We start from the raw sequence: 288,358 nt of genomic DNA on the forward strand, positions 1-288,358 counted from the left end.
ATGATTACCCTGTTAGCCTTAATCACAGCCTCATATTCCCCAGAGGAGAACCAGAGAGTATCTGCGGCCAGGTGGCTGTGTCCATGTTCAGTAGGTTAACAAACCAAGGCAAAGGGTGTGCCATGTCTGACTGGCTATTGCACCTGATGTGCTCCCATATGGTGCAGAAGTCTAAGGCACTGCATCTCAGTGCAAAATGTGTTACTACAGACCCCGGTTCGATTCCAAGCTGTTTGACCGGGGTAGGCCGCCATTGTTTTCTTAACTGACGTGCCGAGTTAAATTAAAAAAAATGTGTAGCCTGGAATTCGAACTGATATGTCCTGTTTCCCCCACTGTTTCACTTCAAAATAGAAGACAATGGAAACAGAGCATATCAGGTTGGATCCCAGGCTACATGAGTGTGCTCCTGTAAACTATTCCTATGAGACAAACTGCATGTAGCGTGAAGATGCTGTGAGTCATCCTGCTGACACACTTACTACATTAACAGCGAGATGCCATCTGAAAACAAACACCGAGGTTGCTAATTACCGCATCAATCTAATCAAATAAAATCGAACAGTCTTTTGTCACATGCTTAGTGAACAACAGGTGTAGACTAACAGTGAAACGCTTCCACACGGCGCTTCCCAACCACGCAGAGAGAAAAATAGAAAACAATCGCACAAGGAATAAATGCATATCGAGTAACGGTAACCTTGCTATATACACAAAGTACTAGTACCGAGTGGATTTGCAGGGGTATGAGGTAATTGAGGTAGACATGTACATATAGGTATGGGTAAAGTGACTAAGCAACAGGATAGATAATAAACAGTAGCAGCACCGTATGTGAAGAGTCTAAATGTAGTGCAAAAAGGGTCAATGCAGATAGTTCCAGGTAGCTATTTGTTTAACTATTATAACAACCAAATTAACAGTTATGTATTTCAACTCCACTGTATGGTAATTGGGTCATTCTAAGAGCCCATCCTCCAGGTCCATCAAAATCTAAAATAATCTGCAAGGCCATACAGAAATGTAACTAAGAATTCAAACGACCCAAGCAATCATTCTGTAACAGGCTAACCAATTGTTCAACTATCCTGTTTTGACATATTTTAATAAGACCATGTTGCTACATGATACGAATGTGCACAGTAGCTAGTTCTGCGCTAAAGCTGAAGCCAGACAACCACTTCACTGAACCCAGATCTCAGATGACCCGGTCCAATCCACCACTTCACCTCCCCTAGAAATGACCCTGGATTTAGACTGCCCTTTGTGTGCTCTCAAGACTGATGTATGATCCATCCCTGCAGACGATTTCCCGATGCATCCAATTTAGTCACAATAAAGGGCTACTCTGCAATATATGAGACATGCAGTGAGACCTGGAAGGGCAGTGAAATGTCTGATACTATGAACTCAATCGTTACAAATTGAAATCTATGTATCACTATTAAAGACACGAGACCAAGCTGGATGCGTGTGCGTTTCTGTTTCGGCGAGTGTCTACGAGAAGCACAGTCCCATCTCACACCTACACCAACATACACTCACACACAAAAGAGAGTCTGTGTTTTGGCACAATTGTTTCAGCGTGTATCCGAACCCCCCAAAAAATGGATCCAATGATGGGCAAACCTGACCATTGATTCCATTAACCATAGAATAATAATCATGAATTACAATCTTCGAGCCCCACAAAGATAGGCCAGTCACAATTCACGGAGGGTCTCTATGTGGTAATCAAGATAGAGGTCTTCTAATTAAAGCTGACATCTGTGCATTCACCAGTGAGATTTCTTATGACAGATATGAAAAAAGGTCATCCGTTCATGACTAAAACAGAACAAAGCGTGCCACAAACGATTGTGTCAAACTGTTTGGTTGATTTAAACACCTCACATTGCATCTAGGAAATAACATTACATCTCAAATAAATTAAACCCATAATGCAAATTGGCTATGGTAAGACATTATGTAATGGTTTTGCATCCAATGGTGAAATTGTTTGATATTTTGGTGAATTGCATTTAAAACAGCACATGCTGGTTCTAACAACACAATGCTATTTTTTTCATTCTGATCCTAACAAAATGTAGCAATGGTGCATACAATTTTCCCAATTTCACATATCAAACTCACTACTTTCTTCCTGAATCAAATCTGTAAATTAGAACATTCATTATTACTGCACATTACCATTATCGTGAAGACATTATACTTACAACTGTATCAAACAATCAAAAATACATATTTCCTACGTGGGGAGTAAAAATAAAAACATACTTCTAGGTTCACATTCACTGTTCAGACACGGAACTGTCCCTTTGAGCCAATGTGGACCAGTGAACCAATGGCCATAGCCACTTTGCATCATCACAAGCGCTTCCGAGCTGCAATCACAGATGAGTAAACTCCTACTGAACTTTTCCTATAAGCCAATCCAGGCCTGGTGGCAGTTTTGGCGGTTTGAGATTTAGGTGACGCACACTTACCCTGGAGCAGAGACGAGCACAACGGCTAGAGCAAAGGAATTCAGCTAGTCCTCAGTCACCATTCAAAAAGGAGAGAAAAAAATCCTGCCTTGTTAGAGCATCCTTTAAATGGCCTCCCTCCCCTCCCAAGAAGTCTCCTCACACACATGCATATTCTCTCACACACATACACTCACAACTCACTCAGACATCCTCATATCAAAACACACTTTCTAAACAAAAACACACAAGGCCTGATAACCCATGCTTTCCCGTTGCCCACAGCCACAGGCAAACAATGTCCTCCTCTCCCCTCTCACAGCACCACCCTTCTCCCCTCCCACCAGCTCCGCTCCTCTCCTTTTCTCCTTTGTTGTTGGAGCTCCGATAGAGGAATTCCTTCCTTGTTCACACCACCAATAGGACGATGGTGCACCCGGATCAAGACAATGTATTTCCAACGGCTCAACTAGATTCCCTCATTTCCCAGCCAGGAATAGTTCTCACATTGAGGTGACACTCTGGTAGCTCCATATGACCGTAGACCAGTGGCACAATCTACACCGTAGACCAGTGGCACAATCTAGACAGTGAAGTGCTTCCCTTTACCTTTCTCCGTTTGCTTTCCCTCCCTCAATCCCCCCCCCCTTTGATAGCCCCTCCCCTAGAAGGTTTTATTTTGGCTCTGAAACTCCATGCTGCTTCTGGTGAAAAGAGAGAGAGTGAGAAAAAAGCTTTCTAAAGAGCCCCGGGCCGCCCTCCTCGAAACATTCACATGCCTCCAGCTGCCTCCAGTCCCTTCTCTCTGTCTCTAGCTCACACAGCGCCGGCAGGAGTGAGCAACGCAAAGGCCACAAAAGGAGGGACCTTCACCCACCCACACCCAACCCCCGTCTCCATTCAGAGTCAGTGCAGCAGCCTCCACAGCAGAAACAAAGACAACTAATTACTGTAAAACATCTCTGATTTACTTTTCTCAAATCACTTTCAGACCCTTACAACTCCAATGATAAATAGAAAAGCGTAAATGAAGACGAAACTGAGAAAATTGGATGTGGGCAAAATAGACCTCTCTGACTCCTGGGAAAGCAATGTTGGAACCCTGTGGATGTCATTTATCAAACTACATTTGCATCTAACTACATCTCAAATATACAATAGCATCTACATGTGATTTGTCTTTTTACATTCACACTATATAACCTAATTGCTTTATTTCCTATCCTACCTATTACATAGACTAAGACTAGGGAAACTAACACCCCAGTTGAATGAAACCAGCTAATCACACATTCATGTGATCACCTGGAGATGATGTGTGTAGTGATCTCTCCCGGGGATCAGAGCTGGGATTATTACTAGCTGTGAGTAAGTGGACAGGTGCAGGGCAGCAGGTGCACTGGAAGCCCTGGAGGACAGGTTGCATTTTAGGTCACCCCCTTCAAAGAGGTGTTTATTCCCTGAAGCCCTGAACAACCTAATTTAACATCTCTCTCTCTCTCTCTCTCTCTCTCTCTCTCTCTCTCTCTCTCTCTCTCTCTCTCTCTGTCTGTCTGTCTGTCTGTCTGTCTGTCTGTCTGTCTGTCTGTCTGTCTGTCTGTCTGTCTGTCTGTCTGTCTGTCTGTCTGTCTGTCTGTCTGTCTGTCTGTCTGTCTGTCTGTCTGTCTGTCTGTCTGTCTGTCTGTCTGTCTGTCTGTCTGTCTGTCTGTCTGTCTGTCTGTCTGTCTGTCTGTCTGTCTGTCTGTCTGTCTGTCTGTCTGTCTGTCTGTCTGTCTGTCTGTCTGTCTGTCTGTCTGTCTGTCTGTCTGTCTGTCTGTCTGTCTGTCTGTCTGTCTGTCTGTCTGTCTGTCTGTCTGTCTGTCTGTCTGTCTGTCTGTCTGTCTGTCTGTCTGTCTGTCTGTCTGTCTGTCTGTCTGTCTGTCTGTCTGTCTGTCTGTCTGTCTGTCTGTCTGTCTGTCTGTCTGTCTGTCTGTCTGTCTGTCCTTATCTTTCTCTCTCCCTCCTCCAATATTCTCACTCTCTCACACACTCTCAGTCTTCCATAATCTACACAGTCTTTCAATGGAGTCAATGTCTAGAATGATTAGTCAGAGGAGAAAATGCATGGCAGATGGAATAGGGAGCGAAATATTGACTGCTTCTGTGCAAAGACAGAAGGGGACACAAAATCACATGTCCCTCCCGTTTCACTGTGCCAAGATTAGCTGATTACCGATACACCATCTTTCTGTAGTGTAAACGTAACATGTTTTACACTGATGCCAAGATATTGTCATACCGATATTGCATGTCTTCATGCAAGATTTAACCTTGCTTAGGCTTATTTTCCCAGAAGTGAATGTTTGTTTATGACAGTGTTACTTGAACACTTTGAAAACAGCGAGGGACAAGGAGTAACTGGGAAAGAGGTGATAACATGAATCACAAAGGAGACTGAAAATGCCCTGGCTGGGTAGGAAAAGTCAATTCAATAGTGTCACTCCCATGGGGTCAAGTTATTTAACCCTGTGACTACTCCATCCCTGTCTGTCCGAAATTTTACTAGTCTCACATATTAGGACCTCCCATAATTTAGCTTCTCTGTCCCAAAGATCTGAACCGGCAGGCAATGACAGAAATGCACAGACATCTGCAACTGACAGAGAGATTGATACTGCAGCCAGACAATATCAAGCTTTCAAAGTAGTTGCAATACACCAAATAAGGGTTTGGTTGGTCCCATAAGAGAGCAGCAGTGTCTTTAGCTGTTTAACAAAGAGCAAGTGAGCCGGCCCTCCTTCTCCCTGAGTGGGTCTGGCATGGGTGATACCCCGGTATGCCAGTGCCACTGTTCTAAACCCACAACACCTGATCCTGGTTTTCAGCTAGCTCCAAATCCTCTTAGAAATAATTGAATCGTTTCGCCAAACCCGCTGTCCCTTTCCATTTCACACCATGGCCTCAACCACACGTACCCCCCCCTGTTCCAAAAGACTGGCTGGTGTAGTTGAAGAACCACTGGCACACTGGTTGTCAATGGGGCTATGAAGCAACACACTATTAACAGGCTAGGCAGCCAGGCAGTTGATAATTTCTCAGTTTCTCTACCATTAACCTCCCATCTAAGACTGGGGAGTAAGACTGGAGAGTGTAGGTTCTGCTATCGGGAGATGGGGTATTATGGTCTAAAAGTACACAATTCCAAATTGGTTGCAAATGGGGCCAAATTTAGTCACAGACCCCATGTGCCAGAAGACATGACAGCACTAAAGTAGATGAATCCTGCTGGCTGCCTGGCATGTCCTCCCTTCTCCTCCACAATCTTCCTTCTCTTCTCTGCCTTACAATTAAATAAGACCTCAGTGGCTCCTCTATGGCTCTACTAGCCTATGTGGTAATTAGCACTTCTGCAGCCATGCACACCCCTCACATGGGGAGCCCTCTTCACGAGGAAATGAAAAAGGGGTCCCTTTTTATGGGTCAAAACTAAAGCACCATTCAACACCATTACACACACACATACTCATATGCACGCACACACACGCACACACACAGTTATTTATCACTAAAGGGATTGCTTCCCAGAAATGTTTGGGTTTGGGTAAAAAGGAGTTAGGGGCTTCCCGGGGGGGGGCTAGATACTGGAAATCTTAGTCACAGGGTGGAGGGATTCAACAACCCAACCCCATATGTGATTGGTCTGTTCACAGGAATTTAATGTTTTATTTAACTAGGCTAGTCAGTAAAGAACAAATTCTTATTTACAATGCCGGCCTAGGAACAGTGGGTTAACTGCCTTGTTCAGGGGCAGAACAGCATATTTTTACCTTGTCAGCTCGGGGATTTGATCTAGCAACCTTTTGGTTACTGGCCCAACACTCTAACCACTAGGCTACCTGCCGGAAGATTAAATTGTTAAGAGTCAGAACATAAAAGAAGCGGCTACATTGTCAATAACATTAGTATTCCTATGCAAATGTTGATCACAACAAATGCTAAAGAATCCCAAAAACACAAACAATCCCGGGACCATAAAGAAGTGGATAATCACAATTCAAAACATTATGAACGCACGCACGCACACTCACATACATACATACACACACATGCACACACACAATCCCTTCCTCCCTCCCTATCTGTACCACTTGGTGATTCACAGCAATCAACACAAACAAATCTTTCCAAGTCATTATCTGCCTTCATCAGAGAGGGACTACTGTTTGCCCACTGCCATCAAGACAGAGGAGAGGAGAATAGACTGCGCTCTCTCATCCCTCTTCCTGGTCTGTTTGCAGGTTATGTGTGCAGGGCTTATTTGAGATGCAGAATTGCAGCGGACCCAGGGAAATTAGAGACCTTTAGAGACAGAGGGACACAAACACCCTTTATCCAGCAGTTCCTCATTAGTGGGGGGACACGACAAAGAAGAGAGGAACTTTTGGCCTTATTTTGTTTCTCTGAATGGAGAGATTGCTTTTCTGACTTTTGAGTGACGCAATACAGCACTTCTTACACAATGCAAAACATTTCAAGTCATTTTCACAACGTAAACCTCGAGGCCTACTTTCTTTTTAAAACATCAAATTTCTGCTTCACAGCTGTTTATGAATCTCCTTAACTTGGTTTATGGAAGCTGTTAGTTTGTATGGAGAAACAAGGTAAGTCACAGAACAGAATAAAATGTCCCGAAGCGGAGTGAAACAGTGAAGTACTATCTGATATTGTCGTTCAAAAGTCAAATGTTTGTTTCCCATTGCAAAAGATTTGCATACAGTATGTTCTAAAGAACATGTCCCAGGGTCAGAGCATGACCTGTGCTAAGGAGCAGGTGTGTCTCTCTCCTGTGTATTGTTGGCATGATGGGGGAAGTTGTGTTGTGTCTCATTCATTGCAGTTAGCCTAGCTAACTAACGAGTCCCCACAGACCAGACTGAAAGCAGCAGTGGAGCAGACTAGCAGCATTAACATGACAAAGGCTTATGGAGGGGTGCACTGTGATAAAGGCACAGTGCTGATTAAAGACTACCTGCATTTAACCCATGCGCACTGGGAGAGGCACAGGAGCCCCCAGGCCCTCAGTTCACCACTGAACATCGAGGTCAACCTTATAGCTCATAAAAAGTTGAGTTGAGTCATGCATGTGTCATACACACATTTTTGAGTCACACACTTAACAAAGTGTGATGATGGCATCATAATGCAAAAAAAAGAAAGAAAAACAATTGGCTTTGGCTTGATGGATAAGTTCACCCGAAGGTCATGAGCCCTGATTATAAGATTAAATAATTAACCGTTGTGTTGTCTTAAGGGTCAATGTGTTGTCTTAAGGGTCAAAAATGACCTGCCACAATATATAACAGCAGAGGAAACCCCCTAAATTAAATTTTTCCAACTTGAAATTTGATGACTTTCCCAGAGTGACCCCAACATTAGAAGAAGTGAAACACCATCTTTGTTCATATTTCCGTGAAAGCTGTACACCACCAGGGTACAAAGATTGTCTTAGATTGTCAAAGATTGTCTTTGACCCGGCAGTTATAAAATAATTTACACACCACAAAGACACACACACACACACACACACACACACACACACACACACACACACACACACACACACACACACACACACACACACACACACACACACACACACACACACACACACACACACACACACACACACACACACACACACACACACACACACACACACACACACTGACAAATTGAGATTATGTGTGCTACTAATTGAACTCAGCCAGCAGCTCCTGAAGAGAAAGATCCCCATGGTTGGCACAGTTTGAAAGAACACTCCTTGCAACAAGGGGGAGAGAGGCCTTCTCATCAAAGTTTGCCTTCACCCCCACCACCACTCTAGTTTTTTACCTCCCAAAGAGGAACAAAAATGTGGTCCTCCTGAGCACACTGCACAAAACAGCTGAGATCAGTGTTCGTGAGGATAGGAAGCCAGCCATCATCCTGGCCACCACAAAGGAGATGTGGACAACCTGGACAAGGGGATTGGAAGTCACAGCTGCAGGAGGATGACTGCCCACTGGCCCCTGGTCATCATCCATAACATCATTGATGTGTCCTCATACAATGTCTTTTGTGATACGGAACAAGATCAACCCTACCTGGATGCCTGATAAGTGGAACAAGAGGAGGGTGTTCCTGAAGCAGCTGGGAAAGGCACTTGTAACCTCACACTTTCAAAGAAGGGAGCGCCTTCCCTGTACAGCAGTCTCTGCAGCACTTGTGAAAGCTGTTCAGGGGGCTGAATCTTGTCCTGATACACCTGAGGCTGCATCTGGGGCAGGCAAGAAGAGGAGATGCCAATTCTGCCCCCCAAAGAAGGACTGTAAAACAAATACTATGTGCTGCATATGTGAGAAATACATCTGCAAAGTCCATGCACACATAGTTGAATACTGTCCTACATGTGCTAATTAGAGTTGATTGATTTATGTTCTTCACATTTTTTGTTTTGTATCTATTGTTTTTTTTAATTCTTATTTAGTGTTGTTGTTTATACAATGGTTAAACAAATGAAAAAAGACTAGTATTTTGTAGTTGACAGTATATAAGAATATATCACTCTGTTGCCAAAAGATGGTCCAGAGGAGGTAACCTTATCTCAAAACAATGCATTCAAAATTACTTTCTGCACATTTCTGCGACTTTCTTAGGCTATACAAGTGCAATCTCTTGCTACAAAATGGATGTTTACACCTATGCAGTACCTTTAGCAATAATAATAATAATAAACCTCTACTTTAGTAAACAATGATGACAGGTGTGTTGTAATAAAAACGAGTGTCCACTGATTAAATGCAGTCTTTCTACATTGTGAAGAGGGAAAACCCAGATATTTACAAAGTTTGTGATGAATAACAGGTTGTTTCTTCATGCAAAATAGATTTGGGGCTTAAAATTCAATTACGCTGCTTTATTTTAGGGGTTTAGTGAAGGCGGGTCATTTTTCACCCTTAGGACAAGGGGAGTATACAGAATGTTAAGACTACACAAAGGTTAAGTTGTTACGCCGTTTAGCGTTATAATCAATTAATCAATCAATCAAACAAACAATTAGGACAATGGAGCTTTTAGTAACACTAAATCAACCAAAACACATCAATCACAATAAGGTCCTCCTTCACTGTGAGGTAACGCAGTACTCACAACCACAAAAATACACAAAATAAACACAAAGACGACAAAAGGGCTGAATAATGCAGAGAGTAACAACATGACGCTGAAAAACACAGTATGGCGATTGATTCAATCAGTGTTTGTGTTGTAAAGAGTCTTGGTGTGCTCTTCAGTCTGGTCATATCAATGTTTCATGCTCGTCCGCTTTAAATCTGTGGATTAGGCTAATTATCGGAGTTGAGGCCCTTGTTCATTATCCTCAGTCTAAAAGAACCCTGTTAATGTTTGTGATATAAAATATCACCCTTCAAGACGCACTAATTACTGTGCAACACTTAAATCTCATTATGCGCTACTAACAGATAAAAAAGACTAATGTCTGGGATATACACAACAAATGCCTTTATGGCCAGACCACAGTATTCTGTCTGTCAGATCCTGTTTTTTTGTGGGGGTTTTTCTCTGTTCTCATCCTCCCATCTGAGTCTAATGTCCTTTCAGGGTGTTCGCTCATGTGTGCAGTGGGCCTCCACTGCTGAGCGGCTCTCCAGCCTCCCTGTCCTAGCAGAGTACAAAAGAGCTAGCCTGCCTGCCCCTCTCCCCAAAGGAAACTCTCTGCAGGATATGGAGGAGCTAAGACCACCACCTCGATCTCCGCTTGAGTCCGTCTGGCTCTAAATTCTTCTCTCTCACTGATTCCCTTGCTCTTTTTCCTTCTGTCTGAAGTCATACGCCTGTATGTGTAATGTGTATCTCCCTCCTGACTCTTGCTCTGTTGTTTGAACAGTTTTTCTCTCGCTCTCTGTTTAGTGGTATCATGCCAGCACCCTGGGTGAGAAAGCATTTCTTTCTCTGGAGCCTAGGGCATATTATTCGATAGTGATGCTCAGCTCAGCGTCATGGGGACAGTAGATTACACAATAGGGGCCAGCCTCAAATCACTGTTTTTGTTTGAAATCATCTTTGGATTTCTCCCAGCCCACACAATTACTGTTAGACCAACAAGTTGCATCATGGGGAATGGGTATTGTCCAGTCCTCGAGCATCCTGTGAATGGATAATATATCAACATTGTACACTCATTCTTCTCCTTGACTTAATATCCAGCCCCCTCTCCACCAGTGTCTTTTACTCTCTGTTATTGGATGCACAGCAACAGAGGATGGAGGACGATGTCCGTCTTTAATGGTTCCGTGGATATCCATTGATGATGGCAATAGGTTGATAGCCTCTTGCAGCAGAATCCACCACAAGGATGTTGCTTTACTAAATATGCCAAGGCCCTGTGTATTCTACTGCTAAGTGCGTAATGTGCACTAAACCTCTGAGAATAATTTTACAGCGGGGAAAGACTGATGTTAGCAATGTTGACATAAAATCTCTTAGAAATAAATAGAAAACAAATGACATTCAAGCTGTGAGTTAAATAAGTGAAAGAGGGAAAGGTAAGGAACCTAACAACTCAACAACCCAACTGACCATATGGTCCAGAGGAGGTAGCCTCATCTCCATGCTCTTCAGCCAGTGTCGCAGGGCTCGGATTTGACCTCTGAACTCCCCCTGCCATTGGCTCCACTCCTCTGACTCCCTCCTGGAAGCATATAAGCCCACACAGCTTGTGTCTATGTCACTATTAATCTCATATTAATATATACCTGCCTAATCAGATACCTGCAGTAACTTCAAATACCTAGAGTATTGTAAACTGCTTTTCCAGCTACACTGAAAGGGGAGTTTGTATTTAAGCAATAAGGCACGAGGGGGTGTAGTATATGGCCAATATAACACGGATAAGTGCTGTTCTTAGGCACGACACATCGCGGAGCCCTATACACAGCCCTTAGCCGTGGTATATTGGCCATACACCACAAACCCCCGAGGTGCATTATTGCTGTTATGAATTGGTTACCAACATAGAGCAGTAAGAATAAATGTTTTGTCATACTCGTGATATACCACGGCTGTCAGCCAATCAGCATTCAGGGCTCGAACCACCCAGTTTATAATAGAATTTATCATCTTTTTTATTTTCAGCAAATTACTATTTATCATGAATAATAACCTGGATAAATACTGTAATTTAAAGTGTCATTATACATAATTATTGGGACAGTGAAGCATTTTTTCTATTTTGGGCTCTATACTTCAAAAGTTTGGATTTGAAATTAATCAAAGACTATGAGGTTAAAGTGCAGACGGTCAGCTTCAATTTGAGGGTATTTCCATGCATATCGGGTGCGCCGTTTTAAAAAGATCAGCACTTTTTGTATACTGAACAACAATAAATGCAACATGCAACAATTTCAAAGATTTTACAGCTACAGTTCATAGAAGTAAATCAGTCAATTGAAATAAATTCATTAGGCTCTAATTTATGGATTTCACATGACTGGGCAGGGGCACAGCCATGTGTGGGCATAGGCCCACTCTCTTGAGAGCCAGACCCACCCACTGGCAAGCCAGGCCCAGCCAATCAGAATGAGATTTTCCCCATTAAAGGGCTTCATTAGAGTGGCCTTTTATAGTCCCCAGTGCAAGGTGCACCTGTGTAATGATCATGCCGTTATGCCACACCTGTCAGGTGGATGGATTATCTTGGCAAATGAGAAATGCTCACTAACAAATGTCTGTAAACGACATTGCGCGGTTCTGATAAAAATCCGTTTCTACATATTTTCAAGTGCACTCCTGTCAAGCGGTTGTAGTCGCCGCACCTGTGTGGGAGAGCACGAGGAGACACCTTTCATTTCACCATTGACAGTTTTTCTTTCTTTCATTAAAATCATTGTTTACTGAAACAACTAGTAACCATACCAATTACCCAATGTTTGTATCTGGACCTTTTACACTGTGTGCGTTACAGTTCCTTTTTGTTATTGTCTTTGTTCTGTTTGACCATCCAGGTCAATGACTTTAGACCCAGGCACGCTGGTCCACTAAACTGTGACAATCGACCAACTGTCATCATCACCAGGCATTTGTTCAGTTTGACCTGACTGATGTTGGGTGATGGGCATGGAGCCCAGTGCAACAACGTCTAACACATTGAATTTGTATTTAATTACACATGTTATGATCTTGAAATGCATACAAAAAGGAAAATTCACCAATTATGTGAATTGTTGAAATGTTGAAGTTGTGATGGTTATGTGTTGAATTGAGCCATGGCTACTTTGTGTTTGCATTTACCCAGAGCTCTGTTCCTTGGATGTGAGTGTTGCCAATCCATACACACTCCCCCTTTCTTCCTGAAACAGACAACAAAAATAAGAATACATCAGAAATGATTCATTTGTGTTTGCTTTCACTCAATATACAGTATAATACCATGAATTGGTATTGATCAGGACATTGAGTTTGTCCTCATCAACACATTAGTATAGTACTACCAAAGTTCAAATTTAGGAATATAATTTTACTGCCCCCTACTGGTAAGTCTGTTATAGCATTGTCTTCCCAAAGCATTGCCTCAACCTCATTCTCTGATGTCTTACCTCCTCGTCACCCCTCTCTGGGAGTGTTGGGAGGGACAGGGTCAGTGAAGGGTAGTCAAGGCAGTCATGAGAGGTATTCTGGCAGGTAGACGGTCCATCTCTCATATTGGCTGGATCTTCCATCAATATCAAAGACTAACATTGGCATAGAAAGACACACACAGACATACAGATAGGTCGACAGAGCACTACTTCCACACCTGCCCATTCTTAACACACAGACACACATACACTGTATATCTAAGTCTCTAATAATAACGTTCTCCAAGTCGCTGACAGAAAATGTATTGTCAAGACGTTGGCCTGGGGGTAGGTTTATGACAGTCATAAATACCTCTTACCCCCCTTTTTCCTCTCTCTACCCTACTGATGTTACATTTGCAAAACCCTTGGTTAACATAGAGATTCTGGGAACATCAGAAGTTGGGGGGAAATGAACTATATTCTGGTATTCCGAACAATTGAACATATGCGGTGGTACTTAATGAATATGATGTCAGTTCAGTTGTCATCTGAGACATTCTCATCAATGATAAGATGACATAAACTCTACAGTGGAAAGTCTACACATCAGAGTTATCGGATTCACATGGAATTGTTGTTCAATTTAAATGTTTGAATATGAAATTATTTGTGATGGTATGAAATGTGATTTTAGCTTCTAAAATGTGAGATTTGGGTTTTCATAAGATAGGGCTCTGCTCAATCAGTGGCCCGCCCCTGTGAAGGGACATGGGCTATAAAACTTTTCAAACGATTGCCATGCCTGGTTCACCAACTACTTTGCAAACAGAATTTAGTGTGTCAAATCGGAGGGCATGTTCCTCTGGCAGTCTCTATGGGGGTGCCACAGGGTTCAATTCTCGGGCCGACTCTTTTCTCTGTATATATCAATGATGTTGCTCTTGCTGCGGGCGATTCCCTGATCCACCTCTACCCAGATGACACCATTCTGTATACTTCTGGCCCTTTTTTGGACACTGTGTTAACAAACTTCCAAACGAGCTTCAATGCCATACAACACTCCTTCCATGGCCTCCAACTGCTATTAAACGCTAGTAAAACCAAATGCATGCTTTTCAACCGATCGCTGCCTGCACCCGCACGCCTGACTAGCATCACCACCCTGGATGGTTCCGATCTAGAATATGTGGATATCTATAAGTACCTAGGTGTCTGGCTAGACTGTAAACTCTCCTTCCAGACTCAAATCAAACATCTCCAATCGAAAATCAAATCTAGAGTCGGCTTTTTATTTCGCAACAAAGCCTCCTTCACTCACACCGCCAAACTTACCCTAGTAAAACTGACTATCCTACCGATCCTCGACTTCGGCGATGTCATCTACAAAATAGCTTCCAATACTCTACTCAGCAAACTGGATGCAGTTTATCACAGTGCCATCCGTTTTGTTACTAAAGCACCTTATACCACCCAACACTGCGACCTGTATGCTCTAGTCGGCTGGCCCTCGCTACATATTCGTCGCCAGAGCCACTGGCTCCAGGTCATCTACAAGTCCATGCTAGGTAAAGCTCCGCCTTATCTCAGTTCACTGGTCACGATGGCAACACCCACCCGTAGCACGCGCTCCAGCAGGTGTATCTCACTGATCATCCCTAAAGCCAACACCTCATTTGGCCGCCTTTCCTTCCAGTTCTCTGCCTCCTGTGACTGGAACGAATTGCAAAAATCGCTGAAGTTGGAGACTTTTATCTCCCTCACCAACTTTAAACATTTGCTATTTGAGCAGCTAACCGATCACTGCAGCTGTGCATAGTCCATCGGTAAATAGCCCACCCAATTTACCTACCTCATCCCCATACTGTTTTTATTTATGTACTTTTCTGCTCTTTTGCACACCAGTATCTCTACCTGCACATGACCATCTGATAATTTATCACTCCAGTGTTAATCTGCTAAATTGTAATTATTCGCCTACCTCCTCATGCCTTTTGCACACAATGTATACAGACTTTTTCTCCTACTGTGTTAATGACTTGTTTATTCTTTACTTCATGTGTAACTCTGTGTTGTTGTCTGTTCACACTGCTATGCTTTATCTTGTCCAGGTTGCAGTTGTAAATGAGAACTTGTTCTCAACTAGCCTACCTGGTTAAATAAAGGTGAAATGAAAAATAAATAAATAAAAACACACCCTCCTCTCCCTTCCTATATAAAGCCTTGACGACAATGTAACCTCCTGTTCCGAGGCTGTGAGGACGACGGCCCGATGTCAGAATGGTTCAGATAATAACTACAGAACGAAGCCAACATCAGCGTGAGCTTTGGTTGCGAATGGTATGAACTTTGAACTCTTATTCACTACAGAAGTGATACCTCCTAGCCGTTGAGTTAGCAACAGCCGCTGCAAATGAGGGTTAGAAAGGAACAGACGGAGTATCCCGTCTATCACACAACGACGTTACTACAACGTATCCAATTGACCACCAGAGACATTCTTCAAAGGACAAAGGACTCTGTTTTGCAACACGGCCTTCCATCTACCACCGACCTACAGAAGCGCAGCTCAGAGTAAATATTTATTGCATCTTCCTTTTCGAAATGGCCGATAATTTAGAATGCATAAGATACTGTATTTACGATAGCACAGCTTCACCCTTTGTTCCTCAGTCTTCCCGCTCTTTCACTCAAACCCAGCCCCTTTTCTTTTGTGTAACAAGCTGTCATATCTGTTCCGCCCGCTAGGGACATTTTCCTTTATGACGTAATTTGTAATCAAGTTATCATGAATTATGTGTATGTGTAATTCTCTGTGATTAGGTAGGTATTTAATAAATAAATATTAAACCCAATTTTGTATTGCTGATTCAACTTGTTAGCCAGAGTTCGTGCAGATAACCAAGAATTTACAACTTTCAGATGAGACTGAATTAAGGTGATGATTAATATTGACTGCTATTGATGTAAAATATTACTAGGTCTTTAAGAGTGTATTCGGAAGATAACATCTCTATAAATATTATTTTGTGGTGCCCCGACTCTCTAGTTAATTACATTTACATGATTAGCTCAATCAGGTAATATTAATTACGGAGAAATTATTTCATAGAATAGCATGTCATATCACTTAATCCGGCATAGCCAAAGACACAACAGTATCTATGAAGTTGGTAGCTGAATTGTGAATGAGGGGATGAGGGTTCATTGTTTGCTTATATTCCAAGACCTCTGATTCCAAGAGGACATGAGTTGAAATTACTTGTAAATCAAACTAGTAGTGCCCTCATAATGGTGAAATGAAATAATGCAGACAGTAGTCCTTGCAGACAGCAAGTATAGGGCATTAAAGACAACACTTAATTCACCTATAATGATACTACCATGGCATACAGTGCCAGTTGTGTAAAAATACTTTGAAGTACTAAAGTAGTTTTTTGGGGTATCTATATTTTATTATTTATATTTTGGACAACTTTTACTTCACTACAGTCCTACAGAAAACAATCTACTTTTTACTCCATACATTTTCTCCATACATTCACCCCATTCTCTGGTGTCTTACCTCCTCGTCACCCCTCTCTGGGAGGGGTGGGAGGGACAGGGTCAGTGAAGGGTAGTCAAGGCAGTCATGAGAGGTATTCTGGCAGGTAGACGGCACATCTCTCATATTGGCTGGATCTTCCATCAATATCAAAGTCTAACATTGGCAAAGAAAGACACACACAGACATAGAGATAGGCCGATAGAGCACTACTTCCACGCCCGCCCATTCATAACACACAGACACACATACACTGTATATCTAAGTCTCTAATAACGTTCCCCAAGTCGCTGACAGAACATGTATCCATTAAATTAAGTTGGTAGCTAAATCGTGAATGAGGGTTCATTGTTTGCTCATATGATTCCAAGAGGACATGAGTTGAAATTACTTGTAAGTCAATCTAGCAGTGCCCTCATTATGGTGAAATGAAATCATGCAGACAGGAGTGCTTGCAGACATTAAGTAAAGGGCATTAAAGAGACTACTTAATTCACCTATAATGATACTACCATGGTATACAGTACCAGCCGTGTAAATTAAGTAAAAATACTTTAAAGTACTACTTAAGGCATTTTTTGGGGTATCTGTACTTAAATATTTATATTTTTGACTACATTTACTTCACTACATTCCTACAGAAAATAATGTACTTTTTAGTCCATGCATTTTCTCTGACACCCAAAAGTACTAGTTATATTTTGAATGTCTAGCAGGACAGGAAAATGGTCCAATTCACACACTAATTAAGATAACATCCCTGGTCATCTCTACTGCCACTGATCTGGCACTCACTAAACACAAATGCCTAATTTGTAAATAATGTCTGTGTGTTGGAGTGTGCCCCTGGCTATCCATAAATTCAAAATAAAATGGTGCTGTTTGGATTGCTTAATATAAGGAATTTGAAATTATTTATACTTTTACTTTGATACTTAAGTATATTTTAGGAATTACATTTACTTTTGATTCCTTAAGAACAGTATATTTAAAACCAAATACTTTTAGACTTTCACTCAAGTAGTATTTTACTGGGTGACTTTCACTTTTGTCATTTTCTATGAAGGTATTTTTACTTTTACTCAAGTATGACAAGTGTGTACTTTTTCCACCACAGTACAGAACAATGGTTTTAAATATAAGTATATGCATACCACAATAAAATGACTAAACTAAAGTCTAAGGCCTACCACAAATTACAATGGCTTAAACTGAAGCCATTTGCGTCAATTGAAAAAACATAGTGTATCAGATGCTGCTCCCAATAAATTGATTCATAGCCTTTGGAGTGTAAATATATAATGTGCCTACAGGTACACACAATGTAATCTTATGTGTTGTGCTTAATATACTGATATGTTCTAAATGCTGTACGGTCACTGTGTAGATAATTCCATTTGTCAGAATGTGTGATTTACCTGGATATTGAAATGTAGTTGACAAGATTACCTTTTTTAATAGCACATTTATTTACAATAAAGTGTTATCATCAAAACATACACCAGATTTCATTCACCATGCCACTCAACAAAAAAAAATCTGTTAATGAGCAAAACCAACCAGTTAGTTTTGATTAAATATCTTGTTACCACTTAAATCCGCATTTAACAAAACACGTTTTGCGGAGCAGATAGCAGAATATTTATTACCAAGTTAGTAAAACATGCAAAGCAAAAATGTATTATATAATATAAGAAAAATATGATGAAAAATGAACATTTACAGAAGTAAAACACTTCCTAGAAGCAGAACAGAAAAAAAAACATTCTTGGTATGGAAAACAAGAGCAACAATACTGGTTTAAAAGCAACATATGACAAAGCTTCAAAATCATTTTTGCAAAGGAAAAATGTAAAATGTAGGAAAATGTCTTGAAATGTATTCATCCTAGAAAATATGTACATTCATTCAATGTATTGTAAATATATTGCAATGTCATCTCAGCAACTATTTACTTTGGTTTTGACTGATGTTACATTGATGTTGCTTACAGAAATTAAGATTACATTGCATTTCATCTTCATGGCGCTGACCATGTGAAAGCCCATAAACATAGTGATGTGTACATGTGAGTGGTGTAATCCAAAATAGGGGGATTATGATCAATATTCAAGTAAGAATGTTGGACAGAAGTTCATGGAGTTTGTTCCTAGTATGGTATCCCAAGGAGACTTCAGGGGTCACAAGCCTCAACTGTCTTCAAAAATAAGGGAGGTGCAATGGAAGCAAGGTACTCAATGGCAGATCTAAAAAACAAAACAAAAATAATAATTTTGAGACAACAAAACCAACAACAGTAAAAAAAAAGCTAAAATAATTGTAACGCAAACAAATAAATAAATTGCAAATGTATTTGATTATTTAATGCTTTATTTGGTGGATGATGAATTTACCTGCATTTCTGGATGCTGAGGCTGTTGAATTGGGATACCGTCCCCGTAAAGAGACTCATCAGCCAAGCCAATCTGAGTACCTGCAAATCCCCATCGAATTCTGATGGAATGAGACATCTGTCAAAAAAAGGGAATCAATCATCTTAATATACTGAAAAAGGCATGATCATAATCATCCAACTAATAAAAACGTTTGATGGCGCCTTCTTCCAAACTAGAATTGAAATACTAGCGATAAAGGGGGAGAGACAAAAACAGAATCAAAGGAGAGTAGAGAAGGTGTATGGCAGTGATGAAAGAGATACAAGGAAAGTACATTACAAAACTACATTACTAAATTACAAATCAGAAAACCGATTTCAACTTACAAGAACCAAAGCAACATCCAGGATGCAGATCTTTGCCTCTAATGTCAGAGGAACCATGGGGAAGCCTGAAATCTTCTTAGGACAGTCTACCAGGAACACTTGATAAGAGGTAAATGGTGGGTATAGTAGTCCCTAATGATGGGTATAATAGTTCAGAATTTTGAAGTGTGTGAATAAAGAATAAGGTGATGACTTGGTGCATGGGCCTGTCCACTGAACAGAAAGGGCAATGTTGTCTGGGATGTAGGCAGGGAAGCAGTTTAAACTTTGAATGTTGCAGTCTTCCTCCACTGTTTATGTAGTGTTTTTTTATTCTGCTCTGCGACTATTTGTTTTACTTTGCCGGATAACATATTTCACTTAGAAAAAAAAAAAAAAAAAACTCTGGGTCAAACTCTATACAGACATTCAGAAATATGAAGACATCTAAAAGTGTCACTGTAATATCTATGTTGGCATATTTCATAGGATATTGTCAAACAGATAGAAGAAAGTGGATAAAAATATTCTTAAGTTTAAAAAGAAAAAAGAAAACTGAAAAAATATATCTGTTCAAAGTACATATGTTCGTTAAGTAAAGCTTAAGTATACAAGTTGTGTTAACATAAACTATAAAATCAGTTGTGGTCACTTTATATGAAGTAAAAACTAAATCCGATACTTTGCTCTTAAAATATAAATTGACTTCCTAATGAATAAAAATTGCAATAAAACGGAACAAAACATTCAATTTATCGATTAATTCTAAGAAATTAAGGCTGGAGAGATAAGGCATTGTTTTGGACATCTTTATGAGGAACTGCATGTAATTACTTCCAGCCATTTCCTAATGTGACCACATGAGGAGCAGAATAAATTAATTATTTGTTTTTCAAATGTGAAACGATTTTTCCTATAAATTATGCAACCGTGATATGCATTGGTATCATCATGGGGAAGGCTCGTTGTTCTTCTGAGCTGCATGGCCTGATCATTGCTAGAGCCGTAAGGGCTTGGGCTAGCTCATCCATGTTGAGCCCATTATGAGGTCCTGCATCATATTTGCGGCCTCCGTAACTGCTGGAGCTGGTGTAGGAAGAGGATGAGAAGTTCATGGTGAAACCGGAACCTGTGGCATCAAAGCTGCCTCTTCTGGATCCTGTTCTAGATCCAGTCCTGGACCCGGACCTGGAGCCAGCGGCAGACCCAGAATTGCTGGCATTGTATGGGCTGTACAGCCCTTTGCTTGACTGTGAGGAGGCCTCCAGCAGTCGCAGGCCAGATCCTTCCTCAACCATGCTTCTATCCATGGCATCTTTGTATGAGATTTTTAGTTTGGTTTTGGGACACGTCAGGTATTTGGAATAAGCACTCACATCTCTCAGCTTCTGAGCAGTGCGAGCATCAATTGTGCCCTTTTTGATGGATTCGTCCAGTGAGACTCTGCCCTCAACATCCGGTTCAATCAGCCCCCCCGTAAGGTATTGGACTTCCAGAAAACGTTGCCCAGCTTCATAATACAGCCAGCCTTTCTTTAGAGCTTGGGAGGCAGACATCTTCACTTTGGTTCTTGGGTCCTCAAATCCATTGAAAGCTTTGTGAGCCAGGTTGATACGGTCCACCATCACCTTGTCCACAAGTCCTTTCTCGGTTGCCTCAGTAACAGCGAATCGTTCCCCAGTAGTCGGGTCGATTATGCCCCCTGTGCAGGCTTGTGCCTCAAGTAATCTTTGGCCTGTGATATTGTCCACAAGGTTCCTGTGCATGGCCTCTGTGACTGACACCTTCTCCAAAGTGTCTGTATCCAGGATTCCGGCTACAGGGCCAGTCTCCTCAGTGGGGTCATTCCAAATGATTGCAGGGGGTCTAATGGAGGGTATGGGGCTCATGGGATTGTATGATGATGAGGTGGAACCAGAGGTGGAACCAAAAGAGGATGACCGGGAGCGGAAGCCACCCATGTTTCCAGACAGCATGTCAGCAAACTCAGTGATTGACAGGTTTCCGGAGCGGTATGTACTAAGTGAAGTCTGGTCGATGAGGCCTCGTGCGAGGGCGTCATCAATGTCATACTGTCTTCCTGACCGTCTGTCGATGATCATTGACTTGACAACGCCATCAGAGGATGTCTGCGTGATCTCTTCCCACTCACACTCCTGCTCAGAAAGCTCTAGGTAGGTCTGATGGTCGATGAGCTGCTTTCTAAATGCCTCATAGACAGTCATCTCTTTGCCTGAATCTGGGTCCACGATGACTACTCTGCGTTTGCGGACAGAGGATTTGGAGGAGGTCTTTTTCTCGCGCTTCTTCTCCTTCAGGAGCAGGAGGACAAGGCCAGTAGCTGGGTCAGTGATGCACCTCTCCATTAGCCCGAGGTAGGTCAGGTTCTCCTCCGTGTTGGGATCGAAGAAACCCTTGGTGTCATCTGATGGATCTGTGAGAATCTCATTCATCTCCTCGTCGAAGAGGCCACGGTTGTAGGCCACCTCCACTGGCAAGCGATGACTCTCCTCTGGGTCAATGATTCCGCCAGTGGCAATCTGAGCCTCAAGGAGACGTATTCCATGGTCTTTTAAGATGAGCCCCTTCTTCATGGCCTGGAACAGAGAGATTGTCTTGCCGGAATAGGGGTCTCTGTAACCTGTCACGGCACGCTCAGCAGAGAGAAGTTTGTCTTTGAATTCTGGCCCCACTATTCCCATCTTGACAGATTCATTGACAGTAAGTTTGAGATTTTTGATTGGGTCAATTACATAGCCTGAGGCAGCCTGAGCCTCCAGCAGTTCAAAGGCAGTTCCTGGTCTGATCATGTTCTTTTTCATGGCTTGGTAGATTGATAGACGGTCATTAGTTCCCTCTACATAAACACCAGCGATACAGCTTGTGCCCTCAAGGTATTTTTGGAGTCTAAGGCTAACCTCTTCCACTGAAATCAGTCCTTCATTCAGCTCATTGACTGTCTGTTGGTCGATGATCTGAGAGCGTAACATCTCCTCTATGGTGATCTGTTTTCTAAGACCTTTGAACATCAGTCTCTTGTCTCCCAGTGACAGCAAGCGCATCCCATTGGTAGGGTCAATCTTGCACCTCTTGAGTAATTGGGCATAAGAAACTTTCTCCTCCGTGACAGGGTCAACAAATCCCTTTACGTCATCAGCAAGCTTTTTATTTGTTTCCTTGTTGATGTATCCTCTCTGTGTGGCAATGTCTGCTGGGAGGTGGAAGTAGAATTCCGGATCCATAATGCCTCCTGTGGCAGTCTGAGCCTCCAACATTTTCAGAGCATAATCCTCCAGAACAAGGTCCTTTTTCATTGCTTGGAAGAGAGATATGATTTTGCCACTGTAAGGGTCCTTGTAGCCTGTGACCGCTCTCTCAGCTGACAGAAGTCTGTCGTGGATCTCAGGGCCGACCACACCCTTGCGGACAGCCTCATCAACAGTGAGTGTCTCGTTTCTGACAGGATCAATTATGAATCCTGTTGCTGCTTGTGCTTCCAGGAGACTAAGGGCAATTTCAGGCTTCAAGAACCCTCTCTTCATCGCCGAATAAATGCTCATCTTGGAAGTGGAGTCAGACATAACACCAGCAACGCAACCCGTGCCAAACAGATACTGCTTCACGCTCTGCATCTCCATAATGTCACGGATGTTTCTTTTGTCTTGCTTCAGCAGGTTGAATGTCTCCAGGTCAATGATACGGGAATTGTAGAGCTCCTCGATAGTGACCCTACGTCTGATTGTGTTGCAGGACTTAACAGTTTCTCCTCTGATGATCTCTCTCTGCTCCATAATCTCAATAATGATGATGATCATGCGCTCTTTAGTGATACTGCCTGAGCGATACTCCTCCATCAGCTTCTTTCTCTCTTGCTCAGGAAGTAGATTTGAGTTCATGATGTCCCAGAGACTTTTTGAGCCTCCAGCAAGGGACTCAAGTGAACTGGGGAGGTCAATTTTGGTTGTGGTCAGGTCATTCTGCGTCTGTTCCTCCGTGTAGAGGTATGTCTTCTCCACCACAGTAGGGGCCTGTGGCTTGGAAAGTGGTAAAAGGGTCATGCCTGAATCAGGATCTCTAGTGCACTTCTCTTTCAGCTGTTTGTATGTTACTTTTTCATCTGAATTTGGGTCTGAGAAAGCTTTGCTATTGTCAGATGGTTCCAAGAAGGTGTGTGTCATTTCTTTGCTGAAAAGGCTCTTCTGATAGGCAACGTCAATAGGAACGCGGTGGCTGTTCACAGGATCAATGATTCCTCCGGAACTCAGTTGGGCCTCCATGAGTGGCATGACATGCTCCTTAATGATTAGATCTTTTTCCATTGCTTGGAAGAGAGAGATTATTTTGCCTGTGAAGGGATCTTTGTAACCAGTGACCGCTTTTTCAGCAGCAAGCAGTTTCTCATGTAGCTCAGGGCCGACAATGCCTGCTTTAACGGCATCATCCACTGACAGGTACTGGTTCTTCACTGGATCTATAATGAAGCCTGTGGCAGCTTGGGCCTCTAGAAGTGACAGGCCAGTGTTGTGTCTCAGAAGATTTTTCTTCATAGCTTGATAGATGCTGATCTTCTCCTTTGTCGGTTCAAGGTAGACACCAGCAATACTGTCAGAGCCCTGCAGGTACTTGCTTACATTGACATTTTCGCTGACCTGTGTAGGTGTCTTTTTGCCTTGTTGGAGCATGTCAAACGTAGCTTTGTCAATGATTTTGGAATCAAACAGTGACTTGGCAGAGACAGGTGCTCTAAGCCCTTTGAAGCTGTCTTGTTCTTGTTTCTTAGCCTCTTTCTCGTTTACAATGGTGATCACAATCGTGATGATCTTTTCTATTGTAATCGTTCCAGACCTATACTGCCTCATCAGGTCAATTCTCTGTTCCTCTGTAATATATTCAGAGTGGATCATTTCCCAGATAGTGAGTTTCTTCCCTTTGAGTGGACCAGACTGCAGCTCCATTGTTGCTTGGCTCATGGCCTCTTTGGTTTGGACCTCTGTGTATGCATGTTCTTCCTTCGCATTGATTGCTTGCTCAGACAGAGGTAGAAGCTGAAGGCCAGATTTCTTGTCAGTGACACATCTCTTGTATAGCTGTGAGTATGTGACATTTTCCTGCGTGTTGGGGTCAAAGTAGCCTTTAACATCATCAGTTGGATTTTTCAGAATCTGGTTCATTTCATCATCAAAGAAGCCTCGTTTACAGGCAACATCATGTGGGATGCGGTGGCTTTTCACTGGATCAATGATGCCTCCTGTTGCAAGCTGCGCGTCTAGGAGTCTGATGCCCTGTTCCTTTGGAATGAGTTCTTTCTTCATTGCTTCGAACAAAGACACAGTCTTTCCCGTGTAAGGATCTTTGTAGCCTGTAACACCTCTTTCAGCTGACAGTAATTTTTCATGCAGCTCAGGACCAATGACAGTTGCTTTCACAGCTTCATCAACAGTGAACTTCTGATTCTTTATAGGATCAACAACAAATCCTGTTCCTGCTTGTGCTTCCAGGAGAGTTAAAGCAGGCCCTACCCTCATCATATCCTTCTTCATGGCTTGATAGAAAGACATAGTCTCCTTAGTTGAGTCAATAACTACACCTGCAATGCAGTTTGTACCCTTCAAGGATTTCTGAACAGGCTCCATTTCAGACACCTCTTTGATTGTTTTATTGCCTGTGTGCAGCTTGTTGTAGAGGTCTTTGTCGATTATCTTGGACTCCAGTAGTTCAGTAGCAAGGACTGTTCCCCTCAGACCCTCAAAAGCGATTTCATTCTTTTTGTCCTTTTCCTCTGCCATAGTGATAACAATCTTGATGATTTTTTCCACTGTGATCTTTCCTGTCTTGTACTGACGAATAAGGTCCTTTCTCTGGTCCTCGGTAAAGTACTCAGAATTGATGATTTCCCAGATAGTTACAGTCTTCCCTTTGAATTTTCCAAATGGCACAGAGACAGTCGTCTTGCTGAACACATCCTTGGTCTCCTGCTCTGTGTAGGTTGACGTGCTCAGAGCAGCCTTGTCAGTGATGGGCAGGAGCAGTAGTCCTGTCTCCGGATCTGTGCTGCATCTCTGCATTAGCTGAAAGTATGTTAAGTTCTCCTGGGTGTTAGGATCAAAGAATCCCTTGGTGTCATCCGAAGGGTCCTCCAGTATCTTGTTCATCTCTGTGTCAAACTGCCCCTGTTTGTATGCAGTCTCGATGGGCACACGGTGGCTGTTTATGGGGTCAATGAGTCCACCAGTAGCTATCTGAGCCTCAAGCTGCCTAATGGCATGGTCTCTGTCAATCAAGCCCTTCTTCATAGCTTCAAAGAGTGAGATCGTGTTACCGGTGTAAGGGTCTTTGTAACCAGTGACAGCTTTCTCAGCAGACAGCATTTTGTTGTGCAGTTCAGGTCCAATCAGGCCTTCCTTCACAGCCTCACTGACAGAGAGTTTCTTGTTTTTAACTGGGTCTATTACATAGCCAGATGCTGCCTGTGCCTCCAGGAGGATCAAAGCCCAGCCAGGAGTAATTTTCTTTTCTTTCATAGCTTGATATATTGCCATTTTCTGATTAGACTGTGTCAAGACTCCCCCTATACAGTTCTTGCCCTGCAGAATTGTTCTTAACTTGTCAGTTTGGCTGAGGTCTTGCACAGTGGCTTTGCCTTTCTTCAGCTTATCGAACTCCTTTTTTGTCAAAAGGCCAACTTCATAAAGTCTGCGTGCAGGTACTTTCTCGCGGATGCCATCAAAAGAAAATGCATCCTTCTTACTGTCAACCTCGTTCCCAACACTTTGGCCATTGATAACCTGCTTTGTTGTCTCCACCATGGTCATATGGATCAGTTCATCCTCAGGCACATCGTCAGTCTGGATATCGATTTCTCTGGTGTGGGAGACGGGCTCTTTATGGGCGACCTCGAGCTGCTGCAGTTTCTCACGAAGTTTCTTGTTCTCCTCGCCAAGCAGCTTTTCCTGTTCAAGTCTTTTCCTTTCAAGCTCCTGCATCTCTTTTTGCTTGTTGAGCATTTCTTTCTCAGCTTCTTTTTGTTTGTTGAGGGCAGCATCCATGGTAGCCTGAAGTTTATCCTTCTCCTGCTCCATTTGTTTCCTCTGGCGGTCCTGTTCTTCTTTGAGGGCCTTGGCCTTCTTGACCTCCTCCTCAAACTGGTTCTCCAGCTTCTTCTTCTCCTCTTCAATTTGTTTCTCCTTCTTCAACAGTTCCGCCTTCTCTGTCACGAATGTCTGCTGGAGTACTGTCTTCTCACGTTGGATTTGTTTCTGCTGAGCATTGACCATCTAAATTGAGAAAAATGGAAAACAAGAACATAATTAGAACAATTTGAGTTTTGTTTGTATTAAAAATATTACGGAAAACTCCATCAATCGACATATTGTGCACTTTAGTAAAGAAATTACAACATTTTAGTACAATGCCCTCCACTTATAAGAATCAGTCCCAAATAGTTAAAAAAATATATATAATAGATTCAATTATTCCTATGTTACATAATAGTATATATACTCTTCTCAGTAAGGGAAGAACATTATGGGGAACACCACCAATAATGAATCTATACTTTTGTCCAACTGGACAAAATGAAAATATCTGGAAGGGATATGATGTTTTTAAGCTTAGTGTACTGTAAAACAAATATAACTCAACATAATAGAACTGTGTAAGTGGTTAATTTGAAGAAGGAATAGATAAAGAAATGTAATGAAATAATTTAAGATGATTTGTTTTCAGAGAGAGGGTTAACAATGGCATAAGCTGCACTACTATGCCATCTCTAAACACAATACCTCTTTAGAGTTATTCTGTAGGTCTTCAGCCTCCTTTTTCAGTTTGGCCTTCTCCTTTTCTAGATCAGCGATGGCTTTGCGTAGCTCATCAGCCTCGTTGTTGCTGCTCAGTCTCTGTGTCTCCACAAAGGTAAATTGTTCTTTAGTCGCTAGCTCTGTCTGATGAAGACGGGCACTGATCTCATCTGCTTGCTTCTTGAATTTCTTGGCCTCATTCTCTGCTTTGGACTGAGCATCACTAAGTTGGGACACTTTCACTTTGAGGTTTTCAGCTTCGGCTGTGATCTCCAGCTGTCTCCTGCGCTCAGCTTCCAAGGATTTCTGGAAGCCCTCAGTCTCTTTCTCAAGACGCTGCTGCATCAATTGTTTATCCTCAAGCAGCTTCTGGGCCTGCTCTTGAGCCAGGTCCTTCTGTCTTTGGAGCATCTCAGCCTCTGCTTTCAGTTTACATGCTTCCTGAATGGCAAGCATCTTCTCCTTTAGCATCTTCTCTGCAAGTGCCCTCTGTTGGGAGAGGTCAGATTCAGCAATTTGTCTCATGTGTGCAGCCTCTTGGGCTTCCACACTGAGTCTGGCAGCTTCCTCTGCAAGCTCCTTCATGTTCTCAGCTTCCTCAGCCAGGAATTTCTGAGTGTTATCCTTGTCCTTTTTGATAAGACGCTGGTTCTCCTGCTCAATTCTGAGTTTCAGTTTGACCAGCTCCTCCATCTGAATCTTGACTTTGAATAACTCCTCTTCCACCTGGGCCTTCTGCTTGACAGCATCACCGACTTCGTCCTTTAAGCGCTGCAGCTCCTCGTCTAAGACAGTTTTTTGCTTGTCAGTTTCATCCAGCTGAAGCCTGACCTTTGCAAGCTCTTTCTCTACCTGAGACTTTTGACTCACTGTTTGCTCTGCAAGCTTTTTGTGCTTTTCCATCTCAGCATCTGCTTGTTGTTTCTGTTTGATTGCATCAGCCTCAGCCTGTGCTCGCTTGGCAGCTTCGAACTCTGCCTCCTTTCTCAATTTTACGGCTTCCTCTTGAGCTTTGGCTTGGTTGGCAGCTTCGAGTTCAGCGGCCTGTTTTTGGCGTTCTGCATCCTCTGCTTGTTGCCGGAGAAGAGCAGCCTCCTTCTCTGCCTTTTCCTTGGCAAGCTCTGCCTGTTTTGCAAGCATCTTTGCTTTCTCATACTCTCCCTTGAGCTGTTTCTGCATGAGGTTGTCCTCCTTCTGTTGGACAAGGACAGTCTGAACTTGCTGTTCTGCTGCATTGCATTTTTGTGCTGCTTGTTTGGATACGAGAATCTGTCTTTCTGCTTCCTTGTCAGCATCCTCTTTCTGCTTTTTGGCTTCATCTGCTTTCTTTTTGAGGCGCTCCACTTCCTCCTGTGCATTTTTGCACTGTCTGCCTGCTTCTTCCTCTGCAGCAGTGATCTTTTTTACCTTTTCCTCTGCTTCAAGCCTGCGTTTCTCCTCCTCCAGGGCAAGTTTCCTGTGTTTCTCAGCCTCTTTTTCAGCTTGGAGTTTACTCTGCTGTGTTTCCTCTGCAATGTTTTTCAGTTTATTCAACTCCAGCTCCAAATCAAGCTTGCCAGATGAGGCTTTCTCAAAGTTTAGCTTGAGAATGCGAATTTCCTCCTCAACCACTCGTCTCTGCTTGAGAGTTTCATCGACAAGTGTCTTTTGTCTTCCCAACTCATTCTCAGATGACTTCTTGAGTTGATTGATCTTTTCTTCAATATCTTGCTTGTGCTGGCTGGCCTGGTCCTCCAGAGCTTTCCTCTGGTAAGCTTCATCCTCAGCTTGTCGTCTGAGTCGCTCATTCTCAGCCTCTTTTTCTTTGAGGGCAATTTCTGCTTCAGTCTTCATACGAGTTGCCTCATTAATGGCAGCAAGCTTCTCCTTGAGGATCCTTTCAGCTTCTGCTCTTTGACGAGCTGCCTCTTGCTCAGCAACTTGCCTTTGTCGCTTGGCTTCCTCAGCAATGGATCTAAGTTTGCCTGCCTCCTCAGCAAGGTCCCTCATTTTTGCAGCTTCAGATTCGAGGAGCTGTTTGCTCTTCTCAGTGTTGGACATGCTATCCTTTTCTGCCTTTGACTTTAGCTGCAGGAGTACATTCATTTCACTCCTCACTTTGGCCAGTTCATCTTCGAGCTGTTTCCTTTGCTGCTCAGCTGCACTGACTTCATTCTTCAGGCGGTACAGCTCGTCATCAAGCAGGGATCTCTGTTGCTCAGCATGTTCGAAGTCTGCCCTTAGCCGGATTAGCTCCTGTTCTGCTGAGAGTTTCTGCTGAGCAGTTCCCTCAGCTATCCTCCTCTGCCTCTCCAGCTCTTGCTCTGCCATATCTTTCTGTTTGAGTGCTGACTCCTCAGCTTTAGCCCTCTTCCTGGCCTCACGCTCAGCATCCTCCTTCTGTTTCTCGGCATCCTCCTGGGCACGGCTCTTTTTGTGAGCTTCTTCCTCAGCCTGGAGCCTCAAGCGGAGTGCCTCATTGGCCTTCTGCCTCCATTTCTCTAACTCCTTCTCCGCCTCCTCCCTGGCCATATCAGCCTCTTCCTGTTGCTTCTTGAGACGAGCTGCCTCCTCCTGCAGCTGGATGACTGTGACATGCTCTAGTTTGAGTGATTCCTCCAGCTTTGATGTCTTTTCAACATAGGACATGCGTTTACTCTGGAGTTCGGTTGCAGCACTCTTCTGTGCCACCTCCTGGGCAACTTTGATCTGCCTCTCCTTCTCCACTTCAGCTTGCTTCATGCGTCTCTCCGCCTCCTCTGCCTGCATCTTCAGCTTCTCAAGGTCTTCTAGAGCCTTCTGCTTCTGCTTGGCAGCCTCCTTCTCAGCCTCAGACTTTAACTTGAGCTCTTCCTCTGCCTTGCGTTTTTTCTGGGTCTCCTCGTTGACCTGTTTGCGGAGCTTCTCAGCCTCCTCCTGTGCAAGCTTCCTCAGCCTCTCGGCTTCAGAAGCTTTTTCCCGGAGTTGCTTGACCTCATCCTCAGCTGTAGACTTCTGATTGACAGTGGTCTCCAGCTGGATCCTGATGATGCGGATTTCCTCCTCAATCTTGACTCTGCTATGATTGGCTTCTTCTACCTGTTGGCTCTTGGACTTGATCTGCTGCTCTGAGAGATTTTTGAGCTCATGTAATTCCAGCTGGATATTGTGCTTTTGCTTTTCTGCATCTACTGAAACAACTTGTCTCCTGCTGACTTCCTCCTGCATCATGAGCTTCAGCTCTTGAGCTTCCTTCTCGGCCTTGGCAATGGCCTTTGCATGAGATTCAGCTAGCTGCTTCTGTTTGTTTAACTCAGCCTGCATCTCTGCCATTTTTTTCCTGTCTTCCGCTTTCATTTTCTCAGCAGCTTTCTGTATTAGTGGAAGCAAATGGTAAAGAAAATATAAAAATTAAGCATGACAGGTTAAATGTTAATAGCTTAAAGATATATATGTTTAGATGTAAATTCATTTAGGAGGATGCTGTTAAAGCAAGTTATCTTTGACAAAGACAATTCAAGGTAGAAACAAGTGAGATGGAAAATGGTTATGTAACAATTAATGTATGGAGACAAGACAAGACACCACTTCACAACACAACAAAGTGAGGAACTCATGTGGCATGCAACTGTATCTTTTTACATATTGGTGCCCATAAGGGAATTATTTTGTGATCAACCATTTTGCATAAGTGAAATATGAAAGTGAATCATGTATTTTTTAAATCATCTATCTTTTCAGCTTGAAATGATTCAAACAGTTATTATTCAAAAATGACATCACAATCAACAAGTAACTAGTTCATCTATTCACACTGTTAAACAACCTGTTACGTTGATTCTTTAGATCACTATTATCAAGGAACTGAGCCGAATATGTGTAAAGGGGAAAGCAGGGATAGTGCAAGGATAGTCTGAAAATGTAATAAGAAAATAGCACCTAAAGCCCATGCTAACACAGAATAAGCAAGACATGGAAGTAAGTGAATGTAAGGTAAATATGGAAATGTTTGGCAGTTTAGGTGATGAATTGGCACATAATGAGAGAATAGTAACTGGAGCGTAGTGGATTATTTACCTCTTTTAACGCCCAAACAAGACAAGCATTCATCATGACAAAGCACTGGCAAGCAGTTAAGAGAAGCAAAGAAACAAACAAAACATTAGGGTTAGAAAAGAACGGGAGACGGAAAATTTGTGTTAATCTGAAAAAAATAGGAAAGTCGGAAGAACATGGCAGTCAGCCTGAAGCATATAGTGGGAGAGCTTAGGTTGAGATCTAAGAAAGAGTGGCCAATGAGGAAAAAAAGACATAGCGAAATAAATAACGCCCTTTGAAAAAAATATTATGGCACGCCTCAACAAATGACATGAAAATGAATAGGCCAAAATATAAAACGTGCAAATCCTATGAGCTATTTCGTCTAACCCACTGAAATTTTCTCTCAATGGTCTCTTCATCTTTTGAGGATGCTCTCTTTCTTTTGCTTCAGACTGAACACAAACGTTTCATCAATTCATTGAATTTTGTGACAAGGTCACTACTGCTTATCAAAATAGTATGCAATTGTCATTGATGTTCATATAATAGAAAGGTATCTACTTGGTCCTAGATATTTTAAGGCACCATAAACATTTCATATGACACTCTCGCCATATTCTAATGTATATTGATAGTCCCTGGTTCCCATGTGAAAACCATGACACTTAGTACCAGGATTATTTTTGGTAGAGCGTTCATATTGCCAAATAGCTCAGCTTGGCCATCATTCTAAGCGGTAGGATTTCCTGTCTGCTAGGTCCCTTAACATCCTGCAGCTACAGTACAGCATGCAAATGCCAATGTTCCAAACCATACTTTACCTCAAAATATAGGAGTGTCAGGTCAACCATACATTAATGTGTTGTGTATGCATTTGTGCGTGCAAGAGCGCGGACATGCGTTTGTTTTTCATTGGTTGTCAATGGGTTAAGGTTAGGATATATCAGTGTGTTGTCACGCACCTCCTCGTCCTCCAGCCGGCGCTGTGTGTCGGTGATAAACTTGATGTACTGACTGGTCAGAGTCATCAGCTCGCTGTAGCGGGTTCTTAGTGTCACATACTGATGGAGGAGAAATGAAACAGGACACTTTTGATTTAGTGTGTGTTGGCTTCAACTATTGATCTAAACTTTTCTCCTAACATTGCAAATGGTTGTCAGAGAATGACAATCTGCGTTCAGATAACGCAAGCGGCACAGACCTCTTGAATGATGTTATCTGAGGCAGAATCCATTTTGGTTTTCTTCAGGGGTGAGAGAGGGTCCACCTGTGCTTTGTAGGCCACCAACTGGAGTTCATAATCCTAATGAAAACAAACAGGATGTTTTAACACTAAAAACCCTATGAAATGAAGACACTTAAATAAAGCTGTATATGAACGCAATAATGCTTTCCACGTTTGTACACTAATGCTGTGCATGCTTGCCTTGATAGTGTCGATATACGCCTTGGCATATTTCTGACACTCGTCCACTTTCTCTTTGTTTTGTTCGATCTCTTCCAGAAGTGTCTATGATGGGGGAAATAATCAGAATTAGTCTGGATGGGATTTCAAGGTGTGCCTGCATATGTTCAATGATGAGAACGACACAAAACACACCTTTATAACATTAATAGACAAGTAGTATACAAAATAAGAAGTATAAAAAAAGGTGTCAATGATTTATTTTCACAAAGTTTCACAATGTTCAGTTGATCAGCTCAGCACCTAGAGCAATGCAGTGATGTAATGGACCCCTAATATGCCCCCATTAGTACAGTAGCTAACCTTCTCCTGGGCCAGTTGCTCCTTCAGAGTCTTGCTGTCGCTGATGGGCACGGCTTGGATCTTCTCCTGCCTCTGCTTAGCGTCACCGATCCAATGGATGAGCCAGTCGTAGCTCTCTCTGTAGTAACCCAGCTGGCGACCCAGCTGCTCCAGCTCCCGCTGACGCAGGTCCATCTGGGAGAACACAGCCTGCCAGCGGTCCTGGAGACCGGACAGGAGATGGCGGTAGTGGTCCAGCTCAGCGTCACGCTCACTGTGCACACGAGACATCTTCTCGCTCACGGCTGCCGCCTTTCCGAGCTCGCCCTCCAGGGAATCGAATGCGGGCTTTTCACCCTCCGCTTCAGCACGCATTTTCTACAGGGAAAGAGACGGGAGGGAAGAGCAACAGTTAGATTGTTAAATAAGCTGTTAAATAAGCTGTCAATAAGTGGAGCTGGCGTCAAAATAAATAGTTGACAAAGTTACATTTCATCACAGAAGCAAGTTACGTATTTCTTTTGTGTTTCATGACGCAAACAGTTTCCCCCTCTTTTTAAACCTGCCTTGTTTCCATGTTCATAATGCAATGGTATATAAAACGTAAAAATCTATGAGCGTTGGCAGTGCCCAGTGCTGACTGTCCAGTCAGTTCACCTTGAGTTGGGTGCGGTACTTCTCCACCTCCTTGACGTCATCGGGAACAGTTTGGACCTCGCGCAGTCGCTGCTCGTACTTCTTCAGCACTCCCTCGGCCCCCTGCGTGTTGCGGATGACCACGTCCACCGTCTTCAGCCTTCAGGCAAGGAGAAGGAAATGTCAGCGGAGGAGGGATGCGTAGGGAAGTGGCGTGGGAGATTTAATACGTCTTAAGTAGAATGTTGCATTTTTCACTTGCTTGTTTGTTGCTTTTGTCAGGGCAATAAGAACCCCGAGAAACGGCAACTGGCTACAGAAAGAAAACCGAAGAGTCAACTCACTTCTCTAGATAGACAGAGGAAAGGATGTAGGCGTGGTCCATCTTCTTCAGGGTGAACTCCAGTTCAGAGCGCAGGACAGGCGCAGTGCTGGACTGCTTAGGAGTGGTACTCAGGACCTCCTCGGTCTTCACGGCCACCTGGTCCAGGTTCCGCTTGATACCCTCAAGCTCTACTTGGACTTTCTGAAAGAGGAGAAAAACAAGCACCTGGCAATTAAGATAAAGGAAGGACAAACAGCAAAACAAATAGAGAAAACCTCCTCTGACTACAAAACTTCCACAGAGTATCATAAAGCTGAACGAGTCCCCTCGATCAGGTCCAAGGAAGCAGTGTGTTCCTGAGCCTGACCTGTATGTGGACTCTCTGGGTGAGAAGCTGCCAGGGCTCTTGGTGGAGAAGCAGAGAAAGGATCCCCACTAGGCCCAGAGCCAGCAGGGTCCAGAGGAGCTGGATCAGCAGGCTGGGCAGTGGGCCTTCCAGCCAGTCTCCCTCACAAGCACCTTCAGGCAAGGAGGTCTCCATAGAGAAACACAGCCCAGGGACTTACTGGACACACTGAGCTTAGACACGACTCAATTTTCTCTTTCTCTCCCTCTTGCGCTCTCTGTCTTACTCTCACAACTCTCCTTCTCCCTCTTCCCCCCTCAGAGGCTGCGCAGAAGGCGGCAAACATGCCATTCCATTCCCTCCCTCTCGATCTACCTCCGCCCCGCCCATCCACCCATCTACTGAGTCATCGTTACACTCTTTCTTGCTGCACTTGGCTCCCGTACAGTAGGTGTATATGTCCTTTCTCAAGCCTCCTTCTTTCTCACATTTCTCTCCCTCACTGCAGAAAGCCCTATCCATAGCTGCAATCTGCTGTAATTAAGCCTCGCTGTCTCCTCTCTCTATATTTCATTCCCTCTCTTTCTCCCTCATTCCCTCTCTCTCCTTTTTTGTGTAGTGCTTTGTCCTGTTTCTGGTGCCAGTCTGTAGCTTGGTATCAGGGCTGGGGAGTAACGTATTAAATGTAACAGATTACATGTAACAGATTACAACAACAAAAAATGACAAAAAACTGTGTTACGTTACCAGCTAAAATATTGTAATCAGATTACAGACACCTTTGAAAAACTAGATGATTACTTATAGGATTACTTCTACATTCACCTGAGTGAATCTGACCACAAATCAGAGACAACTATGATGGCACAGCAAATGCATTAGGATCGCAGGAAAAGAGTAGGAATAGGCTTTTGTCCAAGCTATGTCTTCCAATGGTGCGAGTGCTGTCGGCATCCAAAGATGATCCAACTTGAATAAACGCTTGGATGTAAGGACGACAGCAGAAATCACTTATTATTGATATCTACATAGCACATTGATTCGAATCACACTGGTGCGCTCTCATTTAGCTATTTGCACCTTACGGATTGTGGTGGTTGTGGATGGCTGTTCACAAATGGATATGCATATTTTAACATAATAATGGTTGAATTAAATAAGTTTAAGCTGACTATCAATTGTTGTTTTTGTGACCAGTAGACAGCCAGTGAAAAATTTGATCTTGCAAACACTGCATAGTGCAGATCCCAGCCTATGTGGGAAAACATTTTAGGGAGTTCCTTCCTTCTAAACTCCTCCGTGGTATTGTGCTCCATACTGTCAAAAACAACATTTCATTTAAGAAGACCACAAGTGGGGCTTTTACTGCTGGATCTAATGTGTGCTGATTCAGATAAATGCCCATAGGCCTAATGGACACATGCTCAAACTCGCACACTTTTGATAGACTTAAACCGCTGGAAATTATAGAAGCATCAAAGTGTCAGCAAAGAAAAATGGAAACAATAAGCCTATAGCAAACACAGAATTTGGTATACATTTTTCATATGTAAATAGCACTTTTCAGTAGTGCTCGTAGAATGCCATGCCATGAGATCAGCATTTACTCAAAGCAATAAGCCTGCATGACAACAAAATCATAAACAACAGAGTAGGCTAATAAGTCCTTCGTTTTTGGGTAACGCTCAGGTAAAACAATTTGGCTAATCTAGATTTCCATATTTACAAGTCCTATTCTTGAAGATCAAGGGATATTCAATTAGTTGGAATGACGGGATATCTGCCAGACTGGATTTGAATGTAAAGATATAGCCTAATCATATTATTATATGTAGTAGAAAGCAACGGGTTAGAAGAAGCCCACATAACCAACCCATAAAGTCAAATGCAACATATGGCCAGCGATGTAAACGCTAACATTGATTTGTCCTGTAATAGATGTCGGTAAATTGGTAATATAAAGGTTTGCCTTCTTCTAATTCCTCTTATTAAGGGGAAAGTAATCCCTTACAATTTGACATGTAACTAATGGATTACATTTACAAAGTAACCCACCAAACCCTGCTCGGTATCACATTTTTGGTGCTTCCCCCTCCATAACTGTTTTACAGTAGCTCCTTGTTAAAAAAACATTCAGGGCTCATTGTGATGTTATTCCCAGTGTTCAAATAAAACACCATTGTGTTTTGGTGATTAACTTCGGTATCTGTTGTGCCATGGACACTAGCACTGACATGCCCCTCCCCCACCGTTACCTTCACCTGTATATAGGTTATACTTCATTATCCTTTATTTATACAGGTTGATCCACTGAGCGTCTTTTACGGAGGACACCTGTCCAACAAACAGGTTAGACCTAAGTCGGAACGTATTCTTTAGTTATTCCTGTGTAGGTACAGTACCTTCTGGTCGGTGGTCTTCTGGGCACAGTCTTTGAGGGGGTCTTTGTCCACGGGCTTGCGGATGCGGGCCACGGTACGAGCCTCGCAGTCCTCTATCCGTAGACGCAGGTCCTTGATCTGGGTGATGTAGGTCACACACGTCGACTCGTCCTGCTCACCTGTGTGCAACGTGGACATTGTGGAGATTGGTTAGGATTGGTAAGAGCGTGGCACGAGTAGCGCCGAGGTTGTGGGTTCAATACCCGCAGGGAACACACACTCAAAATGTATGCACTGACTGTACTGTAAATCATTTTGAATAGAAGCGCCTGCTGAGTGGCAATAATAATACAATTGTTATATTATCATGGTGAGGAGCTTAGGGCAGGATGGGTGTGAGGTCACTGTAGGTGTAGTAAGATAGAGGGTTGAATGTAGTGTGGTGAGGCCTTTCCCTTGATGTCTTCCATGTACGTTCTTTACCTTGCAATACCTCATTGCTTCGAATGGAATTACAATTGCAGATAGAGATAGAGAATGGTATATATACACCCCCCCCAACACACACACACACACACACACACACACACACACACACACCTTTGTGCAGTGCATTCATATGGTTCATGATCAGACATGCATGTTTTCACATGTAGTGTGTCAAACACAGCTCGATACGCATTCAAACAAAGCACATTTCATTCCGAATGATCCTGTATGCAGGCGACTACACTGTGCAGTGGTATCTCGACACACAGCAAAACACAGCTTGACCACTACCTGAATGTGCTTTCTAAAGCACGATATTGCATGACAAAAAACCCCCAAAAGAAACAAAGCCACATTGGAAACAGGAAATGTACAAAAAGAAGACAAAAGATATCATGCACTCACTCAAAAGCTGTAAGAGCTAGCGAAATTTGCTGTCAATGTGAACACTGTAAGTTGACGGGGGTGGAGTGACGAATACAACAAATCGTCCATTCTTGAATGCCCCAACCATCCACAGTTCAAGAGCATGGCGGGTTCACTGTTGCCTGTGTGAGCTATAGCCTAGTGTGACACACTCACCTTTGGTTTTAACCACTGGTCCTGAAAGGTGAATTTGACAGTTACCCAATGTTGCTGAACTGGTGTACAGTAACACGCCTTTCACCCCTGGAACTGACCTTTCTCCACAGAGCGCAGAAGGTTGTCGTAGTACTGTGTGGTCTTAGAGTAGTCGCCCTCGATCTGCATACGGTCGTGTGGACCAAACAGCTGAGAATCCTGACTGTCACGCATGAAGTCCTGATAGTGAAGCTCCAGGTTCCTCATTATCAGCCTGTACTCCTCCACCTTCATGGTCTTAAACTATAGAGGGAAGAGGGGGGGGGAGAGGGAGAAAGAAGAGAGTGAGAGGGAGGAGAGAGAGGAAGAAATAGGGTGAAAAGGAGAGAAGGAGAGGGAAGACAGAGAGAAGAAGAGGTAGGAGAGCAGGGGAAAGAGAGGGAGAGGTAGAATAAGGAGACGAGGGCTAAGTAAATAGTCCATCTAAGGCATGGGCATCTTTCGAAACCTCCTTGAGAGAGGAATCTATCAGAATTGCCGGTCAATTTGTCCCTGTCATTCTGTCCATGTACCCTGCCTTGTATCACAAGCTGTTTTAGGTGGTTACATGTTATAAAATCAAATCTACAACACAATCAAGGCTTTTAGTTGGTTTGTCACGTAATACAAACGCGTTGGTAGACACGGCTCCTTACTGTCGTAGCAGTATCAGAACTTTCCCCGACGATAATTCCATTTGGAAACCCATGAGGTTTTCTAACTTAATCAAACACTTGTCCATGTCTACATGGTCTGCTCTATAAATAACAGAGCTCGAGACTCGACTTCACCGTAAAGCAACAATGGTATGGGAAATCTCCCCATTCAATTCAGCACACTTACAGTAACACAAACAGGGTGACCACTCGACTCCCTTGATTGACTGTCTGTGCGGATCGCGTTTAACATAAAAGAGTACACGTCTAAACGTCAAACAGTTAACTAATGTCAAACTATTCTAATTACTATATATCTTTCTAAGATGTTGGTTTTAAGATAAACAAAAACACAGATGACTAGTGTTTACCATGGTGATGTTCCAGGAACGTATCTGTGTGATGTCTCTCGTCAGGTACTGCCAGGACAGCATGCTCTTCATGTCCACATGCATTCTCTGCCACAGGATCAGCATCGACTGGTGTCCAGAGTCCAGACTGGGGAAGGAGACAGAAGGAAGTGTTACTGTACTGTAAAACAAATATAACTAGGGCCCAGAGTTTGTTCGTGGCTAGGTTACGAAAAACCAGCCTGGTCCCAGATCTGTTTGTATCATCTTGCCAACTCCTATGGTCATTGTCAGGGAAGACAGCGCAAACAGATAAGGGACGTGGCAAAAAAACTAACAAAAAAACGGGCTCTGCGTGATCCATTGATGGAGAGCACTGTGTATTGATGTAAGAGTCTCACCTGGACACACTGTCCATCGCCTCCTTGTTGACAGGTGGAACCAGGAAGCAGACTGAAGGCACCACCGCCTCAATGCCTGAGTGGTTAAGGACCTTCCACTTGTTGGGCTGTGGGGAGTTGTTGATGAGAGCACACTCCTCACCCTTATGGACGGTGATCTGCACAGAGAGACAGAGTATATGAGACGTTACAGTCCATGGATAGATGGATGGATGGTGGAAGTCAAGACCAGCATGAATGAATGAATAAACCAGGAAGAATTAAAGAATGGGGGAAAAAAACCTAGTGATGAACGAAACAAGCAAATGAAAAGAAAGTCAACACCTCCTCTACATAGGTAGAGTGTTATTCCTACACCATATACCTTCAAAAGATGATGATAAAGATGATATGCTTACCTCCATCTGTTTGAAGTCACACACGGCCTGGATGGGCAGTTTACCCTTGATGGACTTGGTGGGGTTACGGGGCTTCAGCTGGATTATGGTCTTGGCTCTCTTGTTCAGGCCGGCCACGTGAGTCTTAAACTCATTCAGCTGCTCCTTCTCCTCCTGGCGAAGAAGGGAAATACTTCAAAATCTCCCGAAAAAGATGGAACAAAATGATAAGAGTTTCCTGGTTTGCTTTCTCTGCATTTGAGCTACTAAAGTTGTGCCTATGACGAGGCCCATATTCATGAAGTATCACAGAGAAAGAGTGCTGATCTAGGATCATGTAACCCCTTTCCATTCATTATATATAAAAAGCAGACCTGATTCTAGATCAGCAGTCCTACTCTTACGATTTATGAATATGGGTCCCAGAGCTAGGTGACCTCACATTTTATGTGAGCACAAGCATCCATACACAGTCCAACTGTGTCATAGGCTACGCACCATAGCATCCTGCAGCAGGTCCTCTAGTCGCGTGGCCGTAGTGGAGCGATCACAGCTGTACTTCTTCTTCATCATCTCCTGCATCTTCTTCATCCTCTCCTCAGCCTCTTTCACGTCCGAGAAGAACTGCGAAAAAGCACAAGTGGATAAGGGCATGTGTGTTAGAACAATCAATGAGAACATCAACAATTGTGTTTGGAACTATTACTCATGGAGCCATGCGGGTTTATGAGCCATTCTTTCATTTGAAAATTATTCTGAGCATCCAAACCTGGTAGTACGCTGTGTTCTCTTTGAGGTGAGCCTCGATGCAACAACACAGCTGTAGGATCCAGCTCCACTGAGTCTGCAGGGCTGCTGTGAAGGCCTGGAAATTAAAGGGGGACATCAAGAGTTGGGCAAAACAGGGTCGTGTTCATTAGGCACTAAGCGGGATAAAACAGACTGAAACACGGACGGACTACATGAACTTGTCCAATAAGACATGCTTGTTTCCAGTTGCAAAACAATCTACTACGGTATGCGGTTCTGTGTACTAATGCATACATCTAGGTGTACCCTGTTATTGCACATGGAGACCACTAGGGGGTAGTGCTGTGCTCACCTCCACTGTCTTCTTGCCGGGGTGGCCCTCCTTCAGCATCTTGTCTCCTGTGGCCTGGATGTCGTTGACCTTTTTCTCTCTCAGCTCCAGCTCACGCATCAGACCCTTCCGAATGAAGATGAGCTATCAATGAGCTATCAACAGCCTTACATTCAGATGAACACTACTCCAGAGTTTGGAAATACTGTATGATCTATTCAATCTTTTTCTATGCTTCAGAAAATGTGCATTTGAGCAACCAGGCTGTCTTAACAGCATTTCTGATATATTTGTCAAGTTATGTATATGGGTTTCTGGGTGGGCGGTTAGACCTACCGAGTAGTTGTCTTTCTTGGCAGTCATGTTGGTGTTGCGGTCGCTCCAGTCGTAGTTGACCTCCTCCTCCTCTTTGTCGTTGAGCCACATCAGCTCCTTGGTTGCCGCGCTGACGAACACATAGAGCGAGTCCAGGTTACGCAGACGAGACTTGGAGGAGTTCTGGGAGAGAGCGGTGAAAGAGGGAAGATACAGATTAAATGACAAACTGTATGTGTACATTTATGAGAATACAATTATTACTAATCCGGGTGGTAGTTGACCATAACAGCATCTTCACCCAAAAATATGACATTTAACCCAAAAGAATGCTTCTGAATAAAGATCTTACCAGCAGCTTGGCATACTGAAGGTCCAGTTTGCCCAGGTATTGACTGTATGTCCCCTTACTGACTGGGGATAGCTGGCTCTGAGGGACACAAGAGACACACAGGCAACATCAATGTAATGTCACAGTCAGATAGAGAGGATCTAGCACTTGAGGTTGGTAGCAAACGTATGCAATGTCTCCATTCCCTCGGATCAAATACAAAAGATATGGAAATATACGGAGAGTCTATGAAACAAAGTTATTATAACACCCCACTAAAACGTATTTCACCTTTGCCCCCTTAAGGTCTAGTACCTCGTCAGCCTTGGCCCGTTCGATCTTGGCGCGGAAGTCCTCCACGGTCTGGTGCAGGCCCCGGTGGCTGCCCAGCTGAGACTCCACGGTGGGCAGGTCCGAGCCCCACTCGGCCTCGTCAATCCGCTTCTGACTCTCCTCCACCCAGGTCAGCAGGTCCTGGGCATAGCGCAGGGTCACCTCGTCCATCTCAGGACGCGCCTTGGTGGAAGGCTGCTGGATGGACTGGATCATCTGCGACTTGAGGCGCAGGTTATAATCGGTGCGCAGGTTCACAAGACGCTCGTGAAGGCGGTATACCCTGTGGGAACGACACGCATTTATTCGACAGGTAAGTGTTCTGTCCTGTAACACATTTTCTTCGGTTGAATATGGTTACACAACAAGTTTAGGTTTCAATCATGACTAGAGGGGGAGGGGATATCATTTATCATTTAGAGAAAATGGTTTCTATCCTCACAAAGCAAACCGTTGTAATCGATCAGTGTATATAATAGAATAGAATCAAATAGAAAATAGATACTTTATTATCCATTTTGTGAGAAACTGACACGGCCAACACACCTGCGGTACATCTGCTCGGCCTGCAGGTGGCGGCCATCTTTGAGCAGCTGCACGTCGTTGAAGAGCAGGCGGATCATGCCGTCTGCCTTGTCTAGGTCCCGCTCCACCTCGGCAGTGTGCTGAGCCGGCTTCCCTGCACTCAGGAGACGGATGTCCTAGAGGGAGGAGGGCACAACAATATTAAATGTCATTAACCTATGAGCTTTCGAGAGACAGAAGGTAAAGGATTTCTATGGTTGACAGACAAGTAATGCTTCCTCCACTTGGAGGATTTCATGGCTTGTCAAAGTTGTTGGAGATAGTTAAGATCTTCCTTTTGTTCTGTGAGACTGTACTTATCCAGCACACCTCATGCTGTTGTATGACAGGAGAGGGAATTACCGTTCTGATTGGAGAATTTTCACTGGTGATGGCTGGACACATTGGCTTTGAATGACGTAGTAAACAGACAGCTAATGATTTTCTAACTGGAGCATATGACTCCAGTTAGAAAATCACTGGCCTATAGCAACTTTACATAATTGAGGACAATGGCTGTCCTTAGTTAGTCCCAGTCCCAGCCTCAGCCTCAGTCCCAGGCCCAGCCTCAGGCCCAGCCTCAGGCCCAGCCTCAGGCCCAGCCTCAGGCCCAGCCTCAGTCTCAGTCCCAGCCCCAGCCTCAGGCCCAGCCTCAGCCTCAGGCCCAGCCTCAGGCCCAGCCTCAGGCTCAGTCCCAGCCTCAGGCCCAGCCTCAGGCCCAGCCTCAGGCCCAGCCTCAGTCTCAGTCCCAGCCTCAGTCCCAGCCTCAGGCCCAGCCTCACTGTACAGTCCATGACTCACCGTCTGCAGCAGGGTCTCCAGCTGGTTGAGCTGCTCCTCACACACACCTGACTCCATCTGGACTTTACTGACAATCCTCTGTAGTCTCTCCAGCCTGAGGGAAGATCATTTTACCTTTATTTAACTTGGCAAGTCAGTTAAGAACAAATTCTTATTTTCAATGACGGCCTAGGAACAGTAGGTTAACGGCCTTGTTCAGGGGCAGAATGACAGATTTTTACTATGTCTGCTCGGAAATTCGATCCTGCAACCTTTTCGGTTACAGGTCCAACGCTCTAACCACTAGGCTACCTGCCGCCCCAGAAGAGGAGCATGAACACCGATCTGGACAAAACACTGACCTGGTATAGAATTTCACCTCTGTACAATGCTAAAAGTGAACGAATCAATAGAAAAACAAACAAACAAAAACGTTTTATGTATCAACTATCAAATATAACATATTCCTTGCTTGGCCACAGCTAAAACCGTCATTACATAGTAACACAATTACCCACAACAGCACAATCACTGAAAGTCCAGAACAAGACACTTACAGCCTCTTCGAATGCAGCAGGTACTCTACTCTATAAGGGTCCGTCACAAATGCCATACTCTTGTCCCTATGCTCTCCCTTCTAAAGTCCCAGGTAGAGAGGTGGCTCTTCTTAACACAGCCCCATCGCGTCATGCGAATTCTCTCCCGTCTTGGCAGGGACAACAAATTTCTGCTGCGCTTGTTCAGCCATTCCTCATCCCAGTTCATGAATAAGGCTGCCCAGATAGAGCACAGCCCAGTCTGATGAACTTCGTTGAAACTAGCAAACGAGAACTGCCCATTATACCGAACGTGGACCCAGCAAACAAGGCTGTCTCATGACAGTGGACCAGCCCATTTCGAGACGACTTGCAACACAACACCACTCCAGCCATCTGGCCTTATGATATTGATAATATTGGTATTTGATGTCTTCTGACAGGTAATCAGATCTGATTAAGTTACGAGAAGGCATTTTCTAAAAAATAAAAATCGCTCTGTACAAGACTTGGCCCCTGTGAACAGAGGATGTCTTTCTTTGCAATCCCTTCATTGCAGAGGGAAAACATGATTCAATCACAACATCTGGATATGGAGTCTCCGAAATAGGGGAGATGGGTAATATAATTACTGTGCGTTACTTAGCTTCAGATGTTGTTCTTGCAGCGGTTTAAACAGCACATGTAACTACAAGGAAATGGTCCGAGAAGAATTGGCTCGATAAGAATCCATCCGTCACTTTCTGTGGTTTTCATATGAATCATGAATCATCCGTAAGTTGCACTCATCAACAGTCTGATATTCTAAATCGACGCTCTGTGGCGCTACTTAAATCAAAGAAACTAGTGGAAACTTCCATCTAAAGTCAAAGACGCATGAAGTCATCCCCGAAGAGCTTAGAGAAATCAGGCAGGACAGTGTCCGAGCCCCTACGGCATCATAGATAGCAAACCTCGGGCGTGCCAATGGCATTACTGTTCCAGAGGAACTGACTGTCGACAAACCAGCCTAAACAAGGCCCCAGAGCAGTGCAACCAAGGAAAACTGGGTTTAATCGACTAATGGAGTTAGTTATCCAGGATTCTCTCACACAGACCAACGAATCAATGACCGGTCTTGTGTTGAACAATGACATATTCTTCCCATTTTGTAACATGAAGACCGATTATTTTCTAACAAAACAGGCAGAAACTAACTAAGGTCACTTGAAGAGAGTAGATATATACTAAACAAAAATATAAATGCAACAAGCAACAGTTCAATTGATTTTACTGAGTTACAGTTCATATGAGGAAATCAGTCAATTGAAATAATAAATCCATTAGGCCCTAATCTATGGATTTCACATGACTGAGAGTACAGATACGCATCAGTTGGTCACAGATACCTTACAAAGGGCCTTAGGATCTCGTCATGATATTTTTGTGCATTCAAACTGCCATCGCTAAAATGCAATTGTGTTCGTCGTCCGCAGCTTATGCCTGCCCACACCATAACCCCAACACCCCCATGGGGCACTCTGTTCACAACGTTGATATCAGAAAACCGCTCGCCCACACGACGCCATACACGTGGTCTGCGGTTCTGAGGCCGGTAGGACGCCAAATTCTCTAAAATTACGTTGGAGGCGGCTTATGATAAAGAAAAGAACATTGAATTCTCTGGCAACATTCATTAATTCGTGAAGTCAGCATACCAATTGCACACTCCCTCAAAACTTAAGACATCTGTGGTATTGAGATTTGTGACAAAAACTGCACATTTTAGAGTGCCATTTTATTGTCCCCAGCACAAGGTGCACCTGTGTAATGATCATGGCATTTAATCAGATTCGTAATATACCACACCTGTCAGGTGGATGGGTTATCTTGGCATCCCCACTAACAGGGATATAAACTAATTTGTGCACATTTGAGATAAATACACTTTGTGTGCATATGGAACTTTTCTGGGATCTTTCATTTCAGCTCATGAAACATGGCACCAAGACTTTATATGCTGCGTTTATATTTTTTGTTCAGTGTAGATCCAGATGAGGATTGATGGAATAGTGGAATTTGTGGAAGAATATGGCCAGACATTGATATCCACCACACAGCTTTACTCACTCACCTCTCAAACTCTATCCTGAGCAGTCGTTCTCTCTCTAGGATGGACACGTGCAGACGGCCCCATTCCTTCTCCACATCAATGGGATGGTAGCCTGGAGGGACCTTGACCTGACCAGCATGCACTGCACTCTGTAGAGGGGGTGGTGTAAAATAATAAGTGTTATATATCTATATCAATCTGTCAAAAAACTGACTAGAGTATACTGGAATGGGATCCAATAGAGTCGAGTACAATTGAATACAATAGAATAGAATTAATCGAATAGACTAGAATGCAAACAGAATAGAAAATAATAGAATAGAAGCTTTGTGCATGGCTAACCTCAAAGGACTGGTAGATGAGTTTGGAACGGTGCTTGTCGGCCTCCTTTGCAGGCAGTTCTGTCTCTTTGAACTTCAAGAACTGACGCCACAGGATCTGAAAGAGAGAGACAGAATGAAGGAGAACATTTTCCTAGCGTTCTCAAACGAACGGTCACAAGGGGGACATTTTTGTATATATATATATATAAAAAAAAGAATGTGCAGTGAAATGCGTTGTTTTACAGGGTCGGCTATAGTAGTACGGCATCCCTGGAGCTAATTAGTGTTAAGTGCCTTGCTCAAGGACACGTCAGCAGATTTTTCACATTGTCGGCTCAGGTATTCAAACCAGCGACCTTTCGGGTTCCTGGCCCAACGCTCTAACCGCAAGGCAACCTACCTTACTAGCTAGTGAATCAATCCATCCTACTCTTGCTTCCTAAACAGGGTTGAGGACAATTCTATTTCAAGACACTCCATTCAGAAAGTAAACCGAAATTCCATTTGGAATGGAATTGACCCCAACCACGACAGCAGTACAAACTACTTCCATTGAATCTAGTCTAGGTGATGATTCTGATTTGCTAAAGCGGTGAAGTGTAAAACGACAGCTCTTGATGAGTTAGTTGACATGTTTACATGCTCACAGTGGGAGTTACTTGAGGACGGATTGTAAACCTTGTAGCTTTATAACATGTTCCAATGTCCTTAATTCACACACATACACACAGAGCGTGACCTTTTCAATTGGCCATTCAAAAAATGGGATTATCTAAATCCAATATGGTACTGGATCACTAAAGTGGTTAACCCCGATTATTTTGACACCTTCCCAAACAAAGCCGCACGCTAGCAAAGATAAGGGCTGTTGAAAAGAATACATAGAAAAGTCAGATGCCTTTATTAGAAGACACAGATGGCGTATAAACACAAATAGAAACAAATAGGAGACTTCTCGAGATACTGCTTATGCCTGTATTTTGGGAACCATTTTCTCGGAAAAGAGATCTTGGAACTAGACTACCTTGAAGCACAATATACCCAGCCTTGTACCGCTCATTCTGATCATGCCATTACATCGGATGAAAAGGAGGTGTTCGAGTTGATAAAGGAAATTTGACACAGAAGGGAGTCCTCCTCTGTTTTACTGTACAATTCCTGTGTAAGTACTGTACAAGATTTGGAAACAGATTACAGCAACTGATAGGTTTGTGAATGTTATATACATTATCCAATAGGAGAACTTAGCTGACCGAGCCTTTATCTGACAGTCCCTTTTTGTCTCCACAGAGGAAGTTGCAGTCACGCAAACGTTTTACGACTCAGAGCTAGCCAGGGAATGGGGAGGGGCAGTACGGAAGATTCCACTGAGGTTGAGGTAGAATAATGTTTGCCTTCGGGTCTGCTTTTCTCAGCTCCAGCGCCATCCACCCAGATGTCACACGATGCCCGCAATCTCTAGGCTGGACACACGCTGTAAGTGCTCCGTTTGATGTGGTATCGAATGGCAGAGCTACCCGCTTGGTCATAATGGCTTAACTATTTAACGGCCACGCGTCTCAGGAGTGCGTGGCTTCTGTTGATGCATGTGCGCATACAAATCAGTAAGAGCTCAGAGAAGCGAATCTCCAGAACGATTTGATCATGTAAGGCATCTCTGAATAGGCTTATGGTAACCAAAAATAAATGAAGTTGTGTGTGTGGAGAAATGTAATAAACATAATTCACAGCAATAAAAATAAATAAAAAAAATAAATAAATGCCTTAGCTACAGACCCCGATATATAGACACAGAAACACATACAGTATATTCAGTATCCAAGCTCCAGTATACATATGTCTAGTAATAGTACTTTATACGACCAGCAGCAAGTAGCATTCCAATCCCACTCACAACAGCGCTACTAGTAACTGTCCAGGTAGGAGACTCACCTCTATCTCCTCATAGCTGCCTGGGAACCTCCTCTCGCCGAAGATAACGACATGGTGGCTTATCCACTGTCGAATGATAGTGACCAGCTCATAGTACTCCGTCCAGCGCAGCTCCAGCTCCTGTAACACAGACACAGCAGAAAACAGCAAACAGGGTTTAATAACAGGGTTTAACAACAGACAGCAAGAGCCTTCTCCTGGAGAGCCATGATAACTCGCCTGCTCACACACCACACTCACTCAATTAGGTGTCAACAAGAGAGAGAGAGAAAGTATGTTTATGTGCAATAAACAAAGGTTCCCTCCTTTACTCACTTTCATTATGTGTTTAGTTATCATTGGAGAACAAATGGCACACTAAAATCTGTTTTGGCAATACACCATTTTGCTTTTCCAACATGGCTCTTCTGTGTGCTGGGATCATGCTGTGGTGTGAGAGGGTGTTTATTGGGTAGAAGGTTCTTTGAGGTAAACACAGAAGGTTACCGATCACAGGATTTCCTCTGTGGTTCCAAATTGAAGCTACCCTGGACGTCAGTGTTTTAAACAAAACAAATGACATGTTCTGACTGACTGTCACGAGCCTGTGTTTTATCGGGGGGGGGGGGGGGGGCCTCGGAATTCCCCCTCACTGAAAGTAGGATTGAATGCAATAACAGTGGCTTAGCGTGCCCATTTTTGAATGTATCAATCTGAGTCTCGGACATAAGATATGTCCAGTTTGTGAGTATATCAGGTTTAGGGACGTCTCGTAGAAAATAATTGAAGTGATCAGAGATCAGCAGTGGTCAGAAATACACTCACGTTAGCCTGGACACCATCCTGGACATCCCGGGGCATGGCATCATACAGGGACGACACGTAGGTGATGATGGACTTCTCATCGGGGTGCGGCACGTCAACATCTGGGAAAATAATTGTGTTTATAGATTTCTTTTCACAGCAAAAGAGGAATGGAGACTCTGCAAATACCAAAAACGGAATTAAGTACTTTGAGGTTCATTGAATAACAAAAAGTTCAGTGTACCCAGTCATTATTTGGTATGTGAAGATGAGTGTAAACATTAGTTATACACTTAGATCATGTTCATGGTGGATTTGGAGAAGGGGGGGCGGGGGGGGTATGGATTATATTTCCAAGCTCTTCGTGTTCCATCTGGAGTCTCTCACCCCTGACTCTTCTTCCGTGAAATATCAAAAGTACAAAGCTAGGTGGTACGTGGGCGGAGAACTTGCGGTGCATTCGCTAGGAACAGAACAGAAGCAAACCACGAAAATGGGGAGGGAATTTGCCGAATAGAAACTATTGTTTGCGTTGGAAGAAAACGTTTTCCGTTGCGAAACATTTTGATACCGTGTGCACTTGTGATTCCACCCCTGGTGCGGAGGTCAGCCATCGTCACATGTACTGGATGATCTCTGTGCGGTCTTACCCTCTGGATCCAACAGGCGTGTCACGCCCAGGTCTGTCTCTGCCACGTTGAAGGCGTACTCCAGGTTCTGCACGTTGGTCTGGCGGTACACCTTACTCATGTCAATGAGTCTAGGCCTGGGGAGACAGAACCATGGGACATTGGTCAAGATTGGTGTAAAGGCAGTGTAGGCAGTTGAGGAGGGTATAAGGACTGGCCAGGCAGATACTGATAATTCATACCTACATATCACTTGTCCTAAAAAAAAATTTTTTTTAAATGGCACGTCTGTATGTCATAAATCTGCAGTGAACACCTGCCTCCCCTGAGGTGCTTGGCATCTATATATGAACGGAATGTTACATGGGGCTGCAGCAGACAACCAGGGCAGACATATTTCAAATTAGATAAACACCTACACTTGCTCCCCGTTACAATCATCTGCACCACAGAGAGGATAGTAAAGTGAACAGAAAATACCCATAAAGGAAACATTCAAATCATGCTGTTACTAAAATTCTAATCTTAACCAATTGAAACATAACATTTAACAAAAAAAAAAAAAAATCGGTAACAAAAATCCCTCTAATTAATTTTTTATTGCATCCATTAAGTAAAAATGTCACCGTAAAGAGCTCATTCTATATTTTATGGCACAATATACTCATTTTCTCTTTACAATACCATCACATTATTCTGATATACTCTGAAGGTAAAGCCCAAGACAAATAAGAGAGAAGCTTAGAGCAGATCCGTACAGCGATTTGACGTGATAGTTGGAGCGGACAGCGTAGTAGTCCCCAGGGCTTGGGGCTGATTCCAGGCACCGCACCTCCCTAAGAGAGAGCTGCTTCCGTGGCCTGGGGGGCCTCCCTTCTACCCTACTGGGGCTGACCAGCCTCCCCTCTCCTCCCTGGAGGCTGTGAGGGCTCCAGTCATGTCCCAGCCCTGTCCCCTGGCCCAGCTCATGGTCCCCTGAGTGGGAGTCGCAGCTGGAGTGGGCCACTGAGCTGTGGGAGCCCTGGCCTGAGTCGCAGGAGGAGCCTTCTGAGAGGATATCGTCACACTGCATGACCACACGGTCTTCCAATGAGCTGACCAAGCCCGTGACCCTGCTGGACGACCTGCCAGTCCTCTTCCTGGACTTCAAGGACAGCTTCCTCTTCAGATTCGACATCATGGTGCCTTCTGGGAGTTGTAGTCTCCCCAAAACGGAGTGCTAGCTGGCTAGATGTTTCGTACTCTTCCAGTGGCAAGTGAAAAACGTTGCACTTAACAGTGAGCTTCCAATTCCAAAAGGCTTGCTGCTCCAATCATTTTAACCAGCTTCCTTGTGATGGTTTGGCGTTTGCTCAGGAGACAGCCGGGTCCAAGTCTGCAGAATGTACAGGTTTAATCCCACCCGAGCACTGACGTCTTCAAAAAGACACAGTCTTCATGTTGAGGTTACAACGAGTGCTCAACCCTCTCCGTGAGACAAGAAACATCTCGGTACCACTAGGAGACTAACTGCTGTCATCCCCTCCTGACCTGACCTCCCAACCTCAGCCCTGTCTGTCCAAAACAGCTCCCCCGATATCAACTGTAACTTTCACCAGTCCAATGTAAGGTCCTTAGTTCCCAGGGTGACAGCAACATTCAATCGTCCAAATAAGTGTCGACTTGTAGTCTGTGCAAAAAGTAACTCTGCAGTGTTTGCCGTTTGAGGAGGAGTGTTACAGTGACACACCTCTCACCTTATGAAAATCAGCTAGTAGACTGCCTTAGGTGACACTCACAACTTAAAAAGTGTTCTCTCTCTATCTCTCTCTCGCTCTCTGTTGGAGAGAGCAGGGTGTAGCTCAACTTTGCAGGTACACGCACAGCTTTGATTGAACCTGCCCTGTGGGCCTCTCTTTCTTCCTTCCTTTAGTGCCACACCTTGCTGGGTATTTACCCAGATTTCCCTCATCACATGCCCCTCTTTCAGTCGCTCTCATAATTCATTCAGACTCCCTGGGGATGTGCAGGGTGCTGCTTTCATTACATGTTATGTGCTGGAAAACACTATTATTTACAGATAATGTGGCTGTCTCTGTGACTTTTTAGGCCTCCGCCTAAACTTTGAGAGACCACAGACATGTCTCCACTCATCCGCTCTCATATTCATGTCTACATGTAACTGTTTGCTTCAACAGTGACTAAAGCAGCTCCGAGGCCATTGTAATACTAACAGAAGGACTGAGAACTCATCTAGTCACTCTAGTCCAGGGCTCCCTATTTATTTTTTTACCTTTATTTAACTAGGCAAGTCAGTTAACAATAAATTCTTATTTTCAATGATGGCCTAGGAACAGTGGGTTAACTGCCTGTTCAGGGGCAGAACAACAGCTTTGTACCTTGTCAGCTCGGGGATATGAACTTGCAACCTTTCGGTTACTAGTCCAACGCTCTAACTACTAGGCTACCCTGCCGCAGCCTATGAAAGGATAAGTAAACAAACCCATCTTTTCCAATTCTATACCACCCAGGTGCCTCAGACAGCACCCTCTCCACCTGAACGTATATTAGTGAGTCTAATAACAGCATACACAGTAAGTGCTCAAATCAGTGCTAGTACCTGTATCCATCTGACACAACACCCACCTGTGGTATTTCAAGCCCAGGGCAATGACAAGTTCAAAGGAATGTCTTATTAGAGCTGCCTGAAACCTGTACGATCAGGTACGGCCAGGAGAGGAGATTGAACAACTACAGAGTTAGAATAAAAATTGAATTTACCTCAGGACTAGTCAGAACTGAGAAATAAACACTAAGTGGACACACAAACCTATTTTTTAAGACATGGAAAACGTTTCTCTCTTTTGTTGAAACTAGTGTCTGATTGATTTATGTACCTGATAGTTTACATTTGTACTAGATATACACTACGTTACCAAAATTATGTGGACACTTGCTCGTCAGACAGCTCATTCCAAAATCATGGACATTAATATGGAGTTGGTCCCCCCTTTGCTGCTATAACAGCCCCCACTCTTCTGGGAAGGCTTTCCACTAGATTATGGAACATGGGGACTGCTGTGGGGACTTGCTTCCATTCAGTCACAAGACCATTAGTGAGGTCAGGCACTGATGTTGGGCGATTAGGCCTGGCTCACAGTATGTGTTCCAATTCATCCCAGAGGTGTTCGATGGGATTGAGGTCAGGGCCCTGTGCAGGCCAGCCAAATTCCTCCACACCGATTGACAAACCATTTCTGTATGTACCTCGCTTTGTGTACGGTGGTATTGTCATGCTGAAACAGGAAGGGGACTTCCCCAAAATGTTGCCACAAAGTTGGAAGCACAAAATCGTCTAGAATGTCATTGTATGCTGTAGCATTAACATTTCCCTTCACTGAAACTAAGGGGCCTAGCCCGAACCATGAAAAACAGCCCCAGACCATTATGCCTCCTCCACCAAACTTTACAGTTGGTACTATGCATTGGGGCAGGTAGCGTTCTCCTGGCATCCGCCAAACACAGATTTGTCCGTCGGACTGCCAGATGGTGAAGCGTGATTCATCACTCCAAAGAACGCATTTCCACTGTTCCAGAGTGCAATGGCGGCGAGCTTTACACCCCTCCAGCGGTGTAAAGCTTTACACCTCTCCAGTCGATGCTTGGCATTGTGCATGGTGATCTTAGGCTTGTGTGCGGCTGCTCGGGCCATGGAAAACCATTTTATGACGGTCCTGACGAACAGTTCTTGGGCATATGTTGCTTCCAGAGGCCGTTTGGAACTTGGTAGTAAGTGTTGAAACCGAGGACAGGCGATTTGTACATGCTACACGCTTTAGCACCCCGCGATCCCGTTCTGTGAGCTTGTGTGGCCTACCACTTCACAGCTGCGCCGTTGTTGCTCCTAGACATTTCCACTTCAGAATAAAAACACTTACAATTGACCGGAGCAGATCCAGCAGGGCAGAAATTTGACGAACTGACTTGGAAAGGTGTCATCCTATGACGGTACCAGGTTGAGAGTCACTGAGCTCTACTACTGCCAATGTTTGTCTATGGAGATTGCATGATGGTGTGCTCGATTTTATACACCTATCAGCAACGGGTGTGACTGAAATATCCAAATTCACTAATTTGACGAGGTGTCCACATACTTTTGTAGATGTACAGTTGAAGTCGGAAGTTTACATACACCTTAGCCAAATACACATAGTTTTTCACAATTCCTGACATTTAATCCTAGTAAAAATTCCGTCTTAGGTCAGTTAGGATAACCACTTTATTTTAAGAATGTGAAATGTCAGAATAATAGCAGAGAGAATGAATTATTTTTTTGTTATTTCTTTGTTCACATTCCCAGTGAATTTTGGCCCATTCCTCCTGACAGAGCTGGTGTACCTGAGTCAAGTTTGTAGGCTTCCTTGCTCGCACACGCTTTTTCAGTTCTGCCCACAAATTTATGGGACTGAGGTCAGGGCTTTAAGCCATTTTGCAACAACATCTGAAGTATGCTTGTGGTCATTGTTCATTTGGAAGACCCATTTGCAACCAAGCATTAACATTCTGATCGATGTCTTGAGATGTTGCTTCAATATATCCACATAACTTTCCTCCTCATGATGCCATCTATTTTGTGAAGTGCACCAGTCCCTCCTGCAGCAAAGCACCCCCACAACATGATGCTTCCACCCCCGTGCTTCACGGTTGGGATGGTATTCTTCGGCTTGCAAGCCTCCCCCTTTTTCCTTCACACATAACGATGGTCATTATGGCCAAATCATCTTCATCTCTAGGAGACAGAACGCGTCTCCTTCCTGAGCGGCATGGCGGCTGCGTGGTCCCATGGTGCTTATACATACTATTGTTTGTACATATGAACGTGGTACCTTCAGGTGCTTGGAAATTGCTCCCAAGGATGAACCAGACTTGTGGAGGTCTACACATTTTTTCTGATGCCTTATAAAGCCATGACATAATTTTCTGGAATTATCCAAGCTGTTTAAAGGCACAGTCAACTTAGTGTATGTAAACTTCTGACCCACTGGAATTGTGATACAGTGAATTATAAGTTAAATAATCTGTCTGTAAACAATTGTTGTAACAATTACATGTGTTATGCACAAAGTAGATGACATAACCGACTTGCCAAAACTATAGTTTGTTTAACAAAAAATTTGTAGAGTGGTTGAAAAACAAATATTAATGACTCCAACCTAAGTGTAGGTAAACTTCCGACTTCAACTGTAGTGTATATTAAATATGATGTGAACATCAATACGAGGATACAAATATATATTTTTTAAATAAAATAAATATTGCCTGGGGAGGGATTTGGACACATGTATAAGAGAAAAATACCACTATGAATTACTGGTAATTTAGATACTAATGGTCAAGCAGCTAGCGATTTATATTGTACATTTGAAGCAGCTCTTCTACCAGGCACACCTACCAATGATTGTACCTATATATTACCTGTATGACCTTGTGATAAAAATAATAATAATTTGAAGGACTAGTCAGAAAAAGCATGGCACACACTACCATTTGACAATATGTCCCATTCCTACCCCATCTGCTTCACATCAAATAAAACATAAGTGTGATGTATCATGACAACCCCGTTGCATATAGCTTAGCACTACCGGAGACACTAGGACAAGACATATTAACACCCAATAGTGTCACTGTACCCACTCATGTTACTACTGTGGGTAATAACATGAGTGGGTACAGTCTACAGAGGGGTGCATTTGGGGTACTATCTTTGGGGTTAATCTCACCTTTAAGAATAAACCTGAAATGGCTGGAGGTGAGGCTACATTTGAGGAGACAGCGGGGCTTACGTGTAACATTCTGATGTTCCAATCCAAAGATGGTGGTCACGGGAATCGATACCCAGTATCCTGGCATTACAAGCAGCATGGTTCTACCAACTGACCCACAGAGGACCACTTACTGGTGTTTGTGGATGACGGCGCTGAAGAGCTTGCCGTCCCTCCAGCTGGTGGTGAAGTTGTCACAGCGGATGCCCTGGTAGCCCTCCACCATGCTCTGGGACCACATCAGCAGCTTCTCCTTGGCCGTCATGTTGTCTGACTGGCCATTCACCTGGATGTCCGAGATCTAACGGGGAGGATAGATACCGGGGTTAGACGGGGGAGGATAGACACCGGGGTTAGACCGGGGAGGATAGACACCGGGGTTAGACAGGGGAGGATAGTTACCGGGGGAAGACCGGGGAGGATAGACACCGGGGTTAGACGGGGGAGGATAGTCACAGGGGTTAGACTGGGGAGGATAGACACCGGGGTTAGACTGGGGAGGATAGACACCGGGGTAAGACTGGGGAGGATAGATACCGGGGTTAGACGGGGGAGGATAGACACCGGGGTTAGACGGGGGAGGATAGATACCGGGGTTAGACGGGGGAGGATAGACACCGGGGTTAGACGGAGGAGGATAGACACCGGGGTTAGACGGGGGAGGATAGACACCGGGGTTAGACGGAGGAGGATAGACACCGGGGTTAGACCGGGGAGGATAGACACCGGGGTTAGACAGGGGAGGATAGTTACCGGGGAAGACCGGGGAGGATAGACACCGGGGTTAGACGGGGAGGATAGACACAGGGGTTAGACGGGGAGGATAGACACCGGGTTTAGACGGGGAGGATAGACACCGGGGTTAGACGGGGAGGATAGATACCGGGGTTAGACGGGGGAGGATAGACACCGGGGTTAGACGGGGGAGGATAGACACCGGGGTTTGACCGGAGAGGATAGACACCGGGGTTAGACGGGGGAGGATAGACACAGGGGTTAGACGGGGGAGGATAGACACCGGGGTTAGACGGGGAGGATAGATACCGGGGTTAGACGGGGAGGATAGACACCGGGGTTAGACGGGGGAGGATAGACACCGGGGTTAGACGGGGGAGGATAGACACCGGGGTTAGACGGGGGAGGATAGACACCGGGGTTAGACGGGGAGGATAGACACCGGGGTTAGACGGGGGAGGATAGACACCGGGGTTAGACGGGGGAGGATAAATACCGGGGTTAGACGGGGGAGGATAGACACCGGGGTTAGACGGGGGAGGATAGACACCGGGGTTAGACGGGGGAGGATAGACACCGGGGTTAGACGGGGGAGGATAGACACCGGGGTTAGACAGGGGAGGATAGACACCGGGGTTAGACGGGGGAGGAGGCCACACGCTACCAGGGTTGGGGTCAATTCCATTTAAATTGGGTCAATACAGGACGTTAACTCCAATTGGATGAAAACACCTCCTCAATGACAAGATTTGGAATAGAAAATGGAATTTCAGTTGACTTCCTGGATTGAATGAATTGATATGGAATTGACCCCAACCCTGCTTGTCATGGTGGCAGAGGGAGATAGATGATATCTTTATTGTTTCAAACTATTTGAGAAAATTGATTATGCATTGTAATGGATGGAGTTTGATTCAATCATATGATATTCTGATTCAATATGAATCAGGTTTGTCTACCTCAATGATCTGTGGTGGAAAACAAGAAAAAACATTGTTTTTCAGCCAGGGGAGGCAACTCGGTCATCAATAGTACATACAGTGCCTTGCGAAAGTATTCGGCCCCCTTGAACTTTGCGACCTTTTGCCACATTTCAGGCTTCAAACATAAAGATATAAAACTGTATTTTTTTGTGAAGAATCAACAACAAGTGGGACACAATCATGAAGTGAAACGACATTTATTGGATATTTCAAAAAAATGTAACAAATCAAAAACTTAAAAATTGGGCGTGCAAAATTGTTCAGCCCCTTTACTTTCAGTGCAGCAAACTCTCTCCAGAAGTTCAGTGAGGATCTCTGAATGATCCAATGTTGACCTAAATGACTAATGATGATAAATACAATCCACCTGTGTGTAATCAAGTCTCCGTATAAATGCACCTGCACTGTGAAAATTGAACTTTTTGGCAACAATGCAAAACGTTATGTTTGGCGTAAAAGCAACACAGCCCATAACCCTGAGCACACCATCCCCACTGTCAAACATGGTGGTGGCAGCATCATGGTTTGGGCCTGCTTTTCTTCAGCAGGGACAGGGAAGATGGTTTCAATTGATGGGAAGATGGATGGAGCCAAATACAGGACCATTCTGGAAGAAAACCTGATGGAGTCTGCAAAAGACCTGAGACTGGGACGGAGATTTGTCTTCCAACAAGACAATGATCCAAAACATAAAGCAAAATCTACAATGGAATGGTTCAAAAATAAACATATCCAGGTGTTAGAATGGCCAAGTCAAAGTCCAGACCTGAATCCAATCGAGAATCTGTGGAAAGAACTGAAAACTGCTGTTCACAAATGCTCTCCATCCAACCTCACTGAGCTCGAGCTGTTTTGCAAGGAGGAATGGGAAAAAATTTCAGTCTTTCGATGTGCAAAACTGATAGAGACATACCCCAAGCGACAGCTGTAATCGCAGCAAAAGGTGGCGCTACAAAGTATTAACTTGAGGGGGCTGAATAATTTTGCACGCCCAATTTTTCCGTTTTTGATTTGTTAAAAAAGTTTGAAATATCCAATAAATGTCGTTCCACTTCATGATTGTGTCCCACTTGTTGTTGATTCTTCACAAAAAAAATACAGTTTTATATCTTTATGAAGCCTGAAATGTGGCAAAAGGTCGCAAAGTTCAAGGGGGCCGAATACTTTCGCAAGGCACTGTATGTGACATCAAAGGGAACCGCCAACTAGATCACAATTCCTAGGTCATTGAATAGGTGGGAGGGATGTCCGGCGGAGACTGCTCCTGCTTTGGGTCTCAAGGCACAACTTAAGCACTATCTGGTCCAGTGCGGGAACACACACCATTGGCTAATGTGGCAGGACTTTATTTGGGCTGGAATGGAAATTAAATGAGTCACAGTCACCAGAGGCTCAGAGGGTACTCTCTGTTCTTGCTAAAAGACCGCTCATTTACCAAATTCTCTGCCGACTGGTCTCTTTCTGTAGTCGGTGTGTGTGGGTATACTGTAAGTGTGTGTGTGTGTTCTCCTCGGGATCCAATCCACCCTCGATGGCCCCACCCTAAACCTCACCCCTCTGAAGAAGAGGAGAATTCCTATGATGACTCACCAGGCACCGGCCCTGCTGGGTTTTCTCCTTCTGAGAGAGAAATGGGAGATACCCCTCTCTATCCAACGCAGTACATGGAGTACAGTAAACCAATGTAAAACAACAACTTGAAGTTGAACTGATGTCTGTGCCCAGTGGGTATACTCTATAGCAGTCTTAGTTAGGTATCAGACCTGTTTTCAAATACTATTTGAAATAATTTATAATACTTTAGCTAGGCTTGATTGAGATTACCTGGCTTAATGGAACCAATAGTCAATGCTACCTTGGAGAATAGTTTGCAGGACACAATGTTATTTTAGTTCCTCTGCCTTCATCAGCACATGGGTCCTAAAGAGACCTGGGTTCAAATACTATTTGACATCTTTCAAATACTTTTCATGTTTCCTTAAGCCTTCCTGGAGTGCCAGTTGGGCAGGGTTTGACTATTGTATTGGTTCCACTATGCCAGGCAAACTCAAATCAAGCCTAGCTAAATGATTTGAAATGATTATTGAAATTGTGCAGTAAGACTGGTGTAGAGTATACCCACTGGGCACAGAAGTCAGTTCAACTTCTAGTATCTCACCATGTCATTTGATTATGGTTGAAAGTTGTGAGAAGAATAAAAGCAGTGGTGTGAAGCACTTAAGTAAAACTATTTTAACGTACTACTTAAGTCGTTTTGGGGGGTATCTGTACTTTACTTTATTATTAATATTTTTGGGCAACTTTCACTTCACTACATTCCTAAAGAAAATATTGTACTTTTTACTTCCTACATTTTCCCTGACAACCAAAAGCACACATTTTGAATGCTTAGCAGGCCAGGAAAATATTAAAAGAAAGAAGATTTTGCAGTCTGCTTTGCTTAATATAAGGGATTTTAAATGACTTACTTTTACTTTTGATACTTAAGTATATTTTAGCAATTACATTTACTTTTGATACTTAAATTTAAAACCAAATACTTTTAGACTTTTATTCAAGTAGTATTTTACCGGCTGACTTTCACTTTTATTTGAGTAACTTTATATTAAGGTATCTATACTTTTCTTCAAGTATGACAATTGGGTACTTTTTCCACCTCTGTTCAAATAATTATAATTATTAAACTGTAATAATTCTATGATTGAAATATATTTCATAATGATTTGATAACAGATTTGACAGCAATGTGATTTTCTGAAAGCGATGTGGTAACATTTCGAGTGATTGAGATATGATATGACAAATATGATTGGATTGAGTTCAATTTGAGATTGTTGCTGATTGGCTTGGATCAGAGCCAAGGGGATAGGAGGATGAGGAGCTATATGATATGGGAACACAACACTGACAGAGAAGGACACCTGGAAGTGAAGGATGATGGTCCATATCAGCCCAAGGGTCAGTTTGGGGTTACCATCCGCAATGTCATCATTTCTGATGTTCACCAGCTTGACCTGTGATTGGACGACAGAGAAGAGCGAGACTTAACAATTATAGTAGTTCACATCATAGTAGATACATTATTACCCTGTTCCAATGCATTTAGATATTTGTCTCAGTCATGTCACTTACAGTAAGTCATCTTAATACAGTACAAGAAAAGTAAACTCAGAGGGTAACTCATGTTACATTTTCTCCATTATTATATTTCAATTGTTGTTTCTCTTACCTGTCGATGTTTGAGGAAGTCCAGTGCCATCTGTACATTCTGCAGCTTGTGGAATCTCATGCGGCCTTTCTCTCTGGGCTGGAGAGAGGAGAGAGAGGAGAGAGAGGAGAGAGAGGAGAGAGAGGAGAGAGAGAGAGAGAGAGAGAGAGAGAGAGAGAGAGAGAGAGAGAGAGAAAGAGAGAGAGAAAGAAAGAGAGAGAGAAAGAAAGAGAGAGAGAAAGAGAGAGAGAGAGTGGGTGGGGGGTTAGAAACAGACTGGACAGGAGTTCATGCTACCTTAGAAGAGGTGTGGATAAATGCAAGTGAGACATTACGTCGGAAGAGAAAAATGTGATGCAACTACAACAATATTCGACAAACAGGAAAAGGGAAATTGGGAAATAAGTTGTGGACTCAATGATAAGAGTACACCCGATTTTCCTCTAAAGGAAAGGATGAACGACAAAGAATACGATGAATAACTGATGTGTCTCACAGATCTCCAAGTACAACTTCCCTCATTGTAAAACCACATGAATGACATCATACCTGTTCTTCACCTTCGACAGACAACCACAGAGGTAAATAGGAGATATATTTGGAGTGAAGGGGGGGAGCATCAGTCATGCATTGGCTGAGCCAATAACATGATTAGTTATTTGGTACAGGAATCTTTGATGGTTGGTTAGTTGGTTGGTTTTGAATTGTGTAACCACTTCATACATGTGTTCTGATTGGAGAACAATGAACTGAAGACTTCCACTTCCAAAGAATACTGTATTTGTGCTATGTAATAAGCATTAGTAATTGAGCTAAACAGAAACAAAGTTATTTTCAAACTGATAATTTCCAGTGCTTCAAGTAATTGTTATAGCATCAATGACTAGTCAATGAAGTAGTTAGTCAATTATGTCCTTCCTTCATTCAGCCATGGCACCTACTAATAACAGAGGGTAATTGTTTACAGCCAGCAGCGAAATGGTTAATGCACCACTGAGACTTTGCAAGCTTGTCAATGATAAATAAGTGATGCCCAAAAGGGGGGGGGAAATGGAATCATAAGCACAGCAAGTGACATCATGCACAGCCGAGTCACTGGGTAATGGATGACTCAAGCCACATGAAGTAGAAGATGATGGCGGCCGAGTTATAGAAAACCCCACTCACCAACCGCAAGTTCCTGACCACGTCTCTCTCCCTTGCCTAGCCCCAGCAAAGAGCAGTGCAAAGAGAGGAGGCATAGGCCAAAGGGCAAAGGTCAGCATACAGGAAAGGGGGGGGGAGTGTAGGGGGGTAAAGAGGGGGACATGAGGAGAAGGGGGAAGCAGAGAAGGAGAACCAGAAAACGGTCAGACAGGAGCACACAGTACAAAAAGAGAAGCCAAAGTGGGGTTAATGTGTTAGGACCATGGAGGCGTCTGGTAGATGAGCAGAGACCAGCAGAGCGATGAGCTACTGTAGCAGAGACAGAGTGCAAGGCATCCATAGAGTTCTGCAGTAACCTATAATGCATCATCATAATGTGCAAGCATTCAGTGTTGACTTACTGACTTATTTAAAAAGAAATCGAAACAACTACAAATGGTTAACATTTCCGGGGACTGGAATGAAAGGTCGGTAAGCAGTGGTTGTCTTAGACAGTTAATGGGTCTTTGTTTACTTTCCAGTTACTGTCTAGTTAGGTTGTGCTACGACTTGAATGTCTAGCTAATGTTTTGTTTTGCTTCAGGGATTGTATACCGGTTTGGATTAGGTAGGTATAAATAAGGGTTAGACTTATGTTTCTTAGGGTCAGGTTTTCAGATTGGGGGGGGGGACCAAGGTTGGTCGCAGATGCCAAGATCAGTCCATTCACCAATCAGAAGTCAGCAGCACTCACCAGCGTCTCCCCAGAGAGGACCTCCAGGAGGGAGATCAGGTTGTGTCCATCTCTCAGGTCTTCATACAGGTCTGTGACCTGACGCTGTGACTGTGGAACAGAAAGAGAAGGGAGAGATGTAAGGCAAGGGTTGTCATCACAATGCATTTTTTTGTTGTTGTGCAACACCTAGACAAAATACCTAGAAGCCGTGCATTGTATTGATGTAATAACGCTTTGATATTCTGGATCTGGTTATGATTCTGATTTGATAGGGTACCTAGACATGGGGATCATTCTCTCACAGTAAACCTTGGAAAGAGCAACCAATCTTTACAGTATAAAACTAGACAAAATGTTCAAGCTCCTCTCAGATCAGTCTATGCGGCTCATGCTATAAACCGGCAGCGCTCTCTCTCTCTCTCTCTCTCTCTCTCTCTGTACATCTGTACAAAGGACAGGAACGCATGGCTGCGGGCAACCAATCAGCCTGCGTTCGACACTCAGACACCTGCTAATTGGCAGCTGCCAGATTGGCAGCTGGATGACAGGGAGTCTTCATAAAAATAAAAGTTGCACAAATCAAAAACGACTACATCCTTTGCACATACATATAAACAGTACAAACTGTTCATGGCAGATACCGGCACATGAAAACAGATACTACAGTGAGTCTTGGGACTGCATGCCTGCTATAAACAATTCCAGTCAGAAAGATTAACCGTGATCGTGAGCAGAAGAGTGTGTAAGCTTAGAAAGAGACGTAAAGAATGACTGAAACTGAGGGATTTGTGGGCCCACAGTCCACAAGGCATAGTCCTATTTCTGTGTGACACCGTCAGTTTAATTCCTCGTACTTTCACAGCGAAGGCAGATGCGTGGGGAGTGGATAGTGTTCAGGTAGAAGGGGAGAAAGTGAGCTACATCAGAATGTGTCCCACATACAGTGCCCTTCTGCTGGGGCTTGCAGGCAGCTGGTACCTACCTCTGCTTTCCAATGCTGGACGGAGGAGAATGAGTGGGTGAGGGACGAGACGGAGAGAACAAAGGGAATAAGAGAGGGAGAATGACCGAAAGAGGAAGAGAATATGAGTCTGAGATTAGAATGATTCATTATTCAAATGGCACTTTAGTAAAAAAAATATTTAAAAAATAAAAGGATGAGAGAAAATGAAAAAGGTTAGATGAATAGATTAAAAGAGAATGGTCAAAATAGTTACTAACATTAGTGCTTTATGACATGGTTAATGTTGGGAGATTGCATGCAATGCCTTGCTACTGTGTCAGTGTGTTGCTCTGTCCTCGCACAGGTATGTACAGGTATGGTATGTACGCAAGTATGTATGCAAGTCTCGACCCTGCAAGTTGTAACACCCACGACCTTGATTTATTACTGGCATCAATGGTAAGTACTTATATAATACTGTGTGTTATAAGTAGTTATACAACCCTGCGTGTGAACACAGTAGCTCACTCCTGCCCACCTGTGGTGTACACACTCCACCGGTGGTGGCTTGAAATGCAGCGAGGGTTGGTGATGGCCACTAGGGATCCCTGTTCACACATTAATCGTGTAAGATTGTTCAACTTCAACTAAGAGTCCCCAACTTCAACAATATTATACAAGTTGTACGTCTGGAACTGATGGGACAAGATCGCATAACATTCAAGTGTTTTTCTTCAGTTGAACTGCGTGGGGCTGCAACACAACGACGCGGCCAAATGACCTCAGGTCAGTCAATATTCGACTTAAATTTGAATGCATTCTACAGTATAATTGCAGTGTGAAATACTTCTCTCTCATTGGTTCCTCCATGGTAGCTGACAACAGTCTCTCTCCTGCTGTCCTGTGGCATATGTTTAAACCCTGTCTGTCATCAAAACACAATAGCCCATGTCGGAGAAGCTCAGATTGAGTCAGTGTGATCAGGTGGTGTCATGTGCACTCCAGTCAACTCGAGTCAAGTGATCCATTTGATCGGTCCTCATTGTGAGTCCATCAAGGTTAAAACCATTAGGGCCAGTCAACACAGAACCTGACAAATCCTCATCCACCACAAACCACACACTAGGCTTTCCCATTACAAAACACACTTTAGGTGATGCGTCCTTCAGTTAACCTAGGGTTACACGTAGTATTATAATGTTGAACGCCTATAAAGGAAGAAAAAACACACATGTCAGGAAAATAGGGATTCTTTCTGTCTCTCCGGTCTGTACACTTCATTAAAAGTGAAGGGGGCATTACATCTGCAGAATGATGTAAGCTACAGTGGATTTCTTTGTACGTAACACCGTAAAATAACGGCTGAGGAAACCCTCCATTTGGTCGTCCCACCGTTGTTGACACACAAGATTTATGCTCGTGTGAAAGTTATTCCATATCCTTTTTACAACCCCTCGTGGTCCACCCCGGGACGTGCCCGACTGGAAATGCATGAACAACATTAGTTCAACGTTAGTTCAACATCCGAAGAGCAGGCTTTCACACGGACAGACTGTTATATAACACTTTCGTTTTACCGCAAAATTCATTTTAATGACGAGGCTAGTTCTGTAACAATGCATTGCATACCACATATTGTGTACGGTATTAAACCGTTTCTCAGAAGGCCGTTCTCTCTTAAGAAAGCTCTTAATTAAGCATTCGTCTACTTCATGTCAAAACATAGCCGACTTCATCTAAACTTTCTAAAGGTAAAATGTACCGACTTCGCAGTTTGTCGAACATTAAATGAGATGCAAATCTTGTCGCATAGGCCTACCGTCTTGTCATACTGGTAGCGGGAAGACAAGAGACACAGATTGATTCCTCTGATAATGTCTGTAAGGAGCACTTAAGGACCTTGACGAGCTAAGGGCGGGCGGGCAGTCAGCCAGCCACCCAGACTCAACAGTCAGTCTGTGTAGCACATGTGCTACTGTTGGCCCAGCCAGGAGCCACCGGGCCTTGGGCCCAGAACAGAATGTGGTGCTTCAGAGGCAAAGAGCAAAACGAATCCAGATGTCTGTGACTCACATAAAACACTCAACGAAAAGACTGTGTGCTTGTGTGTTATATCAGGAACAGAGTGTGTTCGCACAGCACGGCACACATACACTGTGCATGGAAAGGAAAATAGAATTTTTGTTCTTTTTTTTGAGGGGAAATTAATGGGTTTGTTTCTTTTGATGGAGAATGGAGAATTATGAGGTGTCCCTTAATGGCTTGCGCTGTAAACGTTGGGTTACTGGTGGGATTTTGTCAAATGAATTATGACCCGGGGGTATTTATACATGTACCAGTGGGAGGGGCTGTCGTTATAATGTAAAATCATGTCAAATAAAACTGATCCTAGACCAGCGCTCCTACTCTGAGATGCTTTATGAATACAAGCCCTGGTGTTTGTTAAAGCGTCGTCCCCGTTTCAAATTTAAAAAACGAAACTACACATCCAAAACACATCAATAAAGTATCTGGCCCAGTGTCGTTACGATTCCTGCCAAAGATTCTAGCCTACTCCTGTCATTAGTGGCAAAATGACTTCTGAAGCTAAAAACCCTTTTTTGCCGAGAGACTAAATTGCAACCGTCAGAAAACACACAGCTCAGCCCCCATGTGGTTGGTTGGCCAATTATGAGGCATGATTCACGAAGGAAATATCTGCCATTTGCCAATCGTACACATCACTTCTGGACCAGTAGTGATCCAACTCAACATAAAATCCTTCTTTGACAACTTCTGCGGTTGTTCTGCCACTTCAGTAACCACTTCAGCCATTTTCATTAGTTTTATGATATTTGACTGACATTTACGGATAATAACACAGGAATACTGCTTTTGAAAATGCTGTATGAGTCATTGTGAGAAGTCCAGTAAAACACAGAAACAAAATTGACACATATCTATTGAAATCAAACTGATGTTGGTTAAAAATGAGTGTGTGTGTGTGTGTGCACGTGATTGTCTTTGTGTCTAAACTATTGATACCAGCATTGAGTGCATTAAAGTAAGCAAGGCAGGGAGAGTAAGTTAGGTATTGAGTTATTGAGCATATAAATGTACTGGTAGTGCAGGACCATACCTTTATCAAGTGTTTGTTCACCCATTTTGTGAAGGTCTTTTTCTGTACTCGATCCCGTTCGTCTGCAAGACACAAAGAGCAAACGTCAGACATGATTATAGAGAAACGAAGATTAGATAAACCCTCGGAGTACATTAATAAGTCATGTTGAGGTATTCTTTACTGAGGGTTGAGAAAACTCAGTCTAAATGAAGAACAGATCGCAGGGTATTTGGGGATAAGGAGAAGACCAAAGGATTTAAAATACATTTCACATGAACAGCGAGCGCTGAAATCTAACAAGTATCCCAGATGCCGCCATCGTTTTGCACATCCCCGAGACAAAGAGAAGTCATTGGATGGGATTAGTCTAGCCCGGTGAGACATGATAGCAGAGAGTCGGGACTAAACATGTCTGACTCACGAGAAATCATCATAGCACAGTCAGTGTCTAGATATACACTCTTGTTGTCGAGTTGTGTCTGCAAATGCTATTCACTAACAAATGACTACAGGCAGGGCCTGAGGCTTAGTGGAAGCATTTACACTGTACAGGTGCTCAGTATCTCTACAGGCCTGGTACTGTATGTACACATATGTGGCTACGTACTGTAACGGACACTGTTGCACTTGTGGAACATGACAAGATATGGTAGCTCTTAGAGAGTAAGACAACGTGCCTTAACGGGCGGTTAACCACATCGGGCAGATCGATACGGTTTCAGCCTCACCATACTGAGTGGAATTGACACACCCGCAGTCAAATACCTTGACACACACCACTACTCTGGGGTACTGGAAAACATACTGCAGAGCGCAGACACTGACGTACCAACTGTAGACACTGACCCTCCCCAACTAAGAGGCACATCACCAACAGTTAGTCATCATGCCAGACCACTTCACTGAAAGATTGTTGATTTTTTGTTGTTGTATATTTTTGTATATTTAACCAAAGAAGTCACATTGAGATATACATCTCTTCTTCAAGTGAGCCCATCAGTTACATCAAGTGAGATAGTACTGATGGCCAATCCAATAGGTTTGTTTTTCGAAAGTCATACGTCGCATTGAAGAAAATACTGCATTTATTACACTGATAACTCATTATCCAGACAACAGACAAGGGTGTCCATATTAATAATATGTCATTAACAAACGGCATTTAAGGTTCTTCATCAAAGCCTACCGTACCATTAAAGGGAAAATTGCTCCCCAAAATCAACATGGTGAAAATGGCGCGTTTCTATGTTTTGTAGTAAAAAAAGATAGAGGAAGATAAAATGTTTCCAATGACATCATCAATTTGTAGAAATGCCTAATAATAATAATAATAACAATAATAATAATAGGTTAAAAATCACACGGTGCACACCAATGGTGTCATTGGAAACACTTATCTTCCTCTATCTTTTCTACAAAAACATAAATAAAAATGTGCAATTTTCACATATGTTGATGTTGGGGTGGTGCTGGAGATGATGAATATGAAGTTGCATTTCTTTTTGAATTTTCCCTTAAGGTGGCAATATGTTACTTTTAGGCCTCGACCAAAGTCACATAGAATTGCGAGATATAGATCCATCATTCTACTTGAAAGCAAGTTCTAAGAAGCGTTATTTCTATGCTTCCCATTCTTTTACTTTGGGTTTGGTACACCAGCTTCAGACAGCTGAAACAACAATATTCATGGGTATGGAAAATGTATTTCACCGCGGTTTAGATGTTAAAATGATTCTCGAAACTAAACTAGTTTGTCACATAAAATGAAATTTGGCAAACTATTAGAGTTTTAGCAACCAGGAAATAGCAGAGCAATGTCTGCATAGTGCAACTTTAAGGAAGCCTCGGGTCTTCAGCTACTCCTATGACAGCTCAGGTCATGTTACTGAATGAACTGTTAAACATGTTATATAAGTTAAACGTTATCAGTCTTACAAAGTGGTGAAAAGCATATTAAGTACCACTCACAGGCTAGGCAATGCAGAACCAAAGTACAACGGTGTGTGCTGATTCACTGTGACTGCAATCTGAACCCGCAGGCTACACTTCTGTATTCTCAGGTGGGCGCGTCCGCCATGTTGCTATTGTGTTATGGGATCACGTTGCCGTGGCAACCATATGGTGTGTGTGTGTGTGCCTGGAGACTAGCGGAACATTGACTTCTGTCATTCTCTGTCGTTCATCAATCAAGCTACAATACGAGGGCAATCCTGATTTATACGGGACACTCCCACTCACAGTTTATGCGAGGTAAAAATGCTCAAGTATCACGGTCGGGGCGACTAACACAAATACTTGTGTTAGTCCAGCAGTGGTGTCCAGCTTGCAATCAGCATACACAGTGCACCCAGTCATGACTCGGGCTAAGACAAACTATTTAAACTGCATTGTGTGATGCCAAAGATAAACACAGTGATCACAAATTCACAAGTCCTACCTCCTTTACCCAAAGCCATCTCCTTGATTCACTGCAGGACAAAGGAGTGTTTCAGCCCATCTTAAAAGTGGTAATCTAATAGGTCCTCCTGAGTGAGTCACTCTCAGCACTTGATTTATAATTGGCCATTAACCAATAGACACATGACTACTACTCCACTCTTCTATAAAATAACCGGAAGTGAATGAGCAAGTAAGAAAATATCTATAAATGTATCTATAAATATAAATATCTAGAAATAAGAAAAAAGGTATACCCAAACACACTTCAGCCCAGCTTAAATGAAAAAGGGAGTCAGGTGCTCGACTGAGCGACTTGAAATTCCAAAAAACAATCCTTACGCCAGGACATTTCAATGGGTGACTATGCAGGAAAGGAAAGAAAACAACAATAAAAAAAGACATGTAAAGGACGCAAACAGCCTCCCTGTTTCGGCGTGAAACAACTTCATTAGAGTCTTGAAGGCGTTTTACACCGAAACGAGAGCCTGTTTGTGTACCGTATAGAAATATTTCAGATCTATGCAGAAACAGAGCGCTCCTTTTTCTTTGTAATCCTAGATAGTCAACCGTTAAAGTGTCCTGGGGTAAAGGAATGTTTTTTGGTCGTTTCTATAGGAGCTTTATCGACAATGTATAGGCCTACTGAGATTTCATCCCCACATTTTATGAATGGGTTCGCTGACCACTAGGGTGGGAGGGAACGGCTGATGTGTTAGATTAGTGGGAGTGTCCACTCTTGGTCACAAATGTGGACGACTGGAGAGACACAGAAAACATGACAGCAAAAAAACAACAACAACGTAATTTTAAATCTAAATGTATTCCCATAGATGATGATTAGAGAAAGCTCAAACTGTAATTGAGAGTGCACTAAAGGCTCACAGTGGAAGCCACAAGCCCTCTTTCAATTTAAATTGACACTGACAGCTGGTATGATTCTCAGCATCATGAAGGAGCTCATTATTTCACAGACTTGTCTGTGCAGGGATATGAAAATGGTCCAAACCTGTAACTACAGCAGTAAAACTTTCCCTTTCACAGGAAAAGAAAAACACCCAGAATTTAAACTCTCTCCCTTAAGTAATCACAAACCATAGTATCAGAGGCAAACTTTCCATATGAACCTATTTGACACACTGGCTAGGCGAACACTGTCATACATAGAACCAAACTCATCAAAGTCAAACCTTTCATGTACTGTAAACATATATACTGTAAACACTTCCTAGGTTAATGCTGTCATACTAGTACCTTTCCTGCCATCCATAGACTTGAGCATCCCCTGGTAGTAGCCTTCGTCTGAGGGCACCCTGTCCCTTCCATCCCTGCCACCACTGCTATCTGTCGAGAAGTTCCTGTATCTCTGTTGCTGACCGCTCATGGTGCCACTCAACTCCGAATGAATGAATCAAAAGTCCCCTCTAGCGCGCTCTATGCGACCGCTTTGTCACCACAAGGTTTCTGTCGGTAGCTATAACGGTAGCTATAACGTTTCTCTCTTTCCTGCTTTAACTCCGCTTAAAAATTCCTCAGTGCTCCTTTCACTCGGAGGGAGCATGCAGTCGTATGGCTACGTTCCAGTCAGCACTTTCGATCTAGCCTATGATTGTATTCCTCTCTCGCTCGACCTCCGTATGAGCTCTTCTTTTCTTTTCTTCCCGTTGATTTTTTTCTCTCTCTCCTCCTCTCGCAATAAGTTATCCCTGTGGAGTACAGTGTCTGGGCCTGTCCTTGTGCTGATCTGTACAGTATGATAACTGCCTGAGCGTTTGGAGGACATTGTGGTGGGTAAGGCTCGACCACACCCCTTCCTCTGCCCTGTCATATTGGTGTGGCTGGTGAGAGCAGGAAGGGGGCGGGGAACAGAGGAAAGTGAGTGATCAGACAAGGTGTGGTGGCCAGCAGGCCGTTGTGCCATAAAAGACACCATCTGCATACACTTTTACTTGTCATCTTACCTTCGTTTACTGAAGGGTACACAATACACACCCTGAATCCTTATACTTCGTTACGATGGCTGTATGAGCAATAACGAAGAATGGCTCCAGGATAAATAACACAATATTGTTTTACGGTTTGATATAATTTCATATTGTTTTAGAACACAGTTCAACGTCTAATTACTTTCTAACGCACGCACGCACACACACACGCACGCACGCACGCACACACACACACACAAATGTGATTAATCATTGCCTACTCACTGCATTCCTGAGAGAGCTGTGGGTGTTACTCAGTGTGATGAGGAAAAGGGGGAGGCTGAGGGAAGGGCTACTTTGGCATCCACACACACTGAGAGATCAGCCATGACCCAACCCTCAACAAGACTATACAGTACTAGCTATATCTAAGTACATGTAGATTCTCAAACTAGACAATTAGTGAAGGAGTACATATTCCCTCTGCTCTGCTGAAGGCCTGACAGCGTGTGTGTTTTTGTTTTTTCCCTTTAACGACACCAGCATGAACTAAAGTACACTCATGCACGCTCACAGACCTGTTTTCCTCAAACTCAACACTCACATGTAAAGACATTACAGAGACATTCTAGCACAACTCCACGACAACCAGCGAACATTGTTGAACCAGTGATTATGGTTATCAGTCCTTTATCAGCCTCTAACCCAGAGATGCCCATTCAGATAACTGATCAGACACGATATCAGTGAGGACTTGTTTTAGTGTCTCATTCCCTCATAATAACATGGGAAGACCCAAAAATACACTTAAGGGAGACCCAGGTAAGAACCAGGGGTATACTACAAAGTAGGCTCAAGGAGCTAGCCAGCTTACTTTGGTAAACAAAAACAAAATACTTGATTTTCTAGTTCATTAAAAAAGTTTAACTTCAATATGTGTTTTTGATTATTGAGTCAATTAGAACATACCCATTTCAAGATCTTTCAAAAACATGCATTTTACCTCTATGACAATATTTAGGCTAGTTTAGTTGGCTAACTCCTTGAATCTGCTTTGTAGAATACCCCTCAGGGTTCCTAGGTCTGTGTATTTTTGGGCTTCACTAAGAACTGTAGGGTGCTGACAACAGGCCCTCTAAACATTAAGAAGGTATGCATCTCATTTCCACACCCTGTCTGACATAACATTAGGAAGGATGTAAAACAAACACACAAAAAAAACACTTTTCTTTCCAATGTGAGGTGATTAATTGCATCTTGTTTGAACATGAAGCAGTTGATGTGTCAAGATGTGTGTTTGTTTTATTTGACACTAAGTTCACAAAATTTGAAAATGGTGCAGAGGCACACCTTAAATAATAGCTTTGTGTCCTCCCACACGTCTAGGCAAGAACAGGAATTAAGGAGGCCAAGCAAATACCATAATACTGTACAGTCCAAGACATACAAGGGAAGAGAAGAGTAATAACAACACACTATAATCCCACCTCGACAGGGCTGGAGGCTAAACATAAAAACACTGAGGATTCATATGGTCACCTCTCACAGGAGAGTTTGGATAGTGTAGCCTGGGAAAGAAAGGATTAACATATGATGTCATTGATTTAAAATATATCCCATTTAGCAGACGCTTTTGTACAAAGCGACTTACAAGTCGGCTGGGGCCACTACTTTTGCATATGGGTGGCCCCAGTGGGAATCGAACCCACGACGCTTGGCGTTGCAAGCGCCATGCTCTACCGACTGAGCCACACAGGACCTTAGCAAACCACAACATGTTAACTGCTTACTGATACCTCAAAACAGGTTGGGTGTTTTATGAAACAGAGTGAGTTCAAGGAATCAAATTTCAATGTGCATGGGGTTGAACGAAAGCTAAAACAAAATAGGTGAAGTGAAAGGGCTTTGACCGTGGACTACTGCTTATGCAGCTAGGAGGATGCTGACAGAGCACGGCGACGTGATGAGCCGTTGGAATGTGTCTGCGATCTCCTCTCTGCTGGCCCGGGGTACTGGGCCAAAGTCCTAACCTAAATATCCTAACCCACCACCCCAAACGAACACACACCCTTACCCCCCACACCGCAAGGATTGGTAGGCCTGCAAGAGGCTGATACAGTATGTGACAAATCTGTCCATACAGATCACAATCCCATCATCTGCAATATCACATAAACAATTAGTTGTATAAGCATGAAATATAAAGGTACATCTTGGGTGTAGCTTATTGTATAGAACTTGATAGCTTGTCACTGGATCGTAAATAGCTTGACATACTGGACCATACAGAATTTTATACGTGAAGGTCAACACTGCAATGCAGTGGCACAGGTGTGAACACCAATGTTAGGCACTTCTCTTCAGCAGTGTGACATAATGATACGAACAGCTCCGGTATGATTTTACCCTAGGTACAGATCTAGGATCAGCTCCCCCTGCCCCATTCTGAACCCTAACCATTCATGGGGGAAATGCAAAACTGACCCAAGACCAGTGTGTAGGGGCAACTTCACCCTTCTCCATACAGTGATTTTGGAAAGTATTCAGACCCCTTGACTATTTCCACATTTTGTAACGTTACAGCCTTATTCTAAAATTGATTAAACCATTTTTTTAGAAATGTTTGCCAATGTATAAAGAAAAAAAAACAACAAATATCACATTTACAAAAGTATTCAGACCCTTTACTCTGTTGAAGCACCTTGGCAGCGATTACAGCCTCAAGTCTTCTTGGTATGACGCTACAAGTTTGGAATACCGGTATTTGGGGAGTTTCTCCAATTCATCTCTGCAGATCCTCTCAAGTTCTGTCAGGTTGGATTGGGAGTGTTGCTGCACAACTATTTTCAGGTCTGTCCAGAGATGTTAGATCGGGTTCAAGTCCGGTTTCTGTCTCTGCCACTCAAGGACATTCAGACACTTGTCCTGAAGCCACTCCTGTGTTGTCTTGGCTGTATGCTTAGGGTCGTTCTCCTGTTTTAAGGTGAACCTTCGCCCCAGTCTGAGGTCCTGAGAGCTCTGGAGCAGGTTTTCATCAAAGATCTCTCTGTACTTTGCTCCGTTCATCTTTGCCTCCGGCCTGACGAGTCTTCCAGTCCCTGCCCCTGAAAAACATCCCCACATCATGACGCTGCCACCACCATGCTTCACTGTAGGGATGGTGCCAGTTTACCTCCAGACATGACGCTTGGCATTCAGGCCAAAGAGTTCAATCTTGGTTTCATCAGACCAGAGAATCTTGTTTCTCATGGTCTGAGAGTATTTAGGTGCCTTTTGGCAAACTCGAAGCAGGCTGTCATGTGCCTTTTACCAAGGAGTGGCTTTCATCTGGCCACTCTACCATAAAGACCTGATTGGTGGAGTGCTGCAGAGATTGTTGTCCTTCCGGAAGGTTCTCCTATCTCCACAGAGGAACTCTAGAGCTCAATCAGAGTGACCATTGGGTTCATGGTCACCTCCTTGACCAAGGTCCTTCTCCCCCGATTGCTCAGTTTGGCCAGGCGGCCAGCTCTAGGAAGAGTCTTGGTGGTTCCAAACTTCTTCCATTTAAGAATGATGGAGACCACTGTGTTCTTGGGGACCTTCAATGCTGAAGAAATGTTTTGGTACCCTTCCGCAGATCTGTGCTCCGACACAATCCTATTGAGCTCTATGGACAATTCCTTCAACCTCATGGCTTGGTTTTTGCTCTGACATGCACTGTCAACTGTGGTACCTTATATAGACAGGTGTTTGTCTTTCCAAATCATGCCCAATCAATCGAATTTACCACAGGTGGACTCCAATCAAGTTGTAGAAACATCTCAAGGATGAACAATGGAAACAGGATACACCTGAGCTCAATTTTGAGTCTTATAGCAAAGGGTCTGAATACTTACAGTACGTATATAAGGTATTTATTTTTTTAATCTTTAATAAATTGAAAAGATTTCTAAAAACCTGTTTTCACTTAATCATTGTGGGTTATTGTGTGTAGATTGCTGACACATTTTTTATTTAATCCATTTTAGAATGAGGCTAACGTAGCAAAAAGTGGAAAAAGTCAAGGGGTCTGAATATTTTCCCAAGGCACTGTACCAACACTAGGGTGTTAGGTACTTCACACATAACAATACCAAGCCCAGGGGGGCATAACAACGGGAAATGTGGAATGTCACAGGAAGGCCCAAACTCAATAGAGCAGCCAACGTCAGAGATAACGTGGATAATCTTACTCATGAAACTGTTTTCGCCAAAGACCCTGCTCCCTCATTTGCCCTCATCTAAACCAGATGCAACGCTTGGCCTTTTAAAAACATAAAGACTGTTGAAAACATGAAGAGATTTTTTCTCTCTCTCTCTAAATGACATGCTTGAGGTTCTCTCATTGCTACATAGAACGGGACAGATTAAAGTATGAGAGTGTCTTGGGGTTCTCCTCATGTGTTCCCACACTGACTGTGCGTCATATGTGGACACCCTTAGCGGATTTGCCCACAACCAGATGTATCCGGTTTTCAGGGATACAGCTATTCAACCAAACCAGAAGTGAGAACTCAGCTCATGAGTTTCTTTGTGGATGATGTGGATGGATTATTCTGGCGGAGGGAAGAGGGGGGAACCCCCGGGATCCACCCCTCTAATTTGTATGCCCAATGTTTAATTTCAAGGCTCATGCATATTCGAAGAACTTAGAGATTCTACATAGCCGAACTTTGTCAGATGTTTGTCAGATGTCAGAATGAGTCAGCATCCCACACTATCAGTTGTGCATTCATCTCCAAACTAAATAGAAAATAATATGCCGCAAGCCTATATATCTGTAGAAAGTCCCAGATGAAAACACCAAACATGTCTATATATCATTGCGAATCCTCTGAACAGTTCCCAAAATACTACGTCCTTGTTTCAGAAAGATCTGTCAAATTGGGTTGACGGAAATTGTGATTTTTCTCCAAAATCAACAATGGTAGTTGTTTTCAATTTCAAATAGAAAACAACTAGGTTCCATTTCAAATTGCTCCTCATTGTACTCAACCCCACTCACTCAACTCACTCCACTATCTCAACTCAGCAGAGATTAGCATCACAGCCATAATAAACCAACGTTGTGTTCATGAGCCACAAAACGGACTGAAACATGGAGTGACCTCCTAAACCTGTCCAATAAGAGGTTTGTTCCCGTTTTCCATTGCAAAACCTCCGGAGAGGTAGGACTACTCCTGCAGAGATAGAAAAGTGTCCCCTGCAGACATTCTAAGACAGAGTTCAAGGGGAGAGGAATGGAGAACCATCCGAAGTAAACAGAAGATAACATAAGATAATCACAACACTATTCACGCCCTATCTGTTTAAACTCTTTCACAACTGTAAACGGTCACATAAATGCAATGCTATTGCCTGACCCTTCAAAGTTGGAACGTCAAAGCCATTATGCTCTCCATATGAGCATTTGTATATGTCAACTTCATCATCAACTCATGTCAAGTTCATCTGTAAAAATCATCCGGTCAAGCATCTTTGACTCAATCGGTCGTGTAGTCACATGGAACATGATTCCTTTTGGTAAACAGAGATTAAAGCAGAACAGAAATCCGCCATCATGGTTTAGATAGTCTTGAGATCATGGAGAGAGAATAGGTGAGAAGAGGGGAGGAGAGGATGGCAGGGTTAACGCCCTTCATTCCAGAGAAGGGAGCAGCCTCAGCACTCCCTTAGAGGGACATCCACCTCACTGACTGCCCCTCCCATTCTCCTGTCACTCCAGCACAATGCAAGTGGGAGCGTGAGCTCGGAATGTTAATAAAATAAAACCAAGAGGAACAACTGGGATACACCTGTCACACCCTGACCTTAGAGCTTTTTATGTCTCTATTTTGGTTTGGTCAGGGTGTGATTTGTGTGGGCATTCTATGTTTTTGTATTTCTTTGTTTTTGCCGGGTATGGTTCTCAATCAGGGACAGCTGTCTCTCTGATTGGGAACCATACTGAGGTAGCTTTTCCCCACAGGGTTTTTGTGGGTAGTTATTTTCTGTTTTGTGTTTCTGCACCTGACAGGACTGTTTGGGTTTTCGTTCATTCTCTTTGTTATTTTTGTTATTTAGTGTTCAGTTGAAAAAAAATTTTTTTTTAACACTTACCGCGCTTTGGTCCACACCTTCTTCAACAAACGATCGTTACAACACCTTGTTCCTGTGTGTGTGTGTGTGTGTGTGTGTGTGTGTGTGTGTGTGTGTGTGTGTGTGTGTACACACAGTCTGTTTGGGTCAGCTGTGGTCATCAGCTGAGATATTCATGAAGTTCAAGAGCCATATTGTCCAGTCTTCAATGCACTTTTTCCGTCTGTATAACAGGACATGAGGGGATTTCTGCCATAGCTTTGGAAAGACTCACTCAATGTTCGACTTTATCTTCACAGATCTAAATCCCGGTAGCAGGATGAGACATCATAGTCAGAATTAGATCAAAGGATGAAGCTGTAAGCCCAATTTAACTCCGACTCAACAAGGAATGGATTACTCCTGACAGCTGAGGTTGGAAATGGCTAATTAGTTTACCGCTCCTGGAGCCATGGTGGAAAGCCCCACATCTGTAAATTAACGCTCACTCTCGTGGACTTTCCTTTAGTAAACTTACACAGAGATTATAGTGTGTCTGTTTAATCAAGGTGTAGGTACAGTACCTTTGCAATACAACCCCCAGTCTCCAGTTTTGGAGATGGTATCATACCGCACCAGACTATGTACTCATTACGTACAATAGTTTTCGACAGAGGATAACAGACGCTTTATTTAAAATATGTAAAAATGGAAATGACATATTGCTATTGAGAAAACCTGCCAAAACATCACTCTCACTTCATTCCCTATCCCTTCAAAGATCATTATTACTAGTTTCCATATTTGATAAACATTAGCGGAGGGCTGAATTGAGAATTATCTGACCGACAGTACATTTGAATGTGGAAAAAGAGGAACCTGAGAGGGGTTGCTGTGCCAACATTTCCAAACAAACGGTAGCTTTTTGTGCCTGTGGCTGGGTTATTTTAGTTCTATTACTCATGGCTGTATTTTTAGACTGGGGGCTGTGTCTTCCATGATTGACTAACTTCATAGAGAAAGGAAAACAGTGGTTCTGGAGGGAGAAAATAATAGAAAGTTCACAGAGTGAACACTAGATGGTAACAAAGCACAATGAAGACAGGGTGACTTTTTGCTGGTCTTGTTATTATGTTGCTATACTTTCTTTGCTGTGGCCATGACCTAACCAGGATAAACTCTGGGCTCCATACAAGTCAGTTATAGTCAAGTAGGAAGAAAAACTCCTGGATCTAGTTATCATGAAAAATGAACAAGTAATAAAAAAAAACTGAGAAATGAAAATGTGCCAATCCTGCATACATTAGACATTTAAAATCACACAAAAAGTAATGTATGAAAAAGCAAATATAATGATGGTGCCATTCAGACTCTCTCAGAGTGCATTTATGGAAGGGGATACACAACCATACCCACGGAATACTCTAAAACTGGGTTCTAGATAGTTACAAGCAACTGGAAGTGTTACTTAAAGACATTACTCGTCATCAGTGTCTCTAAAATAGTCATATTTATAATAGCTGAATGACACCCTTGATCCTAACTGTCAGGACATACTACTTAATCCAGTCAGAGTGAGTCATCCACAGAGCACTATCCCTACCCAATAAAACCCCTCACCTCCCACAGTCACTCTGCAAGTTACCCAGCTGCCATTTCACACCCAGAGTACAATAAAAACCTGTGAACTGTGCTACAGAGGAATAACAAGGGCATTATTATTTAACACTGGCCATATACTGGAGTAGTTATTATTTACTATAGACTAATACTAAACTGTTAACTGTTTGACCTGTAGGCAGTTCCCACGCATAGAGAACAAATAGCTGGTAGCCTAACTCATGTGTATATTCATGTGGGATTGTGAGTCAAGAAGACACACCCCATTGGAGAGGCTTGCCAAAGCCCATGATGGTAGTCATTTGTAATTTGCGTGAGAGCTGGGGAGTAAGGGCTCCTTCAGTATCCTACTTTGAACACATATGGAAGTGAGTTGGACATGAGACAGCTGGAGGCAATCAGCAAAACATCCGACATTATACCAATGGAATCCAAGACTAGTTTAACTGTAACACTAAAGAGAGACAGATAATCAAGGCTCTTACACCTTCTCCCCCATTCACAAATCTCACACGCTATATGTACAATGTGTTTATTTGAGAATCATACCACACATTCTGAAAACATTCAGTTGCCTAAGATTTACATGGTCGTTAATTGAAAGAACATTTTCATTTTCACTCTGAAATGGAAAGCAATACAATGTTAATTATCATGTTGTAGGGCCTGTGTTTTGCTCAATCATGTTACATGCCTGAGGAGGGTGGTCCAGCACCATTGTTTACATTTTTGGTGTAATTAACTAGGTTTAAAATATAGGAACAGATCTTGCTGTGTCAAATGATTGCAAAACACAGGGCCCTAGACCATATATGAAACTTAAATTATTCAAATCTAAACTTCAATCATTACTTGTAACAATTGTATTTACATGTGATCATATTTACTACGGTAGGACTAAAACCAGTGTGGGGAACGCCTACTTTGCTTAACCCTTCCCCATGTCATTGTTTATATTTCTGCCACTCACCTACACAACACATTTTGCTGTACAAATATTTGCTTCTTTTTGCATAGCTCATCTCGTGCAGGTGATATTCCCGTTCATAATCTATTCCCAGATGAAAAAACGACAACGCTCCAGTTGGAACTTCGGGGCTCCCCTGTGTCGCCATAACTTCAGTAGGTGAAAAGCGACACGATATCTCAAGATGCGCTCACCCACAATCCGGAGCGCAAAAATGCAAACACACTCGTTTTCAGAGCGAACTGGCCATGGTGCAACAGTCAATAGGGATAAAATGCTTTCTAATGGATAGGTGAATGTTTCACTTTCATGACAGCCCTGCCCATCTCATTTGGGTCCTTTTATTTCCTAAAGGTATATGGACTTGTACTCTATTCCATATCAATAGATATATACAGTATATAGGCCTATCCATTCAATACAGTGAAATAAAATAAAATAAAAATAATAATTAAAAATATATGAAATGTTATTACTTTGTTCAAATTTATTTTAATATTCTTGGGATACGGTTAAACTACAATTGCAATATTTATGTGTGACAATGAAAGCAAATATTTGATCAGTTAATTTTATATTCGGTGGGAAATATAAAGTGTGAAATACATAGTTTAATTATTTCACTTTATGTGTGTATACATGCCTTTCAGAACCTGTTATGGTTTATGGAGTGTGTTGTCTAGGCTCTTTGGCAGTTTTAACAGTGGTCCTGGGTGATAGAGATCTTATAATAGAAATTCATAATTATAAAAACTGTCATCAATTTACCTATGAGGCTCCCTTAGTACTGCATTCCACCTTGGAACTCACAGTACTTCAAGTCTTCAACCCTTCTACCACTGTTAAGGCAGAATTATCATCAAGCCTATCATGAAAGTAAAAGGAGGGGGGAAAGCGGACTACTTTCTCTCTTTCTAATAGGACCGTAATTAAACAATGTATGACTGTCTACTTGGGTCGACCGACACAAACACCACCGTCGTCAGCCAAGAGAGGCTAATTTACGACAGGTCACAACTGACCTGATCCTAGGTCAGATTAAAGAGTGGACAGATGGCCTGAATATGAGACTTCTCTTACAGATGACTGACCTATGCTCCACAAACATACATCTGCACTTGTCTTCAGGCACTAAGGACTGGTTTCCCGCATCCATTATAAAAAGCCTCCTTTGGACTAAAAAGCATATGGTCAATGGAGAATCTTAATTGAAAGTGATTTTTAGCCCATGGATAGGCTTAATCTGGGTCCAGGAAAATGGACCGACGATTCCCACTTCTAACCTTTAAGCAATATTATGTGACCCATTTCAAGAAGTTAGGCGTATGCTACTACTTCATAGGAGAGGAATTTGCACATTTAAAAAAAAATCCAAATTCGTTTTTTGTCAGAAATGCCTTCTGGAACATGTGAACATTCTTGTGCCTTAACAACAAACTTGTATGCCATCTGTAAATAGGAATACTATTGTTAAAATTACGAGCCGAGTTGGTTTAGCCATGCAAAAAGGCCGGAACCTTCCCGCAAGCCATGATTGGCTGAGATGATGGATGGGCTGGACATGCTGAGAGATGAGTTCGGATTGGTCTGCCATGAAGCATGCTTTTGTTTAGAACATAAGCTGCTCAGTATGTGTAGATAAAGCTTGCTACCGCAGCTTTTTGAGGCATGGTGAACTGCAAACGTGTTGCTACTGCTCAACAACATTGCTGCCAAAAGTTAGCAGGCACTATTGACAAAGATAAGTGGGAAACAGTTGTGATGGACTACTTTTTGATCATGGTCATTGTGAACCGGAGTGACTTGACACAATGTGGGTCAAACAAGCTGTACAAACAAAACAGAGTGAAAAGAGGTTCCAGTCTGCTGTGAAGCCTTCATCTATGCATAGGGGTAAGAGTCTAGCTACATTTTCAGATATTATCAGGAAGTCGTTTTCATTGCAAGTTAAAGAGTACTGTTATCTAGCTAGCGAACAACAGCTTGCTGGATCACTAGCTAACGTTACGTGTATGATCTGTGTAGTAATATTATTAGTACCTCAGAAAGCGATTTGCATTGCTAGTTACCGGTACCCCTTGTATATAGCCTCGCTACCGTTATTTGATTGTTGCTCTCTGATTTGTTATTTTTCTATTGTCTTCTTTTTTATTTACATTATTTACATATTTTTTACTTCAGTTTATTTGAGTAAATACTTTCTTAACACTTATTTTTCTAAAACTGCATTGTTGTAAGTAAGCCTGTAAGTAAGCATTTCACTGTTGTTGTATTCAGCACATCAATCAATGAAATGTATTTATAAAGCCCTTCTTACATCTTACACCTGCTGTACAGAAACCCAGCCTAAAACCCCAAACAGCAAGCAATGCAGGTGTAGAAGCACTGTGGCTAAGAAAAACTCTCTAGAAAGGCCGGAACCTAGGAAGAAGCCTAGAGAGGAACCAGGCTATGAGGGGTGGCCAGTCCTCTTCTGGCTGTGCTGGGTGGAGATTATAACAGAACATGGCCTAGATGTTTAAATGTTCATAGATGACCAGCAGGGTCAAATAATAATAATCAGAGTGGTTGTTAGAGGGTGCAACAGGTCAGCACCTCTAGAGTAAATGTCAGTTGGCTTTTTGAAGCCGATCATTCAGAGTATCTCTACCGCTCCTGCTGTCTCTAGAGAGTTGAAAACAAGCAGGTCTGGGACAAGGTAGCACGTCTGGTGAACAGGTCAGGGTTCCATAGTTACAGGCAAAACAGTTGAAACTGGAGCAGCAGCACGACCAGGTGGACTGGGGACAGCAAGGAGTCAGCATGTGAGCCATGACCAGCCTTTCAAAGCACTTCATGGCTACAGACGTGAGTCCTACGGGTCGGTAGTCATTTAGACAGGTTACCTTAGTGTTCTTGAGCACCTGGACTATGGTGGTCTGCTTAAAACATGTTGGTATTACAGACTTGGACAGGGAGAGGTTGAAAATGGCGTAGTAGTAGTTTAGCTCATCTGGTAGGCTAATGTCACTGGGCAGCTCTCGGCTGTGCTTCCCTTTGTAGTCTGTAATAGTTTGCAAGCCCTGAATGGAGAGAAAACCCTGTGAGAAACTTTCTAGAATAAGTGTCAGAGCTCAGACAATTACTGCCAGATGCTACCCACAGGGGGCTCTCAAACCCTCGCATGCCTATCAACGAGCGTAGGCACACAGTGGTGAACGACACTCACTGGCCAGTTCATTAGGTACACCCATCTGGTACTGGTTGCTTCCAGAACAGCTTGTATTCGTCAGGGCATTCTATGAGGTATCGGAAACGTTCCTTGCTGACGCAATGGCATCACACAGTTGCTGCAGATTGGACGGCGGTAAAATCATGCTGCCAACAGCCCGTTCCATCTCCTCCCAAAGATGCTCTATTGGGTTGAGGTCAGGAGACTTGCGCAGGTCAATCAAGTAAACTGAACTCGCTGTCATGTTCCAAGTGATGTGTCTCCGCTCCTCAATTGTACAGTGTTGGTGATCGCGTGCCCACTGGACCACTTCTTCTTGTTTTAGCTGATAGAAGTGGAACCAGTGTTGTCGTCTGCTGCAATAGCCCATCTGTGACAAGGCTCTACGAGTTGTGCATTCCGAGATGCCATTCTGCACACCACTGTTGTGCTGTTATTTGTCTGTTTGCGGCCTGCACAATTCTTGCCATTCTCCTTCGAATCGCTCTAATCAACGAGCTGTTTTCGGTCACAGGACTACCACTGACTGGATGTTTTTTTTGTTTGTTGCGTCATTCTTGCGTGAAAAGCCCATGAGGGCGGTCGTTTCTGAGACACTGTATCTGGCGCGCCTGGCACTGACGATCACACCACACTCAAAGTCACTGAAGTCACTTGTTTTTCCCCATTGTAACGTGTATACACAGAAAAATCACTACCTTTTACTGCTGATGAGTATTGAGTGAAACGGAGACATTTGGGAAAATGTAGGAATGTGCCCTGAGGAGAGTTAAAAGTGTGGTTTTCCAATGCCTCGCAAAGAAGGGCACCTACTGGTAGATGGATAAAATAATATTTATTATGCAGACATTGAATATCCCTTTGAACATGGTGAAGTTATTAATAACACTTTGGATGGTGGATCAATACACCCAGTCACTACAAAGGTGCAGACGTCCTTCTTAACTCAGTTTCCGGAGAGGAAGTAAACTGCTCAGGGATTTTACCATGCCAAAACAGTTACAGAGTTTAATGGCTGTGATAGGATAAAACTGAGGATGGATCAACGACATTGACCGAGTGAAAAGAAGGAATTCTGTACAGAAACATGAATCCTCTTTGCAACAAGGCACTAAAGTAATAATGCAAAAAATGTGGCAAAACAATTTACTTTTGTCCTGAATACAAAGTTTTATGATTGGGGCAAATCCAATACAACACATTACTGAGTCCACTCTGTATTTTCAAATATAGTGGTGGCTGCACCATGTTATGGATATGCTTGTCCTCATTAAGAGAGTTTTTCAGGATAAAAAATAAAACGGGGTGGCGCTAAGCACAGGCAAAGACCTTGAGGACAACCTGGATCAGTCTGTTTCCACCAGCAACTGGAAGATGAATTCACCTTTCAGCAGGACAATAACCTAAAACACAAGGCCAAATCTACACTGGAGCTGCTTAACATGAAGACAGTGAATGTTCCTGAGTGGCCGAGTTACAGTTTTAACTTAAATCTGCTTGAAAATCTATAGCAAGACTTGAAAATTATTGTCTAGTAATGATCAACATCCAATTTGACAGAGCTTGACGAATTTTTTGAGTGTGGTGTGATCGTTTTTTGAAAATAATAATTGGCAAATATTAAACAATCCAGGTGTGCAAATCTCTTAAGAGACTTACCCAGAATCACTCACAGCTGTAATCGCTGCCAAAGACGATTCTAACATATATTGACTCAGGGGTGTGAATACTTATGTAAATGAGATATGTCAGTAGTTCATTTTCAATACATTTGTAAATGTATTGTCATTATGGGGTATTGTGTGTAGATGGGTGAGAGAAAATACATATATTAATCATTTTTGAATTGAGGCTGTAGCACAACAAAATGTGGAATAAGTCAAGGGGTATGAATACTTTCTGAAGGCCCTGTATGTTGTAAATGGAAGCTTGTCACTCAGACAAGCTTCCATTTCTGTATCATTTAATGTTGCATAGCTTTTTCCAGTACAGGCTTTAATGTTGTTTGAGTACAACAAACCGGCACTCTTCAATGGCTATGAACATTCAATGTAACCAGTACTCTTCAAGTATACATATATTTTTATTATTATATAATTTTCCTTGTTTCCGGTCATCATACACAAATTGTACATATATTTTAATTCCAAAATAACATAACCAACAAACACCAAAACAAAACAATACAAAAGCAATAACAATTATACATTCCCTTTCAGTTCTCTGCTCTTCATTTTGCATTACTTTTTTCTCATAAATGTCAATAACATTATTTTGTTGTATTTTCCTTACATACCTTAAATCCTTTGACTGTCACAAAATGTGTGGCTGTAGTGTGTAAAATACCCCTAAAAGAGTATAGAGGCCTATACAACAATATATTTATTGTACTGTATACAAGAAAGAGACCAGGTCCAGATGACCAATAAATTCATATACATTTAGGGTATCTGCAAGATTAGGAGGAAGGGATAGTAAAAAGGGATCCCATATCGCATAGAAATCGCCTTCCTTGTTCCTAAATATAGCACTAATTTTCTCCATTAGTAACACAAGATCTCACAGTACCACTGATTTATTGTTGGTGGCTGGTCTTTCATCCGGCTAAGGAAAATGCATTTGCCTGCCACAAAGTGTAATTTCTTAAGATTGAGCTGTGCTAAGGTAAGTGAGGGCCTGTTCACGACGACAACTAGTGGAAATAGCCATGGGTCCACCCATTATTATAAGACATATGAACATGCCCTCCAACTACATTTTGACATTTTCCCAGAAAGTTGTAATTAAAGTCCAAAACAGATGGCCATGAGTGCCTTTTCCTTCTTATACTTACAGCAGGTGTCAGAGAATTCTTCATTCATTTATTACATATAATGGGAGTCCAATGAACCGACTTGCATAATCTTATATTGGATCTCTTGCACCTTGTTGCGGGTGAACAGTTGTCTTGTGTGTCAAGGTCATTCAGCTTTCATCAGGAAATTGTCCACTGGGGATAACCAGTACTCTTTAGTGGGCAGAGTCACATAGCTTTGTTCAGGGTTTTAGGGCTTCACAGATAATGGGAGATACTTCTCCTAGATTAAATATCACTTAGAAAGAACTTCTCGGGATATACAGTATGATGCGTATGTATACTAACGAGGGTGTGCTGTTGAGAAATCCACCGGCGAGGGCCGAAAGGTATAAATAAACTCTTAGCCTAGGACCGGATGTGTTTCCATGGTCCCCGAGCAACTCAAAAATACAGCCTCAATGACTGGCACTCATGAGGTCCACATGAGGTCTGTACGTTGTTCCTCTGTGTTTTGGCAGGGCCAATTGCTCTGCCCTCTCCCCTTCTCCCAGAGGACACTGAACAGCATCCAAAGTCAACAATCTGAACCAAACTACATGTCTCATTTATAACTCTCTGCTCCCCATGTGGATATGTTGCATATGTCCACTGTTTACCTTGAAATTCTGGAACTTTCTGTTGTGAATACTGTCCCACACCAACACAGCTTTACAGACAGAGTGTTGGTGTTGGGGGGATATGTGGTATTATGTACACACTCATGGTTCCTGGAAGGATTAAAAGCACACAAGTGAATCAAATTGAATCACTCCCTCCCTTCCTCCCAGAATGTTGGTCACAGCCTCCAGAGTAGAAGGTGTGGGAGTTGTGATTGTTTGCAGTAAACACTGTGGAGCTTTTCTCCACACCGGAGACTCAGTGCTAAGCCACTCACCCCAGTCCTTCTATAGCATCAGCCTACTACAGCATTATGAGTGTTTGTAGCATCTCTTGGACAACAGATAATGATTTGTGTGTGTTCAAATGTAAGCATAGATCAATTCTAATAAAAATGTTGCAACTCTTGAGTTACTGTAAAAGTAGGATGTTTTTGTGCTGTTCATGAGCAGTCAAGTCTGGAATGAACCAAGGGCTACATCTCTTCTTAGTTCTGCATTTTTTGAAAGGGGCGTGCTTATTTAAGATGGTGAGGAAGGCACTTTTGAAGAACAATCAGGCTGGCGGGATGAGGTCAATATCCTTCCAGGATATCCGGGCCAGGTGGATAGATTCAGGGCACAATGCACAGGCAAGGGCATGGTAGGGTGCGAGTACAGTGGAGGTAAACCTAGGCTAGGCTGGACAATAGAATGAGTCAAAATTCACCCAAGGCTGAAAAAAGTATTTAGAACGTTGGCTAAGCTGGAACACTAGCGCGAGCCCATAGCAAATGTATGGAATCGAACGTTCGCAGAGCCTGTTTTGACTGGAGTGAAGCTTAGAATTCCATTTAGCTTAAATGGCACCAAAAAAATCTATCCCTTTTTATTTTACCACTACAATCTGTTCTTAGGACAAAACAGAAAAATAACAACTTGTGTAGAAAGTAAACATCCGCACCTCAATGGTGCCAAGTGTGCTTATGTCTGCATAATGAGGAAGTAGGAAAAAATGGCAACTTCTGACTATTTCTGGTCTAGTATTTGCTGACAACAAGATACACTGCCCAGCATTACATCATTTGAAAGAGGAGATTCATGATTAGCATGGTGTCCGAATTGAAGACATAAAAATATACGATATCTGGCAAAATAGACAAACATACCTATATTTCCCTATAGGAAACAATGGGATGACCTCAGAGTAACATGAGGGATTTTTTTGATGTTTACATTTGAACTATATACAATGTGAGCAGGTCTCCATTGCGAAGCTGCCATTGTGACATAGTAAAACAAAATGGGATTAGAACGTTTGGAAGGCGAGTTGGTGCCACAGTGCTCAATAGAACTAATAGGAGCTGGCAGGGCGAAAAATGCCCTATAATAAGGCCTGTTTTTTTCATGATCACTTCAAAACTATGGCAGGCAGCTGGGATATATGGTAATATTATGAAACTGGGCTCCACCGCTGATGCAATTAATGACTTTTTAATAGAAAAAAAGCATTGTTAAAAATGTCCTGTGTCCAGCCTACCTAGGCATTGGGTGACGATGAGAGAGGATGCATCTCTGGAAGTGCCAGTTAAGCTAGGTGCGGTCTCCGCATATCTGGGAGGTGGGGCAGGGGAGCTAACTGAGGCATGTAGAGCGGCACTAGGGGTTCCGCAGTAAAACAAAACAATGAGAGCTACCCTAAACAACAGTATACAAGGCATATTGACATTAGAGGGAGGCATATCACAGGTGTCGAGTGGGAGGGCTAAGACAACAACGGGTAAAGCAGCTAAGACAACAACAACGGGTAAATGGTTATGAATGGGCAGAAAGGGTCAGTGAGCTACACACAGGGCCTGAGTTCAAGGTAGGTGCCGACTGATAAACAAAATGAAGTACCGTGTTAATGAACAGTCCAGTAGGCATCAGCTGTGTCGCGGAGTGATCATAGGGTCTAATAAGCAGCAATGGACAAAACAGGGAGCCGCTTGGCAGTTGTCACTACGCTAGGCGAGCGGGAGACACGGCACTCAGAGAGCTAGCAGGCCGGGGCTAGTAGCTGGGCCGGTTGAGAGCACATCAACCGAAATACGTCAACAGATCAGTCATGATGGATCGGCGGAGCTCCGTGTCGACGAAGGGTCCAGGCCAATTGGCAAGAGAGGTGTTGTAGTTGGTGTTCTTCATTTGCTAGCCGGGGGAATGGGCCTAGCTCGAGGCTAACTGGTGTTTGCTTCTGGACAAGGGCATTAGCCACGATAGCCACTCGCTAGCAGCTAGCTAGCTGCGATGATCCGGTGTAATGGTCCAGAGCTTGCGACAGGAATCCGGGGATGTAGTGTGAAAAAAAACTATTCCGATATGCTCCGGGATGTTATCGCGCTGTGCAGACTGGCGGATATTATCCGGGCTATCCGGGCTAAAGCGGCTGGTGTCTGTGCTAAAGTTAAAGACTGCTAGCAGTGGCTAACAGCGACTAAATAGCTAGTAGCTAATTAGCTGGCTGGCTTCTGAAAGCTAGCCCCTGATGGAGGTTCCGGTTATAAGGTCTAAAAAAAAATAGCAGATCCGTACCACGTTGGGTGAGGCGGGTTGCAGGAAAGTACATTTCATTTGAAAATGGAAAAAGAGATTGAAATGTATACAGAAAAAAAGAAAAAGCTGAATATTTACACGGGACAATAACGAGACAAAAACAAACACGTCTTGCTGCTACGCCGTCTTGGATAGACTTGAGTTAATGCTGGTCATAAACTTTCTCTCTCTTGCCTTTGCAGTATTGAGAGTGGAATGACTTTAACATCAAAATATAGGACATTGAAACAATATTTCTCACAAAGAATGTGCAAAATGGTTGGTGGGGATCTAAACAATAAATAAACAAGTGTTGTAAATACTGTAGCTACTATTTATTCAGAGATGCTTGACAGATTTGCAATTCATATATTTGTGATATAGGTAATGACTTCCTTTCAATCCTTGGACCCTGATTCAGATCCAAAGAATAACAACTAGCGTGATGTGAACAGATCAGCCACACTCCCTCATGCTTCTCATACCACATACCATGACTAGGATAGTAGCCAGCATTTAGAGGGTTAACATCCAACACAAGAGGGCTGAAAAGAGTAAAGCAAGAATGAGAGTGAGACAGAGACTTTAGGAAGAGAGAGGGCTGGTGAGAAAGAACTAGAGGGAAAAGGAGACACCCTCTTACTGAATGGTACAGCTGGCTACTCTATGACCTTGACTCTCTTTAATTTAAGGTTAGTGCGTCTTCTTGGTGGGAGAATAACAGTGAAAAGCCCTTTCCCCTCTCCTGAAGTTCTCTTACTTTGCCTCCTCAGTCTCGTCAAGCGCCAGACTGCGATCAGGGTCACTATGTGCCCAAAAACCACCAGGCCACAGCTGGCATTAGGACAGAGATAAAACTTTGGCAGCACTGACAGACAGGTGGGAGGGCATGGAGTGAGAGGAGTGGGGGCGTGTGGGTGTGCCAGAGGACAAGAGAAGGTGGGAGGGTGGTTTAAAAAATAAAGACGGGCAGTTTCAACCTTTCCCGGCCAAAACAGCGAACCCCTAGCTTTCTCACATGCTGCCACGCTCCCTCTCTTCTTTCAACACTTCTTCTGTCCCTCATCTAGTCCTCTGTGTTTTACAACTGTCTTTCTCTTCCTTTCTCTTTTCTTCCTCTCGCTACATTCTAAATGTATATTTCTATAATGTATGTGTCTGTTCTTTAATGACCGGCCCACTCCGTGTTTACGGTATCTGTTTTCACTGCAAAGGGCTGTCTAATCTAAAGTGTATCTAGTCACACTGGGCACTTTACTAGACTCTGTTCATTAGACATACAGAGACACACACGGAGTCACAAAGGCAAGTCAGACTTCAAATGAAGGAACAGTTAAAAAAAAAACTACTGTACCACTGTAAAATCATGTCAAAATCCTCTTCCTATTGAAATAGTAGCACTAAAACAATCTGATAATATGGTTATAATTTAAGTCAACATTGACAGTGGGTGGAAGTTTACATTGGAAGCACTGTGTTCTTACCACACTGAATTGAACCCCCTCTCTGACTCATTCCATCCTAGAGTATCAATGTTATTGTTGTTCCCCATTCTCTCTCTCATTGCAGCCTAATCACTATCATGTTCCCCAATGAACGACCCCCCCCTCTTTTTCAACCTCTACACATACAGTAGATCGTAGTTCAACTGAACAAGGATCTAGTTCTACAGTATTTCACAAGGAAGTAGGTGATGCAAATGTCTTTGTTAGGTCCATTAAGGCCCATCATCCGAGGGTAAAGGTCTTTACGCAAACGTTGTGGCATTCTCATGCATTATTCACTCTCTGTCTCAGAGATAAAGAGGGGAGCGGCATGCTTACCATACTAGCCCATCGATTACACTTTCACACATGCCCTATGTACAGTGTCACCTCTATCCAATTTCCTTCGAGAATAAGAGTGAACGAAGCACAGACAATTTAAAGTGGCACCAAATTACTCCTGCCTTCTAAATCTCTATGAAAGAAACAGACCGAATAACGGTTAACTTGCTTACACACAACAACAATCCCAAATGGCCTGGCGACACTTGTGGCTTGAGCAAGACAGGAAAACAGGTGTAGGCTTTATTTGTCTTAAAAAAAAACCATGTAATCTACTGAGTATTCACAAATAGCCCGGACAGACACAGACAGCCATCAAACACACACAGAGGAGTTTCAACGGGAGCAACACCATCCTTTTAGCCAGTCACAACCCTCTTGTATATATATATATATATATATATATATATATATATATATATATATATTAGCCAGTCACAACCCTCTTGTTATATATATCAGCAGACATGATTCGCAATTCAAGTTTGCCATAGTGCCAACAGGTTTAAATATGGAATAGAATCCCTACTTCGGTAGCTGAAGGTTGCGTGCGGTTAAGCGGCCGTGGTGTTTATGTGTGTGCGTGTGAGTGGGGAATGTGCGTCCGTGTGTAGTACGGATGTGCGCCCCCCCCCTTCAGCAACACAACAACATTTCACACACCGAGTTTGCCAAAAACACACAGACGGACAGCCAACAGAGAGACACTGACCACAACAACAGTCACCCTAGTCGGTTGACCTACCAGGTATGATCTTCATCTATGCTGTCAGGAAAAGAGAGAGGAAGAGGAAGTAGGAGGAACAGAGAGAGCTGAATCAGGGGAAATGAGGGGAAAGAGGAGGACTCCTGTCTGTTTGCTCTCCGCTGCCCCGTTTCCCCACCTTCTTCATTTTGACAGCCCCGTGCCTGCTGCTAGGATTTGTCAGCCTGCTCTCTAGTGGCCTCACAATTAGAAGGGGGGCAAGGGAACACGACAAGGCTGGGGGGGGGGGGGGAGGAGAGGGGGAGGCATGGGGAGGTATTGAAGCTTACGGTGGGGCTATAAATACCAGACAGAGACAGATGATCACACCATCACAGTTTAAAAGCTGATGGAACCACTCTGGCAGCCATTGTTTTGGCTGCAGTAGCTCACTAAGCCAGGCTACTTTTCTTCTCAGAGGAGGAGATCTTTATTCAGTGAGATTATGTCACAGGTTTCAGCCACCGGGAAAGAGACCTGACCCATTTAAGAGGAATCTGATGATGTATCCAGTTTGCCTGAGCACATACGGTGTCTACATACCTGAAGTATATCCATCAGCTAATACCGTCAGCAAATAGCATCTAAATACCACTACGATCAGTTGAGCTTTCTGCCAAAAGCCTATCATCTATGTGACATGAAGACACAAGTGAAACATCAACAGGTGAAGCAGGACAAATGGTTCTCAATGAAGCACTGTGTCAATTACAATGTACTCTTAACATAAACCTGATGGAAATGTGAAAGCAGAAAAACACAAAACAAAATGACACAAAACGCCCCAACAAAAAGAACATTTCTCATATCCAGAACTGGAACTATTCCGGCTCAGTCTGGCTTGGTGGTCGTCTTTGGCACTGGGTTAGGAATGTCAAACTTAACTGTCGGAATGCCCGTGAACACACTCCTGTTTAGTGAGAGATAGATTGGCATGACCTAATCCGAGCCTCTCTGACTAATGACCCCCTGATGCTTTGGGGACCCTTGCAATGTATAACATTGGCTAAATATAGCATTTTTTTAAAGTTGGTAACTATGTATCTAAGTGTGCATGTGGCGTTGTGAATTGCAGTATTGACAATGTATGTTCCATTCACAACTTTACTGTCTTTGACACATTTTCGTTGGTCCCCTATGTTTGAGGATGAAATAGGCCTTTCTAAAATCACCATTGTGTGTTCAATGTTAACTAGGCTTACAGTTACAGATATTGAAGATTTCAATATTTTGTCTGCTAGGAACTGATGTTCTTATAGGATTATCTATGGCCCAAACACAGTTCCTAGTGATATTGACATGGAATATTTCCACCAAATTAAACCATAAAGAGGTGCAGTTATTTCTGAAATAGAGCTATATGACGACACCCCTTGGGGGCTCATAGAGTAGTCTGATTCAGAGGGGTTGGGTTAAACGTGGAAGACACATTTCAGTTGAATGCATTCAGTACAACTGACTAGGTATCCCCCCTTTCCCCTATAGTTCACCCTTGGGGTATCTATACACACATCACTCACATTTCTGGAGTGATGAGGACTTAGTGCCTAAAAAGGCTTTGAACATTGAAGACCTGAGAAATGCAGCTACCTTTGCAATCTCTCTTAAACCTTTTGTAATGACATTTTTTAGAAAGGATGTTTTATCAACAGAAACAACTGGATGTAACAAATACAGGAACAGTGTCCAAGAAAGGCACAAAATGTTTCGACCAAACCATAAAAGGGCCCCATGTATAGACATGTCTAATGAAGAAAGTGCAGATATTCTGTCTAAACCATAGAGTCCCTCTCTCTGCTCTAGTTAAAGTCCCATCTTGACTTAGACGACGTCAAACTGTTACAGTTTGGTAGGTTTGTGTCAAAGGTGAAATGTTTCTGAGACCTTTGAAAGGAGTAGAAAAACCCTATAGTATTTTGTGTGTGGGTGGGTGTTGTGGGAGTTTGTTTGTGTGTGTGTGTGTGTGTGTGTGTGTGTGTGTGTGTGTGTGTGTGTGTGTGTGTGTGTGTGTGTGTCTGTGTGTGTGTCTGTGTGTGTGTCTGTGTGCACATTGATCACATTGATTTCTCAACCATCTACACACAATTCCCCATACTGACAAAGTGAAAAGATGTTTTTATATATTTTTGAAAATATATTGGAAATGAAATACAGAAATATCTCATTTACATAAGTATTCACACCCCTGAGTCAATACATGTTAGACTCACCCAGTCTTTCTGGGTAAGTCTCTAAGAGCTTTGCACACCTGGATTGTTTAATATTTGCCCATTATTATTACAGCAATTCTTCAAGCTTTGTCAAGTTGGTTGTTGATCATTGCTAGACAGCCATTTTCAACTCATGCCATAGATTTTCAAGACGATTTAAGTCAAAACTGTGACTACGCCACTGAGGAACATTCAATGTTGTCTTGGTAAGCAACTCCAGGGTATATTTGGCCATGTGTTTTCGGTTATTGTTCTGCTGAAAGGTGAATTTGTCTCCCAGTGTCTGTTGGAAAGCAGACTGAACCAAGTTTTCCTCTAGGATTTTGCCTGTGCTTAGCTCTATTCCATTGATTTTTATCCTCTAAACTCTATCGCTTGCTGATGACAAACATAACCATAACATGATGCAGTCACCACCCATGCGTGAAAATATGAAGAGTGGTATTCAGTCATGTGTTGTGTTGGATTTGCCCCAAACATAACGCTTTGTGTTCGGGACAAAAAGTTAATTTCTTTGCATTTTATTTTTGCATTTTTACTTTAGTGCCTTATTGCAAACAATATGCATGTTTTGGAATATATTTTAATTTTGTAAAAGCTTCCTTCTGTAATTTAGGTGAGTATTGTGGATTAACTGCAATGTTGTTGATCCATTCTCAGTTCTCCTATCACAGCCATTAAACTCTCCTAACTGTTTTAAAGTCATCATTGTCATCATGGTAAAATCCTTGAGCGGTTTCCTTCCTCTCCGACAACTGAGATAAGGACACCTGTATCTTTGTAGTGACTAGGTGTCACACCCTGACCTTAGTTATCTTTGTTTTCTTTTTTATTTTGGTTAGGTCATGGTGTGACGAGGGTGGTATGTGTGTTTATGTCTTGTCTAGGTTTTTTTTGTACATCTATGGGGTTTTGGTTTGTCTAGGTAAATGTTGGTCTATGGTGGCCTGAATTGGTTCCCAATCAGAGGCAGCTGTTTATCGTCCTATTTAGGTTGCCATTTTCAATTTTGGTTTTGTGGGTTATTGTCTATGTGTAGTTGCATGTCACCCCTCGGTTTAGCATAGCGGCAGGATTGTTTTGTTAGTTTGTTTAAGTGTTCTTCGTTAATTAAAGAAGAATGTATTCTTATCACGCTGCGCCTTGGTCTCATCATTACGGTGAACGTGACACTGGGTGTATTGATACACTATCCAAAGTGTAATAACTTCACCCTGCTCAAAGGGATATTCAATGTCTTCATTTTTTTTTACCCATCTACCAATAGGTGCCCTTCTTTAGAAAACCTCTCTGGTCTTTGTGGATTAATCTGTGTTTTCACCTTAGAGATAAGTATATGTGTGGGGTACGAAGAAAAGCTAGTCCTTCAAAAATACAGACTTGTTAAGCACATTTTTACTCATAAACGTATTTAGGCATTCCATAACAAAGGGACTGAATACTCATTAACTCAAGACATTCTCGCATTTCATTTTTGATTAATTTGTAAAAATGTCTAAAAACATAATTCTACTTTGATATTATGTGTAGGCCAGTGACACACAATCTTATTTTAAATGCAGGCTGTAATGCAACAAAATGTGGGAAAAGTCAAGGGGTGTGAATACTTTCTGAAGGCACTGTAGCTGTGTTGATGACCAAGGACCAAAATCCAATATGTACCATGGGAAATAGCTAACATCAGCTCATCTTGGACTAGTACTCATTATAGGAACATATGCTATTGATTTGTGTGTTTGTTCCATAGTTTAGACTACAGTGAGTTAACTGTTATATGGAGGCAGTAAATCTCCCAGTCACTCTGACGTGAGCCAGCCAGGCTGCACTCACTACATTGTATTACAAACTATAATTAACGCTGTTTTTTTCCAGTCGCCTTTTTCCTCCATGTGAGCCAGCTCTGCTCCAACTGGCAACCACTCTGCCTGCCTACGCTGGGAGACAATACCCTGCAGGCTCCTGTGAGAGGACTTTGTACAGTGGGGAGAACAAGTATTTGATACACTGCCGATTTTGCAGGTTTTCCGACTTACAAAGCATAGAGGTCTGTAATTTTTATCATAGGTACACTTCAACTGTGAGAGACGGAATCTAAAACAAAAATCCAGAAAATCACATTGTATGATTTTTAAGTAATTAATTTGCATTTTATTGCATGACATAAGTGATCAACTACTAACCAGTAAGAATTCCAGCTCTCACAGACCTGTTAGTTTTTCTTTAAGAAGCCCTCCTGTTCTCCACTCATTACCTGTATTAACTGCGCCTGTTTGAACTCGTTACCTGTATAAAATACACCTGTCCACACACTCAATCAAACAGACTAAGCTAAGGTAACTGAGCTAAACGACTACCGACCCGTAGCACTCACTTCCGTCATCATGAAGTGCTTTGAGAGACTACTCAAGGACCATATCACCTCCACCCTACCTGACACACTAGACCCACTCCAATTTGCTTACCGCCCAAATAAGTCCACAGACAATACGATCTCAACCACAATGCACACTGCCCTAACCCATCTGGACAAGAGGAATACCTATGTGAGAATGCTGTTCATCGACTACAGCTCAGCATTTAACACCATAGTACCCTCCAAACTCGTCATCAAGCTCGAGACCCTGGGTCTCGACCCCGCCCTGTGCAACTGGGTACTGGACTTCCTGACGGGCCGCCCCCAGGTGGTGAGGGTAGGTAACAACATCTCCACCCCGCTGATCAACACTGGGGCCCCACAAGGGTGCGTTCTGAGCCCTCTCCTGTACTCCCTGTTCACCCACTACTGCGTTGCCACGCACGCCTCCAACTCAATCATCAACTTTGCGGACGACACAACAGTGGTAGGCTTGATTACCAACAACGACGAGACGGCCTACAGGGAGGAGGTGAGGGCCCTCGGAGTGTGGTGTCGGGAAAATAACCTCACACTCAACGTCAACAAAACTGAGGAGATGATTGTGGACTTCAGGAAACAGCAGAGGGAACACCCCCCTATCCACATCGATGGAACAGTAGTGGAGAGGGTAGTAAGTTCTAAGTTCCTCGGCGTACACATCACAGACAAACTGAATTGGTCCACCCACACAGACAGCATCGTGAAAAAGGCGCAGCAGCGCCTCTTCAACCTCAGGAGGCTAAAGAAATTCGGCTTGTCACCAAAAGCACTCACAAACTTCTACAGATGCACAATCGAGAGCATCCTGTCGGGCTGTATCACCGCCTGGTACGGCAACTGCTCCGCCCACAACCGTAAGGCTCTCCAGAGGGTAGTGAGGTCTGCACAACGCATCACCGGGGGCAAACTACCTGCCCTCCAGGACACCTACACCACCCGATGTCACAGGAAGGCCATAAAGATCATCAAGGACAACAACCACCCGAGCCACTGCCTGTTCACCCCGCTATCATCCAGAAGGCGAGGTTAGTACAGGTGCATCAAAGCTGGGACCGAGAGACTGAAAAACAGCTTCTATCTCAAGGCCATCAGACTGTTAAACAGCCACCACTAATATTGAGTGGCTGCTGCCAACACACTGACTCAATGGGAATTGATGGGAATTGATGTAAAATATATCACGAGCCACTTTAAACAATGCTACCTAATATAATGTTTACATACCCTACATTATTTATCTCATATGTATACGTATATACTGTACGCTATATCATCTACTGCATCTTTATGTAATACATGTATCACTAGCCACTTTAAACTATCCCACTTTGTTTACATACTCATCTCATATGTATATACTGTACTCGATACCATCTACTGCATCTTGCCTATGCCGCTCTGTACCATCACTCATTCATATATCTTTATGTACATATTCTTTATCCCTTTACACTTATGTGTATAAGGTAGTAGTTTTGGAATTGTTAGCTAGATTACTCGTTGGTTATTACTGCATTGTCGGAACTAGAACCACAAGCATTTCGCTACACTCGCATTAACATCTGCTAACCATGTGTATGTGACAAATAAAATGTGATTTGATTTGAGACTCCAACCTCTCCACAATGGAGCTGTGTAAGGACATCAGGGATAAAATTGTAGACCTGCACAAGGCTGGGATGGGCTACAGGACAATAGGCAAGCAACTTGGTGAGAAGGCAACAACTGTTGGCGCAATTATTAGAAAATGGAAGAAGTTCAAGATGACGGTCAATCACCCTCGGTCTGGGGCTCCATGCAAGATCTCACCTCGTGGGGCATCAATGATCATGAGGAAGGTGAGGGATCAGCCCAGAACTACACGGCACGATCTGGTCAATGACCTGAAGAGAGCTGGGACCAGTCTCAAAGAAAACCATTAGTAACACACAACGCCGTCATGGATTAAAATCCTGTAGCGCACGCAAGGTCCCCCTGCTCAAGCCAGCGCATGTCCAGGCCCGTCTGAAGTTTGCCAATGACCATCTGGATGATCCAGAGGAGGAATGGGAAAAGGTCATGTGGTCTGATGAGACAAAAATAGAGCTTTTTGGTCTAAAATCCACTCGCCGTGTTTGGAGGAAGAAGAAGGATGGATGAGTACACCCCCAAGAATCCCATCCCAACCGCGTGAAGCATGGAGGTGGAAACATCATTCTTTGGGGATGCTTTTCTGCAAAGGGGACAGGACGACTGCACTGTATTGAGGGAAAGATGGATGGGGCCATGTATCGCGAGATCTTGGCCAACAACCTCCTTCCCTCAGTAAGAGCATTGAAGATGGGTCGTGGCTGGGTCTTCCAGCATGACAACGACCCGAAACACATAGCCAGGACAACTAAGGAGTGGCTCCGTAAGAAGTATCTCAAGGTCCTGGAGTGGCCTAGCCACGAAACATGAAGGATCTGGAGAAGGTCTGTATGGAGGAGTGGGCCAAAATCCCTGCCGCAGTGTGTGAGAACCTGGTCAAGAACTACAGGAAACGTATGATCTCTGTAATTGCAAACAAAGGTTTCTGTACCAAATATTAAGTTCTGCTTTTCTGATCTATCAAATACTTATTTCATGCAATAAAATGCAAATGAATTACTTAAAAATCATACAATATGATTTTCAGGATTTTATTTTAGATTCCGTCTCTCACAGTTCAAGTGTACCCATGATAACAATTACAGACCACTACATGCTTTGTAAGTAGGAAACCATGCAAAATCGGCAGTGAATCAAATACTTGTTCTCCCCACTGTATATGTTGCACACCATTTATACACTTCAACGAAACATTATACTAGTATCTACATTGTTTAAATGTTTGATAAACATTCTTACAATTGGATCAGACCCGTGTGACATCAAGCATGTGACGCAATTCGCAATTCTGTGCAAGCGGACGAAGTACGATCTCTCAATTCATCTCGTTATTTTGGAAATATGGAGCAACGCGTGTTTTCCTCATCGGGCGGCCTGGAAACACACAGGTGCCATCCCAACCCAGGAGACATGCCAGGTGGTGTCAGCGGAACGACAGAGGAGCAGCTGAGCCAGCCAACTTTGTTTTGAGCACAACAGCAAAGCCCAGATTTACAGCCTTAAACTGTACTCAACATGTTCATCGCTGCGATGTCACAACACAGGCCACTGATAGCGTGACGGCTAACAGTGCTCGGCCCCCATGTTTTTTTCACTAGCGAAAGGTCAGGCTCACACACTCACATACACTACACCCCAATCGTGAGCCATTAGTATGACAAGGGACAGATGAGAATCCTCAGTTGCTGGTAGTTTCATACATTTCACAAATATGTATGAGTGTCGTGCACCGAGGAGGGAGAAGCATAGGAAAACAACACGACATGTCCGAAATATGAGTTAGGTTAATGGCCTGTGCCCCACTAATCATAAACAATGTAGCTTTTGTTTGAACATCCAGTCGTATTCATTCATGACACATGATTGCAAATGTCAGCGTAAGTGTTTTCCTGGGATTTCCCAGATCAAGAGTCACTGTTGGCTTGGCCTGATGTATAAAGAGCTTTAAAGCGAAACGCTACGAACCTGTCGATGCCCAATCTAAAGTTCCCTGTTTTGATTTCTACCGAAGCCATGTTGACAGAAGTATGAGAAAGGGCTGATTGAGTTCTGAGAGTCTCAGACAGTGCTACGGTAGCAGTATAAAAGTAGGCGTGGTGCAGAACAATCTGAAGGTATTACTGAATCTTACAGCTATATAATTCAATTTCATACCATCAACACTATCAATACAAATACGCTCTAGGATCATCAGACATGAAGAGACACCCACATACCACTGTGGTGTCTGCTAAACATCTCCATTTGATATATTCCTTCAAATAGATACTGTGCCTAAATGTATCTTACGGTATGGTTGACAAACTCCATGATTGGTCACATGACATGCATTCCAAAATGAATAAAAAATAGCCCAGAGAAAGGCACTACACTTTCACATTGGTATTTCTAGGGTAATTCGCATATACACATGGCTATTATGGATCATCCACTGCAGGTGGCAGCAGTGAGTTAGCAAATATCGGTATTATCAGTGGCTAGGATGGCACTCTGAAGCATGATGGGCTTTCATGCCTGATCAGTTACACAGCCTTTTTTATCCCTTGATATTCACATAAAGTGCAAGGAACCTTATTTTCTTTACATTTTGCACTGATGCCAAAACAAAAGGAATGTAAAGGCCCTAACATACAGTATAACAATATGCCCCTGGATATTTTGAAGAAGATTTTGCTTCCAGACGTGTTATTTGATCCAGATCTCAAACGCTCTAAATGCTGTGGACCGGGTGATCTGTAAACACACACTAACCTCAAATTTCCGAAAGTGGAGTCATTCTCCTGATGACTAACACAGCTTGACCACTGCCTGTCATATGAGCAATGCTGCTAATTTACTCCAGATCTGCAGAAGCAGTGTCACGTGTGGAACCGAGAAAACACACCCAGAATTGTACAGCTATGGTATGAGCAAACTATTCCAATTTCCTGTCTGTTCTCTCTCTCACACAACAGTACAGACAACGCCCATGTGTGCTGCAGTCTCCTGCCACTCTGTGCAAGGGTTATATGTTACAGTATACACTCATTAACACCCACATAACACATCTCAAAAACCAGTGTCAACCAACATGCATCTTGCTTTAATAACAGCAAACAGCAGAGTAAAAAAGACGTATAAGTTCAGTTTCGTCAACGCCAACAACATGTGATAGCATTTTTATGCACATTCCACTTTTCACGAGCCAATCTGGGGGGGGGGGTGGAGCTGTCAGCAGGCGTGATAACGTATTGTTCAGAAAGCCCACCTAACAAAGCCTGTTGTTAGATAACACATACAAACTCACACTATTATCTGACCCGAGAGGAGAAACCAGGAACTGGAGACCAGCGTTAAAAAATAAATAATCACAGTGCCAAGAACACAGCCTTCCTGACTAAAAACAGACAGAGAGAGAGAGAGAACGTGTCCAAAAGCGCCACACCCCCTTCTCTCATTCATTCTCTTCTTCCCTTTATCACACAGGTCACCTCCACAGAGAAAAGACAGGAGGGGAGTTAGCTAGGCGTAGCACATAGCCACACCACAGGAATTACTGCAGGTCTGAATCATTTCTGGCAGGGAGACAGCGAGTGTGCATTGCTCAAGTCTAAAATCAAAGTCATGTGGCACCGAGGTCTGTACAATAAAATACAGGCTTCAACATGCTTCGTATGCTACAATATGCTGTTGTGCATGGAAATCTATTACATTTGTCACTTTGTAGTGTGAGTTATCTCCCCTGCCAGTGAAACTATAGTAGCATGCTCTCTCACAGATGCCTAAATCACAGATTCATTGTAATTGGTTTGTACTCATTCATCATCTCCCTGAAACTATCCCTAATGAGCAACCGACTCTATAATAGAATAGATCAAGCACTGAAACTAACATTTGGGACTATAATACAGATTTTTGCTGGCCAACGTAATACTATAAGTTCATCTTCAAATGATACACTGTGAAGAGAAGTATAATAACCTAAAACACTATTTATACCATATGCAAATAGAACATAATAGCACATGGTAAAAGACATGGTAGTGCCATCACCACAACGCCCACCTAAGATTTCCCACAGTACATGCAAGGGAGGAAACCTTGGCAACTGCAGTGACATCACACATCAAACACACAGGACAGGAAGTAACTAAGGGGAAACAAGAAATTCTCTCAAACCTTCTATGAAGTTGGGGAAGGTCTTCTCCTCGGGTACGTCCAGAGAGTGGTCCCAGTCATCGTCGGCGATGGTGCTCTGGGCGGACTCGACCACCGCTCCTCCGGCCAGAAGAGCCCGTTCAACGGCCAGTGCGTGTAGGACATCAAAGTCCAGTTCTTGCCCTGTTATCTCAGGTACAACAGCAGGAGGAACCTCTCCTCCAGCCACTGCCTGCGGGCTAGTGATGTGCTGCACCTCAATCACCTCCTCCACCACTACTATCTTCTTCCTCATGTTGGCCTCGTCTACAGGCTGGTCACAGGTGTCCTCCAGGTGAGGCTGTGCTGGCAGAGGGGTGGTGGCTGCAGTGGTAGCAGGGGTCTGTGGTGGTTCCTTGTCCTTCTCCTGCTCCAAGGCCTTGGGAGGAACAGATAGACTTTTGTTCTCCTCCTCTGTGCTCTGTGCTGCTGTTAGAGCGTGTTTTGCAACAACTCTGGGAAGCTCCCCCTGCTCAGTGTGTAGGCTGGCCCGTGCCTCGGCTCCGGCTGACGCTGTCTCTCCGGGTGCTTCCCTTGCAGAGGAGGTTTTTGGTTTCGAGTCCTCCCGTTTTTTTTCAGCAGAGAGCTGGGCAGGCTCCGCCTCTCCTTTGTCTAAAGCAGGGGCCCCAGCCTGCACAGCTGCTGCCATGCTGGTTTTCTCAGACCACATTCCTTCCTGAGGCATCTTTGGAGAGCAGTCCATTACTTTTGCCCCAGGGGTATTTGGGAAGTCAACCTTAATGGCGGCCCTGGTCATCAACACCTTCTCTGTTGGTGATGATGTTTTAGCTGCAGGTGGAGATAATGATTTTGTGGTCTCACGGTCTGGGGAAGAAACCGGCTTTTTCTTTTTAGCTTTTTTTGCCTTTGACGAATCAACCACAGCTGTTTCTATAGGGGCTTTAGCCTCCGGCACTATGGCAGGTTGTGGTGGTTGCGGTGGCAGTGTGAAGGTCATCTCCACAGGATTGAGGGCTTCCTGTTTCATCTCCATCTTTATGGTCTTCTGCACTTTTACCATTTCCACTTTAGTGACACTCATCTCTGACCCGTGGGTGAATTTTCCAGATGAGCCTGAGGCCAATTTATTGGTCGTCTCAGCCTTCTCCTGCACTTGAGGGGCTGCAACGGGATGGGATGCAGCTTGTGATACTATAGACTTAGTGTTGCTCTGTTCCACTGCTGGTTTGGGGATCTGATGATCAGCCTCATTTGATTTTTGAACCTCAGCCTTAGTTTCTCTTCGAACCTCAGCCTTCATTTCTTTAGTGGATTCTGGTCCCTTGGGCTTTATTGATGATGCAAAAGCTGGTGGGGGTTTGGGGGGCTCCTGTGTCTCTTCCTCGGGGGTCTTCAGTCCTTTTTCTGGGGACACCTTTGTGACAGGTGATTCAGCCATCGCAGCCTTCGTTATTTCTCTGGGAGATTTTTTCTTCTTCTTTGATTTGGAGCAATCTTCAATCATCCCTTTTTTAGTTTCAATAATCTTTTCAATAACCTTTTCAGTGACAACACTGTCTTTGCCACTGACCACTGATAAGGGATCAGTGATATCAACTTTAAATGATTTGGTGGGTTCGGCTGAGAGTTTGGGGGTCTCTTGGGGGACAGTCATTTCTGATGCTTTCTTGGGTTCTGGAGTCACCTTCACTTCTGTTTTTTTCTCCTCCTTAATCTCTTTAGTAGGGGGCAGGGGTGCTGGGATGGCTGGCTTACTGGGTACAGGTTCAGCAGAGACGTTGGGGGCCTCTTCAACTGCTACAGCTTTCTTGGGCTTCTCTATACCTGCTTTATTGAAAGAGGATTCAGCTGAGACCTTCACTAATGCAACCCCAGCTCCTGCAGCACTAGCTACTGCAGTAACCGCTAATGGGAAGGCTGTTTTGGAGGAGACTGACTTGATGTTGACCTGTGATTCATGTGTTGAAGTAGAATTTTTCTGAACCGGAACCACCTGGGACCTTTCTGTACGAACCTTAGTGATGATCTTCTCCTGGGAGGACACCCCTGCTTTACTGCTACTAGCCTCAGTGGTCTGAGAGAAGGTAACCATGGAGGCCCTCTTCCCCTGGCTTTCCTCCATCATTGAAGCCTCAGTGCGGAAGCCCCGCCCCTTCCACAGGGGAGGCTGGGCCTGGGACTCAGATTCCCATGATGCTCTTGGTCTGACCGGCTCGGTGGCCATCGGGCGACCTCTGAACCTTGGCGTCCTGTCAGGGGGGCCTTCCTCCTCGGCTGCGTCCAGCCTCCTGTGTCGGTAGACCTGGCGCTCAGCCATCGCCTCCTGACTCTCTTCCCTGCCAGGTTTGGGGACATAAGATGTGGGGCCGTCCACTGACTGGACCCCAAGCGCTGCCCTTTGGGGAATGGCCAGGGTTGCTGTTGGACGGCGAACCCTTTGCAGGGAAGAGGGAATGATCTCAGCAGGCAGACGGAGGTATTCGCGCAGGTAAACAATGCCCTCGTTGGTCAGGTACCAATAGAAGTGCCTCCAGGCGAAAGTCTCCCTCAAGTAGCCCCTGGACTTGAGGGAGGCCATGGCGCGGATCACCTGCAGGTTTCCCACGCTGGGGATCTCTGGGTGCTTGGTCTGGGGCCGCTTGTCTTTCTTGGCCACCATGACACCATCGCGAAACAGGAGCTCGTAGATGGCCCTCAAGTCCACCAAGGGCATCACCATTCCGGCCACCATTGTTGCTCTGTGTGTGTGCGCGTGTGTGTTTGTCTCTTCAAAGTATGACTAACAGCAAAGCTGGAGCCACTCCGCCAAGGGAGAATGTATTACAGGATGACCTCACTTCTCAGTCTCTGAAAGGGTCCAGTGGCTAGAACCGTCTGCACGTGCTTTTCAATCCAAATCACAAAAAGTATGAATAAATCCTCTTATTTTCTCTTATTGCTTCTTCTTCACTCTCTTCTTGTTGCCTTTGAGCGCGTGAGGAAACAGAGAACGTTTTTCTGAGAAACTGTCGTGAAGAATCCAGAAACTAAGTCAAAAGAGTACTGTTCCCCCCCTTTAGTCAGACTTGCTTGGAAGTGAACAGACTCCGGTCTGATGCATGCAGCGGCAGTGACAGAAGGAGAGAGAGAGTGTGTGTGTGTGTGTGTGTGTGTGTGAGGGAGAGAACGAGAGAGAGAGAGGCACACTACTCCACGGCTCCTCCTACCTTGTCTCTACAGTTGAGGAAAAGTTGGCATGGAAAAAAAAAACAACTTCTGAGTAAACAAACTTTAAGGCCGAAAATGACTGATGAGGGGGTAAATAAATGCGTGCAATCGAGATTAGATTAGGATAAGCGAGTGAAAGAAAAGGCAAATGGATGGAAGCTACTAACACACCTCTGTAGTACTTGGGCATATGCAGTTACTGAAAGAAGACGCCCACCCACATACGTGTGCTCGCACAGTCACTCACTGATGTAGTGGGTTGGAACAGGAAAGATTAGCTAGCGACAGTAAAGGGAGACACCCTTTAGGCATGCCATCCTACACTGCAGAGACACACTAGACATTTACTTACGGGAAGCTTGTCACTCTCAACTACCCTGGTTTACACATTTCAGATCCAGTATCACTGACTGCTTGACTTTTGCCCTACACACAGAGGATCTGTCTGAGAACTGCATGTCTCCAGACCCCACACCTAAGAATGCAGAAATACTTTCTTCTTGAATGTAGTATGACATATATAGATAGTGTGGGAGATAAAAGAGAGATAGGCTATAGCCACAGCTACGGTAACATGGACATATGCTTTGGTGTGACCAACTAAAACTAGACTCCTGTAACTTGATAGTTCGACAAGTCACGGTTGAAAACACAAATAGCCCTATGGATTGAAATGAGTTCACTAATCAATCTCGTTTACAAGCCAAAGAGGTATAGCCAGATCCCACTCATATAACTAATAAAACAATTGATTTAATTCAACTCCATTCACGTAAGTGTTTTGTTAGTAGATTACACAATCAGCACCAGGTGGAGAGGTAATAAAAGAGTCCCACCAACTCCTCCCAATGTAACCCATTAAAGTGATGCAACAGGCTGTAAGAACCACTTATTCCCAATGTCCAAACGGCTCATACGGAGGGTTCCTGCCCCGATATAGCCAGTGAACTCGTATTGCCTGACTCGACTATATAAAGAGCCTGTGCATTATAGCTACCCTTTCACAGCACCCAGTAACATGATATCAGATGACCTTCCCCCGAGATCACTTCTCTCTCTCTCTCTCTCTTCAGTGCATCTGTCTCGCTCACCTATCGATGTGTCAGAGAGAGAGTCTCTAGTGCATTCACGTGTGTGTAAGAGAGAGAAACTGGAAACCGTGCCCTTAGAGGAGGAGAGATCGAGGCAGAACATTTCATTAGTCTATTTTCTATTCTGTTCACACATTTATCAGGTACACAAAAAACTTGGGACAGAAACTGACTGAGTAGTGCCTGTATGTGAGTAACGCCTGCGGCAACAATGAAAAAAAGCCACGAGGAAACTCATAGGCTACTATTTCCAACCACAGTGGGTTGCAGTCAGATGCAGATCCATACACTGAATTATTTATATTTTTGTTCCATTGTCAGTGTTCCAGTTCAGAGTAAAGTCAAATAGAGCTCACCAGCTTGTAGTCCTAAAACCCGGAAATGAGTTACCTCTGGTTCGTTCAGCCATTGGGAAAATGAATGGGAAAAGAATAGGGTTTTGGGATAAACGCCCAAAATAAGGTCTGAGGTTAACACAGGCTTAGGAAATACGTTTTGTTCTAAGAGATAATAATATATAAATATATCCCATTTAGCAGACGCTTTTGTCCAAAGCGACTTACAAGTCGGCTGGGGCCACTACTTTTACATATGGGTGGCCCCAGCAGGAATCGAACCCACGACGCTTGGCGTTGCAAGCGCCATGCTCTACCGACTGAGCCACACAGGACCCTATATCAGTCAGTTAACGTGACCTTTATGAATTATCATTTTTACGATTACATAAATGCTTCAAAATTCACAAGTGACGTTAGCTGATGAAGATGATCTCATAGAACAAAATATATAGCACAAATCTTATTTTTGGCGTATATCCAAAAACACCATTCATTTCCCTATAGGCTTTGTCCAAGGAACCATGGTGGAGTTAGTGCATACAAAAAGACACCATTACTATTTCTCTCTATATCGTCTTTCAGGGCTGCAGTGGGCCATACATATGTTGTTCAGGGCAGCTTGACTCTACTGTCACTTCACAGACAGCTGTCTGCAACAGTTAGCATTGCGCTCTCTGTCAAACTATACAACCATTAGGTGCAAGTCGGCCTCCCATCACCAATCAAGTCATCCTAAATAATCACCTGATGCAATTGCGCTCTTTGGGTCTGTATTTTAGGAATACAGACAACTCGTTAAACCTAACTGCATGCAATGAGATCCAAGGCGTTCATTTAAAAAAGTGCATACTGCCACAATAATAGCCTACTTCATGAAAACTGAAGACTTGTTTTTATGCATTATTATAGGGACAAATTTAAATGTTTCTAAAAAAGGAACTATTAAAAGCATATGCATGAGCAGGGTAGCGATTGAAAGAAATGACTGGAAATTGTCAGAGCAAAAGTGAGGACACAACTGTTCACCTGACACAAGAATGAATCCGAACATTACAACGTAGATTTGTTTGTGCATTTGACACTTATCGTACTTTTCACAGCATTTGTCGATCAATAACTAAATCCGAAAATACTCTGGATATATTCAACATAATAAGAATACTCACTGTAATTTTGGAGTAGGGGCAAGATAAGAAATAAATGAGTAAAGGGGTTTGAGTGAGATGTCTAACTGGTGTCTCCAAGTGGCCACACACATGTCCGAACTGGGTCATTTCAATGCACTTTTATGACTCAAGAAAATAGTTTAACTGTAAAGGGGCTTTTTTTTCTTTTTTCTCCAAGCTTTGCCACTGAGGAACTGAAGAAAGCTCACTTGTTGTTTTGTTTGGAACACAGCCTTGTGTCCCCGCCATCACACGATTACTGTCGTTGTTTACATCATCCAAAAACGTTCCAGTATACATCACAATCTGGGTTAGGTGGATACCATTTGAGAGCTTATTCTATTGCCAACACGGATATCTAAATGATAAAACACCATAACCTAACATGTCTTTACAGACACTCAAGCCTAGAAACTCTTTCACAAGAAGTGGTGGTGGCCACAGTTAATAGCGTAAAAGCACAATGAATGCTGAAGGTAACTATTGCAAACACATTCCTTGCGATTACAAAAGGAAATGGAATGGATGACCACTGACATGCTAGTCTGCCTAACCACAGAAAGGAAGGTGGTGCAGGTGTGCATTTGTACCCCTATTAAAAAGTTGCAATATGCAGAAATCCCTTTGCCATTTCCTGGTTGCTAAAATGCGAATAGTTCACCTAATTTCAGTTTATGTGACAAAACAAGTGTAGAGAATCATTGTGCCATCTGAACCGCTGTGAAATATATTTTCAATTACTAAAAATGTTGTATTTTCAGCTGTTTGAAGCTGGTGTACAAAACCGAAAGTAAAAGAAGCACGAACTAAACTTAAGCAAGGGAAGCATAGAAATAAGGCACATAGAACAGATCTATCGCTTCTTAGACTTGCTTTCAATGATCTATAAGTCACTATTTAATTTTTCCTTTAAAAAACGAAATGTATCCAATTAATCATCCATTTCAAAAGGAATAACTGCCTTCCTGCACTGCATCGTGATCTATCAGGTTATAATGAACAGAGATTACACTATTACTTTCTTAAGAAAATGTGCTCCTGGTTAAAAACTATAAACTGGCAATAGCCCCAATTTCACTGTGCCATGCCATGTCCCCTAGTTGTGCCCCTCTACCCATTCCAGCACTCCTCATTAGGGATCATTTGTATCCACATGCCCTGCACCCTCCTCTTAGAACTGCCCATCAGTGGGATTTCATCCACTGTTTGCGCACACAGTGCTAACTGAACCACCCAATGTCTCACATTGACCTATGAACTGGCTAAATGCCCAGACCCATTTATAACCCCTTCCTCAAAAACATGACACTCTATAACACAGCTGACCATCAATTCAGTCTTTCAACATGTCATAATGGTTGCAATTGCTTTATGATTGCTGATACTGTATGTTTGCATTATCAGACAAATGAATGGTCAGAAATAGATGTCTAACGGAGGAGGAAGAGTTTCCACTGTACTGAATAAGCTGTTCATTATCTCTGGACTGCTGAATTTGGCAATGGGACAACGTTGGGCCAGGCAGTGGAAGTAGACATTGATAATAGATCGAGAGATGAACGAGATAATCAGAAACAAAAGAGAGGTGTGATTGTAGGAAAGTCCACTCCAGCCAGATCCTGTTCCTGGTAAGTCTGCTTGGATGTGTCAGAGAACCCACTCTGCCCAGAATAGACATGTCAGCACCCACACCAGAGACGCTGACTGGGCTCCATGCCCACTGTAAACGGTCTGTGCTCTGGGGCTCAATGGCCCATCCGAGACACGTGCCTACTGCCTGCCCACTCTGATATCAGACCCCAAGCGATTACAGCCCCTCCCAGGGGGAAACAAAGGTCATCAGGATATTTCTTAGAGACCAGTTGTGTATATCGGTTGCATTGAGAGTACGTCCAGGAATCAAATGGAGCTGAAATGAATGTGGCTGGTAAATGTAATTACAGCTGCTAATAAATGACTGAGACTCCTACCCTCTGTCTCTGGGAGGAAGAATGTAAATGTTGGCTGGAGTTGACCTGATCTCAACTTGAGAGAAATAAAGAGAGCGAGTCAACAGGATTAATCTTTTTAAATATCTGAAACATACAATATACTTGCAGTGAAGCTGCTCAACAACTACACCATACCAGTCATCCAACAGACTCCCATTCAGAGCGACACACGGAAGCATCCAGGGTCAATGCCCTGCTCAAGGACACGTTGACAGATCTCCCACCAGGCCAAAAAAGTGAACCTGAACCCTCCAAGATCCCCCCCCAATAGCTGTCCCTCAACCATTCAAGACCTCTACCACAGTCCCCCCCCCAAGAAGACAACAAATAAATAAATAAATACAATTAATTATATTCCCCCCCCAAGAACCCCCAATGCACCAACAACCAAGAAAATTAACTAAAGAGAAAAAAGAACAAGACAGAAGAAAACAGCAAACAACAATGAAAAAAAAAACTAGGGACATCAAGGACAACTAAAACCATAACACCAAGGCCAACTGTATATGCTTGTGTGCATGTCTGCCACTATTGCATGTATGTGTGTGTTCTTGTATACGTTTATTTGAATGAGAGTGCGCGTATATGCATGTGTACAAACACCTGCACGGGCATTCAGCCTCAGGCAAACCGGCATTAGCTGTAAAAACACTGCCCCTCAGTGTCATTCAAACTGACTTTTTATTATGTTTTATTTTGACTTTATTTTTGAATTTTGTCTTTGACCATCATTCTCCCGCACAGCAACTCCACTCCCACTTGTCTCCAATTCTACATCCCAACCTTCAGCTTCCCTCAGCGCATCCGATCTATCTCTGCTGGCCACCCTCTTTGGATTTCTACACAACACATATCTTTCATCTATGCTGTGATGTTTAACATACAATTTCAATCTATATAATCTAATAGAATCCACAGATTGCGAGTTGAAGATAAATACTTTTACTAAGAGTATTAGTATATTAGTAATTGACTGACCCGGTCTCTCCAGATCTCCTAACAGTACTGTTTCTAGGGTCAATTTTAGAACAATGCTATGCATTTTCAGCCATTCCTGAACCTGAGACCAGAAACAGGCTACCTGAGGGCAATACCAAAATAAATGCTCTATTGATTCTGTATCCTCACAACAAAATCAGCAGAGCTTTGAGGATTTTATGCCCCAAATATTCAACATTTTGTTGGTGGCAAGAACTCTATATAATAATTTTAGCTGAAAAGTACGAATTCTTGAATCTTGCTTTGTTTTATATATAATCTCATACACCCTGTACCATGGAATTGGTACATCAAAAATCTCTTCCCAACTATTTTGCAATCTGGATGGCATAGTTGTCAACATCCTGGTCCTCAAATGAAACTGGTATACTTTCCTATTTATTGCTATTTTTATTCCTCTGCCAGTTTTGATCCTTTATATTGGGCAGACAGACCAGCACAAAAGCATAAAGGCAATTTTTAAACAATGGATGAGCTTTTCTTCTTGAGAACCATTTTGGGTTCAAGTGAAGCTTTTCGAGAGAGGTTTAGCACTTTTATATTTAATAATCTCAACCACCCAATTCATATTCATTATATAGATGGGCACGCTTTATTTTGTTTGGTTTAGCATCCCAGATAAAGCAAATTATTATTTGCTCATATGATTTGAAAAACTAATCATCAGAAGTAGGCAGCGCCATAAGTATGTGAGTATACTGAGATATGACTAAGGAGTTAATCAGGGCATTTTTTTTTACATAAATAGACAGGTATTTACCTCTACATGATTCCAGGATCTGATTCCAGTCTATCTATTTTTACAAGTTTTCTATTGAAATTCATTGTGGAGCTTATTTATATATTTTGTGATATGAATACCAAGTATGCCTACTTCACCATCAGACCATTTTATCGGTAAACTGCAGGATAATGTAAAAGTTTTATTTTTTTAAAGATCCAATACGTAATATTGTACACTTATCATAATTCGGTTTTAGTCCAGAGAGTACAGAAAAGTTATCTAGATCTTCAATGAGACATTACAGGGATCTAGCTTGCGGACTTAATATAAAACTTGAGTCATCAGCATACATGGACACCTTTGTTTTTAAGCCTTGGATTTCTAATCCTCTAATGTTGTTATTGGATCTGATTTTAATAGCTAGCATTTCGATGGCCATAAAGAATAGATATTAACTCCTCTTGACAATTCAAAACTCTCTGAGATGTAGCCATTATTCACTATTTTACACCTGGGGTTGCTATACCTTATTTTGACCCATTTTATAAGAGAATTCCCAAAATTGAAAAAATCCAGGCCATATATAAAATCCAGTCTTAATTTATCATATTCCTTTTCAAAATCTGCTATAAATACCAGGCCTTAGATGTTTTGTGATGTTCTATTATTTCTAGTAGATGTTGTATATCTCCAATGTATTGTCCATGTAAAAAAACTGTCTGATCAGGATGAACAATACCTGGTAAAACTCTTTTAATTCTGAGTGCTATGCATTTCGCTAGTATTTTTGCATCACAACATTGAAGTGTAAGAGGCCTCCAGTTTTTTAGATAGACTGGCTCTTTATATTTGCCATCTGGGTCTTGTTTTAATAATAGTGAAATCAGACCTTCCTGCTGAGTACCTGACAGACTACCATTTCTATAGGAGTAGTTAAAACAATCTAACAATGGAGCTTTTAGTATATCAAAAAAGGCTTGATATACATCGACCATATATTATTTTTTTCCATATTCATTCCAGTTCGCTTTATTTTTGTAATAGATTACATTAGATCATTCTTCAATAAGTTCCTCAAGTTCTTTTATGTTTTTTTCTCTAACTTATTGTGTATCTCTGTAGTATCGTTGTGATTGCTATCTACCTGTACTGTGAAGGCCAATCCGTTTTGTCACTAAAGCACCTTATACCACCCACCACTGCGACTTGTATGCTCTAGTCGGCTGGCCCTCGCTACATATTCGTCGCCAGACCCACTGTCTCCAGGTCATCTACAAGTCCATGCTAGGTAAAGCTCCGCCTTATCTCAGTTCACTGGTCACGATGGCAACACCCATCCGTAGCACGCGCTCCAGCAGGTGTATCTCACTGATCATCCCTAAAGCCAACACCTCATTTGGCCGCCTTTCGTTCCAGTACTCTGCTGCCTGTGACTGGAACGAATTGCAAAATCCCTGAAGTTGGAGACTTTTATCTCCCTCACCAACTTCAAACATCTGCTATCTGAGCAGCTAACCGATCGCTGCAGCTGTACATAGTCTATTGGTAAATAGCCCACCCATTTTCACCTACCTCATCCCCATACTGTTTTTATTTATTTACTTTTCTGCTCTTTTGCACACCAATATCTCTACCTGTACATGACCATCTGATCATTTATCACTCCAGTGTTAATCTGCAAAATTGTAATTATTCGCCTACCTCCTCATGCCTTTTGCACACAATGTATATAGACCCTTTTTTTCTACAGTGTTATTGACTTGTTTATTGTTTACTCCATGTGTAACTCTGTGTTGTCTGATCACACTGCTATGATTTATCTTGGCCAGGTCGCAGTTGCAAAAGTAGAACTTGTTCTCAACTAGCCTACCTGGTTAAATAAAGGTGAAATAAAAAAATAAAAAATAAAAATTAGATGATGATCCGATCGCATTCTGTCTCCTATTAAAACATGTTTAACCTTTGATGTTAGAGAGAAAGAGACAAGAAAGTTGTAACGCGATTCATCCTCCTCAGACGAGGAGTATGAAGGATCGGACCAATATGCAGCGTGGTACGTGTCCATGTTGATAATTTATTAACATTGAACACCAAAAACAAAATAACTAGTAGAACGAACGAAAACGAAACAGTTCTGTCTGGTAAAGACACGGAGACAGAAACAATCACCCACAACTAAAATGGGGAAAACAGGCGACCAAAGTATGATTCTCAATCAGAGACAACGAACGACACCTGTCTCTGATTGAGAACCAAACCAGGCCAAACACATAAACACAACATAGAAAAAAGAACATAGACTACCCGCCCCAACTCATGCCCTGACCAAACTAACACAACGACATAATAAAGGAACTAAGGTCAGAACGTGACAAAAGTAGTCAAGACGACTAGTCAAGATGCCTTGATTAAGTCTCCTCCATGTACAGTTGAAGTCGGAAGTCGGAAGTTTAGGTTGGAGTCATTAAAACAAATTTTTCAACCACTCCACAAATTTCTTGTTAACAAACTATAGTTTTGGCAAGTCTGTTAGGACATCTACTTTGTGCATGACACAAGTCATTTTTACAACAATTGTTTACAGACAGACTGTTTCACTTATAATTCACTGTATCACAATTCCAGTGGGTCAGAAGTTTACATTCACTAAATTGACTGTGCCTTTAAACAGCTTGGAACATTCCAGAAAATGATGTTATGGCTTTAGAAGCTTCTGATAGGCTAACTGATGTCATTTGAGTCAATTGGAGGTGTACCTGTGGATGTATTTCAATGCCTACCTTCAAACTCAGTGCCTCTTTGCTTGACATTACGGGAAAATCAAAAGAAATCAGCCAAGACCTCAGGAAAAAAATGTAGACCTCCACAAGTCTGGTTCATCTTTGGGAGCAATTTCCAAAAGCTTGGAGGTAACACGTTCTTCTGTAGAAACAATAGTACGCAAGTATAAACACCATGGGACCATGTAGCCGTCATACCGCTCAGGAAGGAGACGCGTTCTGTCTCCTAGAGATGAACGTACTTTGGTGCGAAAAGTGCAAATCAATCCCAGAACAGCAGCAAAGGACCTTTTGAAGATGCTGAAGGAAACAAGTACAAAAGTATATATATCCACAGTAAAACAAGTCCTATATCGACATAACCTAAAAGGCCGCTCAGCAAGGAAGAAGCCACTGTTCCAAAACCACCATAAAAAGCGAGACCTCAGTTTGCAACTGCACTTGGAGAAATGTCCTCTGGTCTGATGAAACAAAAATAGAACTGTTTGGCCATAATGACCATCGTTATGTTTGGAGGACAAAGGGGAAGCTTACAAGCCGAAGAACACCATCCCAATTGTGGTAACAGGGTTTTGGGAGCCTCAGCAACTTGACAGATGCTACTTAGTTTTAGAAAGCACCTTTTAACCCCTTCTCTGTACGGTAATGGTTAAAAGTGTCATCCAGGTGACTGACAGCTTTAAAAAAAACAAAGTTCAACAGGTTTTAAAACCATAATTCTTTATCTCTTGAGTGATCACTTGTTATAACATGGTTTATGACCAGAGCTGCATCATGCGACGTTAAGGGCCAGAGAGCTCATTCACTGAGGTAACCTTGATCTACAGTGCGTCTTGTTCATGGCAGCTTCACGGGCCATGCCAATTAGCAACTTTGCCAGTCTTGAATGGCACCTTTGAAACGCAAGAGGGCCTGAGCAGCATTGATTAACCCCTGGCACGAAGCGGGCAAATAAATTGGGATGATCTCGTGAGATCCAAAATGGAGGGCTTCAGGGGTGGCTTGGCATGAAGTTCTAAACCAGAGGAAGAGCGAAAAGAGGTGTGGTGGGTGAGTTGGCATCACAAGGACAGCCTCTGTCGGTAAACCATCAAAGACCACCACAAGGAAAGACTGGAAAACCACAGAGGATTGTTGCAGACAAAGGAGCAGTGTTTTGTTCACGAGCTGGCTAAAAGAGAGAGGGAGAAGGAGAGGAAAAGAGGTGCCATGGGCATTCTAAACATTGTGAGTAAAATAAACAAGTTGACTGTTCTCGGATAATTGAAATTAAACGTCTACTTTGACTGCGAGGGGAGAAAGTTATGGCATGTTGAAACAGAGGATGTTGAGGCCATGAGAGGTGAACAGAGAGAGAGAAACACACATGTTGTGCAGTGATCAATGTCAGACTCCAAGAGCTGTTCTGTAAACTCAGCCAAGCTAGAACTGTCTCCAGACGCTGCCCAATAAATGAAAGTTTTGGAATCTATTAAGGCAAGTCGGAATAAAAACTACGCTTTTACATAAGATGTGGGTTTGCCAAGCAGTTTTCTCGTGGACAGTCATTGGCAGAGTTCGCCTATATAAAAATTATGCTTATGTCACATCTGAAGAATAGCCTATTGTATGTTATATAAGAGGAAGTTTCAAGTTTCAAGTGTTATTTGTAACATGCAAAAGTAGAGTGAAATGCTTATCTTGCAAGCCCTTCCAAACAGTGCAGGTGTCACGGCTTTCGTTGTAGGAAGGAGGAGCGGACCAAAATGCAGCGTAGTTGTGATTCATTTAATTCAATAAGGAAACTATACACGATTAAAATAACAAACGTACGAAAACAGCCCTATCTGGTGCAAAACACAGAGACAGGAACAATCACCCACAAACACACAGTGAAACCCAGGCTACCTAAATATGGTTCCCAATCAGAGACAATGACTAACACCTGCCTCTGATTGAGAACCATATCAGGCCAGACATAGAAATAGACAAACAAGACATCCAACATAGAATGCCCACTCAGATCACACCCTGACCAACCAAAACATAGAAACATACAAATAAACTATGGTCAGGGTGTGACAGCAGTATTCAATATCGAACTAGTATAACAATAAAATTAAAATTAAAAGGAGAATGTGAGCTATATCCACGGTCAGTACCAGTACCAAATGTACAATGTGCAGGGATATTGGAGTAGTTGAGGTAGATATGTACAGTTGAAGTCGGAAGTTTACAAACACCTTAGCCAACTACATTTAAACTCAGTTTTTCACAATTCCTGACATTTAATCCTAGTAAAAATTCCCTGTCTTAGGTCAGTTAAGATGACCACTTTATTTTAAGAACATGAAATGTCAGAATAATAGTAGAGAGAATGATTTATTTCAGCTTTTATTTCTTTCATCACATTCCCAGTGGGTCAGAAGTTTACATACACTAAATTAGTATTTGGTAGCATTGCCTTTAAATTGTTTAACTTTTTTAACGATTCAGGTAGTCTTGGCAAATTTTGGCCTAAACCACCTGACAGAGCTGGTGTAACTGAGTCAGGTTTGTAGGCTTCCTAACTCACACAAACCTTTTCAGTTCTGCTCACAAATTCTCTTTAGGATGGGGGTCAGGGCTTTGTGATGGTCACTCCGATACCTTGACTTTGGTGTCCTTAAGCCATTTTCCCACAACTTTGGAAGTATGCTTGGGGTCATTGTCCATTTGGAAGACCCATTTGCGACCAAGCTTTAACTTCCTGACTGATGTCTTGAGATGTTGCTTCAATATATCCACATACTTTTCCTTCTCATGATGTCATCTATTTTGTGAAGTGCACCAGTCCCTCCTGCAGCAAAACACCCCCACAACATGATGCTGCCACCGCCGTGCTGGGATGGTGTTCTTCGGCTTGCAAGCCTCACCCTTTTTCCTTCACACATAACGATGGTCATCATGGCCAAACAGTTATATTTTTGTTTCATGAGACCAGAGTGCATTTCTCCAAAAAGTATGATCTTTGTTGTAAACTGTACTCTGGCTTTTTTATGGTGGTTTTGGAGCAGTGGCTTCTTCCTTGCTGAGCGGCCTTTTAGGTTACGTCGATATAGGACTTGTTTTACTGTGGATATATATACTTTTGTACTTGTTTCCTCCAGCATCTTCAAAAGGTCCTTTGCTGTTGTTCTGTGATTGATTTGCACTTTTCGCACCAAAGTACGTCATCTCTAGGAGACAGAATGCGTCTCCTTCCTGAGTGGTATGTCATCTGTGTGGTTCCATGGTGTTTATACTTGTTGTTTGTACAGATGAACGTGGTACCTTCAGGCGTTTGGAAATTGCTCCCAAGGATGAACCAGACTTGTGGAGGTCTACAATATATTTTCTGAGGTCTTGGCTGATTTCTTTTGATTTTTCCCATGATGTCAAGCAAAGAGGCACTGAGTTTGAAGGTAGGCATTGAAATACATCCACAGGTACACCTCCAATTGACGTCAATTAGGCTATCAGAAGATTCTAAAGCCATGACATCATTTTCTGGAATTTTCCAAGCTGTTTAAAGTCACAGTCAACTTAGTGTATGTAAACTCCTGGAATTGTGATACAGTGAATTAGAAGAGAAATCATCTGGGGAAATGACTTGTGTCATGCACAAAGTAGATGTCCTAACCAACTTGCCAAAACTATAGTGTGTTAATCTTGATACTCCCCATCCCGGATCCGGGATCGTGAATAAAGCCTCAGGCTCATTAGCATAACGCAACGTTAACGATTTCTTAAAATCGCAAATAAAATGAAAATAATGCACCTGCTCTCAAGCTTAGCCTTTTCTTAACAACACTGTCATCTCAGATTTTCAAAATATGCGTTTGAACCATAGCAAATCACTAATTTGTGTAAGAGTATGCTAAGCTAGCTTAGCATTTTGAGTAGCATTTAGCACGCAACATTTTCACAAAAACCAGATAACCAAATAAATAAAATCATTTACCTTTGAAGAGCTTCGGATGTTTTCAATGAGGAGACTCTCAGTTACATAGCAAATGTTCAGTTTTTCCTGAAAGAATCTTTGTGTAGGAGAAATCGCTCTGTTTTGTACATCACATTTGGCTACCGAAACAAACCGAAAATTCAGTCACCAAAACGTCAAACTTTTTCCGAATTAACTCCATAATATCGACCGAAACATGGCAAACATTGTTTAGAATCAATCCTCAAAGTGTTTTTTCACATATCTCTTCATTGATATGCAGTTCGTGGAAGCCTGCTTTCCCCTCAGAATCGCATGGAAAAATACCAGCAGCTGAAAAAGACGCACCAATTTCGACGGAGGACACCGGGCGGAGAACTGGAAAATGTAGTCTCTTATGGTCAATCTTCCAATGATATGTTTACAAATACGTCACAATGCTGCAGACACCTTGGGGAAACGACACAAAGGGCAGGCTCATTCCTCTCGCATTCACAGCCATATAAGGAGACAATGGAAAACGGAGCCTCAAAAATCCTGCTGGTTTCCTGGTTGCCGTTTCATCTTGGTTTTGCCTGTAGCTCCCGTTCTAGGGCACCCACAGACAATATCTTTGCAGTTCTGGAAAATTCAGAGTGTTTTCTTTCCAAAGCTATCAATTATATGCATAGTCGAGCATCTTTTTGTGACAAAATATCTTGTTTAAAACGGGAACGTTTTTCATCCAAAAATGAAATTGCGCCCCCAGAGTTTCAAGAGGTTAACAAGAAATGTGTGGAGTGGTTGAAAAACGAGTTTTACTGACTCCAACCTAATTGTATGTAAACTTCCGACTTCAACTGTACATGTAGGCAGGGCTTAGGAGAAAGTGACTGGTAGCAGGAGAAAATAATAATAATATGAATAATAGTAAACAATATGGCAGCAGCACAAGTGGTGGCTGGGTGTGTGCGTGATGGTGAATGTGTGTATAGGTGTTTGTGCGCGAGTGTGCAAGAGTGTCAGTGTAGGCATGATAGGTGGATATACATGTCAACAGGGCTGAAAAGTGACTGGTAGCAAGAATATAGGTACAAATACTTACGGTAATATACTAATGGTAATATAAATGTTAACAGCAGTAAGTGACCAGTAGCAGGATAAATCGATAGATACTAATAATGGCAATCAATAGTCAATGAATAATAGCGTTGTGGTATTAATAATCATTTTAGGAGCAGCGTAGGTGTAAGGGAGAGCAGCTTGGCTGTTGTCGAGTTCTCCGAGGCACAAAACACACATGGAAAACCTATAAATTGGGTGGAGAGCTTAAGGTTAAAAAAAAACTACCTCTCCTTTTCCAGAGTGGAAAGTGGATATGAAGTCAGAGATTATCCCTCACCCAACAAATATAAGCACCTCTCCCTCTCCCAGTCTTGCTACTTGTCTAATTTAATGAGCTGACATTTGGTGGGGGGCAGTCCCTGGCAGAGGAGCCCAATGGTACTCACTATGGGCATGCCGATTTACAGTACATTACCATATTTATCAACTACATCATTACTATTGTAAAACCTGTCAGACTATCGAGCAAAGCTTCATTTCACATCCATGTTTCAATTCTGAAGAGAAAAAGTAAGATGTATGCCAAAAATCCCATATTTTCACATAACATTTCATAATGAGAATCAGGTTTGAGAGTTTGGTGGTACATTTTGTACACCAAGGCTTTGTGTGCAGTAAACAAGTTCTCGCAGACATAGGGATCTGATCGGAGGTCAGGAGGGAATGAGAAACAGATCCCCTGTGAGAGCCATAGATTTCCACACAGCACAGCTCTGCAGCAGCCAAAACATCAGGATGACAATTTCATTTGTTCTCCAGTCAGGATTAACCATTGATGGGCAGACTGTGGGGTCCAATAATCTCTCATATCAATCTCTCCACTATAGCCCCTCTGGATGGCAGTATATGTAGAATGGAAAGCAGGACATGTCATATTTCAGCCACGCTTAGAACGTAAAAGAAAGTAGCCACAAACTCTATCGTATTTATAATTAGGCCAAAATAAATCATCTCAGTCACACACTGGGCTGATGGCAGTACCTGCAGAACATATCCGTCTAAAACGTATGTAAATGTGGAAAACTGAAAAGCAACTGGGGGAAAAAGAATGTGGGAGAGGGAGGAGTGCTCTGAACAACACTTTAAGGCATGCACCTCAACCATCCACCTGTCCAAAGGAAATACCTTTCTTAAGGACTGTCGTATCAGTCTGGTTTGTCTCCTACCTTTCTTAAGGACTGTCGTATCAGTCTGGTTTGTCTCCTACCTTTCTTAGGACTGTCGTATCAGTCTGGTTTGTCTCCTACCTTTCTTAGGACTGTCGTATCAGTCTGGTTTGTCTCCTACCTTTCTTAGGACTGTCGTATCAGTCTGGTTTGTCTCCTACCTTTCTTAAGGACTGTCGTATCAGTCTGGTTTGTCTCCTACCTTTCTTAGGACTGTCGTATCAGTCTGGTTTGTCTCCTACCTTTCTTAGGACTGTCGTATCAGTCTGGTTTGTCTCCTACCTTTCTTAGGACTGTCGTATCAGTCTGGTTTGTCTCCTACCTTTCTTAGGACTGTCGTATCAGTCTGGTTTGTCTCCTACCTTTCTTAGGGCTGCGCCAGAAGCGGTCTCCCAGAAGGTCGCCCATTGACCTCTCAGCCATGTCCACGGCGATTTGACCTCACAGTGTCACCTCAGATTCTCCTGGGTCCATGCACTCCAACCTCTCCAACCCTCCAGACCTAATAGACTATACTAAACCTTCCACCACCTCCTTAGGCCAGGATCAAACCACTCCTCTCCCCCATGTGAAAACTATTGCCCGTCTTGCAGATCCACACTGCATGCAAGATGTGACAAGAAAGAGAAGGAGAGAAGGGGGGGGGGGGTAAAGGTGCTGGGAGGGCTGGAACAAGAGCTTCTTTTCATCTTATGTCCAATGTGCCCATAAAGACAAAGCAACATCTGAAGAGGCCTACACCATAAATCTGAGTCCTTGCCAGGAACCAATGTGTCCTTCTCTGGGCTCCCCCCCCATGCCCCTCTCTCTCTCTCTCGCTACCCCGTACTCCCTACATCTAAGAGCACCCACACATTGTTCCAGAAACACTCGGTCAGGCGAGACACACAAGCACACACACACAGGGCGCCTTGTCCCTGGAGGCCTCACAAATTTCAGCCTTGCTGATTAAGACGAAGGGCGGACATTACCATGGAGCGATAGAGAGGCAGAGAGAAAACTACAGAGGGGACAAAAGCAAGGCGTGATTCTGGACCGCTTCGCTTATACTCAGTCTTATTCAGTAAAAGCAGCAATATAGTATTGCAATGTTACCCAAGTTCACCACACAGTCAATCTTCGCCTCTCGTCTACTCTCTCCTACTCATCCCTGAGTTCATGGAGGAGAGGGACTAGGCCTTGTCCAGGTTAAAAGAAACATTCCGTTCTTCTGCAGACAGTTGAAGGGTGAAATGAGGGAGAAATCGAAAAGAGATCCAGATATCCTCCCTTACTCAAGCCTCCATAACTGTTCAAGCCTGTATTAACAATCAATACTCTCTTTGGTTTGAGTGGCTGAGGAAGGATTACACTTGTACAGTTGTACATTTTTTTGGGAGAGGACACAGTCTGGAAGATAACATTCGCAACACATTTGGGACACACGGATATGACTCAGTGCACATTAGTTCTCTTGCCTGGATGCCTTCTTAGACGATTTAACAACGCACTTTGAAGGACAAGATCAAGGCAGAAAAGATAACACATTTCAACAACAAAATAAGCCTGCAGGCGTCAGACCTGTCTCTGCTTGCTTTCCTAGACAGCACTGGTGATAACTCTCTTATGAGGTTTTTCATTTTGGGGTCTCATTTGAACATGTAGAAACGCCTGTGGCATTATTGCCGTTTTTAATCACAAGAGCAGTGTGGCATTAAGGTGACACTACAAGGACACTCTTTCAATAAGAGTTGCATCAACATTGTTTGTATGAGACACACTACCAGCAATACCCTGTCATTGACTTCTTCTCACACTATTAACCAGGCCGTTTCCGGAGTGATAAGTATTCATGATTTTCTCCTGTACTTCTTGCCAGAGTTTGAAATGGAACTAAGATGGAGGAGCAGGGAGAAAATGTCCGTTGGGCCAGGAGTACCAGCCAACACTGGGCTCGGCCCATTTGCGCCACCCAGAGCCAGCGGCTGCTTCCAGACCAGAGGGAAGCATTCATTCCACAGTGTTGCTATGATTAAGGAAGTTAAACCTGACAGCATGGGGAAGGATCTGGGTGACAAAGAAAATAAAAGTCTCACACTCAAAAGTGTCCCACAGTAAAACAAAAGGGCAGCAGTTACAGTAAGTCACAGTGTGTAGAGAGCAAAAGCACAATAAAAAACCTTGGGAATGTTTGTGCTATGACTCAGCGACATTCAGCGTCGACAAAACCACACATGGGAGTGGTCATGCTGATCCACGTGTTTCCATAGAAACGCCGCCTGTAAATGGGACACAGGCTACGTAAATAGCCGTCCGTGGCTGAGGTCGAAAGAACGCGACTGTTGTCCCAGCAACCGTCGCCGAAACAAAACTGACACAGGATACCCTTCCTTACTGGCAGTGACTGGGGTAGAATTTGCATTGCGAGCCTGAAGAGGCTTGGCTGTATTACATTTTTAGACAGGCATCCTGACAATCAACTTTGTCAACATTTAAACCAACAAACACACACACACATATTATGCACACAGGGCACAGCGGGCACCGCACAAATGAAACACACACACACACACACACAATAAGGTGATTTACTATCCACATTTTGCCCATAAAAAACCCTCCATTTGGAGAGAATGAATCAGTCTCATTCTTTCCTCTGAGCGGAACAGGAGAGGAAAAAAGACCTGGAAGAACTGCCAGAACTGTAAAAGCAGCCTGCTGTAATTTATTTAGTTTGTTTGTGGCTGAGAGAAAAAAAAGGGTCCTTCCTCTAACAGCTCTGGACATCAATGTCAGCAGTAACGTTCCAACATTGCCATTCCTCTCTAGCTATCATCAAATGGACTGTCTATGAGCTGATCTCTCCACAAAGGGAGCTCTTTGGGATTCCAGGGACAGGGACACAGTAGTCAGAGCCAGCAACGTAGCAGGGTGTGTTCATTCTGCAGGCTTTAGCTGGAGAACCAGCAAGGGAACTATCCCTAAGCTCTATTTCAGAATCCTTATACCAACTATCATGTGTGTAGTACCTATCTTAGTGACACTCAGCAGATAACTATTCTGCAGAATGGCTGTGCAGGCCTACTATAACCTACAGTACATCTCTCTCAGCAGTAAATATAAGTTGTTAGATTTGAGCAGATGTGTGAATAGAAGGGTAATAGAGAAGAGATAAACATTCAATAAAATGTGTATGACGTTAGGTTAAGAGATTAAACATTTTGAAAAGTGAGGTGAGCGGGCAAATAAAGTAGACCCTCTGGTTAAAATAGTATAGCAACCTTGGTTCAACATCTACTGAACTAATCAATAGATTTTAGCCACTTAGGGAGGCTAAAAGAGACATAGATCAGCCACAATCCGACTGGAAGTTGTGTATCTCTTAACTGGAAACTTGAGGACATTATTTTTGCTCTAAGAGCGCAATGTTTCAGTACAACTTTTACATGTATCAAATGTTATTTTTGAGGAAAGTAAAGAGAAGCATTCCTTAAACAATGAATACGTTGTTTATTCTAAGTGTATGCTCCGAGGGGGGGAAAATAAACAGTTCCTGAAATCCTTCCATTACCATTGTTATGGAGGTGAAGAGAGACAGGCGACGCCCCAACGGCAGTGACTGACAGGTATAAAGTCAACCATGAAGTGAAGTCAAACCATCTATTCAGAGGTGCTGGAGGGAGAATTTAATGGTAAAGGTGTACATTTCTGAATGTTAAGGCTGAATGTAAGGGCACTACAGGAAGTTACAATGCCAAGAAAAATCACCAGCAACTGAAGTGAAGCAATATATACACTATATATCCAAAAGTATGTGGACACGCCTTCAAATTAGTGGAGTCGGCTATTTTAGCCACACCAGTTGCTGACAGGTGTATACAATCGAGCACACCGCCATGCAATCTCCAAAGACAAACATTGCCAGTAGAATGGCCTTACCGATGAGCTCAGTGACTTTCAACATTGCACCGTCATAGGAAACCAACAAGTCAGTTTGTCAAATTTCTGCTCTGCCTAGAGCTGCCCCAGTCAACTGTAGGTGCTGTTATTGTGAAGTGGAAACGTCTAGGAGCAACAAACGCTTAGTCATGAAGTGGTAGGCCACACAACCTCACAGAACGGGGCAGCCAAGTGCTGAACCGCGTAGCGTGTAAAAATCATCTGTCCTCGGCTGCAACACTCACTACCGAGTTCCAAACTTCCTCTGGAAGCAACGTCAGCACAATAAATGTTTGTCTGGAATATTCATGAAATTTGTTTCCACGGCCGAGCAGCCGCACAAGCCTAAGATCACCATGCGCAATGCCAAGGGTCGGCTGGAGTGGTGTGAAGCTTGCCACCATTGGACTCTGGAGCAGTGGAAGCGTTCTCTGGAGTGATGAATCACACTTCACCATCTAGCAGTCCGACGGACAAATCTGGGTTTGGAGGATGCCAAGAGAACGCTACTTTCCCCAATGCCAATTGTAAAGTTTGGTGGAGGATGAATAATGGTCTGAGGCGGTTTTTCATGGTTCAGGCTAGGCAGTTAGCTCAAGTGACGGGAAATCTTAACTCTACAGCAGTTTGGGGAAGGCCCTTTCCTGTTTCAGCATGACAATGCCCCCATGCACAAAGCGAGGTCCATACAGAAATGGTTTGTCGAGATTGGTGTGAAAGAACTTGACAGGCCTGCACAGAACCCTGACCTCAACCCCATCGATCACCTTTGGGATGAATTGGAACACCAACTGCGAGCCAGGCCTAATTGCCCAACATCAGTGCCAACCTCACTAATGCTCTTGTGGCAGTACATCTAGTGGAAAGCCTTCCCTGAAGAGTGGAGGCTGTTATAGCAGCAGATGGGGAAAAAAACTGATATTATTGCCCATGATTGTGGAATGAGATGTTTGATGAGCAGGTGTCCACATACATTTGGTCATGTTGTGTATTTGCAGAGATGAAGAAACTTTCCCTTGACCTAACTGTGCTTTTATATAAGTTGAGCCCATAGAAACAGAATTACTAGAATTATATTTCTATGGTTCAGATCATTCTCCACTTGTTTACTCTTATGGGTAGAACAGGTGGGACCTCCACTTGCAGTCTATAAATGTTGGAGTCCTAAATGTAGGAGTCCTACATTTAGGACTAATTTCCTACTACATTTAGGACTAATTTCCTACTACATTTAGGACTAATTTCCTACTAAATTTAGAACTAAATTCCTACTATATTAAGGACTAATTTCCTACTACATTTAGGACTAATTTCCTACTACATTTAGGACTAATTTCCAACTACATTTAGGACTAATTTCCTACTACATTTAGGCTCGTAGGAGTTCTACATGTATAGTTCAGTCTATAAAAAGTAGCAGTCCTAACTTCTGAGTCATTACACAACATAAACCCAAGATAACATGCCAAATAGCTAGAGGTGAACTCTTATTACGCTTATAAAGTCAACATCACTATAGTTTGGTGTCATTGGCTGTTGTAGGTCAAGGATCTGTCACAAAGATAAACATGCCACACCAAGGGAAATGAATGGGAGGATATTACTTAAATGTTACGCAATAATCCAAGAACACAATCTCATAGCGTATGTTTTCTTTCCTTTTTTTCAGGCGGTGTCTTTGAGACACCTCTGGCCCGGCTCCATGTGTTCAGCAGGGCCCCAGGGGCAGAACAACAAATCCACCGCACCCCAAAGTCACAGTGCAGCAGAGCAATTCAAATATCACACAGCGGTTCGGGTTGAGAATGATCGCAGAGGGGCGCGGTGCAGTGATGGTGGAGATGTTGAGATGCTAAGCCTTTAGCTCACATCAACTCAAAAGCATTAGGATTCACTGCTCTAGAAAAAGGTCATTCTCTGAGTCCTCCAGCGTCAGGCTATTTCTAGAGCCAAACATATCATGACCAAAATGATCTAGCCTCAACTCAAGCGTCAATTCTTTTTAATAGAGCACCTGACATTTTTGGGGCTCTTAATATCTAGCATTTGCTAATGTCACCAGTCACCATCTCTGCCTTCACTTATTAACAAGGCTGGACTGGGTCTCGCCCTATCCTGTTTTACACTATGAGTACCTAGCAAAGCAAACACACTACTTCCTACAGAGAAAGAGCCAGTGCAAACAACAGGCAGAATACACTCGCTCTTCAGTCCTTCATTTCAGCGCTGGTCATTAAATGAAACAATGCCGAGGACAGACTCCTCTGGATATAAAAAAACCTACAGTATGTGGGCCTCTCAGACCCCACCCAGAAGGGGCTAAGGGCAACAGTGTGAGTTACGGTGTGAGTTACAGCGTGTTCACAGTTTGTCCTTCAGAGTGTGGACTTGTGCGGGGGGAGAGAGAGAGAGAAAGAGAAAGAGAGAGAGAGAGCAAGAGAAAAAAAGCAGCACAGTATAGTATATAGTATATCTATGGCCAGTAGCCTATCATGTTTCTCCCCCAACAACGCTCTGCAGCTCCCCAGAGAGTAGTAGTACAGTAACCTATTATGGCCACTAGAGACAATACATGAACGTCAACGAACACACTTTGATCTTATGGAGGATTTAGTTTGTGATTAGAAACAGACTAAAATCAGTATGATAATCCTACAGCTCCGCATTCACAAAGACACTTATGACATATGGGCTAATTTTATCCTGTGGTGGAAGGTGGAGGTTGTCTCTCCCAGAGAGATTCATAGCTAGCTTAATATTTTGAAAATGGCTCGCAAGAATAAAGTCGAGCAGACATTCTGTAATAACACTGGTGGATGGAAAGTAATACCAGCCTCCCTAGAGAGGAATTTAATGCCAACAAGATGGATTTACCTTCAAAATAACTTCCTTTCGATTGTCTAACAGAAAGAGGACACATGCATGGCGTGCCCAGGTTTTTTGCATGCCTTCAGGTGCTGAAATGACAGGTGTTGTCTAGAACTTAAAAGGGTTCTTCAACTGTTCCCACAGCAGAACCCTTTGAAGAACCCTTTTTGGCTCCAGGTAGAATCCTTTTGTGTTCCACGTAGAACCCTTTCCACAGAGGGTTCTACATAAAACCCAAAAGGGTTTTTACCTTGAACCGAAAAGGGTTCTCCTATGGTGACTGTACATGTAAATGCATGCACAGTCATGACTCTGTTGACTCTAGCTACTTGAAAGTAAATTGCGAAACTGAAAATTCCTTTCTAGCTGTGTCAGACCTCCTCCCACACGAACACACATTCTTCACATACTGATTTCACAAAACGAGATGCAAAGTCCAAAGTTAGAGCACGTGTTCCTTTATCTACCCCACCCATCCTAAAAAAACGAAACATGCTCCTCTACCAAAACTGCAGCATGGTGGTGACCTCTCCCAGTCTCCAGTTTTGGGCAAGCCCTCTCACTCAGGTGTTTCTCATCTAGGTGTTACAGCGCCTTCACAGGTCAGAAGGGGCGTGTAGCATTTAAGACGTGAGTTAGAATAGGGCCAGTCACAGCCCAGCACTTCACTTGAGGGGCTCTCTTTCAAGACAGCATAAAAACCAAACCTTTTACAGTGATGTTTCAGTATGATTAACACGTTGTGTGTGTGTGTGTGTGTGTGTGTGTGTGTGTGTGTGTGTGTGTGTGTGTGTGTGTGTGTGTGTGTGTGTGTGTGTGTGTGTGTGTGTGTGTGTGTGTGTGTGTGTGTGTGTGTGTGTGCGTGAGTGCGTGAGTGCGTTAAGGAATTTCATATCTACATGCCAATGAATCATTTCCCAAATGCGCCACCTTGGAGATAATTGTTATCACCTCACTGTCCATTGCTGTTCACCTTGAAACACTCAAATATCCCCTAACTATTTGATACAAGGCGGCGCCCTGCACAACTACACTGCCCTGAAACCTGATGCATCATTGTGATGGATTTGGCAAAGAAACCGAAAGGCTGCACTCCTACATCTGCATACATTGTCCTGTCATCTCTTATACAAATCCCAGCCTTGGATACAGATAGATACCGTATCCGGCAAATGCAAAACAGCACCACCACTAAGCCTGCCAGATAACACTCATGGCAAACATTGTTTCCATCCATTACAATAACATTATCTGTCCAACATTTTCTCATACATTTACCTTCATGTGGATTCCTTCTATCCCTTATAAAGTTATGCTCATGTTATTAGAGTGTTGTACCTATACTGAGACAGACGGCAGACGGCCCTGGTGTCCTAACCCTTCCTTCTGATGAGTCAAACAATGGAAGAAGAACTCACCTGAAAAAGACAGAGAAACAAGACATTAGTTCATTGCTTATTTGAACGTATTTTTTTTTTTTTTTAACTAAATAGGTATAGACAACGTACATCTTCCATATGTTCGCAATTAGTAAAGCATACCAAGACAAACATATCAATTTATTAACAACCCATGACTCTTTCAAAGTCTTCAGTTAAACAGCTGCGTGTCTCAGAACCCATCCGTGTGAGGCTATTAAACTTTCCGTGGTTAGCAGTGGTAAATCTCTAGGGTAAATCTCTAGGGTAAATCTTCCCACTTCGCCTGTGATACAGGGTTGAAACATTGCCTTCAGTTAAAAGTGAACAATGGGATCTGCCTACAACTGAATTGTTTCAATGTTCCTTTCACATCTGAGTTTTGCAAACACACTAAAACTACTGAATAGCAGAGTAAGCAACAAGTATTGCGTTTTCAGAGGGGATTCGTGATACTGAGGAGTCTAGGCTATAGCTTAGTAGTAGATGTTTCAGTGATAGATTTATGGTCGCTGTAGAAGTGTGCACTGTATATAATCCGCTTGACACATCAACCTAGTTTGCACTGAGATACCTCACACCATGGCAAGGCCTGGTTAACTTGCCAACATTGCCACCTGCTGGGATAAAAGAGTAGAGCCATATGTTCAAAATGTGTCATATTAAGCTTTGGCCATAAGTCAACAACCTTACTTTGGGGCACTTGTGGGTTTTGACCATTCATCCCCCCCAAATGGAAGTATTATTATATTAGTATAATCTAATACTAACTGTATATCAATGTAGAAATGATCTACTAATACAAGTTCAATATAACTTTCCTACTAGAGACATAGGCCAGTAGGTCTACTTCAAATATGAAGTCAAATACTGACCTAGCCATTAACTGATATGACACTGTATAATTTACCTGGGCATCTACCTTTTAAAATGTAGCAAGTACCCATATAGCCTATTGCTGCCTACTTTAGCCTTTAAACCTAAAAGAGTAACGCCTTCGTCGCTTGTCATTATGTGATGTGTTTATTCCGGAGTGTTCCTCAACGTGAGACAGTGACGTTCTTTTTATTTTTATAGAAACTTCAACTTAAACTTCAACAACTAGGCTACTAGGAAATTTCATCCACTACAGCTGGCCTGAAAATGAGGTCACTCCAACCTGCCCTGTGCATTTACCACCCACGAAGCCCCGCTGTCATTTCCAGTGCATAACTAACACTACCTTAAATCACCACCTTGGTGACATTTCTGAACCAGAGGACCTCTATAGAGTAGCCTTAAAATAGGCCTTGTCTAAAAGAGGCAATGGTTCACAACAGCCGGCATCTTTGAACAATTGGTGATTTATGGACTCATCAATTATCTACTACGAGGGTGGTATCCTCAGAGGAACTAACACCCAAGATTCCATGATTGAAGATGTTTAACAGTGATGAAGCCTTGTTCCAGATCTGTTTGTGCCGTCCAGCCAGCGCCTGTAGGAGTGGACAAGACGGCACAGACAGATCTGGGACCAGGCAAGTGAGTGATGATTGTGGGTGGGGTTTGGGGGTGGGACGTTCTGTGTGCCGTACGGGTTGTTCTGTGCACTTTGGAAATGGACAACAATCAAAGAGCACAATGAGAATCTGGGAGGGAAACAATCTGAACTCATAACTACTCCTCCTCTCTGAACTATTAACTACTCCTACTCTGGAACATTCCAGGATAGTCACATTTCCTGGAAGGTCGTAAACCAGCTGCACGAGGGCCAGAAAGACTCAAACCAGTCAAGCCTCAAGGGAGCATGTCAAAAAGTAGAAAAAAGCATTGTAATTCTATCATTGTAATCGGCTATATTCAAGGTTGACACCATGACTTAAATATACACTACTTCATTGAGAAATGTTCTTCTCTGAGGACACACACACATACACATATACATTCACATGCTCACATACACATGCACGTGCCCACACACACATCCACCCACCCACGCACACACGACAATCAGAAACTCTGCATAATATGCTCCCATTGGCAGTCTGTTCCTCAGAGTTGGTGTTTACTGTAACGCCCATCAATCCCAGTAGGAAGAAAGACTGCAGCACCGGGGGAACTTGGTGGAGAAAAATACACCCATGGCCATTGTCATCCAACACTGCCCAAACACACACACACACACACACACACACACACACACACACACACACACACACACACACACACACACACACACACACACACCAAGCCCTCAACTCACTCCCTTTCTCACTCTCTGAATACAGGCCAATGCATTCTGCCTCGACCAGTCAAACTGCAATCTCAGTCAGACTGCAGTTTTAGGCTTTTCCTAAACTCAACTGGCATTCACAGCCACAAAAATCACAGCCAAACACGCTCCTCCTTCCATTCCATGGGAGGATGATGGAGACAGAGGGACCTTTCACACTTAGACAGACGCAGACGCACATGGACACACACACAAACACACTCTCCATTAAAATACTTAGTTTTTTAAGATTGCTTACACACTAAAATGTTACTTTTCCCACAATTAGCAAAACCTTACACTCAAGGAGCACAACACAAGGCTAGATTTGCACAACTGTAAGCACATTGTCAGCTTCACACTAGTTGCAAAACATTACACACAGTGATTTGCAAAACACTAAACACACTTGTGTACATTAGACACAGAAGTATATCAATGTCACTTGTAGACACACCAATCAGGGTTTTTATTTTATTTATTTATTTCACCTTTATTTAACCAGGTAGGCAAGTTGAGAACAAGTTCTCATTTACAATTGCGACCTGGCCAAGATAAAGCAAAGCAGTTCGACACATACAACGACACAGAGTTACACATGGAGCAAAACAAACATACAGTCAATAATACAGTATAAACAAGTCTATATAAGATGTGAGCAAATGAGGTGAGATAAGGGAGGTAAAGGCAAAAAAAGGCCATGGTGGCAAAGTAAATACAGTATAGCAAGTAAAACACTGGAATGGTAGATTTGCAATGGAAGAATCAAAGTGCAAAGTAGAAATAAAAATAATGGGGTGCAAAGGAGCAAAATAAATAAATTAAATGCATTAGGGAAAGAGGTAGTTGTTTGGGCTAAAATATAGGTGGGCTATGTACAGGTGCAGTAAAGCTAGTGAGGGAGATAAGTGTTTCCAGTTTCAGTGCTTTTTGTAGTTCGTTCCAGTCATTGGCAGCAGAGAACTGGAAGGAGAGGCGGCTAAAGAAAGAATTGGTTTTGGGGGTGACTAGAGAGATATACCTGCTGGAGCGTGTGCTACAGGTGGGAGATGCTATGGTGACCAGCGAGCTGAGATAAGGAGGGACTTTACCTAGCAGGGTCTTGTAGATGACATGGAGCCAGTGGGTTTGGCGACGAGTATGAAGCGAGGGCCAGCCAACGAGAGAGTACAGGTCGCAATGGTGGGTAGTATATGGGGCTTTGGTGACAAAACGGATTGCACTGTGATAGACTGCATCCAATTTGTTGAGTAGGGTATTGGAGGCTATTTTGTAAATGACATCGCCAAAGTCGAGGATTGGTAGGATGGTCAGTTTTACAAGGGTATGTTTGGCAGCATGAGTGAAGGATGCTTTGTTGCGAAATAGGAAGCCAATTCTAGATTTAACTTTAGATTGGAGATATTTGATATGGGTCTGGAAGGAGAGATTACAGTCTAACCAGACACCTAAGTATTTGTAGTTGTCCACGTATTCTAAATCAGAGCCGTCCAGAGTAGTGATGTTGGACAGGCGGGTAGGAGCGGGTAGCGATCGGTTGAAGAGCATGCATTTAGTTTTACTTGTATTTAAGAGCAATTGGAGGCCACGGAAGGAGAGTTGTATGGCATTGAAGCTTGCCTGGAGGGTTGTTAACACAGTGTCCAAAGAAGGGCCAGAAGTATACAGAATGGTGTCGTCTGCGTAGAGGTGGATCAGAGACTCACCAGCAACAAGAGCGACCTCATTGATGTATACAGAGAAGAGAGTCGGTCCAAGAATTGAACCCTGTGGCACCCCCATAGAGACTGCCAGAGGTCCGGACAGCAGACCCTCTGATTTGACACACTGAACTCTATCAGAGTAGTTGGTGAACCAGGCGAGGCAATCATTTGAGAAACCAAGGCTGTCGAGTCTGCCGATGAGGATGTGGTGATTGACAGAGTCGAAAGCCTTGGCCAGATCAATGAACACGGCTGCACAGTAATGTTTCTTATCGATGGCGGTTAAGATATCGTTTAGGACCTTGAGCGTGGCTGAGGTGCACCCATGACCAGATCTGAAACCAGATTGCATAGCAGAGAAGGTATGGTGAGATTCGAAATGATCGGTAATCTGTTTGTTGACTTGGCTTTCAAAGACCTTAGGAAGGCATGGTAGGGTAGATATAGGTCTGTAGCAGTTTGGGTCAAGAGTGTCTGCTTTCCAATCTTTGGGAATCTCAGACGACACGAAAGAGAGGTTGAACAGGCTAGTAATAGGGGTGGCAACAATTTCGGCAGATCATTTTAGAAAGAAAGGGTCCAGATTGTCTAGCCCGGCTGATTTGTAGGGTCCAGATTTTGCAGCTCTTTCAGAACATCAGCTGAACGGATTTGGGAGAAGGAGAAATGGGGAAGGCTTGGGCGAGTTGCTGTGGGGGGTGCAGTGCTGTTGACCGGGGTAGGAGTAGCCGGTGGAAAGCATGGCCAGCCGTAGAAAAATGCTTATTGAAATTCTCAATTATGGTGGATTTATCAGTGTTGACAGTGTTTCCTATCTTCAGTGCAGTGGGCAGCTGGGAGGAGGTGTTCTTATTCTCCATGGACTTTACAGTGTCCCAGAACTTTTTTGAGTTAGTGTTGCAGGAAGCAAATTTCTGCTTGAAAAAGCTAGCCTTGGCTTTTCTAACTGCCTGTGTATAATGGTTTCTAGCTTCCCTGAACAGCTGCATATCACGGGGGCTGTTCGATGCTAATGCAGAACGCCATAGGATGTTGTTGTTTTGGTTAAGGGCAGTCAGGTCTGGGGAGAACCAAGGGCTATATCTGTTCCTGGTTCTAAATTTCTTGAATGGGGCATGTTTATTTAAGATGGTTAGGAAGGCATTTTTTTAAATATCCAGGCATCCTCTACTGACGGGATGAGATCAATATCCTTCCAGGATACCCCGGCCAGGTCGATTAGAAAGGCCTGCCCGCTGAAGTGTTTCAGGGAGCGTTTTACAGTGATGAGTGGGGGTCGTTTGACTGCTGACCCATTACGGATGCAGGCAATGAGGCAGTGATCGCTGAGATCTTGGTTGAAGACAGCAGAGGTGTATTTAGAGGGCAAGTTGGTTAGGATGATATCTATGAGGGTGCCCGTGTTTAAGGCTTTGGGGAGGTACCTGGTAGGTTCATTGATAATTTGTGTGAGATTGAGGGCATCAAGTTTAGATTGTAGGATGGCTGGGGTGTTAAGCATGTTCCAGTTTAGGTCGCCTAGCAGCACGAGCTCTGAAGATAGATGGGGGGCAATCAGTTCACATATGGTGTCCAGAGCACAACTGGGGGCAGAGGGTGGTCTATAGCAGACTGCAACGGTGAGAGACTTGTTTTTAGAGAGGTGGATTTTTAAAAGTAGAAGTTCAAATTGTTTGGGTACAGACCTGGATAGTAGGACAGAACTCTGCAGGCTAACACCGCCCATTTTGGCAGTTCTATCTTGTCTGAAAAGGTTGTAGTTTGGAATTAAAATGTCAGAATTTTTGGTAGTCTTCCTAAGCCAGGATTCAGACACAGCTAGAACATCCGGGTTGGCAGAGTGTGCTAAAGCAGTGAATAGAACAAACTTAGGGAGGAGGCTTCTAATGTTAACATGCATGAAACCAAGGCTATTACGGTTACAGAAGTCGTCAAAAGAGAGCGCCTGGGGAATAGGAGTGGAGCAAGGCACTGTAGGGCCTGGATTCACCTCTACATCGCCAGAGGAACAGAGGAGGAGTAGAATAAGGGTGCGGCTGAAAGCAATAAGAATTGGTCGTCTAGAACGTCTGGAACAGAGTAAAAGAAGGTTTCTGGGGGCGATAAAATAACATCAAGGTATAATGTACAGACAAAGGTATGGTAGGATGTGAATACAGTGGAGGTAAACCTAAGTATTGAGTGATGAAGAGAGAGATATTGTCTCTAGAAACATCATTGAAACCACGAGATGTCATTGCATGTGTGGGTGGTGGAACTAATAGGTTGGATAAGGTATGGTGAGCAGGACTAGAGGCTCTACAGTGAAATAAGCCAATAAACACTAACCAGAACAGCAATGGACAAGGCATATTGACATTAAGGAGAGGCATGCTTAGTCGAGTGTTCAAAAGGGTCCAGAGTGGAGAGGTTGGTTGGGGGTCACGGCGATCCAGACAGCCAGCCAGGCCATCGATAGCAAGCTAGCATAGGATGGACGTCTGTTATTAGCCACCTCTTGCGCTCCGTCAGTAGATTAGTGGGTTCCGTGTGGTAGAGGGGACCAATCCAAATCACACAACAACAACAAAAATAAAAACAATAGATATAGCTAGAGGCCCAGGAGAAGAAAAAAATAACAATAAAAATAAATAAATAAATTGTCCGATTATCTATTCAGATAGCAGCCGATAAGACAGCTAATGGCTAGCAGGCCGCAGATGGGCGCCCAGGCAACATCGCGACGGAGGAACCAGACGGATAACTCCCTCGGGTAGACAACGTCGGCAGTTCAGCCGTGAAGGCCTGGCGGGGCTCCGCGCAGGCAGCAAAACGGGTCCGTACAGGTGACCACAGCCCAGGAGCGATTGATGGAACTCCTCAGCTGGCTAGCTCCGGAACAACCGATGCTCGCTCCGGAATCGATGAAAACTCCAACTAGCCTCCGATTAGCTTCTGGATTAGCCTCTGGCTAGCTCCTGGCTAGCTTCTGGCCAGTTTCCAGCCAGCTCCTGACCCAGCTTGTGATTAGCTTCTGGATTAGCTCCTGGCTAGCTCCTGGCTAGCTTCTGGCTAGTTTCTGGCTAGCTTCTTGGATGATTTCAGACTTGAGGTAAATAATACTTTTTTATAAATATAAATTGGTGAGGCGGGTTGTAGGAGAGTGTTTTGAGGATGAGTTTATGGAAAATTTAAATAAAAAAATGTATGAAAAAAGTTGTAAATATATAGATATATATATATATACGGGACACGACAAGACGAGGACAAATGACGTCTGAACTGCTATGCCATCTTGGTAAGTTAAGCACTATACAAATGCAGCATGTAGGTTCACCTGCCTTCAACCAAAATGGAAGGAGTCAGAAGAAGAGTGAGGGTGAGAGGAGGAGGAGGTAGTGGAAGAGGCCGAGCCAGAGGTCGAGGAAGACCTGAAGCAGGAGGAGAATGTGCACAAAGAAGAAGAGGACCAAACTTATCAAATGACATTCGTGCAACACTAGTGGACTATGTTGTGAACCACGGATTGACGCTGAGGGAGGCTGGACTGAGAGTTCAGCCAAATCTTAGCAGATATACAGTGGCATCTGTCATAAGAACTTTTCGACAGGAAAATGGGTAAAATAAGATCTGTCTACAGTTACAGTAATCAGCTGCTTATTGTCTGCACCATATCAGCACTTGTGATACCCCTTCCTGTGACATTGTACAGTAAGTTACATGTATTATACTCTACATAGGATTGAGGGTCGGGAACGACAAGGGGGCCCATATTCACGCAAAAACAAGAGAGAGATAATAAACATGGTTTTGGCCAATAATGTTATAAGCCTCAGAGAACTACAAGCCAACATTATCGGTGACCATGCCATTTTCAATAATGTCCATCAGGTCTCTCAGTCAACACTGGCACGCATCCTGAAGAGACATCAGGTTTGAATGAAACAACTTTATCGAGTGTCTTTTGAATGGAATTCAGAGAGGGTCAAACGGCGCGGCATGAGTATGTGGAGGTTTGTATTGTACACTTTAGCACTGTGATGTTGCATACTGCACACATTACTTTTTTACATTAACTGTATACTAGAACCTATCCTGAACTACACAATCTTGTCTTTCACTGTATTTCAGGGAGTTTTGCAGATGGATGCTGAGGAAATCCTGCATGAATTCATATATATTGATGAGGCAGGGTTCAACCTCACAAAAGCAAGAAGGAGAGGCAGAAATATCATTGGCCACAGGGCTATAATCAATGTCCCAGGGCAACGTGGGGGTAACATCACCCTTTGCGCTGCCATTTCACAGCATGGGGTTGTTCTCCGTCATGCCAAAATGGGCCCTTACAACACACCTCACATTCTCGCATTTTTGGACCGATTGCACCACATCGTCACAGCAGGTAATGAAATGCACCAGATGCAATACACGGTCATCTGGGACAATGTGTCATTCCACTGCTCTGCTTTGGTCCAGAACTGGTTTCAACACCCTCCACAGTTGACAGTACTACACCTTCCACCATACTCTCTGTTTCTAAACCCTATCGAAGAGTTTTTCTCTGCATGGCGGAGGAAGGTTTACGATCTCCAGCCCCAGGCTCAGGTACCTCTCATTCAGGCCATGGAGGTTGATGATCTCCAGCCCCAGGCTCAGGTACCCCTCATTCAGGCCATGAAGGTTTACGATCTCCAGCCCCAGGCTCAGGTACCTCTCATTCAGGCCATGGAGGTTGATGATCTCCAGCCCCAGGCTCAGGTACCTCTCATTCAGGCCATGAAGGTTTACGATCTCCAGCCCCAGGCTCAGGTACCTCTCATTCAGGCCATGAAGGTTTACGATCTCCAGCCCCAGGCTCAGGTACCTCTCATTCAGGCCATGAAGGTTTACGATCTCCAGCCCCAGGCTCAGGTACCTCTCATTCAGGCCATGAAGGTTTACGATCTCCAGCCCCAGGCTCAGGTACCTCTCATTCAGGCCATGGAGGTTGATGATCTCCAGCCCCAGGCTCAGGTACCCCTCATTCAGGCCATGAAGGTTTACGATCTCCAGCCCCAGGCTCAGGTACCTCTCATTCAGGCCATGGAGGTTGATGATCTCCAGCCCCAGGCTCAGGTACCCCTCATTCAGGCCATGAAGGTTTACGATCTCCAGCCCCAGGCTCAGGTACCTCTCATTCAGGCCATGGAGGTTGATGATCTCCAGCCCCAGGCTCAGGTACCTCTCATTCAGGCCATGAAGGTTTACGATCTCCAGCCCCAGGCTCAGGTACCCCTCATTCAGGCCATGGAGGTTTACGATCTCCAGCCCCAGGCTCAGGTACCTCTCATTCAGGCCATGGAGGTTGATGATCTCCAGCCCCAGGCTCAGGTACCCCTCATTCAGGCCATGAAGGTTTACGATCTCCAGCCCCAGGCTCAGGTACCTCTCATTCAGGCCAGGAAGGTTGATGATCTCCAGCCCCAGGCTCAGGTACCCCTCATTCAGGCCATGGAGGTTTATGATCTCCAGCCCCAGCCCCAGGTACCCCTCATTCAGGCCATGAAGGTTTACGATCTCCAGCCCCAGGCTCAGGTACCCCTCATTCAGGCCATGGAGGTTTATGATCTCCAGCCCCAGCCCCAGGTACCCCTCACTCAGGCCATGGAGGTTGATGATCTCCAGCCCCAGGCTCAGGTACCCCTCATTCAGGCCATGGAGGTTGATGATCTCCAGCCCCAGGCTCAGGTACCTCTCATTCAGGCCATGGAGGTTGATGATCTCCAGCCCCAGGCTCAGGTACCTCTCATTCAGGCCATGGAGGTTTATGATCTCCAGCCCCAGGCTCAGGTACCCCTCATTCAGGCCATGGAGGTTGATGATCTCCAGCCCCAGCCCCAGGTACCCCTCATTCAGGCCATGGAGGTTGATGATCTCCAGCCCCAGGCTCAGGTACCTCTCATTCAGGCCATGGAGGTTGATGATCTCCAGCCCCAGCCCCAGGTACCCCTCATTCAGGCCATAGAGGTTGATGATCTCCAGCCCCAGGTACCTCTCATTCAGGCCATGGAGGTTGATGATCTCCAGCCCCAGGCTCAGGTACCCCTCATTCAGGCCATGGAGGTTGATGATCTCCAGCCCCAGGCTCAGGTACCTCTCATTCAGGCCATGGAGGTTGATGATCTCCAGCCCCAGCCCCAGGTACCCCTCATTCAGCCCATGGAGGTTGATGATCTCCAGCCCCAGGCTCAGGTACCTCTCATTCAGGCCATGGAGGTTGATGATCTCCAGCCCCAGGCTCAGGTACCCCTCATTCAGGCCATGGAGGTTGATGATCTCCAGCCCCAGGCTCAGGTACCTCTCATTCAGGCCATGGAGGTTGATGATCTCCAGCCCCAGGCTCAGGTACCTCTCATTCAGGCCATGGAGGTTGATGATCTCCAGCCCCAGGCTCAGGTACCTCTCATTCAGGCCATGGAGGTTGATGATCTCCGGCCCCAGGCTCAGGTACCTCTCATTCAGGCCATGGAGGTTGATGATCTCCGGCCCCAGGCTCAGGTACCTCTCATTCAGGCCATGGAGGTTTATGATCTCCAGCCCCAGGCTCAGGTACCCCTCATTCAGGCCATGGAGGTTGATGATCTCCAGCCCCAGCCCCAGGTACCTCTCATTCAGGCCATGGAGGTTTACGATCTCCAGCCCCAGCCCCAGGTACCTCTCATTCAGGCCATGGAGGTTGATGATCTCCAGCCCCAGCCCCAGGTACCTCTCATTCAGGCCATGGAGGTTTATGATCTCCAGCCCCAGCCCCAGGTACCTCTCATTCAGGCCATGGAGGACACCTGTGACCAAGTCGACGCCGCAGCTGTGCAAGGATGGATTCGACATTCAAGGCGGTTCTTCCCGCGTTGATTTGCTAATGATGATATTGCTTGTGATGTTGATGAAATTCTCTGGCCAGATCCAGCTAGGCGAAGAGATAATGTATAATATGTTTACTGTAGTATTTTCTGTATTCTATTTTTTAATATTGTCAGTTTTTTTTCAGATTATTTTTTATGTTCGTTATTTACTGTAATTGTAACCTGTACTGGATACAGTATTTTACGTTTGTCTGTTGTTTGCTGAGCTAACAGTGTTATGCACACTACTGTAGTAGCATGGAAACTGGAACATGTTTTGTTGTGATTCTCCATGTTGACATGTTGACTGATTTGGGTATATGGAGAGAAATACATGATGTTTTCCTCAGTCTGCAGCATTGGTCTTGTGTAGTGTTTGTATAGTTGCACTCTCTCTGTGTACTTCATTTACAGCACTCTAATCACTTACAATTAGACTTTCTAAAAGTGTTTTAGGTTAGCGACAGCAGTGTGTAACTGGTTCAAAAAGATTGAAGTCATATGAAATGTGTGTGTTTCATATGGTAACAAAATATTATTTTTATGAAGTCGTGTATAGTTTTGACAAGTGTTCCATTTTGCAAATGATCTGAAGTGTTGTGCTACTTTGGTGTAGGGTTGTGCTAATTGTGTGTCGTGATTTGACAAACTGGGCCCTGTTTTCAAAATTGTGCTTAAACAATTGAGAAAAACTAATGAGAAGTAGCCTTGCCAGTGGCCACTAGACTATAAATTAGCTGCAGACTGACATTCAGTTGGACAGACAGACGGGCTGATCTGGAGAGGTCATTGTGCTGCTTAGTGTTTAGAAGAGGAGCCAGAAATGGAGGCCTAATGAGCTCACTTAACCTCTACAGTACATAACTGATGCCAGCTGTTCTCATAAAGCACTGGTCTGGTCTGGATTAGTTTTGAGGTGAATCAAGTCTTTCATCAATTCATTGCGTCCCCCTCAGGACCTTTTCATACAATGAGTTGAGAGAGTGGCAGGAAGAGGGTTATCAACAAAATAGTTTAAATGATAGAGAACAGCAGTGTGTGTGTTACTGTGCTTTAGGCCATGTTCAGACAAACTTTATATCCGTCAAAAACAGATTGAAACAACTGTAATTTATTTTACCTTTGACAGACAAGCAGATGTGTGTGTGCACAGTGTAGCAAACAGATTCATCCACATCAACGATTAGGCTTGGGATTCTTATGACATTAAAATATCCCTTTTTGCTTGTTGGAGCAGTCTAGAAATGAACATCAATCACATACAAGACCAAGGCAGATGTATAAGGACAACAAAACCAAGACCCCTAATTACTAAAGGTATACACAACCATTACCAGCACTCAAGCTTGCGGTCGTGTCTACCCTGCAAGCACAGACAGAAGGAGCACACAGTAAACTAGCTGAACTGTAGCGTAAACAGCCCATTGGCAGTCAGCCAGGCTGAACCTTAAGAACCTGGCTCGACACATTATGTTTGCTTATGTCATCAAGTTTTATGCACTAATCTCTGTAGATATGCATGTGTGGTCTCTGCACCTCCCCATATCTCATTCCCATACACGTGCGCGCGCACACATTATGTCTTTGTAACCGTGAAGTAAATATGGTGCAGAAGGATCTGAATCGCCCTGGCCTACAATATGCAGCCCCTGGCCCAAGTCTGCTATGGTGTCTATACTCCCCGGCTAGTCCAGAGGGTCTGTGACGCATACTCTGCACCTGCATTTGTTTCCTCCACCATTCTTTGGATTTCTTCACTTTTCGGCGTCCACATTTCTACCACCAACACAATCCGCTGTCTTACCTTTGGTCGAGGAGTAGGAAGAGGACATGGCTGAGCAGCTACTGAGACCTTTGGAACTGCAGGAGGTTGGTCTCTTGAGGTCTTGCTAAACCTTTTCTTTTTCTTTCTCCCCGTCTCTTGATCTCAGTTTGTGCAGCCTGGTCTATGTCTTTCTCTGTCTATCGTCCTCTCCCTTTCTAACACGTCACGCCTCATAGTTCCACAGAATAGGAGTCCCCCTCCCCCTTCACAGGTTAGAGCCTCCCTCACTCATAAGGCCCATGTAAGCACCGCTTGTGTGAGAGTGTGTGTGTGTGTGTGTGTGTGTGTGTGTGTGTGTGTGTGTGTGTGTGTGTGTATTCAGATCAGCAACAAAGGCAAGCGGGAATAAAAACTTCAAAAGAACAGAACAAGAATGCAGAAATTTGTTCTGCATTCAATTCAATGACAAATGCAAACCAGCCAACCACTTACACTGTGCACTTGAGACGTGAGACGCAGGGTCGTGATTCATTATAAAGGAGACGAGTGCAATACTTTGATAACATCCCCAGCTGCCATCCTCTATTGCACGGTTCATAGCTAGCCTAGCGGGTGTTAAAACAGTTTGCACCTCCTGAGAGATCCTGTGGTTGAGTGAAGTATATATCCTGACTGACAGCCAGACGGACAGATAGCCAGACAGAGATGCAGATGGACGGACAGACGAACAGACTTGATGAAAGCAGCAGTGTGGGGGGGGGACTATCACCACAGGGTTCCACGGAGGCGGGGGGGTTGAGTATTCTGGCACAGTGACAGAGTGGTTTAGTGGCATGGCATGGCCCTCTGCCAACCCTACTGGAGGGGGGGGGGGCTGGTACAGTTTGTTTGGACATGCAGTAGAATACATAACCTTCCCTTAAACACTGCATGTAGATGTGAAAGAATTAGACCGGTGTATGAAATATGGCAATAGCTCCACCTTGCCCTCTAGTAAACTAAATGTATACTCTACACCGTATTGCTTGCGCCCACCCAATTATTACAGATCTATACAAGACTATGTAAGTCTAAGGGCTAGAGGTTGTTTCTTGACCTTTATGCAGCGTCTATACCGAGTAAGGACAAAGCAAATAGGTGTCGAGTACAACGTTAGCATTGATAAGTCACTGTAACACGAAAGAATGTGTAGCATGTGTGGTGTATGTGTGCCATGCCTTACTACACGTGTGGCTTCACGGTAGTGTAGTTCAAAAAGGTGCAGTGTTGAGCCGCGGGAGACTGATGATTGTATGTGCATGCAGTTAATCATTTACAGTTATCTTGGCCTAATGGCATATTGCGTGTGAACACAACACACGCTAAGTATGACTGACCTCAAAAGAGGCCCCACTGTGACCATTGAGCTGAGTGAAACTGTATCTCCACACCAAGACAATGGACACAATCTTTTTTGCAAATCTTAGTAACACTAGATGGGGTGGGGGGTTAACGGAGGCGAGGGATGGGATTGTTACGGCGGTGAGGGACGCGACTGTTTGTTTTGTCTGCGGTTTAAAAAGAAAAGCGTGGAGAATGTTTGTCCAATGCCATTTATTGTAACTTCCCATAAAACCTTTTTTTGCGAAATACCACACAAATCTCTTTCTTTTCCGTTGCAAAACATTTTGCTACGGTGTGCACTCGTGAACAAAACCCAGCTACACCCTGTTTCTGCTTTTGTCCTGACCACATATTAACCACCAGCAGAGGGACACTTTACCCAGCGAAAGCCCTAACCTGCAGCTGTAGAGGAAAATGCCTTATGTTTATCTAGTGTACTGCTCCCCTGGGCCTCACAATCACTGTTGAATAGCTGGACAACAGAGGCGGAAAACAGTCCTGTGATGCATTTCCTACCAGTGATGACCATGTCAAAGGAATGTCCTGCTTTCAGGAAGCTTGTAATGGCTGGGTGGCAGAGTGGTTGTGGGAAACTGTGAATTGACGTGAAACCACAGGAATGCAGGTCTGAATCCCATGTGGTGACATTTTGGAAAAGTTGATGTGCTGCCAAGCTTGTTGAAGTTGAACTAATAAAGCTGTATGAATGTATGATTCAGCATTGTTTGTTCAACAATTATAGGACACTGCTGACAATGGCTATATTCACTAAAAGGTTGTTATTACTAACTAGTTCAAGGGTTCACAACCTTTTCTGTTCCTACCAACTGAAATGCTTTTAAAATCCCCCTATACATAAGAGATCATTCAATAGAAGCTATCCTTGAAAAGTTATCCAGGGACAGTGTTTTGATATCTAAGGCAGTATTTCCATATCCCACCAACATACACACATGCTTGCAAGTACGCACACAACCACCCACACACACACCAACACACACACACACACAATCCATCAACATCTCCCTCAGGATCATGGCCAGAGTGTTTGATGGGATTCCCAGATGAAGTAATTGGGATAAACTGGGAAGGACAACCGTCAGACTGGGAGATCCCATTCCCTGCCCCACCAAAACAAGCAGACATAAACAATACCAGACGACAATGGGACCAACAGCCACTCAGCCATTGTTCTACACACCAAAACACTGATGCCAGGTCCGCTAGTATACAGTAGCCAGCTGACTAGAGTACGATAGCGATCATCAGTGATAAATCCCAAGGGTACTGTTGTTGTTTCAGGACTCTCAGACTAGACAGACGTATGGGTCAGATAAAACTGAACAGGGCGTTCTGATTCTCCCTGACGGAGCAGGCAGTGACGCATCCCAAACCACCATACCACCAATGATCCATGGGAAAGCCAAACACTCCTTTTAAAGACTAATAACTTCAAAGAGTAATGAGATGTTGATCAGGGCTACTGCCCTGCAAAGGGTGTTGCCTTCGGATAGAACATTACAATAGATCAAGGTCCTGTTCATTTTTTTTATTTTTTTTTATTTTCACCTTTAATTAACCAGGTAGGCCAGTTGAGAACAAGTTCTCATTTACAACTGCGACCTGGCCAAGATTAAGCAAAGCAGTGCGACACAAACAACAACACAGAGTTACACATAAACAAATGTACAGTAAATAACACAATAGAAAAATCGGTGTACATTGTGTGCAAATTAAGTGAGGTAAGGCAATAAATAGGCCAATAATGGTGAAGTAATAACAATTCAGCAATTTACATTGGAGTGATATATGTGCAGATGAGGATGTGCAAGTAGAAATACTGGTGTTCAAAAGAGCAGATAAACAAAAACAAATATGGGGATGAGGTAGGTAGTTGGTTGGATGGACTATTTACAGATGGGCTATCTACAGATGCAGCGATCGGTAAGCTGCACTGACAGCTGACGCTTAAAGTTAGCGAGGGAGATATGTCTCCAACTTCAGTGACTTTTGCAATTCGTTCCAGTCATTGGAAGCAGAGAACTGGAAGGACAGGCGGCCAAAGGAGTTGTTGGCTTTGGGGATGACCAGTGAAATATACCTGCTGGAGCGTGTGCTACGGGTGGGTGTCGCTATCATGACCAGTGAGCTGAGATAAGGTGGAACTTTACCTAACAAAGACTTATAGATGACTTGGAGCCAGTGGGATTGGCGACAAATATGTAGCGAAGCCTTTGTTGCGAAATAGGAATCAGATTCTAGATTTAACTTTGGATTGGAGATGCTTACTGTGAGTCTGGAACGAGAGTTTACAGTGTAGCCAGACACCTAGGTATTTATAGTTGTCCACATATTCTAAGTCAGAACCGTCCAGAGTAGTGATACGCAGTCGGCGGGTGGGTGCGGGTAGCGATCAGTTAAAGAGGATGCATTTAATTTTACTAGCGTTTAAGAGCAGTTGGGGACCACGGAAGAAGTGTTGTATGGCGTCAAAGCTCGTTTGGAGGTTTGTTAACACAGTGTCCAAACAAGGGCCAGATGTATACAGAATGGTGTTGTCTGCAGTAGATCTGGAGGTGGATCTTAGAATCACCCACAGCAAGAATGACATCATTGATATACAGTATACAGAGAAACATGACATGTTAATCCCGATGTCCTGGCACAAACAATAAACTTGGCCCCTCATACTGTACTACCGTGACCACCCAGTCCCAGGCTAATCTTTCCTTCCAATTGCCTCTCCAATGTATTCTTCCACAATCCCCATGGTATTTAAAGCGATATATCAGTTCACCTATATTATTGGGAAATATTGGCCTTTTACCGAGATATATGTATTGGCTAATAGTAACTGCTAATCAATAAATAGGAATTGGACCCCAAAAAAACATGTTTGTCTGTGTTTGAAGCCATAGTAGGAAATGGATGTCCTCAAGTCAACAGTAGACGGCAGAAAAACAGAACAGGCAACAGACTGAGTGACAACAAGTATGCCAGATATAGCCTAGTGCGGAGGGATTTTTGAGGTCTGTTTGATTTAGGTATGTTTATAACAAAATAATCACGGTTTTCAACATCAACAAAAAAAACTGAACATGAAATGCATGATCAAATAATGACATTAAAATGATTTTAAAACTTTTTATTGGAAATTCCAAAGCCCAATATAGTGAACATTCAATTGCCAAAACATTGAAACATTTAATTTTCCCTGTCAAGTCCACATTGGGTAGACATCAATAGAAAAATAGGAAATTATATATATTACCTTGTTTTTATTTGATGACTTAATAATTTGTCATTCCTTAAAATCATCATCTCATTTCTGCTCAGGGAGAAGCAGCCAGCCAGACATCCAAACGTTCTCCCAATGCGCCCCATACTGTACTGTCTTTGAGACATCATTTTAGCTAGGCTAGTGACTAGCTGGCTAGCTAGTAGCTGACTAAGTATGCTGCAGAGCTGTCTCGCAAAATTATTTGACTAGCTCTTCAAAGTAGATGCATACTACAACTATCAAGCCGGGAAGAACAGGTGCAATGTATTATGGTCATTGTAGTTAATTACCTGCGCTGTTTCTGCGCTGAACTCGGTTCAGCGTCCCACATAGTTCTTGACTTGATTTCTCTCATGAATGATTTGATTTCTCTCTAAAGAAACAGTGCGCTCAGCTCACAAGAACATATAAACAAAATGGGAATTCAAGTAATTAAACCGACGTCAAGTAAATTAACAGTAAAAAAAAAAAAGTTAAATCACTCAGCACTAGCCAGATATCTCATATGCTGGCCTCATATCCTACGTCTGCATCGTTCCCTAGGAATTCTGTCCTATTTTGGGGAATCCTTGCCCTCTGAACAGATGGAAGAGTAACCCTCTGGATTTCATAACATTATTCAGGGATGGGCGACTGGCGCCCTTTTGAAGACCTTCAGTCGGAGTCTCAACTTACTGTTGCAGGTTAGAATAGTAGAATACACATGGTGCAATTTCAAAATGTGGTTGTGCATCAGCAGTTTCTCTCAGACACTGATAGCTGACATGGGCTAACTGAGTGACCAACATCGTTCAGATTGGTCAATTAGTCTAATGGCCAGCTATTGGTCGAATTACCCCCATTGATTTACTTAGTTAGTCTCACTAAAAAAATGCAAACATTTCTCTCCACCCTACAACACAATGTGAGGAGCTGCAGGAAATTAGGTGTAAAGCAGAACATTTGCCTCTCCAACCCATGGCAAAATGAGTAGAATTGCATGAAATTAGTTATAAAACAGCTCAATTCTCTCTCCACCCCATATCAAAATGTATAGAATTGCAACAAACTTTCTTTAAAACTGCTATATTTTCTATGCTCCCCATGGCAAAATGTGTAGAATTGTACAAAATTAACTCTAAAATGTAAAAAAATGTCTCTCCGCTGTCAAGAAGGGGGCTGCTAGAATGCAGACCTGCGAGCAACTGCGGCACCTCATGATGAGATTTTTTGTAGCCCCCACCCCCATCAAAGTTGCCCATCCTTGACACAGTTTATTGGCTTGCAAACAACACTATTAACAGCTGACTTGGTTTGACAATTGAAACATCACCAGGAAAATAACCTGTGTTTCTACTAGACCCACCACAGCAGTGCAGGTACAGTGCTATAGATGTACAGATGTCATATCTTAATTTGAGCAAGTTTCACACAGCAGGAAAATAGTCCTGCAGCCACAGGAAATGAGAATTGTTATGTGGATTATCATTAATGGAGAATTTTTCATTTGGGTAAATCAAGTAACATTTTTGGGGGTAAATTATACATTTTATAAGCGTTTTTAAACCTTGAATACACTACAAATTGGCATTTCTTGCAAAACCAGGATGATCAAATTAAGATACAGCATATGTAAATCTCTAGTTGAAGGAGTAAGCTCCAGACTATCCATGTCTTCCTGTAGAATTCATTCTGCCCAGACTGAGGCAGGCTCATACTAGAAAAGCAAACAGCCACTTCACAGACAAGGGGTCATGGCTTTACAGTAGCTCCCATGTGCAGAATACTGCCCTTTCATCTGATATCAAATTCCCATAAAAGCAACTACAATTTCTTGAGTCTTCAAAAACCTCTTGCAGTGTTTCCTTCCTGTCTTTGTTGTTTCTCCTCCTTCAAAACTCTCACCAGAATCGGATTCAATGAATCCCTGAACATGCACACACAGAGTGCCTTCAGGAAGTTCACACAACCCTGGTCTTTTTCTACATTTTGTTGCGTTACAGCCTGAATATAAAATGGATTAAATTAAATTAATTAATATTTTGTGTCACTAGCCCACACACACACACACACACACACACACACACACACACACACACACACACACACACACACACACACACACACACACACACACACACACACACACACACACACACAGAGAGAGAGATCAAAGTGGAATTACGTTTTAAGACATTTTTACAAATGAGAAAACAGTGAAAAGAAGTAAGCCTGTACAGAACAAAACTTATTCCAAAACATGCATCCTGTTTGCAATAAAGCACTAAAGTAAAATTGCAAAAAATGTGTCAAAGAAATTAACTTTATGTTCTCAATACAATGTTAGGTTTGGGGCAAATCCAACACAACACATCACTGAGTACCGCTCCTTATATGTTCAAGTATGGTGGTGGCTGCATCATGTTATGGGTATGTTTGTCATTGGCAAGGACTAGGGAGTTTTTGGGGGGGCTAAAAAAATAATGAATAGAGCTAAGCACAGGTGAAATCCTAGAGGAAAACCTTGTTCAGTCTGCTTTCCAACAGAAACTGGAAGACAAATTCACCTTTCAGCAGTACAATAACCAATGTGTCATTTGGGTAAACTATCCTTTTAAGAGAGTGGGAGACACGTTTTGGAGGGAACTACTATAGTTTAAGTCATAGTCAATTTAATTTAGAGGAATTCAGATTCATTGTGATCGCTATCTTTGTAAATTAATTAATTGACAAAGAAGCAATGTATTTTTGTTTCCTTTTCACCTTTTCACAGACTGTATTGGGGATCTTTGAAAGTGAATGTAATTCTATTATTTCTAAACGGAGTCAAATTCATTCATTTAAGCTGCCATAAGAAATAATGTTACTTACACTTCATGAGATTACCTGGACTTAATTTCCAGTTTATTTGTATTTTTATAATTGACAAACAGCATGTGTGTTTTTAACTAAGCCTTTTATTATGTGCACAGTTGAACATGTCATCAGCTAATCTTTGAGTTTTTTTTCCTCCTACGTTTCCATTTTTTCCCACTGTCTCCGTAGTCAACACTTATTAAATTAGAACTTCTCTGCAGCTCAAACGGCAAACCTTTTCAATCAAGCCTTCTGGATGACGGCGAGGTCTCGTCGAAATGTGTTGATATCTTGTCCAACAATATGTCATTCACGCTTAATGAAAGAAATCCTCTGTTTGGAATATTTTACCTGTTTCTTTTGCTAATAAAGCTAAACGATGCCTGAAGATGCAAGTCTTCCCTCGTATCTATTCGAGCTGTCATTTTCCTCTCACTTCCGTGACTTGGGCACAGTTTAGCGAGAAAATAACAAAGAAGATGGAGAGATAGTAAGGAACGGAGGAAAATATAAAGAAGAGCAGCACTTGACGGTAACTTGAGTTGCTTACCAAGATGATATTGAATGTCCTGAGTGGCCTAGTTACAGTTTTGACTTAAATCGGCTTGAAAATCTATGGCAAGACTTGAAAATGACTGTCTAGAGCATGAATAATTTAAAAAAGAATAATGTGCACATATTGTACAATCCAGGTGTGGAAAGCTCTCAGAGAGACTTACCATGAAAGACTCACAGCTGTAATCGCTGCCAAAGGAGATTCTAACATATATTGACTCAGGGGTGTGAATACTTATGTAAATGAGATATTTCTGTATTTCATTTTCGTTTTTTCACTTCGTCATTATGAGGTATTGTGTATGAGAATGAACATTGATTTGAATCCATAAACTGCTGTAACAACAAAATATGGAACTGATCAAGGGGTATGAATACTTTCTGAAAGTAATGTACATGTATATATACACACACAGTACACACAGTACATAGAGTACACACAGCATAGTACTGTATTCACAGCAGCACACAAACAGGCGAATCCACACCATGTTTAGCAAGCTAGCTGCTTCCATAGACTTCCACTAAATGTGTCAAAACAGCTGTTTCCACAATTACAGTAACAATTGAGATCAATGACGCCAAGTAAATCTGTACTTTGCATTCCTGAGTATGAAGAATGTTGCAGGAGGAATCATACAACATATCAACACTGATGAAACTTAAAAAGATGGAGGGAAATCAAAAAAAGAAGACCTATTGGGGAGATGTAGCAGGCAATTGGAACAAACAAATAAACAGTGCGGGTAAGTGTGGACCACCAGTAAGGTCCTGTGAACCCCAACCCCCTGACCCCAGGCCAAAGGTCAACCAGAACATGCCTTGCTGGGAAGCTGTCTGTCCTCACACCTTTGTGTCTTTCCTAATGAGTCAGGAGGTGTGTGGGGGAGGCGCTGGGATGATCAGTCAGCTGTAAAATAACACTGTCAAACATGGTCACACACAAACACACACAAACACACACACACACGCACCACAAAGGGCCAGGAAAAGGGTTAACCTCTTACACTTATGGTGGCGCTATTTCATTTTTGGAAGAAAAACGTTCCCGTTTTAAACAAGATATTTTGTCACAAAAAGATGCTCGACTATGCATATAATTGCTACTGTTCGAAAGAAAACACTCTGACGTGTCCAGAAATACAAATATCTTCTCTGTGCGTGCCCTTTAACGTGAGCTTCAGGCAAAACCAAGATGACTTGGCATCCAGGAAATGACAAGGATTTTTGAGGCTCTGTCTTTCATGATCTCCTTATATGGCTGTGAACGCAAGAGGAATGAGTCTGCCCTTTCTGTCGTTTCCCCAAGGTGTCTGCAGCATTGTGACGTATTTGTAGGCAGATCGTTGGAAGATTGACCATAAGAGACCACATTTACCACGTGTCCGCCCGGTGTCCTGCGCCGAAATTGGTGCGCAAATGTCACCTGCCAGTATTTTTCCATGGGGCACAGAGAGAGAAGCAAGCTTCCACGAACTGCATGTCAATGAAGAGATATGTGAAAAAACACCTTGAGGATTGATTCCAAACAACGTTTGCCATGTTTCGGTCGATATTATGTAGTTAATCCGGAAAAAGTTTCACGTTGTAGGTGACTGCATTTTCGTTTCGTTTCGGTAGCCAGGCGCAATGTAGAAAACGGAACGATTTCTCCTACACACAGACGCTTTCAGGAAACACTGCGCATTTGGTATGTGGCTGGGAGTCTCCTCATTGAAAACATCAGAAGCTCTTCAAAGGTAAATGATTTTATTTATTTGGTTATCTGGCTTTTGTGAAAATGTTGCGTGCTACATGCTACACAAAATGCTATGCTAGCTTTGCATACTCTTACACAAATTAGTCAATTTCTATGGTTCAAAAGCATATTTTGAAAATCTGAGATGACAGTGTTGTTAAGAAAAGGCTAAGCTTGAGAGCAAACGCATTATTTTAATTTTATTTGCGATTTTCAGAAATCGTTAACGTTGCGTTATGCTAATGAGCCTGAGGCTTAGTCACAATCCCGGATCCGGGATGGGGAGTTTCAAGAGGTTAAGCAAACACCCACAGGTCAGGTGGCTCCCCTCTCTCACGCTGTCGTCAAATGAGGCAACATTCACCATATATCCTAACGTGGCGCTTCTTGAAGTCTGACTGAAAAGTAGTGTAGCAATACAGTGGGGTAGATTTGACTGTCAAACTGATGTCTAACAGTGCTCTGTAATCATCATCAGACTGGTGGTAATTTGATCAGGGTCCGTTTGTTATTGGCATGGAACTCTGTTCACATGGTCTTGATGATGGTAGAGTAGCTTCAGGTTGACACATCAAAGAACATAGGCTACACTAAACTACTGAAGTTGAATAACATCTGTGAGGAGAAAATAACCATCCCAAACCCCTTGCATATTGATACTTGCCTGTACATTGTGTTGAGGCTTTACCCTTAGCCTAAGTAACACCTACGGAAATACAAATTACATTGAGATTCAAGGCCTCTGCTCAGTAAAGTACCAATTTGTCTTTGATTGACTTTAAAAGTCTAGTCATTTGGCATTAGGAGTTTTTTAGGCGTATACAATAGTGAGAGGGGTTAGGCACACCAACATTTCTCAGCAAAACTAGGTCAAGTCTCAGCACTTGGATTCTGAAAGAGGCTGAGGTATTTTATGCCACCCTGCTTGCCATTCAGGGACGAGCCCAGCACCGTGTGAGGGCACAACCCAGTGCAAACAATCCACACAATCACATGGAGCTAACCGGGGCTAACTGTGGCTCAGTTGGTAATAGTGTGGCACGAGCAACACCAGGGTTGTTGGCTCAATACCCACTGGAACCATAACATGTATAGCCTCACTGCACTGTACTTTGGACAAAATTGTCTGTTAAATAGCATACCTTATTATATTATAACCCAGCCAGATGAGGGCAGTTAGAGCTTTATGGCTAAGAAGAAAAAAATTCATATTAGCTACCTTTTTAATTACATCGAAGATAATATATCAAATCATAAACAATAGCATCCAGACTTACCAGGCATGGGCACACCTACTTTAACTACATGATAGTGTACAGTCATGGCCAAACGTTTTGAGAATGACACAAATATTAATTTCCACAAAGTTTGCCGCTTCAGTGTCTTCAGATATTTTTGTCAGGTGTTACTATGGAATACTGAAGTATAATTACAAGCATTTCATAAGTGTCAAAGGCTTTTATTGACAATTACATGAAGTTGATGCAAAGAGTCAATATTTTCAGTTTTTGACCCTTCTTTATCAAGACCTCTGCAATATGCCCTGAAATGCTGTCAATCAACTTCAGGGCCACATCCTGACTGATACCAGCACATTCTTGCATTCTTGCATAATCAATGCTTGGAGTTTGTCAGAATTTGTGGGGTTTTGTTTGTCCACCCGCCTCTTGAGGATTGACCAAAAGTTCTCAATGGGATTAAGGTCTGGGGAGTTTCCTGGCCATTTGACCCAAAATATTGATGTTTTGTTCCCCGAGCCGCTTAGTTATCACCTTTTCCTGATGGCAAGGTGCTCCATCATGCTGGAAAAGGCATTGTTCGTCACCAAACTGTTCCTGGATGGTTGGGAGAAGTTGCTCTCGGAGGATGTGTTGGTACCATTCTTTATTCATGGCTGTTTTCTTAGGCAAAATTGTGAGTGAGCCCACTCCCTTGGCTGAGAAGTAACCCCACACATGAATGGTCTCAGGATGCTTTACTGTTGGCATGACACAGGACTGACGGTAGCGCTCACCTTGTCTTTTCCGGACAAGATTTTTTCCGGTGCCCCAAACAATCGGAAAGGGGATTCACCAGACAAAATGACTTTACCCCAGTCCTCAGCAATCCAATCCCTGTACCTTTTGCAGAATATCAGTCTGTCCCTGATGTTTTTCCTAGAGAGAAGTGGCTTCTTTGCAACCCTTCTTGACACCAGGCCATCCTCCAAAAGTCTTCGCCTCACTGTGCGTGCAGATGCACTCACACCTGCCTGCTGCCATTCCTGAGCAAGCTCTGTACTGGTGGTGCCCCGATCCCGCAGCTGAATCAACACAAATCTTATTTGAGATCCGAACACCTCAAACTTAGATTCTTCTGTCCATAACATTTTTTTCCAATCTTCCTCTGTTCAGTGTCTGTTCTTTTGCCCATCTTAATCTTTTCTTTTTATTGGCCAGTCTGAGATGTGGCTTTTTCTTTGCAGCTCTGCCTAGAAGGCCAGTATCCTGGCACGTTGCCTGCTTTGATTGGTTGAGATTTCAGAATGTAGTGGACCACTCACCAGGCCTTGAATTTCCTGGCCACATCGACAGCCATGGCCCCTTGTGTTGCCACAATGCCCCCTAAAAAAAAATCCATGCCTTGCAGCCGTTGTGCCCTTGGACTGAATATAATAATTCCCTTCTCCCAGCTGCCAATCACCACGCTCCAAAACACCTCTCACTCACGTGACTCTCTCAGATATCTCAATTGTTATTAGCCCATGCCTGTCATGTGATCGGGTCCTTTTCACAGGTATCAGAGCTCCGAAGTAGGCTACAAGTGAAGACAGACACATTGGGGATGCAACGGCACGTGTCCTTTTCAAATTTCAAGGCACATATTGAACTGTCCACATTTACTGTTCGTCAGCCAACAAGATGAGTAATAAACAGCAAAAGCACTAGCCTATGTCAATCTACTATCCCCATAGTACAAAAGTTGACCTACAGTGGCAAGAGAAAATATGTTAACCCTTTGGAATTGCCTGGATTTCTGCATAAATTGGTCATCAAATTTGATCTGATCTTCAAGTCACAACAATAGACAAACATAGTGTGCTTAAACTAATAACACACAAATTATTGTATTTTTCTTGTCTATATTAATTACAGAATTTAAACATTCACAGTGTAAGCTGGAAAAAGTATGTGAACCCCTAGGCTAATGACTTCTTCAAAAGCTAATTGGAGTCAGGAGTCAGCTAACCTGGAGTCCAGTCAATGAGTCCCAACATTTGAGCTTGCTACTCACAAGAAGCATTGCCTGATGTGAACCATACCTCGAACAAGAGATCTCAGAAGACCTAAGTTTAAGAATTGTTGACTTGCATAAAGCTGGAAAGGGTTAAAAAAGTATCTCTAAAAGCCTTGATGTTCAATAGTCCACGGAAAGACAAATTGTCTATAAATGGAGAAAGTTTGGCACTGTTGCTACTCTCCCTAGGAGTGGCCGTCCTGCAAAGATGACTGCAAGAGCACAGTGCAGAATGCTCTATGAGGTTAAGAAGAATCCTAGAGTGTCAACTAAAGACTTGCATACATCTCTGGAACATGCTAATGTTACTGTTGGCGAGTCTACGATACGTAAAACACTAAATAAGAATGGTGTTCATGGGAGGACACCACGGAAGAATCCACTGCTGTCCAAAAAAAACATTGCTGCACGTCTGAGGTTTGCAAAAATGCCCCTGGATGTGCCACAGCGCTACTGGCAAAATATTCTGTGGACAGATGAAACTACAGTCGAGTTGTTTGGAAGGAACACACAACACTATGTGTGGAGAAAAAAGGCACAGCACACCAACATCAAAACCTCATCCCAACTGTAAAGTATGGTGGAGGGAGCATCATGGTTTGGCGATGCTTTGCTACCTCAGGGCCTGGACAGCTTGCTATCATCGACGGAAAAATGAATTCCCAAGTTTATCAAGACATTTTGCATGAAAATGTTAGGCTATCTGTCCGCCAATTAAAGCTCAACAGCAGTTGGGTGATGCAACAAGACAACAGCCCAAAACACATAAGTAAATAAACAACAGAATGGCTTCAACAGAAGAAAATACACCTTCTAGAGTGGCCCAGTCAATGATGAGTCCTGACCTCAATCCGATTGAGATGCTGTGGCATGACCTCAAGAGAGCGGTTCACACCAGACATCCCAAGAATATTGCTGAACTGAAACAGTTTTGTAAAGAGGAATGGTCCAAAATTCCTCCTGACCATTGTGCAGGTCTGATCCGCAACTACAGAAGACGTTTGGTTGAGGTTATTGCTGCCAAAGAAGGGTCAACCAGCACTGTGGATGTTTACAAGGTGTGTTCAATAAAGACATGAAAATGGATAAATTGTTTGAGTGTTATTAGTTTAAGCAGACTGTGTTTGTCTGTTGTTGTTACCTAGATGAAGATCAGATCAAATGCTATGACCAATTTACGCAGAAATCCAGCTATTTCAAAAGGGTTCACATACTTTTTTTGCCACTGTATTATATTGGTCAGCTTGTCATTCTGTGTGATAAATAAATATCCCAAACAGACTGAGAATGTTGTGGGACGATAGATCCCAAATTAATACAACCACTGTACATTTAAAAAAAAGTTTAAAAGCAATGAGGCTGATGCAACAGATCAGAACGTTTAGCTTAAAATGTTGATCAACTATGTTGTGTCTGGACTATCATTAAATGCTAAGACTGTATATTATTAAATCAATTTACTAGGTTTAATTATTACGTGATTAAACTAATAATGTAAACATGAATTAACTAGGAAGTCGGGGCACCACGGGAAAAGGTTTAGCATTAGAGTTATAATTTCATGAATATAACTCTTCAGATATTTTAATATCTTATCAATTCTCATTACTGAACATCGCAAACCCTTGGCTATCTGCACAAACCCTAGTTAAAATCAGGAATCAGCGATATACAAATTGGCTTAATTATATATTTACTAACCAACTAAATAATCACACAGAATTACATAACAAACAAACAGTAGATATTGGTTACTAACAATGATAGAAAAGTCCCTAGTGGGCTAAACCGATATGACGGCTTGATAGACAACAGAAAGGGGTAGGGACTGAGAAAGAGCGGGAAAGACCAAATGGATTCACTACACACAGTATATATGTATATTCATTAAAATGCTAATCCTTTGCATATAAACGGCTGCTCATTCGAGAAGAATTGCAATGTATATATTTACGCTCATAGGCCATTGTAGTCCCTCCATTGAAAACACTTGATTGTTCTGTAGAGTTCATCAGAGTCTCTGGATAACTTTCCCAGAGGTCACAATGTCTTTCGTGGTTGTAGGTGGTTAGGATGGATAATTCAGAGTACCATTCGAAAATGTTCTGATGGAATAGATGCTTCGGCGGTTGTCGGTATCCTCATTCTAGACTTACATAATTTCTAGCTGCAGACTAGTAATTATACGTCTAAGATTTGCTCTTATTCTGTAGTGATCGATAGTCTCAGAGTTTAACCATTTCCAGCCATGTAGCCAAAATTACAGCTGTATGGTCTCCGTGGCCTATAGAATTGTAGCCATTCCAATGTGGGGACAACGTCCCGGCCTTCTCTGACTTGTCATTTGGTAGAGATGTAGTTTAAACCATTTTACATGAAGCGTCAGCTGCATGTTTTCTAGTCGAATGTGAATTTCATCAGGAGTGGGTTTTATACACTTCAGAGAAAAGGGCGGTCCATGACGGGGTGTGGCCACTGACTAGTTAATCTTTTTATGAAAATCTTGTCACAAATAGTTTCATGTTTAATCATATAAGTTTCACAATATTTAGATATAAACCTGACAGCTGGGAAATGTACACTTTAAGGCATACAGTTATGTGTGTTTCCTGTCCTTCATGAGGTCACCAAATGAAACACACTCGTCATGACTGTCCCTTAAGTGTCCACGGACATCTCCCACATTCTCAAAAGTAGAAATATTGTTGAGTTCTCCCATTTTGGGGATTAGGAATTTTGAACTAAGACAAGTGCTTTGTTCTGGTAGACTCTTTCCCTCAAAACTGCATGGCAGTTTCTACCAGGTATTTATGACCTGTCGTAAAGTCATAAATCTGTGGAGAGAGGGGGGGCTATGATCCTGCCCCCAGGGCACGTCATGACAACTATTAGGCTATATCCTCACATTATAAAACACAGCAATGCGCATACGGCAGTAGGCTGGCTATAAGTGCAAATGTTCCAAAATGCAATTAGCAGGAAAACACCGTTCTCAAAGGCACACAGCAAATGTGAGTGATTTCATATGACAGAGATTTAAATATCCTTTCGAACTTTTGAAAGAGGGAAGATCTAAAGATGGACTATTAATGACTAGGATCAAAAGTCATATTATAAATTCTCAGACAACCCAAAGATTCCATGATGCCCTTCCAGACTCCCTCAGCCTACCCAAGGACGTCAGAGGACAAAAATCAGTTAACCACCTAACTGAGGAACTCAATTTAACCTTGCGCAATACCCTAGATGCAGTTGCACCCCTAAAAACGAAAAATATTTGTCATAAGAAACTAGCTCCCTGGTATACAGAAAATATCCGAGGTCTGAAGCAAGCTTCCAGAAAATTGGAACGGAAATGCGCCACACCAAACTGAAAGTCTTCCGACTAGCTTGGAAAGACAGTACCGTGCAGAATCGAAGAACGCTCACTACTGCTCGATCATCCTATTTTTTTTTTCAACTTAATTGAGGAAAAAAAGAACAATCAAAAATGTATTATTGATACTGTGGCAAAGCTAACTAAAAAGCAGCATTCCCCAAGAGGATGGCTTTCACTTCAGCAGTAATAAATTCATTAACTTCTTTGAAGAAAAGATCATGATCATTAGAAAGCAAATTACGGACTCCTCTTTAAATCTGTATATTCCTCCAAAGCTCAGTTGTGCTGAGTCTACACAACTCTGCCAGGACCTAGGATCAAGGGAGACACTCAAGTGTTTTAGTACTATATCTCTTGACACAATGATGAAAATAATCAAATCAAATCAAATTTGTCACATACACATGGTTAGCAGATGTTAATGCGAGTGTAGTGAAATGCTTGTGCTTCTAGTTCCAACAATGCAGTAATAACCAACGAGTAATCTAGCTAACAATTCTCAAAACTACTACCTTATACACATAAGTGTAAAGGGATAAAGAATATGTACATAAAGATATATGAATGAGTGATGGTACAGAGCGGCATAGGCAAGATGCAGTAGATGGTATTGAGTACAGTATATACATATGAGATGAGTATGTAAACAAAGTGGGATAGTTTAAAGTGGCTAGTGATACATGTATTACATAAAGATGCAGTAGATGATATAGAGTACAGTATATACGTATACATATTAGATAAATAATGTAGGGTATGTAAACATTATATTAAGTAGCATTGTTTAAAGTGGTTAGTGATATATTTTACATCAATTCCCATATGTTCCCATTATTAAAGTGGCTGGGGTTGAGTCAGTGTGTTGGCAGCAGCCACTCAATGTTAGTGGTGGCTGTTCAACAGTCTGATGGCCTTGAGATAGAAGCTGTTTTTCAGTCTCTCGGTCCCAGCTTTGATGCACCTGTACTGACCTCGCCTTCTGGGCGGGGTGAACAGGCAGTGGCTCAGGTGGTTGTTGTCCTTGATGATCTTTATGGCTTTCCTGTGACATCGGGTGGTGTAGGTGTCCTGGAGGGCAGGTAGTTTGCCCCCGGTGATGCGTTATGCAGACCTCACTACCCTCTTCGAGAGCCTTACGGTTGTGGGTGGAGCAGTTGCCGTACTAGGCGGTGATACAGCTTGACAGGATGCTCTCGATTGTGCATCTGTAGAAGTTTGTGAGTGCTTTTGGTGACAAGCCGAATTTCTTCAGCCTCCTGAGGTTGAAGAGGCGCTGCTGCGCCTTCTTCACGATGCTGTCTGTGTGGGTGGACCAATTCAGTTTGTCTGTGATGTGTACGCCGAGGAACTTAAAACTTACTACCCTCTCCACTACTGTTCCATCGATATGGATAGGGGGGTGTTCCCTCTGCTGTTTCTTGAAGTCCACAATCATCTCCTTAGTTTTGTTGACGTTGAGTGTGAGGTTATTTTCCTGACACCACACTCCGAGGGCCCTCACCTCCTCCCTGTAGGCCGTCTCGTCGTTGTTGGTAATCAAGCCTACCACTGTTGTGTCGTCCGCAAACTTGATGATTGAGTTGGAGGCGTGCGTGGCCACGCAGTCGTGGGTGAACAGGGAGTATAGGAGAGGGCTCAGAACACACCCTTGTGGGGCCCAAGTGTTGAGGATCAGCGGGGTGGAGATGTTGTTACATACCCTCGCCACCTGGGGGCGGCCCGTCAGGAAGTCCAGTACCCAGTTGCACAGGGCGGGGTCGAGACCCAGGGTCTCGAGCTTGATGACGAGGGTGGAGGGTACTATGGTGCTGAATGCTGAGCTGTAGTCAATGAACAGCATTCTCACATAGGTATTCCTCTTGTCCAGATGGGTTAGGGCAGTGTGCAGTGTGGTTGAGATTGCATCGTCTGTGGACCTATTTGGGCGGTATGCAAATTGGATTGGGTCTAGGGTGTCAGGTAGGGTGGAGGTGATATGGTCCTTGACTAGTCTCTCAAAGCACTTCATGATGACGGAAGTGAGTGTTACGGGGCGGTAGTCGTTTAGCTCAGTTACCTTAGATTTATTGGGAACAGGAACAATGATGGCCCTCTTGAAGCATGTGTGAACAGTAAACTGGGATAGGGATTGATTGAATATGTCCGTAAACACACCAGCCAGCTGGTCTGCCCATGCTCTGAGGGCGCAGCTGGGCCCGTCTGGGCCTGCAGCCTTGCGAGGGTTAACACGTTTAAATGTTTTACTCACCTCGGCTGCAGTGAAGGAGAGTACGCATGTTTTGGTTGCGGGCCGTGTCAGTGGCACTGTATTGTCCTCAAAGCGGGCAAAAAAGTTATTTAGTCTGCCTGGGAGCAAGGCATCCTGGTCCGTGACTGGGCTGGTTTTCTTTTTGTAATCCGTGATTGACTGTAGACCCTGCCACATACCTCTTGTGTCTGAGCCGTTGAATTGCGATTCTACTTTGTCTCTATACTGACGCTTAGCTTGTTTGATTGCCTTGCGGAGGGAATAGCTACACTGTTTGTATTCGGTCATGTTTCCGGTCACCTTGTACTGATTAAAAGCAGTGGTTCGCACTTTCAGTTTCACGCGAATGCTGCCATCAATCCACGGTTTCTGGTTTGGGAATGTTTTAATTGTTGCTATGGGAACGACATCTTCAACGCACGTTCTAATGAACTCGCTCACCGAATCAGCGTATTCATCAATGTCTAAACCATCAAGCTGCATACTGGACCCTATTCCAACTAAACTACTGAAAGTGCTGCTTCCTGTGCTTGGCCCTCCTATGTTGAACATAATAAACGGCTCTCTATCCACCGGATGTGTACCAAACTCACTAAATGTGGCAGTAATAAAGCCTCTCTTGAAAAAGCCAAACCTTGACCCAGAAAATATAAAAAACTATCGGCCTAAATCGAATATTCCACTTCTCTCAATTTTGGTTTTGTTTTAGTTTTAGACCCCATCATAGCACTGAGACTGCACTTGTGAAGGTGGTAAATTACCTTTTAATGGCGCCAAACCGAGGCTCTGCATCTGTCCTCGTGCTCCTAGACCTTAGTGCTGCTTTTGATACCATCGATCACCACATTCTTCTGTAGAGATTGGAAACCCAAATTGGTCTCCTCGGACAAATTCTGACCTGGTTTAGATCTTATGTGTCAGAAAGATATCAGTTTGTCTCTGTGGAATGGCTTGTCCTCTGACAAATCAACAGTCAATTTCGGTGTTCATCAAGGTTCTGTTTTAGGACCAAGATTGATTTCACTATACTTTTTACCTCTTGGGTATGTAATTGGAAAAACATAATGTTAACTTTAGCTGCTATGCGGAGGACACACAGCTGTACATTTCAATGAAACATGGTGAAGCCCCAAAATTGCCCTCGCTGGAAGCCTGTCTTTCAGACATATGGTAGTGGATGGCTGCAAACTTTCTACTTTTAAACTCGGACAAAACAGAGATGCTTGTTCTAGGTCCCAAGAAACAAAGAGATTTTCTGTTGAATCTGACAATTAATCTTGATGGTTGTACAGTCGTCTCAAATAAAGCTGTGAAGGACCTCGGCATTACTCTGGACCCTGATCTCTCTTTTGACAAACATATCAAGACTGTTTCAAGGACAGCTTTTTTCCATCTACGTAACATTGCAAAAATCAGACATTTTCTGTCCAAAAATTATGCTGAAAAATTAATCCATGCTTTTGTTACTTCTCGGTTAGACTACTGCAATGCTCTACTTTCCGGCTACCCGGATAAAGCACTAAATAAACTTCAGTTAGTGCTAAATACGGCTGCTAGAATCCTTATTAGAACCAAATAATTTGATCATATTACTCCACTGCTAGCCTCCCTACACTGGCTTCCTGTTAAGGAAAGGGCTGATTTCAAGGTTTTACTGTTAACCTACAAAGCATTACATGGGTTTGCTCCTACCTATCTTTCCGGTTTGGTCCTGCCGTACATACCTACACGTATGCTACGGTCACAAGACGCAGGCCTCCTAATTGTCAATAGAATTCTTAAGCAAACAGCTGGAGGCAGGGCTTTCTCCATTTTTAGGGAATGGTCTGCCTACCCATGTGACAGACGCAGACTCGGTCTCAACCTTTAAGTCTTTATTGAAGACTCATCTCTTCAGTAGGTCCAAGGATTGAGTGTAGTCTGGCCCAGGAGTGTGAAGGTGAACAGAAAGGCACTGGAGCAACGAACCGCCCTTGCTGTCTCTGCCTGGCCGGTTCCCCTCTCTCCACTGGGATTCTCTGCCTCTAACCCTATTACAGGGGCTGAGTCACTGGTTACTGGTGCTCTTCAATGCCATCCCTAGGAGGGGTGCGTCACTTGAATCGGTTGAGTTACTGACGTGGTCTTCCTGTCTGGGTTGCCCCCCCCCCCGGGTTGTGGCGTGGTGGAGATCTTTGTGGGCTATACTCGGCCTTGTCTCAGGATGGTAAGTTGGTGGTTGAAGATATCCCTCTAGTGGTGTGGGGGCAGTGCTTTGGCAAAGTGGGTGGGGTTATATTCTGCCTGTTTGTCCCTATCTGGGGTTATCATCGGATAGGGCCACAGTTTCTCCTGACCCCTCCTGTCTCAGCCTCCAGTATTTATACTGCAGTAGTTTATGTGTCTAGTTTATGTGGCTAGGGTCAGTCTGTTATATCTGGAGTATTTCTCCTGTCTTATCCGGTGTCCTGTGTGAATTTAAGTATGCTCTCTCTAATTCTCTCTTTCTCTCTTTCTTTCTCTCTCTCTGAAGACTTGAGCCCTAGGACCATGCCTCAGGACTACCTGGCATGATGACTGTTCTGTTCAACTGTTCTGCCTGCAGCAGACATAAAGTAGTGGAGCCCTGACCTGTTCACTGTGATTACTATTATTTGACCATGCTGGTCATTTATGAACATTTGAACATCTTGGCCATGTTCTGTTATAATCTCCACCCGGCACAGCCAGAAGAGGACTGGCCACCCCTCATAGCCTAGTTCCTGTCTAGGTTTCTTCCTAGGTTTTGGTTTTGGAGTTTTTCCTAGCCAACGTGCTTCTACACCTGCATTGCTTGCTGTTTGGGGTTTTAGGCTGGGTTTCTGTACAGCACTTTGATATATCAGCTGATGTACGAAGGGCTATATATATATATTTGATTTGATTGTCTTTGGATGCTGGACAACAAAAGATAGTTGAGAACATGAGATAAATACTGGTTTCAATGGCATATGAGGAAGAGTTTATAAAATAATTCTGTTAACATTCCTATGGTCAGAACACGGTAAAAGAAAAATGATGTTTTTCTCCAGGTTTTAAACAATTCCGTTTACGGTTAAGTAAAGTAGTCATAACCTCTGTTCAGATAGCAAGGTGGGTGGGGTTGCAGTGTGCAACAGGCACTGGCCTTTCTCTCCTATCGGAACGAACAGTGCATCGAGTATGTCTAACGAAGCCTTTCGATGTTAATATTAATCTTATATTATGTTTGTCAAACATGACAGGGGTTAAGCCTCAATGTTTCGTTAAAGTGGAACTGACAGTGCTTTAACTTCTTATGGGCAGGTGGGACGGCCAACATCCTGTGAAATTGCAGAGCGCGAAATTCAAACTACATAATTATCAATATTTAACTTTCATAAAATCACAAGTGTAATACATCAAAATAAAGCTTAACTTTTTGTTAATCCATCCGCTGTGTCAGATTTCAAAAAGGCTTTACGGCGAAAGCACACCATGCAATTATCTGAGGACAGTGTTCCGCATACAAAACCATGAAAAACATATTTCAACCAGGCAAGTGTGACACGAAAGTCAGAAATAGCACTCCAAAAGGTCCCGGTTACATCACAAATTGTCCTTTTGTTTGATAAAGTCCTTCTTTATATCCATAAAAACTCAGTTAACTGGGGCGCTTCAGTCAATAATTCACCCAGTTTCCCTCCATCAAAATGCATACAAAATGAATCCCAAACGTTACTTATAAACTTTTCCAAACAAGTCAAACAACGTTTATAATCAAGTGGTAGGCTGAATTGTTTTTGGGGGGGATGGTTTGTCCTCGGGTTTCGCCTGCCATATCAATTCTGCTATACTCACAGACATTATTTTAACAGTTGTAGAAACTTTAGATTGTTTTCTATCCAAATCTACCAATTATTTTCATATCCTAGCTTCTAGGCCTGAGTGACAGGCAGTTTACTTTGGGCACTCTTTTCAATTAATCAATATCTTGTGCAAAAATGGACGAATGTAACTAAGGCTGGGAATGTCAATACAATCAAACGAGCAAGGGCAATGATCACGTCAGTCATAACGTCGCTGATAGGCTAGCGTATCTATTTATGTAGCAAGCTAAAAACACAGAGCCTAACATTAGCTAGAGATGCAGGTGTCATTTGGATAGCTAGCAAGAACTTGAACAACTGTTATCCAATTGTCATATCTCTTGAGTTCACAAATTCACTCTGGCTATCTACTCCGATTTCAGAGCACTCTCATCATGTTAATATAAGTCATGATATTAGGAAAAGTGTTTATTTATTATCTGTAGCTGGCTTGGCTGACTAGCCACTTTGGTAGCTACTGGCTGGCTCGCTAGCTGAGACCGAAGAGATGAAATAACGTTTTTCTGACAGAAGCACATATCTTCTGACAGTGGCACAGCGGCCCCCTGTGAAAGGAAGCTGAACATTACTACAATTTGACATTTAACCTGGTTAAAAATGGGCAATATTGAGGTGGAAGAACTGACAAAATGAAATGAATCATAGAGGCTGTTATGGGATTTTTATGAAGAATGACTAAATTATGTATACATTCAGATTAGAATTATAACGAAACAGAATACTACTCTGTTACTGTATGAATGTATTAATCTTATTATAATCATAATACTGAATATAAGGAGTGTAGTTTTAGTCAAGAATTAGAACAAGGACTTGTGTTCCTTACAGGACATTCTGTCCCTACCCAGGGAGGGGAGAGACCTTGGGCTTGTAGTAGATTGTTTAACAGGTGGCAGACAATGTGAGAAGGCTTGTGAACTATATTGCAATTGTATCTGAGAGGAGGAGGGACATTTATGACGAAATGTGAGGTATATAAACCAATGTACATGGTATTATGACCAGAGCTCTCGGGAATAAACGCTACTGATTAATTTTGAGGCTGATCTTTGTCTATGTTATGCAAATAAGAACGTTACAAATTCTTAGAAACGGACAAAGTGTTTTGCTTTGTTATAATTTAATTGGTTAACGAACATATAGGAATTAAATAACTTATTCCATTCCACAGGTAAATATGCTTGGCTCATGTCTGTAATTTCCATATAGGCTTTGTAACTATTTGTAAAAAAAAAAAATACAAATAAATAAAAAACATTACATTTGTGAAATTATTTCAGAGCTTTTATTTGTATTACTCATTTTATTCACTTAGCTGCCCACTGGGCATTTCAGTTTAAGTTACCTTTCAGTTAAGTTACGTTGAACCAATGTGGAATAGACGTTGAATTGACATCTGTGCCCGGTGGGTACTTACTTATTCTATTCTTGTTGCATTGTCGAGAGGTTAACCTACAAGTAAGCATTTGATTGCGCTGTGTACTCCATGTATATCAGGGAAAGGGGAGGTCAGCCAGAAAGAGAGGGGAAAATATGGCCAGTTTTGTGGTTAGATTGTAGGTGAACAAAACATTGAAAATACTGGTAACTGACAAAATAAAGGAAACACCAACATGGTCTCTTAATAGAGCGTTGGGTCACGAGAGACGCCAGAACAGCTTCAATGCGCCACCATTCTTCATTGAGAAATACCATCATTTGGTGTTTTGTTGATGGTGGTGGAAGACGCTGTCTCAGGCTCCGCTCCAGAATCTCCAATAAGTGTTCAACTGGGTTGAGATCTGGTGGCTGAGACACACACACCAACTATGCTACTTTGAGACTCCTCTTTCCAAGTCACTGAGTTCTCTTCTTCTAGCCAAAGTAGTCAAAACAATGGTCAACTTTATACATGACCCTTAGCATTATGGGATGGTAATTGCTTAATTAATTTAGGATCCTCACCTGTGTGGAAGCGCCTGCTTTCAAAATACTTTGTATCCCTAATTTACTACATATCCCCCCATTATTTTGACAGTTACTTGTATATAGTTATGTGTCTTCAAATGTTGTGTAATTTTACAATCTCATATTAGTTGGTAGAACTGACTAAATAAATCATAAAGGTATTATTCCATTCTACAGGTAAAATGTGTTGGTTCTCATGTCTCTTTATATTGATATAGCCTAGGGGCTATATAGCTTCTTATCTGTCATGTTTGGAGTTGTGTTGCTCGGTTATGCAGACACTTTTCTTTACAGTTGAGTTGCCCTGGTCATGTCAGTATACAGTAACTTTAAAATGCAACTGCACCTAAAATACAACTTATCATTTAAAAAACAGCCTATGTGGCATCGATATGAGTCCGAAACATTTATTATAGTGTAAAAATGGACTATAAAGTGTAAATAGGATCATTTGTCCCAAAAATATTGTGAGAGTTTTGTGAGACTTGTGGTCGTGACTGCATCACAACATAAATTAAGGTTGGGTTTGTTTCAATCCTGCCCACATTCCCACAGCTGGCAGCACACAAGTAATATACAAATATTGAAAGCATTTCATGAGAAATATTGTCTCATTTACATTGCATCATTTATTGACGGTCCCTAACTAGCCCCTGAGGCTATCCAAAGTAAAAGTCAAGTCGCACACCAGCTGGCTGAAGCCAATTGTTGAAATAATTTGGCTAACTATTCCCACCTGCGAACACACACACACACACACACATCAAACCACACCCCGAAACCAACTCATTTGAATTCAGTAATGGCTACTAGCATTTCTTAAATTAACCAAATCTAAAAGCGAGGCCAAATTAGGAAGTACAGTCACCCTATAAATATGCTTGCTATCTTGCAAATTCGGCAAGGAGGAGGACAGATGAGAACAGCAGGCTAGTGGAACACTTGGTAGGGAAGAGAATGATTTCAGTGACCCAGACACAGGCTCAAAACAAGTTAAGCTACCCCAGTATCTCCCTGACTGTTTTAGACTACAAAACTAAAAAGAGACACACCAGAATATGATAAGTCAGTTAAGAGCAAATCCTTATTTTCAATGACAGTCTAGGAACAGTGTGTTAACTGCCTTGTTCAGGGGCAGAATGACAGATTTGTACCTTGCCAGCTCAGGGATTTGAACTTGCAACCTTTAAGGTTACTAGTCCAACGCTACGCTGTCGCCCCAATATGATGGAGATAGAGACCAGAAGAACAGAAGAGGACAGACAAAGAAGACCGTAACATACAAGAACCTGAGACAGCAACAGACAAGACACATAGAAAGTGACAGAAGAGGGCAAACAGAGGTGTGTTGAGCTGCTCTGTGGATCCTAATGTCAGTCGGGTTACTCTGTTTGTCTCATTGGACAGGTCAGAGCCTATGTTTGAAGTTGTTGAGTGGTACGGAGGTTTTTGGCAATACATCTACAGTGCATGTTCCAGGGTAGAGACCCACAGTAGCTACTGTAATTGAGTACTGGCAACGTCTGTTGTGGCAGGTGGGAAGGTGTAAGTTACTTGAAAAATATCAAAACTCCCAAATGTTCTGATCTGTCAATGATGCCCCCAGAACCTCTGCTGGCTTTGGGCTTTGGGCCCCAATATCTGCAAATTCTAGAAACACCCCTGCCGGAATCTTTGATAATTTAGGTAATTAACAGGTCATCTATGGCAATCCATGGTAATTTTAGTAAATTATACCTGAATACCTTAAAAATAATGTATTAATATATGGTATATATGTTTTAATCTGTGTCCATATTGTCCATGACTTTCTAGTGAATAGACCATATGGTTCAAGACAAAATAACCTACTTAATTTAAAAAAAGAATCTAAATCAAATATAATAATAATATAATAAATATTATTTTCAATTAACTCTTCCAACTATTGTCTTTTTTCACAACTGCCACCAGTTTGGCCGTAAAGCATATATAAAGCAAATAAAGCACATATACAGTACCAGTCAAAAGTTTGGACACACCCACTCATTCAAGGGTTTTGCTTTATATGTACTGTTTTCTACAATGTAGAATAATAGTGAAGACATCAAAACTATGAAATAACACATATGGAATCATGTAGTAACCAAAAAAAAAGTGTTAAACAAATGTCTTGGCGAGAGAATGCCAGCTTTATGAGGTAGTCAACTGGAATGCATTTCAATTAACAGTGCCTTGTTAAAAAGTTCATTTGTGGAATTTATTTCCTTCTTAATGCGTTTGAGCCAATCAGTTGTGTTGTGACAAGGTAGGGGTGGTAATACAGAAGATAGCCCTATTTGGTAAAAGACCAAGTCCATATTATGGCAAGAACAGCTCAAATAAGCAAAGAGAAACGACAGTCCATCATAACTTTAATACATGAAGGTCAGTCAATACAGAAATTTTCAAGAACTTAGAAAGTTTCTCCAAGTGCAGTCACAAAAACCATCAAGCGCTTTGATGAAACTGACTCTCATGAGGACCGCCACAGGAAAGGAAGACCCAGAGTTACCTCTACTGCAGAGGATATGTTCATTGGAGTTACCAGCCTCATAAATTGCAGCCCAAGTAAATGCTTCACAGAGTTCAAGTAACAGACACATCAACATCAACTGTTCATAGGAGACTGTGTTCTGCAGCAATACGCCATCCCATCTGGTTTGCACTTAGTGGGACTATCATACGTTTTTCAACAGGACAATGACCTAACACACCTCCAGGTTGTGTAAGGGCTATTTGACTAAGAAGGAGAGTGATGGATTGCTGCATCAGATGACCTGGCCTCCAAAATCACCCGACCTCAACCCAAATTGAGATGGTTTGGGATGAGTTGGACCGCAGAGTGAAGGAAAAGCAGCCAACAAGTCTTCAGCATATGTGGGAACACCTTCAAGACTGTTGGAAAAGCATTCCAGGTGAAGCTGGTTAAGAGAATGCCAAGAGTGTGCAAAGCTGTCATCAAGTCAAAGGGTGGCTACTTTGAGGAATCTAACATATAAAATATAGTTTGATTTGTTTAACACTTTTTTGGTTACTAAATGATTCCATGTGTTATTTCATAGTTTTGATGTCTTCACTATTATTCTACAATGTAGGAAATAGTAAAAATTAGTAAAAATAGCTGTTCACTGTGTGTGAGAGGTTCAGAGTGTGCCTAGGCTAGTTGAAGGATGTGCAGAGACACTATTTTGCTTAACTTAGGGTAAAGGCAAGATTGACTATTTTTTATTGATGCTATTTTTGATATATACAGGATATTTCCTGGAGTCAAACCTGATTTACTGTATGTTTTTTTCCCCTAATAGACCAATGCTTTGAGCAGAATATGAACCTTGTTCTTTTTAACCTATTAACAGTAATCTTCTCCATAACGTCTTCTTGACACATACAGTAGATGGGAGGTGAAGTACACACACATGTCGTTGGAACATTTCCTGTGTAATCAGAGGTGTTTCCTTTCGACAGCAACACCCTTCGTTCAGTGTGTGCGCGTGTGTGCGTGCGTTCACGCATTTCAATTGTGTTTGGGTCTCACCAGCTCTCTGCTCAGCTGCATTGCAATGGTTTAATGGACTGAGTTTTGACAGTTTAAAATCGAAAATCTATCCCATACCGCTGAAGGCTCTTTTATTTCAGAGATTCACAGCCTATCAAATAGTCGAGTGGCACATCCAGCACATGAGCGGATCGTCCTTCCTCAAGCAAATGCTTAGCCTCGCAGTCCACTGCTCACTTGGTATTTACCCGGAAATGTGGGGAGTTTCTTTAGACCGTCCAAAGCATCAATACACTATTTTAGGTTCCAAGATACCCTGGCATTTTTAAACACATACAAAGGCATCATCGCTCATTGGTAGAGTCTAAATATTCTACAATATAATATGACAGCATCAGATTTAGACTAGAGGGAGAAGACGAGAGGGAGAAGCTGGATATTCTCCCCCTCTTCCCCAGGCCAGCCATAAAGCTAATATTCATCATACAGTACGGTGCAGAGCTATATATTTAGATGGCTCTAGTACATTGGGCTAGAGCCATCTAAATGGACTACAGTGGGTTTATATGGCTGTAGATCTCCATCAGGAAGTCCAGCTCAGACTGAAATCGATAGGCGGTTCCGGAGTGCTGATATATGAGAGGCTGCTGGTTTGGTGATGAAGGTGGGGGATGAGATTAACCACCCATCTAGGAGCCACTTCCTGGCAACACACCCTCTTACAGCACTCACTGATGCACATATTATATACAATGTAACATACAAACACACACACACACACCAATGCACTCATGCAGGCACACTCAAAACGCAGTAAACACACACAAAAACACAAGTAGGCTTAAGACTGATCAAGATCACGTGTCACTAATTTGTTCAGTATCTCTATCCCAGTGCTGAAAGAGAACTAGCCTAATGACCACTTCTCCCTGCCTCTTCACCAGGACTCTGCCAATTCCTCCATCTGACCGATGGGCATTGATGACAAGGCGTCATCTAAAACGTATCAGTAGGCCTTGCCCATATGTAGCACCACGGCGAGACCCAATGTGTTCTATTAGCATGCCAGTGTTAACAGGCGACACTAGGGACGGGGCGCCAGAGAGAGCGAGTGACATGTCTGTAATTATACAGAGCGATTGATCCTGCACCGATGAACACCGTGGCTGGGAGGAGTGCTTGAGCCAGACTAAGACAGGAGTCAAAGTCTATTGCCCCCTCAAGACAGTCTTCCCATGGGTGTGGGAGAACTGCATTTGTGTCAGCGTGAGGTTGGTGGATTTACTGTATCCTCACTCAACTCAATTAAGATCACACGCACATGTGCACACACACACACAAACACCTTGCCTTTGCTCTCACACCCCCTGGTGAAATGTCATCTCAGCTCTGCTGGCCGGGTAGCAGGGTCAAGGAGTGCCCGTCATGACATCATTAGGTCACACCACTGTCTGGTGCTCCACAGGATTATTACTGAATGACATCATCTTTCACACACACACACACACACACACACACACACACACACACACACACACACACACACACACACACACACACACACACACACACACGTGGCAAACAAGCAAGTCAGTACCGTGGACAACATCATCCTCATCGTCATCCTCATCAAAACACTCATCATTTAGGCTATAGCCATGCTAATTGTCCCACAGTTGTCCCTATTCAAAATAATACAAATAAATGGTGACAGATAGTTGTAGGTCGACATACTTAGCATTGTTTTGCTGATGAAATCACATGTCTGTCGTCACATCATGACAACAGAAACTGTAATGGGGAAGCATTCTTTAGAAGACAAGACCTGGTTACTCCAGCATGTTTACATAGACCTAAAGAAAAGACAATACAAGTCTCTAAATGGTTAGCCGTAGTAGTACTAACTGCCGGAAAGCTGCAAGTCAGATTTGCCTGATGGGTTTGCATGGGAAATGTGAGGTGGAGATGCTAGCGCTACCATGACACCCGTCAGCACACAACTACACACTAACTCCTCTAGGACTGCAGGTGTCCGTCAGGTGACAGGTCAGTCGAAGCAAATGCATTGTAGCATTTCTATACAAACAATGCAGACTTAAGAGACACAAACAGACACTCCTTTCCCTGTATGTCTTCTCGTCCATCTTTTCTCTCTCGCTCGCTCTCTCACACACACACACACACACACACACACACACACACACACACACACACACACACACACACACACACACACACACACACACACACACACACACACACACACACACACACACGCACACACACACACACACACACACACACACACACACACACACACACACACACACACACACTCCCTCTCTTTCTCTCTCTGAAACACACATGCAGGACCTCAGTATAAATGTCTGAGCTGGGAGATATTCTCCCATAACTCCCCCCACTGCTCTGAAAACAATGCCATTGCCGGACGCCCCTCCCTCCCAGACTGCCTAAAATACAAAAACAATGTTGCTTTGGGGCAATTCCACAGAAACAGAGTGACAACTGAGACAGATTTTTCACTTTAAAATGTATTGTCAAACTAAAACCAATGACTGTAAAGTTAAACAAACCATACAACTCTATGCACAAGGATTACTTTTAACAATGTCCACAGAATATTTTAAGAACAGTGCAGACAAAAGTTTGGTAACAGATTGACGGTTTGTGCTGTTTGTGCCGTCATTCTGTTACCAAACATTTCATCTGGAATGTACTTATAGTAAATGTGTTTTTGTAAAACTTTCAGTGGAAATTCTGCTTATGGTTTGAGTCTCAATGTCACTCTGTTACCATGGAATTGCCCTTTGCCTTCCCGCTGTCTCTCTCTCTCTCTCTGTCCGTCAGTCTGTCTGTGTCTGTACAGTCTTTGTCTCTGTCCCTGGTTAAGTACAATGAAACACTCACAGAGAGTTCCTCTGTAAACTCTCCCGATACAAGTATACTGTAACTCTGCAGTGACAGTACAAAGTAAAGTCTGCCCCCGGTCCAGACAGAAAGTACCTTTGAGAGAAGTGATCTCCTGCTGAATGGACCTGTGGCCATCCATTTTGACTCTCTGGCCTCCTGTTGATGGTTGATGACAGTTCTCTGTGATGTTGATGACAGTGATGGTGTTGATGCCAGTTCTCGGTGCAGCTCCTACTGTGTACCTCTGCCTCAAGTTGACTTTGCAAGTGTCTGTGAGTCCTGGCTACTCCTCTACAGGCTTAGGAACTGCCCAATCTCTGTCTCCCTCTTCTTGCCCTCTTTCTTTCTGTCTCTGTAGTGCTGCTTGCCGGGAGAGGCTGCTGTGTTTGGGTCCTTCTCAAATACACATGCACACACACACACCCTGTGTGTACAGGAATATACACTGTGGGAAGCCCCTCCCTTCCTCCCTCCGCCTAAAGCCGGCTTTTCACTGAGGGCTGTGCCTCTGCAAATCACTGCACCACACAGTCCTCTCGATCACCATGACTCAGCCAATGGTTGCAGGGCACCGGCATCCGCTTCATTATAGCTCAACCAATCACAGTGTAACTCTGCCATTCAGACACATTCCTGTAACAAGTAGAGTTTGAGTGATGGTGAGTTTTAAAGTAGAGATGGTGGCAGAGAGGGAGAGCTAGAAAGAGAGAAAGAGAGAGGGGGAGAGGGGGAAAGGGGAAGGATAGAGTAATAGACATAGAGAGAGATGGTGGGAAGGATGGAAAGTGAAGCTGGGGAGGAATAAAATCTCCGTGCCACACCCAGTTCCGAACCAGACAGACCAGAAATCCCAAGTCATGTGGAAATGGAAGATAAAACGAAGGAAGGAAGATCCCTTATCAACACACTGAAATGTATAGGCTAGACTCCATCTCACACACCCGTATGAGAGCTATCCCCGTACAGGCTTGGGGGAATAGTGAGAGGACACGCAAACAGTGACCCACTCTAAATCTGGACTGTAACATTGGAGACGACAACCTTATCTTTAAGTGTTCATTTATGCTATACCACAACAGGGTGAATAGGTACAATCAGAACCACTCCCATTAATAAAACCTCATTTCACCTGCAGCGGCACAGGTGTACTGTGTCAAACCTGGTGCTATATTATTTCAAATCGTCCGGCACTGCTTGACATCTGCATTACAAAACCATGATCATCACTGCAGAACTATTGACCCAGTAAAAGTAACTTAATTAAGACCCCCATCAACATGACTTCACTTTAGCATCTACTCTAATTCATACAGGAACTGTCCACAGTAGCAACTAACCAAAGCTCAAATATCACTGTTTAGCTGCTGATCTGACATTGAAATGCCACTGGAAAAACTGCCAGTCTTTGGACTGTGTCAAATGTTCCAGTTACGGTCCATGTTCAATTTCAACATAACCCATCACATGTTTAGAGTCCCCTGGGTTCCTTCAATATTACACAGAGCCCCACGGCTACACTGAAATCAGAGAGGCACAAAATTTGAGCATATTTCCCAGCAACCCCTGCTCCACTCTCATGGATGGAGACAACTCTCCCTGAAACCACATAATAACTAATGATAGCAGTGAGATCCTCATGTAAATGATTGACTATGGGCAATTCCATGGTAAAATAATGATGACTCACTTTAAAATGTATGCCAAATGAAAACAAACTATAGAGCTCTAAGCACAAGGACTACTTTCAAAAATGCCCACTGAACATTTTACTAAAACATGTCTACTTGAAGAACAGCGCAGATGTAGAGTTTCATAACAGAATGACGGTACAATCTCCCTCCGTTCTTTATGTTTCAAAGTTTTCCAAAATCTCTCTTAAATATCTACTCTGAAGTAACATTCAAAGATGTTTGCAAAAATAATGGGGTGTCAAATATGATGACTTACTGAACTACAGTAAGTGAAGTGGATTAACACCTGATTGTTTGGGTATTATTCTACACATTGACTATTATTCTAATGAGCTCCAAACCCCCCAAAAAAGACCACATTTGGTTGGTACGGACCAGACCAACTCTGAACCAATCATAGACGTCTATGTTACACAAGTCTAGACATCACAGTAGAGCACAATAGAGTAGAGTACAGCACAGCAGAGTTCAGTACAGTAAATTACGCTGTACTCTGTAGTGTGCTCTACTGTACTAAAATCTACAGTACTGTACTGTCCTATACTCTACTCAACTATTCAGTAAGAGCTGGAAGAGGTGACATTAACTGGAGAAGGGAGGAGTGTGAGAGCGAGACAGAGAGAAGAGACAGAGAGAAGAGAGTGACAGAGAAAAGAGAGACAGAGAGCGAGCGGTTGTCCAGACTGTTTTCACAATGATGAGCTGAACATAACAGTATGCCAGTGGAAGGACAGTAGCACGTGAACCAACTGTGATTTGTGACTACTATAATTACCTATTTTAGCCAATTCAATTTCAGTTATTCTGTTAAAGATTTTGTAACAGAATAACATGTTTTTTTCTGACCGTTTGAGCAGACATGCACATTTGTGGCCTGCTGGAGGTCATTTTGCAGGGCTCTGGGCTCCTCCTGCTCCTCCTTGCACAAAGGCAGAGGTAGCGGTCCTGCTGCTGGGTTGTTGCCCTCCTACAGCCTCCTCCACGTCTCCTGATGTACTGGCCTGTCTCCTTGTAGCGCCTCCATGCTCTGGACACTACGCTGACAGACACAGCAAACCTTCTTGCCACAGCTCGCATTGATGTGCCATCCTGGATGAGCTGCACTACCTGAGCCACTTGTGTGGGTTGTAGACTCCGTCTCATGCTACCACTAGAGTGAAAGCACCGCCAGCATTCAAAAGTGACCAAAACATCAGCCAAGAAGCATAGGAACTGAGAAGTGGTCTGTGGTCACCACCTGTAGAACCACTCCTTTATTGGGGGTGTCTTGCTAATTGCCTATAATTTCCACCTGTTGTCTATTCCATTTGCACAACAGCATGTGAAATTTATTGTCAATCAGTGTTGCTTCCTAAGTGGACAGTTTGATTTCACAGAAGTGTGATTGACTTGGAGTTACATTGTGTTGTTTAAGTGTTCCCTTTATTTTTTTCAGCAGTGTATATAAATTTGCCAAAATGTCCTAAAACCTGTTTTTGGGGTATTGTGTGTAGATTTATGAGGAAAAATATATATTTAACACATTTTAGAATAAGACTGTAATGTAACAAAAGTCAAGGGGTCTGAATACTTTCCGAATGCACTGTACATGGAAATGACCCTATATTCTGAAGCATCAGTCTGATTCAGAGTACACAACCATCTGCTATTATTTGAGTCACAATCAATATCGCTTTCTCTCTCTCATATAATAAAGGAAGGGGGGAGGAAATTAGTGACATATTATTGGCAGCAAAGGAACTGGTAGTCTAACCATTCTGTAATGTCAAGGAAAAATACATACACAAAACAGTGTGTGTGTGTGTGTGTGTGTGTGTGTGTGTGTGTGTGTGTGTGTGTGTGTGTGTGTGTGTGTCCATGGCTGGGATCCCTGACTATTTCCTTGTGGATGTGTTCCCAGCATGCCACAGTACTAGAGAGACTAAACGGCTAAAGAAAGACACAGAGAGATGGCACAGCTGTGTATGGGGTGGCTGTTGTTTTGATTGGCTCACATCACATCCTTTTGGACCTGTGCCTCCCTCTCTTCCTGTACCTCCCAATTTGTCAGTGTGACAGACTAACCAGCCTGTTACCAACAGAAGGTAATAGGCAAAAACTGTAATGAATTAGATGGGACAATAGCAACAACACTCTTAAATGACTTCCAGGGTGAGCTGACTAAGAGAGAAGTGGATCCAATTTAAAACTGGACTGCCTTAAACTGGACTGCCCACATGTCACTCACAGGTGCAACAGGGTGAAACAAGATAGAAGGTGTGGAGAGATGAATACATCTGGCCAATTTAATTTGTAGTATTGCATGCATGTGCTGAATGCATTTTTCCACACTGGATATTTTTCCACAAGTGCCTCATTGTTCATCATGAGAATCTCTACAGCATGAGTTTGAGAAGAGAATAGCAGAGATCTACTGTATGCCCTCTACTCTACCCAACGTAGATCAGATGTCATGCTAGTGATGATGGGCACACATCAGCGGGAGTCCCTAGTCCTTATCCAATAGATACTATAGAAAAACCACTGATACTAGTAGCAGGAGGTTTAAGGATAAGGATATGACAAAACAGCATTCCACCCATAGAGATGTGTATGTGTTTGAATAAGCCTAATACCCCTTTGAATGTATTTGTTTTCACACAGTAAACATTGTATCCTAGATGAAATACATCCAAATGTGCATCCTAATGAATCCCTACGAAAAACGGTATGTTTTGTCTTCCTGAATAAAGACCAGATAGAGCCCATAAGTCTATTTATTCACATGCTCGATTAGTGTGTTGACTGCTTGTGTTCAGTCATTATCTTATTTGGCTGGGTGCTTGAATAAGCACGGAGCAAATTCAAACAGGGCTGCTGGCTATCAATTGAGGATTTCCTAGTTTGGCGGCATGAATGGAAACCGAATTCATCCTATGCTATTGTAACTACAGCCTACTGAATGAGTCAGCAAACGTCTGAAGTTTGGCCAGAGGGAGGTTTAATGGTATTTCTCAGACATATTTCACCAGCATCACTTCATATTTGAGTGACCCTTACTGACTGACTGAGATTTAGATATATCAGACCTGGTTTACATAACATTTGTCATCTTTCAAATACTTACAGCTGTGATTGATTGAGCTTGATATTCCCAAAAGTGCAAACCCTGCCCATCTTGGACTCCAGCAAGGCCCCAGCACACGTCCAAACTATTTGAAAGATTTCAAATGCTATTTAAAAACCAGTATGGGCTACCGTATGGGTGGGGTGTACTCGAGACAACAAACAGTTGTGACCACAAGGGTTTTTGAAGGGGGTTGTTCCAGTAATAGTAATCTTGGTCACATATGGTCAAGGATACAGAGATGGAACATTGTGTCATTAGCAGTAGCGGGCATTTGTTACTGACAAAGAGTCTCAGTGGAATGAGAGGAGGCCTTTTGTTGTTACAGTAGGGCCTGTGTTGGAGCTATGTGCTTGTCTGCAGTTTACATGCAGAGTGCAGACTTACGGGGGAACATGTCAATCCACACAGCCGTTTGTTGGCGGTCCCGGCTCACAAAGTGTTAACGCCTGCGAAAGGAATCCTCTTTTTTCCTCTCACAAAACCATGATGAATCCAATGGCCCGTTTCACTCTCCCGGTGATGTCTCTACTGCTCCATGCATCTATCGAAGCTCTGGTTTTCACACGTAGCTTAAGTCGAGATATTACTGGCTTCCCGTGGAGGGTTAAGGGGAAGGGCAGGACTCTGTACATTTGCAGAGAGGAAAAGTACTGTAGACTGTGCTAGCATGTGGATGTGGATTGAATGTGGGATGTAGGATAGAACTCATTCCAGTGCCCTCTTCTTTCAATCTACCACAGAAAGGCTGTATGGGATAGTGTAGCACCTTGTATCGGAGTGGACACTCCCTCACAGTCCTGTCCATTTCAGAGCCCAGTCCATTTCAGAGCCCTATTCTTTCACCCCTGACTGTGGGGGACACAAGTGTGTTTGCAGCCCCCTGGCCAGTTTACGCCGGTAGCCCCGCTGTGAACGTTCAGACAAAACATTCCAACTCTCTGAGGTCACACAGCCACACAAATCTCCAGTCCAATGTGACAGCTTAGAGCGCAGGGCAGCGGCTAGGCCGGACAGCTTTCCCCCAGCACTGAGAGAAAAGCCTTGCACAGAGCCAGTATCTGGTGATAAAACTATTAGTCAATGGACGGGCAAAAGCCAAACACAACAGGTCCCAGTCTATGGATCGCACACTACAAAGAGGACACATATACTCACACACTTAGCAAATATCCCTGTGAAACATCACTCAGTCTACTTCATAAAAGTGATCCTCAGCACAGGTCACTGGTGATGGTAATTGAGGACCTCTTGCAGGTGCACTTGAATAATCTAGAGGCTAAATACCCGACATAGAGTGATAAACACATCAGCTGCATAAAATGCACACACACACACACACACACACGACATAATCCCCTGTAAGAGTGCACTGAGAGGGCAGGGTGCTTTGGCACACATTCGGCCCGACACACCTCTACCATTGCTTCCTGCTACTAAAGGCTGTCCACCACAGGATCATACTGCCTTATCTTCCACCTCACCGGACATTCACTTCTCGAGATAAGAAGAAGATCATGTTAACACACTGTAAGAGAACCCAGAGTTTCAACCTTATGCCCTCAGGAGGATATTGCTGAATACACTTCCCGAAAGGCCAAATCATCCATGCAGTAATTGTAGCTCATCAACTTCCATAACTTTCATTCAATATTCAAAAAAAGTCTCTAATAAGAACTGAACATGTATTTCAAACAACTATTACTTAAGTCATTATTTACACCATGACATTGTATTGATGTTACAATCTTGATGCGGAGTTCTGTCTTTAAACTGACGAATACATTATATGTGTGGAGAGAGAGAATGAGTGGGTCACTGTCACTGTGGATCTGCTTCACTATGTCCGCTTGCCTACAGAATGTTGACAGGCATACAGCATGCAGCTGCCCTAACTCTGCCGAGGGAGCTGGTTTTCCGACCCGAAAGGCTGGGCGGCTGGCGGGCTGGCGGGGTGGCATGCGTTGGCCTGGTGCAGGAATGCTGGGAATGGGGCTGGAGGGTAATGGAGCACAGAATGTGATGACTGAAGCCAGGTTTCCTCTATGTTCTTTCCCAGACCAGGGACCAGACCAGGCCCCAGGGTTGAAAGCACACACCCATGCTCAAAGGGAATGGCCCCACGGGAGTCAAGGTCAGAGGGCTGGAGCTGGACCAACAGCCTCGCTGGACACTGGAGAGACACGCTGTCATCTCAGCAGATTTATGTAGACATGCTGGAACCACCAGCTGAAGTCAGACCTAATTCAGTGTGTTTCAGATGATCGAAACATCCATGTCCTTCTGTAAAAATCCATGTTCAAATTCAAACTCAATTTTTCTTTTAAAAGGAGTATCCATTGCAATATTTGAAAGTTAATAATCACAGTACTCATTCGCTGTCCCTGTTCATTTCTTGGCTATAGTATTCCGGAGGTATTTTTTATCCAAAGCATGACACAACCTTGCTCTTTCAAATAATTGAACAGTGGATCCAAGAGTTTTTAGATGTTGTTATGTGGACTACGTTCCACTAGGGACTGTGCTTACACTGTACAGCCTAACTATCACCGACTCTCTGAGTAGGACTCTCAGTGGAAAACATTACAGGAAACAAAGACAGCAGTTACTGTCAAGACGGCAAGAAAATGCTATTTTGATTTGTTTAAGAAAATGAGTCACAAACCGATCAAATCACAATCATACATGTGCTCGGGCATGGGGGAAATGGGGTAGTTTTACCATATTTCTTACATAAAACCTATATGAAACAGCATATTCATTATGGATGCCACCCACAGTAACATGCATTTTTAATAGGTTACATGCATTTCCTAGATCAATAAAAAAAAATGCTGAGTCAGCATGTTGTAGTTTCCCAGGCAGGATAGCAGGCCATGTGAGCTATAATGTGTCATGTCTTATTATGTCTGTTCCTGTCCTTTCTCTTCACTCTGTCTCTCTCTGCTGGTCTTATTAGGTTACCTTCTCTTTCTCTCCTTCTCCAGCTCTTCCTCATCTCCCCTAACTACCTCGTTCACCCTCTCCCCACCTGTTCCCTTTTTTCCCTCTGATTAGGTCTCTATTTCTCTCTCTGTTCCTGCTACTTTCGGTGTCAGATTCTCGTTTGAGTTTCTCATGCCAGAAGCAAGCTATCGTCTCGTTTGCTTCATCCTTGTCCTATCCTGTCGGAATCTGCCTGGCAGGTGCATCCTGTACACTACTAACAGTCTTTCGTTTGCACTGTGTCCAGTTCATCTGATGCTACGTGAGATCAGGTACCACTGTTCCTCTACGACCCGCGCCTACCCAGAGAGACCTGCAGCCTGTCGCCGCTAACCCAGGGGGGTGATTGCGTCTGCTGCTAAAGCCTGCCCAGATATCATTGCAGCGAATCAGTCTGCCTGCCCAGATATCATTGCAGCGAATCAGCAGAAACAGACAGCCGTTTCAGGGCTGAACATGAGGCCCACAGTGACAGGGCTTTTCTGTCACCTTACACATGTCATAATCTAAACAAACTGCTGAGTGGAAGCCAACCTCACAGCTGATCAATACAGTAGCACTGAGAGGAAGACTGAGTCTCTCTCTCTCTCTGGTATATGTAATGATGCAAGGAGTTTTTCATTGAAGGCGTCGGCTTGGCTCCTTTGTGTTCCCCGGGAGCCTAACCAGACTCATCCAAGATGTCTGTCTCTGTCTGGAACTGGGTACTGTCGCATTGATTTTGTTACAGGAGCCTCAGCATCTCCAGAATAAACATACGTCTCTCTCCTGTCCTCTAACTGCTTCCCCATAAGGACCACATCCAGCAGGCCTTGGTTGAATCTATGGTCTGCAAGCAGGTACATTACATAAAAATGACCACAGCTTTACTAGCGTGGTAAAGTCAGACCGGATGCTGTGCTCAATTAGTGAGAGCAGCATTCACACTGGTTTAACTAAAAATGCTCCTTTATGTGACATCTGAAACGGTCATTGCAAGAATTTCACAAATAATCCATTCACACACAATACAATGCATTAGGATTATGCTTTATTCAAATCAAATCACATTTTATTGGTCAAATACACATCCAAGCTCCAACAGTGCAGTAGTATCTAACAATTCCCAACAATACACGTGAATCTAAAAGTACAAAAATGGAATTAAGAAATATATAAATATTAGGACGGGCAATGTCGAAGTGGCATTGACTAAAATACAGTAGAATGGAATACAGAATATACATATGAGATGAGTAAAGATTATTGCACAACAATTCAGGTCAAGTACTATCAGTTCAGTAAAAACAGAAACAAGTACTTTAAAAGAAACACACTCACACACAGACATGTACACTGGCGGAGACACAACAAATAGTTGTCACGGCATCCATGTACACGAACGCTGTCATTGAGCTACAGATTCCTAACATGACAATAGAACTGCAGAGTGAAGCTGTCAGCCAGAAGACATGACATTTACACTACACACTGAGTGTACAAAACATGAAGAACACCTTCCTAATATTGAGTTGCACCCCCCCTTTTTGCCCTCAGAACAGCCTCAATTCGTCGGGGCGTGGACTCTAGGTGTCGAAAGCGTTCCACAGGGAAGCTGGCCCATGTTGACTCCAACGCTTCCCACAGTTGTGTCAAATTGGCTGGATGTCCTTTGGGTGGTGGACCATTCTTAATACACACGGGAAACTGCATGAAAAACTCAGCAGCGTTGCAGTTGACACCTACAACCATAACCTTTTCAAAAGCATTTAAATCTTCTGTCTTGCCCATTCACCCTCTGAATGGCACACATACGCAATCCATGTTTCAATTGTCTCAAGGCTTAAAAATCCTCCTGTCATCTACACTGATTGAAGAGGATTGAAGTGACATCAATAAGGGACCAAAGCTTTCACCTGGATTCACCTGGTCAGTCTGTGTCGTGGAAAGAGCACAGGCTCCTACAGAGGTCAAATGCTGAAGCCAACTCACTTTCAGAAGGTGAACAGTGAAGCAGACTGAAGCTGAAAAATATGCATCAACTCTTGGTAGGACAATATCAAAGCAGACTTCCATTGTCCTGCCAAAAGTTGCTGAATATCTTCTCATATTTGATTTTTCGCGCTGCTTTTGAGAGCACTAATAACAGAGCTCAGATAGGACCTTGCTTTGCTACGGTTGAGGAATGCTTAAAAACACTGAACGAACTTGACCCCAGTTTGCTCTGACTGATTAAAATCAGTCAAAAAGGGGGAGAGGGGAGAGTGCCATTTCCTTCTCTGGAAGCCCCACAATCCCTTATTTCTGTGAGACAACACTGCCCTGTGCCAAAGTGCGGCTACAACAGGAAGCCCAGAATTAGCTGTGCTTTTAGCGCTTTGATGAGAAAATAAAAACAATCTGATTTCCAGTGTGGCCATTCTTCCCCAGAGGAGAATGTCACATTTCATTTAACCTTTCTTTCTGCAGGGGGTCATATTGAGACCCAGGTCTCCTTTTCAAATGAGAATACCCCCCAAAAAAAAAAAAAAAATAGCATCCAAAAGCAGTTACCACAACAGTATCCGAGACCTTGTTCACACATCTGATAGAGAAGTTGGTCCTCCTTATCTATATAAGAAGTTTGGGTAATGGCAACTTCTGTCATTCAGACTGAGGTAAAAGTGTGTAAGCTCAGTGTTTTGTTTGGTATTGTTCAGGCTGGGGAATAACAGCTTGCTAGGTATTTGTCTCTGCCACCAGGCAACACTTCTCCAAAGTCTTTAGCATGTCTATGTGCGGCAAACCAAGCAGCCTGCTACCAGAGGAGAATGTAGCAAGTGATACCTCAAGGGCAGCCTGTATTACACCAGGGTTTTCTACATGTGAGTGTGTGTGTGTGTTTGTGTGCGCTCACGTGCATGCATGCGTGCACGCATTCTTGTGTGCGTGTGTGCGGCAGCTGTGCAGGATGACTTGCTGTGGCATCCCCGGGCCTCGTGGTGACTCTGTCATGCCGGCTCGTCATTGTGCAGTGTGTCTGGAAGCAGTAATGTGCTAGAGAATGACAAGGCAGACCACTAACACACACACACACACACACACACACACACACACACACACACACACACAGACCGATCTAAATCTCTTCCACACGGAAAGCACCCACATCTCTCACTGATTGCTCACAGTATCACTAATAAACATATGACCTTTTAGGGACTTTGTTTGAGCACTGTTACCCGCTAGAAGAATGCTCAACTGTTTCATGTCTATTTCAATCCATACCCTCTCTTTGGAGCGGAAACACTTTCCATCAGCCAATCAAACAGAGCTTGTTCTCCCGTGCAGTGCTCCTTCATACAGACAGACACTTCCATTTAAAAACTCATCCCAGCACGAACAGAGACTCCACACCAGAGGAGAGGTTCAATTAGGCCCATGGGAAATAAATACACACTGGCCATTCACACTCAAATCCAATCCATCCTGATACGTTGACACACACCTTGACTTAGATGTCAATGTTCAAACACACACACACCTATCAGGACTTTCAGACACACACACACACACACACCATCCTCACTATGGTTATAATGAACATGTGAGAAGAGAGGGTTGGGAAATGAGGGGGAAGGAAGATACTTAGAGCACTGACTGAAGATGACACCGAATGCTGCTGTAACGGCCCATTCCCCCCATGTCCCAGTCCCCGGGTGTGTGTGTGTGTGTGTGTGTGTGTGTGTGTGTGTGTGTGTGTGTGTGTGTGTGTGTGTGTGTGTGTGTGTGTGTGTGTGTGTGTGTGTTAGTACAAGTACGCATGCAAATGCATACAAGTACGCATGCAAATATGTGCATGAGTGTGTACCTACTGTACGTGCGTGTGTCCATCTGCGCCTGCTTGCCCATGTGCATGTAGGACTGGGACTTGCCAGGGACCTCACGATACGATATTATCACAATACTTATGGGCCGATATGACATGCATTGCGATTCTCAAGATTCCTCATGTATTGCGATTCGATACTGCGCTATTATTGGGATTTTGAGGTTTCAAACCTTTGATAACACGCACACCATTGGCCGACGTATCAAATTGCGTGGGGGATGTGTAGTTTAGCACATTGGGAAGATGTCGGCGAGACATCACAGTCGGAATGTTGATGTCTGGCCAACGTATAAACGATGTAGAACTCTAAACGCATCTGCAAGACATCTTGGCCATGAGCAAACGCTGTCCAAATGGCATCTTCTTCCTTTATCCTGTATACATCGCGCCTACGTTGGGCAGACGCATGTGTGCAATCAGAGAACCTATTGCTCACTATATGTCTGCTGCAGAGAAACGAGAGAACATTGGGAACATTTGTTTGGATCAGTCATGGAAATAAAAAGTGCTGAACAGATGTTGCCTCACGATTACAAAAGAAGCTGGAGAACAAACTATAGGATGAACAATACCAGAGTCTGTGTGCAGGCACAGCAGCCTAGCACTCGCTAATTCTACCTAACAATGCATTGCATTTTTTATCAACTCGATACTCGGGAGTCAAAGTGTCGATATAATATTGCGATGTGCAACTGTCACTACATGCCTGCATGTGTGTGTGTGTGCCTGCGTGAGTGCATGCGCGTGCGCGAGTGCACGTGTATGTGGTTTCATGCATCTGTGTGTGCATCTGGAGGAGCAATACGATTACTCCTATATGTTTTCATTGCTTACTGACGCCTCGGGGCAGCCGCCCCAAACACATAGCGCAGTTAACAAAGTGCCAGAGCCTAACCTAAAGACAGAGGCAGAGGAACAGGGGCACAGAGAGATGGAGGAAGAAAGAGAGGTATTGTGTCAAACCCAGTCCAGGTGCAAACAGTGTTTCCCACATAATTCCCAACGACAGTTGAATGAAAGTCATGTCTCCGTAGAAAGGAACTCTTGCCAAAATGATGCAGTGACTCCTGCATATAATCGACCCACGAGGTTGACACTAAAGCAGTATGCTGAGCTGTCACTCCATCAAACGCTGACACCTTGTCACTCAAACTAAACCGCTCAATCATGCCGCTTTCAAACAAAGATGGCTGAGAAACGTCAAAACGAGGTGTCAAGTCGTGAAGCTTGAAGAGAAGAGATGAGGTGGGCAAAACCATGACCGTACGCGAATGAGACGGCTCAGCATTTCTTTAGCAGCAGGCCGCTCCCTCACGTGTAATGTTTGACAACATTGTTAAAGACTGAGTTTCAACAGACATTACGCGTGAGGGAGTGCGCCCACACAGAGACACGGAAGATTTTACTGAAGAAAAAAGCCATTTGATGAATAAGCCGATGTGATTCTGCACTTGCTGTAATCCAGTCAAACAGAACACTAGCTTCTGCACAGCTATGCCTCTCTGACAGGAAACGGACAGTAAATAATTGGGAAGCCTCCCAGCGGACGCTCCAAAGTCCATATACGGCCAGAGGAATCTCTGCAAAGCATCTATTATCATCCCCTTTGGTCGGTCATGGCTAGAAAGGTCTAGAAGGGTCTAGCCATGACCGGCCAGGAGGTATTCCAGCATTTTCAAAGTCCAAAGGTGATTTTTTTTGGTGCATTTTAGCTAACCCTAACACTTTTCCTAACCTTAACCTAATTCTCCTAACCTGATAGGTTAATTATCCTAAGGTGCTGCATAAGTTCTCCTGACCTGCTACGAAAAGTCAAATCTGACGTTAATTTGACAAAAGCTGGATCCCGTCTAGCCATGATCCTCCTGGCCCTGAAGTGACCTCTCACCTGAGTGCTGATCTATCCCAGGCTGCTGCCACCGGCCCTAAAAATGCTGAAATGACAAGAATACAGAAACACATAGAGGCCGGGAAAAGACCAGGAATAACCCAGCACTTTCCCTTAGCATGGTTCCGACACCTCTCAGAGTTAAGTTAGATGGAAAAAAGGACTCTCTCTCTCCAACTCTAACATACTCTCCCTCGCTCGCTCTATTTTTTCACTCTCACACTCTCTGAGCCCGCTGCATTTCTGCTGTAACGATTTCACAGACATACTGTACAGAAGATTTCCATTACTGAGATTTTCCTTCTAAATTTCTGCTCTGGAAAACTGCCAGCTTAAGCTCTTTGAAAGGGAAGATTTTGGCAGCTACTCAATTAAGGAAAATATCATTATGTGACACATTTTACACTGCAGACAGGCTCAATTGTTCATGACTTCATTTAGCATTCACATAGCATTTGTGCCTGGTTGACCTCTGCTTCAGTTCAGTGTGTGTGTGTGTGTGTGTGTGTGTGTGTGTGTGTGTGTGTGTGTGTGTGTGTGTGTGTGTGTGTGTGTGTGTGTGTGTGTGTGTGTGAGACTCACAGGGGCCACAGCAGGACAATTCCCGTAGAGGGTGAGGGGTGATTTACAAGTAGACACATGCAATGAGGGTACTACTGGAAACTCACAGGTATGTTGTCAGCAAAGCAATTTAAGACAGCACAGTAGGCTACAACACCTGATTCCAATGCACCCATTGGCCAAGTCATAAAGAGTGTCCCTCTCCTGTGTTGGACTCAATGAGGAGAGGGACAATGCTTACCTATCAGACAGAACACAAGACAGACAGAGATACATGTGTTTAGCATGGTTACATGGTTCTTAAATATATGTATTATTCAATTTCAGTACTTCTGTAGCAAGGTAAAAGGAGGTGGTATATGAATAGATCCATACATACTGTATATGAAAAAATATATATATATACACATCTTTCATTTAACACTTTTGGGAGTCCTTAATTCAGCCTGTCGACAGGAGACTGAGATGCATGCAGAGTCTTAGAAAACTAAGGAGAGAGAAAAAGAACGAGGGAGAGCGAGAACGAGGGAGTGAAAATATTATATATTTTTTTAAGAAAGAAGAATGAGGGAGTGGACAGTGTGTATGAGTGAGAGACAGAGTGAGAAACAGAGAGAGAGAGAGAGAGAGGGAGAGAAGTGATTCATGGAGATCTGACGTGTCACTGACTCTGATCCTCAAAAAGCTCCTTGGGCCCAACACACACCCATCACTCACTAGCCTGTCCACTGAGGGAAACCTGATCTGCCATCTCATATATAAAGTGAACAATAATATAAATGCAACAATTTCAACGATTTTACTGAGTTGCAGGAAATCAGTCAATTGAAATAAGTTCAGTAGGCCCTAATCCAGGGATCATTAACGAGATTCAGCTGAAGGATGATTTTTCCTGAGAGGATGGTCGGAGGGGTCCTGAACATAATTACAAATCATTTGTAGACTGCAAATTGACCGCAAGAAGCCCCAACAGATATATTATTTGACTAAAACATGTTCATTTTAAACCTTTGCTCACATTTGTATATGATCACATCTCTCTATTATGCATGGAAATATTTGGTTACAGATTTCCTGAATTAAAATCACTTGGAGCTGATTTCCTGGTGTTTTTACAGTTTTATACGTCCAGCAAATGAAAATAAAAAATATATACACTACCGTTCAAAAGTTTGGGGTGACTTAGAAATGTCCTTGTTTTTGAAAGGAAGTTACATTTTTTGCCCAGTAAAATAACATCAAATTGATCAGAAATACAGTGCAGACAATGTTGTAAATGACTATTGTAGCTGGAAACGGCTGATTTTGTTAAGGAATATCAACACAGGAGTACAGACGCCCATTATCAGCAACCATCACTCCTGTGTTCCAATGGCACGTTGTGTTAGCTAATCCAAATGTATCATTTTAAAAGGCTAATTGAGCATTCGAAAACACTTTTGCAATTATGTTAGCACAGCTGAAAACTGTTGTTCTGATTAAAGGAGCAATAAAACTAGCCTTCTTTAGACTAGTTGAGTATCTGAAGAATCGGCATTTGTGGGTTCGATTACAGGCTCAAAATGGCCAGAAACAAATAACTTTCTTCTGAATCTCGCCAGTCTATTCTTGTTCTGAGAAATGAAGGCTATTCCATGCGAGAAATTGCCAAGAAACTGAAGATCTCATACAACGCTGTGTACTACTCTCTTCACAGAACAACGCAAACTGCCCCAAAACTTTTGAACGGTAGGGCATATTTTTTTGTTGCTCAGAAAACTTGGGGGGCCGAATAAAACCAACCAGTCGGGGAACCATGCTTTAATCTATGGATGTCACATGACTGAGCAAGTTGGTGAGCCTATGCCCTCCCAGCCCAACCATGGCTTCACCCCTGCCCATTCATGTGAAATCCATAGATTAGTGCAGGGTGTCACACCCTGATCTGTTTAACCTGTCCTTGTGATTGTCTCCACCCCCGTCCAGCTGTCGCCCATTTTCCCCATTATCCCCTGGGTACTTATACCTGTGTTCTTTGTTTGTCTGTTGCCAGTTCGATTTGTTTCGTCAATCCAACCAGCGGTTTTCCCTCTATTCCTGTCTAGTGATTGTTCCTGGTTTTGACCTTTTCTGCCCGCCCTGAGCCTGCCTGCCGTCCTGTACTTTTGCCCCACTACTCTGGATTATCGACCCCTGCCTGCCTTGACCTGTCATTTGCCTGTTGCTGTAATAAACATTGTTACTTGAACAGTCTGCATTTGGGTCTTACCTGAAACGTGATAGTACAAACTGGCCCAGCCTGTCCTGCCACCCTCATTGCCTGAAGTCAGTTCTGCCTGCCCCGGAACATCTTCCTGGGGGCTTGGAAATTGCCCCGGACCTCTCCGCCAGCCCCGCAGAGTACCAGGACCTCTGGGAGGGGTTCAGTAAGGCCTGGGCCACTTCGCTTCCGCAGCACCGACCGGTATCCAAGAATGTCAAGCCTGAGGCGATGCCACACCGCTATAGGGGCGCGACTACACCCCCGGAAGCCGAGACCTTTCCCCCCGCTTCAAGATGATTAGCCCCTCTGCTGTTCGTTCTCTGTTGCCCCATACCCTCTTTTTTCCTACCTTTTCTGTGTCTAGAGTTAAAACCGTGTCTTACTGCCCCTTGTCTCCTGTTTCCAGGCCCACCCCTCTCCCCCGTCTCATCGACGGCTGACCGGCGTACATTGTGAGGCGTCTCCTGACGGTTTGACCTCGGGGCAGGGGATTCCAGTACCTGATTGACTGGGAGGGTTATGGCCCAGAGGAGAAATGCTGGGTCAGAGGAGAAATGCTGGGTCTCTGCTAGGGACATCCTGGACCCAGGTCTCATCTCTGAGTTCCGGCACCCCGCTCAACCAGGTATGCTCTCAGGTAGGACGCTGCGTGGTGTCACTAGAGGGAGGGGGAGGGGGGGGGGGGTACTGTCACGCCCTGATGTTTCAACTGTCCTTGTGCTTGTCTCCACCCCCTCCAGGTGTCACTAATTTTCCCCATTATTCCCTGAGGTACTTATACCTGTGTTTTTTGTTTCTGTTGCCAGTTATTTTTGTTTCATCAAGCCTACCAGCATTTTGCCTCTATTCCTGTCTAGTGATTGTTCCTGTTCTGCCCACCCTGAGCCTGCCTGCCGTCCTGTACCTTTGCCCCACTACTCTGGATTATCAACCCCTGCCTGTCTTGACCTGTCGTTTGCCTGCCCCTTTTGCTGTAATAAACATTGTTACTTCAACACAGTCTGCATTTGGGACTTACCTGAAACGTGATACAGGGTTCCCCAACTGCGGCCCGCAAACTGAATCTGACCGACGGGTGGTTTTATTTGCCACCCCCCAAGTTTTCTGAGCAAAAACACATTAACTAAAAACACCAGGAAATCAGCTCCAAGTGATTTTAATTTGAGAAGTCTGCGGTTGTGAGGCCGGTTGGATGTACTGCCAAATTTTCGAAAACAACATTGGAGGCGGCTTATGGTAGAGAAATTAACAAAATTATCTGGAAATTATCTGTTGGACGTTCCAGCAGTCAGCATTGCATGCTCCCTCAACTCCAGCCACCTATGTCATAGACTGTTCTCTCTGCTACCACACGGCAAGAAGTACCGATGTGCCAAGTCTAGGTCCAAGAGGCTTCTAAACAGCTTCTCCCCCAAGCCGTAAGACTCCTGAACAGCTAATCAAATGGCTACCCAGACTATTTGCATTGCCCCCCCCTACGCTGCTGCAACTCTGTTATTATCTATGCATAGTCACATTAATAACTCTACATGTACATATTACCTTGACACTGGTGCCCCCGCACCTTGACTCTGTACCGGTACACCCTGTATATAGCCCTGTTATTTACTGCTGCTCGATAATGATTTGTTATTATTATCTGGGGGGGGGGGTATTTCCTGAACTGCATTGTTGGTTAAGGGCTTGATTAGTAAGCGTTTCACTAAGGTCTACACCTTTTGTATTTGGCACATGTGACAACAAAAAATATTTACATTTATATAAGTATTTGTTCAGTATACACACTACACTCGCACACTACACACTACACTCGCACACCACACAGCTAGAATAGACACCACTTGTTTTAAATAGTTTGTTCATTCATAAAGCTGGGTGACTGACCACTTCCCAAAGGACTTTACACAAGACACCTAAATATAACTGAAGTCATCCACTGATAGATTCTTAATTGAGCTATAGAGATCCATTTTTACTTTTGGAGTGGCATGAGTAATGATTCCATCATTCCAAAACATAAGCACATTTAGATCAAATCAAATTATCAACCACAGTCCATATATTTGTTTTATACCCCAGAAAAACATGGTACAATCAAAGTCTGCCCCCGGGCCAAAAATAACTATTTAATTGGGCGGTCGAACAAGGCTGAGGCTATACTTGGGGGTTATTTTAAGCCCCCGCAGGGCGTAAGAGGGCGCCATGGAAGTTGGCGGTGGGAGAGAGCGTGGATGCCAACCGTAGTCCGCCCGTCCACCCGGCACGTCCACCCAGACCGGGGCAATCCTCCTCACCGGCTGCCCAGTGACAACCCGCCCACATCACCTGCCGTCACAAAGTGAATTAGAGGACGCTGGGAAGACAGTCAGCCAGCTAGCCAGCTAGCCAGCCTGCCTCCCTCCCTCACCCATGCTGGGACAATGAGACAGCACAAGAGAATGAAATATGTCGAGCACAAGCTGACTAACTCCCGAGGAGGAATATGTCCTCATACACAAACTCTGACGAATGTAAGACAGTAGCGCCATGTTGCCTCCCGATCTGCGAATGAACCAAAGAGAAATGTTTGACTAACTCCTACGTCTTATATAAACACTTACAAACGTATGACAGTATAGTTATCCATTAATGCTGTCCGTCTTCCTGATATGACAGTGGATCAAAGAGCACCGGCTGAGTGACTCCTAGAGAGGGACACATTCTACATTCTGTACATACTGTGATGAATGTAAGACTGTAGTGTCATGTTTTCCAACTTGTAGGATGACAGAATGGGAGGAACAGGGAGAATTCTCAAATAGTTGTTTCATCACCCAGGGGGATACGTCTCCTACCGTATAAACTCCGACTAATGTAATGGAGGCGCATCAGTACAAAGTGCCAGAGCAATGACTTAGCATTCTATACAGATCAACTTATCCCATAATATGCATCACCACCGCATTAAATACAATCATTTCTGAACCATCGGTTGACAACTTCACCCCAGATTCCGAGCGCAGTCATTCAAGTGTCCCATAATCCAGCACTTCTATGGCTTCAAAACTAAATGGGGAATTCTCTGGCGAGTGGGGAGTGTGACAATGAAATACAATCTCCCAATGAAACTCCAATACTGTCACGGTATGCTGCTATGGCTAAAGACGCCTAGCGGAAGAACAACTAGACTTAGCAATGTTTACAGAATAAATACTTTCTATTATCGGACATCAGTAGGTACACTAAAACACACACATCCGACTATATACAGAGATACACAGAGAAGAACAAGAACAAGAGTTGAAGGCAAGAAGTCTGATGAGTCATGACCTTAGATCCACCTGTGCATGGTAATGAGTAAACACCACCATGACATCACTGAAAAGAACACAGGTTCTCTCTAAAATAATTAACTCGAGCAATCAGGAAGGAGAGAGAGGTGAGAGGCGAGAGACAGAGAATGAGACATACTGGGAGAGATGGAGAGAGACTGAGAGAGAAAGAGAGGTGAGAGAGACGGGGATACTGGGAGGGATGGCGAGAGACCGAGGGGGGTTGAGACAGAGGGATGAGAGAGAGAGAGAGTGACAGACAGATACAGACACGGATGGAGAGAGAAAGAGGGGGGGGCTGAGACAGAGAGAGACTGGGAGAGATAAAGAGAGACAGATGAGCAGCTCATTGCCTCCCTGCCTCATGTGCCTTAATAAGGATAATGAGAGCAGAGCAGGACAGTCTGCCTGTTTTACGTTCCTTGCCTGTAGGACAGAGACTGAAGAGAGAACACAGAGGAACATCTCAAATATAAACACCTGCCTGGCTGCCACTGTTCTTGGCCATATGTCTCACACACACACACACACACACACACTGAACTAAGCTTGAAATAAAACAAAACACACATGCATGCATGCGCCCATACACACACACGCACATATAGAGCACAAACAGAAACCCACAAATGTGCAGATCCACCCCTGAAACAGCTAAATTGATTCAGCACAGGGGCTCATTCTCCAGATTGTCTCCGAGACAAGAAACTGGGGCGATATTTATAGAGGAGCTCTCTTGTTTTCTGAAGGAAAGATAAGCTGGAAGGACTACGTACTAGGGGAAAGCAGAATGGGGATGCGTAAAGGGGAGCAAGATGTAGGGAGAAGGAGAGTGAAGGAACACCGGGGAGCGAGAAATGGAGGGAGTTAACACTCTGATGTACAGAACAGTAAGGGGATAAGGAATGACATGGAGAGAGATGGGGATATGGAGAGAAGGAGCTATGGGTACAAAGACACACTAATGCAGATGTGAAATAGCAATGGAGGGGTTTTGGGGTGTGGATGGGTGTTTTCTGTGGATGAGGATAGTGGATGAGGCCTGATCATCAATGGATGAAGATTGATAGTCTACTATCTATGATAGTGGGTTGGGGATCTCAATCATAGACTATCTTCTGACTGTGGTCTCAATTCAATAAAGTCCACATTGCAGTATGTATTTACACATCAGCTCTTTTTCCCCATGGTGATATAAAATCACAGACTGGTCTTGGGTACAGCCCTATACAAACTACCAGGTAAACTCCCCTCACAGGTACGCCTTCATATGTGTGGAAATAGGGTGATCGCTTTAAACAAAGACTGTACATTGAATTCCAGCCTATATACAATATGAACATCATGAACAAAAAGAAGATCTTGACACGTCAACCAGTGGATGTGACAGACTATGAACGACAGAACATTCTTTCCCAGGAACATTAGCCAAGTGGCTCAAAAGAAACAATTAAAGAGAACATTTATATTCATTGTGGTAGATGACACATAATGTGATGATAAGCTTCGGTAAATTGATAGACAGTATACTTCATTGTAGAGAAGCAACACCTGTCCACGTCCCATAAACTGTAGCTGGGCAAAATATAACACAATCAGATGAGCACTTACAGTACATGTAAGCCCCTCTCCTCTCCATTTCATTAAAGTCAAAGGTTAGAATGGTAGAACTAGTTGGCTATGTTCACATATCAAGATAAAGCAGTGGAGTAAATCTACACATTGAACTTCGACAACCGCCACAGAGAGCCACAGAGAGAGACCGGCAGAGTGACAGCAAACATGTGATCCAATCTATACATCCCTCAGCACTCTGGAGGAGCAGCGTGTGGCTGGCTGGCTGCACTCCCTGTTGCGCACACACACACACACACACAAGGGTGTAGAAGACGTGCAGAAAGACAGATGAAGAGACACAGGCTCATACAAACACATATGCTGTTAACACCCCTGTGCAGAGCTACTAATATCACACACACTCTCCCTCTCCCCCACACGTCCTCAGTCACACACACGGACTATATCCTGTCCTAACTGGCAGTAGCAGCAGTCACTCCTCTATGCGAGTGTGTGGGCCCTGGCTGGCATGTACCTTTGTACTTCTCCCTGACGTTCTCGTATGCCTGGATGAAGTCCTGCTCCTCTGCATTGGGGGGCAGACATGCGGGTTCATACATGGCCATGGCTGTCAATGGGGACCGTCACCCTCTTCTCCTCTTTTATTGTCCTCCTCCTTTCCCTTCTTCTTCTTTTGAGGTCAGTGGCTCCCTTGCTCACTTTCCCTGTTGAAAACCTCTACTGTCTGTCTGTCCTCTCTGTAGTTCTCGTAGTTGTGTATGAGCTCTCCACAGCGCTCAACTTCATTCCAGTGGTCAGCAACCCCCCCTCCCCTCACGTAGCAGATAAATACTCAATATAAATGCCAGGTCCCTCCTCTTAAAGACACATGGCAGGGGAAGCACGTAGAGAGAGAGAAAGCGAGAGAGCGAAGCTTTGGGCACACCAGCAGGACTTGTCTGGCAGGCACACCATTAAACTATTGCACAGCAGTAAAGCTATGAAAAGCTATGAAAACAAAGAGGGTCGCACACTCCCTATGTATAACCTCCTAGCTATTTATTGGGGGAAAAAAACAAGCACAAGGGTTTAGCATATACTTTCCAAACAAAACTCAGTCATACCCAGTAGCAACTCCTACGCAAGTAAGACACACACAAACAAGCTGCTACCGCATTTCTACTGCTGGCCCAATTCCCATCTGACTTAAAGTTAAAAAATAAAAAAATAAAAACATTCTCATTATTCGATGCGAGACCCAAACACAGTTTTGAAGGGAAAAAAAATACTCTAATGTACAGTATTTGCAATCCTAATCACAGAAACCAAATAAAAGCAACTAAATCTAATGGACAAGGATATTTCTCCCTCCTTTCCCCAGATTATGCCGATGCACTATGCTGTTGCTGCCTAGCTGGCGTGTCCGGGTCATTCACCAGGCAGTGGAAGTAAATGTTTTGCCTCTCAATTGATGAATATGTTTAAAAACGAGTTACAGTGCAGATGAGATCATGACATCCTCAGGGAACACACTCCTCCGAGAGCAAGCAACATTGAATATTCAGCAGCTCCTCTACTTGACAGTCCAGAAAATTATATATAGATATTATGTGTCATGGCATCTATCAATTTAATATCGCGCCTGATTTAGCGGCCTCAGTACTGCACCCATACAAGCCAACGTTTCATGAAGTGTTGGTGAATCATCTATAGGGGTGGGAAAGCAATAAAACAACTAATATTGCTGACATTGTACTGAAAGCATCCATCCAGCCATACAGGAACATCAACATAAAACGGTGTTTATTTCATACTGAAGTGTCACATCAAAATAATCAAATATCCATTCCATGTGGGGTGGCAGGGTAGCCTAGTGGTTAGAGCATTGGACTAGTAACTGAAAGGTTGCAAGATCAAATCCCTGAGCTGACAAGGTACAAATCTGACATTCTGCCCCTGAACAGGCAGTTAACCCACTGTTCCTAGGCTGTCATTGAAAATAAGAATTTGTTCTTAACTGATTTTCCTAGTAAAACAAAACACACAAAAAAACAGAAGAACCGCAAAAGCAGCCATTTTGACTGCTCATGATTTGTTTTATTATTATTACTGCCATTTTGAAACTCATGCCCCCCTCTGTCCTTGACCTCTCCTAAATACTGTAAGTCTATATAACACAATGTCGGTGTTAGAATCTTAATATCACAAACAGAACTGGAGTTATAGAGGGAGGGCATGTCATTTTTTGAATGTTTTTTCTCCCGACAGTAGGGCCTGTTCTGGTCCTTCTCCCGACAGTAGGGCCTGTTCTGGTCCTTCTCCCGACAGTAGGGCCTGTTCTGGTCCTTCTCCCGACAGTAGGGCCTGTTCTGGTCCTTCTCCCGACAGTAGGGCCTGTTCTGGTCCTTCTCCCGACAGTAGGGCTTGTTCTGGTCCTTCTCCCGACAGTAGGGCCTGTTCTGGTCCTTCTCCCGACAGTAGGGCCTGTTCTGGTCCTTCTCCCGATGGTATGGCCTGTTCTGGTCCTTCTACCAACAGTTGAAAGTGCAGTGCCCAGCTGATAATCACCCCGATAATTTCCTTGAAACTGAACCTAAACTATACCATAACTAATTTCACACATATAACAACAGATGAAATAAATGAAGTAAAGTACGATGGGGAGGAAGGGGGAGAATGGGCGAGTTGACGAGCGAGGGGAAGCGAACGATGCTTAATTATGTAATCAGCCACTGTGAATGAAGAACAGGGCGGCCCATCGTATTGTATTGATCCATTCTAATAATAATCTTAAAATGGTATGTACCCTACATCAGTCCACCGAATCAAAGCAGTCTACTCTGGCCCACTTGAAGTAGGCTACACAGTGAGAGCGTGTGTAATTTGTACATGCTGAACGGCTTTGACATCTGAGAAAATATCCACAACCGGCAGCAAGTGAGCGAGAGATGGAGAATGTGGTGATCAGGCTTGTGGAACCTTATGTTGGTAAGGGGATAAATGTCACTACGGCCAATTTCGTCACTGTCATTGCCGAACAAGTCGCTTGCAAAGAAAACAAGACTGGCCAGCCCTACAAAGCCCTACAAAGCTGTACGTTTCCTTTTGATTAACCTACCCCATGCTGTATCTTGGTCCTTCCAACAACGATCGTTACAGAAGATCCCACCACAACTGGACCAAGCAGCTTGCCCGGGAGGAGATGGCATCCTGGTCTTTGGAGGAGGTGGAGGAGAGAATATTCTGGACTTGGGAGGAAGTCTTGGCAAGATATGAAAGCCTGCCATGGAAGCAGGTGGAGGCAGCGAGGGAGCAACAACGACGACACTGGGATTCGCGGCCACGACGGCAGCCCAGGAGGCAGCCTCAAAAAAAAATTTGTGGGAGGCACACGGGGTGGTTGGCGGAGCCGAGGTGTAAACCAGGGCCAGTCTGGGAGAGGAAGCTGAACTTGGAGGGGAGTGAAGGGAGTGAATCAGAGACAGTTAAGGAGTTGATGGGGAAATTGGAGGAGAGAGTTATGAGGGAGCTGTTGTGTTGGTGCATGAGGCACAACATTCGCCCTAAGGAGCGTGTCCTCAGTTTAATGCCACCTGAGTCAGCTCTCCGTACTTATCCTGAGCGTGCTAGCCATCTGGTGAAGACTGTACCGGCTCCACGCACCGTGTCTCCAGTGAGCCTCCACAGCCCGGTACGTCCTGTGCCAGCTCCCCGCACTTGCCGTGTGAAGGTTGTCATCTATCCAGGACACGTTGTGCCAGCTCTACGCTCCAGACCTCCAGTGCGCCTCCACAGCCCGGTACGTCCTGTGCCAGCTCCACGCACCAGGCCTCCGGTACATCCTGTGCCAGCTCCACGCACCAGACCTCCAGTGCGCCTCCACAGCCCGGAACGTCCTGTGCCGGCTCCATGCACCAAGCCTCCTGTGCGTCTCCCCAGCCCGGTACGTCCTGTGCCAGCTCCACGCACCAAGCCTCCAAAGACGGTCGGCAGTCCAGAGCTTCCAGCTACGGGCGGCAGTCCAAAGCCTCCTGCGAGGGTTCTCAGTCCAGAGCCTCCTGCGAGGGTTCTCAGTCCAGAGCCTCCTGCGAGGGTTCTCAGTCCAGAGCCTCCTGCGAGGGTTCTCAGTCCAGAGCCTCCTGCGGGGGTTCTCAGTCCAGAGTCTCCTGCGAGGGTTCTCAGTCCAGAGCCTCCTGCGAGGGTTCTCAGTCCAGAGCCTCCTGCGAGGGTTCTCAGTCCAGAACCTCCTGCGAGGGTTCCCAGTCCAGAGCCTCCAGTGAGGGTTCGCAGTCCAGAGCCTCCAGTGAGGGTTCGCAGTCCGGAGCCTTCAGTGAGGGTTCCCAGTCCGAAGTCCCCGGTGACAATCTACGATCCGGAGTCCCCGGCGACGATCCACGGTCCGGTTCCTCCGGCAATGATCTTAGAGCCTTTTAATTCTCCATTTTGGTTAGGTCAGGGTGTGACTAGGGTGGGTACTCTAGTTTGTGTATTTCAATGTTGGCCTGGTATGGTTCCCAATCAGAGGCAGCTGTCTATAGTTGTCTCTGATTGGGGATCATATTTAGGCAGCCTTTTCCCACCTATTGTTTGTGGGATCTTGATTTTGTATTGCAGCTTTCTAGCCCTACAAAGCTGTATGTTTAGTTTTGTTCCTCTTTATTGTTTTGTGCTGGTTATCATAAATAAAAATGATTAACCTATCCCACGCTGCATCTTGGTCGGACCATCTTTCCAACAACGATCGTTACACACAAGCTGACAATAATTTACTATTTTGGACTGCTGTCAAAATTGACTGCTGTTATATTCATTATAATGTCCTTATTTCATTTCACTATTTATCAAGGCCACTTGGCGCTTATAATGATGTTTAGGCTACAAATGTTTTCATCATTTGCCTGTGTGTCTTGACCGTGCGTTTGGTGGTTAGGGTATTTTTATTTTATTTTGTCGTTATACAAATGTGTTCCAACACAACATGCTTTCTGTTTCATAGTTTTAACAAACACGAATAAAATTGAACACTTTAATTTAAAAAAAAATGTTTTTTTTTAACTTATAACTTACTGTAACATAAACTCATAAAAATGCTATTGTGTTACAAAATAATGAATAAAATGTTTTTCTAATGTTACCCACTGCCTTCATAAACACTAGCAAATTATTATTTTGCAAAAAAAATATTAATTACACTGTTAGAATGTTGCAGTCAGAATGACTTGATCCGTCTAGGCCCAGGGGTTCTAGTGTTAACTCCTCCAAGTATAGTCTGTTATATTTCTCTGTCTCTAAACGTCAGATCCCCTCAGCAGCACACTGGCAGGGAGTAGAGACAGTACCGTAGGAAAATCTCCCCTCGTTGTTTCATTTCCGTCCTGGCCGTTCTATCAGCGACTTTCTCATGACCAAGGCCAGTCAATGACATCAGCCAGGAGGCTTTCCTGTGAGGAAACAGGATAAGTCCAAACGCCTCACTCGCCACTGGAAAAGGAGACGTTGTTGCCGTTCCAGACAAACAGCCACACTTCGACAGGAAATGGAAACTGTTTCACTACTGGCACATGACAGGACTAGGACTACACACACCTGGTGGTTCACCACATTTTCATCTAGCCTGGTCCAAGATCCAACTCCTATGGCCATTGTTGGTTATTCCTCTAATCAATCCATGAACTGTCCCTTTCCATCTATGCAGGATGCACACACTCAAAGACCTGGCCTCTATTGGTTTACCTAACTACAGCTAAGCTTACTCATAATGATGTATTGCTTGTTTTTTTGCTTTTGAAGCACTTTCAGATTATTATAAAAAGCACAAAATATACATTTGATAAATGATTATTCTTATTTTCAGGCCAAACATTGGCGTGACAATGGCCATAGGAGTTGGCAAGACAGCACAAAGAGATATGGGACCAAGCTTGCATCCGTACTTTACTGTACTGTACGTACTGTGCTGAAGCTAACTCTAGTTTTCTATCGTTGCCATGTGCCATAACAATAGAAAAGTAGAGTAGGCTTCAGCATACTGTAGATGCGGTAAAGAGGGTCATTTGAACTCGATCAAAATAATGAAATTGCCATGGAAACGCATTGGGGGAAAGGGCCAAGTCTCCTCATTGCCCCCCAGCAAAATTAGCCTACATTTAGGCTATTGTTTATATCTGTATTTCACACTATGTTGAGGTAGAATTCTGAGAATAATGCTTGTATGGACCAAGCCCAACACATGTTCATGTCATTGTCACCAATCAACTTCAGTACAGTTAAAAACGACTGACTACAACCGCCAATTTCTGTATGCTAACCATCTTATACGAACAGGAGTTAGCATTTAGTAGTCACTTCTTCTAAACCTGAAAATGGACAAAAAAAGAGAACTTCTAAATGTTATGCAGCGAAAACAGCAAAATATATCAAAATCAGACCTAAGTAATCACACTGTGGGCCTGTCACAATACATAAATCATGAAGGATTTGACGAATATCCACGTTGTTAGAAAATTGTGTTCCATTGACTCCTTTACAGCATCTACAGTGCCTTGCGAAAGTATTCGGCCCCCTTGAACTTTGCGACCTTATGCCACATTTCAGGCTTCAAACATAAAGATATAAAACTGTATTTTTTTGTGAAGAATCAAGAACAAGTGGGACACGATCATGAAGTGGAATGACATTTATTGGATATTTCAAACTTTTTTAACAAATCAAAAACTTAAAAATTGGGCGTGCAAAATTATTCAGCCCCCTTAAGTTAATACTTTGTAGCGCCACCTTTTGCTGCGATTACAGCTGTAAGTCGCTAGGTTATGTCTCTATCAGTTTTGCACATCGAGAGACTGAAATGTTTTCCCATTCCTCCTTGCAAAACAGCTCAAGCTCAGTGAGGTTGGATGGAGAGCATTTGTGAACAGCAGTTTTCAGTTCTTTCCACAGATTCTCAATTGGATTCAGGTCTGGACTTTGACTTGGCCATTCTAACACCTGGATATGTTTATTTTTGAACAATTCCATTGTAGATTTTGCCTTATGTTTTGGATCATTGTCTTGTTGGAAGACAAATCTCCGTCCCAGTCTCAGGTCTTTTGCAGACTCCATCAGGTTCTCTTCCAGAATGGTCCTGTATTTGGCTCCATCCATCTTCCCATCAATTTTAACCATCTTCCCTGTCCCTGCTGAAGAAAAGCAGGCCCAAACCATGATGCTGCCACCACCATGTTTGACAGTGGGGATGGTGTGGTCAGGGTGATGAGCTGTGCTGCTTTTATGCCAAACATAACGTTTTGCATTGTTGCCAAAAAGTTCAATTTTGGTTTCATCTGACAGAGCACCTTCTTCCACATGTTTGGTGTGTCTCCCAGGTGGCTTGTGGCAAACTTTAAATGACACTTTTTATGGATATCTTTAAGAAATGGCTTTCTTCTTGCCACTCTTCCATAAAGGCCAGATTTGTGCAATATATGACTGATTGTTGTCCTATGGACAGAGTCTCCCACCTCAGCTGTAGATCTCTGCAGTTCATCCAGAGTGATCATGGGCCTCTTGGCTGCATCTCTGATCAGCCTTCTCCTTGTATGAGCTGAAAGTTTAGAGGGACGGCCAGGTCTTGGTAGATTTGCAGTGGTCTGATACTCCTTCCATTTCAATATTATCGCTTGCACAGTGCTCCTTGGGATGTTTAAAACTTGGGAATTTTTTTGTATCCAAATCCGGCTTTAAACTTCTTCACAACAGTATCTCAGACCTGCCTTGTGTGTTCCTTGTTCTTCATGATTCTCTCTGTGCTTTTAACGGACCTCTGAGACTATCACAGTGCAGGTGTATTTATACGGAGACTTGATTACACACAGGTGGATTATATTTATCATCATTAGTCATTTAGGTCAACATTGGATCATTCAGAGATCCTCACTGAACTTCTGGAGAGAGTTTGCTGCACTGAAAGTAAAAGGGGCTGAATAATTTTGCACGCCCAATTTTTCAGTTTTTGTATGTTAAAAAAGTTTGAAATATCCAATAAATGTCGTTCCACTTCATGATTGTGTCCCACTTGTTGTTGATTCTTCACAAAAAAATACAGTTTTATATCTTTATGTTTGAAGCCTGAAATGTGGCAAAAGGTCGCAAAGTTCAAGGTGGCCGAATACTTTCGCAAGGCACTGTATATACTGTACATTTTTGGCTGGATTTAGACAGGTGTCACAGTCCAGTTCAGTGTGGCAAGTCTCTCAATGGAGGGAGAGGGCTGTTTGCTGTGTTGACAATGGTTAAAGGGCTGAGGGTATTAGAAGACTGTACTGTGGCTTAACAGATGAGCGGAGTGGTGTGTTCCTGTACAAACCCATTCACCCCATTCCTCTACACCCTACCTGGAGATGTACACACACATAGATGTACACACACACACACACACACACACACACACACACACACACACATCACGTCACACATGCATACTTGTTACTGGTGTTTCAGCAACAGGCCCTTTCGAAATATTTACATTTCTTGCTTCTTTCCGTGCTTTGACTCTTTAGCTAGCCCCCTAAAGTTGTGAGTTGTTAACCAGATACAAGTTAACGACACCTTTGATGACTTTCCAGTTGTCTATATGAGGTGAAAGATGACCAGTGTGCGTGCGTGTGCGTGTGTGTGTGTGTGCATGACTAAGTGTATATTTGAATGTGTATCTATGTATATCTAACTTTGTGTCACCACAATCTGAGATGATTGTTTGCAGTTTCCCAGCTCCCAATGCAGACAACACGTGTGCTATGCTGTGTGTGTAGGCATTTGGCATGGGGATTAAGTTACTCACACACGCTGTCCACATGAGAGGGTTCGAGAAGGTTTGTGTGTGTGTGTTTGGGTGTGTGTGCATGTGTATGTGTGCCAGTTACTACCCCTGATAATTTGGCCAAATAACCGTGTGTGTTTATGTGAAAGTGTGTGTGTGTGTGTGTGTGTGTGTGTGTGTGTGTGTGTGTGTGTGTGTGTGTGTGTGTGTGTGTGTGTGTGTGTGTGTGTGTGTGTGTGTGTGTGTGTGTGTGTGTGTGTGTGTGTGTGAGAGATAAATAGTAATAGAAATTGTGGTAGATACTACCCCTGATCATTTGGTCAAATAACCATGTGTGAACAGTTGGGTAGGTTGCTTTCTAAATGTAATCCGTTACAGTCACTAGTGACCTGTCCAAAATTGTAATCAGTAACGTAACTTTTGGATTGCCCAACCTCAGTAACGTAATCTGATTACATTAATTTACTTTTAGATTACTTTCCACTTAAGAGGCAGGAGAAGAAGACAAAAATGTACATTACCAATTGAACCACATCTATTGCAGGATAAATCAATGTTAAAGTTTACATAGCTGGCCATATATGGATGTTACATTTTACTTTATGGTTTGGTTATGTGGGCTTCTTCTAAACCATTGCTTTCTACTGCATATAATAATACAATTAAATGATATATTTACATTGAAAACCAAAGTCTATCAGAATTCCAGTCATTCCACTAAATGTTATACCCCTTAATCTTCAAGAATATGACTTGGAAAAATAGATTAAGCAAATTGTTTTACCTGAACATAACCCCAAACAAAGGACTTATTAGCCAGCCCTACTCTGTTGTTTATTTTGTTACATTGGAGGACTGATTGGGCTCAATGATTTGAGTTGAAAAATAAATGCTGCGCTCATGGAATGGCATACTTTGAGCACTACTGAAATGTGAAAAATGAATGTCATATGCTGCATTTGCTATAGGCCTATTGTTTAAACTTTGATATCTTGTTAATATGCAGCTGTTTAAAGGGCAAATCCACAGACGAAACAATAACAAAATGGTCGCCTCGCCTCTGCTTTGGTAAAAGGCTGAGGGATGGGCCTGGAGAAATGTAATCACTCTCAGATTAATAGACAGAGCTATGGATGCAAGGACTGACCATTCATGATCTCAAAGTTATTGTTTTAACCATGTTATCAGTGTTTGTTTACATTTACAATGTTTACGTACATTGGAGAAAAACAAGCGTATATTTGGGGTTCTCGTGGAGTGTGACAGTTGAACTAAGCACATGAGTTACTGTATATTCTTCAAGAATCAATGGATATATATCATTTATAAGTCCAAAAAAGGATGTTGCAACTCCAGATTGTCCCTTTAAGTCTATTCAAAAGTGTGCATGCGTCCATTAGGCCTATGGATGACATTTTTTCATCAGCATGAATGAGACTGAGCAATAAAAGCCCCACTTTTATTCCATAGGCTGGGGTCCGCACTATGCAGCTGTTGCAAGAGCGCATTTTTCCCTGACTGTCCACTGGTTTCAAAAAGAATGGTTGATAGGCAGTGTCGTGTCTTTGGCTATGCCGGATAAATTGATAAAACATGCTTTTCTATAAAAACAAATATCCGTAATTAATATCACCTGATTGAGCTAATCATGTAAATGTGATTAACTAGAGTCGGGCACCACTAAATAATATTTATAGAGCTGTTATCTTCCGAATAAACTCTTAAAGAGCAAGTAATATTTTACATCTATAGCAGTCAACATTAATCTTCATTTTACTTCAGTCTCATAATCTGAAAGTTGTAAATTCTGCAAGAACCCTGGCTAACAATTTGAATCAGCAATACAAAATTGAGTTTAATTATTTATTTACTAAATACATAACTAATCACACAAAATTCACATACACACAATTAATCATAACTTGATTACAAATTACATCATAAAGGAAAACGTACCTAGCGGGCGGAACAGATATGACAGCTTGTTACACAACGGAAAAGGGGCTGGGTTGAGTGAAAGAGCGGGAGACTGAGGAACAAAGGGAAAAAGCTGTGCTATCGTAAATACAGTATCTTATGCATTCCAAATTACCGCCCATTTGGAAAAGAAAAATGCAATAAATATTTACTCTGAGCTGCGCTTCAGTAGGTTGGTGGTAGATGGAAGACCGTGTTGCCAAACCAAGTCCTCTGTCCTTTGAAGAATGTCTCTGGTGGTCAATTGGATACGTTGTAGTAACGTTGTTGTGTGATACACAGGATACTCTGTCTGTTCCTTCCTAACCTGCATTTGCAGCTGCGGTTGCTAACTCAATAAGAGTTCAAAGGTTCATACCATTCGCAACCAAAGCTCATGCTGATGTTGGCTTCGTTCTGTAGTTATTATCTGAACCATTCTGACATAGGACCGTCATCCTCCCTCATCGGAACAGGAAGTTCTGTTGTTGTCAAGGCTTTATATAGGAAGGGAGAAGAGGGCATGTTTGAAAAGTTTTATAGCCCATGTCCCTTCACAGAGGCGGGCCACTGAGTGAGCAGCCCTAACTTATGAAAACCCACATCTCACATTTTAGAAGCTAAAATCACATTTCATCCCGTCACAAATCATTTCATATTCAAACGTTTAAATTGAACAACAATTCCATGTGAATCCGATAACTCTGATGTGTAGACTTTCCACTGTAGAGTTTATGTCATCTTATCATTGATGAGAACGTCTCAGATGACAACCGAACTGACATCACATTCATTAAGTACCACCACATATGTTCAATTGTTCGGATTACCAGAATATAGTTCATTTCCCCCCACCTACTGATGTTCCCAGAATCTCTATGTTAACCAAGGGTTTTTTAAATGGAACCTCAGTAGGGTAGAGAGAGGAAAAAGGGGGAAAGAGGTATTTATGACCGTCATAAACCTATCCCCCAGGCCAACGTCATGACAGTAGCTTAAACTTCTTGAATTCAACCATTATTTTGTTCAAATACACATTTAGATTTTTTAACAGCCATCCACAACAACCACAATCTGTACGGCACAAATAGCTAAATGAGAGAACAGCAGAGTGATTCACAATGTTATGTAGACATCAAAAATAAGTGATATCCGTATCCCCGTAGACTACACCACTGTCATCCTTACCTCCAAGAGTTGATTCAAGTTGGATAATCTTTGGATACCGACAGCAGTCGTACCATTGGAAGACATAGCTTAGACTGTAGCCTAGTCTTCCGGCGCCGACAGAGATGGCCGCCTCGCTTCGCGTTCCTAGGAAACTATGCAGTTTTTTGTTTTTTTACGTGTTATTTCTTACATTAGTACCTCAGGTCATCTTAGGTTTCATTACATACAGCCGAGAAGAACTACTGTATATAAGATCAGCGTCAACTCACCATCAGTACGACCAAGAATATGTTTTTCGCGACGCAGATCCTGTGTTCTGCCTTACAAACAGGACAACGGAATGGATCGCATGCAGCGACCCCAAAAAAGGACTCCGAAAAAGAGGGAAACGTAGCGGTCTTCTGGTCAGACTACGGAGACTGATTGGGCACATCGTGCCCCACTTCCTAGCATTCTTCTTGCCAATGTCCAGTCACTTGACAACAAGGTTGATGAAATCCGAGCAAGAGTAGCATTCCAGAGGGACATCAGAGACTGTAACGTTCTGTGCTTCACGGAAACATGGCTCACTGGAGAGTCGCTATCCGATGCGGTGCAGCCAACGGGTTTCTCCACGCATCGCGCCGACAGAAACAAACACCTTTCTGGTAAGAAGAGGGGTGGGGGTGTATGCCTTATGGCTAACGAGGCATGATGCGATGAAAGAAACATACAGGAACTCAAATCCTTCTGTTCACCTGATTTAGAATTTCTCACAATCAAATGTAGACCGCATTACCTACCAAGAGAATTCTCTTCGATTATAATCACAGCCGTATATATCCCCCCCAAGCAGACACATCGATGGCTCTGAACGAACTTTATTTAACTCTTTGCAAACTGGAAACCATTTATCCGGAGGCTGCATTCATCGTTGTTGGGGATTTTAACAAGGCTAATCTGAAAGCAAGACTCCCTAAATTTTATCAGCATATCGATTGCGCAACCAGGGGCGGAAAACCTTGGATCACTGTTACTCTAACTTCCGCGACGCATATAAGGCCCTGCCCCGCCCCCTTTCGGAAAAGCTGACCACAACTCCATTTTGCTGATACCTGCCTACAGACAAAAGCTAAAAAAGAAGCTCCCACGCTGAGGTCTGTCCAACGCTGGTCCGACCAAGCTGACTCCACACTCCAAGACTGCTTCCATCACGTGGACTGGGACATGTTTCCGTAATTCAAATAACAACATTGACGAATACGCTGATTCGGTGTGCGAGTTCATTAGAAAATGCGTTGAAGATGTCGTTCCCATAGCAACGATTAAAACATTCCCTAACCAGAAACCTTGGATTGATGGCAGCATTCGTGTGAAACTGAAAGCGCGTAACCACTGCTTTCAATCAGGGCAAGGTGTCTGGTAACATGACTGAATACAAACAATGCAGCTATTCCCTCCGTAAGGCTATCAAACAAGCTAAGCGTCAGTACAGAGACAAAGTAGAATCCCAATTCAACGGCTCAGACACAAGAGGTATGTGGCAGGGTCTACAGTCAATCACGGACTACAGGAAGAAATCCAGCCCAGTCACGGACCAGGATGTCTTGCTCCCAGGCAGACTAATTAACTTTTTTGCCCGCTTTGAGGACAATACAGTGCCACTGACACTGCCTGCAACGGAAAATGCGGTCTCTCCTTCACTGCAGCCGAGGTGAGTAAAACATTTAAACGTGTTAACCCTCGCAAGGCTGCAGGCCCAGACGGCATCCCCAGCCGCGCCCTCAGAGCATGCGCAGACCAGCTGGCTGGTGTGTTTACGGACATATTCAATCAATCCCTATACCAGTCTGCTGTTCCCACATGCTTCAAGAGGGCCACCATCGTTCCTGTTCCCAAGAAAGCTAAGGTAACTGAGCTAAACGACTACCGCCCCATAGCACTCACTTCCGTCATCATGAAGTGCTTTGAGAGACTAGTCAAGGACCATATCACCTCCACCCTACCTGACTCCCTAGACCCACTCCAATTTGCTTACCGCTCAGATAGGTCCACAGACGATGCAATCTCAACCACACTGCACACTGCCCTAACCCATCTGGACAAGAGGAATACCTATGTGAGAATGCTGTTCATCGACTACAGCTCGGCATTCAACACCATAGTACCCTCCAAGCTCGTCATCAAGCTCGAGACCCTGGGTCTCGACCCCGCCCTGTGCAACTGGGTACTGGACTTCCTGACGGGCCGCCCCCAGGTGGTGAGGGTAGGTAACAACATCTCCTCCCCGCTGATCCTCAACACTGGGGCCCCACAAGGGTGCGTTCTGAGCCCTCTCCTGTACTCCCTGTTCACCCACGACTGCGTGGCCACGCACGCCTCCAACTCAATCATCAAGTTTGCGGACGACACAACAGTGGTAGGCTTGATTACCAACAACAACGAGACGGCCTACAGGGAGGAGGTGAGGGCCCTCGGAGTGTGGTGTCAGGAAAATAACCTCACACTCAACGTCAACAAAACTAAGGAGATGATTGTGGACTTCAGGAAACAGCAGAGGGAACACCCCCCTATCCACATCGATGGAACAGTAGTGGAGAGAGTAGCAAGTTTTAAGTTCCTCGGCATACACATCACAGACAAACTGAATTGGTCCACTCACACAGACAGCATCGTGAAGAAGGCGCAGCAGCGCCTCTTCAACCTCAGGAGGCTGAAGAAATTCGTTGTCACCAAAAGCACTCACAAACTTCTACAGAGGCACAATCGAGAGCATCCTGGCGGGCTGTATCACCGCCTGGTACAGCAACTGCTCCGCCCTCAACCGTAAGGCTCTCCAGAGGGTAGTGAGGTCTGCACAACGCATCATCGGGGGCAAACTACCTGACCTCCAGGACACCTACACCACCCGATGTTACAGGAAGGCCATAAAGATCATCAAGGACATCTACCACCCGAGCCACTGCCTGTTCACCCCGCTATCATCCAGAAGGCGAGGTCAGTACAGGTGCATCAAAGCTGGGACCGAGAGACTGAAAAACAGCTTCTATCTCAAGGCCATCAGACTGTTAAACAGCCACCACTAACATTGAGTGGCTGCTGCCTACACACTGACACTGACTCAACTCCAGCCACTTTAATAATGGGAATTGATGGGAAATGTTGTAAATATATGACTAGCCACTTTAAACAATGCTACCTTATATAATGTTACTTACCCTACATTATTCATCTCATATGCATACCTATATACTGTACTCTATATCATCGACTGCATCCTTATGTAATACATGTATCACTAGCCACTTTAACTATGCCACTTTGTTTACATACTCATCTCACATGTATATACTGTACTCGATACCATCTACTGTATCTTGCCTATGCTGCTCTGTACCATCACTCATTCATATATCCTTATGTACATATTCTTTATCCCCTTACACTGTGTATAAGACAGTAGATTAGGAATTGTTAGTTAGATTACTTGTTGGTTATTACTGCATTGTCGGAACTAGAAGCACAAGCATTTCGCTACACTCGCATTAACATCTGCTAACCATGTGTATGTGACAAATAAAATTTTATTTGATTTGATTTGAGCCTACAAAAGTCTATTCCTGCTCTTTTCCCGCGATCCATCCAACACATTGTCTACGTCATCATAGTGTTCTCTGATTTGTGGTCAGACTCGCTCATGTGGAACAAACTTGAACTTGCGTGTTTTTTCAATGCTGATTTGAATGTCTTTGAGAAAAGTGTCAAATACATTTTTTCTGAATTGAAATGTAATCCTGAAAGTAATCTAGTTTTTCAAAAGTATCTGTAATCCCATTACAATATTTTAGCTAGTAAGGTAACAGATTACAGTTACCGTTGTTTTTGGTAATCCCTTACATGCAATCCGTTACTCCCCAACCCTGCGTGTGTGTCTGTGTCTGTGTGTACAGTAGGTGAGTAGGCCATGTCAGTAGGCCATGTCAGCTATCTAATAACTATAGTTATGCCTGGTGATGGTTTGGCTTATCATGTTCATGTCTATGTAGAAGAAAAATGTAGGAGGAAGTGAAGAGGACTCAGGGACAGGTATCAGAGAGAGAGAAGGACATAGAAAGAGAAGAAGAGGTCTGGGCCAGCAGCGTCATGTCAGCGGCCCTGACGCTACTGCCACATTCTTTTCTGGATCCATTTATTTTACAGTTTTACAATTTTACATATCCCCTACGTCATCCACAAGTGTGACCACCGCCTTCACCAGTGCAGCGATGGAAGATGCTGAAACGGAGGAAGTACCTCTGGATCTGGGAGTTGGTGAGATCATTACGACCCTCACGGAATTGACCACTGAGGACCTCGTTGAACAGGATGTGGCCACGGAGACAAAGGAGGAAAGAAACAGGGAGAGAAATGAAGAGGAACATCATCACAACAGGCGTCATCGGAAGTACCAGCCCCCAGATCCACTCAACTCATTTCAGCAGAGCCGTCGAGAGGGATGCAGCCCAACCTGACGCTCGCAGGAAGGAGGATGAAGAGACCCTCTTTGTCATGAGCCTGGTGCCAACACTGAAGAGGGTGCCTCAGCAAAGAAAAGCAGCGGTCAAGGTTCAAATTCATCAGCTGCTTTTCGAAGCCGAGTTCAATGGTACGTATTTTATTCACAACACAGGTAGTGTCATAAGTACTGCGACAGTGAAGTAAAGTGGGTTATTTTTTTTAAGTATACTCATGTAGGCTAATTGGTATTTCAGATTAATAGGAACCAAATGTACAGCTGTTGCTTCTGGGTTAGAAAATACCCTGAAAATACCTTGAAACAACTATCTAAATAGTTGCCTGTCATATACATATTTTGATCTGAAATGCAAATTCCATGAGTAAACAGCAAGAAATATCATTTTACCACACTGTTCCAATATTTATGTCAGTAACTACACTATATTAGCTGAATTTAGTTTGCATAAATCTCACCTTCCATGGTGTTAAATTATGTAATGCTTGTATGTGTTGTTCTTCTCTTCCCTTCCAAATTAGTCAGTCAACCACCTCACAGGAAGTACAGGAAGAGGAGAGGAGTTGCCTGGTTCTTGTTTTGATCTCCCTCATTGTACCTATCCTATCACTTCACACACGTGTCAATTCCGTTTAAATTCAGTCAATTCATAAAGTCAATTGTTACTAAATTCTTAGGATAGCATTCATTATTAGTGTTACATAGATTTCTGAAATGACTGAAATGAAACTCACACACCGGAGAATTCACAGATGCTCTTGGTGGTCTCTTACAAGACTAAAGGTGAATATATTTATTTCATTTATAACCACCTGAAAACCAGGGTGTTTAAACGTTTTGTCAAGTTAGGTTCCATTGACTGGTTCATGACGTCGAAGAGGCCATTTGTTTGTTTAGGTGTGTTATGGCTACGCATGCAGTGCCCCACCCTTTAATCTCCCTTTGCCAGAGGACGCTGTCGAGATGCATGGTGGTGGCTAACCATAGGAATGGAGCAGAGTGGAGAAAGAAGGCATACTGGTGAGGGGGTGGGTTGACTATCTGCATTACTCTCTCTCTCTCCATAGGAGAATCTAAACTCCATTTCCTTGAGTCCTCACGTCCTCTCTCCTCGCTTCCTTATCAAAGCCCATTGAAGGAGAAGGTCAGAGAGAGGGAAAGTCCGGTGCCTTCACACTGACCTTCTACTCCTATGGGTTTTGAGCGGGAGGTGAGGAGAGAGGATGCAAGGAATCAAGGAAATGCAACTGAGATTATGCAACTGTCCTCAGTTGAGATTTTCCAACTTACTATGTCCTTGTTAGTAGGCTTTTTTAGTATAAATTCATGGAATTCATAAGGTAAGTAGTTACTCATTACTTAGGTTAGCATAAATTGTTAGTTGTACACAGATTGCATGAAAATTGACTGAATTGAAACTCACACACCGGAGAATTCAGATGCTCTTGTTGTTCTTTTACAAGACTAACGTTGACATTTGTGTTGACCTGTATTATGGCTGCAGACACACACCTCTCCTCCACTCTTCTCTCCACCTCAGATCTCCAGTGCCCTGCCCTCTCTCTTTATGTCAACGTCTGAAGTCCCCCTACTAACCCTAGGCTTTATGAGTTGTCCCTGTACACGTCTGCAGGTGTTGTTCTCTCATACATTACAGGTGATGTGTACACAAACACACACACACACACACCTCTTTCAATATTTGTTTCATTTTTGTGTAACATTTTTATAACACACGTACCTGTCATGTTCTTTCCTGTACTTGAATACTTATTAAATTCAATTTTTTTCATAGTCAGTTTCATTTGTTTATTAGTATATTCATTTAGATGTAATCTTAATTTTCTCCCATACCTTTGCAGATAAAAGATAAGATGAAAGTCAAAACCCATTCTCTTTCTAATTTGTTTTTTCCCCCAAAATTTTAGACCTCCACAAGTCTGGTTCATCTTTGGGAGCAATTTACAAACACGTGAAGGTACCACGTTCATCTGTACAAATAATAGTACGCAAGTAAAAACACCATGGGACCACGCAGCCGTCACACCGCTTAGGAAGGAGACGCGTTCTGTGACCTAGAGATGAATGTACTTTGGTGCGAAAAGTGCAAATCAATCCCAGAACAACAGCAAAGGACCTTGTGAAGATGCTGGAGGAAATACGTACAGAAGTATCTATATCCACAGTAAACTGAGTCCTATATCGACATAACCTGAAAGGCCACTCAGCAAGGAAGAAGCCACTGCTCCAAAACCACCATAAAAAAGCCAGACCACAGTTTGCAAATGCACATGGGGACAATGTCCTCTGGTCTGATGAAACAAAAATAGAACTGTTTGGGCATAATGACCATCGTTATGTTTGGAGGAAAAAGGGGGAGGCTTGCAAGCCGAAGAACACCATCCCAACCGTGAAGCATGGGGGATGCAGCATCATGTTGTGGGGGTGCTTTGCTGCAGGAGGGACTGGTGCACTTCACAAAATAGATGGCATCATGAGGCCGGAAAATTATATGGAAATACTGAAGTAACATCTCAAGACATCAGTCAGGTAGTTAAAGCCGCAAATGGGTCTTTCAAATGGACAATGACCACAAGCATACTTCCAAAGTGGCTTAAGGACAACAAAGCCAAGGTATTGGAGTGGCCATCACAAAGCCCTGACCTCAATCCTATTGAAAATTTGTGGGCAGAACTGAAAAAGCGTCTCCGAGCAAGGAAGCCTACAAACCTGACTCCGTTACACTAGCTCTGTCAGGAGGAATGGGCCAACATTCTCCCAATTTATTGTGGGAAGCTTGTGGAAGGCTACCCGAAACGTTTGACCCAAGTAAAACAATTTAAAGGCAATGCTACCAAATATTAATTGAGTGTATGTAAACGTCTGACCCACTGGGAATGTGATGAAAGAAATAAAAGCTGAAATAAATAATTCTCTCCACTATTTATAATAAATCATATGTATGCTACTTGACAAATGAATGAATAAAAAATTCTAAGAAATTCTGCAGCCACTTTATTTATTATGTAATCCCACCATTGTTTTACTGGATATGTGTGCAACAAAATTTCAACATTCACAGTTTGCTACTTTCTGTCAAGTCTACGCATACATTTTGATGCATACCTTCAACTAATCCAAAGTATGCACCACACACAACGCGATGCAACTGCCTCTGCAACGCAATGTTGCAGGGCAAATGTAGCATTCCATTGGAAATGAATGTACTTCGGTGTGATTGAGGTGTAAGAAATCTACTCTAATCAAATAAATTACAGTATACAGTTTGGAACCACCTAGAGCTCTTCCTAGAGCTGGTCGTCCGGCCAAACTGAGCAATTGAGGGAGAAGGGCCTTGGTCAGGGAGGTGACCAAGAACCCGATGGTCATTCTGACAGTTCCTCTGTGGAGATGGGAGAACCTTCCAGAAGGACAACCATCAGGACTTTATGGTAGAGTGGCCAGACAGAAGCCACTCCCCAGTAAAAGGCACATGACCGCACGCTTGGAAAAGCCACCTACAGACTCTCAGACCATGAGGAACAAGATTCTCTGATTTGATGAAACCAAGATTGAAGTCATTGGCGTGAATGCCAAGCATCACGTTTGGAGGAGACCAGGCACCATCCCTACGCGTGGTGGCAGCATCATGCGGTGGGATGTTTTTCAGCGGCAGGGACTGGGAGACTTGTCAGGACTGAGGGAAAGATAAATGGAGCAAAGTCCAGAGAGATCCTTGATGAAAACCTGCTCCAGAGCGCTCAGGGCCTCAGACTGGGGCGAAGGTTCACCTTCCAACAGGACAACGACCCTAAGCACACAGCCAAAACAAAGCAAGAGTGGCTTTGGGACAAGTCTCTGTATGTCCTTGAGTAGCCCAGCCGGACTTGACCACGATCGAACATCTCTGGAGAGACCTGAAAATAGCTGTGCAGCGACGCACCCCATCCAACCTGACAGAGCTTGAGAGGATCTGCAGAGAAGAATGGGAGAAACTCTCCAAGTACAGGTGTGCCAAGCTTGTACCGTCATACCCCAAAAGACTCGAGGCTGTAATCGCTGCCAACGGTGCTTCAACAAAGTACTGAGTAAAGGGTCTGAATACTTGTGTAAATGTGCTATCATTTTTTTTATATACATTTGCAAAAATGTTCAAATAAACTGTTTTTCCTTTGTTGTTATGGGGTATTGTGTGTAGATTGATGAGGAAAGAAAACAAGTGAATCCATTTTAGAATAAGGCTGTACTGTAACAAAATTTGGCCAATTCAAGGGGTCTGAATACTTTCCAAATGCACTTTATCCAGCTCAGGGCTCCAGCGATCCAGCTTGGTTTGCTAACTTGCGAGCTACGTGGCTAGATGTCAAGATCAAGCTTCTTGTTAACATCTTAGATTTCTTATAGTTCAATCCCCTCCGGGATATATATATTTTTTATATTTTTCGGTAATACCATATGCCCCGGTATGGTACAGAAACGTTACGACGGTATGAGAATCTGTATATTGCCTAACGCTAGTAGGAGGAGATATGCATCTTAAAAATGATTTGCCACGGGTATAAAGCACGTCATCGTTGTTAAGACTTGGGAAAATGGCAGAGGGCGAGACAGGGAAGTGACAGCAGCGAAGTCCTGTATGGCAACACCTTGAGAAGTTAAAGGAAAAAGCTGTGAAATGCAAACTCTGCGAGGTGGAATTGAGCTACAGTGGCAGTACAGGTGCAATGCTTGAAAGGGAGGCACCGTGAGACCCAAGCCGTTGCAGGCCTCCCGACAACAGACAGACAGGCTCTTCACACAAAATAAGTGCAATAAAAGACAGAGTGAGAAAATCACAGCGTTGATTACAGAAATGATTGCAGTTGATATGCAGCCATTGTCAACGGTAGAGGATGTCAGCTTCGATATCCTAATGACATATCTAGAACCATCTAGAACTGCCCGGGTGGAGAAATTGCATAATGATTACTCTGCAAGTACAAAGCGCAAGCTCTCAAACTCAAACTCCCCATACATGGCGTTAACAACAGATTGTTGGACATCTATGAACAGACTGTCATAGATCACTGCAACGAGCCATTGAAGAGAACTGAGACTGAGGGAATGGGACTGAGAAAATGGAGGAAAGGCACACAGCAGAGAACCTAAAAAACTTAATTTACTACCCTCGTTGCTGAGTGGGTTGGGGACAGTAATAAGGTGAGCTCTGTATGGTAGCCAAGACTGAATGGCTCCCTAGCGGTCATATGCAGGACCATATCTACATTGTGAATTCACATGTCATTTTAGATTTTTTTTCTTATCATTTAAAAATATAATTTTTTACATTTGTCACATCCCTAGAGTGCATGTGTGTGACACTGAGTGTGTGATGTATGATACTGTGCGTGCTGACAGCACCTGGGGATGTATGACCTTGAAACAAACACATGAACACAACTGACATGGGCGTGAAATTCATTATTTCCACGTCGGCCTATGAGGTGAGTGACACTGCATGAACACGTTAACATGTAAACACAGCTGGCACAAACATGGGAATTAAACATGCCCAACTTTGACCTGTGACCTGTGCCATTTGCTTTGACCCAGGTGGCTTGGGAGTCCTTCATAGCTTTCCCATGTGAAATGCCATTGATGAAGGCACTCAGGCTTGAAACATGCCACCTCAGTAACCTCACACCTCTAGGTTTCTGCACTCTCCTTTCTTCTGCAGGAAGCACAGAGATCGTTTGATATTCAAGTCTATACTGAATATAAGATATTCAGGCCTATACTTAGAAAAAAAGGTGCTTGGACTTTCCTTGTCGGAAGAGCCCTTTTTAAGTTCAAGGTAAAAACTCTTTTGGTTCCAACTATAACCTTTTATTTGACTATCTTGATTGGGTGAAAGGGTTCTCCATGGAACCAAAAAACGTGTTCTCCAATGAGGACAGTTAAAACAGCCGTAGAACCCTTTATGAACCGTTGGCTCAAACAGCCAGTGTGCTGGAAGCATCCATCCGTGTTCATGAAATGTTTCTCTCAGCGTTGTACATCCCGAGAGTGAAGAGTCATTAATCAGGAGGGCCCACACAAATCTCAGCAGCTTTTATAAACGTCTGTCTGGGTAAGTTATTAATGAATACTCTGCTGGAGGATGGTGACGATGAGCACATTTACGGTAAGCAGAACGGATACAGGGAAGCTGCAGATTGCAAGCAAAGGCTCGCACACACAAAGACACAGTACGCATGCACATACACACACACACACACATATATACACAGTTAAGCACAAACACACACACATAAAACTCATTTTGGCAGAAAGCCTATCCCAGGGAGATAACAGACTCATGAGCTGCAATTCTAAAGTCATAACTACCACTGTGTAACAGTATAGCTTCATCCCTCTCCTCGCCCCTAACTGGGTTTGAACCAGGGACCCTCTGCAGACATCAACAACAGCCACCCTCGAAGCATCGTTACCCATTGCTCCACAAAAGTCGAGCGAGTGGTCTCAGAGCGAGTGACGTCACCAATTGAAACGCTATTAGCGAGCACCCCGCTAACTAGCTAGCCATTTCACACCAGTTACACTCACCCCCCTTTTGACCTCCTACTTTTCCGCAGCAACCATTGATCCGGGTCAACAGCATCAATGCAACAGTATTGCTTCCATCCCTCACCTCGCCCCAACCTGGGCTCAAACCAGGGACCCTCTGCACACATGAACAACTGCCTCCTACGAAGCATCATTACCCATCGCTTCACAAAAGCCGCGCAGAGCAAGGGGAATAACTACTTCAAGGTGTCGGAGCGAGTGACGTCACCGATCGAAGCGCTATTAGCGCGCACCCAGCTAACTATCTAGCCATTTCACACCGGTTACAACTGCGTGTACGTGTGGGTCTTTATTTACGCAGCTATGATTTATAGTCCTTTGCAATGGGGAGGAAATGAATATGGCAAGTGAGAAATGAATCTGGAATTGAAGGTTGTAGAGAGATACTGTCTATCAGTACTATTATTACAATGTTCTACTGAAACAATATCTGCTTTTTTGGGCCTTGCATTTGCCTTGGGCTGGGCACTCTGCTTATTTCTAATTAGATTTATTTGTAACAAATCAAATCTGTGTCACAGACCAACATCTATGTGATGACCAAGATGGATGACACTAAGAATATTACTCATGTCAGGCTACTACGTCACCCACATAAATGTGTCACTGGTCTGTGTGTGTTTCAATGTGACCTTCCTGCCAGCTGTCCCTTAGTGTCCTGAGAGAGCGAGAGAGAGAGCGCGAGAGAGAGAGTGAGGGCTACAGTGTGTCTGACAGAGGCCTCCTAAAGCCCATCTCTCAGTTTATCGATCGCTCCCTCTCTCTCACTCCTACCTCTGACAACATATCTCTATGCTAATCAGTTACAGCCAGGACAGGAGTCTCAAAACATGGCTTAGGTTCATACGGTATATAATTGCATATAGAATCCCTATGCATTAGTTAGCCTCTTGCTTATATGAGGTTTTATGAGCAGTGTACTACGTGTCTAATGACTGTGTAAGGACTGTGTAATGATGTTGACAGTGACAGTACAGGAGAATGCCAGGGCAACCGGCTGGTGCCACCCTCTGGTTACTGACAAGTCATTCAGTCTGACATTCTATCTTGGTGACATACTAGTAACGTGTTTTAGTCATTCATTTGCGTGAGCATGCAATGGAGCTTTGTCAGTGAGCCATTTTTTCTGTCTCCAAAGTCATTTCCACACATAAAAAGGAAATTGAACCCCTCTGACTGACTTTTCAATTAAGTATGAAACTTATCCTCTATGAAATGAAAGGAGAGCCAATGTGCCAAAAAGATCAGCCACAATGGAATATTCTATGTAATGCATTCTATTTAAAACGATAGACAATGAGGCACATTTTCCAGAGGCTCAAATGGACCGGGTCGAAAGCTTTCCCATGCGGACTGACACCTGGTGGTGAATACGGCTACTGCAGTCTGGAGGCTTTTGGAGGGATGGAGAAAAGGGTCCACTGACACTCGACAGGCCCCTGTCAAGCAAATGCCTGAGGCGTTTGGAGATCTGCGAGAGACAAATAAGTCACATGCTGTACCACAGTGCGTAATGAAAGACAGCCTGTTCTTTTTAGTGATTCTACTGATGGCAGGCCTCAGACATGGCTTCCACCCAAAGTCTCTCAGTGACAGACAGTACCAATGCGTGGGAATGGTGGATTATTTATTACACTGACTGAAGAGACTCTCTTTCACTCTGTTTACAGCACAGGGAACACACTCTGAGAGGAACAGAGAGGATTTATGACTCATCCAGTCATCAATATTACAGTCAGTGCAAAATCACATGGACCTATTCATCAAATGGTTCTTTTTAAAATCTGCTCTGTGTGTGTGTGTGTGTGTGTGTGTGTGTGTGTGTGTGTGTGTGTGTGTGTGTGTGTGTGTGTGTGTGTGTGTGTGTGTGTGTGTGTGTGTGTGTGTGTGTGCGTTCATGCACGGCACCGTGACTTTGACAGCTTTTAGATCATAGCAGCTCTGTTATGAATAATAGACAGCCACTCAGTAGGGATGTTAGCCGGTTAAGTAAAGCTTTACCCCGGGAGGGCCCTGTCAGAAACAGACACAGTTCACACGCATTACAGCTCTGAACACAAGGTCAAGGTGTCCAACTAGCATGGCACCAGATGTTGTAATACATTTTTGCATATTTTTTTTTATGTCATGAATATGTGTCAACAGTGTCGTCAACATATTTATTAATAACTCCTGTCTAAGGTGAAATCATTGAATGGTTTTCTTCAGCTCTCCAAAATCAAGGCTAGTATATCTAGTGGTGTTGGCGTTCAAAACGTGTATTGTATTGTAACCCACTGTGAATGTTCTGGTAGGGGTATACACTACTTCCACCAAGGCTGTACACTGTGAATGGTGAATCTTCACTCAACCAATCTTCACTCAACCACTGGGTGGCTGTCCTGAGTCTCTTCCTCTCCCTTGACCTTTGGTGTGAGTGACTGAAAAGTGGGGACACTGCTCTGGAGTTCAGGTCCCTGAGGACAACATTAAGGATGCCACACAATCTTCTGCCCTGGCGCTTACATGTTCCAAGTGTGCCAAAGGAGAGTGTTTTATGATAAATAGCCGTAGTCCACATGTCACTGCTAGGTGATGCAGCTTCATGGCATTTCATTTATAACCTAACACATGACAGAGGAGCCCAACAACTCTCCGGCCCCTTCCTCTGAGCCAGAGAGCTCCCATAAGGGATTCAAATCAGCCTCGATTAAGTAATTAGATACATAGTAGTACATATGAAAACCTGTCTATCTAAGACTCACCACACGAGGGAGAGGTTAGTGGATACATGTGTTTAAGAGAGAACTATCTGCAGAAGGCACAGTTCTCCGGTTCCTGCCAGCATGCACATACACACCTGCCTCAAGCGAACACTGCTGCACTCAGAGCAAAGCCTACTACCACACAGCACGGGAGTTTAGTGGCACCTTCATTGGGGGAAACTTGCTTGTGGTAGTGACTAGAGCATGTGTTTCATGCCATTCCAATTGCTCCGTTCCAGGTATTATTATGAGCCGTCCTCCCCTCAGCAGCCTCCTGTGCCACACATGCATGGCTTTAATTGGTGCCATACACCTGTGACTGGCAATCATGACCGGTGTGGGTCCCAATTCGCCACACTTTTCCCAAAGTGAGCATTAGCACTTTCTACCATCGTTAAATCCATGATGTGGAATGTGCAAGTGCACACTTTAGGAGAAGTATAGATAATTTGGATGCATCTCAGCAAAGGCTTCCCACATAATGTACACACATCCAAGTACCTGTGCAGTGCACACACAGATGCAGCAGCAGCAGAGGCAGTACACTTGCCATTTGAAATGTGCCCCCCACAGACTTAGTGCCCCTGGCTGGCTGTTGGAGAGCTAGCGGCTGAGATATATGCATGATTCCCCTTACTGTCAGGGTTTACAGCCTACGTTGGGCAGCATGTCAGCAGAGGAGAGAACAAAGGCTGCCCCATGTGTGCTGACACAGCCCCACCAGGTCCTATGACAGAGGAAGAGCATAGGAGACAGGGGACAGGAGACAACCCCCCCCCCCTCAAAAATAAAAGTCATACAGTATATAATGAAATGGAGTAGGCTATTACTTAGACTTATTTTCAATCTCAGCAGTTGCGATGGATGCGTTCAGGCCTCAAAGCCTTCATCAGCAAACACTTGGTAGATCTAACCTTACTTTAACCAGGGAGGAGACCAGCAAAACACTGAATAGTTTCATTGAAATTAGCAAGATGCCGATAATGATAATGATGTATTAATGTTGTTTGATGTCAAAAATGGTATAGGGAAGCAAAGGCACATTTTCACATGGTGTGTGGACAATGACGTTGTTCTTATTCTAATTATGCTACAGCATGAGGGGAAGGAACATCAATTTCCTCCAAGGTTCTAATGAAGACTATTTGTAATGAGGAGGGGTGATTTTAGCACTGTTAATTGCGACCAGATATGGGACTCAGGGGAATGTGTTCAGTCCAACGTGCACCTGAGGTCATAAACTCACACTCCATGTTGCCATGGCAATACAATGGTGAAATGTAATCTTATTGGGCTCTTGATGCCAGGCCAACTTACTTACTTACACGTGTGCCCAATACACCGCAATCAGGGACTTCAATAGTACAGACAGACTGAGTGAATATGGTGTCAGTATACTGTAGGGCAGGTATTCCCAAACTGAGGTACGTACTCGCAATGATGTCGGGGGTACGCCAAATGATAATGTGATTCACATTTTAAAAAATAAATAAAAATAACCAAATTATTTTATTTAAAAAAAAAAAAAATTGATATATATTTTTGGGGGATTTTCAAACAGTCCATTTATATTTTCCAACGGAGCTATACATTTTGGTGAGTTTTTCTTCTCGCCTGAGTAGCCTCGTATCACTGCCAACAATAAAATTAAACCATCTAGTGTTCAGCGAAATAAGAACACAATGTCAACTACAGGTAGCCTAGTCACATAATGAACATCCAATCACATTAACCGTTACTCTCTCATGGGAATTCCACTAACGGTCCGTATGTAGCCGAACGTAGGTGCTGCTCATTCCGTTTGCTCGAAAATTGATAAATGGTTTTAAAAAGTAAGGCCCGCATACATAGACATACATACCACCTCTACTGGTAGTACTGCTACTACCAGCACTCTACACCTGCACCTGTCGACGACAAGTTGTTCTGCTTCCACGAACACATCCAATGCTAGCAACAGTAATTCTACATTTGTTGTTAGCCCAGCTAGCATGGACACTGACAGTTGTGAATCTGATGCAGCCGAAGAGCTACTACCCCCTTACCTGGGAACGCACCGAACAACAGACAGGGACGTTGGACCATCGAAGAGGTGCAAATATGATGAGAACTACTTTGATTTGGGGTTCACTTGTATTGGGAGTAGTGCCTTTCCTCAGCCACAGTGTGTTATATGTGCAAAAGTACTATCTCACAACTCAATGAAACCTTCACTCTTGTGCAGACATTTAGAAACAAAACATGCCAATTTGAAAAAATAAGCCACAGGAATTTTTTGAGCGAGAATTAAGACAACTTTAGAGTAGTAAGACATGTATAAAAGCAACAGATACCATTAATAAGAAGGTTCTAGAAGTGTCTTATATGGTGAGCTACCAAGTGATGAGGACAGGCAAGCCCCATACTATTGTGGAGGACTTAATTCTTCCTGCTGCCATGGACATGGCTAAGACAACGCAGGGGGAAAGGCCCAAAAACTAAAAACTAACCCTTCATCAAACAACACTGTTCCACGACGTATCAGTGACATGGCAGGAGATGTTTTGAAACAATTACTGCTTTGCATACAAGCCAGTGAATTATATGCATTACAGCTGGATGAGTCAGATGTGGTGGGCCTGGCACAGCTCCTGGTATATGTCCGTTATGTTTATGGGGGGTCAGTTAAGGAAGACATCCTCTTCTGCAAACCACTGGAAACCAGGACAACAGGGGAGGATATTTTTAAAGTACTGGACAGCTTTGTGACATCAAATGGACTTTGGTGGTGAAGATGTGTTGTAATCTGTACCGTTAGAGCAAAAGCAATGACAGGGAGACAAAGTGGAGCGGTCAAGCGTATGCAAGCAGTTGCTCCTGACGCCACTTGCGTAAACTGCAGCATCCACACAGAGCCTCTTGCTGCCAAGGGAATGCCTGACAGCTTGAAAGACGTTTTGGAAACTACAGTGAAAATGGTTAACTTTGTTAAAGCAAGGCCCCTGAACTCTCGTGTATTTTCTGCATTATCCAATGATATGGGCAGCGACCATGTAACGCTTTTACAACATACAGAAGTGCTCTGGTTATCAAGGGGGAAAGTATTGACACGTATTTTTTTTAAAGTGAGAGATAGAGCTTAAAGTTTTCTTTACTGACCACAATTTTCACTTGTCTGACTGTTTTGCATGACGACGAGTTTCTCACACGACTGGCCTGTCTGGGTGATGTTTTTTCTCGCCTGAATGATCTGAATCTAGGATTACAGGGACTCTCCGCAACTTCATTGAATGTGCGGAAAAAAATTGAAGCTATGATTATGAAATTGAAGGTCTTTACTGTCTGCATTCACAAGGACAACACACAGGTCTTTCCATAATTGTAAAAAAATTGTGTGCAAATGAACTCAAGCTTACGAACAATGTCAAATGTGATATAGCGAAGTACCTGAGTGAGCTGGGTGCGCAAATACGCAGGTACTTTCCCGAAACAGATGACACAAACAACTGGATTTGTTATCCCTCTCATGCCCTGCCTCCAGTCCACTTACCAATATCTGAACAAGAACCAACAAGCGGTTCTGTGAAAATGTTATTTACTCAGAAGCCACTGCCAGATTTCTGGATTGGGCTGCGCTCAGAGTATCCTGCCTTGGCAAATTGCGCTGTCAAGACACTGATGCCCTTTGCAACCACGTACCTATGCGAGAGTGGATTCTCGGCCTTGACAAGCATGAAAACTAAATACAGGCACTGTCACGCCTTGGTCTTAGTATTTTGTGTTTTAGTTTATTAGTTAGTCAGACCAGGGTGTGACATGGGTTTATTATGTATTGTAGTTTCGTATTGGGGTTTGTAGTAGTTGGGATTGTAGCCGATTAGGGGTGTGTGTGTTTAATAGGTTTGGCTGCCTGAGGCGGTTCTCAATCAGAGTCAGGTGATTCTCGTTGTCTCTGATTGGGAACCGTATTTAGGTAGCCTGGGTTTCGCTTTACATTTCGTGGGTGATTGTTCCTGTCTCTGTGTTAGTTTCACCAGTCAGGCTGTAATAGGTTTCACGTTCTGTTTGTTGTTTTTGTATTTATTAAGTTATTTCATGTATAGTTCGTTTGTTTGTTTTCACTATTAAACATGAGTAACTTACATGCTGCATTTCGGTCCGACTCTCTTTCGACAAACGAAGAACGCCGTTACAGAATCACCCACCACACTCGGACCGAGCAGCGTGTCAACAGGCAGGTGCAGCCCGAAGTGGAGCCGCGTATTAAGGATTTCTGGACATGGGAGGAAATCCTTGACGGAAGAGGACCCTGGGCTAAACCAGAGGAGTGTAGCCGCCCAAAAGTGCAGCAGGCGAAGAGGAAACAGGAGCTACACAAAAGGCAACAGAAGCAGCTTCAGTGGGAGAGGCTACACCATTTGGAGAATTGGACATGGGAGGAGGAACTGGACGGAAAAGGACCCTGGGCTCAGCCTGGTGAATATCGCCGCCCCAAGGAGGAATTAGAAGCGGCTAAAGCGGAGAGGCGCAGGTATGAGGAGGCAGCACGGCGATGTGGATGGAAGCCCGAAAAGCAGCCCCAAAAATTTCTTGGGGGGGGCTATCAGGGAGTATGGCTGCGTCAGGTAGGAGACCTGCGCAATCTCCCTGTGCTTACCGGGGGGCTAGAGAGACCGGGCAGGCACCGTGTTATGCAGTGGTGCGCACGGTGTCCCCAGTGCGGGTGCATAGCCCGGTGCGGTATATTTCAGCTCCGCGTATCGGCCGGGCTAGATTGAGCGTCGAGCCAAATGCCATGAAGCCGGCTCTACGCATCTGGTCTCCAGTCCGTCTCCTTGGGCCGGCTTACATGGCACCAGCCTTGCGTTCGGTGTCTCCGGTTCGCCTACATAGCCCAGTGCGGGCTATTTCTCCTCACAGCACTGGCAGGGCAACCGAGAGTATTCAACCAGGTAAGGTTGGGCAGGCTCGGTGCTCAAGAGCTCCAGTGCGCCTGCACGGTCCGGTCTATCCAATACCACCTCCACACCCCAGCCCTCCAGTAGCAGCTCCCCGCACTAGGCTTCCTGTGCGTGTCCTCGGCCAAATACCACCAGTGCCAGCACCACGCATCAGGCCTTCAGTGCGCCTCGCCTGTTCAGCGCAGCCAGCGCTTTCTCCCTCTCCTGCGCTGTCGGAGTCTCCCGCCTGTTCAGCGGTTCTAGAGCCTTCCTCCTCTACAGCGCTGTCGGAGCCTCCTGCCTGTATAGAGCAGCCTGAGCTGCCAGTCTACATGGAGCAGCCAGAGCTGTCAGTCTGCATAGAGCAGCCAGAGCTGCCAGTCTGCATGGAGCAGCTAGTCTGCATGGAGCAGCCAGAGCTGCCAGTCTGCAAGGAGTTGCCAGTCTGCATGAAGCAGCCAGAGCTGCCAGTCTGCAAGGAGTTGCCAGTCTGCATGAAGCAGCCAGAGCTGCCAGTCTACATGGAGCAGCCAGAGCTGCCAGTCTGCAAGGAGCTGCCAGTCTGCAGGGAGCCGCCAGAGCTGTCAATCTGCATGGAACAGCCAGAGCCGCCAGTCAGCATGGAGCAGCCAGAGCCGCCAGTCAGCATGGAGCAGCCAGAGCCGTCAGTCAGCATGAAGCAGCCAGATCCGCCAGTCAGCCAGACTCTTCCAGATCCGCCAGTCAGCCAGACTCTTCCAGATCCGCCAGTCAACCAGACTCTTCCAGATCCGCCAGTCAACCAGACTCTTCCAGATCCGCCAGTCAGCCAGACTCTTCCAGATCCGCCAGTCAGCCAGACTCTTCCAGATCTGCCAGTCAGCCAGACTCTTCCAGATCTGCCAGTCAGCCAGACTCTTCCAGATCTGCCAGTCAGCCAGACTCTTCCAGATCTGCCAGTCAACCAGACTCTTCCAGATCTGCCAGTCAACCAGACTCTTCCAGATCTGCCAGTCAACCAGACTCTTCCAGATCTGCCAGTCAACCAGACTCTTCCAGATCTGCCAGTCAACCAGACTCTTCCAGATCTGCCAGTCAACCAGACTCTTCCAGATCTGCCAGTCAACCAGACTCTTCCAGATCTGCTAGTCAACCAGGATCCGCCAGTCAGCCAGGATCTGCCAGATCTGCTAGTCAGCCAGGATCCGCCAGTCAGCCAGGATCCGCCAGTCGGCCAGGATCCGCCAGTCGGCCAGGATCCGCCAGTCGGCCAGGATCCGCCAGTCGGCCAGGATCCGCCAGTCAGCCAGGATCCGCCAGTCAGCCAGGATCTGCCGGATTCAACTGCCTGGCTGGGCTTCTTCTCAGTGCTGGGCTTCTTCTCAGTACTGGGCTTCTTCTCAGTCCCGAGCTGCCCCTCAGTCCCGAGCTGCCCCTCAGTCCCGAGCTGCCCCTCAGTCCCGAGCTGCTCCTCTGTTATGTAGGGTTCTGGGTGAGGACTATTCGGCCATGGTCGGCGGTGAGGGTGGATTATCCCAGGACGCTAAGGGGAGGATTAATGACATTTATGAAGTGGGGTCCACGTCCGGAGCCGGAACCGCCACCATGGACAGACGCCCACCCGGACCCTCCCTATGGTTTTGAGGTGCGTTCGGGAGTCCGCACCTTAGGGGGGGGTTCTGTCACGCCTTGGTCTTAGTATTTTGTGTTTTAGTTTATTAGTTAGTCAGACCAGGGTGTGACATGGGTTTATTATGTATTGTAGTTTCGTATTGGGGTTTGTAGTAGTTGGGATTGTAGCCGATTAGGGGTGTGTGTGTTTAATAGGTTTGGCTGCCTGAGGCGGTTCTCAATCAGAGTCAGGTGATTCTCGTTGTCTCTGATTGGGAACCGTATTTAGGTAGCCTGGGTTTCGCTTTACATTTCGTGGGTGATTGTTCCTGTCTCTGTGTTAGTTTCACCAGTCAGGCTGTAATAGGTTTCACGTTCTGTTTGTTGTTTTTGTATTTATTAAGTTATTTCATGTATAGTTCGTTTGTTTGTTTTCACTATTAAACATGAGTAACTTACACGCTGCATTTCGGTCCGACTCTCTTTCGACAAACGAAGAACGCCGTTACAGGCACTATGCGTTTAGGAAAATGATTTAAGACTGAGACTCTCTCCAATATAACCCAACATTGCATAGTTATGTGCATCCTTTCAAGCACACCCTTCTCATTAACCTGTGGTGAGTTATTCACAATTTTTGATGAAGAAATATACTTTTATATGTAAGATGGCGAAATAAAGAGCAAAATGATTGATTATTATTATTTATGCCCTGGTCCTATAAGAGCTCTTTGTCACTTCCCAGGAGCCGGGTTCTAAATGTATCGTATAGTGTGTGTGTGGAAGGCTTACAATGATAGCCAAAAAAAAACATTTGAGAGTGCGCTGACCCTGGTGCTAGAGGGGGTTATGCAGCTGGAGGTTGAATGTTTAAAGGGGTAAGGGACTATAAAAAGTTTGGGAACCACTGCTGTTGAGAATCTACAACCGTCCCCACGATAAAATCTTCTCGAATACCAGTTGAGAGATGCAGTTGTGACAAATACGTAAATAGATGACTTAATGTCTCTGAAACTCTCCTGTTTTCTCACTGCGCAACCACCCAATGAATTACAGTATTATGGGAGGACCAGCTAATAAGAAGGCAACATCAACGTTACGTGCTCCCACTATCTAAATAAACAATGTGAATTAGACACCTCTCTATTGATTGAGCCCTGTATGGACAACCACACCTAATACTTGGCTATGGCCCCACACATCCTGTTCAGTTGGTGAAACTTAGTACAAAGACACCTACCCAACACAGTACTCATACACACACACGCACACACACGCACACACACACACACACACACACACACACACACACAGACACACACACATAGTAGGCTACTGCCAATGAAAACAGTCAACAAAATTCTACAGAAATCAACTACTTCAATGGCTGGTATGCTAAACACACTCATACACAGAATGTGTCATTAGCCCCATTCAGACAAAGCTAGTGCAGACCCAATTTTCTAGTATGAGGTCTGGTGGGAACAATAGCATAGCAAAGTAGCATGTGTGAGAGGTGGCAGGAGGAGTGTCGTGGGGCTGCAGACAGCAGACTGCCTACCTGCGATGCGGATGACGGCCCTCTCAGCCGGGTCCAGGACGTCCCCGGAGCCCGAGGCAGACTGAGAGCGTTTGACCCTCTGGTGTTTGTCCAGGTTCCAGGGGAGTGTGTCCCCAGGGCAGGGGGCAGGGAAGCTTCTCTCTCCATATCTTTCTAGCAGGGCTCTCTCCCTCTCCCGGTCCCTGTCCTTCTGCCTGTCCTTACGCCCCGACGCCATCACCTACAGTACAGTAGAATGACATGGAAGAGAGCAGCAGTGAGACATTGCACGTGTATAGACCTGTGCATATTAGAAACATACATTGTCCATACTTTGAGATCCACAATTGAACACGGCATACAGTCCACATTATACAAATATACACAGGCACAGGTACACACAATGGCAATGTCTATAACAGGTTGAGTTGGAAGCTTTTCTTAACATGGGTCAAGTGGATACACCGGAACTATTGTGGTTTACAGTAGGACTCTCTGGGATCACCTAGTATGTCATGTTGCATCAAAAAACGTGATCCAACAATGACAGAGCATGCATCCAGGTCAGCTAAGAAGAGTACCAGACCAGTATTCAGATATCAGTTGGAGAATGACTACAACATTCTTTGATCTACTTACCACTTGATTAATGGCAAGCCTTAGCCAACACACCAGGATATCAACCAGCTGCTGCCAGTCAAGGTGTCTAAAAAAAAAAATTCAACATTTGTAGCTCATTTAGGGTCAGCCCGGCAATTTTCACATGTTAAAAGGAGGGAGACCTTCGCTGTGACCCAACTCCCAGTTGATGATTAACCACCATGAAAATATGCAGCCAAGATAAATGTTAAGGAAAGATATTTCCATATTACAGTCATGCAGTGGAACAAAGTTCAAATTCCCATTTGCATTCCTTACTGTCCGTAGACTTGGGCACTTGATAGGAAAACGAGACGAGGCTGACTATGAACTATTGAGCGCCCTGGATAAAGTCTGACTAAGTGGCCACTATCGGTAGGTGATGGACCTTAACCTCTGCTCAGGATGCAAAAACCCACTCTGCTAATGTTACACAATAACAATGCACTAATTTCTTTGTTTTTGGTGGGTAAAAACATGTAAGCTATACCAAAACTGTTAATATTTGTAATCAAATGATTTGATTATACTATAACAAAATGAAGACAAAAGCATAAGGCATTGATTTTTACAGATGGTCATACTATCAGCAAACTATCTGTTATAACTAAGGTTATGATTAGGGTTAGGTTTAGAATAAGGTTTAGGGCAAGGGTTAATGTTGGGGTTAGTGTTAGTAGATAGTTACCGATACATGTATTTCTTGTAAAGTAAATAAGAAACTAGTATTCTCTCATCTTGAAGTTACGTTGCTGTGACAACCAGGCCACGTGGGAGCACGTTTTGCGTCTTCAATTTATGATGTTTACAGGAAAACATAATGAATTAACGATCTCTGCCTCCGATTACATAATTTCATTAGCCTTGTTCTTCCCTGTGCATGGTAAGGGTTTGTTTACGATTTCCTGTTTTGTTGGGTGTGTTTATTTCTGTGGACAAAGGACTAAAGTCAACTTTGTTTCTTACGTCTAATACATTGTCACTGCGCTGACATTGTCTAGCATAAGAAAATGGCCATAATCTCAGCTCCCAAAACCAAATCTCACATCTTTCACACGAGACTATGGCATTTGCTTCCCATATGGTACTTTTGGAAATGTTGTAAATCAAAAATTAAAGGGACCTGGAGGACTTTTAGTTCCAAAATCTATAAGTAAATGGAGAAACAGAGCAGAGAAAACAGCCACATAGATGCAAAAAGTTGTTAGGCTGTACATTCCAATTAGCATTTTTAAGCTAGCCGTAAGGCAAACTGCCACACCAAGAAGTCATGTGTTGAACCCACAGTGCATGAAATTTGCTCTAGTATTCTGAAACTACCTCTCTCTTTACCAATCACCTTCAGTGCATAGTTTTATCAACTTGTTCAGATTTCAACCCCTCCTGACTCGGGAACTACTAACATATTTACTTGCTTCCCATGTAATCCTTGGTTGGCATGGTGACAGACAGAAAGGCTCCCTGGCAGTGGAATGTAGATCTGGCTGATACCAAACTCAAAGTCCTCCTGACTTCTGGAAAAGTGGGTACACAGGCGATACAGTGAAGCCAGTAAAATATATAGGGATACAGTCAAATTAACCTCAGCTATGAGGATGTGGGTCAGTCTAGGCCTCATTATAGCCAATGGAGCGAGAGTTGTTTCTGTTTATTCAACTGTGTTTCCTGAAAGGTTTACTAACGAGATGGATAGGACGATAAGATAACTAGTGTCTCCCTGTCACCTCATGAAATGTGGCAATCAGCAAGGTGGTGTGAGGTCAATGCCAAAACAAAGACCAACTGTAGCTGATGTAGAGAATAACCATGTTATCTTAATAGACATGCATATTGCATATTTGAGTTGCAAATGATTGGTACCAATGGCACAGTGACACTCCTACTGTGACACATAGCATATGGGTGTAAAGCAATCCTGTGGCTCCAAGGTCCTAGACAGTGAAGCGCTATCCCAGAGACATGTTACTGTGAAGTGTCAACCTGGACTGAGTGCAAATGAGTCCTTCATAGAGACACAGTGCATCAGGTGGCAGTAGATAGCCCAGGTGTTAGAAACACAGACCAGTAGCTGGACGGTTGCTGGTTTCAGTTCCTCTGTACCATCTCCGGCCGTTATGTCCTTGAGAAAGGAACTTAACCCCTACATAGCTCCAGGGGCACTGTACAGCGGATGCCCTGTGCTCCATTCAACGTGCGTTGTGCGTTGTCTGGTGGGCAGTCGGGAGCAGAGTAGAATAATGCCAATTTCTGATGGACTAATAAAGTACAATTCTATTCTTCTGTTCTATTCCATTCAGCCAGTATGTCTAGGTTTCCTTGAAAATATGTACTTTACTGTCACCTTCTTACTGTAACTTTAACATCTGGAAATGAGCATGGACAATGTACTGTACAGATGTTGGATTTTAATTTGACACCTTTCGTCACAGGAGTAAAATAATCCTGCAGCAGGAGGACTTGAATATCTGAATAAATATTTAGAATCACCGCCAGGGGGGCAGCTGGAAGTGGTGTTTGTATACCATGCAGTACCATACCTACATTGCAGGCTACAGCGTGTTTTGCGTGAATACTTATGTATATTGTAATACATTGACATAATTGTAGGGGGAGATGTATTTTCATTAGGGAAATGTCCTTTTTTTAATAAATTGTTTTATTTTATGTTGAAGGCAAACAATAGGCTGAATACATTTTTTTGGGTCACCTCAGCACTTGTATGGTCTTGCAGTTTAATTTAAAAAAAATATTAAACCTTTATTTAACTAGGCAAATCAGTCAGTTACGGTTACAGCCACTGACCCCATTACACATATGCCAGAGTCCGCAAGGTTCGAATCCGGCTCACTGCCCTTAATTCCACGTGGTTACAAGGTTAAAACAGAAACAACTCAAAGTTTAACGGTTAAGGCATTAATTCCAAGTGCTTAAGGTTCGGTTATGGTGTGGGGAAGGCTTAAAACAAAGTCATAAAAAAATGGTGTGCCTATGTATCATCACGAGCCTATTCATAGTATTTTTAGTGCTTGTTATAGCATTGTGAACTGTCGTAGCGCAGTGGTCTAAGTCGCGCACTATGAGCCTCATGAGTGCTGGGCGATCTTGTGACCAGCCTGAGCATACATTAGGCCCACAAATTAATTGCATTTATTTAAATGTTTTCAAGAAGTGAAATTACAGGCCTTTGATCGACATCAGACCATAACTACACTGAACAAAAATATAAACGCAACATGCAACAATTCAAACGATTTTACTGAGTTACAGTTCATATAAGGAAATCAGTCAAACAAAATAAATTCATTAGGCCCTAATCTATGGATTTCGCATCACTAGGCAGGGGCGGAGCCATGGGTGGGCCTGGGAGGGCACAGGCCCAACCACTTGGGAGCCAGGCCCACCCACTGGGGAGCCAGGCCTAGCCAATCAGAATTAGTTTTTTTTCCCACAAAAGGGCTTTATTGCAGATAGAAATACTCAGTTTCATCAGCTGTCCCTCAGATGATCCCGCATGTGAAGAAGCCAGATGTGGAGGTCCTGGGTTGGTTACACGTGGTCTGCATTTCTTAGGCCGGTTGGATGTACTGCCAAATTCCCTAAAACGGTGTTGTGGTAGAGAAATTAACATTACATTCTCTGGAAACAGCTCTGCTGGACATTCCTGCTGTCAGCATGCCAATTGCATGCTCCCTCAAAACTTGAGACATTTGTGGCATTGTGTTGTGTGACAAAAAAAAATCACATTTTAGAGTCCCCTTTTATTGTCCCCAGCACAAGGTGCACCTGTGTAATGAGCATGCTGTTTAATCAGATTCTTGTTATGCCACACCTGTCAGGTGGATGGATTATCCTGGCAAAGGAGAAATGCTCACAAACAGGGAAGTGAACTAATTGGTACACAAAATTTGAGATAAATAAGATTTTGGAAACATTTATTTTAAACATGGGACCAACATTTAATGTGTTGCATTTCTATTTTTTGTTAAGGGTATTTACATTGGTCAGTCCAAAATAAAATGTTTTATTCTGTCATGGAAATAAATGTATTTCCTGTTACCAAGTCATTTACTAGCCTAGTTTTTCATGTGGACCAGTTTAATTCTGAAAAGCTATCCAAGGAGCTACTTCAGTGCAAGTCAAGCACTGGCGGTTATGGTATGTAGGTTTGGAAAGGTTTTTTTGCCAAGTCACAGACAGCTGTTGTGGAGTGGTGAGTGGAGGATAGATGCAAGAATGAATTATACAACGAGCAAAGTGATGATGCTGTTTGTATGTGGCTGCTATGAAAGTGAACTGCATGTGCGGGTGATCAGTGGTGTATTAATTCCAACGATTCTGTAGAAAAAAAGTTTCTTAAAAGGAAGCAAACAGAACGAAGCGGCATAACACCTACCTGAATTTGTCCAATAGAAACTCGTGTTTGAAATAATGATTACGCCATAGATCAGCTAGATGCAGGCAAGAGTATACAAGCTGGTATTGAATGTGTCACTATTTACCACCTTGATTTCTCCAATTTGTCTCTAAACCTGTGCCCCTACGTTATCAACTTTTATTCATAGGCTAGGTTGTAGCAATCTCATGATGGGTATAGGGAAAAATTGAGTACTATATAGTAGCCTAAATCTATTAGTGTTACATTGAGCTGGGTGAGTGGAATATGAATGACAGTCATCCAATATGCTTTGACAGAAATAAGGCCACGCTCATTTAAAAAAAAATCCTCCCTAATCTTAAAACAGCAACAACTGCCACTGATGGGTTCCTACCAAACTATTGACCAAATATTGTCCCTTACATGAAGGCATGATGCTATGTAAAAGTATAATAGGCCTAAATTCTTGTGTGCATTTCAAAGTGAGTAAACATCTCATGGAACTACTACTTTACTAATTGAAAAAAGTCAATGATGTTGCGTTATGAAAGTACTGAGCACCTGCTGCAATTGCAGCCTATAATTCCCCCCCAGTGGATAAGTGAATCGACCATGGAAGCTACAGTATTGATAACTCTGTAGTCTAGGCATTGCATTAAATAGAGATACACAAACGGAATATTAAAGTACAGTCCTGTATAGTTGTTGTGAGTGACAAAATATCCTTACCGTAGCCTATGTTGGTTCAGCTTACTGCTTTAATTAAGGGCTGCTGTCAAATTGCCATGAATGCGGGTGTCCATACGACTTAGCTGCAATGGCTATGGCTGCAACCAAAACAAATAAACTTGCTCCCTGTCAGCGACCGTGCTTGCGTGTGTAATGTTTAAATAGCCACTCCTTTTCGGGAGGTAGGGTTTGAGAGACGAGCCGAATTGCAGAATCTGCAGTCCTCTACTATGTTCCCTCGACGCACTTGTGAATGTGAACGTCTCCTTCGCTCTCACTCACCATCCCCTCCCGCGTCTGTTGTTAGAGCTAAACGTCAGCGATAAATTATTAACCCGATAGAGAATATTAGAAACATCTATTCCTTTCATCATTTAACGATGGAAGCAGAAGATCAGACTTCATTGTGTGGCGGCTCGACCCACTGACCCAACAACACGCTCGAAAGCAATTGACGGTACCTTCACGGGCTGGGTCTGCTGGAAGATTCTGATGCAGTGAATTTAACCCGGAGCACGTGCTTCGTTGATGATTAGTTATCCTGGTCCTGAGGAGAGCTAGAACCCAGCCGAGGTTAGAGAGATGCTCTTGACTCATGTTTCTGAAATCAGAAAACTAACCTAAAATACTGATTAATCTAACAGAGTGATAGCCCATGTGTCAATTTGACGGGACACGTGATGCCTTCGTCATCATTACCATCATCATCTTCCTCATCATCAATAGCATGGCTGTTATTGCATGGCTGTTATTATATGTTGTAAATTATTACATGCATGACTATACCACATACAAAAAAACTTACTTTTTACTTTCCTAATTCCAAAAAACAGTTATTGTGGGGTAGGCTATGATTTAGAAGATTCCGGTGGAAACAATTCACAATGGAATGATTGATTTCTCTCTATTTCTGAGCTCAGGTCCTCTGTCATGGAAACAGAGGAAAGTGAGAGTAGTCCACAGAAGAGATCATAGCTGCAAGAGCTGAGCCCACAAGCATCAACCACTGGGTCCCCCTAGCACATGTATCATAATAGCATCCCGCACCACTGTGTAATGGAGAATACACCTAGTGAACATGCCATCCTTTTAATGACGACGCTTGCCACATTCACATTTTACTGTATATAAAGTACAGTATTTAACTAGGAAAACCATACGCCCGCAATAGCATTTCACTGAATCCATGGCTGTATTCTAATCGAGAAATTGAGACACAGGGGAGGAGAAGTCTCACACTGCACTGCAGTGGTGAATAGGTAAGCTCTATGGGTAATAGGAGTGCTTTGACAAAGCCGGATGTCTTCGACCACCGAGTCATCCACAGATTATGTCAAATGTATTGCTATCAAGGTGTTGGAGCGCTCTGAATTATTCCTCAAGAAAGCACTCCTTTAAATACACAGCCCAGCCCAGATTATACATCACTGTCACACACTGGCACAAACTTCACAAATCATTCTGTCTAACGAAGAGGACAAAATGTGCTAGGCTACACCTAGCCCAAGATGTACTGTTAAAGGTCCAATGCAGCCAATTTTATCTCAATATCAAATCAATTCTGGGTAACAATTATGTACCTTACTGTGATTGTTTTCAATTAAAATGGTCAACAAGAAACAGCTTCTTAGCCAATTTCTCAAGCAATAATTTTGCTAGGATTGTCTGAGACTGGTCTGTGAGGAGGTGGAAATGGAAAACTAGCTGTTATTGGTAGAGAGGTTTGGAACTCTGTTTCTTATTGGTCTATTAACTAATTTACCGACTGGTGATGTCACCAAAACAGGCTGACATTTCAGGCAGCTCTTCCACTTTTTTACCTTGGCAAGTCAGTTAAGAACAAATCCTTATTTTAATTGATGGCCTTGGAACAGTGGGTTAACTGCCTGGTCAGGAGCAGAACGACAGAGCTGTACCTTGTCAGCTCGGGGATTTGAACTTGCAACCTTCCGGTTACTAGTCCAACGCTCTAACCACTAGGCTACCCTGCCGCCCCAAAAGGACATTATCATAATTTTCACAATTTCACAGTATTATTCCAACCTAATTTTGAGGAAATATCTATAAAACAAAGGAAATCACATTTTTGACTGCACTGGGTCTTTATGATTGTTCCGAAAATGTGGTCAGAGGCTTTGTATGGAGAGTGTGACGCAATTGCGGAGCCTCCGGAGGCATGCAGAGGCCCAAATGTAGCTCTGTAACGCATCGCCGTTTATAACAATGCAGAGGGCTCCATATAGCTCAGCACTGACATGATTGGTTGATAGTAGGTGGGGGCAGGAGGTCCTGTATAAACACAACGTGACCTCCTGACAACTTCCTTCACAACAGCTTTGCGCTTCTCCGCGAAGTTCTGGCTTCTGGAGATGCCTTATCACCGTAAATGGTGCACGGCCAATGCAGACGTCGGCTTGACCACGCAGCTCCTTTAAGGAGTCCAGGCTAACCTACTCCTTTAACATCCAAGGAACTTATATGTTTTGTTCAGAGGTAAACTGGCTCTGGCAGCCAAACATCTAAATACTCCATCTAAACTTGAATCGATTCTCAATTGGTATACGGTTCTAGAAACATAAAGTTCTCCTTTCATATCACATCAGAATAATTGTGCAAATACAAAATATACACTTAATGTACATTGTTTTAACACATTTGCAGCAGAGAGCATTTCTCAGTTACAACACTTTTCTGGAGTCCTTCTTCCGTTATACACAGGTGTTTGGAGAGCTATAGCTAATTAGAACAGGTGGTCATCTCTCTCTTCTGTAAACAAGCAGTAACATAGAAATATGGTGGGAATCATGTTAAAAGGATGTGTAATAATTGTACCTTTTTGTTTTATGAAATGTATTTCTCAATCATAAGAAAATACAATTCCCAAGGTTTTCAAAACCTATCGCAAACCAGGCTTATTAACATTTAGACAGAGCGTTGGGTAAACATTCCTATGCCTTCATTAATGCTTCAACTGAGAACCAAAGACGAAGCCCACTTCGGTGAACGAGAGCTTGGCTACACCCAACGAGACTACACTTGATTTTCACTCACACTAACTCTCAGACACTGACAGGGTTGACTCTCTTTGTGTCTGATTATCATCATGTTGATTGACATTGTGTTTGACTCACTGCAATTGATATGATCCAAACTCACTCATAAACAGTGCACAGACATGACTCTGTCTTCCTAAAGACTTGTCACTGGGCCAATTAACCTCTGCTTGAAAAGAGGACAACTCAATTATGTTACATTTTCATAGGCAGGATCTGAACCAGTACTTGGCCCAAAGGTACAGTAATTTTGGTTTCCAGTATTGTAGCGACCCTGTGTTTATAACCGCTTGATCTACTCTTCCACACGAGCATGCTTTTGTGGCACAGTCTATGGCAACCTGGGCTACGGGCCAGAAGGTTGGGGGTTCAAATACCACTGTGGATAAGCATACTTCCTAGCCTGGCTGACGCAACCCATGTGAATCAAAGTGCAGGGAGAGCTGTGACCACGCTGGTCTGGAAAGGAGGCTGTGTATGCAGTATTTGTGATAGTAATGCTTGTACGAACTCGAACCCAGGCCCAGAGAAACACAGCAAGTAGGGGTAAATCCAGGACTTTTACTTAGAGTCTTAAAAGAAACAAGGCAACAGCACACTAACAACACATAAGACCAAAGCAATAATACAGGCCAACTGAGGAACCTCAATACCAAGGCAACCAGGTGAACAGAGAAGGTAATTAAAGACAGGTGAAACCAATAAGAAATAACCAGGGTAACCTGGAAACTAGAAAACAAGGTAAGAGTGCCCTCCAGCGGTAACCTAAGGAAACAACACTCAAATAAACAGAACCCGTGACAGTATTCGCTCAGAAATTATTTGATTGGTTCTCTCAACAACAACAACAACAACAATTATTGGTGGTTGAGACCTGTCGTTGACTGGATTTGAAAATCCAACCGTTGTAATGGAATAGGGTTGGTGCTCGGGGGCTGTGCGTATGGATGTTTGAGTGAGAAAGACACAGAGGAGAGCCAACCAGTATAAGCACAGCCCCCTTCATTATTGACATATTGTGTCGACAACATCAAAGAGCCATTCCAAACTCAGAAGTCAGGAGCTCTTCGAGAGTCACGTATTAGCCAGACTACATGTTCCCTGCCTGCCTGTCAATACTGGTATCGGAAGTGATCGGCCCTTGCATCCACAAACGTGCGTGTGCTTGGCTGTTGAGCGTGTTCCTGTAAGACGTGGTTCTGTTAAGGCTAGTGCGAGGAAGTGCTCTTTGAAAAGAGGGATTTGTGCCGCCACCCTGTGTTTATAACCGCAGACACCCCACGTGTTTTCTTTAAAACGTAAAAGGTGTACGAGTCCAACTCAGCTTCTTTAAGCCTGTTCCATTTCAACAGAGATTTTCAACAAGCAAAATTTAAAAAATGACCTATCATTGATCAGCCAAAGAGGTTCAGGCCCTCAAAGTTGTCATGTCCACTTCAGTGTAGTGATGGGAAGCTTGATACCGGGGCTGCGATGCTCAGATGCAGCTTTCAAAGAAGTACTGATCTGACACAATGCACCGATGAGCATTGTGAAGCTAGCGACATTAAGGTCAAATGATCATATTGCTAATAAAAAAGTAAAAGTCCGCCTGAAATGTATTCATTTGACTGTTACAGGATGTTTTTCTGATTACAAATCACCAAAATTAAAGTTGCTTATATTTTAGTAATATAAAAAAACTGCCTAACGATAAAAATCTTCATGATACGACAATGGATCCTATCAGTAGAGGGTCTGAGGATTACAATCCAATCCCTATACTGGTATCAACTTCTATAGTTCAAATGGTACAGTGACAAATATGTTCCCGAGACCTATAATATATAAATATTTTTTAAACAGTTTTGGTTACAGATGACAGTAGCCCCCCGCAGAAAAATACCCTAATGATGCAAATATTCATGATATGACACTGGATCCTATTAGGGTCTGGGAATTCCAAAACTTCTCTGTTTTTATTGATGATAACTTCTATAGTTTAAACTATACAGTAACAAATAAGCGTAGAGACCTGTAAAAAAGGCCTATATTGGGAATGTCAGTGGTGACAGTTTTCTTAAAACGATACTAACAGGAGATTGTATGCCAGTGATTTAGTTGATCTTATGTTCATACTGTACCACACAGCTGCAACTTTCGTTGTCTAGGTTCTCTGTTCCTGCCCTCAACTAAATAGCCTATCAGGAGCATAGGATTACCATAAGGCTGATGGACATAAAATAGTTATTATATGAACCGTAGTAGGGCTATACTTCATTCAAACATGTAATCTTAAATGTCAAAATATGTGCCATTTGAAATAACTTTATTACACTTTGATAGAAATTATAGATGAATTAACTCACAATTGACTTGATTTAGTTGCACATTTCATATGCACAGTGCAGGGATATACCCCCAATCTGGATAAGAAACATGTGTTTTCCATTCATACAACATGTAGGGTAAATTACCACAGTAGATGTTCTGTGGTAAATTAGGAAATACTTTATTTTAGTTGTATGGAATGATTGTAAAATAGATAAATCCCCATTAGTCTGCTCAAAAAGTTAGATTAATTTGTTCTGATGATAATATCCACCAGAGAGCGAACATATCTTAAAAGACTTTGACAGCAATCAGGAATACAAGCGGACTACATCATCAGCTTTAAGGAGCGGTAAATTAAGCCGTGTTCACATTGCCAGTTTGAAATAACTCAAATCCTATTTGCATATCTGATTCGAATCTTTTTTTTCCCCTGCCGTCTGAGCAGCCAAAAAGCACATGGAACTGGCTATTTCAAGCCACATTTGTGTCTGAACGGTCAAATCTGATTTAGTTGCCCTTCTTAAATTGTTATTCGGCATATCTTGTCTCTTGCTAACTACTCTGTTGACAGTTTGACAAGAATATGTGGTAAATAACTAGCTTGTTAATAGATTACAAACAAATTAGTGAATGTGGTAGAAAGCTAAACATCTACCTAGCTAGCTAGTTGACTGCTGTGGCCAAAACGGACTTGTTTTGAAAGTTGGATCATCTTATCCTTTGATGCTTTAAAGGTGTTCTTACACTATGATTTTGAACATTCAAAGCAACTGGGAAACATCCATGGCAGGCATTGTTGTCATCTTAGCTTGCTACATAACTTCTGAGTGATAGGAAGCAAGAGCACCACCACCAATCAGCCTACACCACCCGAACACATAGACCAGTCGTTACTATTACAACTAGTGTAGCCTTGCCAGCAAATGACTGCTGTCTGAACACACACAAATCCAATTTGGTAACTTGTAACTTGCTGATTGGACAGTCAGTAGTACAAAACGGATTTGAAAAACAAAACTGATTTGAGTATTAAGGCTTGCATTAAGGCCTGAACAAGGCTCCAGTGGTCAATTTGGTTGCAATTGACATCAGATGTGGGTGATTTTACAAGAATTTATGGTTGACACGCGTGCGTCAATCTAAGCAGTATAATAAAAAAAGTCCCCATCAAAATCCACCCGTTTAAGCTAGAGATATCTGGGCATGGGTTTCATCTCAATCCACCGCATCAGCCCATGTCAACCTTCTGCATCTGCGGTGTAAGGTGGCCGAGCTACAGTGGTCTTTGTCAGACCATGAGGCATCCCGTAAATTGGTCTTCTCACGAAAACGCCTGTAGCGGCCGAATGGTTTGGCCTACAGACATATATGGCAAGATGATACTATCATGAACCGTTTCACTCTACAACCCCCACAAGTGTCATGGGGCTTGTCTGAAGGTAAACCATACAAATGAATGGAAGTATGGAGGTAGTTTTGTGCCAACAAAATAGGGGTTAAATATTTGTCCAAAAAAACACACATTTCCTGAGCTTTCCTATATCTCCTAGACATAGGATATGATTTATTTTTTTTACTGTATTTTTTTACATTTATGAATGTGTTCAATCAAATAGCTAGATGATTCATGGTATGACCACCTCAAAACAATTCCATATGTTAGCTTTTTTTAACGGGAGGAGTATGCAATTGAGATTCTCCCTTAGTGTCCTGTGGAGTTGTCTTCCTTGTGCTTTAGTAGAGAGTAAAGATGGTGGATAAGTGAAGATAGTTCCCTCAGGCCTTTTACCATTGAAAAAAAAAATGGTCAGTTCCGGTCAATAGCAGCTGGGTCTGGTCGAATTAGTTCATTGACTTTCATTGAACCAGAAAAAAACTACAAAATCCAGCAAGTGGGGTATCTGGCTTCCTCTTCCATCTTTGGTCGAGAATGCCTTTGTTATTACAAATGGCCACCACAGCTGTTTCCTGAGCTGCAGCCAGGAATTGTGGGAGATGGAGTCATTTAGGGTAAGCATGCCAGTGAGGCCAATAAGATAATGATAATGATCATAGGCATTCCTAACAAATTTGTTCTGGACAAGAAAGGCTGTTGGCAAGTTTTATTCATGAAAGAAAAACAAAATCCTTATTTACAGGAGGACGTTTTTATTTGATAAGGATTCAGAGAACAATGACTTATGCGATAAGGATAGCACAGCAACAATGCATGGCTGATACAGATGTTTTCTGTAATAGAGGGCTTATGAAGAGGTGCAACCAGTCACCCTGACATGAAACTCACCCAAAGATATTATTGTCTATGGCTGATGTTAATGATACTTATAGAGCCAGAGAGAGACAACCCCAGGGGGCTCTCAGAATTCTGGGAACACTAGTAATTATAAAATAGAAAGTGAAAACAAGATTAGTTTGCTCCTTGAAAAGATGAGCCCTGCTGGCTTCCAGCACTTGGCTTATGATGATGAAGATTTCCTTGTGGCAAAAACCACAACATAAATTATCTTGCATTTTAAAGCCTAAATGAGTTGATTGCCTCTGATATACTAACCATGTTGTACTTAAAGACCGCAAAGAACTAGCTGACACCATCAACATGATCAGTTTTATGGCAGTGTTTCTGTGGGACTGACATTCAACCTTATTTCTGCACTAAGGATGGGCCTTATCTTTGTCTAAATGAGGATGCATTGTTTTTCAAACAAACATTTGTGCAGTGTGGGTTGGTTGAAATCACTCCATGTGTGGGTTGGTTGAAATCACTCCACAAGACCATTTCTGGTATTTTGTTGTATATCTAAGATGGGCTAAGCTATTAGCCTGGGGCCTCAGTGTAACCCTATCACAAGTTACTGCAGTAAATATATTTTGCCCTTGTTATGAAGATGAGGTGTTCTGTTGATAACCTCAGTTTTCCGATTATCACTTCTCTGCCTTCTGCCCTGTTGATTTTGAGTGAAACTGAGCATTTAAGAGATCAAATAATATACTTCTCAGCCGATGATTCATCACTAAAGCTCCACGAAGCACAGATATTTGCTGGGCTCGTGGATACTGTATCTTAGGGCTATGGTCTCAATAGTAACAGATTCCATGTATGCCATCATTCAGAGCAGATCTCAATGGAGCCACTCTATCAGTTATTTCCACCAAACGTCTCTCTTTCTTTGGGTTCATCTAACAATCAGTTCACTCAATCTTCTCTTCAGTCTCTCTGAAGTCTTTGTTTGGATCCAAACCCTCACTATAAAACCCCTAGATGTGGTCATGCAGCCAAAGCATCAGAATGACTGAACAAAGCTGGGCTCTGTGAGGGGTTAGGCTGCCGCTGCCCCTCTGCTTGTGTGGTGGTGCTGCTATTGCGACAGTTCATTCAGTAGCACAGAACACACCTGTGTAACGGATTGTCTGGAGCCTCACTTATCCTGCCCTCTTAACTCAGTGTGGGCTTCAGAGAAACAGCACTGACACTATAAGTATCTGTCCCTAAGACCAATCCAGAAATAGCCCACTTGTCAGGAGTCCAAGCAGGCCCACTTTCACAGGGAGCTGAGTCATCGTAAAGTGCTTGGCTTGTCCAGCAAGGCTGCCCCAGGAGCCAAGAGGAGTCAGTCCAGTCCAAAAGTCCCCAGACCTGACCGAAATCTCCTCTATACCACTCTGAAATAGGTTGAGTATTAAATATTCACTGAACATCATATTATGTAATTACTTGGCTAATAACTTGACATGGGTGTTTGATCTCAAGTGTTTTTTCTTTCACATATACTGTAATATTTATAGTTGTCTCTCACACATTTCCATAGGATATGTACATTTCGTGTTACAGTATAACGTCATATTTTGAGGAGACAGTTTAGTGGTCAAGACAGGAGTGGTCATTTTCTTGGAGAGGGAAGGGTTAAGGCAGTGGGATACTCACAAAAGATCTTTGGAACCAGGGAGGAGATGATTGCAGACCCATGGACATTGTTATTATCAGACTTACAATGTCCTCTAAATCAAATCAAATCAAATTTATTTATATAGCCCTTCGTACATCAGCTGATATCTCAAAGTGCTGTACAGAAACCCAGCCTAAAACCCCAAACAGCAAGCAATGCAGGTGTAGAAGCACGGTGGCTAGGAAAAACTCCCTAGAAAAGCCAAAACCTAGGAAGAAACCTAGAGAGGAACCAGGCTATGTGGGGTGGCCAGTCCTCTTCTGGCTGTGCCGGGTAGAGATTATAACAGAACATGGCCAAGATGTTCAAATGTTCATAAATGACCAGCATGGTCGAATAATAATAAGGCAGAACAGTTGAAACTGGAGCAGCAGCACGGCCAGGTGGACTGGGGACAGCAAGGAGTCATCATGTCAAGTAGTCCTGGGGCATGGTCCTAGGGCCGCGGTTCAGTTGAAACTGGAGCAGCAGCACGGCCAGGTGGACTGGGGACAGCAAGGAGTCATCATGTCAGGTAGTCCTGGGGCATGGTCCTAGGGCTCAGGTCCTCCGAGAGAGAGAAGGAGAGAATTAGAGAACGCACACTTAGATTCACACAGGACACCGAATTGGACAGGAGAAGTACTCCAGATATAACAAACTGACCCCAGCCCCCGACACATAAACTACTGCAGCATAAATACTGAAGGCTGAGACAGGAGGGGTCAGGAGACACTGTGGCCCCACCCGAGGACACCCCGGACAGGGCCAAACAGGAAGGATATAACCCCACCCACTATGCCAAAGCACAGCCCCCACACCACTGGAGGGATATCTTCAACCACCAACTTACCATCCTGAGACAAAGCTGAGTATAGCCCGCAAAGATCTCCGCCACGGCACAACCCAAGGGGGCGCCAACCCAGACAGGATGACCACATCAGTGAATCAACCCACTCAGGTGACGCACCCCCTCAGGGACGGCATGAGAGAGCCCCAGCAAGCCAGTGACTCAGCCCCTGTAATAGGGTTAGAGGCAGAGAATCCCAGTGGAAAGAGGGGAACCGGCCAGGCAGAGACAGCAAGGGTGGTTCGTTGCTCCAGAGCCTTTCCGTTCACCTTCCCACTCCTGGGCCAGACTACACTCAATCATATGACCCACTGAAGAGATGAGTCTTCAGTAAAGACTTAAAGGTTGAGACCGAGTTTGCGTCTCTGACATGGGTAGGCAGACCGTTCCATAAAAATGGAGCTCTATAGGAGAAAGCCCTGCCTCCAGCTGTTTGCTTAGAAATTCTAGGGACAATTAGGAGGCCTGCGTCTTGTGACCGTAGCGTACGTGTAGGTATGTACGGCAGGACCAAATCAGAGAGATAGGTAGGAGCAAGCCCATGCAATGCTTTGTAGGTTAGCAGTAAAACCTTGAAATCAGCCCTTGCTTTGACAGGAAGCCAGTGTAGGGAGGCTAGCACTGGAGTAATATGATCAATTTTTTTGGTTCTAGTCAGGATTCTAGCAGCCGTATTTAGCACTAACTGAAGTTTATTTAGTGCTTTATCCGGGTAGCCGGAAAGTAGAGCATTGCAGTAGTCTAACCTAGAAGTGACAAAAGCATGGATTAATTTTTCTGCATCATTTTTGGACAGAAAGTTTCTGATTTTTGCAATGTTACGTAGATGGAAAAAAGCTGTCCTTGAAATGGTCTTGATATGTTCTTCAAAAGAGAGATCAGGGTCCAGAGTAACGCCGAGGTCCTTCACAGTTTTATTTGAGATGACTGTACAACCATTAAGATTAATTGTCAGATTCAACAGAAGATCTCTTTGTTTCTTGGGACCTAGAACAAGCATCTCTGTTTTATCCGAGTTTAAAAGTAGAAAGTTTGCTGCCATCCACTTCCTTATGTCTGAAACACATGCTTCTAGCGAGGGCAATTTTGGGGCTTCACCATGTTTCATTGAAATGTACAGCTGTGTATCATCCGCATAGCAGTGAAAGTTAACATTATGTTTTCGAATAACATCCCCAAGAGGTAAAATATATAGTGAAAACAACAGCGGTCCTAAAACGGAACCTTGAGGAACACCGAAATTTACAGTTGATTTGTCAGAGGACAAACCATCCACAGAGACAAACTGATATCTTTCCGACAGATAAGATCTAAACCAGGCCAGAACTTGACCGTGTAGACCAATTTGGGTTTCCAATCTCTCCAAAAGAATGTGGTGATCGATGGTATCAAAAGCAGCACTAAGGTCTAGGAGCACGAGGACAGATGCAGAGCCTCGGTCCGATGCCATTAAAATGTCATTTACCACCTTCACAAGTGCCGTCTCAGTGCTATGATGGGGTCTAAAACCAGACTGAAGCATTCCTTCTAGAGGACAGAAGAGGAAATACATTACACAGAGCTGTTCCGCGGTCTCTCGTCTTTTTATTGTCTGATATTCCACCTGTATATCGAGTCATTTAGCATAACAAATATGCAAAATATGATTGGACAAAGAGCTGTGATACCCTTGTCGTGGTCGTATTTTTGTCACGAAGATGGAGCCAAAAAGTGTCCGCAATAGATGGTAATGCGACATTTCGCTCAAACATTCCCAAAGTCATCCCCAATTACAATTTACACATCAGCCAGAGCATTTTGAAATGAGAAAGTAGTGTTTTGGAATGGATAGTAAGACTGATATTGTAGGATACATTAGCACGTGGGCCCTGGAGGGCAGCAGAGTGCTTTATTTGGATTCTATTCACTGAGAGGAATGTTTAGTTGGAGATACCTCTCCCACAATCACACACATACTGTATGCGTACACGCTTAGATAAAAAGGTGCTATCTGGAACCTTAAGGGTTCTTCGGCTGTCCCCATAGGATAAACGTTTTAAGACACTTTTTTGGTTGCAGGTAGATGGAACCCAAAAGGGTTCTACCTAGAACCCAAAAGGGTTATCCTATGGGGACAGCCGAAGAACCCTTTTGGAACCATTTTTACACACAAACACACACACACACCAGAAACATCCTCCCTCTCTGTGTTGCAGACCCAGACACAGCTTGCCAGTGCACTTCACACAGGGAGCCATAGGCAGCAGGGGCAATAGCAGCAACAGATGGGCACCAGCTGTTTGATTCAGAGCCTTATGTACACAGCTACTGAATGACACACACACACACACACACACGAAACATCCTCCCTCTCTGTGTTTCAGACCCAGACACGGCGTGCCAGTGCACTTCACACAGGGAGCCACGGGCAGCAGGGGCAATAGCAGCAACAGATGGGCACCAGTGCCTTAAGTACACAGCTACTGAATGACACACACACACACACACACACACACACACACACACACACACACACACACACACACACACACACACACACACACACACACACACACACACACACACAAACACACGCATGCACACACACACGCATACATGCACACATGCACACTCATACACATGCATCCCCCCACACACACACGTTTGTGAGCATTGTCCAGGGGTCCTGGAGGGCCAAAGTTCCGGTTCTTTATACCTAGTTAATTGATTGGCCAGAGAGTCCACTTACCTGGTGTCTCAGGTCTGAATCAGTCCATGATGAGATGGAATGAATGAAAGCCAGATAAGAAGTGTGTCTGCCCTCCAGGCCTGAAGTTGAATACCCCTTCGCACAAAAGTAGGTGTTCCCGTGTCACACTCACCATGTATTAGCTACTGCTATTGAGCTTATTGCTATCCAGGGGGATAAACAGATAAACAGTACACTGACCAGAACAGGTCTCAGTTTGGAAATCGTTAGATTTACCATACTTACTGTAAGTCACAGCTTAGGAAATTGATTTATAATGACGGGTATAACTCTGTCTGGTGGAGAACGGTCGGCAAATCCATTTTCACAGGTTCCCTCTCTAACTAAGGGCCTACAGTACATTCCCCGATCACTCAAGCAACCCAGGTTTAGTGAGGGTGATGGATACTCGAGCTGTTTTTCTTGACTTTCCCTCACCAACCCAGTACCTTCTGATCCAACCAAAGCAGTTGACTTATTTACCATGTATCACCTGAACTGGGTTCTTAACTTATTTCTAAAAACATGACCTTGTGAAAACCAAAGCCCTCCTTTTCTGCGTACTGCTAATGCCCCAAATGTTGCTGTTGTCCCCCTGAATGTCATTAGCACTGTGTCTCAGTTACACTACTGTTCCCTCTTATTAGATTGACTTTGAACACAATCTGTCTCGTTAAGTAGATATACAGCATTGCGTAAAGTATTTTTAGGGTGCAATTCATCCGTGCTTAAGGTTCTGCTGTGACCACTGTGTCCTTCATCCCTGTGGGGCTCCTCCTTTGCAGTAAAACCTGACATTAAGGATGACAGGACGTCATGGGTCTGACTGGCTGATGTCAACGTCACGGGTCCTACGGTTGCCTTGCGGTCGCAAGTGGTAAAGAGGACTGAGCACGAGCGGGAGGAAAAAGATCCAAATGGAAACGGTATTGTGAGCGTCGGTCGTCCTGTGATTTCACCCTTTAGCCACTGATGTGGTGGGCCCAGTGTGGGTTTAGAGGGCATTCTTCTGGAGCAGGAGTTTCATTGGTCCTTGCTTCCATGTGGTCACACAGGATGCCTTATTGACCACGGTGTATTTGATCTGTCACATCTCACCATGTTACAGGTCAACCCTACTCGCTGGCATGCACAACATGAAAAGGAATGTGCAGAGCTAAATCAGAAAAATACGATAGCTTGAAATTAAATCTGGGAAATGTAGTCGCTGTAAAAAATAAAAAATAAAAAAGACCACAACTGTATAACAATAAAGAATGCCTTTAGTTGTGTATTCTTAAACCTGGTTGTAATCCCATAAACAGGCATGAGGCCTGTACTACATTTAATATCTAAATTTAGAGGCATCTAATCTGGAGAATCGTTCTCATCATACGCTGACTTTGATGTGACCTCAGACAAAGGTTATGGACCAAACAATAGTAACAGTTTATTCCTGTGGTAGATGCAAAATACTGTTTAACAATACAGCTGCACACACATGCAGAAAGTGCATGCGGAAAGTATTCAGACTGCTTCACGTTTTCCACGTTGTTACATTACAGCCTTATTCTAAAATGGATCACATTTACCTTTACATTTAAGTCATTTAGCAGACGCTCTTATCCAGAGCGACTTACAAATTGGTGAATTCACCTTCTGACATCAGTGGAACAGCCACTTTACAATAGTGCATCTAAATCATTTAAGGGGGGTGAGAAGGATTGCTTTATCCTATCCTAGGTATTCCTTGAAGAGGTGGGGTTTCAGGTGTCTCCGGAAGGTGGTGATTGACTCCGCTGTCCTGGCGTCGTGAGGGAGTTTGTTCCACCATTGGGGGGCCAGAGCAGCGAACAGTTTTGACTGGGCTGAGCGGGAACTGTACTTCCTCAGTGGTAGGGAGGCGAGCAGGCCAGAGGTGGATGAACGCAGTGCCCTTGTTTGGGTGTAGGGCCTGATCAGAGCCTGGAGGTACTGCGGTGCCGTTCCCCTCACAGCTTCGTAGGCAAGCACCATGGTCTTGTAGCGGATGCGAGCTTCAACTGGAAGCCAGTGGAGAGAGCGGAGGAGCGGGGTGACGTGAGAGAACTTGGGAAGGTTGAACACCAGACGGGCTGCGGCGTTCTGGATGAGTTGTAGGGGTTTAATGGCACAGGCAGGGAGCCCAGCCAACAGCGAGTTGCAGTAATCCAGACGGGAGATGACAAGTGCCTGGATTAGGACCTGCGCCGCTTCCTGTGTGAGGCAGGGTCGTACTCTGCGGATGTTGTAGAGCATGAACCTACAGGAACGGGCCACCACCTTGATGTTAGTTGAGAACGACAGGGTGTTGTCCAGGATCACGCCAAGGTTCTTAGCGCTCTGGGAGGAGGAAACAATGGAGTTGTCAACCGTGATGGCGAGATCATGGAACGGGCAGTCCTTCCCCGGGAGGAAGAGCAGCTCCGTCTTGCCGAGGTTCAGCTTGAGGTGGTGATCCGTCATCCACACTGATATGTCTGCCAGACATGTAGAGATGCGATTCGCCACCTGGTCATCAGAAGGGGGAAAGGAGAAGATTAATTGTGTGTCGTCTGCATAGCAATGATAGGAGAGACCATGTGAGGTTATGACAGAGCCAAGTGACTTGGTGTATAGCGAGAATAGGAGAGGGCCTAGAACAGAGCCCTGGGGGACACCAGTGGTGAGAGCGCGTGGCGAGGAGACAGATTCTCGCCACGCCACCTGGTAGGAGCGACCTGTCAGGTAGGACGCAATCCAAGCGTGGGCCGCACCGGAGATGCCCAACTCGGAGAGGGTGGAGAGGAGGATCTGATGGTTCACAGTGTCGAAGGCAGCCGATAGGTCTAGAAGGATGAGAGCAGAGGAGATAGAGTTAGCTTTAGCAGTGCGGAGCGCCTCCGTGATACAGAGAAGAGCAGTCTCAGTTGAATGACTAGTCTTGAAACCTTGGATCAAGAAGGTCATTCTGAGAGAGATAGCGGGAGAGCTGGCCAAGGACGGCACGTTCAAGAGTTTTGGAGAGAAAAGAAAGAAGGGATACTGGTCTGTAGTTGTTGACATCGGAGGGATCGAGTGTAGGTTTTTTCAGAAGGGGTGCAACTCTCGCTCTCTTGAAGACGGAAGGGACGTAATGACTTGTTTCCTCATCAACCTACACACAATACCCCATAATGGCAAAACAAAAACAGTTTTTTAGAAATGTTTGCAAATGGTATACAAATCAAATCAGAAATACCTTATTTACATAAGTATTCAGACGCTTTGCTATGGAGACTAGAAATTGAGCTCAGGTGCATTCTGTTCCCATTGATCATCCTTGAGATTTTTCTACAACTTGATTGGAGTCCACTTGTGGTCAATTCTATTGATTGGACATGATTTGGAAAGGCACACACCTGTCTATATAACGTCCCACAGTTGACAGTGCATGTAAGAGCAAGAAACCAAGCCATGAGGTCGAAGGAATTGTCCGTAGAGCGCCGACACAGGATTGTGTCGAGGCACAGATCTGGGGAAGGGTAACAAAAAAATGTCTGCAGCATTGCAGGTCCCCATGAACACAGTGGCCTTCATCATTCTTAAATGGAAGAAGTTTGTACCAACATATTTCTGCAGCAATGAAGGTCCCTGTTTTCTGTGCTGTTTGTTCTTACAAGACCAAGGTAATGTTGATGAGAAAGTCTTTACTTAAGCATCACTAGCATGCATACAGCTCCATTCAGTGCATAGTAAGTAATGCCTAACTTGGTTCGCTAGTCCCAAAGAACACAATGACCTCCATCAATCTTAAATGGAAGAAGTTTGTAACCACCAAGACTCTTCCTAAAGCTTGCCTCCCAGCCAAACTGAGCAATAGGGGGAGAATGGCCTTGGTCAGGGAGGTGATCAAGAACCCGGTGGACATTCTGGCAGAGCTCCAGAGTTGATCTGTGGAGATGGGAGAACTTTCCAGAAGGACAACCATCTATGCAGAACTCCACCAATCAGACAGAAACCACTCCTCAGTAAAAGGCACATGACAGCCCACTTGGAGTTTTCCAAAAGGCACCTAAAGACTCTCAGACCAAGAGAAACAAGAATCTCTGGTCAGATGAAACCAAGACTGAACTCGTCAGCCTGAATGCCAAGCGTCACATCTGGAGGAAACCTGGCGCCATCCCTACGGTGAAGCATGGTGGTGGCAGCATCATGCTGGGGGGGGATGTTTTAATCGGCAGGGACTGGAAGACTAGCCAGGATCAAGAGAAAGATAAACGGATGAAAGTAGAGAGGGAACCTTGATGAAAACCTGCTCCATAGTGCTCAGGGCCTCAGACTTGGGCAAAGGTTCACTGTCCAACAGGACAACGACCCTAAGCACACAACCAAGACAACGCAGGATTGGCTTCGGGACAAGTCTCTGAATGTCCTTGTGTGGTCCAGCCAGAGCCCGGACTTGAACCCGATCTAAAATCTCTGGGGAGACCTGAAAATAGCTGTGCAGCGAAGCTCCCCATCCAGTCTGACAGAGCTTGAGAGGATCTGCAGAGAAGATTGGGAGAAACTCCCCAAATACAGGTGTACAAAGCTTGTACCGTCACACCCAAGAAGACTCAAGGCTGTAATCACTGACAAAGCTGCTTCAACAAAGTACAGAGTAAAGGGTTTGAATACTTATGTAAATTTCATATTTCAATTTTTATAATTGTAATAAATTAGCAACAATTTCTAAATACCTGTTTTTGCTTTGTGTGTAGATTGATGAGGGGAAAAAAACATTTAGATTAATGCTGTAACGTAACAAATTGTGGTAAAAGTCAAGGGGTCTCAATCCTTTCTGAATGCACTGTAAATTCCCATTTGTAGAGCATGAGGTTACCTACTACAATACGTCCACAAGATGGGGTCACTGGTATGAGCATGTATGAGCATGAACCATAATGCCTGACTCTTGTGGCAGCCAGAAACAGAAAACAATATGACCCCATTATGTGGCGATGGTTCAGTGACCGCAAGTGTTGATATGGCACATATTGTTTCAATTTCTCCGAATTGTTGTTCGAGACCATGCGATAGGAAACTCAAAACATGTTCTACCCAAGTTTGATCTTGTGGGCTCTTGTGAAACTGGAATTGAACGGTGATTAAGTTTGATGAACTACAGGCTGTATATGTGAAATGTTGAGTGCCAAAGAACATTTGATGTTTTCTCACTTGATATTACTGGTGATTACAACATATTTATTTGACATACTGAATAGTTTTGATTCCATTTCTTAAAGGCATTTCAACCAACCCCCCCAAAAACACCACATATTCGGATATACAGTATACTGAGTATGTCTAACATTAGAAACACCTTCCTAATATTGAGTTGCACAGGGATGCAGTTCTTGACACAAACCGGAGTGCGTCTGGCACCTACAACCATACCCTGTTCAAAGAAAATTCTATATTTTGTCATCCCCATTCACCCTCTGAATGACACACATACACAATACATGTCTCAATTGTCTCTTAAAAAATCCTTCCTTAACCATAGCTTTCACCTGGATTCACCTGGTCAGTCTATGTCATGGAAAGAGCAGGTGTTCTTAACGTCTTGTATACTTAGTGTATATATTTCTTTGTTGAAAGTATAGATGTTTTCAGTACTATGTGTATGGCGCAACATCCACTGTGGGCCAAGGTGTATGCAGTTGCATTACACAATTTTCTGTTCTCTTCCTGACAAATTCATGGCCATTTAGTAACTCTAACTTCCCAGTCTCCGTGTTGATGTGTGTTGCAGTGGGAGATTGCGTTCTGGTGAGTGTTAGAGGGATATGGCTGTGATTAAAGCAGGCACTAAAGCAAAGGTGGTAATTGAGACCATAAACACTCACTTTCCATTTAGCCCTCTAATGAAGCGTTCATGTTTATTTTGAGCGCACAAATTCATCCAAAAATACTGCCGCCACTTAACTCTTCAAGACGTTTTTACCACCCAATAAGATTTGATCAGCGGAACTCGTAACACCTCTCACCTTACCGTTCCTGAACATTTGCACATACCAGGATGTAAATACACACACAATTCCCACATGCATGCAGGCAGGCAAATGCATGCATTAAAAGGGTCAGCCTCAACCATAGAGAGAGAGAGAGAGAGAGAGAGAGAGAGAGAGAGAGAGAATCAGACGCAGAAACACTTGGACCTAGAACAGAACATCTGCTGGCTGGGACTGCTCCTTAGTTTTTCACATGGGAAATTGAGACCATAAAACAGAGGTCTTTACAGCAGTGAGGATGAGATACAGTAGCACTGTGGCTCAGAAGGCACGAGGGGTCAAACCCCAGCCATAACTCCTCGGCACAACACTTATTTTCACCCTTTTTCTCTCCTAACATCCAGAACGACTCTCCGTTTTCTCCCTCACTCTCTAGTTCTTCTCTCTCTCTTTTTCCTGTTGGAGGAGGATGGTAATCGTAGCTAACAGACGATGGAGCTGTCAAGCGTGGCAGTGCAGAGTTAGTTTACTGCAGATGTGGGGCCTGGCTGGCCTTCCTGACATCCAGTGTGTAGCTGACACACAGCCACTGGGGGAGATATAGGGTCTCTGGACAGCACAGGAACTGGAAGCTCATAATCATAAATATTAGGAGGATATTTACTTTGTTGCTTTTCTCATCAGTGCAGAATTGTTTTCCATCAAGACAGAAGAGTAAAAGTCATAGCTTGTTTTATTGAGGCATTCAACTGAAAGCTGTTGGATAGAGCCATAGTTACTGTCACTTTGTGTGATGTTTACTTTAATAACGGACGTGTATTCCCCTGGAAGAAGGAAGACATCCAAGATGTCAGAGAGGCTGAGTTAGGGACTTAGCTTGTCAAGTAGAGTTTATGTTCACTGTTATGACAGAAGCTTTATTATAACTGGAAGTCTTTAACTAAATATCACCTTTTCCTCCTGGCTGCTTAGATTGAAATCTATAAAACATATTTTATTTCCCCTTCACCTCCACATATATCTATTAGGCCATCTGCGTTTAAAGTCCAACCCGAAAAAATCAACCATGACTTTACAATTTGAACGTGATTCCTTTTGGACTTGAACCCGGGCGCCCAGAATCTAGGCACGTTAATTCACGGTAATCCTTTGAAGCTTCGAACCTGGAGGAAGCTCACTAAGTGTTCCCCTTGCTGTTCCAACTCTAAATGCTATGTGGCATGTTTGACATTGGGAATGAAACAAATAACACAGGTTGTCAGGTAGGAAGGAGCCGGGCGGCTATGAAGCCACAGCAATTAGGAAAACTCTGTCCTGCAATTATGTACGACTTCCATAAAATACCTACAGCACCGCTTTTAAAAGCATTAGTCCAAGGCAAATTAAAAAGTAGAGGGCAATTAAAAGAAATCACTGTATAAATGTTAGCATGTGGATGTTTTTTTGGTGTTTTTTTCTCTTCTCTTTAGTTAAAAACAAAGAATGCCCTGGGGGCAGGTTTGCGTAGCTGCTGAATATTAAAACGTACATGTGTATTAAATAAGGCACCATTATAATCAAAACACTAAGTTCATATATTTGTGTTGATTTTTTAGTAGTTCACTGAATAACTTCAAGGAAAACAGCTTCAGTAGCAATCATAAGTACAGGGTAATGTATATTCTACAGTACATAAAGGGTGTATATTTTGTGAGCCTTATTCTTATCTGGGGACAGATGAGAATCCATGTGAGTAAATTGTTCTTGTGCTCAGTTTTCACAGTTTAGATAGACCTTTTCCTAATCAAACCTTGAGTTTTCAGAATATCATGCAATAACATACTCTGGAGAAAAGAAAACAATCCTATGTAGGATATTGATCCCCACATGAGAAGCTCTTACACACGCTCATATCCAAAATGACTTTCAATCAGTAAATTCAATTTAAGTCTAGAAGTAGAGCCTTATTAAATCCAAACAGATGACCGGATATACACTACATGGCCAAAAGTATGTGGATACCTGCTCGTCATTCCAAAATCAGGAGCATTACAGCTTCTAAATCGCTTTGGCTCATTTTTTTGAAACAGTCTTAACATTCTCTAAACTGTAAGTGGGGCGGCAGGGTAGCCTAGTGGTTAGAGCATTGGACTAGTAACCAAAAGGTTGCAAGTTTGAATCCCTGAGCTGACAAGGTACAAAGCTGTCATTCTGCCCCTGAACAAGGCAGTTAACCCACTGTTCCTAGGCCATCATTGAAAATAAGAATTTGTTCTTAACTGACTTGCCAGGTAAAATAAAATAAATAAAGTGCAATTGTCACAACTATTTTATGGGACATCTATTGTATGTCTGAAAAATGTAGTAACTCACCCAAGACATTTAATTCATGCTTCAAAACCTAGTTATTGTGTCACTAAATTGGCCAATGCCACCAAAATTAAACTTTTTTTTGCCATCGTGTGAGCCGTACTGGTCAAAATGTTTCTGTTTTTTCACCATGGCAGTCAACCCTGGAAATGTTTGTGATGTACAAATGTCAGTTTTGGTCTACTTTTTTGTTGACGCTGACTGTTTCCAGTACTATACAAAAAGGACCGTTTGGTCTAACTGAATGCTATTGTGTATCACACTGAGCTTTTTAGATACCGATTTCAACAGCAGGTAAACGATTACTGTGAAAAGTCAATACTGTACAATACTGTAGTACACAGAAAAAGGATATGCACATTTGTATGTATACAGTACATTTATTTTGTAGCAATGTGCTACATGTAAACAGAAAATTCACACTTGCATGACCATTTTTACATATTTCTTACATGTAAAGTCATACAGTGGGGAGAACAAGTATTTGATACAATGCCAATTTTGCAGGTTTTCCTACTTACAAAGAGGTCTGTAATTTTTATCATAGGTACACATCAACTGTGAGAGACGGAATCTAAAACAAAAATCCAGAAAATCACATTGTATGATTTTTAAGTAATTAATTAGCATTTTATTGCATGACATAAGTATTTGATCACCTACCAACCAGTAAGAATTCCGGCTCTCACAGACCTGTTCATTTTTCTTTAAGAAGCCCTCCTGTTCTCCACTCATTACCTGTATTAACCTCTTGAAACTCTAGGGGCGCTATATCATTTTTGGATAAAAAGACGTTCCCGTTTTAAGCGCAATATTTTGTCACAAAAATATGCTCGACTATGCATATAATTGGTAGCTTTGGAAAGAAAACACTCTGACGTTTCCAGAACTGCAAAGATATTTTCTGTGCGTGCCCTAGAACGTGAGCTACAGGCAAAACCAAGATGAAACGGCATCCAGGAAATGAGCAGGATTTTTGAGGCTCCGTTTTCCATTGTCTCCTTATATGGCTGTGAATGCGAGAGGAATGAGTCTGCCCTTTCTGTCGTTTCCCCAAGGTGTCTGCAGCATTGTGACGTATTTGTAGGCATATCATTGGAAGATTGACCATAAGAGACCACATTTACCAGGTGTCCGCCCGGTGTCCTGCGCCAAAATTGGTGCGCAAACCTCAGCTGCAAGTATTTTTCCATGGAATTCAGAGAAGAAAGCAGGCTTCCACGAACGATATATCAATGAAGAGATATGTGAAAAAACACCTTGAGGATTGATTCCAAACAACGTTTGCCATGTTTCGGTCGATATTATGGAGTTAATTCAGAAAAAGTTTGACGTTGTTGGTGACTGAATTTTCGGTTCGTTTTGGTAGCCAAATGTGATGTACAAAACGGAGCGATTTCTCCTACACAAAGATGCTTTCAGGAAAAACTGAACATTTGCTATGTAACTGAGAGTCTCCTCATTGAAAACATCCGAAGCTCTTCAAAGGTAAATGATTTTATTTATTTGGTTATCTGGTTTTTGTGAAAATGTTGCGTGCTAAATGCTATTCAAAAAGCTAGCTTAGCATACTCTTACACAAATTAGTGAATAGCGATGGTTCAAAAGCATATTTTGAAAATCTGAGATGACAGTGTTGTTAAGAAAAGGCTAAGCTTTAGAGCAGGTGCATTATTTTCATTTTATTTGCGATTTTCAGAAATCGTTAACGTTACATTATGCTAATGAGCTTGAGGCTATAACTGTATACAGGTTTTTTTCATAGCCAAACGTGAACAAAACGGAGCGATTTGTCCTACACAAATAATATTTTTTTGAAAAACTGAACATTTGCTATCTGAGAGTCTCCTCATTGAAAACATCTGAAGTTCTTCAAAGGTAAATGATTTTATTTGAATTATTTTCTTGTTTTTGTGAAAATGTTGCTGGCTGAATTCTAGGCTTATAGCTATGTTAGCAATCAATACTCTTCCACAAATGCTTGTTTAGCAATGGTTGAAAAGCATATTTTGAAAATCTGAGATGAGGTCAAGCTTTCATTTGCGATTTTCATGAATAGTTAACGTTGCGTTATGCTAATGAGCTTGAGGCTATAAATAGAATCCCGGATCCGGGATTGCGCGACGCAACAGGTTAACTGCACCTGTTTGAACTCGTTACCTGTATAAAACAATGGCCAGCCCAGAACTACACGACAGGACCTGGTCCAGGACCTGGTCAAGGACCTGAAGAGAGCTGGGACCACAGTCTCAAAGAAAACCATTAGTAACACACTACGCCGTCATGGATTAAAATCCTGAGGCGCACGCATGGTCCCACTGCTCAAGCCAGCGCATGTCCAGGTCCGTCTGAAGTTTGCCAATGACCATCTGGATGATCCAGAGTAGGAATGGGAGAAGGTCATGTGGTCTGATGAGACAAAAATAGAGCTTTTTGGTCTAAACTCCACTCGCCGTTTTTGGAGGACGAAGAAGTTGAGTACAGCTCCAAGAACACCATCCCAACCGTGAAGCATGGAGGTGGAAACATCATTCTTTGGGGATGCTTTTCTGCAAAGGGTACAGGTCGACTGCACCGTATTGAGGGGAGGATGGATGGGGCCATGTATCGCGAGATCTTGGCCAACAACCTCCTTCCCTCAGTAAGAGCATTGAAGATGGGTCGTGGTTGGGTCTTCCAGCATGACAACGACCCGAAACACACAGCCAGGGCAACAAAGGAGTGGCTCCGTAAGAAGCATCTCAGGGTGCTGGAGTGGCCTAGCCAGTCTCCAGACCTGAACCCAATAGAAAATCTTTGGAGGGAGCTGAAAGTCCGTATTGCCCAGCGACAGCCCCGAAACCTGAAGGATCTGGAGAAGGTCTGTATGGAGGAGTGGGCCAAAATCCCTGCTGCAGTGTGTGCAAACGTGGTCAAGAACTACAGGAAACGTAAGATCTCTGTAATTGCAAACAAAGGTTTCTGTACCAAATATTAAGTTCAGCTTTTCTGATTCTGATGTATCAAATACTTATGCCATGCAATAAAATGCTAATTAATTACTTAAAAATCATACAATGTGATTTTCTGTATTTTTGTTTTAGATTCCGTCTCTCACATTTGAAGTGTACCTATGATAAAAATGACAGACCTCGACATGCTTTGTAAGTAGGAATACCTGCAAAATTGGCAGTGTATCAAATTCTTGTTCTCCCCACTGTATATATTAAACAGAAAATGTGCCACATGATATCCATGCTAAAAAAAAAAAAACCTGCAGTAGTTCTGTTAAAAATATATATATATATATTGTACCTCCTCACAGTACGTAACACTACAAATTCCCATCTTCTTGGTGGACATCATATTGCTCTTGTTGGTCTGGCCCGAGATTTTCGCCAACATCACGGCTGATGTTTTCCCTTGTGATGGCACCGGGGGATACATCTCCTTGCGTGGCGCAACCATCCCCTGCAATGATCACCTGTGATGTCCTCACAAGCAGCCTTCATGGCATCTAACAGAGACATCTGATCTTGTGCCCGATAATCATATACTTTCCACCGCCATGCTGAGAAAAACTCTTCTATCAGATTCAGGAATGGGGAGGATGGTGGAAGAAACTACACTTATCCTTTCATGCGCGGCAAACCATTCCCTAACGATGTTGGTTCGGTGGAAGCTGACATTATCCCACACAATGACATCATTTGACAAATATAACTAAACCTCTTTCGTGTTCTGGTATTAGGTCTCCGTAAAGTGTATAGAGGAAGGCCAGGAGAAGTTGGATGTTATAGTGCCCGATGTGTGGAATATGTGTGCTCACACCATTTTCAGAAATGGCAGCACACATTGTAATATTGCCCCCATGTTGGCCTGGTGTGCCAATTGTGACTCGGCGTCCAATGAGATTGTTGCCATGTCTCCTGCCGTTGGCCAGATTGAACCCAGTCTCGTCCACAAAAACAAGAATGTGGGTCATTTCATGTCCTTCCAGCTCCATTATTCTCTATATAGTAACACAGAAACAAAATATAAAGATAGTTTTATATAGCCTATTCTAGAATCAGAGTATAGTAAAGTAGAAGTGTTTTCTGTTCTTATGGGTATCTACAACTTCAAGACGTATATACAGGCATCATTGAAGTACAGTAAAACTCCCTGTACAATATACCACGCGCACACCAATGGTTTACCTGAACATACTGCTACCGCAGCTCCTACCCGGACATACTGCTAGTGCAGCTCCTACCCGGACATACTGCTAGTGCAGCTCCTACCTAAGGAACGGACATGGAACGAGACAGGAACAGCATCAGCATACAAGAAAACAAAGACAAAAAACAATCAATGCATCAGCATTGTCCTACCCGGACATACTGCTACCGCAGATCCTACCTGGACATACTGCTACCGCAGATCCTACCTGGACATACTGCTACCGCAGATCCTACCTGGACATACTGCTACCGCAGCTCCTACCTGGACATACTGCTACCGCAGCTCCTACCTGGACATACTGGTACCACAGCTCCTACCTGGACATACTGCTACCGCAGCTCCTACCTGGACATACTGGTACCGCAGCTCCTACCTGGACATACTGCTACCGCAGCTCCTACCTGGACATACTGGTACCGCAGCTCCTACCTGGACATACTGGTACCGTAGCTCCTACCTGGACATACTGGTACCGCAGCTCCTACCTGGACATACTGGTACCGCAGCTCCTACCTGGACATACTGGTACCGCAGCTCCTACCTGGACATACTGGTACCGCAGCTCCTACCTGGACATAGTGGTACCGCAGCTCCTACCTTGACATACTGGTACCGCAGCTCCTACCTGGACATTCAGGTACCGCAGCTCCTACCTGGACATACTGGTACCGCAGCTCCTACCTGGACATACTGGTACCGTAGCTCCTACCTGGACATACTGGTACCGCAGCTCCTACCTGGACATACTGGTACCGCAGCTCCTACCTGGACATACTGGTACCGCAGCTCCTACCTGGACATACTGGTACCGCAGCTCCTACCTGGACATAGTGGTACCGCAGCTCCTACCTGGACATACTGGTACCGTAGCTCCTACCTGGACATACTGGTACCGCAGCTCCTACCTGGACATACTGGTACCGCAGCTCCTACCTGGACATACTGGTACCGCAGCTCCTACCTGGACATACTGGTACCGCAGCTCCTACCTGGACATACTGGTACCGTAGCTCCTACCTGGACATACTGGTACCGCAGCTCCTACCTGGACATACTGGTACCGCAGCTCCTACCTGGACATACTGGTACCGCAGCTCCTACCTGGACATACTGGTACCGTAGCTCCTACCTGGACATACTGGTACCGCAGCTCCTACCTGGACAGACTGGTACCGCAGCTCCTACCTGGACATACTGGTACCGCAGCTCCTACCTGGACATACTGCTACCGCAGCTCCTACCTGGACATACTGGTACCGCAGCTCCTACCTGGACATACTGGTACCGTAGCTCCTACCTGGACATACTGGTACCGCAGCTCCTACCTGGACATACTGGTACCGCAGCTCCTACCTGGACATAGTGGTACCGCAGCTCCTACCTGGACATACTGGTACCGTAGCTCCTACCTGGACATACTGGTACCGCAGCTCCTACCTGGACATACTGGTACCGCAGCTCCTACCTGGACATACTGGTACCGCAGCTCCTACCTGGACATACTGGTACCACAGCTCCTACCTGGACATACTGCTACCGCAGCTCCTACCTGGACATACTGGTACCGCAGCTCCTACCTGGACATACTTCTACCGCAGCTCCTACCTGGACATACTGGTACCGCAGCTCTTACCTGGACATACTGGTACCGCAGCTCCTACCTGGACATACTGGTACCGCAGCTCCTACCTGGACATACTGCTACTGCAGCTCCTACCTGGACATACTGGTACCGCAGCTCCTACCTGGACATACTGCTACCGCAGCTCCTACCTGGACATACTGGTACCGCAGCTCCTACCTGGACATACTGGTACCGCAGCTCCTACCTGGACATACTGGTACCGCAACTCCTACCTGGACATACTGGTACCGCAGCTCCTACCTGGACATACTGCTACCGCAGCTCCTACCTGGACATACTGGTACCGCAGCTCCTACCTGGACATACTGGTACCGCAGCTCCTACCTGGACATACTGGTACCGCAGCTCCTACCTGGACATACTGGTACCGCAGCTCCTACCTGGACATACTGGTACCGTAGCTCCTACCTGGACATACTGGTACCGCAGCTCCTACCTGGACAGACTGGTACCGCAGCTCCTACCTGGACATACTGGTACCGCAGCTCCTACCTGGACATACTGCTACCGCAGCTCCTACCTGGACATACTGGTACCGCAGCTCCTACCTGGACATACTGGTACCGTAGCTCCTACCTGGACATACTGGTACCGCAGCTCCTACCTGGACATACTGGTACCGCAGCTCCTACCTGGACATAGTGGTACCGCAGCTCCTACCTGGACATACTGGTACCGTAGCTCCTACCTGGACATACTGGTACCGCAGCTCCTACCTGGACATACTGGTACCGCAGCTCCTACCTGGACATACTGGTACCGCAGCTCCTACCTGGACATACTGGTACCACAGCTCCTACCTGGACATACTGCTACCGCAGCTCCTACCTGGACATACTGCTACCGCAGCTCCTACCTGGACATACTTCTACCGCAGCTCCTACCTGGACATACTGGTACCGCAGCTCCTACCTGGACATACTTCTACCGCAGCTCCTACCTGGACATACTGGTACCGCAGCTCCTACCTGGACATACTGCTACCGCAACTCCTACCTGGACATGCTGCTACCGCAGCTCCTATCTGGACATACTGGTACCGCAGCTCCTATCTGGACATACTGCTACCACAGCTCCTACCTGGACATACTGCTACCGCAGCTCCTACTTGGACATACTGGTACTGCAGCTCCTTCACTCTGTCACGATTCCTCTCAAATGGCACCTTGTAGAGTTGTTTCATAGTCATTAGATTCTTTTCAAAAGTCTGTCTATTGTGGAAATGCCGACAGAATTGATTTGCCAAGATATGGTTGCCATTTATGATTGCACTTTGGATCTCTCTTAGACTGATGGAATTGTTGGCTATGACCATGTTGCAAATGTCTGATGATTGAATACTGCTGCTCTGCCACCAGCACGAGGTCGTTGTGCAGTAATATATATGACATGTAGAATTCACCAATAGATCGTGTTACAGATAGTATATTGTATTCAAATTGTGCTGTATTACTGTATTACTGTGTATTCCTCATAAATATCTTACGGTACATTGTGATTTTCAGACTTGCATTTACCTTTACAACTTTTCTGTATTGTTGTGAATGAAATGCTGTAACAGAAGTAAACAACGAGTACATGTTTACCTATTTTCCCTACTGAATGTTTGCACAATTGATGACTGTCACGTCTGCTCCCGCTCATTCCTCCCCTGGCACTTGAGGGCGCCAGGCTGCCCGGCATCACGCACTCCTGCCATCAATTACGCACACCTGCCTTCCGTCATCACGCGCTTCAGCGATATTGGACTCACCTGGACTCACTTATCAATCTGTTTATTACCTCCTCTATATTTGTCAGTTCCCCTGCTCTGTTCCCTGCTGATGCATTGATTGTTTGTTGTCTTTGTTTTCTTGTATGCTGACGCTGTTCCTGTCTCGTTCCATGTCCGTTCCTTATTAAATGTTTGACTCAACGTACCTGCTTCGTCTCTCCAGCGTCAATTCCATGTGACACATGACACTGTGAACCTGTTTACATTAGGCTGTACTCTCTGACCAGCCTCTTCCATTGTAAGACCGTGGTTCATGACATGGTCCACAATCGTGGCTCTGATTTCATCAGGGACTCTTATTCTTTGTCTCCACTTTTCTGGGAAGGCTTTCCACTATATGTTTGAACATTGCTGTGGGGACTTGCTTCCATTCAGCCACAAGAGCATTAGTGAGGCCTGGCACTGATTTTGGGCGATTAGGCCAGTCACAGTCGGCGTTCCAATTAATCCCAAAGGGGTTCGATGGGGTTGAGGTCAGGGGTCTGTACAGGCCAGTCAAGTTCTTCCACACCAATCTCTGCAAACCATTTGTTCACGGAGGCATTGTCCTGCTGAAACAGGAAAGGGCCTTCCCTAAACTGTTGCCTAGAATATCTGTATGCTGTAGAGTTAAGATTTCCCTTGACTGAAACTAAGGGGTCTAGCCCGAACCATGAAAAAATGCTTCAGACCATTATTCCTCCTCCACCAAACTTTACATTTGGCACTTTGCATTCGGGCAGGTAGCGTTATCATGGCATCTGCCAAACTCAAAATTGTCCTTCCAACTGCCAGATGGTGAAGCGTGATTCATCAATCCAGAGAACTCATTTCCACTCTAGAGTCCAATGGCGGCGAGCTTTACACTACTGCAGCCAACGTTTGGCATTGCTCATGGTGATCAAGCTTGTGTACGGCTGCTCGGCCATGGAAACCCATTTCATGAAGCTCCCGACGAACAGTTCTTGTGCTGACGTTGCTCCCAGAGGCAGTTTAGAACCCGTAGTGAGTGTTGCAACCGAGGACAGACGATTTTTACACGCTACGCGCTTCGGCACTCAGCGGTCCCATTCTGCGAGCTTGTGTGGCTTACCACTTTGCAGCAGAGCCCTTATTGCTCCTAGACGTTTCCACTTCACAATAACAGCACTTACAGTTGACCAGGGCACCTCTAGCAGGGCAGACATTTGATCTGCCCCTGACTTGTTGGAAAGGTGTAATTCTATGAAGGTGCCACGTTGAAAGTCACTGAGCTCTTCAGTATGGGCCATTCTACTGCCAATGTGTGTCTATCGACTGTATACACCTGTCAGCAACGGTGGGGCGGAAAATAGCCAAATCCTCTCATTTGAAGGGGTGTCCACATTCTTATGTCAATGTAGCTTAAATAAAACATTACATTTCACATCTGCATTCTTACAGTGTACAGATTTTAGTCCCAGAAACTCAAGGTTTGATTAAGTAAAGACCAATAGAGAGGCATATGTGAAAGATGCACATCAGAGCAGGATAGTGTAGAATGCTGAAGCCTGTGAGCCACTCAAACCTGCCTCTCAAACCCATGTCTCCAGCTCCCTCTATGGCCTCTGACCCACACCCTGTATTACCAGACCTCAGAAGAACCTTCCTTTACGTGACCTAACTCCGTGCTTGTCCGAATATGATCTCCTCTTCCTAAAGTCACTGGGTGCCTCACATCAGAGAGAGACGAGAGTCAGGACAGATGAGTTTCCACATGAAGAACGAAACTGTCTGGCCAAATCCACTTTTCCCCCATATTAAAATGAGTATTTCCGAGCTGTCAGAGGGTCTGGGTTTTGAGTGTCTCTCCAGTGAAAGAGGACTTCGTTTCACTATAGGTTCTCTCAATCCCTCGCAACTCCCTCCCTCTCATAACATGTGGGCAGCGGGTTCCCCATGGATCACAAACCAGCGCGGCGCTGGGCTGGCAAGCGGCTCACTTTTCACTTAGCTTCACGCACTAATTTACTGAGACTCGAGACTGCTCCGTGTCCGCGGTGCAATTCCCACGTTCCAGCTGAGAAAATATAGCATTAGTCCCTTACCATGTAATAGTTGCCACGTTACGTTATAAAAGCTGGGTGTAAAGCGACATGGATCGAATAGGAGCTATTTCCAATGTGCCTCATTTTGACAGCATGCTGGAAGACATGGTGGGACGAGAAACCAACGAAAGAAGGACATAACGTGGTGTTGAAAGAGCCATTTTGCTTACTAAATAGTGCTGCGCGGCTGCAAGACAAGACTAAGCATTGTGAATGTCTCCATAATGTCATAGAAATGCTAGTGTATGTCTTTACGAGTCTGTTTTCCCGAGTTATTTTGATGACTTAACTTTGCAAGCAAATTAAGATCTCAGGCTAATTCTAGTCAAGTAGGTAGGCTAGGCTTACAGTAGTAAACGAATGAGATGTAGACAGAGGATGGAGATTCCACAACAAGCTATTTCCACCACTAGAGAGACATTGAATGAATATAGGATGTTTATTGGCTTGCCTGAGGTTAAGCTTCTTACTTTACAGCATAGTTATGTAGACATGGTTTTTAGGTGCTTTAGTAGTGAAAAGGTTTAATACTTGGGGTCATTGACAGCTAAAATAAGAGCAGGTGTGTGTGTGATTCCCTTGGGTAGATAGATAGCTGAACAAACTTGAGGGCTGCTGTGAAGACCATTTTTTGGCACGAGCACCACAGCTCTGAGAGGTTTTCACTTCACAAACATTTTTACAACTTCAACTGTAATCTACAACTGAGAAGGCCACGGCGCACAGCAAACTCCTCTAAACAACCACCCCACAGTGCCACACTAAATGGCTAAATATATCTGCCTCCATCAAGAAAGGAAGATGTAAAAAGTTGAGCTTGATGACGTTAGCCCGTCGGGGGTTAATTAAGCAGTACAGGACCAGAGTTGGGGAAGCTACTCTCAAAATGTAGTTTACCAAGCTACCAATTACTTCACACTAGAAGAAGTTAATCTACACTAAAGCTACCAATAACAAAAATATAGTTTACTTAACTAAAGCTACTTTTACTTCATGAAAGATAAAATCATATAGAATCTTGAAATGTCATAGAATACAAATTGCAAGAACAAATCACTCTGTAGTCAGATGTTAATAGAATGTGTAATTTATCCCATTAAACACAAAAACATTGTTTCAAATGAGAATTAGGCAGGTCTGATGCCCAAAAAGGAAAGGAAATGCTTGTGTTGCTCCAGAAGTTAGCTACACGCTACATGGCAAGAAAGTAATTAACTACTGAAAACACTACCAATATTTGAATTTAGTTCAACTACTGTACCACCAAGCTACTGCAAAATGTAGTTAAATGACTAGTTGAAATACATGTAGTTAGTTCACTACTCCCCAACACTGCACAGGACATAGTAAATAAGAGACCAACACAACTTGTGTAACTGGATGGATCCACATGGTGGCCATGATGTGACCAGCTCCTCTCACATACCTCACCCTCCGTCTTCCATGCTCAGAGACCCCTGCTTAGATGGTTGTGTTGTGTCTACACACTGTTCATCCCTCGAGCTTGGATTGTGTAGATGCAAAAGATGCGTTCAAGTTCAACCGTGTCCCGTTAGGGCTCAATTATGCGCCATAGGAAGCCATTTTAAATGTTTTTTTAAATTTTCCTTAGTTTCCCAATCACAAGTGCACAATGCATTCATGTGGCAGCAATTTGGCCAGCTGACACTCAGTGGAGAGCGAGCCTGACCCCCGCTCTGCCCCCTCCAACCCCCCCCCGACACCCTCTCAAAAGCCACATCTATAGGGCAGGAACCAGCAAAGCACTAACTGGCAGCCCCAGCCCATTATTAAAGGAGGGCAGTCTGGTGTGTGTGCAGGTCCTTACCAGAGGCTCTGGGCAAGCTGTTCCTAACCAGTACAGCCGCCTCCTCGGTAATGAGCATGACAGCCTATTGTAACAGTATTAAACCAGAAACATGTCACCCTGCTCAGTACCTCAGTAAACTCTACATACCACCATTCATACAGTCTCACATGGCTTTTTTAATGGATGCTTCAAACAAGCGTCCATGTTACTTAGCACATCGTTCAAAAACGGAATCAAATCAGCATGCTCTCCTTTTGTAATCCCTCATCCACTTTTCATTCATATATCTTTTATCGGGGTTAATGAGATCATTAAAAAAAAGGTCTTGAATTAAAACAAAATCCATACACGCATTTTTATTGCATCCTCATATTATTAAAAACAGGAGAGCAGTTCCACATTTTGCTTCCTCAGTAGTAGAACACCGGTTTTGTGAGTGCAAGTGCTCCCGTGAACTAGTTTCATTGCCACCGAATGAGAGAGCCCTTTGACTCGGAGCAGAAGACATCAATCCGCTTACAAGGTCTCACAATAAAAGCCATGCGTGCTGCAATAAGCTCTGCTTTGTTTCCAATACATCCACGTTAAAACATTTATTAGACTAATTACACCGGTCTCCCATTGAATTCTCTTCCTGTGTTTACAGATGCCTTGGCAGAGTTCCCATGTCACAACGTCTTTTTATCCGTGGCTGTGCACATTGCCAGAGGAAGGAGAGAAAAGAAGCACATTAGCCTACAATGTGAATTGTGGAGAGAAGTTCCCCCTAGTTGCCCTTTGTTCACCTTTACTCTGATGTGACGTTACCCACCATAAGTGACATACTGTAGCTAATAGGTCAGCTTGGGTGTCACTATGTTAAATGTCACTATATTTGAGGACAGTATACCATACGTGCGTGTATGCATGTACGTGTGTGAGTGAGAGCGTGACCTTTGTACCAAGGAAGAGGCTGCTTCAACCAATGAAAAAACATAGATGAGAGCGGAATAACCCCACCCCCTCTTCCAAGATTACTTTGACTTCCTCTAACGCAGGGATCATCAACTATATGTCGATTCAGCCGCGGAACAATGTTTTTTCTTGAGCTGATGGTTGGGGGGCTGGATCATAATTACAAATAATAAAATAATATAATGTATAGACTGCAAATTGACTGCAAATAGCTGTTGACTAAAATAATTTCAAATCATTTCAAACCTTGCTTACATTTGTATACGATCACCAGTACGATCACTATTATGCATGGGAATGCAGATTTCCACATTTTTGGTTACTTGGATGTCCAAACAATGAAAATTATGGATTATTTTTAAAATTGGGGGGGGGGGGGGGGTCCAATGTGTCCCTTGGGCCGCCAGTTGGGGAGCCCTGCTCTAATGGTGAGCAGTTTGCAAATTATCCTGAAAACAAAATAATCCCTGGAGACATGTATTCCTGGTAGCAAGACCTCATGCCTCAAGATGACATATTCTAATGGGACCATGTTGGATGTGAGGAGTAACTGTCACAGGTGTGACTGATGGCCCCTTTTCATTCAACTAATGCAGCAAGCATTTTCATTGGACAATTGAACTGATTATGTGACTTCAATGTGTATAAAAACCTACTCTTTTGGTGTTCTAGGTGGCTGTCCACAGGAAGTGAATGCAGTCCACAGGTATGGCAGGTGCTTGTGTGTAGAGAGCTAATGGCAGGTCCTTGTGTGCAGAGAGCCAATGGGGGGGTCCTTGTGTGCAGAGAGCCAATGGCAGGTCCTTGTGTGCAGAGAGCCAATGGGGGGGTCCTTGTGTGCAGAGAGATACTGGCAGGTCCTTGTGTGCAGAGAAATAATGACAGGTCCTTGTGTGCAGAGAGATAATGGCGGGTCCCTGAGTGCAGAGAGGTAATGGAGTAATTTGCTTAGTGCACATGGATAACGGAGTTGTTTGAGCTATGGAGAACTTTAGAAATTGGACACCTGCCTCCTGGACTGCATCACTTCCTGTTTTCCCTTTGTGTTTGGTTTGATGATTTCGGTATTTTAAACTATGCGTTTTTATTTTTTATTTTATATACATTTAAAAAAAAACATTGTTTGGTCTCTACTTCACTCTGCCTGCTCAACCCAAATCCAAAAGAACCTCACTTATCCAACACTTGACATACCTTCAGCAGGCTGTTTGTCTAGAGCTCATTACTGGTGGACTCAGGTCTGGAAACGGTTGACAGTTTGAGCTGTGTTACCCAGTTGTGGTGTGCCCACAACCATGAGGTAATTCAGCCCTGCATTGACCTAGTGCTTTGTCGAATCTCTTGATAGCCTGTTGGTGATTTACCATATCAACCATCGTCAATGATTTGCTCCCACCTTCTAGAACCGTTTTGAGTTGTTTCAGGGAGAGAAACTTTTAGTCAATGTGGGTAGTGAATGGTTGTGTTATTCTTTTTATTTTTTTTACCAGGACATCAAATCCAATTGTATTGGTCACATACACATATTTAGCAAATGTAGCAAATGTTATTGCGGGTGTAGCGAAATGCTTGTGTTCCTAGCTCCAAAAGTGCAAGATCAAACAATTCCCCACAATACACACAAATCTAAAGGAAGGGAATTAAGAAATATATAAATATTAGGATGAGCCATGTCAAAGTGGCATTGACTAAAATACAGTATATGCATATGAGATGAGTAAAGCAGTATGTAAACATTATTAATAGGATCTGCCCCTTTTTTCAATTTTTGTCTAAAATAACATACCCAAATCTAACTACCTGTAGCTCAAGGATATAAGCAAGGATATGCATATTATTGATACCATTTGAAAGGAAACACTTTGAAGTTTGTGGAAATGTGAAATGAATGTAGGAGTATATAACACATTAGATATGGTAAAAGATAACACACAGCCCCACTCTCCTTAATTTGTTCACCAACAGGGAGATAGGGCTGTTGGCCAGGGTGGCATGTGTGCTATTGTATTATGTTAGGCATGGATGGATCGCACCTCGCCGTTATAATGACCACTAAATTCATTAATGGCATGGTGTTTAATTTAGTGAAAAAATGTATAGAAAACATAGACTGAGATTCAGTGGCATGGCCGCACGAACAGATGCGTGACACGGACATAGGCCAGAGAGGTTAAGGCATTGTGTGTTCACACATTGTAATCAGCTGCCAGTTGCTGTGGCATATGTGTGATCTGTCTGATTGTGAGTGGTTGTCAATGGCGTATGTGTGTGGGCACTAGTAAACCCATGGTCTCCATAAGCCTATTGGTTTGGGGCTTAACCCCACCACAGAGACTGGAGCCTGCCTGCTAGACTCCCACTCTCATAGACAGACCTCAGAGCAGCCAGCCATTGCAGGGGGTTGAACAGTACACTGCCATGCTTCGCGCCCAGACAGATGCCTGCTGTACACCCCCGTACCAGCACAACCGCTGCCAAGCCGAGCCACACAGGGAGACAGACAATGCAGTCAGAGAGCTAGGTCCGGCAGCTGTCTTGCGAGCACACACACGCGGGAATGCACAAACAGGCATGCACACACACACACACACAGACCATGTGGTTTATTTTATTTCACACAATGCATACAAGCCAGGCAGGCAACAGCAATTAAATGTCTGTCTCATTGGTTTGCTCCAGTATACTGGCTCTATAAATCTTCACGGCAGTGTTTTTAAGTGAAGAAATTTCCACGCAGGGCAGCAAACTGAGGATCCCACAGGATGCTATCATTGTTAGTCATTTGATTAGCAGACACTCTTCACTGGATGCTTTACAAAACCTGTTAAACGCTACTGGCGATCCTGCTGAAGTACTTTAGTGAGGATTTGATAGTACAGCCTGAATATAGCATTTATATCTCAGCTCCGATGTATTAATTGCTAATTCCTCCACTTTCCCAGAGAATAAGTACATGCTATTGATTTATATCCCAGAAAATCTACTGTATGTTTGTTTGGCAATTTGAGACTTGGTAGGTGGATTTGTTCAGCCTACTGTAAAAACAAATCACTGTGATAATTAGACGACCACATTAAAATACACACACACACACACACACACACACACACACACACACACACACACACACACACACACACACACACACACACACACACACATCGCCTGTTATGTTCACACACACACTTATAGATTACAGATTACAAGCATTTGCAATCTTTCCCTGTTCTAGAAGCAGAGGAACTATGCTGCCTTGCAATAACCAGTGCCTTGAGATGATTATTCATTTAATTATTAATTTAAATGAATTGTTGTGGATAATGTGCAGTTATATGGATTGCGCTGTCTGTCAGGTTACCTCCCATTAGTCATTACTTTCATATAATTGATCACTTTAACCAAAAATAAGTCCTCAGTGTGAACTAGTGATTGAACCACAGATCACACTTCACACCCAGACCTGGGAACCATTGACATGAGGTCACGACCTCCCCTATGGCTAGTTGATTAAACCCATTTCTGAGACCCACCGCACAATGCAGCCAATGAAAGCTGGCGCTGGCTGCTGAGGAGGACTGACGGGCAGGCGGGAGTCTGAGCGGGGGCTGATGGAGTGGAGGGTGTTCTATGGCTGGCTCCATGGCTCCAGACAACAGAGGAGTCAGGAGAGACAGCAGCCATGACACCCTGCTGCATCCTGGCCCGGTTCCAGCCCAGACCAGACCCACACCTACCACGTCTAAGAGGAGACCCCCATCGCTGGCTGGAAGCAGGAAACAACAGGCTCCTTATTGTGGTGTAGATTATGTGTGGTGATGCTTGTGAGTGTGTGTGCACGCGTGCGTGCGTGCGTGCATATGTGTGTTTATGTGTGTGGTGTGACTGGATGAAGATTTCCACTCAAGATCCTCCAAGTCGAGGCAGAGGTTGAATATGAAGCATGGCGCTGCATAATCCCCCTCTCAATGGAGTCATGGGGGAAGGTGGGACGAGCATTCCAGGACAATGAGACCCCATTACCCTCTACTTTACTTATACCCTCCTAACCACCCTTAACCCCTCTCACCATGAATGCACGACTCTTGGCTCTCATGCTCAAATGGCCCCCCTGGAACCTGTGCTCCCCTACATGATAAAGGACACCCATTTCTTGAGGGGCCACTTGTGTCAGCTCCGTGGAACAGACATGGCCCTTATGGGCCTATGCTGGTCACCTTATATCCAACACGAGTGGTCTTAACATGGTTTAATGAGAGCTGTTGTTGATGAATTCTCCCTTGAAACCAGTGGTAACGCGGCTACTAGGCACATATAAAAAGTCAATGAATGGAGAAGGGCTGCCAAAAAAAAGGGGGAAAATAGTAGTCTTCGTGGACGTCCTCACCAGCTGGCTCCCGAGCTAAACGCAGTTAGTTATGCCCATGGCTCTCTGTCTGCCTGTAAGGGGAATTGTTTGCTCCGCTCGGTAATCACTAATGTTTTTTAAGTGCACAGTATGATTCAGCTGGGGTCATAAAGACCATGTGTGTCACATCCTGAATGGAAGGACAGGGTCCCTGTGCTTATTTCCCTCAGGTGAAGGTAGGTGGAGGTAAGGGGAAATGGTTGTGTGTTTTCATTGTTTGGGCCTCACTGTTGATTTATTGAACTTGAGAAGAAAAAAAGCAACACTCTCTCCATGGTGCTGCTGGTGGTGGTACACCATCAGCAAAATGAGTCATTGGAAAGGAGAAGAGGAATGTTAGGTGAAACAGACCGAAAACAACTGCCAAGCCCCTAAGGAAACCTCATACCAGGTCAGGAATATAATATATTCTGCACCTGTTGAAATGTAACTTAAGAAACACAGCCTAAGGAAATAAGTCATATACAGTATATCCCCCTACTTGACAAATATCTCCCTACTTGACAAAGTCGAAGTCTGGACATGACAAATATCCCCCTACTTGACAAAGTCGAAGTCTGGACATGACAAATATCCCCCTACTTGACAAAGTCGAAATCTGGACATGACAAATATCCCCCTGCTTGACAAAGTCGAAGTCTGGGCATGACAAATATCCCTCTACTTGACAAAGTCGAAGTCTGGACATGACAAATACCCCCCTGCTTGACAAAGTCGAAGACTGGCCATTTGAAAGAATCAAACAGAACATGATGACGCACAGTGTAAACAGGAAACAATTGTCTTCAGTAAGAGTCATTAGGTTGGTCCATCTCTCTCCAGCAGTAGGGACAGATATAAGCGGTCTGACAGCTATAATCACGAGCACTGCCTAAGATAGCCACCTTCAAAGCCTCACTTCAGCTGCACTCAGGCAGAAAATATATATAAATATATCCCATTTAGCAGACGCTTTTGTCCAAAGCGACTTACAAGTCGGCTGGGGCCACTACTACTTTTACATATGGGTGGCCCCAGCGGGAATCGAACCCACGACGCTTGGCGTTGCAAGCGCCATGCTCTACCGACTGAGCCACACACACCAGCATTAGCTATGGAGTCCCATTACCGGGCCTGGTCCCTTTCAATTACCCATCCGATTTGTCTCCCGAGAACGCAGAGGGTCACAGACAATTACCTTTTATTTACATATTTATTTATGCCTGTAATAAACGTGTTACTTAGCAACTTTTTCTTAATGAAGCCAATCTGCTTTTCAAATGGATGTGGATACCGGATACCATTTTGCAATTATGAGGGAATTTGTCCGAATTTGGTGGATGAAAGACATGGCGTTTTTGTCTTCATTCTGTGCCTCTGCATATGATAGCTGACATATGGTAAACTTGTAGAAAGCCTTAGACTGGTTTCATTGTACCTACTCTGTGCTGCCTGCAACAGGCCATGCCAAGCGTCATCATAGCCCATGTGAACGCTAATAGTTCCAGATTTCCTTCAGCTCAAAGGGCAACCGATGCCCAATTATATAGTTATTAAACACAGCAAATGATTTCAACGTTTATTGTCCCGGGCAATGTTTTTAACCCACCGATGTCATAACTTCCACTTCTGCCATCTGGGGTTGGAACGAATGTGTCACTCACAAAGTGCTGCACATTTGAAGTAGCTGAAGAGAGGGACTGCAATATATGTATGCTTAAAAAAACCTTAAAGGCGCTGCATGTTCAATCCGACATCTACATTGGACGTGCAGCATTTATGGTGATACAGCCTCTGCGGAAGTCAGGGCATTCTTACTACTTGCGCTTCGCAGAGCAGCGCAGAGCTGTTGAGCAGAACTGTTGTCAAGCAGGTGAGTTTGTGTTTATACAGGACCTCCCAACCCCACCTACCGTCAACCAATCATGTCAATTCGGAGCAATACGGAGCCCTCCATATTGTCACAACATTTGGGAGGCGCACGGCGATGCAGCGTGCAACTCAATTTGGCCTCTTCATGCCTCCGGAGGTTCTGCAATTGCATCACAACCTCCATTCGGAGCACAAATTGGCGTTTACCTTTGTTACCTGCAAGATACACCGTCACTAAAGATATAGTAACCAAATTTACAAAATGACATGATTTGGGCATTTTGGTGACCTGTCAAAACTTGATATTAGTATACAATTTAGGTGAAATATCCCTTTAACACTACTTTACAGTATAGATCTCTAGTGTGCAGAGCCCACTGCGACATTTCCTGTTTGTGGTTTCACTTGTTGGGCCTTTGAAGTGGGCTTTAATAATAGGACTGAACTGAACTAATGAAAATGCACCCAGTCACATTAAAAGGGAGCGTCAGCCTCAACCACCTAACTATGTCCTTCAACCACACACACACACACACACACACACACACACACACACACACACACACACACACACACACACACACACACACACACACACACACACACACACACACACACACACACACACACACACACACACACACACACACACACACACACACACACACACACAGAGAGTGAGAAACACAGACGCTTCCTTTAAGCTGCCTCAAAGTTTACAGAAGTGGTTTCACTAATAAAAAGGGATCAGCCGGGCTACCTTCTGATGTCTGGGTGAACGTTGATGCACTAGCCGACATTAAAGAAACCCTGAATGCAGTTTCTCACCGACGACACAAATACACCCAGAATGGATGAAAGACAGAGGAATAATTGCAAACGGAAAGGTAAGGGAGATTCTCCAGTGTGCACTTAGTTTCCCCCCCCCCACTAGACCTTGTGTAGTGTTTCAGTGGTGTTGGTGGTCTTCTCCTTAATGAATCCACTTCAATGCAGTTCATTCCCAGTCTGAAACAGTGACAGTCTGGCCCTAGGGATGACATCTGTAAATCGTTCATTAACTTTTAACCAGCAGCAGATGTCTTTTAAAACACTTAGTATTACTTTTACATTTCCATTCTTTCACTGTTCTGCACTCTAGGCTTTATGGATATCTCTCATTTATATAAGGTGCATCAAAGATGATATTCCCCTTTTATGACAATAAGTACCTTACATTTCAAGGGGAAAGGTTAAGGGAAGTGTTAACCTGTAAAAATGAAGAGCACGTCAAACATCCTTCTCCGTGCTCCTTTCCAACACCTGTGAAAGACCATACTGTATGTTGAGGCCTTCGCCATTCCTAGCTGAGGCTACTGTTTCACTGCAAGAGGTTTGTTTCACTCCTTCTCCGAGAAGGCTACATGGGCGAACCGGGTATTATGGGTTATTTGAGCATCAACACCGTCGCCTCTTTCCCTCTGGAAAAATCATGTGTGACTTCAGAGGATTACTAGGAAAAGGAAGCCTGCGGTCGGTGTCTCCCAGGATGATATAGGACACAACGTTGTTTCATTCGCTACTGTGCGTCCATAAGCTGTCTGGCAGATACAGCCTCACATTTTTTAAGGGGCAATGATTACACAGTAAGCATCACTAGGTTAATTAGCCATGACTGGCGTTAAACCTTTCTTGGCAAGCCAGCAGATTTTGGATTTTTATACTTATTTGATGTTTTGAAACCCTGAAAATGAATGAGATCTAATGTTTGCTCAAATAAAGAGGGGGTGAATGTGTGTGTGTGTGTGTGTGTGTGTGTGTGTGTGTGTGTGTGTGTGTGTGTGAAGGAAGCACAGTAGGCAGTTCTATTGCCAAATCATGTGTAAGATAATGAGGGTGGAAATGCATGATACGGTGGTGACATCACACTGTGGCATTGCACCATCCGTGAGGACACGTCAAGTCAAGATGGCTTACAGGCCGCTCACAGTGACGTCATGCTGTCACGGTCAATTGACCATATCGAATCTCCCTGGCTCGAAGGCAGCTTGTGTCACGCAGTGCACATTGCATGATTGATATCACAAATGTTTTTCAAATTACATAATTATATACTAATGCAGGAGAGGGACAAGCTAAAGCTAGCGCTCCTAGCTGGCCATGAACCGTAAGACTGAAAAGTTACATCAACAGTCACATGAAATGTATTTTAATCGAACACATATGTAGTCCTATGACCATGTATTTGTCGAACCCTGAATATCAAACCTAAAGAATGTCAAACAAAGTACGCACTTTAGTTTTGCCGTTGTTGAAACATTGAAATCAGTAGATGAGACCACATGAACGCGACGCAACACTCAAACTGTTTCGCATGACCAGACACAAACAAGAGGCTCTTTTAAAGATATCTGTATTGTGGGATTCAAATCATATTTCAGCACAGAGGAGTAACAGTACGAGACAAAATTGTCACCGAACACAAAAGTACAAAATAGAATCAATAAATAAATCAAATATATACCATATAAATGTAATAGCTATGTGTTGGCTATGTTTATTATTTCGTTTTCAGTCTTTTTTTGAATCTGTAGCTTGGTATTACATCCTTTTCTCTGAAACATTTAGAACGCTGGGAGGAGTCAATACCGAAAATACAGTAATATGTTTTATAATTAGACGAACTCATCAACTATGTACACATGAGTTTGTTGTCATGCTAAGTCGAACAACTAACATGTCTTTATCCACAGCATACAGTTAGAGCATTAAAGCGGGTTCTGGACGTAAACATTTTGTGCTGAGAATAAAATACATTGCAACTACGCATGGTATTTCTTAACATGACTCTCAAAAAATGTACACAATGAACAAAAAGGCCATACATGGAACACTCCGCCTCCAATGAGGGAAAATAAGAGTTTGCTTTGAAATAAATACAGAAAAGTCTCAATTATTTCAAGATGTCACTTAATAGTCGTCAGCCTTCTGCCAAATCTCTCCTCTTCTCTTGATCACCCTCTCATTCTCTCTCTTCGCACGTTCTTCCTCTCTCCGTCAGAGTCGTCGTCTTCCATTGCCCCCATCGCTGGACCGTCACCACTACTATCAACATCCATCTCATTCCTCATTCTCCTGCTCTTTCGCGTCCTCCGTCTGTCAGTCGGTGTGTGTCGGTCTCCCCTCGTTGATTTGTTCTCCCCAGACGTACATGGCGTGTGAGCAAAAGGAACAAGTGTTTCTATGAGTTCTATGATGTCACAGTGGGGTCAAAAGAGGGGAGCTGATTGGCTGATCTGTCAGCGGCACACTACGATGCGGTACGAGGGAAGCAGTAGAAGACAGAGAGAGACAGGGACAGAGGGCATATGTGTACTTTACTACAACCATAGACATGTGTAGGGTCATTAATATGGTGTAGTGTGACTGTGTGCTGGGGTGGGGGGGTGGAGGTTTGTGGAGCAGCAGCTAGCAGCTTTGTGTTGTTTAGGTTCCAAGGGGTGGGGGATGGGGGGGGGGGGGGGACTCAGTCCTCTACTGGCTGGAGCTCATGGAGGCCAGGTGGTCACTATGCTGGTTCTGGGCCTGGAACCGGAGCCTCTGCTTGTTGGACTTCTTTGGTTCTTTGGGTCGCTGCTTCCCTGATCCTCCTGAAGCAGAAAGACAAGAAGCAAGAGAGAGCCTATTAGAAGAGCAGTGCATCAATGTATAAAAGGAACACAGTAAAAACATTTATTCCATCCCTTCGGTGTCTCTCTAAAACCAGCTAATGTATATATATATAGGCAATATCTTGGTCCCCTCCTTACCCACTCAAAACCAGCAGAGCTATGCCACTGGGCAGAGCGGTTGGCAGCAAAATGTTCCTTTATTCAGCCCCATCACCTCTCTCTCTCTCTCTCCGGGGAAATTGCGTAACACTCTGTCAGAACTGGAAAGGTCCTCGTTCATAAGCCCAGGGTTAATGTATCTTAATGTATCCCAGGTGTCATTGGTGTGGGCAAAGCATGTTGGGAATCTGTGCTAATGGAACCGTGTGCGGCGGTACCTCGGTACCCATGGTTCCCTATGACAGAGGCTACTGAACCAAAAGGCAACAGTTTGGCTGCCAAAAGACACAAATAATTTCACGAGGTGTGTGTATGTGTATGTGTGTGAGTGTGAGAGAGAGAGAAATAAAGAGAGGGAGAAGTGATGGGGCTGAATGAAGGTTGGCTTCGGGTGGTGGTGGTGGGGGCACAATCCTGCTGCCAACCCCTCTGCCCAGTGGCATAGCTCTGCTGGTTTTGAGTGGGTCAGTGATCTGAAGAAAAATAAAATCTGATGGGGGGAAAACTAGAGTCAGGCTTGGATGATGAGATGCTATCTGGATCCTGATTTGGCACAGCAAGAAACAAGGCATGCTATGGTTCGCCGAGGGGGGAAAACACTGAAAAATGCTACATAAATGGGTGTCTCAACGGTAGGTTTACAAAACCTGGCTCCGTGTCCTATTATTGCACTTGTTCATGCCATTTCACTAAGGAAAATAAGGCTAAAGTGTGTAATATGTGTCAGAATTACCTCTAATTACCTTCTCATATGGCCTGGCCAAACGCCAGCCATTTAAAGCCGCCCAAAAAAAGTCTGGTTCAATTGAACATCTCAGCACCACACTGTAAAATATATTTTTTAATATTTCCAAGAAATGGGGACTTATAAAATGTTCTGTTTTCGCTCTTTTAAACGAGAGTCATGTTACAGTTGCACAAATATCAAAACAATTTCACTTCCACATTTCAGAGCCATTTCCTGCAATCAATTCAATCTAGCTAGCTATTTGTGGTCACCATCGGCCATTCCGAGGGCGAAAAATTACGTTGCCGACACACAATATCTCATTCAAAAAAATCCCCTCTTCAGACCATAAAAGGATTTCAAATCATACATCTTGCTCTAAACTTTCCGTGACCTCCAATTGGAAAACATTAACAACAAAGTTGCTATGCTTGTTTAGCAAATGTCGCTTTTGATTCTTTGGGTGAGTTACAGTATGGTTACGACTGTTAGTGCACGATAACGCTCAAGTCAATCCGGACCATAGGTTTCTTTTCCTAATTGCCATTTAAAAGAGGTCCTTTTCATTTGAAAAAGTGTTGCTCTGCGCTTCATAAACACAGCATTCAATACAATCGATGGCACTCTCGCGTGTTGTGCGAGTTTGCGTATAGTGCAAATAAATGTGTGAGAGCTCACTTAAAAGACCGACAGTATAGCTTTCCTGGATAGTCACGAACACAGAAAGGATATGATCCACACGGCTTTAAGATGTTTGTGAACTACATGACACTTGTCTTAACACCACGCACAAACACGGCTACAGCGTGTTCTTGGAAAAACAAGGGATTGCACATCTCCATGACATTATATAGACCGTGTTTCTACGTCACAGTACTGCTCATCTCATAAGACGCAAGTAAATTGTGTGAGTAAACACTTACAAAAGCTTGAGCTGTGCTTCATTTGGTTTGCCCCCAGTACAATGTAACCAACAGATAAAAAAAAGGAGGAGTCCCAAAATACCTAAATAAATCGAGCACCCCTCAAAGTATTACCGTGACATCTTATGTATTTGTCCCAGGTCTGAGGTCTGTCTGCCTCACGTCATATCTCATTTATTCCAGGACAATGTGAACTGTAAAAACCAAACGTCCCGGAATGTCATCAGAACTGTCCAAGTGAGCTGATGAACATTTCTGTCTCTGTTTGACCTGTGTCCATGAAAGCATGGACTACGCTGGGTTCTATTTCATAATCAGAGTTCTCTAGGCTGACAGCTAGAGGGCAACCAATACCAAGAGAACTGAGATCTTCCCCCCTCTGCATCTGATATAAGGCTTATGAGATGGCACATCATATCAGGGTCTGTCTCTTTCACATTTAGCATTTACCAGGACGTAACACATGGTGAATACACAAGGCTTTTATGATGGTATATTTACAACCCACCACTGCGACTTGTATGCTCTAGTCGGCTGGCCCTCGCTACATATTCGTCGCAAGACCCACTGGCTCCAGGTCGTCTACAAGGCCATGCTAGGTAAAGCTCCGCCTTATCTCAGTTCACTGGTCACGATGGCAACACCCATCCGTAGCACGCGCTCCAGCAGGTGTATCTCACTGATCATCCCTAAAGCCAACACCTCATTCGGCCGCCTTTCGTTCCAGTACTCTGCTGCCTGTGACTGGAACGAATTGCAAAAATCGCTGAAGTTGGAGACCTTTATCTCCCTCACCAACTTCAAACATCAGCTATCTGAGCAGCTAACCGATCGCTGCAGCTGTACATAATCTATTGGTAAATAGCCCACCCATTTTCACCTACCTCATCCCCACAGTTTTTATTTATTTACTTTTCTGCTCTTTTGCACACCAATATCTCTACCTGTACATGATCATTTATCAATCCAGTGTTAATCTGCAATATTGTAATTATTCGCCTACCTCCTCATGCCTTTTGCACACATTGTATATAGACTCCCCTTCTTTTTTCTTTCTACTGTGTTATTGACTTGTTAATTGTTTACTCCATGTGTAACTCTGTGTTGTCTGTTCACACTGCTATGCTTTATCTTGGCCAGGTCGCAGTTGTAAATGAGAACTTGTTCTCAACTAGCCTACCTGGTTAAATAAAGGTGAAATAAAATAAAAAAACAAAAAAAAAACAATGTAAACACTTAAGATGATTATGCAAGCCAGAGTTCTTAGAATTTTTTATTTTTTATTTAACAGGAAATAAATGATTAAGAAGTGAACTCAATTACTTTCCAAACAAGGAACAAATTCATAAATCTTAGAGCGAGTACAGATCATTTGTCTTGGAAGGAACAGAAATCTTCAAATAATTTGAGCTATTTTTGTTTTACCCCACCCACACTGACCCAGAATTTAAACTTACTGCCAAAATTGAAGAATGGCTTTCATTTCAGAAAATACTTTTACTATTTTTTCCCTATTTTCTTTTCAGTTTTGGCCACATTTCGCATCACTTCTGCAATCCTTAATTGTATAATGCTTTTTTTGTAGATAAAATCTGCCAACTAAAGCTTTGTATGTGGACGGGTTCATAGTCAGAGTAAATTTAACAAACAAACAAAACATTATAAGCAATTCAAAATGTTTTGTAGTTTTGAATCAAAAGCAGAAGCTGTTGTGGTGGCAGAGGATGACCCCACCATTATCACTGTGTGTGTGTATTATAGACATAGTGTGTGTGTTTACATTAGTATTTGTGCCTGTGTGTAAGTAAGCCCAATCTTGGTCTCACTGCATGAGCCAGGTCTGGTTCTGGTAAAGTTCTTGCTACCTGAAGAAAGCTCTGGAGTGCCCTCCAAGCCTGCATTGTATCTGTGTGTTTGTTTAAGACTAGGCTATGTACATGTGTGCCTGGGTGTGTACGCTCTTCCATATCAGCTCAAAGTCTTTGACAAATGTTTCTTGGACCCTCTAATGTCATATACAATCTTATCAGCTGCCAAAGCACCTGGGAGAGGCAGATTAGACTTCCCTACATGCACTGGGGTGAGAGTTCCACCCTGACCTCCGCTGACTGGGACATTCCAGGACAAGTCCGGTTGAGATCCATCACTTACCATTTCTCTTTCACATCTCTATCTTTCATTCTCTATCTCTCTCCCTTTCTCTCATTCACATCTCTCTCTTTCTATCTCTGATGGTGGTTGAGCCATAGCCAGATACCCAACAGGAAAGCAGTTCTGTAGGCCTGTTGTATAGTAACAAAAACACTATGCTCTCTCTCAGGAGATATGCCCATAGCACTCTGAGTTGCAGTCCATTCAACTTGTCTAATTGAATAGCATTTTACACAGGGGAGAAAGACGGAGCCAAACCTCCCTTCACCTATCTCCAAATCCAATATCTTTGTTTTTGAGAACCGAATAAACCAGAGAAAATGTATTCCTTACGATGAGTGAGTGTTTGAATTATGTAATAAATAACGTTCTGTTTTTCTATCATTAGGTTAATGTTCTGTTCTTCACGCTGCCAAGAATGGGCTCAGTTCAATGAGGACATTGACAGAAACAGACCTTGATCGAGAGAGAAAAGAAGAGGGATGATTATTTTGAAATACAGACCTGGTGGCTGCCTCTGTGGGAGTGTGTACCTGCATGCAAATCTATAATCGCTGAGGCCATGATCACTGTGTGTGTGTGTGTGTGTGTGTACTGACTGTCTGGCAGCACGGCCAAGTGACTTCATCCACCCAGAGCTCGGGCTCCAGCAGGCAGTACACCAATCGAAGGCCTAATCTTATCTGCTTCGCTTGTGGTTGGAGGAAATCGATGGCACCAACCTCGAGAAGGTATTAAGACGAACGGTAAATGTGTTCCTCTTCTTGAAGTGAACCCTCTCCACTCCTTTTGTTACCTCATCCCGCCAGTAAACGCCGCCATCATCCCGAGACCATCAATTAATATGTTTCTTAGGAGAAGGGGGTTGAGGGTAGGGGATCAAAACAATTCCGAAGAATATTCTGGTGGATTTAGTACGGAAAAGCTGGAACTTTGCTTCATAAACATGCCAAATCGAAAGCCATTATTTGTGAGGGAAGGAGGGGACTACTGGCGCCAGCGAGATTTGATTTCAGTGGCAGAAATTGGATTAGCAGCCATTAAAGGCCTCCTCACACATACATTTATAATGCCGTGAAGGGGAACGTATCTGTAGCCAACTCCTCTCACTCACACCGACGAGCTCATCTGTCCGGAAGAAGATACCCACATACACACACTGTCCATGGAGTGTATGTAAAATGGTAAGGACATGTGGTGAGCCAAGGTCTGCAGATGTTCACATGAAAAGATATGATCTAAAAGTGACAGGGAGTTTAGAGAGAGTGAGTAATAGAGAAGAGGAGGAGGAGGATAATGAAGCAGAGGAAGAAATGTAGTGGGGGCTTTTGAGTGACAGTGTATGAGAGAGAGAGAGGTAGGAAAGAGGGCGAGAGAGGGGCGAGAGGGAGAGAGACAAAGATGGAGGGACATTTGGAAAAAAAGGGGAAACATTTGGGAATTGTGAAAGAGAGATGTGCCTGGCGAACAAGAGAAAGAAGAAACACCCTCTTTCTCCAGAGGACAATCTTTTATGAGAACAAGTCCATCTTGCCAACCGGATGACAAGAGCCTATCTGCACAGCGTCATTTAGCCTAACAAGATTACTCTGAATCGTACTTTCTCTTCTCTTTCTCATTCTCTTTCCCCCAGTGCTCTGCTTACAATCACCCATCCTGCTTAGCAGGGATGATTTAAAACATCTGCATTCCGATTTAAAAAGCTAATGTTGGGATTAGGTGGGTCATTATTTTCTCATTTATGCGACGGAGGCTCTGTCGGGAGATTAAGCAGCAGGTTAGTCCACCGGTCCCGCCTCTGAAGTTCCATTTCGCTGACAATAAGTCAAATCGAAAACCCAACTTGGAGATTAGCATCCTGAGCAAGGAGAAGCCCCGGCAAATAATGCATGACTGACACCGTGATTAATCTGCCCGGTGGGTAATATGGAGTTTGTTCCCCCTCCGTCGAGCTGCTGAATGACTGTGACAAAGACAACGGAACGTTAACCCAGGATCGCTATACAGGAATGGTCCGGTATCCAGGAATGGTCCAGTGTTGAGGGGAGGGCACTGTCTGACGATGAAACCATTCAGCGAACTTTCAGTCAACGCTCAGTCAGTTTCTTATCTGTCAACACTGAGTATGCATACTGAGACTTTGCAAATGAGAGGGCTACCGGTAAATATTTGGTCAATATGTGGCTAACCGCCACCACCACATCGCTAACAACCTTAACATAGGCAAGCCAGCAGACCCGGCCCCAATTTTGGAAATCAAAACAAACCTCTGCAGAGTCACTCGCAACTCTGCTCCCCTGAATGGTACCCCACTCCGGGTTAAATTGGCGCTTGCCCACCAACTCTGGCTCTACTTTGCCACCACCACATCGCTAACAACCTTAACATAGGCAAGCCAGCAGACCCGGCCCCAATTTTGGAAATCAAAACAAACCTCTGCAGAGTCACTCGCAACTCTGCTCCCCTGAATGGTACCCCACTCCGGGTTAAATTGGCGCTTGCCCACCAACTCTGGCTCTACTTTACGGATGGTGTCACTACAAGCAACGTCAGAGGGCCACGCAGAGCGCAGGCGTGATGACTAGGCCGCTGTGTCTAATACACCTGAAACTCAAAAAAGAGCTGCACAACACCATCTACGGTCTGCTATTCCCCCGACTGACTCACACACACACACACACACAAAGGGGCCTAAATACATGGAGCTGCTACCCCGCGGAACCATCAGAAAAGGAGGAATAATTAGCTTTAGTTAACTTTAACGAATGGCGAAATGTTGGGTTTCATTTCTGACGAGCAAAATAAAAAGCTTTGTCGTTATGTGTGTGTGTCAGTGGTTGAGCGTGCGTGTGCGCCTGTGTACATGCTTGCTTGCGTGCCTGTGTGTGTGTGTGTGTGTGTATGTGTGCGTGCGTGCATTTGTGTGGCTCTGCTAGTGCGTGTGCGAGTGGGTGTGTGTAGGTGTGTGTGAGTGTTCGCAAGCTGTGGATAGCTGCAGCAAACCAGGGGGTGGTGGAAAAGGAGACCGGGGGTCCAATTAAACATTCAAGTGGGTGGAATATTACACATTTATCATCCTGGCTGGAATAATAGGGCAGATGTCAATTACGTTCCAATTCAGTCACATAGCAGAGGAGAGGGTGGGGCTCCCATTCTCATGCTTCCATTGTGGGGTGTCTTCACTCATTAATTTCATTGAATCAATTTTATGTCAATATTTCCTGCATTCCTTAGAAATGTGCTTTTGGGGGGGGGGGTGGGGGGTAGAAACAGAATCATTGATCTTCATTCCATCGCACATATCAATTGATAGGTGCCGGGTAATTCCCTCATGAAATGAACCATTTAAACAGGGAAACATGGTGCTGACTTGGTCGCATTCTTGACTCTCCCTTTGTTTGGAGTTGCCTCTGCGACTCATTATCTTACGCCACGCAATTAAGCAGTAAAAGCCAATAAAACCAGGACTTGGCAGTGCACTTTTACACACTCTGCCATTGCCTTTTAAAACCAGCCTTGGCACCTTTTAACTGAGGAGAGTGAAGAACTCCCACTCCAGAGCACCCCAATTCTGTCCCTTCGTAAAACCCCACCTAGCCAGTCTTAACTGTACACGTTCAAAAGCTCGCTCGCTAGCACCGAGAGACAAAACACACGTAGTCCTGCCATGGAGGTGACCTCCTCACACTAAGGATTAAACAAAACTACTGGATGGAACCTTTGTTTTTCATTTCAGGATGGTGAAGATGCATTTCCTGTTGGGGTGTGTTGAGTGGGCCTGGGTCGGGGGTCGGGGGCCCAAGGTGGTGAATAGAGCAGGTAGGGGCCGGCAATACATGTTCTGGGTGGTGGGAGGATCTCTGGAGCCTTTTGTGGGGCCACAAGGAGGAGGGTTCTCCCGCTAACGCTCACGGTGCCGTCTGGAAGACCCTAACACGCGCACACACATAAATTGTGTAATATATACTGTACTCACACTATCGTGAGCCCCGCTGAGTATGTATGCATTATGGTGCATATACACACACACACACACACACACACAAGCATGCACCCACACACGATGAAGTGTATCCTCTTTCAGACAGAGAGGCTCACATACACTGAAATAACAAGGCTGTGTCAACAGTGCATCATACATACATAAAGAACATCATGTCTGCATTGTGAGGACGCCAAGGGGGCATAACGGGCGACCCAGAGTCTGCCACACACAGCCTGTCTGTCTGCTGTCTGGGGCATGTGTGTGTGCTCTCCTCTCCCTGGCTCCCTGGCCTACAACAGCCCCTCTGGTCTATCCCGCCCCCCACCACATGCATGCATACACACACACACCACAACTTCCCCCTGGGGCCTTAGGGGGGAGGGGTCTAAGAGGAAATTGTCCAGCATGATTCACTGCTTTATATCTAATTTCTCCACCATGTCCCTTCATCCCCCTATCCTCCACTTCATCCCCAACTCCTCTGGGACAACAGAGGGGAGGAAATCCCCCCCCCCCCCGTGTCTGGACACAGAGCACAACTGTCCCGTAAAGAGGAACTAGGCCCTAACGAAGGAGCCATGCTAAGTCAGACGGGCTTAGACGCTAAACCAGAGAGAGGGGCTGTGGGGATCACAGCACAATCCCCGTGCTATAGCGGATGACAAGGGACTCCAGGATAGAACTTTGTTTTTGTGTTTTGCATAAGTCTGGATGGTTTTCACCCCATCTCCTTCAACAATGCACTTACAAAAGACTGAAAACACTACAAACCATTTTGTAAAATGTTGTATTTTCGACTAGACAAAGTCTAATTTGAGCCGAGAAGTCAGTCTGTTTGATGTCCTAGCGGAGCTCCTGTTGTGTGTATGTTTTCATTAGAGACCCAGAGCAGTCAGTTCTCAGTAGTCCCTGATCCTCACTAAGGCCTGAGCTCCATCAGAAGCCTGTCAAGCGCCAGTCAAGCAGACAGCTGACTGAAGCGGACAGATCTTACAGATCCTGTATCATCCAGCTATAGGCTGCTGTTGTAGTCTCTTCTCCTCTCCTACCCAGGCACCAGCCATCTCCCTGTCTGTCAATAATACTCCCAATACCCCTGCACTCACTCAAACACAAACAGGGAGATTTCCTGACGTCTTAACATAGGGAAAACATTTGATGGGTTTGTTCTTTGGCCTCCTTTGGCCTCCATTTCGATGGCCGTTTCAGAGTCTCACCTCAAATAAGAGAGAGAGAGTTGTGTATTTCAGGCACCAACATCCTTCCAAAGAGGTATGACGGTAGGGAGATTTGTATGGTGCTCATAGAGTGACTCGTGATCCCATTCAACCGCAATACCCAGCCTCAAGGCCTATTGGGGTGGGCTTATGATCCCAAAGCCTGCCACCAACGAAGCAAACTAGGTGCACTTTACAGGGGATTTAAAACATCAACGATAGCCACCTGGGATTGGTCAAACTCCCTTTTGAGTAATTCACATAGAAGTCTGAGAGGTTGGATGAGCCATTGAAGAATCTATGGTTTCTCAAGTTTTTCCCTTTTCTATATCCACAATCACATTTCAAATCAAATTAAATGTTATTTGTCACATGCACCGAGTACAACAGGTGTAGTAGACCTTACCGTGAAATGCTTACTTACAAGCCCTTAACCAGCAATCCAGTTTTAAGAAAATAAGAGTTAAGAAAATATTGACTAAATAAACTAAAGTTAAAAAAATAACTCAATGAAATAACAATAATGAGGCTATATGCAGGGGCTCCTGGTAGAAGAAAAAAAATGTTGGTCAAAAGACACGGTGGCAGAGACATTATGTACAAAATAACACACAAAATAGCACAATTGGTTAGGAGCCTGTAAATGACAGCCATCCCCTCACCTCAGCCGTGTAATAAAACACGTATTACAGACAGCCCAAACGGTTGCCGTCTCCTCAGAGCCCATGGACTATTGCTTTGGTGTGTTGAGTTGAGTACAACCTTTATGAGCGGGCCTCTACTTAAGTGCTCTGCTTCTCCTTCCCTGTACTTGTCTGTGTTCACAAACACTGACACACACGAATGCTCGCGCAAACAAACAAACAAACAAACACACACACACACACACACACACACACACAGCTGGCAGGCCTGTACTTGTTGCTTTGTTGTGTCTGTGTCTGTTCCCTGGGTCCAAGCTCCTGGACATGAGTGGGTCAAAAGCCGCAGCCTCTCTCTGTGAATCATCAGGCTCTAATTAAAAGCTGTGATGTCTCTATAAAGACCAGGCCAGCCAGAGATGGATGGAGAGAAGGAGAGGGGGGGGGAAGAGAGAAAGGGGGGGGAGTAAGAGAAAGAGAGAGGAAGAGGGGAGAGAGTGGGAGGGGGGGGGTAGAGGGGCTTCTGGTGACTGAGCCGGTGCAACTGTGCACCAGATGTTCCTAGCCGGCCCCCTTCCCTTCTCCTTACAGCCAGCACACTCAAGGGGGCGGACGCGGGCATGCCGATGTTCCGCTCGAAAATGTGCGCCACTACCACCACGCTAAAATGTTCTCTTGTGTTGTGTGCACTGCACATTGTCTGTCATTCCGATTGTCATTGTCATATGGTGCTTGCATGTCTTAAAGATGTGTGTATGTTTGAGTAAGAGAGAGAAAGAAAGAGAAGACAAGGGTAGAGTAGAGTAGATAAACATAAGCTACACTATGTCCTTTTCTGTACGTAGGCAAGTGTGTGTGTTTGTGTGTGTCTATGTGTGTTTGTTAATAATACGTGTGTGTGTGTGTGTTGGTATGCTATGTGTGGTCTGTATGTGGCAATTAAAGCATGTGCGGGCCACAGTCAGAGAGCCGGAGGTCTGGCAGGCAGAGATGCATCCCGGGCAGGGGCCACACTGGGGCCTTTAGGGCCCTCACAGGGGCCACATTTGAACTGATCAACTCAATGAGAGTCTGTTGAAGCACCGAACACTGACTCAGATCTCAGCTCTAGATACAGAAACCACTGACAAACCACCAAATGCCCTAAAACCTCCAATGAACCCTCAGCAGAGAACCTGGCTTTACAGCCCTAACGATGTCATGGACAATATCACACTGTGACAGTACATTTCTCCCCCTTGTGAAACATGTTGATGGGGACTTGAAACTTTTTCCTTCTGCTCTGCTCCCCCTCCAGTGTGCAGCCACTTTGTTTGTTTGTGTACGTGTGTTTTTGATGGGGCTGTCGCCGTTTGGGCATATGCTGCCTCATTTCCTCCCAGCCAGAACCTCAGACAGGGATGCTTTCCTGAACAGTGTTCCAATGCTCTATGCACACTGTCATGGACAAACACACATACTTGCTTACATACACACTGTCACAAACGGACAAACAATCAGACACTTGGTTGGGCTACTTCTTGACATACAAATAATCTTGATTAAACCCACGAATAGTCCGTTGTTCCATGGATGTTTCATCAAATAACGTATCAGATTTCATCTTAACACGAATCCTAAATGTTATCGACCTTATGGCAGAAAAATCAAGCAATAATTAATATGGTCACCGCCGTTAAAATGGATGAAGAAAAGAAAATGCCTGGGATTTCCATGTTGTAATGTGACTACATGCTACATGCGCCCTAGAGAGGCTGTTTGGTAAAACTACTAGTTTGTCGGGCCAGAGAGTGGGAGAAAAAAGCCCCCCCCCCTGTTCTTCCTGCTTGGAACCGACCAGATGACAATATTGTGGAGTATGGAGCCCCAGTGAGCACTAATGCACCCCCCCTCTCCCTTCTCCTCCACCCCCCTGGTCTTTGAAAGGCCTCCACATGTTTATGGCTCATGCCTGTGGTATGACGATGGATTCTCCATATAAAAGCCAGCAAGGATCATGGGGTGTTTCAAATATTGCTCTCCGAAGACAGTTGCTGACAAAATGACAGTGGACATATTTATTTTGGTCAGGGAGCAGGGCACTTTGTGGGGAGTTAATCAGAGACTCCCTCCTCTGAAGCCTCCTTTGAGGAATGCAACCACGGCAGAGAAGGACCGGAGACTACTGGTAATGACTTTCTCCTCCTGTGGAAGATTTAACACTGCGAAAATGCTCGAGAGGCAGAAAAATAAACCCAAAGTTTGGTTAGGGAACCGTCAGTATAAATCAAGTGTTGATTGGCTGTCCAGACATGCGCTTGGATAATCAATTTCCATCCGGTTAGGAGATGCAAAGAATAATATAATAAGTGCTTATAGGAAAAGGAATGATCTATGGCAGCGACTGGTGGGCACTGAGGATGACTGAAGCAGAACTTCTGTGTTCATTTGTGAGTGCGACCGCAGCGTTGGCTATAACTGCCATTGGCCCAGGGCTGCAGAGGTCCCGGGCCAATCCAATGACAGGTTGATGTCTTTCCTTCTGACCCGTGATCCTCTGTCTAAGTCTCAGAAACACAGCAGTAAACGCTCTCCAACCTCTCTACCTCGCCATTCTAATACATTTCAAATCTCAAGCTCAGAGGTAAAACTAATGTCGCACAACGTTCAACGACGTCCTCATTATCACCGAGAGCTACCCGTTCCCTGAATATCCTGACTCATCACGTCTTAATGAATCATCTTAATGAATCATTTGAGATACATTGCATGTCCCCAGCTCTGAAGAACAGCGGTGAATTGGTAGAGGTCAGAGGTGGACAGAGCTGCCCTGTGTCCGCGAGGAGAGGGCGAGGCGGGAAGCATCAAGGGCGCGGCACTCCTGAAGGCCCCACTTCGTAGCTACGGTGTCGGCCATGCCGAGCGGACTAATTAAATGAAGATTAGGCCACGGCTCTCGCAGTCACAACAGGATGCCGCGTGGGGGCGCGCATAATCACTCTGACAGGCCAGCAGCCAATTAGAGCTCTCTGTCTGCCCTGGGAAAGCACTTGGCGGCCCACTCCCGCTGGCGTGAAATACATTTATCTGGATTTTCCGTGATATTACCCGGGCCGGAGTT

The 288,358-nt window shown here is 43.7% G+C and overlaps 2 protein-coding genes and 1 non-coding gene across 17 annotated transcripts in view; all 3 read right to left on the reverse strand.

Annotated features, from left to right (window-relative positions):
- Positions 1 to 18,046: 18,046 nt before the first annotated feature.
- LOC135522465 (plectin-like) lies at positions 18,047 to 226,896 on the reverse strand. Of its 15 annotated transcripts, XM_064948747.1 has the most exons (36): positions 226,848 to 226,896; positions 226,230 to 226,449; positions 65,796 to 65,857; positions 62,717 to 62,731; positions 61,753 to 61,842; positions 59,895 to 59,972; positions 59,587 to 59,679; positions 55,082 to 55,248; positions 49,165 to 49,280; positions 48,536 to 48,636; positions 47,732 to 47,851; positions 45,819 to 45,914; positions 45,498 to 45,625; positions 42,870 to 42,963; positions 42,051 to 42,205; positions 41,487 to 41,787; positions 41,193 to 41,270; positions 40,862 to 41,023; positions 40,547 to 40,651; positions 40,214 to 40,309; positions 39,943 to 40,068; positions 39,466 to 39,618; positions 39,068 to 39,225; positions 38,688 to 38,814; positions 37,741 to 37,924; positions 36,593 to 36,750; positions 33,864 to 34,045; positions 33,541 to 33,679; positions 32,905 to 33,261; positions 32,563 to 32,646; positions 32,338 to 32,439; positions 32,099 to 32,197; positions 27,123 to 30,467; positions 19,363 to 26,615; positions 18,995 to 19,111; positions 18,047 to 18,847 (listed from the first exon to the last, which is right to left on the reverse strand). In XM_064948747.1, exons 2-34 carry the CDS (start codon positions 226,444 to 226,446, stop codon positions 20,262 to 20,264), a joined length of 13,842 nt encoding a protein of 4,613 aa, XP_064804819.1. In that variant the 5' UTR covers positions 226,447 to 226,449; positions 226,848 to 226,896; the 3' UTR covers positions 18,047 to 18,847; positions 18,995 to 19,111; positions 19,363 to 20,261. The 15 variants fall into 15 exon arrangements, with proteins under 15 accessions (XP_064804819.1, XP_064804820.1, XP_064804823.1 ...); XM_064948748.1 differs by lacking the exon at positions 62,717 to 62,731 and having other exon boundaries at positions 226,848 to 226,895; XM_064948751.1 differs by lacking the exons at positions 226,230 to 226,449; positions 226,848 to 226,896 and adding an exon at positions 192,933 to 193,179.
- On the reverse strand, positions 71,823 to 71,898 carry trnaa-ugc (transfer RNA alanine (anticodon UGC)). The gene has a single exon. It is a non-coding gene; the product is annotated as a tRNA-Ala (tRNA).
- Positions 226,897 to 274,205: 47,309 nt separating the features above from the next.
- LOC135522468 (R-spondin-2-like) overlaps positions 274,206 to 288,358 on the reverse strand; it is an 81,577-nt gene continuing 67,424 nt past the window's right edge. Inside the window, exon 5 of the mRNA XM_064948761.1 lies at positions 274,206 to 275,434. Within this exon, the coding sequence (XP_064804833.1) occupies positions 275,319 to 275,434 (116 nt within the window). The 3' untranslated portion in view covers positions 274,206 to 275,318. The remainder of the gene's footprint in view (positions 275,435 to 288,358) is intronic.

Source organism: Oncorhynchus masou, chromosome 30 (genome assembly GCF_036934945.1).
Source record: "Oncorhynchus masou masou isolate Uvic2021 chromosome 30, UVic_Omas_1.1, whole genome shotgun sequence".
NCBI lineage: Eukaryota > Metazoa > Chordata > Actinopteri > Salmoniformes > Salmonidae > Oncorhynchus > Oncorhynchus masou.

Coding starts and splice junctions, on each gene's coding strand:
- LOC135522465 (XM_064948745.1), bottom strand. CDS start 103,693: ATGGTGGCCGGAATGGTGATGCCCTTGGTGGACTTGAGGGCCATCTAC. Junction 59,973..61,752: donor TCCTCTCTGGGGAGACGCTG/GTGAGTGCTGCT, acceptor TCCTCTCTCCAG/CCCAGAGAGAAAGGCCGCAT. Junction 55,249..59,586: donor CCATCATCCTTCACTTCCAG/GTGTCCTTCTCT, acceptor CCTCCCCGTTAG/ATCTCGGACATCCAGGTGAA.